This window comes from Artemia sp. Qi Xiang Cuo, chromosome 7, assembly GCF_049724085.1.
Source record: "Artemia sp. Qi Xiang Cuo chromosome 7, ASM4972408v1, whole genome shotgun sequence".
Classification (NCBI taxonomy): Eukaryota; Metazoa; Arthropoda; class Branchiopoda; order Anostraca; family Artemiidae; genus Artemia; species Artemia sp. Qi Xiang Cuo.
Window position 1 is genome coordinate 40,152,158 of NC_142800.1, and position 251,931 is coordinate 40,404,088.

Here is a 251,931-nt window from a genome sequence, read left to right on the forward strand (position 1 = left end):
CAGGATATTGATTGCATAATCGGTAGAACCCTACCTGGAGCTCGTGACGGGAGTCCATATATGGGCATTGAATGACGTAATCGACTAGGACAAATAGATTTCTGAGAAATTGATTACATAATCGGTAGAACTCTATCAGGAGGTCATGACGGGGGTCCATATATGGGCATAGAATAACGTAATCGACTAGGACAAATGGATTTCTGAGAAATTGATTACATAATCGGTAGAATCCTATCAGGAGGTCGTGACGGGGGTCCATATATGGGCATAGAATGACGTAATCGACTAGGACAAATCGATTTCTGAGAAATTGATTACATAATCGGTAGAACCCTATCAGGAGGTCGTGACGGGGGTCCATATATGGGCATAGAATGACGTAATCGACTAGAACAAATGGCTTTCTGAGAAATTGATTACATAATCGGTAGAACCCTATCAGGAGGTCGTGACGGGAGTCCATATATGGGTATAGAATGACGTAATCGACTAGGACAAATGGATTTCTGAGAAATTGATTACATAATCGGTAGAACCCTATCAGGAGGTCATGACGGGGGTCCATATATGGGCAAAGAATGACGTTATCTACTAGGACAGTTGGAATATTTCAGTAGTGGTTTGTCATGGTTTACCTTATTGCAGTTACATTCTCTTGATTTTTCAAAGTTCATTTTGAATTTCTTTCATTGAAATGCAAGAGTTGGAAGATTTCAGTAGTAGTTTGTCGTTGTTTACATGGTCACTCTTACATTCTCTTGATTTTTAAAAGTTCATTTTGAATTTCTTTCGTTGAAATGCAAGAATTGGAATATTTCAGTAGTGGTTTGTCATGCTTTACCTTGTCGCAGTTACATTCTCTTAATTTTTCAAAGTTCATTTTGAATTACTTTCGTTGAAATGCAAGAGTTGGAATATTTCAGTAGTGGTTTGTCGTGGTTTACCATGTCACAGTTATATTCTCTCGATTTTTCAAAGTTCATTTTGAATTTCTTTCATTGAAATGCAAAAGTTGAATTATTTCAGTAGTGCTTTGTCGTGGTTTACCATTTCACAGTTACATTCTCTTAATTTTTCAAAGTTCATTTTCGATTTATTTCGTTGAAATGCAAGAGTTGGAATATTTCACTAGTGTTTTGTCGTGATTTACCTTGTCACAGTTACATTCTCTTGATTTTTCAAATTTCATTTTCGATTTCTTTCGTTGAAATGCACGAGTTGGAATATTTCAGTAGTGTTATGTCGTGGTTTACCTTGTCACAGTTACATTCTCTTGATTTTTCAAAGTTAATTTTGAATTTCTTTCGTTGAAATGCAAAAGGTGGAATATATAATTAGTGTGTGTTTGTGGTTTAAATTGTAACTGTTACATAATATTTATTTTTCAAACTTAATTTTTTTTTTATTTATATGAAATCCAAGGGTTGGAATATTTCAGTAGTGTTTTGTTGTGGTTTACCTTGTCACAGTTACATTCTCTTAATTTCTCAAAGTTCACTTTGGATTTCTTTCATTCAAATGCAAGAGTTGGAATATTTCAGTAGTGTTTTGTTGTGGTTTACCTTGTCACAGTTACATTTTCTTGATTTTTCAAAGTTCATTGTGGATTTCTTTCACTGAAATGCAAGAGTTGGAATATTTAAATAGTGTTTTGTTGTGCTTTACCATGTCACAGTTATATTCTCTTGATTTTTCAAAGTTCATTTTGAATTTCTTTCATTGAAATGCAAGAGTTGAATTATTTCAGTAGTGGTTTGTCGTGGTTTACCATTTCACAGTTACATTCTTTTAATTTTTCAAAGTTCATTTTCGATTTATTTCGTTGAAATGCAAGAGTTGGAATATTTCACTAGTGTTTTGTCGTGGTTTACCTTGTCACAGTTACATTCTCTTGATTTTTCAAAGTTCATTTTGGATTTCTTTCGTTGAAATGCAAGAGTTGGAATATTTCAGTAGTGTTATGTCGTGGTTTACTCTGTCACAGTTACATTCTCTTGATTTTTCAAAGTTCATTTTCAATTTCTTTCATTGAAATGCAAAAGTTGGAATATTTCAGTAGTGTTTTGTTGTGGTTTACCTTGTCATAGTTACATTCTCTTAATTTTTCAAAGTTCCTTTTGAATTTCTTTCGTTGAAATGCAAGAGTTAGAATATTTCAGTAGTGTTTTGTCGCGGTTTACCTTGTCACAGTTACATTCTCTTGATTTTTCAAAGTTCATTGTGAATTTCTTTCATTGAAATGCAAGAGTTGGAATATTTCAGTAGTGTTTTGTTGTTGTTTACCTTGTCACAGTTACATTGTCGTTATTTTTCAAAGTTCATTGTGGATTTCTTTCGTTGAAATTCAAGAGTTGAAATATTTCATTAGTGTTTTGTCGTGGTTTACCATGTCACAGTTACATTCTCTTGATTTTCAAAGTTTATTGTGGATTTCTTTCATTGAAATGCAAGAGTTGGAATATTTCAGTAGTGTTTTGTTGTGGTTTACCTTGTCACAGTTACATTTTCTTTATTTTTCAAAGTTCTTTTTAAATTTATTTCAGGAAATTCGAGAGTTGGATTATCTTAGTAGTTTTTTTTAGTTGTTTAACTCTAGACTGATGAATTTTCTTGACTTTGTAAAGATTTTTTTGAATTACTTTAATCAATAACAATAATAGAACATCTTTAGTGGTGTGTTGTCGTTGTTTAGCGTATCAAAGTCACATGGTCTCGATTTTTCAATCTTCATTTTAGAATTTACGTATTTGAAATGAAAGAGTTTGAATATTTCAGTAGTTTTTTGTTGTGTTTTACATTGTAACAGTTACATTATCTTAATTTTTCAAAGTTAATTTTAAATTTCTTTCGTTGAAATGCAAGAGTTGGAATATTTCAGTAGTGTTTTTTCGTGGTTTACCTTGTCACAGTTACATTCTCTTAATTTTTCAAAGTTTATTGTGGATTTCTTTCATTGAAATGCAAGAGTTGGAATATTTCAGTAGTGTTTTGTTGTGGTTTACCTTGTCACAGTTACATTTTCTTGATTTTTCAAAGTTCATTGTGGATTTCTTTCATTGAAATGCAAGAGTTGGAATATTTCAATAGTGTTTTTTTGTGCTTTACCATGTCACAGTTACATTCTCTTGATTTTTCAAAGTTCATTTTGAATTTCTTTCATTGAAATGCAAGAGTTGAATTATTTCAGTAGTGGTTTGTCGTGGTTTACCATTTCACAGTTACATTCTCTTAATTATTCAAAGTTCATTTTCGATTTCTTTCGTTGAAATGCAAGAGTTGGAATATTTCACTAGTGTTTTGTCGTGGTTTACCTTGTCACACTTACATTCTCCTGATTTTTCAAAGTTCATTTTGGATTTCTTTCGTTGAAATGCAAGAGTTGCAATATTTTAGTAGTGTTTTGTCGTGGTTTACTTTTTCACAGTTACATTCTCTTGATTTTTCAAAGTTCATTTTGAATTTCTTTCATTGAAATGAAATAGTTGAAATATTTCAGTAGTGTTTTGTTGTGGTTTACCTTGTCACAGTTACATTCTCTTAATTTTTCAAAGTTCATTTTGAATTTCTTTCGTTGAAATTCAAGAGTTGGAATATTTCAGTAGTGTTTTGTCGTGGTTTACCATGTCACAGTTGCATTCTCTTGATTTTCAAAGTTCATTGTGCATTTATTTCATTGAAATGCAAGAGTTGGAATATTTCAGTAGTGTTTTGTTATGGTTTACCTTGTCACAGGTACATATTCTTGATTTTTCAAAGTTCATTGTGGATTTCTTTCATTGAAATGCAAGAGTTGGAATATTTCAGTAGTGTTTTGTTGTGCTTTACCACGTCACAGTTACATTCTCTTGATTTTCAAGGTGCATTGTGGATTTCTTTCATTGAAATGCAAGAGTTGGAATATTTCAGTAGTGTTATGTCGTGGTTTACCTTGTCACAGTTACATTCTCTTAATTTTTCAAAGTTCATTATGAATTTCTTTCGTGAAATGCAAGCGTTGGAATATTTCAGTAGTGTTTTGTCGTGGTTTACTTTGTCACAGTTACATTCTCTTGACTTTTCAAAGTTCATTTTGAATTTCTTTCGTGAGATGCAAGAGTTGGAATATTTCAGTGGTGTTTTGTCATGGTTTACTATGTCACAGTTACATTCTCTTGATTTTTAAAATTTCATTTTGAATTTCTTTCGTTCAAATGAAAGAGTTGGAATATTTCATTAGTATTTTGTCGTGCTTTAACTTGTCATATTTACATTATATTGATTTTTCAAAGTTCATTTTGAATTTCTTTCGTTGAAATGTAAGAGTTGGAATATTTCAATATTGTTTTGTCGTGGTTTACATTGTCAAAGTTACATTCTCTTGATTTTTCAAAGTTTCTTTTGGATTTCTTTAGTTGAAATGCAAGAGTTGGAATATTTCAGTAGTGTTTTGTTGTGGTTTACCTTGTCACAGTTACATTTTCTTGATTTTTCAAAGTTCATTGTGGATTTCTTTAATTGAAATGCAAGAGTTGGAATATTTCAATAGTGTTTTGTTGTGCTTTACCATGTCACAGTTATATTCTCTTGATTTTTCAAAGTTCATTTTGAATTTCTTTCATTGAAATGCAAGAGTTGAATTATTTCAGTAGTGGTTTGTCGTGGTTTACCATTTCACAGTTACATTCTCTTAATTATTCAAAGTTCATTTTCGATTTCTTTCTTTGAAATGCAAGAGTTGGAATATTTCACTAGTGTTTTGTCGTGGTTTACCTTGTCACAGTTACATTCTCTTGATTTTTTAAAGTTCATTTTGGATTTCTTTCGTTGAAATGCAAGAGTTGGAATATTTCAGTAGTGTTATGTCGTGGTTTACTCTGTCACAGTTACATTCTCTTGATTTTTCAAAGTTCATTTTGAATTTCTTTCATTGAAATGCAAGAGTTGGAATATTTCAGTAGTGTTTTGTTGTGGTTTACATTGTCACAGTTACATTCTCTTAATTTTTCAAAGTTCATTTTGAATTTCTTTCGTTGAAATGCAAGAGTTGGAATATTTCAGTAGTGTTTTGTCGTGGTTTACCCTGTCACAGTTACATTCTCTTGATTTTTCAAAGTTCATTGTGGATTTCTTTCATTGAAATGCAAGAGTTGGAATATTTCAATAGTATTTTGTTGTGCTTTACCATGTCACAGTTACATTCTCTTGATTTTCAAAGTTTATTGTGGATTTCTTTCATTGAAATGCAAGAGTTGGAATATTTCAGTAGTGTTTTGTCGTGGTTTACGTTGTCACAGTTACATTTTCTTGATTTTTCAAAGTTCATTTTGAATTTATTTCGTGAAATGCAAGAGTTTGAATATTTCAGTAGTCTTTTTTAATGTTTCACTTTTTTGCAGCTACTTTCTATTTATTTTTCAAAATTAATTTTGAATTTCTTTCGTGAAAAGTAAGAGTTTACTTATTCCACTAGTGTTATTCAGTTGTTTACTTTGTCACAATTAAATTTTCTTGATTTTTCTAAGTTCATTGTGGATTTCTTTCATTCAAATAAAAGAGTTGGAATATTTCAGGAGTGTTTTGTTGTGCTTTATATTGTCACAGTTACATAATCTTAATTTTTCAAAGTTCATTTTGAATTTCTTTCTTTGAAATGCAAGAGTTGGAATATTTCAGTAGTGTTTTGTAGTGGTTTACCTTGTCACAGTTACATTATATTAATTTCTAAAAGTTGACTTTGGATTTCTTTAATTGAAATGAAAGAGATGGAATATTTCAGTAGTGTTTTGTTGTTGTTTACCTTGTCAGAGTTACATTTTCTTGATTTTTCAAAGTTCATTGTGGATTTCTTTAATTGAAATGCAAGAGTTGGAATATTTCAATAGTGTTTTGTTGTGCTTTACCATGTCACAGTTATATTCTCTTGATTTTTCAAAGTTCATTTTGAATTTCTTTCATTGAAATGCAAGAGTTGAATTATTTCAGTAGTGGTTTGTCGTGGTTTACCATTTCACAGTTACATTCTCTTAATTATTCAAAGTTCATTTTCGATTTCTTTCGTTGAAATGCAAGAGTTGGAATATTTCACTAGTGTTTTGTCGTGGTTTACCTTGTCACAGTTACATTCTCTTGATTTTTCAAAGTTCATTTTGGATTTCTTTCGTTGAAATGCAAGAGTTGGAATATTTCAGTAGTGTTATGTCGTGGTTTACTTTTTCATAGTTACATTCTCTTGATTTTTCAAAGTTAATTTTGAATTTCTTTCATTGAAATGCAGGAGTTGGAATATTTCAGTAGTGTTTTGTTGTGGTTTAAATTGTCACAGTTACATTCTCTTAATTTTTTAAAGTTCATTTTGAATTTGTTTCGTTGAAATGCAAGAGTTGGAATATTTCAGTAGTGTTTTGTCGTGGTTTACCTTGTCACAGTTACATTCTCTTAATTTTTCAAAGTTCATTGTGTATTTCTTTCATTGAAATGCAAGAGTTGAAATTGAAATGCAAGAGAACGCATTGAAATGAAATGAAAAACGCTTTCATTGAAATGCAAGAGAACGAGCCACAAGACACGACACACACAAACAGAGTCATAGTGAGAGAGATATCCAAAAAGTTGGCTTGATCTAGGTTCACTTAGAGTGGCGCGCCACTCTAATTAAATTAAAAAATAAGCATTTTCAACTAGAAATAAGGAGCATCGTTAAAAACTAAACGAATGGAAATTATCCAGTATATGAAGTGAGCTAGCCCCTCCGAAATACCTTGTTCTTTATGTTAGACTTTGACTTTTCATCCTAATTAAATTAAAAAATAAGCATTTTCAACTAGAAATAAGGAGCATCGTTAAAAACTAGGACGAATGGAAATTATTCCGTATATGAAGTGAGCTACCCCCTCCGAAATACCTTGTTCTTTATGTTAGACTTTGACTTTTCATCCCAATTAAATTAAAAAATAAGTATTCTCAACTAGAAATAAGGAGCATCGTTAAAAACTAAGACGAATGGAAATTATCCCGTATATGAAGTGAGCTACCTCCTCCGAAATACCTTGTTCTTTATATTAGACTTTGACTTTTCATCCCAATTAAATTAAAAAATAAGCATTTTCAACTGGAAATAAGGAACATCGTTAAAAACTAAGACGAATGCAAATTATCCCGTATATGAAGTAAGCTACCCCCTCCGAAATACTTTGTTCTTTATGTTAGACTCTGACTTTTCATCCCAATTAAATTAAAAAATTAAATTAAAAAATAAGCATTTTCAACTAGAAATAAGGAGCATCTTTAAAAACTAAGACGAATGGAAATTTTCCCGTATTTGAAGTGAGCTACCCCCTCCGAAATACCTTGTTTTTTATGTTAGACTTTGACTTTTCATCCCAATTAAATTAAAAAATAAGCATTTTCAACTAGAAATAAGGAGCATCGTTAAAAACTAAAACAAATGGAAATTATCCCGTATATGAGGTGAGCTACCCCCTCCGAAATACCTTGTTCTTTATGTTAGTCTTTGACTTTTCATCCCAATTAAATTAAAATATAAGCATTTTCAACTAGAAATAAGGAGCATCGTTAAAAACTAAGACGAATGCAAATTATCCCGTATATGAAGTGAGCTACCCCCTCCGAAATACCTTGTTCTTTATGTTAGACTTTGACTTTTCATCCCAATTAAATTTAAAAAAAAAACATTTTCAACTAGAAATAAGGAGCATCGTTAAAAACTAAGACGAATGGAAATTATCCCGTATATGAAGTGAGCTACCCCCTCCAAAATACCTTTGAAGTTGTTTTCATGTAAAAATATCCTTCCCCTTTTCCATGGAAAATTCCCCCCTCAAGACAATTCTTAATTTCTGATCGCGCTTATCAGACATTTGTTGTTAAACCTTTATTTTCAGCTAATTCATCCGTGTTTTTAAAAGAAATTCATGCCAGAGTACAGCACTATAACTAGTCCAAGACATCCACTCTGTCATAGCCCCATCCCCAAAAAAATAATTTTCAGACATTTCTCGTTAAAACTTTTATTTCAAGTAATTCATTTTGGTTTTTCACAAGCAATTCATGCCAGAGTACAGCACTATAACTAGTCTAAGACATCCACTCTGTCATCGATCGATCCCCCCAAAAACAATTTTCAGACATTTCTCGTTAAAAATTTTATTTTAACTCATCCACGTTGGTTTTTCGCTAGCAACTCCCCCTCCACTATTACACTATAAGTAATCTAAGACATCCCACTCCCATCACCCCACCACTTATGTATTATATGGAGCACATCGAAAAAGTAAAGCTATCCGTTATTACAATTCTTTTCTTGTCATCTACACCCCTCTTAGTATCAACTTCTTCGTATTGTATAACGTTAAACTATTTTAAATTGACAACACTCTCCAAACATCACTTGTGTATTATACAGTGCACAATCAAACCATCTCTCTAAAAACTCTTTTCAGCAATTTCTTGTTAAAATTATTTATTTCAAAACATTCAGACGGGGTCTTCGTTAGCAGCTCGGCCCATCGTACAGCACTATAAGTACTATAAGAGAACCTTTTGCCATCACCCCACCGCTTATGTATTATATGGAACACATCAAAGAAGTAAAGCTATCCGTTATTACAATTCTTTTCTTGTCATCTACACTCCTCTTAGTATCAACTTCTTCGTATAGTATAACGTTAAACTATTTTAAATTGACAACACTGTCCAAACATCACTTGTGTATTATACAGTACACAATCAACCCATCTCTCCCAAAACACTTCAGCCATTTCTTGTTAAAATTTTTTATTTCAACTCATTCAGACGGGGTTTTCATTAGCAGCTCAGCCCATCGTACAGCACTATAAGTACTATAAGATAACCTTTTGCCATCACCACACCACTTGTGTGTTATACGGAAAATATTAAAGAAGTAAATCTATGTGTTATTACAATTCTTTTCTTGTCATCTACACCCCTCTTAGCATCAACTTCTTCGTATAGTATAACGTTAAACTATTTTAAATTGACAACACTGTCCATACATCACTTTTGTATTATACAGTACATATCGAAGTATTCACAAATGCTAAACCCTTTTTCTTTATCAGAAAAAAAAATGTCAATTGCCAAAAACAAAATTCTTTTGTCAAGGTGTATTGAATTACACATTTCCATCCATTGTTTTCTTAATCCCGATAAGACGCATGCCAATGTTGTCTGGAAATTGTCACTCTTAAAAAAAAAATGTCTACGTCAAACTGTGTGAGGGAATTCTGACTCTCTTTGAAAAGGTGTAGAGGACCCGTAGAATAGCATGGGAATTCCTAGGGGCGTGAGCAAAGTATAACCTAGGACTCTACTCATAGTCTTATCATCCCTACTAGCCTATCACTTCTTAAAGAAAATAAACCTAGATCTCCTCTCAATACTAAACTATTCGTTGAAAATAGTAGACCTAAAACTCTCTTAAAATACTGAAGCTGATTCTCCTCCATCCTTTCACCAGCTATGTATCACCAAACTTCAGATCCATAAGGCATAGCTGATTCAATCTTTACCTGAAATATCTGCTTATGCATCTTCAGGTTCTGTATGCTCGCCAGTTGGCTAGCAGTCACAGCAAAGGCGCAGGACTTTCCTTTAGCAAGACTTAGCTTCAGTTGCTTTCCAAACTTACCATTTGACGAATACTTACATACTAAATACGTAAACTCATCCCGACTTTCTAAATCTATTCCCTCCCATTTTACTCTTTCCCTACTTGTTATCTTACCCCCTTTTCTAAAAACCATAACTACCGACTTCTTTACATTAAGGCATAGTTTTTTCCTATCTGTACAATCTTTAATTCTATCCAACAAGAGCTATAAAACCTCTCTAGACTTCGCTACTAGTGCCAGGTCATCTGCGATCATTAGCATGCATAGTTCACAGACATCTAATGACACCATTGGGGCTCTTTGCTTCCTAAGGAAATCCGACAAATCATTAATAAACAACGAAAATAGCCGTGGAGACAGGGGGCAACCTTGTCAGCAGTTTATTTGTTGTTTTTATTTGTTTGTTGTTGTTGTTTTTTTTTGGGGGGGGGGGGAAATTATAAAAAAAAAGTTAACAACAGACGATTTATATGTAAAATATTACAGACATAATCAAAAATACTCTGTGCGTTTGATAATAAACAATGTTCTTACGAGTGTCATTGATGCACTGAGAAGAAAATTGACCCTCTTTTTCTGGCAAAAGAAATACCATATGTGATCCCATAAGAACTAGACAAAGTAAAACAAATTTCTTCAAGTAAAATTAAAGAGGGACATTAAAACTCAAAATGGCCAGAAATCGCCCCTGCATGAGGGGAAGGCTGTCTTCCAATCACCCCAGCTTTTTACTTTAAAGTTTGACTTGTGCTTAGCTGAAATAATGTTGGGCGATAACTTTATTGAACGATATATCGATATATTTACTTTTGATAATCGATATATCGATTTTGATATTTCTGATGAGTTTTTTTTGTTCAGATTAACTCTTGGCTTTCCAAAAGTTCAATAAAAGAATTGTAATCAAAGCTTATTTTGCACAATTTTTGTAAAACTTTGAGTAACATGAAATGAAACAATAAAAATAAACTTCGATTACTTAAGTGAATATCATAGAAATCTAGATTTGAAATTACTCGGGCTCAGGATAAAGAAATATAACCAACTTACTGCTTTTGGCTATTCAAAATCAGCAACATGTCAATATTTTCCCCTTAGAATTGGTTCTACCTTTCAGCGATTAAATAAAAAGAAAGGTTTTTTTTTAATGAAAGTAAGGATCAGCATTAAAACTCAAAACGAACAGAAATCATTGCATATATGAGAGGGATGCCCCTCATATATGTTTTTTTAGTATCTTAAAAAGCTTTTTATTCTAATTAAACTTTTTTCTTAATAACCCTTGTGTTTCAGGAGTTGTTCATAAAGAATATTGACAAAATTCAAACTTTAGCGTATAGACGGAGTTATTGAGGAGGGAGCATTTCCCTTCATGCAGGAATGCGATATGATTCCTAATGAATGCGGTACGATTTCTTTTCGCTTTAAGTTTCAATATTGCTCCCTAGTTTCAGTTGAAAAAATTTGTTTTTTTTATTAAATTTCTGATCGTTTTCCAATAATACCGGGAAATCTACCTCTCTCCTTTTGAAAAGTCCCCCCCCCCATGGAAATTCCTCCGTGGAAAATTCGTCCTGCTTAAGATTTCCCCCCTCCCCACGATACATCCATCCCTGCAAAAAATTCAATCCAGAATTTTTTTTTCTGGACAACTTCGTCAAGAAAATTCTCTTTAGCCTGCTTTCATTTGAAAGAATCTTGTTTTTCATTTAATTAAATAATCTATTTTCGAATCATGCCGGAAAAACCCTTCAGGGGAAAATATTTCCTGGAAGTTCCATCCTCCCAATGGGAAGTTTCTCTCGCAGAAAATTCTCCCATGAAGAATTTCTCCCACGGAAAATTCTCCCATGAAGAATTTCTCCCAAGGGAAATTCCCCCATGGAGAATTTCTCCTGCGGAATATCTCTCCCTTCCACGAAAATATCCCTCAGATAGTTTACTTTTCGGAAAATTTCCCTCGGATAATTTGCAAAGAAATATCCCTAGATGTAAAATTGAATCAGCAAAGAGAAAGTAAGATAAATTTTGTAGATAAGTTAGTAGTGTTATATTAATATATACAAGCGCACAGTCCCCCCGACATACAAACGCACAGTACTCCATTATAGTGTCAATGAATAGAAGCGCACAGTACTCCCTTACTACGTCAATTAAAGAGAGCAGACAGATAGGAAATTACTGTATCAATCTATAAAGTCATATCTTTGGTTGGTTTTTATTTTTTAATTATAATCAGCATACCATGAAAATTCGTGCTGATCCCACTACAATGATTTCTTATTAAAGTCATGACTGTTTTTATGCATTGATGGCTGTTTTCCTTGTATGAAGTCACGAAATTATATCTGTTAAGCAATATGTTAGGCATGGTTCTTTTATTTTGTAATTATAAACAACAAACCATGAAAATTCGTGCTGATCACACTACAATGATTCTATATTGAAGTCATGACTGTTTTCATGCATTGATGGTTGTTTTACTGGTATGAAGTTACGAAATTCTGTCTGTTAAGCAATATGTTATTTCTCAGTTCAAAATTGGCATTTGAAATAGCACTATAAATTCTAACAAAAGGAATATTGATGAAAGCTACATGCAAGAAGTAATTTATTCATTTATATTCTTAGTGAGTAACGAAATTAATTCTAATATAATTTATCGAGTGGTTCATACAATCCCTTTATAGTTTACGAATCGTTAAATACTTTTGAATCTGGATCTTCAGTGGTCGGTAAAGAGCAATATCAAAACCAAAAAAAGTATGTAAACAACGCATTTAAATGGCTTGCGAGCCTAGTACATGAGGCAAATCATACTTATTTTTATTCTGGGTCAAAGCCCTCCCCCCAATTCCAGCCCCTAACCCCCTACCCTTCTCCAACCCCCTGCCCCCCACCAACTACCCCCCGCCCTCTGACGCCCCCCCCCCCCCCAATTTTTTTTTACATCTCTTAGAATGTCATGAAACATACTTAAAACATAAGAAATTCACATTTAATATTTTCCAATTTCAAAATGGGAAGGATATAGATATGCGTGTCGCGACTTTTACTATTAGAAAAATAATGTTTGTAGTGACCTTTTTTCAACTTTTTTTTCAACTTTTTTTTACATCTAAATCACAGTTTTAGGTTATTAAATACTGAAAATATTTTTTTTCAGCTTAATAGAGGTATTTTTTTCAGCTTAATAGAAAAAAATATCTATTAGTCCATACAATATTTCTATGGTAGAGGATGGTGATGTGCACTGGACACCTTCAAAACAAAAACTTATCCCTGCCCTTCATCGAAGAGAGAATATCATTTTACATCACGTTCTTTTGCGGTGAACGGAAGCAAATGGTTTCAATATCACAAGGGTACATAGAGCCCTCCAATTTGACCAGAAACCCTATTTGAAAACGTTTATGTGTGTGTGTGTGTGTGTGTGTGTGTGTGTGTGTGTGTGTGTGTGTGTGTGTGTGTGTGTGTGTGTGTGTGTGTGTGTGTGTGTGTGTGTGTGTGTGTGTGTGTGTGTGTGTGTGTGTGTGTGTGTGTGTGTGTGTGTGTGTGTGTGTGTGTGTGTGTGTGTGTGTGTGTGTGTGTGTGTGTGTGTGTGTGTGTGTGTGTGTGTGTGTGTGTGTGTGTGTGTGTGTGTGTGTGTGTGTGTGTGTGTGTGTGTGTGTGTGTGTGTGTGTGTGTGTGTGTGTGTGTGTGTGTGTGTGTGTGTGTGTGTGTGTGTGTGTGTGTGTGTGTGTGTGTGTGTGTGTGTGTGTGTGTGTGTGTGTGTGTGTGTGTGTGTGTGTGTGTGTGTGTGTGTGTGTGTGTGTGTGTGTGTGTGTGTGTGTGTGTGTGTGTGTGTGAGTTTGTGAGAGAGTTTGTGAGTGTGTGTGTGTGTGTGTGATTGAGTGTGTGGGAGTGTGAGTGTTTGTTTTTGTTGTTTTGTTTTGGTGTTTTGTGTTGTTAGTGTTGTTGTGTGAGTTGTTGTTTTTCTGTTTGTTTTTGTGTGTGTTTATGTGTTTGTGTGTGTTTTTGTGTGTGTGTGTGTGTGTATTTATGTGTGTGTGTGTGTGTGTATGTGTGTGTGTGTGTGTGTGTGTGTGTGTGTGTGTGTGTGTGTGTGTGTGTGTGTGTGTGTGTGTGTGTGTGTGTGTGTGTGTGTGTGTGTGTGTGTGTGTGTGTGTGTGTGTGTGTGTGTGTGTGTGTGTGTGTGTGTGTGTGTGTGTGTGTGTGTGTGTGTGTGTGTGTGTGTGTGTGTGTGTGTGTGTGTGTGTGTGTGTGTGTGTGTGTGTGTGTGTGTGTGTGTGTGTGTGTGTGTGTGTGTGTGTGTGTGTGTGTGTGTGTGTGTGTGTGTGTGTGTGTGTGTGTGTGTGTGTGTGTGTGTGTGTGTGTGTGTGTGTGTGTGTGTGTGTGTGTGTGTGTGTGTGTGTGTGTGTGTGTGTGTGTGTGTGTGTGTGTGTGTGTGTGTGTGTGTGTGTGTGTGTGTGTGTGTGTGTGTGTGTGTGTGTGTGTGTGTGTGTGTGTGTGTGTGTGTGTGTGTGTGTGTGTGTGTGTGTGTGTGTGTGTGTGTGTGTGTGTGTGTGTGTGTGTGTGTGTGTGTGTGTGTGTGTGTGTGTGTGTGTGTGTGTGTGTGTGTGTGTGTGTGTGTGTGTGTGTGTGTGTGTATGTATGTGGTTAATATGATGCTCCAAGTGTAACCTGGTATATGAAAGAGAAATTATTTCATATTTCGTTTCTATTATTTTTTTTTTATATGGTGATGTGACACTTCTATTAAGCGGAAAAAAAAATATTTTCAGAGTTTAATAACCTAAAACTGTAAAAGTGCTACCCTTTTATTACTTTTTTTAATTCTTAATTGACGCTAAATCCTAACATTGAGACGATGTGGTTTTTTTTTTATTAAAACAGTTCACAAACATACACACTTAATAACTCACTTTTTTTAATAACACACACACTGGGATAGATATATACAGAGATAAGAGAGAGAAAGAGAAGATTCAATTTTTTCTTAAGTAATCATGGAGAGAGGCGAATGGTTCCATGACAACATCAACTTCTTGGAATGGAACTGTAGGTTGCCTGTTGGGTGTGGCAGTTGGATAGTTGACTGTTGGCTGGGGTATGATGGGTCCGGATGGTTGTTGCTTCTTGCTGTGGATGTTTGATGTGGCAGGTGGACAGTTGGCTATTGGGAGGTTTACGGTGGATTTTGATGGGATTAATGGTTTCGACCTACGACCATATTGTGTAATAGTTGGTCTATTTGAAATGACCACTGGAGTCACTTCGCCCCTTCTTATTTTCTTAACAGGTAGAGGGAGCTCTGTAAAATTCTAAAAAAAAATAGTTTGTTTTTCATGAAAAAATATTGAAAGAGAACCATCAATCCTCATAAATAATATGCACAAGAATATGTTTAAAAATTGAAATCAAAAGTGTCCATCTATTTTTGATATGATTAAGATGTAAAAAAAAAGTTGAAAAAAAAGTTGAAAAAAAGGTCACTACAAACATTATTTTTCTAATAGTAAAAGTCGCGACACGCATATCTATATCATTCCCATTTTGAAGTTGGAAAATATTAAATGTGAATTTCTTATGTTTTAAGTATATTTCACGACATTCTAAGAGATGTAAAAAAAATTGGAGGGGCGGGGGGGGAGGGCGTCAGAGGGAGGGCGTCAGAGGGAGGGGGTAGTTGGAGGGGGGCAGGGGGTTGGAGAGGGGGGGTAGGGGCTGGAATTTGGGTGGGGGGGGGGCTTTGGCCCAGAATAAAACTAAGTATGATTTGCCTCATGTACTAGGCTCGCAAGCCATTTAAATGTGGTGTTTACATACTTTTTTTTTGTTTTGATATTGCTCTTTACTGACCACTGAAGATCCAGATTCAAAAGTATTTAACAATTCGTAAACTATAAAGGGATTGTATAAGCCACTCGATAAATTATATTAGAATTAATTTCTTTACCCACTAAGTATAAAAATGAATAATTTACTTCTTGCATGTAACTTTCATCAATATTCGTTTTGTTAGAATGCATAGTACTATTTCAAATACAAATTTTGAACTGAGAAAATAACTCATCGTCAGAGTTTTTATACCCGTGTTCAAGGCTAAACATAAAACAACCACGCCTAACATATTGCTTAACAGACAGAATTTTGTAACTTCATACCAGGAAAACAACCATCGATGCATGAAAACAGTCATGACTTTAATATAGAATCATTTTAGTGTGATCAGCACGAATTTTCATGGTTTGTTGTTTATATTTACAACATAAAAGAACCATGCCTAACATATTGCTTAATAGACAGAATTTCGTGACTTCATACCAGGAAAACAGTCATAAATGCATAAAAACAGTCATGACTTTAATACAAAATCATTGTAGTGTGATCAGCACGAATTTTCATGGTATGCTGATTATAATTACAACATAAGAAAACATCCAAAGATATGACTTTATAGATTGATACAGTAATTTCCTATCTGTCTGCTCTCTTTAATTGACACAGTAAGGGAGTACTGTGCGCTTCTATCCATTGCCACTATAAAGGAGTACTGTGCGCTTGTATGGTGGGGGGACTGTGCGCTTGTATATATTAATATAACACTACATAAGTAAGGCCTATAAGTCTGAGTAAGGCCTATAAGCCAAGCAGGCATTTTATATAGCCAAGTCCTTTGTAGGTCCTCAGCAACATTTGGAAGTCTATCCTCACTAAACGTATCTTGAATTTGAGAACAAGCTTTTGCAACTTGTGGATATAGGTATGTATGCTGTGTATCAGCATGTTTGAATCAATGGATTAAATACATCGTTGTTGTTCTTCTTTGCCAGTTCCAAAACAATTTTTTATGCTGGATCTATTCTGCAGGACGTTCACCGGTAAATAGCAAGAAAGCTGAAAACAGTCAAAAAATTTCAAATATCATTTTCGATATTTGAACCGAAAATGTCGTCAACAAACGCCTCTATGGTTTTCTCCAGGTGAATAGTTTACTCAGTGAGACTCAATTTGGATTCTATAAAGGACACTCCACAACGCATGCCTTGCAGTATTTTGTGTAGTACGTAAGTGGTGCGTTGGATAAAGGCTATTTGCCTATGTCGATTTTCATTTATATTAGAAACGCATTCGATACCGTAGATTTCAATATCTTGCTTGACAGACTGAAGCGTATGGGAATTCATGGCACATCCCTTCAGTGGTTGGATGGTTATCTTCATGGAAGATCCCTGCGTGTAGTGCTAAATGATATGGCTTCGTCTTCTTATCCATTAAAATGTGGAGTACCCCAAGGTTCTGTTTTCCTTTATCTTGTGTACGTCGACGCGGTTCGCTTTTATCTCCAAGACGTCTGTGTTACTACGTTTGCTGATGATACAGCTTTGACAGTGTGTGCGAAATCAATTGAAGAGCCTGTGTTGAAAGCTAATGATGTGCTAAGAAGACTGGAGATTTTTATGAACATCACTTTACTGTGTGTCAACGTGAACAAAAACTTTGCTAACGACTTTCTGCAGAGTAGGCACACCTGTTGGTAAGCCGGTGCAGCAAGTTAATAGTGTACGTTACCTAGGATTTTTCATAGACTCAAACCTTTCATGGAAGCATCATAGGGATGTTATTTCTGCCAAAATTACAAGAGGAATTGGGATGGTTCGTAGACTTGAGCATTTTTTGCCAAAGCGGATTCTACTGATGATTTACCACTCCATTGTCTATCCATACATATCATATAGTTGTCTGATCTGGAGCAGCAACTTTTGCAGCAACTTCAAAAGAGTTTAAAGTCTTCAAAACAAAGCAGCGAGGATCATATGCAACTATGTGAAAGATGTGAACGATACAAGCGCTTGCTTCAGGGCTTTAAATTTGCTCAACGAGGGTCAACTGCGTGACTATCAAGCAGCAGTTTTTGTCTTCCAGTGCGTGCATAATCTAATCCCAAGTATTTTTCGTGATATTTACCGTGCTAACTGTGATATTTCATGCATATGATACCAGGAACAGTGACCATTTGGTGGTTGAGCTTAGAAGAAGTCCGAGATCAGGATTCCGATTGCAGTTTCTTGGAACTGTCGTCTGGAATTCTTTACCAGTGAGCATTAGAGCGGCTGAACAGCTTTTGGATTTTAAGAGAAAGGTAAAAGAATATTTATTAAAAAATTGTTAATAAATGTGTGAATTTAATTTAATCTATTATTATTAATATTATTTACTTATTTTTTAATGAGGAAGGGGTGGTTGGGAGGTTTGGGTGGTTGGGGTGGCGGGGAGTAACGGGTGGGTGGGAGTGGTAGGGAGGAATGGGCGGACGGGGTGTTAGGGTGAATGGAGATGGTAGGGAGGAATGGGTGGATGGGAGGTCCTGGGGTAGGGAGGTCGGGAGGTAGAAGTTATTTTGGAACTGATATTGGGAAGGAGTTGGGTTTGCTCCCTCCCCCCATTTTTTAGTTTATTTAGTTTTTGTTTGTTCGTGAGTTTTTTAAATGACTAGCCGTTTTACTATACGCCAGCAAAAATTTAGGTTTTTTCATTAGTGCAGTAGTTGTAAATTATGAAGTGTTATTAGTAGGGAGGCCCTATCGACTCCTGTACGAACATAATTTATGCATTCAAACGAGATGAATATATTTTACGCGGCAAATGGTTTCCTGGGAATTTCAAATGTGACAGCACAGGGATGTCGAAACAAAGGAACATGTAGAAATTACTTTTAGGGGATTATTTGGGGGAAAACAAATTAATCGGCATTTTAGGGATTTTTTGGGCCAAACAGTTTGAGACGTTTTATAAAATGATTTGGGCCATTATCAACTGTGTTTGGTATAATACACAACTACCATTTGAATAGTGTTGTAAGGTCCCCTACCCCAACCCCAAAGGCCCCCGGGCCCCCGAAGCCCCCCCCCCCTAAAAGGCCCCCAAAGGACCCCCGAGTCCCAAAAAGTAGTGTTTTGTCGTGGTTTACCTTGTCACTGTTACATTCTATTGATCTTTCAAAGTTCATTTTAGATCTTGGTCGTTCAAATGCAAGAAATTCATTGTTCCAGTAGGATCTTGTCATGGTATACCATTTCCCTGTAACACTATATTGACGTTTCAACGCTAAGTTTATATTTTTTTCTTTGAAATGCAAGATGTGGAATATTTCAGAAATGTTTTCTCATGGTTTATCATGTCCCTGTTGCATTCTCTGGCTGGTTCAAAGTTCATTTTGGATATTTTTCCTTAAAATTAAAGAGTTAGATTATTTCAGTAGTGTTTTGTTGTGGTTTACCATGTCAGTTTAACATTCTCTTGATGTTTCAAAGTTTATTTTGGATTTCTTTCGTTGAAATGCAAGAGTTGGAATGATTCAGTAGTGTTTTGTCGTGGTTTACCTTGTCCCTGTTACATTCTCTTGATGTTTCAATGTTCATTTTGGATCTTTTTCGTTGAAATGCATGACTTGGATTATTTCAGTAGTGTTTCGTCGTGGTTTACCTTGTCACTGTTACATTCTCTTGATGTTTCAAAGTTCATTTTAGATTTTTTTTTCGTTGAAATGCAAGAGTTGGAATATTTCAGTAGTGTTTTTTCTTGGTTTATCTTGTCACTGTTACATTTTCTTGATATTTCAAAGTTCATATGGATTGTTTTTTTCGTTGAAATGTAAGAGTTGGAATATATCAGAAGTGATTTTTCGTGGTTTACCATGTCACTGTTACATTCTTTTTATATTTCAAAGTTCATATGGATTTTTTTTCATTGAAACGCAAAAGTTGGATTATTTCAGTAGTGTTTCGTCGTGGTTTACCATGTCACTCTTACATTCTCTTGATGTTTCAAAGTTCATTTTGGATGTTTTTCGTTGAAATGCAAGAGTCGGATTATTTCAGTAGTGTTTCGTCGTGATTTTTCATGTCACAGTTACATTGTTTTATTGGCTCAAAGTTCATTTTGGACCTTACTTATGGAAAATCAAGATTTGGATTATTTCAGTAGTGTTTTGTAATGGGTTACCATGTCACTGTTATATTCTCTTGATGTTTCAAAGTTCATTTTTGCATCCTTTTCGTTGAAATGGATGACTTGCATTATTTCAATAGTGTTTCGTCGTGGTTTACCATGTCACTGTTACATTCTCTTGATGTTTCAAAGTTCATTTTGAATCTTTTTCATTGAAATGCAAGAGTTGGAATATTTCAGTAGTTTTGTTGTGGTTTACCTTGTCACTGTTACATTCTCTTGATGTTTTAAATTTGATTTTTGATTTTTTTTTGTTGAAATGTAAGAGTTGGATTATTTCAGTGGTATTTTGTCGTGGTTTATCATGTCACTGTTACATTCTCTTGATGTTTCAAAGTTCATTTTAGATTTATTTTTTTTGAAATGTAAGAGTTGGAATATTTCAGTAGTGTTTTTTTCGTGGTTTACCATGTCATTGTTGCATTCTCTTGATGTTTCAAAGTTCATTTGGATTTTTTTCGTTGAAATGCAAGAGTTGCAATATTTCAGTAGTGTTTTGTCGTGGTTTACCATATCACGGGTGCATTCTCTTGATGTTTCAAAGATCATTTTGGATTTTTTTTTGTCGAATTTTTTTTGTTGAAATGTAATAGTTGGAATATTTCACTAGTGTTTTGTCGTGGTTTACCTTTTCACTGTTACACTCTCTTGATGTTTCAAAGTTCATTTTGGATTTTTTTTTGTTGAAATGTAAGAGCTGGAATATTTCAGTAGTGTTTTGTCATGGTTTAACTTCTCACTGTTACATTTTCTTGATTTTTTGGCAAAACACACTGAACACCACGACAAAACACTACTGAAATATTGTAAATCTTGCATTTCAACGAAAAAATCCAAACGAACATGGTTTACCTTGTCAGTGTTACATTCTCTTGATGATTCAAAGTTCATTTTGGATATTTTTCGATGAAAGGTATGACTTGGAATATTTCACTAGTGTTTTATCGTGGTTTACCATGTCACTGTTACATACTCTTGTTGTTTAAAAGTTCATTTAAGTTTTTTTTCGTTGAAATACAAAAGTTGGAATATTTCAGTAGTGTTTTTGTCGTTGTTTATCTTGTCACTGTTACATTTTCTTGATGGTTCAAAGTATATTTTGAATCTTTTTGGTTGAAAGGTGTGACTTGAATTATTACAGCAGTGTTTTATCGTGGTTTACCTTGTCACTGTTACATACTCTTGCTGTTTCAAAGTTCATTTAAGATTTTTTTCGTTGAAATGCAAGAGTTGGAATATTTCAGTAGTGTTTTGTCGTGGTTTACCTTGTCACTGTTACATTCTCTTGTTATTTCAAAGTTCACAGTTGTTTCAAAATTTTTATGGCTCCTTGGGGTGATGATTATGAATATGATAGCAAATTTAATGAAAATGTTAAGGTTTAAGGTTTGTGGTGCTGTTTGGGGACTGTGATATAGATAGGTTATTATTTTTTTCGTTTTTTTTATTGTTTTGTTATGTTAGTGTATTTTTGCCACCCCCTTGGACAAGTTTTTACTTCTTGGGGTGGCTGCTAAACTTATGTTAAATTGTTTGTTTGTTTAGAATAAATCTCTCTCTCTCTCTCATATGGCTTTTTTTTTTAGTTGAAATGCAAGAGTTGAAATATTTCAGTAGTGTTTTGTCGTGGTTTAACATGTTACTTTTACATTCTATTGATGTTTCAAAGTTCATATGAATTTTTTTTCATTTAAATGCATGAGTTGGATTATTTCAGTAGGGTTTTGTCGTGGTTTACAATGTCACTGTTACATTCTCTTGATGTTTCAAAGTTCATTTTGGATCTTTTTCGTTGAAATGCAAGAGTTGGAATATTTCAGTAGTGTTTTGTCGTGGTTTACCTTGTCACTGTTACATTCTCTTGACGTTTCAAAGTTCATTTTGCATCCTTTTCGTTGAAATGCATGACTTGGATTATTTCAGTAGTCTTTTTAGTGGTTTACCATGTCACTTGTACATTCTCTTGATGTTTCAAAGTTCTTTTTGAATCTTTTTCATTGAAATGCAAGAGTTGGAATATTTCAATATTGTTTTCTCGTGGTTTACCTCGTTACTGTTACATTCTCTTGATGTTTCAAAGTTCATTTGGATTTTTTTCGTTGAAATGCAAGAGTTGGAATATTTCAGTAGTGTTTCGTCGTGGTTTACCATTTCACTGTTACATTCTCTTGATGTTTCAAAGTTCATTTTGGATTTTTTTTTTCAATTTTTTTTTTTGAAATGTAATAGTTGGAATATTTCACTAGTGTTTCGTCATGTTTTACCTTCTAACTGTTACATTTTCTTTATGTTTCACAGTTCATTTTGGAATTTTTATGTTGAAATGTAGGCCTAAGAGTTGCGTTATTTTAATATTGATGTTCTGTGGTTTAACTTGTCATTATTATATTCTTTTGATGTTTCAAAGTTCATTTTTGATTTTTTTCGTTAAAAATTAAGGCATGAATTACTTCAGTACTGATTTGTTGTAGTAAACCATCTTATTGTTGTATTATCATGACGCTTCAAAGGTTATTTTGTATTTTTTTTCGTTGAAATGCAAGAGTTGGAATATTTAAGTAGTGTTTTCTCATGATTTACCTTGTTACTGTTACATTCTCTTGATGTTTCAAAGTTCATTTTGGATCTTCTTCGTTGAAATGCAAGAGTTGGATTATTTCAGTAGGGTTTTCTCGTGGTTTACCAAATCACTGTTTCATTCTCTTGATGTTTCAAAGTTCATTATGGATCTTTTTTGTTGAAATGCAAGAGTTAGATTATTTCAGTAATGTTTTGTCGTGGTTTACCATGTCACTGTTACATTCTCTTGATGTTTCAAAGTTCATTATGGATCTTTTTAGTTGAAATGCAAGAGTTGGATTTTTTCAGTAGTGTTTTCTTGTGGTTTACCATGTCATTGTTACATTCTCTTGATGCTTCAAAGTTCATTTTGGATCCTTTTCGTTGAAACGCAAGAGTTGGAATATTTCAGTAGTTTTTTGTAGTGGTTTACCATGTCACTGTTACATTCTCTTGATGTTTCAAAGTTCATTTTTGATTATTTCCTTGAAATGCAAGAGGTGGAATATTTCAGTTGTGTTTTGTCGTGGTTTACCTTGTCACTGCTAATTTCTGAAGATGTTTCAAAGTTCATTTTGGACTTTTTTTCGTTGAAATGCAAGAGTTGGATTATTTCAGTAGTGTTTTGTTGTGGTTTACCATGTCACTGTTACATTCTCTTGATGTTTCAAAGTTCATTTAGATTTTTTTTTTCGTTGAAATGCAAGAGTTGGATTATTTCACTAGTGTTCTGTCGTGGTTTACCATGTCACTGTTACATTCTCTTGATGTTTCAAACTTCATTTTAGATCTTTTTCGTTGAAATGCAAGAGTTGGAATATTTCAGTAGTGTTTTGTCGTGGTTTACCATGTCAATGTTACATTCTCTTGACTTTTCAAAGTTCATTTTGGATCTTTTTGGTTGAAACGCAAGAGTTGGAATATTTCAATAGTGTTTTCTCGTGGTTTACAATGTCACTGTTACATTCTAAAGATATTTAAAAGTTCATTTTGAATTTTTTTCGTTGAAATGCAAGAGTTGGATTATTTCAGTAGTGTTTTCTCATGGTTTACCTTGTCACTGTTACATTCTCTTCTTGTTTCAAAGTTCATTTTGAATTTTTTTTCGTTGAAATGCAAGAGTTGGAATATTTCAGTAGTGTTTTGTCTTGGTTTACCTTGTCACTGTTACATTCTCATGTTGTTTCAAAGTTCATTTTGGATCTTTTTGTTAAAATGCAAGAGTTGAAATATTTCAGTAGTGTTTTCTCATGGTTTACCATGTCACTTTTACATTCTCTTGACGTTTCAAAATTCATTTTAGATCTTTTTCGTTGAAATGCAAGAGTTGGAATATTTCAGTAGTGTTTTGTCGTGGTTTACCATGTCACTGTTACATTCTCTTGATGTTTCAAATTTCATTTTGGATTTTTTTTATTGAAATGCAAGAGTTGGAATATTCCAGTAGTGTTTTCTCATGGTTTACCTTTTCACTGTTACATTCTCTTGATGTTTCAAAGTTCATTTTTGATCTTTTTCGTTGAAATGCAAGAGTTGCATTATTTCAGTAGTGTTTTCTCGTGGTTAACCGTATCACTGTTACATTTTCTTGTTGTTTAAAAGTTAATTTTGGATCTTTTTTGTTAAAATGCAAGAGTTGGAATATTTCAGTAGTGTTTTCTCATGGTTTACCATGTCACTGTTACATTCTCTTGAGGTTTCAAAGTTCATTTTGGATTTCTTTCGTTGAAATGCAAGAGTTGGAATGATTCAGTAGTGTTTTGTCGTGGTTTACCTTGTCCCTGTTACATTCTCTTGATGTTTCAAAGTTCATTTTTGATATTTTTCGTTGAAATGCATGACTTGGATTATTTCAGTAGTGTTTTGTCGTGGTTTACCTTGTCACTGTTACATTCTCTTGTTGTTTCAAAGTTCATTTTAGATTTTTTTTTCGTTGAAATACAAGAGTTGGAATATTTCAGTAGTGTTTTGTCGTGGTTTACCTTGTTACTGTTACATTCTCTTGTTGTTTCAAAGTTCATATGGATTGTTTTTTTCGTTGAAATGCAAGAGTTGGAATATTTCAGTAGTGTTTTGTCGTGGTTTACCATGTTACTGTTACATTCTCTTGATGTTTCAAAGTTCATATGGTTTTTTTTCATTGAAATGCAAGAGTTGGATTATTTCAGTAGTGTTTCGTCGTCGTTTACAATGTCACTGTTACATTCTCTTGATGTTTCAAAGCTCATTTTGGATCTTTTTCCTTGAAATGCAAGAGTTAGAATATTTCAGTAGTGTTTTGTCGTGGTTTACCTTGTCACTGTTACATTCCCTTGACGTTTCAAAGTTCATTTTGGATCCTTTTCATTGAAATGCAAGAGTTGAATATTTCAGTAGTGTTTTGTCGTGGTTTACCTTGTCACAGTTACATTCTCTTGATGTTTCAAAATTCATTTTGCATCCTTTTCGTTGAAATGGATGACTTGCATTATTTCAATAGTGTTTCGTCGTGGTTTACCATGTCACTGTTACATTCTCTTGATGTTTCAAAGTTCATTTTGAATCTTTTTCATTGAAATGCAAGAGTTGGAATATTTCAGTAGTGTTTTCTCGGGGTTTACCGTGTCACTGTTACATTCTCTTGATGTTTCAAAGTTCATTTTAGATTTTTTTTTTGTTGAAATGTAAGAGTTGGATTATTTCAGTAGTGTTTTGTCGTGGTTTAACATGTCACTGTTACATTCTCTTGATGTTTCAAAGTTCATTTTATATTTATTTTTTTTGAAATTTAAGAGTTGGAATATTTCAGTAGTGTTTTTTTCGTGGTTTACCATGTCATTGTTGCATTCTCTTGATGTTTCAAAGTTCATTTGGATTTTTTTCGTTGAAATGCAAGAGTTGAAATATTTCAGTAGTGTTTTGTCGTGGTTTACCATATCACGGGTGCATTCTCTTGATGTTTCAAAGATCATTTTGGATTTTTTTTTGTCGAATTTTTTTGGTTGAAATGTAAGAGTTGGAATATTTCAGTAGTGTTTTGTCATGGTTTACCTTGTCACTGTTACATCCTCTTGATGTTTCAAAGTTCATTTTGGATTTTTTTATGTTGAAATGTAAGAGTTGGAATATTTCAATAGTGATTTGTCGTGGTTTACCATGTCACTGTTACATTTTCTTGATTTTTTGGCAAAACACACTGAACACCACGACAAAACACTACTGAAATATTGTAAATCTTGCATTTCAACGAAAAAATCCAAACGAACTTGGTTTACCATGTCACTGTTACATTCTCTTGACGTTTCAAAGTTGATTTTGGATCTTTTTCGTTGAAATGCATGACTTGGATTATTTCAGTAGTGTTTTGTCGTGGTTTACCTTGTCACTGTTACATTCTCTTGTTGTTTCAAAGTTCATTTTAGTTTTTTTTTGTTGAAATGCAAGAGTTGGAATATTTCAGTAGTGTTTTGTCGTGGTTTATCTTGTCAGTGTTACATTCTCTTGATGTTTCAAAGTTCATTTTGGATCTTTTTCGTTGAAATGCATGACTTGGATTATTTCAATAGTGTTTTGTCGTGGTTTACCTTGTCACTGTTACATTCTCTTTTTGTTTCAAAGTTCATTTTAGATTTTTTTGTTGAAATGCAACAGTTGGAATATTTCAGTAGTGTTTTGTCGTGGTTTACCTTGTCACTGTTACATTCTCTTGTTATTTCAAAGTTCACAGTTGTTTCAAAATTTTTATGGCTCCTTGGGGTGATGATTATGAATATAATAGCAAATTTAATGAAAATGTTAAGGTTTAAGGTTTGTGGTGCTGTTTGGGGACTGTGATATAGATAGGTTATTATTTTTTTCGTTTTTTTTATTGTTTTGTTATGTTAGTGTATTTTTGCCACCCCCTTGGACAAGTTTTTACTTCTTGGGGTGGCTGCTAAACTTATGTTAAATTGTTTGTTTGTTTAGAATCAATCTCTCTCTCTCTCTCATATGGCTTTTTTTTTTCGTTGAAATGCAAGAGTTGAAATATTTCAGTAGTGTTTTGTCGTGGTTTACCATGTTACTGTTACATTCTATTGATGTTTCAAAGTTCATATGAATTTTTTTTCATTTAAATGCATGAGTTGGATTATTTCAGTAGGGTTTTGTCGTGGTTTACAATGTCACTGTTACATTCTCTTGATGTTTCAAAGTTCATTTTGGATCTTTTTCGTTGAAATGCAAGAGTTGGAATATTTCAGTAGTGTTTTGTCGTGGCTTACCTTGTCACTCTTACATTCTCTTGACGTTTCAAAGTTCATTTTGGATCCTTTTCGTTGAAATGCATGACTTGGATTATTTCAGTAGTCTTTTTTAGTGGTTTACCATGTCACTTGTACATTCTCTTGATGTTTCAAAGTTCATTTTGAATCTTTTTCATTGAAATGCAAGAGTTGGAATATTTCAATATTGTTTTCTCGTGGTTTACCTCGTTACTGTTACATTCTCTTGATGTTTCAAAGTTCATTTGGATTTTTTTCGTTGAAATGCAAGAGTTGGAATATTTCAGTAGTGTTTCGTCGTGGTTTACCATTTCACTGTTACATTCTCTTGATGTTTCAAAGTTCATTTTGGATTTTTTTTTTCAATTTTTTTTTTTGAAATGTAAGAGTTGGAATATTTCAGTAGTGTTTTCTCGTGGTTTACCTTGTCACTGTTGCATTCTCTTGATGTTTCAAAGTTCATTTTAGATTTTTTATGTTGAAATGTAAGAGTTGGAATATTTCAATAGTGATTTGTCGTGGTTTACCTTATCAATGTTACATTCTCTTGATGTTTCAAAGTTTATTTTAGATTTTATTCTTTGAAATATAAGAGTTGGAATATTTCAGTAGTGTTTTGTCGTGGTTTACCATTTCACTTTTACATTCTCTTGATGTTTCAAAGTTTATTTTGGATTTTTTTCGTTGAAATGCAAGAGTTGGAATATTTCAGTAGTGTTTTCTCATGATTTACCTTGTTACTGTTACATTCTCTTGATGTTTCAAAGTTCATTTTGGATCCTTTTCGTTGAAATGCATGAGTTGGATTATTTCAGTAGGGTTTTCTCGTGGTTTACCAAATCACTGTTTCATTCTCTTGATGTTTCAAAGTTCATTATGAATCTTTTTCGTTGAAATGCAAGAGTTGGATTATTTGAGTAGTGTTTTGTCGTGGTTTACGATGTCACTGTTACATTCTCTTGATGTTTCAAAGTTCATTATGGATCTTTTTCGTTGAAATGCAAAAGTTCGATTGTTTCAGTAGTGTTTTATTGTGGTTTACCATATCACTGTTACATTCTCTTGATGCTTCAAAGTTCATTTTGGAGCCTTTTCGTTGAAATGCAAGAGTTGGAATATTTCAGTAGTTTTTTGTCGTGCTTTACCATGTCACTGTTACATGCTCTTGATGTTTCAAAGTTCATTTTTGATCTATTTCCTTGAAATGCAAGAGGTGGAATATTTCAGTTGTGTTTTGTCGTGGTTTACCTTGTCACTGTTACTTTCTGAAGATGTTTCAAAGTTCATTTTGGACTTTTTTTCGTTGAAATGCAAGAGTTGGATTATTTCAGTAGTGTTTTGTTGTGGTTTACCATGTCACTGTTACATTCTCTTGATGTTTCAAAGTTCATTTAGATTTTTTTTTTCGTTTAAATGAAAGAGTTGGATTATTTCACTAGTGTTCTGTCGTGGTTTACCATGTCACTGTTACATTCTCTTGATGTTTCAAACTTCATTTTAGATCTCTCTCATGATAAAGCAAGAGTTAAATTATTTTATTAGTCATGTGTTAACATTTATCTTTTCTACATTATAGGCTCATGACGTTTCGAGGTTCAGTGGTGATACTTATCAGGGACTTACCAAAATTGAATCATTCATGTCGCGGTTTGTTATGACTTACCTTGTCATTGCTACATTCTAAAGATATTTAAAAGTTCATTTTGAATTTTTTTCGTTGAAATGCAAGAGTTGGATTATTTCAGTAGTGTTTTCTCATGGTTTACCTTGTCACTGTTACATTCTCTTCTTTTTTCAAAGTTAATTTTTAATTTTTTTTCGTTGAAATGCAAGAGTTGGAATATTTCAGTAGTGTTTTGTCATGGTTTACCTTGTCACTGTTACATTCTCATGTTGTTTCAAAGTTCATTTTGGATCTTTTTGTTAAAATGCAAGAGTTGAAATATTTCAGTAGTGTTTTCTCATGGTTTACCATGTCACTTTTACATTCTCTTGACGTTTCAAAGTTCATTTTAGATCTTTTTCGTTGAAATGCAAGAGTTGGAATATTTCAGTAGTGTTTTATCGCGGTTTACCACGTCACTGTTACTTTCTCTTGATGTTTCAAATTTCATTTTGGATTTTTTTTATTGAAATGCAAGAGTTGGAATATTTCACTAGTGTTTTGTCGTGGTTTACCTTGTCACTGTTACATTCTCTTGATGTTTCAAAGTTCATTTTGGATTTTTTTCGTTGAAATGCAAGAGTTGGAATATTCCAGTAGTGTTTTCTCGTGGTTTACCTTTTCACTGTTACATTCTCTTGATGTTTCAAAGTTCATTTTTGATCTTTTTCCTTGTAATACAAGATTTGGAATATTTCAGAAATGTTTTCTCATGGTTTATCATGTCCCTGTTGCATTCTCTTGATGGTTCAAAGTTCATTTTGGATCCTATTCCTTAAAATTCAAGAGTTGGATTATTTCAGTAGTTTTTTTTTATGGTTTACAATGTCACTGTTACATTCTCTTGAGGTTTCAAAGTTCATTTTGGATTTCTTTCGTTGAAATGCAAGAGTTGGAATGATTCAGTAGTGTTTTGTCGTGGTTTACCTTGTCCCTGTTACATTCTCTTGATGTTTCAATGTTCATTTTGGATCTTTTTCGTTGAAATGCATGACTTGGATTATTTCAGTAGTGTTTTGTCGTGGTTTACCTTGTCACTGTTACATTCTCTTGTTGTTTCAAAGTTCATTTTAGATTTTTTTTCGTTGAAATACAAGAGTTGGAATATTTCAGTAGTGTTTTTTCGTGGTTTACCTTGTCACTGTTACATTCTCTTGTTGTTTCAAAGTTCATATGGATTGTTTTTTTCGTTGAAATGCAAGAGTTGGAATATTTCAGTAGTGTTTTGTCGTGGTTTACCATGTTACTGTTACATTCTCTTGATGTTTCAAAGTTCATATGGTTTTTTTTCATTGAAATGCAAGAGTTGGATTATTTCAGTAGTGTTTCGTCGTCGTTTACAATGTCACTGTTACATTCTCTTGATGTTTCAAAGTTCATTTTGGATGTTTTTCGTTGAAATTCAAGAGTTGGAATATTTCAGTAGTCTTTTGATTTTATTTTTAATTACACAATTCCATTCTCTTGATGCCTCAAATTTCTTTTGGAATCTTAGTTATGGAAATGCAAGATTTGGATTATTTCAATAGTGTTTTGTCGCGGTTTACCAAGTCGCTGTAACATTCTCTTGATGTTTCAAAGTTCATTTTGGATCGTTTCCCTTGAAATGCATGACTTGCATTATTTCAATAGTGTTTCGTCGTGGTTTACCATGTCACTGTTACATTCTCTTGATGTTTCAAAGTTCATTTTGAATCTTTTTCATTGAAATGCAAGAGTTGGAATATTTCAGTAGTGTTTTCTCGTGGTTTACCTTGTCACTGATACATTCTCTTGATGTTTCAAAGTTCATTTTAGATTTTTTTTTTTGTTGAAATGTAAGAGTTGGATTATTTCATTTGTATTTTGTCGTGGTTTACCATGTCACTGTTACATTCTCTTGATGTTTCAAATTTCATTTTAGATTTATTTTTTTTGAAATGTAAGAGCTGGAATATTTCAGTAGTGTTTTTTTCGTGGTTTACCATGTCATTGTTGCATTCTCTTGATGTTTCAAAGTTCATTTGGATTTTTTTCGTTGAAATGCAAGAGTTGCAATATTTCAGTAGTGTTTTGTCGTGGTTTACCATATCACGGGTGCATTCTCTTGATGTTTCAAAGATCATTTTGGATTTTTTTTTGTCGAATTATTTTGGTTGAAATGTAAGAGTTGGAATATTTCAGTAGTATTTTGTCGTGGTGTACCTTTTCACTGTTACATTCTCTTGATGTTTCAAAATTCATTTTGGAATTTTTTTTATGTTGAAATGTAAGAGTTGGAATATTTCAATAGTGATTTGTCGTGGTTTAACATGTCACTGTTACATTCTCTTGATTTTTTGGCAAAACACACTGAACACCACGACAAAACACTACTGAAATATTGTAAATCTTGCATTTCAACGAAAAAATCCAAACGAACTTGGTTTACCATGTCACTGTTACATTCTCTTGACGTTTCAAAGTTGATTTTGGATCTTTTTCGTTGAAATGCATGACTTGGATTATTTCAGTAGTGTTTTGTCGTGGTTTACCTTGTCACTGTTACATTCTCTTGTTGTTTCAAAGTTCATTTTAGTTTTTTTTTGTTGAAATGCAAGAGTTGGAATATTTCCCTAGTGTTTTGTCGTGGTTTACCTTGTCACTGTTACATTCTCTTGATGTTTCAAAGTTCATTTTGGATCTTTTTCGTTTAAATGCATGACTTGGATTATTTCAGTAGTGTTTTGTCGTGGTTTACATTGTCACTGTTAGATTCCCTTTTTGTTTCAAAGTTCATTTTAGATTTTTTCGTTGAAATACAAGAGTTGGAATATTTCAGTGGTGTTTTGTCGTGGTTTACCTTGTCACTGTTACATTCTCTTGTTGTTTCAAAGTTCACAGTTCTTTCAAAATTTTTATGGCTCCTTGGGGTGATGATTATGAATATGATTGCAAATTTAATGAAAATGTTAAGGTTTAAGGTTTGTGGTGCTGTTTGGGGACTGTGATATAGATAGGTTATTATTTTTTTCGTTTTTTTTATTGTTTTGTTATGTTAGTGTATTTTTGCCACCCCCTTGGACAAGTTTTTACTTCTTGGGGTGGCTGCTAAACTTATGTTAAATTGTTTGTTTGTTTAGAATAAATCTCTCTCTCTCTCATATGGCTTTTTTTTTTCGTTGAAATGCAAGAGTTGAAATATTTCAGTAGTGTTTTGTCGTGGTTTACCATGTTACTGTTACATTCTATTGATGTTTCAAAGTTCATATGAATTTTTTTTCATTTAAATGCATGAGTTGGATTATTTCAGTAGGGTTTTGTCGGGGTTTACAATGTCACTGTTACATTCTCTTGATGTTTCAAAGTTCATTTTGGATCTTTTTCGTTGAAATGCAAGAGTTGGAATATTTCAGTATTGTTTTGTCGTGCTTTACTTTGTCACTCTTACATTCTCTTTATGTTTCAAAGTTCATTTTGCATCCTTTTCGTTGAAATGCATGACTTGGATTATTTCAGTAGTCTTTTTTAGTGGTTTACCATGTCACTTGTACATTCTCTTGATGTTTCAAAGTTCTTTTTGAATCTTTTTCATTGAAATGCAAGAGTTGGAATATTTCAATATTGTTTTCTCGTGGTTTACCTCGTTACTGTTACATTCTCTTGATGTTTCAAAGTTCATTTGGATTTTTTTTGTTGAAATGCAAGAGTTGGAATATTTCAGTAGTGTTTCGTCGTGGTTTACCATTTCACTGTTACATTCTCTTGATTTTTCAAAGTTCATTTTGGATTTTTTTTTTAAATTTTTTTTTTTGAAATGTAAGAGTTGGAATATTTAAGTAGTGTTTTCTCGTGGTTTACCTTGTCACTGTTGCATTCTCTTGATGTTTCAAAGTTCATTTTAGATTTTTTTTGTTGAAATGTAAGAGTTGGAATATTTCAATAGTGATTTGTCGTGGTTTACCATGTTACTGTTACATTCTCTTGATGTTTCAAAGTTCATTTTGGATTTTTTTCGTTGAAATACAAGAGTTGGAATATTTCAGTAGTGTTTAGTCGTGGTTTACCATGTCACTTTTACATTCTCTTGATGTTTCAAAGTTTATTTTGGATTTTTTTCGTTGAAATGCAAGAGTTGGAATATTTCAGTAGTGTTTTCTCATGATTTACCTTGTTACTGTTACATTCTCTTGATGTTTCAAAGTTCATTTTGGATCCTTTTTGTTGAAATGCATGAGTTGGATTATTTCAGTAGGGTTTTCTCGTGGTTTACCAAATCACTGTTTCATTCTCTTGATGTTTCAAAGTTCATTATGGATCTTTTTCGTTGAAATGCAAGAGTTGGATTATTTGAGTAGTGTTTTCTCGTGGTTTACGATGTCACTGTTACATTCTCTTGATGTTTCAAAGTTCATTATGGATCTTTTTCGTTGAAATGCAAAAGTTGGATTATTTCAGTAGTGTTTTTATTGTGGTTTACCATATCACTGTTACATTCTCTTGATGCTTCAAAGTTCATTTTGGAGCCTTTTCGTTGAAATGCAAGAGTTAGAATATTTCAGTAGTTTTTTGTAGTGGTTTACCTTGTCACTGTTACATTCTCTTGATGTTTCAAAGTTCATTTTTGATCTATTTCATTGAAATGCAAGAGGTGGAATATTTCAGTTGTGTTTTTTCGTGGTTTACCTTGTCACTGTTACTTTCTGAAGATGTTTCAAAGTTCATTTTGGATTTTTTTTCGTTGAAATGCAAGAGTTGGATTATTTCAGTAGTGTTTTGTTGTGGTTTACCATGTCACTGTTACATTCTCTTGATGTTTCAAAGTTCATTTAGATTTTTTTTTTCGTTGAAATGCAAGAGTTGGATTATTTCACTAGTGTTCTGTCGTGGTTTACCTTCTCACTGTTACACTCCCTCGATGTTTCAAAGTTCATTTTGAATCTTATTCGTTGAAATGCATGAGTTGGATTATTTCAACATTGTTTCCGCTTGGTCTAGGATGACACTCTTACATTCTCTTGACGGTTCAAAGTTCATTTTGGATCTTTCTGGTTGAAATGCAAGTGGTGGATTATTTCAGTAGTGTTTTCTTGTGGTTTACCATGTCACTGTTACATTCTAAAGATATTTAAAAGTTCATTTTGAATTTTTTTCGTTGAAATGCAAGAGTTGGATTATTTCAGTAGTGTTTTCTCATGGTTTACCTTGTCACTGTTACATTCTCTTCTTTTTTCAAAGTTCATTTTGAATTTTTTTTCGTTGAAATGCAAGAGTTGGAATATTTCAGTAGTGTTTTGTCATGGTTTACCTTGTCACTGTTACATTCTCATGTTGTTTCAAAGTTCATTTTGGATCTTTTTGTTAAAATGCAAGAGTTGAAATATTTCAGTAGTGTTTTCTCATGGTTTACCATGTCACTTTTACATTCTCTTGACGTTTCAAAATTCATTTTAGATCTTTTTCGTTGAAATGCAAGAGTTGGAATATTTCAGTAGTGTTTTGTCGTGGTTTACCATGTCACTGTTACATTCTCTTGATGTTTCAAAGTTCATTTTGGATTTTTTTTATTGAAATGCAAGAGTTGGAATATTTCACTAGTGTTTTGTCGTGGTTTACCTTGTCACTGTTACATTTTCTTGATGTTTCAAAGTTCATTTTGGATTTTTTTCGTTGAAATGCAAGAGTTGGAATATTTCAGTTGTTTTTTATCATGGTTTACCTTGACACTCTTACATTCTCTTAATGTTTCTAAGTTCATTTTGGATTTTTTTTTCGTTGAAATGCAAGAGTTGGAATATTTCAGTAGTGTTTTGTCGTGGTTTACCAAGTCACTGTTACAATCTAAAGATATTTCAAAGTTCATTTTGAATTTTTTTTCGTTGATATTTAAGAGTTGGAATATTTCAGTAGTGTTTTGTCGTGGTTTACCTTGTCTTTGTTACATTTTCTTGATGTTTCAAAGTTCATTTTGGATTTCATTCCCTGAAATATAAGAGTTGGAATATTTCAGAAGTGTTTTGTCATGGTTTACCTTGTCACTCTTACATTCTCTTAATGTTTCAATCTTCATTTAGGATTTTTGTTTTTTCGTTGCAATGTAAGAGTTGGAATATTTCAGTAGTGTTTTATCATGGTTTACCTTGTCACTGTTAACTTCTCTTTCTTGATGTTTAAAAGTTCATTTTAGATTTTTTTCGTTGAAACGTAAGAGTTGGAATATTTCAGTAGTGTTTTGTCGTGGTTTACATTGTCACTGTTACATTTTCATGATATTTCAAAGTTCATTTTGGATTTTTTATGTCAAATGTATGAGTTGGAATATTTCAGTAGTGTTTTGTTGTGGTTTACCTTGTCACTGTTACATTCTCATGATATTTAAAAGTTCATTTTGGATTTTTTTTTGTTCAAATGTAAGAGTTGGAATATTTCAATAGTATTTTATCGTGATTTACCTTGTCACTGTTACATTCTCTTGATATTTCAAAATTCATAGTGAGAGAGATACGCAAAAAGTTGGGTTAATTTAGGTCTAGATTAGGTTAGGTTGGCTTAGATTAGGTTAGCCTATGTACGCAAGCGTACATAGGCTGAACTAACCTAACCCAACCTAACCATAACCTAAATTAACCCGACTTTTTTCGTATCTCTCTCACTATGAACTTTGAAATATCGTGAGAATGTAACAGTGACAAGGTAAACCACGACTAAACACTACTGAAATATTCCTACTCATACATTTGAACGAAAAAATCCAAAATGAACTTTGAAATATCATGAGAATGTAACAGTGACAATGTAAACCACGACAAAACACTACTGAAATATTCCAACTCTTATATTTCAACGAAAAAAATCTTAAAAAAACTTTGAAACATCAAGAAAGAGAATGTAACAGTGACAAGGTAAACCATGATAAAACAATACGGAAATATTCCAACTCTTACATTACAACGAAAAAAAATCCTAAATGAACTTTGAAACATTAAGAGAATGAAAGAGTGACAGCGTAAACCATGACAAAACACTACTGAAATATTCCAACTCGTATATTTCAAGGAATTAAATCCAAAATGAACTTTGGAACATTAAGAGAATGTAACAGTGACAAGGTAAACCATGACAAAACACTACTGAAATATTCCAACTCTTACATTTCAACGAAAAAAAAAATCAAAATGAACTTTGAAATATCTTTAGAATGTAATAGTGACTTGGTAAACCACGACAAAACACTACTGAAATATTACAACTCTTACATTTCAAAGAACACAAATCCAAAATGAACTTTGAAACAGTAAGAGAATGTAGGAGTGTCAAGGTAAACCACGATAAAACACTACTGAAATATTCCAACTCTTGCATTTCAACGAAAAAAATCCAAAATGAACTTTGAAACATCAAGAAAATGTAACAGTGACAAGGGTAAACCATGACAAAACACTAGTTAAATATTCTAACTCTTGCATTTCAATGAAAAAAAATCCAAAATGAACTTTGAAACATCAAGAGAATGTAACAGTGAAATGGTACACCACGACAAAACACTACTGAAATATTTCAACTCTTGCATTTCAACGAAAAAGATCTAAAATGAACTTTGAAACATCAAGAGAATGTAACAGTGAAATGGTAAACCATGAGCAAACACTACTGAAATATTTCAACTCTTGCATTTCAACGAAAAAGATCCTAAATGAACTTTGAAACAACGTGAGAATGTAGCAGTGACAAGGTAAACCATGACAAAACACTACTGAAATATTCCAACTCTTGCATTTTAACGAAAAAAATCCAAAATTAACTTTGAAACATCAAGAGAATGTAACATTGACAAGGTAAACCACGACAAAACACTAGTGAAATATTCTAACTCTTGCATTACAATGAAAACAAAATATCCAAAATGAGCTTTGAAACATCAAGAGAATGTAAAAGTGACATGGTACGCCACGACAAAACACTACTGAAATATTCCAACTCTTGCATTTCAACGAAAAAGATCTAAAATGAACTTTGAAACGTTAAGAGAATGTAACAATGACTTGGTAAACCATGAGAAAACACTACGGAAATATTTCAACTGTTGTATTTCAACGAAAAAGATCCAAAATGAACTTTGAAACAAAAAGAGAATGTAACAGTGACAAGGTAAACCATGAGAAAACATTACTGAAATATTCCAACTCTTGCATTTCAAAAAAAATCCAAAATGAACTTTGAAACATCAAGAGAATGTAACAGTGACAAGGTAAACCATGAGAAAAAACTACTAAAATAATCCAACTCTTGCATTTCAACCAAAAAATTCAAAATGAACTTTGAAATATCTTTAGAATGTAACAGGGACATGGTAAACCACGAGAAAACACTACTGAAATATTACAACTCTTGCATTTCAGCGAAAAAGATCCAAAATGAACTTTCAAACGTCAAGAGAATGTAACAGTGACATGGTAAACCACGACAAAACACTACTGAAATATTCCAACTCTTGCATTTCAACGAAAAATATCTAAAATGAACTTTGAAACATCAAGAGAATGTAACAATAAAATGGTAAACCATGACAAAACACTAGTGAAATAGTCCAACTCTTGCATTTCAACGAAAAAAATATAAATGAACTTTGAAACATCAAGAGAATGTAACAGTGACATGGTAAACCACAACAAAACACTACTGAAATAATCCAACTCTTGCATTTCAACGAAAAAAAAAATTCAAAATAAACTTTGAAATATCTTTAGAATGTAACAGTGACAAGGTAAACCACGACACAACACTAATGAAATATTCCAACTGTTGCATTTCAATGAAAAAAAAAATCCAAAATGAACTTTGAAACATCAAGAGAATTTCTTTTTTGTCGAACTTTTTTTTGTTGAAATGTAATAATTTGAATATTTCACTAGTGTTTTTTCGTAGGTTACCTTCTCACTCTTACATTCTCTTGATGTTTCAAAGTTTATTTTGGAATTTTGACGTTGAAATGTAATAGTTGGAATATTTTAGTAGTGTTTTTTTGTGGTTTACCATGTCACTGTTATATTCTCTTGATTCTTTGGCAAAACACACTGAACACCACGACAAAACACTACTGAAATATTCTAAATCTTGCATTTCAACGAAAAAATCCAAATGAACTTGGTTTACCATGTCACTGTTACATTCTCTTGACGTTTCAAAGTTCATTTTGGATCTTTTTCATTGAAATGCATGACTTGGATGATTTCAGTAGTGTTTTGTCGTGGTTTACCTTGTCACTGTTACATTCTCTTGTTGTTTCAAAGTTAATTTTAGTTTTTTTTTCGTTGAAATGCAAGAGTTGGAATATTTCCGTAGTGTTTTGTCGTGGTTTACCTTGTCAGTGTTACATTCTCTTGATGTTTCAAAGTTCATTTTGGTTCTTTTTCGTTGAAATGCATGACTTGGATTATTTCAGTAGTTTTTTGTCGTGGTTTATCATGTCACTGTTACATTCTATTGATGTTTCAAAATTCATTTTGCATCCTTTTCGTTGAAATGGATGACTTGCATTATTTCAATAGTGTTTCGTCGTGGTTTACCATGTCACTGTTACATTCTCTTGATGTTTCAAAGTTCATTTTGAATCTTTTTCATTGAAATGCAAGAGTTGGAATATTTCAGTATTGTTTTCTCGTGGTTTACCTTGTCACTGTTACATTCTCTTGATGTTTCAAAGTTCATTTGGATTTTTTTCGTTGAAATGCAAGAGTTGGAATATTTCAGTAGTGTTTCGTCGTGGTTTACCATTTCACTGTTACATTCTCTTGATGTTTCAAAGTTCATTTTGGATTTTTTTTTTCAATTTTTTTTGTTGAAATGTAAGAGTTGGAATATTTCAGTAGAGTTTTGTCATGGTTTACCTTCTCACTGTTACATTCTCTTGATGTTTCAAAGTTCATTTTGGATTTTTTTTGTTGAAATGTAAGAGTTGGAATATTTCAATAGTGATTTGTCGTGGTTTACCATGTCACTGTTACATTTTCATGATGTTTCAAAGTTCATTTTGGATTTTTTTCGTTAAAATGCAAGAGTTGGAATATTTTAGTAGTGTTTTCTCGTGGTTTACCTTGTTACTGTTACATTCTCTTGATGTTTCAAAGTTTATTTTGGATTTTTTTCGTTGAAATGCAAGAGTTGGGATATTTCAGTAGTGTTTTCTCATGATTTACCTTGTTACTGTTACATTCTCTTGATGTTTCAAAGTTCATTTTGGATCCTTTTCGTTGAAATGCATGAGTTGGATTATTTCAGTAGGGTTTTCTCGTGGTTTACCAAATCACTGTTTCATTCTCTTGATGTTTCAAAGTTCATTATGGATCTTTTTCGTTGAAATGCAAGAGTTGGATTATTTCAGAAGTGTTTTGTCGCGCTTTACCATGTCACTGTTACATTCTCTTGATGTTTCAAAGTTCATTATGGATCTTTTTCGTTGAAATGCAAGAGTTGGATTTTTTCAGTAGTGTTTTATTGTGGTTTACCATATCATTGTTACATTCTCTTGATGCTTCAAAGTTCATTTTGGATCCTTTTCGTTGAAATGCAAGAGTTGGATTATTTCAGTAGTGTTTTGTCGTGGTTTACCATGTCACTGTTACATTCTCTTGATGTTTCAAAGTTCATTTTGAATCTTTTTCTTTGAAATGCAAAATTGGAATATTTCAATAGTGTTTCGTAATGGTTTACAATGTCACTGTTACATTCTCTTGATGTTTCAAAGTTCATATCGATTTTTTTCATTGAAATGCTTGCGTTGGAATATTTAAGTCGTGTTTTGTCGTGGTTTACCTTGTCACTGTTACATTCTCGTGATGTTTCAAAGTTCATTTCGGATTTTTTTCGTTGAAATGCAAGAGTTGGAATATTTCAGTAGTGTTTTGTTGTGGTTTACCTTGTCACTGTTACATTCTGAAGATGTTTCAAAGTTCATTTTGGACTTTTTTTCGTTGAAATGCAAGAGTTGGATTATTTCAGTAGTGTTTTGTTGTGGTTTACCATGTCACTGTTACATTCTCTTGATGTTTCAAAGTTCATTTAGATTTTTTTTTCGTTGAAATGCAAGAGTTGGATTATTTCACTAGTGTTCTGTCGTGGTTTACCATGTCACTGTTACATTCTCTTGATGTTTCAAACTTCATTTTAGATCTTTTTCGTTGAAATGCAAGAGTTGGAATATTTCAGTAGTGATTGTCGTGGTTTACCATGTCACTGTTACATGCTCTTGACGTTTCAAAGTTCATTTTGGATCTTTTTCGTTAAAATGCAAGAGTTGGAATATTTCAGTAGTGTTTTCTCGTGGTTTACAATGTCACTGTTACATTCTAAAGATATTTAAAAGTTCATTTTGAATTTTTTTCGTTGAAATGCAAGAGTTGGATTATTTCAGTAGTGTTTTCTCATGGTTTACCTTGTCACTGTTACATTCTCTTCTTTTTTCAAAGTTCATTTTGAATTTTTTTTCGTTGAAATGCAAGAGTTGGAATATTTCAGTAGTGTTTTGTCATGGTTTACCTTGTCACTGTTACATTCTCATGTTGTTTCAAATTTCATTTTTGATCTTTTTGTTAAAATGCAAGAGTTGAAATATTTCAGTAGTGTTTTCTCATGGTTTACCATGTCACTTTTACATTCTCTTGACGTTTCAAAAGTAATTTTAGATCTTTTTCGTTGAAATGCAAGAGTTGGAATATTTCAGTAGTGTTTTGTCGTGGTTTACCATGTCACTGTTACATTCTCTTGATGTTTCAAATTTCATTTTGGATTTTTTTTTTCATTGAAATGCAAGAGTTGGAATATTTCACTAGTGTTTTGTCGTGGTTTACCTTGTCACTGTTACATTTTCTTTATGTTTCAAAGTTCATTTTGGATTTTTTTCGTTGAAATGCAAGAGTTGGAATATTTGAGTAGTGTTTTATCTTGGTTTACCTTGACACTCTTACATTCTCTTAATGTTTCAAAGTTCATTTTGGATTTTTTTTTTTGTTGAAATGCAAGAGTTGGAATATTTCAGTAGTCTTTTGTCGTGGTTTACCAAGTCACTGTTACATTCTAAAGATATTTCAAAGTTCATTTTGAATTTTTTTTCGTTGATATTTAAGAGTTGGAATATTTCAGTAGTGTTTTGTCGTGGTTTACCTTGTCTTTGTTACATTCTCTTGATGTTTCAAAGTTCATTTTGGATTTCATTCCTTGAAATATACGAGTTGGAATATTTCAGTAGTGTTTTGTCATGGTCCACCTTGTCACTCTTACATTCTCTTAATGTTTCAAAGTTCATTTAGGATTTTTGTTTTTTCGTTGTAATGTAAGAGTTGGAATATTTCAGTAGTGTTTTATCATGGTTTACCTTGTCACTGTTAACTTCTCTTTCTTGATGTTTCAAAGTTCATTTTAGATTTTTTTCGTTGAAATGTAAGAGTTGGAATATTTCATTAGTGTTTTGTCGTGGTTTACCTTGTCACTGTTACATTCTCATGATATTTCAAAGTTCATTTTGGATTTTTTATGTCAAATGTATGAGTTGGAATATCTCAGTAGTGTTTTGTTGTGGTTTGCCTTGTCACTGTTACATTCTCATGATATTTCAAAGTTCATTTTGGATTTTTTTTTGTTCAAATGTAAGAGTTGGAATATTTCAATAGTATTGTATCGTGATTTACCTTGTCACTGTTACATTCTCTTGATATTTCAAAATTCATAGTGAGAGAGATACGCAAAAAGTTGGGTTAATTTAGGTCTAGATTAGGTTAGGTTGGCTTAGATTAGGTTAGCCTATGTACGCGCGCGTACATAGGCTAACCTAACCTAACCCAACCTAACCTAACCTAAATTAACCCAACTTTTTGCGTATCTCTTTCACTATGAACTTTAAAATATCAAGAGAATGTAACAGTGCCAAGGTAAATCACGATAAAATACTACTGAAATATTCCAATTCTTACATTTCAACAAAAAAAATGAACTTTGAAATATTATGAGAATGTAACAGTGACAAGGTAAACCACGACTAAACACTACTGAAATATTCCTACTCATACATTTGAACGAAAAAATCCAAAATGAACTTTGAAATATCATGAGAATATAACAGTGACAATGTAAACCACGACAAAACACTACTGAAATATTCCAACTCTTATATTTCAACGAAAAAAATCTTAAAAAAACTTTGAAACATCAAGAAAGAGAATGTAACAGTGACAAGGTAAACCATGATAAAACAATACGGAAATATTCCAACTCTTACATTACAACGAAAAAAAATCCTAAATGAACTTTGAAACATTAAGAGAATGAAAGAGTGACAGCGTAAACCATGACAAAACACTACTGAAATATTCCAACTCGTATATTTCAAGGAATTAAATCCAAAATTAACTTTGAAACATCAAGATAATGTAACAATGAAAATGTAAACTACGACTAAACACTACTGAAATATTCCAACTCTTACATTTCAACAAAAAAAAAAATCAAAATGAACTTTGAAATATCTTCAGAATGTAAAAGTGACTTGGTAAACCACGACAAAACACAACTGAAATTTTCCAACTCTTACACTTCAACGAACACAAATCCAAAATGAACTTTGAAACATTAAGAGAATGTAGGAGTGTCAAGGTAAACCACGATAAAACACTACTGAAATATTCCAACTCTTGCATTTCAACGAAAAAAATCCAAAATGAACTTTGAAACATCAAGAAAATGTAACAGTGACAAGGGTAAACCATGACAAAACACTAGTTAAATATTCTAACTCTTGCATTTCAATGAAAAAAAAATCCAAAATGAACTTTGAAACATCAAGAGAATGTAACAGTGACATGGTAAACCACGACAAAACACTACTGAAATATTTCAACTCTTGCATTTCAACGAAAAAGATCCAAAATGAACTTTGAAACATCAAGAGAATGTAACAGTGAAATGGTAAACCATGAGCAAACACTACTGAAATATTTCAACTCTTGCATTTCAACGAAAAAGATCCTAAATGAACTTTGAAACAACGTGAGAATGTAGCAGTGACAAGGTAAACCATGACAAAACACTACTGAAATATTCCAACTCTTGCATTTTAACGAAAAAAATCCAAAATTAACTTTGAAACATCAAGAGAATGTAACAGTGACAAGGTAAACCACGACAAAACACTAGTGAAATATTCTAACTCTTGCATTACAATGAAAACAAAATATCCAAAATGAGCTTTGAAACATCAAGAGAATGTAAAAGTGACATGGTACGCCACGACAAAACACTACTGAAATATTCCAACTCTTGCATTTCAACGAAAAAGATCTAAAATGAACTTTGAAACGTTAAGAGAATGTAACAATGACTTGGTAAACCATGAGAAAACACTACGGAAATATTTCAACTGTTGTATTTCAACGAAAAAGATCCAAAATGAACTTTGAAACAAAATGAGAATGTAACAGTGACAAGGTAAACCATGACAAAACACTACTGAAATATTCCAACTCTTGCCTTTCAACGAAAAAAAAATCCAAAATGAACTTTGAAACAAGAAGAGAATGTAACAGTGACAAGGTAAACCATGAGAAAACACTATTAAAATAATCAAACTCTTGCATTTCAACCAAAAAAATTCAAAATGAACTTTGAAATATCTTTAGAATGTAACAGGGACATGGTAAACCACGAGAAAACACTACTGAAATATTACAACTCTTGCATTTCAGCGAAAAAGATCCAAAATGAACTTTCAAACGTCATGAGAATGTAACAGTGACATGGTAAACCACGACAAAACACTACTGAAATATTCCAACTCTTGCATTTCAACGAAAAATATCTAAAATGAACTTTGAAACATCAAGAGAATGTAACAATAAAATGGTAAACCATGACAAAACACTAGTGAAATAGTCCAACTCTTGCATTTCAACGAAAAAAAATATAAATGAACTTTGAAACATCAAGAAAATGTAACAGTGACATGGTAAACCACAACAAAACACTACTGAAATAATCCAACTCTTGCATTTCAACGAAAAAAAATTCAAAATAAACTTTGAAATATCTTTAGAATGTAACAGTGACAAGGTAAACCACAACAAAACACTAATGAAATATTCCAACTGTTGCATTTCAATGAAAAAAAAAATCCAAAATGAACTTTGAAACATCAAGAGAATTTCTTTTTTGTCGAACTTTTTTTTTTTGAAATGTAAGAGTTGGAATATTTCAGTAGTGTTTTGTCATGGTTTACCTTCTCACTGTTACATTCTCTTGGTGTTTCAAAGTTCATTTTGGATTTTTTTTTGTTGAAATGTAAGAGTTGAAATATTTCAGTAGCGATTTGTCGTGGTTTACCAAGTCACTATTACATTCTTTTGATTCTTTGGCAAAACACACTGAACACCACGACAAAACACTACTGAAATATTCTAAATCTTGCATTTCAACGAAAAAATCCAAATGAACTTGGTTTACCATGTCACTGTTACATTCTCTTGACGTTTCAAAGTTCATTTTGGATCTTTTTCATTGAAATGCATGACTTGGATGATTTCAGTAGTGTTTTGTCGTGGTTTACCTTGTCACTGTTAAATTCTCTTGTTGTTTAAAAGTTCATTTTAGTTTTTTTTTCGTTGAAATGCAAGAGTTGGAATATTTCAGTAGTGTTCTGTCGTGGTTTACCTTGTCACTGTTTCATTTTCTTGACGTTTCAAAGTTCATTTTGAATATTTTTCGATGAAAGGTGTGAGTTGGATTATTACAGCAGATTTTTGTCATGGTTTACCTTGTCACTGTTACATTCTCTTGTTGTTTCAAAGTTCATTTTTGATCTTTATCGTTGAAATGCACGATTTGGATTATTTAAGTAGTGTTTTGTCATGGTTTACCTTGTCACTGTTACATTCTCTTGTTATTTCAAAGTTCACAGTTGTTTCAAAATTTTTATGGCTCCTTGGGGTGATGATTATGAATATAATAGCAAATTGAATGAAAATGTTAAGGTTTAAGGTTTGTGGTGCTGTTTGGGGAATGTGATATAGATAGGTTATTATTTTTTTCGTTTTTTTTTATTGTTTTGTTATGTCAGTGTATTTTTGACACCCCCTTGGACAAGTTTTTACTTCTTGGGGTGGCTGCTAAACTTATGTTAAATTGTTTGTTTGTTTAGAATAAATCTCTCTCTCTCTCTCATATGGATTTTTTTTTCGTTGAAATGCAAGAGTTGACATATTTCAGTAGTGTTTCGTCGTGGTTTACCATGTTAATGTTACATTCTCTTGATATTTCAAAGTTCATATGGATTTTTTTTTTTCATTTAAATGCAAGATTTGGATTATTTCAGTAGTGTTTTGACGTGGTTTACAATGTCACTGTTACATTCTAGCGATGTTACAAAGTTCATTTTGGATTCTTTTTGTTGAAATGCAAGACATGGAGTATTTTACTAGTGTTTTGTCGTCGTTTACCATTTCACTGTTACATTCTCTTGATGTTTCAAAGTTCATTTTGGATCCTTTTCGTTGAAATGCATGACTTGGATTATTTCAGTAGTGTTTTGTCGTGGTTTACCATGTCACTTATACATTCTCTTGATTTTTGAAAGTTCCTTTTGAATCTTTTTCATTGAAATGCAAGAGTTGGAATATTTCAATAGTGTTTTCTCGTGGTTTACCTTGTTACTGTTACATTCTCTTGATGTTTCAAAGTTCGTTTGGGTTTTTTTTCGTTGAAATGCAAGAGTTGGAATATTTCAGTAGTGTTTCGTCGTGGTTTACCATTTCACTGTTACATTCTCTTGATGTTTCAAAGTTCATTTTGGATTTTTTTATCAATTTTTTTTTTGAAATGCAAGAGTTGGAATATTTCACTAGGGTTTTGTCATAGTTTACTTTCTCACTTTTACCGTCTCTTGATGTTTCAAAGTTCATTTTGGATTTTTTTTTGTTGAAATGTAATAGTTGGAATATTTCAATAGTGTTTTGTCATGGTTTGCATTGTCACTGTTACATTCTCTTGATGTTTCAAACTTCATTTTGTATCTTTTTCCTTAAAATGCAAGAGTTGGAATATTTTAGTAGTGTTTTCTCGTGGTTTACCTTGTTACTGTTACATTCTCTTGATGTTTCAAAGTTTATTTTGGATTTTTTTCGTTGAAAAGCAAGAGTTGGGATATTTCAGTAGTGTTTTCTCATGATTTACCTTGTTACTGTTACATTCTCTTGATGTTTCAAAGTTCATTTTGGATCCTTTTCGTTGAAATGCATGAGTTGGATTATTTCAGTAGTGTTTTATCGTGGTTTACCAAATCACTGTTTCATTCTCTTGATGTTTCAAAGTTCATTATGGATCTTTTTCGTTGAAATGCAAGAGTTGGATTGTTTCAGTAGGGTTTTGTCGCGCTTTACCATGTCACTGTTACATTCTCTTGATGTTTCAAAGTTCATTATGGATCTTTTTCGTTGAAATGCAAGAGTTGGATTATTTCAGTAGTGTTTTATTATGGTTTACCATATCACTGTTACATTCTCTTGAAGCTTCAAAGTTCATTTTGGAGCCTTTTCGTTGAAATGCAAGAGTTGGATTATTTCAGTAGTGATTTGTCGTGGTTTACCATGTCACTGTTACATTCTCTTGATGTTTCAAAGTTCATTTTGAATCTTTTTCGAAGGAATGCAAGAGTTGGAATATTTCAGTAGTGGTTTGTCGTGGTTTACCATATCACTGTTACATTCTCTTGATGTTTCAAAGTTCATTTTTGGATTTTTTTTCATTGAAATGCAAGAGTTGGATTGTTTCAGTAGTGATTTGTCGTGGTTTACATTGTCACTGTTATATTCTCTTGATGTTTCAAAGTTCATTTTGGATCTTTTTTTCATTGAAGTGCAAGAGTTGGAATATTTCAGTAGTGTTTTCTCGTGGTTTACCTTGTCACTGTTACATTCTATTGATGTTTCAAAATTCATTTTTGACTTTTTTTCGTTGAATTGCAAGACTTGGATTATTTCAATAGCGTTTCGTCGTGGTTTACCATGTCACTCTTACATTTTCTTAATGTTTCAAAGTTCATTTAGATTTTTTTTCGTTGAAATGCAAGAGTTGGATTATTTCACTAGTGTTCTGTCGTGGTTTACCATGTCACTGTTACATTCTCTTGATGTTTCAAACTTCATTTTAGATCTTTTTCGTTGAAATGCAAGAGTTGGAATATTTCAGTAGTGTTTTGTCGTGGTTTACCATGTCACTGTTACATTCTCTTGACGTTTCAAAGTTCATTTTGGATCTTTTTCGTTGAAATGTAAGAGTTGGAATATTTCAATAGTTTTTTTTAGAGGTTTACCATGTCACTGTTACATTCTAAAGATATTTCAAAGTTCATTTTGAATTTTTTTCGTTGAAATGCAAGAGTTGGATTATTTCAGTAGTGTTTTCTCATGGTTTACCTTGTCACTGTTTCATTCTCTTGTTATTTCAAAGTTCATTTTGAGTTACGTGGTTTGCTTTTTTCAAAGTTCTTTTTTCAAGTTCATTTTGGAGCCTTTTCGTTGAAATGTAAGAGTTGGATTATTTCAGTAGTGTTTTGTCGTGGTTTACCATGTCAATGTTACATTCTCTTGATGTTTCAAAGTTCGTTTTGGATCTTTTTCATTGAAATACAGGAGTTGGAATATTTCGGTAGTGTTTTGTTGTGGTTTACCTTGTCACTGTTACATTCTGAAGATGTTTCAAAGTTCATTTTGGACTTTTTTTCGTTGAAATGCAAGAGTTGGATTATTTCATTAGTGTTTTGTTGTGGTTTACCATGTCACTGTTACATTCTCTTGATGTTTCAAAGTTCATTTAGATTTTTTTTCGTTGAAATGCAAGAGTTGGATTATTTCACTAGTGTTCTGTCGTGGTTTACCATGTCACTGTTACATTCTCTTGATGTTTCAAAGTTCATTTTGGATCTTTTTCGTTGAAATGCAAGAGTTGGATTATTTCAGTAGTGTTTTGTCGTGGTTTACCATCTCACTGTTACATTCTCTTGATGTTTCAAAGTTCATTTTGGATCTTTTTCGTTGAAACGCAAGAGATGGAATATTTCAGTAGTTTTTTCTAGAGGTTTACAATGTCACTGTTACATTCTAAAGATATTTCAAAGTTCATTTTGAATTTTTTTCGTTGAAATGCAAGAGTTGGATTATTTCAGTAGTGTTTTCTCATGGTTTACCGTGTCACTGTTACATTCTCTTGTTTTTTCAAAGTTCATTTTGGATTTTTTTTCGTTGAAATGCAAGAGTTGGAATATTTCAGTAGTGTTTTGTCATGGTTTACCTTGTCACTGTTACATTCTCATGTTGTTTCAAAGTTCATTTTGGATATTTTTGTTAAAATGCAAGAGTTGAAATATTTCAGTAGTGTTTTCTCATGGTTTACCATGTCACTTTTACATTCTCTTGACGTTTCAAAAGTAATTTTAGATCTTTTTCGTTGAAATGTAAGAGTTGGAACATTTCAGTAGTGTTTTGTCGTGGTTTACCACGTCACTGTTACATTCTCTTGATGTTTCAAAGTTCATTTTGGATTTTTTTTTTCATTGAAATGTAAGAGTTGGAATATTTCAGTAGTGTTTTGTCGTGGTTTACCTTGTCACTGTTACATTCTCTTTATGTTTCAAAGTTCATTTTGGATTTTTTTTCGTTGAAATGCAAGAGTTGGAATATTTCAGTAGTGTTTTATCGTGGTTTACCTTGACACTCTTACATTCTCTTAATGCTTCAAAGTTCATTTTGGATTTTTTTTTTGTTGAAATGCAAGAGTTGGAATATTTCAGTAGTCTTTTGTCGTGGTTTACCAAGTCACTGTTACATTCTAAAGATATTTCAAAGTTCATTTTGAATTTTTTTTCGTTGATATTTAAGAGTTGGAATATTTCAGTAGTGTTTTGTCGTGGTTTACCTTGTCTTTGTTAAATTCTCTTGATGTTTCAAAGTTCATTTTGGATTTCATTCCTTGAAATATACGATTTGGAATATTTCAGTAGTGTTTTGTCATGGTTTACCTTGTCACTCTTACATTCTCTTAATGTTTCAAAGTTCATTTAGGATTTTTGTTTTTTCGTTGTAATGTAAGAGTTGGAATATTTCAGTAGTGTTTTATCATGGTTTACCTTGTCACTGTTAACTTCTCTTTCTTGATGTTTCAAAGTTCATTTTAGATTTTTTTCGTTGAAATGTAAGAGTTGGAATATTTCAGTAGTGTTTTGTCGTGGTTTACATTGTCACTGTTACATTTTCATGATATTTCAAAGTTCATTTTGGACTTTTTCGTTCAAATGTATGAGTTGGAATATTTCAGAAGTGTTTTGTTGTGGTTTACCTTGTCACTGTTACATTCTCATGATATTTCAAAGTTCATTTTGGATTTATTTTTGTTGAAATGTAAGAGTTGGAATATTTCAGTAGTATTTTATCGTGATTTACCTTGTCACTGTTACATTCTCTTGGTATTTCAAAATTCATAGTGAGAGAGATACGCAAAAAGTTGGGTTACTTTAGGTCTAGATTAAGTTAGGTTGGCTTAGATTAGGTTAGCCTATGTACGCACGCGTACATAGGCTGAATTAACCTAACCTAACCTAAATTAACCCAACTTTTTGCGTATCTCTCTCACTATGAACTTTGAAATATCAAGAGAATGTAACAGTGACAAGGTAAATCACGATAAAATACTACTGAAATAGTCCAACTCTTACATTTCAACAAAAAAAATGAAATTTGAAATATCAGGAGAATCTAACAGTGACATGGCAAACCATGATTAAACACTACTGGGAAATTCCAACTCCAACATTTGAAGTAAAAAATCTAAAATGAACTTTTAAATATCATAAGAATGGAACAGTGACAATGTAAACCACGACAAAACACTACTGAAATATTCCAACTCTTACATTTCAACGAAAAAAATCTTGAAAAAACTTTGAAACATCAAGAAAGAGAATGTAACAGTGACAAGGTAAACCATAATAAAACACTACGGAAATATTCCAACTCTTACATTGCAACGAAAAAAAATCCTAAATGAACTTTGAAACATTAAGAGAATGTAAGAGTGACAACGTAAACCATGACAAAACACTACTGAAATATTCCAACTCGTATATTTCAAGGAATTAAATCCAAAATGAACTTTGAAACATTAAGAGAATGTAACAGTGACAAGGTAAACCACGACAAAACACTACTGAAATATTCCAACTCTTACATTTCAACGAAAAAAAAAATCAAAATGAACTTTTAAATATCTTTAGAATGTAATAGTGACTTGGTAAACCACGACAAAACACTACTGAAATATTCCAACTCTTGCATTTCAACGAACAAAAATCCAAAATGAACTTTGAAGCATTAAGAGAATGTAAGAGTGTCAAGGTAAACCATGACAAAACAGTACTGAAAGATTCCAATTCTTGTCTTTCAACGAAAAAAAATCCAAAATGAACTTTGAAACATCAAGAGAATGTAACAGTGACATGGTAAACCACAACAAAATACTACTGAAATATTCCAACTCTTACATTTCAATGAAAAAAAAAATCCAAAATGAACTTTGAAACATCAAGAGAATGTAACAGTGATATGGTACACCACGACAAAACACTACTGAAATATTTCAACTCTTGCATTTCAACGAAAAAGATCTAAAATGAACTTTGAAACAGCAAAAGAATGTAACAGTGAAATGGTAAACCATGAGCAAACACTACTGAAATATTTTAACTCTTGCATTTCAACGAAAAAGATCCAAAATGAACTTTGAAACAACGTGAGAATGTAACAGTGACAAGGTAAACCATGAGAAAACATTACTGAAATATTCCAACTCTTGCATTTCAAAGAAAATCCAAAATAAACTTTGAAACAACAAGAGAATGTAAAAGTGACATGGTAAACCACGACAAAACACTACTAAAATAATCCAAGTCTTGTATTTCAACGAACAAAAATCCAAAATGAACTTTGAAACATTAAGAGAATGTAACAGTGTGAAGGTAACCCACGATAAAACACTACTGAAATATTCCAACTCTTGCATTTTAACTAAAAAAATCCAAAATGAACTTTGAAACATCAAGAGAATGTAACAGTGACAAGGTAAACCACGACAAAACACTAGTGAAATATTCTAACTCTTGCATTACAATGAAAAAAAAATATCCAAAATGAACTTTGAAACATCAAGAGAATGTAAAAGTGAAATGGTACACCACGACAAGACACTACTGAAATATTCCAACTCTTGCATTTCAACGAAAAAGATCTAAAATGAACTTTGAAACGTTAAGAGAATGTAACAATGACTTGGTAAACCATGAGCAAACACTACGGAAATATTTCAACTGTTGCATTTCAACGAAAAAGATCCAAAATGAACTTTGAAACAACATGAGAATGTAACAGTGACAAGGTAAACCATGACAAAACACTACTGATATATTCCAACTCTTGCCTTTCAACGAAAAAAAAAATCCAAAATGAACTTTGAAACAAGACAAGAATGTAACAGTGACAAGGTAAACCATGAGAAAACACTATTAAAATAATCAAACTCTTGCATTTCAACCCAAAAAAATTCAAAATGAACTTTGAAATATCTTTAGAATGTAACAGGGACATGGTAAACCACGAGAAAACACTACTGAAATATTACAACTCTTGCATTTCAGCGAAAAAGATCCAAAATTAACTTTGAAACATCAAGAGAATATAACAGTGACATGGTAAACAACGACAAAACACTAATGAAATATTCCAACTCTTGCATTTCAACGAAAAAGATCTAAAATGAACTTCGAAACATCAAGAGAATGTAACAGTGAGATGGTAAACCATGACAAAACACTAGTGAAATAGTCCAACTCTTGCATTTCAACGAAAAAAAAATATAAATGAACTTTGAAACATCAAGAAAATGTAACAGTGACATGGTAAACCACGACAAAACACTACTGAAATATTCCAACTCTTGTATTTCAATGAAAAAAAAATTCAAAATGAACTTTGAAATATCTTTAGAATGTAACAGTGACTTGGTAATCCACGACAAAACACTACTGAAATATTCGAACTATTACATTTCAACGAAAAAAAATCCAAAATGAACTTTGAAACATCAAGAGAATGTAACAGTGACAAGGTAAACCACGAAAAAACACTACTGAAATACTCCAACTTTGCATTTGAATGAAAAAAAAATCCATATGAACTTTGAAACATCAAGAGAATGTAACAGTGACATGGTAAACCACGAAAAAAAACTACTGAAATATTCTAACTCTTGCAGTTCAACGAAAAAGATCTAAAATGAACTTTGAAACGTCAAGAGAATGTAACAGTGACATGGTAAACCATGAGAAAACACTACTGAAATAATCCAACTCTTGCATTTCAACGAAAAAAATCCAAAATGAACTTTGAAACAACATGAGAATGTAACAGTGACAAGGTAAACCATGATAAAACACTACTGAAATAATCCTACTCTTGCATTTCAGCGAAAAAGATCCAAAATGAACTTTGAAACGTCAAGAGAATGTAACAGTGACATGGTAAACCGCGAGAAAACACTACTGAAATATTCAAACTCTAGCATTTCAACAAAAAAGATCCAAAATGAACTTTGAAACATCAAGAGAATGTAATAGTGACATGATAAACCACGACAAAACACTACTGAAATATTCCAACTCTTGCGTTTAAACGAAAAAGATCCTAAATGAACTTTGAAACGTCAAGAGAATGTAACAGTGACATGGTAAACCATGAGAAAACACTACTGAAATATTCCAACTCTTGCATTTCAACGAAAAAAGATCAAAAATGAACTTTGAAACATCAAGAGAATGTAACAGATATATGGTAAACCACGAGAAAACACTACTGAAATATTCCAACTCTTGTATTTCAACGAAAAAGATTCAACATGAACTTTGAAACATCAAGAGAATAAAACAGTGACATGGTAAACCACGACAAAACACTACTGAAATAAACCAACTCTTGCATTTCAAAGAAAAATATCCATAATGAACTTTGAAACATCAAGAGAAAGTAACAGTGACATGGTAAACCACGAGAAAACACTACTGAAATATTCCAACTCATGCATTTCAACGAAAAAGATCCAAAATGAACTTTGAAACATCAGGAGAATGTAACAGTGACAAGGTAAACTATGATAAAACACCATTGAAATATTCCAACTCTTGCATTTCAAAGAAAAAGATCCAAAATGAACTTTGAAACATCAAGAGAATGTAACAGTGACATGGTAAACCACGACAAAATACTACTGAAATATTCCAATTCATGCATTTCAACGAAAAGGATCCAAAATGAACTTTGAAACATCAAGAGAATGTAACAGTAAAAAGGTAAATTATGAGAAAACACTACTGAAATATTCCAACTCTTGCATTTTAACGAAAAAAAATCCAAAATGAACTTTGAAACCTCAAGAGAATGTACAGAAATAGGGTAAACCACGAGAAAACAGTACTGAAATATTCCAACTCTTGCATTTCAACGAAAAAGATTCAACATGAACTTTGAAACATCAAGAGAATGTAACAGTGACATGGTAAACCACAACAAATCACTACTGAAATAATCCAACTCTTGCATTTCAACGAAAAGCATCCAAAATGAACTTTGAAACATCAAGAGAATGTATCAGTGACATGGTAAATCACAATAAAACACTACTGAAATAATCCAACTCTTGCATTTCAACGAAAAAGATCCATAATGAACTTTGAAACATTAAGAGAATATAACAGTGACATGGTAAACCACGACAAAACATTACTGAAATAATCTAACTCTTGTATTTCAATGAAAGAGATCCAAAATGAACTTTGAAACACCAAGAGAAAGTAACAGTGACATGGTAAACCATGAGAAAACACTACTGAAATATTCCAACTCATGCATTTCAACGAAAAAGATCCAAAATGAACTTTGAAACATCAGGAGAATGTAACAGTGACAAGGTAAACTAAGATAAAACACCATTGAAATATTCCAACTCTTGCATTTCAACGAAAAAGATCCAAAATGAACTTTGAAACATCAAGAGAATGTCACAGTGACATGGTAAACCACGACAAAATACTACTGAAATATTCCAATTCATGCATTTCAACGAAAAGGATCCAAAATGAACTTTGAAACATCAAGAGAATGTAACAGTAAAAAGGTAAATTATGAGAAAACACTACTGAAATATTCCAACTCTTGCATTTTAACGAAAAAAAATCCAAAATGAACTTTGAAACATCAAGAGAATGTAACAGTGACATGGTAAACCACGACAAAATACTACTGAAATATTCAAATTCATGCATTTCAACGAAAAGGATCCGAAATGAACTTTGAAACATCAAGAGAATGTAACAGTAAAAAGGTAAATTATGAGAAAACACTACTGAAATATTCCAACTCTTGCATTTCAACGAAAAAAATCCATAATGAACTTTGAAACATCAAGAGAATATAATAATGACAAGGTAAACCTCACAAAAACACTACTTAAATATTCAAACTATTAAATTTCAACAAAAAAAAAATCAAAAATTAAATTTTAAACATCCAGAGAATTTAAATGTGACAAGGCAAATTATGGTGAAACACTAGTTTAGTATTCCAACTATTGCGTTTCAGCAAAAAAAATTTCGACAAAAAAAAAATCCAAAATGAACCTTGAAACATTAAAAGAATGTAACAGTGATATGGTAAACCACGACAAAACACTACCGAAATATTCCAACTCTTGCATTTTGATGAAAAAGATCTAAAATGAAGTTTGAAACATCAAGAGAATGTAACAGTGATATGGTAAACCACGACAAAACACTACTGAAATATTCCAACTCTTGCATTTCAATGAAAAAGATCTAAAATGAAGTTTTAAACATCAAGAGAATGTAACAGTGACATGGTAAACCACGACAGAACACTAGTGAAATAATCCAACTCTTGCATTTCAACGAAAAAAAAAATCTAAATGAACTTTGAAACATTTCAAAAAAAAAATCTAAAATGAACTTTGAAACATCAAGAGATTGTAACACTGACTTGGTAAACCACAAGAAAACAAAACTGAAATATTCCATCTCTTGCATTTCAATGAAAAAGATTTAAAATGAACTTTGAAAAATCAAGAGAATGTAACAGTGACATGGTAAACCACGACAAAACACTACTGAAATAATCCAAGTCATGCATTTCAACGAAAATGATTCAAAATGAACTTTGAAACATCAAGAGAATGTAACAGTGACAAGGTAACCACGACAAAACACTACTGAAATATTCCAAATCTTGCATTTGAACGAAAATGATCCAAAATGAACTTTGAAACGTCAAGAGAATGTAACTGTGACAATGTGAATAGCGACAAAACACTACTGAAATATTCCAACTCTTGCACTTCAACAAAAAAGATCCAAAATGAACTTTGAAACATCAAGAGAGTTTAAGAGTGATATGGTAAACCACGACAAAACACTACTGAAATAATCCAAATCTTGCATTTCAAGGAAAAAAATCCAAATGAACTTTAAAATATCAAGAGAATGTAACAGTAACATGGTAAACCACGACAAAACACTACTGAGATATTCCAACTCTTGAATTTCAACGAAAAAACAATCCATATGAACTTTTAAACAACAAGAAAATGTAACAGTGACATGGTAAACCACGACAAAACACTACTGAAATATTCCAACTCTTGTATTTCAACGAAGAAAATCTAAAATGAGCTTTGAAACAACAAGAGAATGTAGCAGTGACAAGGTAAACCATGACAAAACACTACTGAAATAATCCAAGTCATGCACTTCAACGAAAAAGATCCAAAATGAACTTTGAAACCTCAAGAGAATGTAACAGTGACAAGGTAAACCACGACAAAACACTACTGAAATATTTCAATTCTTGCATTTCAACAAAAAAAATCCAAAATGAACTTTGAAACGTCAAGAGAATGTAACAGTGACATGGTAAACCACGACAAAACACTACTGAAATATTCCAACTCCTGCATTTCAACGACAAAAATCCATTTGAACTTTGAAACATCAAGAGAATGTAACAGTGACATTGTAACCCATGAGAAAACACTACTGAAATATTCCAACTCTTGCATTTCAACGAAAAAGATCCAAAATGAACTTTGAAACGTCAAGAGAATGTAACAATGACATGGTAAACCACGAGAAAACACTACTGAAATATTCCAACTCTTGCATTTCAACGAAAAAGATCTAAAATGAACTTTGAAACATCAAAGAATGTAATAGTGACATGATAAACCACGACAAAACACTACTGAAATATTCCAACTCTTGCGTTTAAACGAAAAAGATCCAAAATGAACTTTGAAACGTCAAGAGAATGTAACAGTGACATGGTAAACCATTAGAAAACACTACTGAAATATTCCAACTCTTGCATTTCAACGAAAAAAGATCCAAAATGAACTTTGAAACGTCAAGAGAATGTAACAGTGACATGGTAAACCATAAGAGAACACTACTGAAATATTCCAACTCTTGTATTTCAACGAAAAAGATTCAACATGAACTTTGAAACATCAAGAGAATAAAACAGTGACATGGTAAACCACAACAAATCACTACTGAAATAATCCAACTCTTGCATTTCAACGAAAAGCATCCAAAATGAACTTTGAAACATCAAGAGAATATAACAGTGACATGGTAAACCACGACAAAACACTACTGAAATAATCCAACTCTTGCATTTCAACGAAAAAGATCCAAAATGAACTTTGAAACGTCAAGAGAATGTAATAGTGACATGGTAAACCATGAGAAAACACTACTGAAATATTCCAACTCTTGCATTTCAACGAGAAAAGATCCAAAATGAACTTTGAAATATCAAGAGAATTTACAGAAATAGGGTCAACCACGAGAAAACAGTACTGAAATATTCCAACTCTTGCATTTCAACGAAAAAGATTCAACATGAACTTTGAAACATCAAGAGAATGTAACAGTGACATGGTAAACCACAACAAATCACTACTGAAATAATCCAACTCTTGCATTTCAACGAAAAGCATCCAAAATGAACTTTGATACATCAAGAGAATGTAACAGTGACATGGTAAAACACAATAAAACACTACTGAAATAAACCAACTCTTGCATTTCAACGAAAAAGATCCATAATGAAATTTGAAACATCAAGAGAATGTAACAGTAACATGGTAAACCACGGCAAATCACTACTGAAATATTCCAACTCTTGTATTTCAAAGAAAAATATCCATAATGAACTTTGAAACACCAAGAGAATGTAACAGTGACATGGTAAACCACGAGAAAACACTACTGAAATATTCCAACTCATGCATTTCAACGAAAAAGATCCAAAATGAACTTTGAAACATCAGGAGAATGTAACAGTGACAAGGTAAACTAAGATAAAACACCATTGAAATATTCCAACTCTTGCATTTCAACGAAAAAGATCCAAAATGAACTTTGAAACATCAAGAGAATGTAACAGTGACATGGTAAACCACGACAAAATACTACTGAAATATTCCAATTCATGCATTTCAACGAAAAGGATCCAAAATGAACTTTGAAACATCAAGAGAATGTAACAGTAAAAAGGTAAATCATGAGAAAACACTACTGAAATATTCCACCTCTTGCATTTCAAGGAAAAAAAATCCAAAATGAACTTTGAAACATCAAGAGAATGTAACAGTGACAAGTTAAACCACGACAAAACACTACTGAAGTATTCCAACTCTTGCATTTCAACGAAAAAAATCCATAATGAACTTTGAAACATCAAGAGAATGTAATAGTGACAAGGTAAACCACGCCAAATCACTACTGAAATATTCCAACTCTTACATTTCAACAAAAAAAAAATTCCAAAATGAACTTTGAAACATTAAGAGAATGTAACAGTGAGAAGGTAAACCACGACATAACACTACTGAAATATTCCAACTCTTACATTTCAACAAAAAAAAATTTCGACAAAAAAAAATCCGAAATGAACTTTGAAACATAAAAAGAATGTAACAGTAATGACATGGTAAACCGCGACAAAAACACTACTGAAATATTCCAACGCTTGCATTTTGATGAAAAAGATCTAAAATGAAGTTTGAAACATCAAGAGAATGTAACAGTGATATGGTAAACCACGACAAAACACTACTGAAATAATCCAACTCTTGCATTTCAATGAAAAAGATCTAAAATGAACTTTGAAACATCAAGAGAATGTAACAGTGACATGGTAAACCACGACAAAACACTAGTGAAATAATCCAACTCTTGCATTTCAACGAAAAAAAAAATCTAAATGAACTTTGAAACATTTCAAAAAAAAAAAATCTAAAATGAACTTTGAAACATCAAGAGATTGTAACACTGACATGGTAAACCACGAGAAAACAATACTGAAATATTCCATCTCTTGCATTTCAATGAAAAAGATTCAAAATGAACTTTGAAAAATCAAGAGAATGTAACAGTGACATGGTAAACCACGACAAAACACTACTGAAATAATCCAAGTCATGCATTTCAACGAAAAAGATTCAAAATGAACTTTGAAACATCAAGAAAATGAAACAGTGACAAGGTAACCACGACAAAACACTACTGAAATATTCCAAATCTTGCATTTCAACAAAAAGGATCCAAAATGAACTTTGAAACGTCAAGAGAATGTAACTGTGACAAGGTAAACAGCGACAAAACACTACTGAAATATTCCAACTCTTGCATTTCAACAAAAAGATGCAAAATGAACTTTGAAACATCAAGAGAATGTAACAGTGATATTGTAAACCACGACAAAACACTACTGAAATAATCCAACTCTTACATTTCGATGAAAAAAATCCATATGAACTTTGAAACATCAAGAGAATGCAACAGTGACAAGGCAATCCACGAGAAAACACTACTGAAATATTCCGACTCTTTCATTTCAACTAAAAAATAATCCATATGAACTTTGAAACAACAAGAGAATGTAACAGTGACAAGGTAAACCACAACAAAACATTACTGAAATATTCCAACTCTTGCATTTCAACAAGAAAATCTAAAATGAACTTTGAAACAAAAAGAGAATGTAACAGTGACAAGGTAAACCACGACAAAACACTATTGAAATAATCCAAGTCATGCACTTCAACGAAAAAGATCCAAAATGAACTTTGAAACCTCAAGAGAATGTAACAGTGACAAGGTAAACCACAACAAAACACTAGTGAAATATTCCAACTCTTGCACTTCAACAAAGAAAATCCAAAATGAACTTTGAAACGTCAAGAGAATGTAACAGTGACATGGTAAACCACGACAAAACACTACTGAAATAATCAAAGTCCTGCATTTCAACGACAAAAATCCATTTGAACTTTGAAACATCAAGAGAATGTAACAGTGACATGGTAAACCATGAGAAAACACTACTGAAATATTCCAACTCTTGCATTTCAAGGAAAAAGATCTAAAATCAACTTTGAAACATCAAGAGAATGCAACAGTGACATGGTAAACCATGAGAAAACACTACTGAAATAATCCAACTCTTGCATTTCAACGAAAAAGATCCAAAATGAACTTTGAAACGTCAAGAGAATGTAACAGTGAGATGGTAAACCACGACAAAACACTACTGAAATATTCCAACTCTTGCATTTCAACTAAAAAGATCCAAAATGAACTTTGAAACATCAAGAGAATGTAACAGTGACATGGTCATGGGCGTAGGGAAGGGGGGGGGGCAGGGGAGGGCAGCTGCCCCCCCCTAGAACTTCAAATTTACGCTAGATATTAACGAGAACTTTTTGTATGTTGGAATTTTTGTTGGGTGTTACCTGGTAGATGGTTAAAAAAGCTGGAAATAAACAGAAATATCCAAATATCGTTTGCGATATCAATATTTACGTCTCGATCTTCAATATTGATTTTCGGTCCGATATATAGATAGGAGACTGGCCCACAATCTGCTGATTTTTACTTGTTTAATTCTCTATGAGTTGATTCAAGCGATAAAGAAGTTGCTGAGCATGCCAAAGCAAAAGTAACTCATTCAATACCATCCTTGAAAAAGACAATTAGAAATACTCCGCCATTTTTCCACCTGGATGCCTCTCTATCCAAGTGGTCAAGAGGCCAAACCTGGGCCACCCCAGCATGGGTTCGGCCGTCTCTGGCTTATTTTTGCCACCGGACAAAAGAAAAAGAAAAGTGACCAGGGGAACATTAAAGCTTGTTTTTCGGCTATAAAGTTAAGAAAGAATATGGTCAGGATAAAAAACTACAAAATGAATTTCATTAAGGTTTAAAAAAAAAAACTAAGGAGTATTAATTTCAAATTATATATTGACTGATCAACACCAAAAGTAAGCCGCTCCGATAATCTTGGTGTTCTACCTGTCAGTGGCGGCAGTTTTATTTCAACTTCTGTCTTTGAGACACTATCCATCTCGTCAGTTAGCGCAAAGTCTCTTGCTCCAGTCTCCTTCCACTAGTGGACCTTAAGTTCTTCAGTTGGTACTTTTTGATAATGATAATATTGTGAACAGAATTCCCTTTATTGCTCTTCAGCTCAATCAGAATGTAATCACCAGCCTTGACTTTCTCAGTGTCAAATTAGAAGTTGATGGTAGGGGGCTCGTCTTCAATGTCTATGCTGGGGTCTGAAGAGTTGTTGTATACAGGATCGTCTACGTCACAATCGTCACTCTAACTGTATCTCTTGTTGCGAGAGACACGCCTTTTACTTTTTAGTCTTTTCACTTGTCTGACTTTCGTCCGTTCCAGGACTAGGGCTTTTTGGCAGATACAGCTTTTATCCTAGCAGTAATGCATTGTTTCATGGGGGTTTCAGTGAGTAATTCTGAATTTTTCATATTTTTTCCTGTTGATTTTTCGTGCTGAGCATTTAGGAAAGGGTTTTGCGTTGATGATATCTTTTAACAAATCATCTGTTGACCTTTGCTTCTCATTTAGAGACAGAACCTGTGCTGCGTCTGTTTCGGGGTTTATGTTAATGTTGCACAGGACTTGTGCTGAGCATAGAAACTTCTCTGGCAAGTGCTTCACTAGATGGGGTAGGCAATCTGTCTGAGACATATGACAAGAAGAACTGATAATCCATGAAAACATCTCTAATTGTGGGGTAGACACCACTTTCTCTGATGCCACTGATTATATTCTCAGGAGTGAAAGCCTTTGAATATGCTTTCCCCAGCAGCTCAGCAATGTTATAAATATAGTTTTACATTCGTGGGCAGTCATAAAACTTGCGGCTTCCTGGTTGTAGTAGTCCTTAAGGCGCCCCATGACTATCATTTCTAGAGGCTGTAGTTTGTGAGTAGTATGGGGAAGGACAGTTAAAAGGACAACACTATTATTTTTTAGATAGATCAAGCAATTCAATGGTGCATCGGCTGATCTAGCGTTCTAATTTCAGAGTTACAGGTGAATGTTTGGAGGGTTTGACTTGATCGATAAAATGCTGCAAGTAAAGCAAAGAATGAGAGGCAGCCATCCAGCCAAAAGTATTTTCTGAGCTGATCGTGATCGTTCCTGGTAAAGATCCCCTGAGTAAAATTTCCAGACACTGTTTCTGTGGGGAAATAAGTAGAGGAGAGACTGTGTTCCCAACGGCACTTTAACACCAGCACTAATCGTGGTCAACTGACCTCTTTCTGCTGACGTGACCTTCCTTACTTACTTCTGGCCTCGCTATGCAATGATTTTACCAGGCTTGTGGATGTTTTCAGACCTGATTCGTCGAAATTTCAAATGTCTTGTGGTCTGAGCATTTGTTTATGTAAGCCTCGCTCCAGGGGGTTAAAGAAAGCTCCTACACTGTGACGGTTGAAAACAGTTGTCTGTCATAGGCTTGTACTTTCTTGCGTTCTTACTGATAGAGTTTTAAGGCAATCCATAAAACCACGGTACCAATCTTTACCTGTAATTCCTCGACTGTCTCCACTGCATTTGCAGTTCCGTTATCCGGTACTTTTATACTCTTAATAATGGCTTAAGTGTATGCAAATTTACACGCTTCTAGGGGAATACAGTCGAAAGCATATAAGCTATCGTCTTCAAGTAAGTTCTTAGTCCTTTTTCTTGTTCATCTTTAAATATTTATCATGTGTTGTAACAGGGTGTAAGGAAACTTAGGTCCAGAATTTTTAGAGGGATATTTAGCTTCTCAACTTTTTTTATGTAGTCTTGCAAGCGTTCCTCTAGGGACAGCCATGGCACTTCTAAAGAATCCAACTGACTTCTTGTAGAATAAGAGAGAAAAAATTGCTGTTTTATTTTCTTCTGGATCACAGAAACCTTTCTTTCTTTTCTCTTCTGTTTTAAATTTAAGCATTTTATCTTGAATGAAATTTAACAGGAAAAAATGGAACTTCAGTTCACCTACTGCTCTGACATGATTAAACAACACCAGAATTAACACAGTTTTGGGTTTTAAGCTTGCCTTCAACCTTTAAATATGCTGTTTACACAGCTTTTACAAGCATAGCCCACTTTTGGACACCTTGATATTGCATGCCGAATTTACCCCAGGTATTGTGGCCGAACATGGGAGTTGGCTATCCTGCAGGATGAAAAAATACTAACAGCAAACTGGTGAAGATGGCACGTCTTGGAAGCTGACAAAAAGAGGCAAATAATAATAGAATACAATGTGAGTTTACAACGTGAGTTTTCTAGTATTCGTAATTAGGCGTAGGCTTTCAGACATAATTGAACAAAATTCCAGAGATAATCACCTTAAAACCTGATCCAATCTGATGTTTTTGGTAAAAGTATTAATTAAGGTCAGACATTTTAAAAACATACACTGCCATCTGTCAGAGCTTTTATAATCCACCAGAATATTGAAACTGTTTGCTTTGGCTAAACGTGGCCCGGTCTCCCCTATACCAATTTTGATATTTAATTTTGCCCAACTGTAAACTTTTGAATTGAATTCTTAGAAGAAGCTGTTATCTAACCATGTGATTTGTGTCAAATCGCTTTTGTGGTGTTTATTTTTTCTGGAAATTGGAAGTTGGATAGTGGATCTCTTATATTATACTGTTGCAGGAAAATTTGAACAATGAAAATGCTAAATGCCGAGTTTTAGCGAAATATAGAATGACTAGTTTCTAAAGACCTATATTCAAAGGACCTCGGGAAGTATTAGTAAGATCCCTCCCCCCTCCATCACAGAAGCGGCTAACCCCGTCTACACAAGATGCTGCCTACGGCCAGTGACATGGTAAACCACCACAAAACACTACTGAAATATTACAACTCTTGCATTTCAACGAAAAAGATCCAAAATGAACTTTGAAACATCAAGAGAATGTAACATTGACATGGTAAACCACGACAAAACACTACTGAAATAATCCAACTCTTGCATTTCAACAAAAAAATCCATAATGAACTTTGAAACGTCAAGATAATGTAACAGTGACATGCTAAACCACGACGAAACACTACTGAAATAATCCAACTCTTGCATTTCAATGAAAAAGATCCTAAATGAACTTTGAAACGTCAAGAGAATGTAACAGTGACATGGTAAACCATGAGAAAACACTACTGAAATATTCCAACTCTTGCATTTCAAAGAAAAAAGATCCAAAATGAACTTTGAAACATCAAGAGAATGTAACAGATATATGGTAAACCACGAGAAAACACTACTGAAATATTCCGACTCTTGCATTTCAACGAAAAAGATTCAACATGAACTTCGAAACATCAAGAGAATGTAACAGTGACAGGGTAAACCACGACAAATCACTACTGAAATAATCCAACTCTTGCATTTCAACGAAAAGGATCCAAAATGAACTTTGAAACATCAAGAGAATGTAACAGTGACATGGTAAACCACACTAAAACACTACTGAAATAATCCAACTCTTGCATTTCAACGAACAAGATCCATAATGAACTTTGAAACATCAAGAGAATGTAACAGTGACATGGGAAACCACGACAAAACACTACTGAAATAATCCAAGTCTTGCATTTCAATGAAAAAGATCCATAATGCACTTTGAAACATCAAGAGAATGTAACAGTGATATGGTAAACCACGAGAAAACACTACTGAAATATTCCAACTCATGCATTTCAACGAAAAAGATCCAAAATGAATTTTGAAACATCAAGAGAATGTAAAAGTGACATGGTAAACCACGACAAAACACTACTGAAATAATCCAAGTCTTGTATTTCAATGAAAAAGATTCAAAATGAAATTTGAATCATCAATAGACTGTAAATGTGCAAAGGTAAATCCCGAGAAAACACTACTGAAATAATACAACTCTTACATTTCAACGAAAAGCAGCCAAAATGAACTTTGAAACATCAAAAGAATGTAACAGTGACAAGGTAAATCATGAGAAAACACTACTTAAATATTCCAACTCTTGCATTTCAACGAAAAAAATCCAAAATTAACTTTGAAACATCAAGAGAATGTAACAGTAACAAGGTAAACCACGACAAAACACTACTGAAATATTCCAACTCTTGCATTTCAACGAAAATAATCCAAAATAAACTTTGAAACATCAAGAGAATGTAACAGTGACATGGTAAACCACGACAAATCACTCCTGAAATATTCCAACTCTTACATTTCAAAACACATGTGCGCAAAAAAAAGTATTTAAAAAATGGAGGGAGGGAGAGGGGAGGGGGAGGAGGGGATGGGGAGGAAAGTAGAGGAGGGGAGGGGAGGAAGGGGAGGGAACGGGAGGGGGAAGGGGGCTTTTGGGGCCCGGGGGGCCTTTGGGGACCCGGGGGGGCTTTGGTGGACCCGGGGGCCTTTAGGGGGGCCTGGGGTCCTCTGGGGATGGGGTAGGGGACCTTACAACACTGTTCAAATGGTAGTTGTGTATTATACCGAACACAGTCGAGAATGGCCCAAATTATCTTATAAAATGTCTCAAACTGTTTCGCCCAAAAAATCTCTAAATGCCGATTAATTTTTTTTCCCCAAATAATCCCCTAAAAGTAATTTCTACATGTTCCTTTGTTTCGACATCCCTGTGCTGTCACATTTGAAATTCCCAGGAAACCATTTCCCGCGTAAAATATATTCATCTCGTTTGAATTTCTGAAAAATATCTAAGGTGCTCCTAGTTACATTATTATGGCTTCGATAGAATATTAATATTTATCTCTCAGACCTAAAGAATTTTAAATTACATATCGCATATACACTGCAAACTAAATGCTTCACCTGTTCCCCTAAGTGCAGCCATATGCATCCCCCTCTGTATCTGTTGCACTTTGAAACATCTCAAATCTATGTTATCTAAGACATGAAATCAAGAATCAGATCGCATTATTAAGACTTCGAACGAATATTTATTCCTGAATTTATTACTAAGCTTAAACACCAGAGAAGCCATATTTAAAAATGAAATCCCTCATGATAGAATTCCCCGTCAGATTATGTAAATCAATTTTGTTGGACTCATGTCTACATCCAGCAATTGTAGTTGAACTTTTGTTGACATCCAAGAAAACAACAAATAAAGTGACCAGCACTCGTAACCATCCAATAACCAGATGTCTACATCATATAAGCATCAACAGTGAGAAAAACCATGAAAAAACATCGAAGTGAGAAAAACCATGAAAAAACATCCTCAGTGAGAAAAACCATGAAAAAACGTCAAAGTGAGAAAAACCATGAAAAGACATCCTCAGTGAGAAAAACCATAAAAACATGCATAAATTATGGGCGTACAGGAGTCGATAGGGCCTCCCTACTGTTATTAATAAAGTAAAGTAAATTAAAGTCCCAGCAAAGTCCAGATATTGATATTTTCGTTTCGATATTCGATATTTTCTCCGGTATATCGATATATCAATATCGATAATGAATATCGCCCAACACTAAGCTGAAAGCATTTTAGAGAGCAAAAGTGTAGCAAGTAAAGACTGATGTGTTTCATTTACGTATTGCCTAGGCCGGTCCTTCCATTCTCAATGCAAAACCAATTAATTTGTTATCACGTTGCTCTCGCATTAGAGCATTTGTTCTTGAAGCATTGGTGAAAAAAAAACCTTAGCGTAAAGAGTGAGAGAGGAGTTGAGGAGGACGATCTCTCCTCATAGACAGGAGAATTTCTATTCAGCTTGTTATAATGTTGCTATAGATAAGATAAGATTTATTGCAAAAAGCCTGTGGGCCATAGCAACGCATAATACAGTCTACAAACAAATCTCAGGAACGAAATACAACTTTAGATAATAAAAATCAAAAAAAAGAACAACAAAACGGCAAAAAAGAAACACACCAAGGTTCAACATTTTAACCAACAAACACTAATCATAATAAAATTCAAATCCTAAAAAACTGTAACAAGCTATCCCCTCAAACATGATTCTCTATGTTTAATCCCTAAACGATTAAACATACACAACTATTTAATAGCACAAGTGTGTCTATTAGCCATCCGCTCAATTAACCAGCATTGACTGCCAGACAATCTTATAAAATGTTCATTCCGCAACCCAGACAACCCTTCACACTCAGATACAAAATTAAATAAGTTCTCATTCACACATCCACACATGGGGCAAAAATAAAGACCAACCGCCAGCCTAAACTTTTCTAAAAAATTCCTTCTCTCACCTAAATCTAAACTATCCCCTCTTACCAACAACAAATTCTTCAAATCCTCTTTATTCAAACAAAATTTAAAATAAACCTCCTCCCCCAACAATCTTTAGCTTGGGAGTAAAACCTCAAAGACATAGATTGGTCCCTATGAGCTTGCCACTCTTGGATTTCTTGGTCATTTAGGGTTCGCTGGACTTCCTTCCATACTGAAACGCTTTCATTGGGCCTTTTCCTTCATTCCACATCTCCGAAAGGCCACAAAGGTTCAGGATTTTCTTGACCTGATTTGGCCACGAATCAAGTATACCGTCCTTCAAGCTCTCGAAGTAAGCTGACTTAAGAAGCCGAACTCTAGGTATCTAACACTCCTTAAAGTGAAAAGCCCCAAATCTCCTTTCAGTACCACTGAACTAAATTAATCCTTCAAGCCTTAAATTCTCTTAAAATATCTTAGCTGAACTACTTCTAGCTTAGCTGCTTTAGCGAAACCCCAAACCTAAGAGCCTCAATGTAGACTAGAAGCTACTTTTGTCTGGAAAACTGTTTTCTGGATCCTCATGTCAGCTAGCTGAACTAAATAAATTCTCAAAAGCATATCTATTAGCCTATTACCCTTTAAATTTCGATCTTCTACATTCCTAGACATCCCCCTCAATGCACTAAACTTAACACCCAAATAAACAAATTCTTTTTTAACCTCTAACACCTTTCCTCCAAAATTAAAATGAACCTCTGAATCAACATCTCCTTTACTCTGAAATACTAATGCTACTAACTTCTTAGCGTTCAATTCTAAATCCTTCTTTTCTAAATATTTTTTTTTATTGTATCTAATTGCTTCTGAAGATTATCTCTACTATCTGCCACTAGAGTTATGTCATCCGCGAATAACATGCATGATAGCCTAAACCAATCCAAAGATACATAAGGAGCTCCAGTACTTTTCATAAAATTAAATAAAAACAAGCTTTTTGAACTGAAAGTAAGGAGCGACATTAAAACTTAAAACGAACATAAATTATTCCGTATATGAAAGGGGCTGTCCCCTCCTCAACGCCTCGCTCTTTACGCTAAAGCTTGACTATGTCTCACAACTTTATTTTTTATAACGATAAAAAAATTTAGCGTAAAGAGCGAGGTGTTGAGGAGGGGACAGCCCCTTTCATATACAGAAAAATTTCTGTTCGTTTTAAGTTTTAATGTCGCTCCTTACTTTCAGTTAAAAAAAAAATTTATTTAATTTTTGATCGTTTTTTAATTAATGTAGCTTTGATTTTGGCTCAACGTACATGAATAATTAAAATGAAATTTGCATATTAATTTTGCTGTTTTTTTTTTGGCTAAATGGCTTTCTCGAAATTTTGATCTGACGTAACTTGCGAAATAACTTACGTAACGAACTTCTATATCCGTATATATTTATTACGTAAATTAGGGGTTCTCTCCCTAGTCAATAACTCCCTCTTTACGCTAAAGTTAGAATTTTTTTACAATTCTTTAAGAATGACCTCTGAATCACAAAGGCCGTTTAATTAGATAGCATTTTTTGAAAGTACTAAACAAACTTTAGCGTAAAGATCGAGGTATTGACTAGGGGTAGAACTCCCCATATACGTAATAATTTCTGTTCGTTTTAAGTACTAATGTTGCTTCTTACTTTCAGTTGAAAAAACTTGTTTTTTTATTTAATTTCTGATCTTTTAAAAAAATAATACTGAGAAATCCGGCGCCCCCTCATAGAAATTTTCCTTACCCCATGACAATATCCTCCATGGAAAGATCCTCCCCGTTGCCCCCGCCTCCAACCCCCCTCCCCACGAGAAAAAATCCCTCTTGAAAACGTCAGTATACTTCCAAATAAAAAATACTATATGTAAATAATAGGCAAATTTCATAACTTGCAGCCCATCCCCCGGGGACTGGGAGGGATTAAGAGTAGTAAGGCCATAGGGAATATGAATTGCACAAGGAATTGCACAAGAATATGCAGTACAGTTTCACGTGCACATTGCAAAAAGTGATCGAACCTTTTATACCTATAAAGTGGTCAAACAAGTTTTGAGAGTATAATCGAAATTCTATAAGACAATCAGACTGGTTTTTGCTATATATTTCAATTGCACAAGGAATTTCACAAGAATATGCAGTACAGTTTCAGATGCATATTTTAAAAAGCTGGCAAACCTATAAAGTGGTCAAACACGTTTTGAGAGTATAGTCGAGATTGTATAACACAACCAGACTTGTTTTTGAGGCAGCACCCCTTTGTTAGGGCCAATCAGAGAGAGAGAGAGAGTGGAGGTTATTCTATATACGATAACTTGATTGGTGATTGAGTTCAAATAAAAGGAGGAATTTTCATTGTAGTTCTAATTATTAAGAGGATTGAATTCGAGGAGAATATTTTATTTGAATTTATAATAGTAGAGACAATGAGAAGAGCATTTACATTATTGGGACTGAGGGTAGAGCCACCAGCAACAAAGACATACGAGTACCAAATGTTGCTGTGGAAATAACAGGAGAGTGTAGACTATGCCTTGAATGGGACGATATGTATGCGAGATACGTGATATCATTAAGCAAATTTAAGCTGGAGGAGCAATTATGTTTTGCTGCGAAACTGAATATTGTACTTATAAATGGACTTCAGGCAGCATTAGATGCGCTAGTGAAATATATTGATGAAAACAAAATGCATCAGTGAATATTATTGTTGTAATTATGCTCAATAAAATTGTTTCTAAATTAAAGGTATTTTTCTTTCTATAGTAGACTAGCGTATATTGTTTTGAGTAAAAAAATTCTGGTTAGTCTGAAGTTGGTTGTGAGAGTGTTAGGACACTAAAAAATGGATAGATTTGAGAAAGAGTGAATCATGGGGAATCTAGTGCTTATGGACAAACGTTTGATACTAGATGATGATTTTATAGAGCTGTCTATTCAAAGGAAGATATTTTCTCAGGGAATACTTGTCGATATAATGAAAACTGATTCTCCATCATTAGACTACTGCATGAAGCTTTTACGTTGTGGTCCAAATGCATTTACATAATTTATTTATATATTATTCATGACACGGCAAAATGATATTGTGGATATACTTTTAAAACCTAGTTTAGAAATTTAGGACTTTTTTTTTCATGAGAAAGATGGAGTTCAAGAATGATTTACTCCTCTCTCTCTCTCTCTCTCTCTCTCTCTCTATTTCAGTCAATTTTTTGTCGTTGCTAGCTCAGTTTCAATGTGGCAGTGAGAGTATCAACACATGAAAAGATTTTTCATACATGTGCACTATGCATGTATACACTGGGCAGCTGGTCATCATGTGAGAATTGCACAATGATTGATGAGTATGATGAAAAGTGCAGATTATGGTATGCAATAGGACTTGTACTGGGACATGTATGGATTCATATTAAATAAGTTGATTATTTGGTTTGTGTTCATGGTGCTAGGTCTTGTAGAACACTGCCGTCGGGCGTGATTTCCCAATAGGTTTCAAATTAACACAATGATATTAGCGTGATACTCTCAGTCAAAGCATCGGAAAATGTAGACTCTAAACGTATATTCCCTGTTCGTACTATGCTCATATCTTGGGTCCCCGACAGGTCCAAAACAGTTACACCATGATTTTTTGAAAACATTCAATCGGTTATTCCATTTTCAAATAGTTCGGAGTCATGATCTAGGGATTGCATGGTCAACTCATACAGAGTTCTATACGATTTTTTGTCAAATGATAGAGTGTACAGTGGAATACCATTCACTTTGCACACAATAGACCAAAAAAAAATTAAAATCATGGGGGATTCAGTCCTGGATCCAACGGCACTCCCACTCTTCACAAATGCCAAAGCCAATTTTGATGGAATTTGTCCATTGATAAATGATGAATCGGTATAGCTACGAGAGCCGGTGGCATTGTGACGTTGATTGGTGATCGTATGGGGGACAAGAAGTTTAATGTTGTTGCCATTGGCTCTTAGCTTTTCTACTGCCGATGCACCAGAGCACATAACCCGTTGTTTTCGAATTTGGAGAATGGTAGAAGAGATAATAACTCCAGCATCAGATGCTGCAGGAACTGTTTTTCTGAGAATGAAATCTGATTGGACCAGTTGCAACTTTATGCCAATCTTGACATTGGGGGGTAGTCATTGGGATATTTTGAATATCTCAGGATTTAATTTTCCAACCAGATGATACTCCTGGGTCACTGCAGTAGTCAATTCGCCGTCATTATCAACACCTGATCGATATTTATAGCCCAATAATTGTCCTCTCAACTCCTTGTATGCCTTTGGTGTCAACAGGTGTCAACAGGTGAGGTGAATGTAAATCCTATCGTGTTCCAATGAATAATTAAAATGGAATGTACCATTCCTACGATATGATATTTTTCTATTGATTGTACGACACAAATCTGTCATATTATCATATTCAATATATTTCAATTTGATATGTGGATATTCGCTAGATTTAAGTGCTTCAACCCATTCATAGTCGACAAAGAGTGACCAATCGAATGGTATAACTTTTATATCATGCACACGATCCTTTCTCAGGATGTCATAGGTATTTTTGAGAATACAATCGACAAGAGCCACTTCATACACACCGTCAAATTTGATGGTGGGGGAGAGTTTCGTCAAAAAATTTATTGTCTTATTCAAGTCGTTGTAGAGAGGATCGGAAACGTTGGACATAAATGTTACAGAGAAATCATTGGGCATTGTCAATATCTTCAACACTGATCCAAGAATCAAAATCAGAGTTGTATCCTAGCTACCGAACAAGTAACTGTTTCTTACCCCTGCGATTACAAGTCTTTAACATCTTTTCAATTTGATATATTTCACTATTATTTTTAACTTTTTGTAGTTCATAGTCATAAAAGCCGCCGAAAATCTCTTCATCTTTGGTATCTCGCAGACAATAAGTTATGGGTTTGGTGTCTAGGATTTTTTCCACTTTAAAAAGTTCTGATGATCACAAGTAATTCTCCTTTTCAAAAACATTAGTTATTCTAATAATTCGAATAGTACAAAAAACATTGAATTTTTTCTTCTTCAAAATCTTTTAAATGAAATATTGTGTAAGATAAGTATCATTTGTATCGCGATCAGCATGATGAACTTCCGTTGGGGCTGCGTTGGAAAATGTTCGATGGGTTCGTTGATTATAAATCAACATGATTTTATCTAAATTGTGTTTAAAAGCAGATGTATTTTTCAATGTACAATATCTTGAAATTAAAATTAGAATAGTTCTTATCAATCGTTCGGCCAATGCAGCCTATATAGGACTATGAATATGATGTAGCAGTGTCCTATATTTCACTAGTACTTTTGCATTATGGGGATAAACAAATTCTCTACCGCGATCTGTTTGAATTTTTTTATACGAATCCTGTTCGAGAATACTTTCTACAGCCGGAGCAACTTCAACGCCTCTCTTTGACTGCAATAGAATTGCATATGCATAACGACTATGAACACTAGTTGCAAGTAGAATGTACTTGTACGGTGTATTGTGACGTCGTTGAATCTCATCTAGAGTTAGGAGATCTGCTTGCATTATATGCAATGGGAAAAATGATTTAGTTTCGATAATGATTAGCACGAAGTTTATGATTTCTATGCAGAGTGCAACTTGATTCATTTTGTAGATAGTCTCGTACACTTTTAGTGTGAACACCAGTGACTTTGGAAAGAGTGGTGGGGGAACTTAAACTCCCCGCTTCACCAATATTTTCATAAACACCTTTCAGAACTTCAACCATTTTGAACGTAAACACGTAGTGTAACGTCCGCTGCCTTTTTGTATACTAGTTGTGGTTGGCGATGGGGGTGATGGTGACTTGATACGTTTTCGCTTTTGTCGAGCTATCAATGGTCTGCTACTCCTCGCCACCATTATCAAGTTTCCACTAGGTGTGCTAGCATTTTCCAAGATTGATTTAAAATCTTCTTCTTCTTCCTCTTCATATTTTAATGGTGTTGTTGATGACGAGGGTGCATGTTCATTGAATTTTTTTTAGAATTTTTCTATTGCTAATAAGATTTTTGGGAAGATTGGGGTATCACGGGAGCTGCGAAGGCGTTTATACATCGTCAAAAGTAATGTGCATATTGCAACTCTCACAGAGACTGAATCGAGTAGAATTTATCTTTAGACCTGAACTACAACCCACTTCCCGCTGATTTCAACTTGATTGTGAAATTGACCACTTTCCATGAGATAGGTTAGGAGTCGTTTTATTTTTTGACGATATTAGTTGGGCAATATATTTCCAATTTTCGACACAATTGAATCCAATTCCTCCATCTTTAATTGTGTTCCAGCAGCAGCAGCCGACTCCTGAGGAGATGATTCTTTTTTTGTGATCAATACCACTAGTGGGTTTCGAAAGATAGGACTTATTTTTGTCCACTTGGCAAAGTGCATCTTGAACTAAAAGCAGTTTTTTATCATCCTCAATATTCTCGTTTTCAATGAATTTCCTCAGATTGTTCTCAAAGTGTTCCACGAGTGAGAGAGCGAGTTCTATTGGAGTCAATTTATAGGGTTTTGCCACCTAAAGAAAACTGCTTACAAGTCCTGCAATTATTGGCAGTAAAAGTGTGAAAAAGCTACCGCCCGCTTGAAGAAGACGTTTCTTTTTAAAATTCTATTCCTTTCTTTTTAAAGGCCAATGTACGTACAATGGAACGATGTTGCTTTGCCTGTTGCTTAACTACTTCTGGCAGTTGGACATTACCCTCGGTCAAATTTAAACAAAGTTCAGATATTAGATTAATGAAACCATTGTCAATACCATGTTTAAGTATGGCTTTCCTAAGCGAGGGTTTTGAAGTGCTTAGAACTGAAAATAAATGTCTATTTTCATGTAGTTTCTTCAGTGTCATGATAGATACTAATAGCCTTTTTTAGTGTTCAAGGGGAGATATACTGTAATTTCATTGTCAAAAATAACTGTGACTACACGTAGATCCTCGGGTGTATTTTTATTAGTTGCCTGATTGTATGCTGAGAGCAGAAATTTAGGGGCGCCAGGGTATATTTGTTTATTGAGAGTTGTTAGTGAGCTAGAATCACGAACAACTCTGTAGATGATATAGTAGGTGCAGTTCAATGCAAGTGTTCGCATACATTTGCTCTGGTGAAAGAGATTGTGTAGAACCAGAGTAACGGAAATCTGTTCATGATGAGAGCGAACAGTGAACAGTTGTAGCAATCCTCGGACCATTGTTCAATAGATTCAGCCAAGTCGTCAACAATCAGCCAAGAGTTTGGTTCAATAATGCTGAAAACATCAAGTCCCTGTATGGATTGTATCTGCACCAACCCCACCGTGCCAATTGCTTTTATTTTTTCGCATGACTCCTGCCAAATACTGTAACAATAGTAGATTTTTTTCGGCTTTTCCACAAACATTTTATCGAAATTTTTAATTATTTTAGTTAAAATTTTTGCTTTGCCTGACGTTGATGTCCCTAAAAGAAACAATCTGAATGGTGTTTTAAATTGATATATGTTCCCTTCAACGGTTCACTTAGACAACTAACTGTAGACTATGGCTGTCTAATGACTAAATAATTTCCCTATTACTACTGGACCGTTCAAGAATAATGAGAGGAAGACGAATAAAGAATCATATTTTCTTTTATTATACGCATAAAAGTAATAGCACTTTATAAATACTACATTGAACATGAAAAAAAAAATTAAACACGAAAAAATACACTTTTTTTAATTTATTTATAATAAAAAATAAAACATTTACATAAGCACTAGAAAAAACACTTTAATAAATAGTGTTTTTTTTAATTTATTTATAAAAAATACAACATTTATTAAAATATACACACAGAAACTTAAAATAATAATATCACACATACTTTTATTTACAGCATTTTAAATTTGAAATGGGTCCCCCCCGGGGGGGGGGGGGGGGCACTGCGGCGGCCGGGAAGCGCCGCGGGGCCCACTGCGGCGGGCCAGGGACGGGCCGGAGGGGGGCATTAAATAGTGAAAATTGCTCTGCCTTGCACACACACACACACATTGAAAATTGTTTGTGATATAAAAAAAAAGAATTTAAAAACACCCATCACCCAAAAAAAAACCTACCACCCAATTTGTACTTTTTTTAATGAATTTAAGTTAGTTTTTGCAGACCGAGTGGTTTTACGTACTCTCTACATTCAACTCGGTCTGAAATTAAATAGTGACCGTGTGGTAGTACCTTCACACCATCCTCAAGTACATAGACTTTGTCCGATATGGCCAACCTGGCGTTTTTCTCAACTCTAACACTGTAGTTTTTAAATTGTAAATAGTGAATCGACAAGAGTTTCGCTAATGGGACTAAACTACGTTCCACACAGTTTATATAAACACACATATCAAAATTATTTTTTACAAAGTGTGTAGATGCCCCATTGCAAACTTGTTTGATATGCTTGTTGTACGTTTCCTCATAGTATACCTTTGGCTCAGCAAACACACCACTGGATATCATATAGCTACCTGTTTCAGATTTTAACATTTAAAATTGATTTGGGGCCTGGCGTTTCACTGGCTGTGGGTAGCGGGATTCATCCCAATTAGTTTAGTTCATTCGTCAGCTAATGTACTCGCCATTTTCCAAATCATTCGATAAATTTTCAATTTTAAATTTTAACGGGAGTGAATCAGTGTCCCCGTAATGATCTTGAACTCATCCTTCAATATGTCATTGTACCTTGCAGACATTATAATAAAATGACAACATGAGGTTTTCAAGATATTTCAGTTATTGCACTCCCAACTGCAGTGTTTGTATTTAAAACAAAATTTCTTTTCTTGCTATGTAGGAGACTATATCAGAGTCTATGATTGTGAACAATGTGAAGTTTGGATCCGCAATGATTCGAGCACAATCTTTGGGATTGGTTACAATGTCACATCGACTTCTGTTTCGTACGCTTTTGCACATTTTACCGAAAGCTGGGTTCAAAATGAGTTTATAGGCTTATTTTTCAACTTTCGTTTTCGCTTGTGAAGGCTTACTGACAAAGGTGCCAATAAACGTTTTCATGTAAGGCTTTTGATCAAATTGGAGGGCTCTATGAATCTTTTTGACTTTGAAACCATTGGACACCATCCATTTCAATAGCACGTGATGAACAACGATATTCTGTTTCGGGTTGAGGTCGGCAATTAGTTTTTTTTTTGAAGGTACCCTGCGCATACTCCCATCCTCTACTAAAATCAAATTGTAGGGACTCAGAGAGTCCCTACCCACCGGTCTATTTATGCATGGAAAAACAAATTTTTTTACCGATTCATGGATTTCCATGGGTATTTCACCGTCAAATTCAAAATACCATCCCTGTACCACATTCTCCTCAACACTAACAATGTCGGGAAAATTCGAAGCACATGGATTCTCAAGCCATTTATAATTGTCACATGGCAAACAGTAGTGAGACATTGCCGATGGGTAAAGAGAATTCATATCCAATAAAACTGCGTCCAAATTCTCATCGGTGTGCTGTCCGGTCGGATCAGTTTTCATGATAGGGTCCCCATGAAAAACATACCCACCTCTCATTTATCTCTCTACAAACAGATGCTGATCCACGTCGGCGATCACACCTATTCCTTCTTTGCTGATTTTAAGAATCAAGTCCATCACCAGATGAGGAGTAGAAAAATAATAAGCTACATCCAACCCTAATTCTCCATAGGTTTTACCCGTAGATTTGCACCCAATGTTCAAAAGAGTGAGTAAGTCATTGGCCATGTAGATTTTACAATAATTCCACCCATTTTTACATCCGCCCTTTGCCCAAACCCTCTTGGCAAATTCTTAGTCGCTAGTTGTGCACACACTCTCAGCATAGGAATTGTAAAATGTTACGATAGGTTGTAATCATACCTCTTTCGGCCTCGGGGCAGAGTTGTAGTAATCATATGGATATATACCAGTTTGCATTAATAAATCATACATTTCATCATCAGGGAAGTGATGTTTAAAGAGGGGGAAACTATCAAAATTGTCACTTTTCTGTACCTGAATCAATTGACTTAAGGATTTGGGGAAGAAGCTGAAAGAGTCTAAAAAATGGATTTTATTTAGGTATGTGTTACCCTTTTCAACTGTTTTCCTCGTGAATTCTAGCTGCAGTAGCTTCTCCGATTATTTAGGTCTGATATTATATGGAAAAGGACCATCCATCCATGCGTCATCTACAACTCCACCCTTGGCAATGCGGGCCAACGCCGGTAGAACAAACTTTAAGTCGTAATTGGAATTGTGTATAAAAACAGGTACGAAATATTACTGTCTAACGTATAAATTGCACGACTGATGTGCTACCCCCCTAAAGTTACTCCCTCCCCCCCGATGTAATTTCCTGCCACAAATGATCATGGTCGAACACCTTCCTCCTCCGCCCATTCCCAACACCATCATCAAATTCCCCCTTGCAAACCCAACATATTTTACGATTTTTAATGGGCAATCTGTCATCTGGTGATAGGAGCATAGGATAGTTTTTATAACGAAGGCACGAAAGTACACCGTTCGCTGTTTTGATTAGACTGATCGCTACCGAGCACAAACAGTTTTCGCTGTCACCCAAAAACTCCACGACATTCAACACGTGTTGGATATTTCCATAATCATGCGGTACATGTGCATAAACGACAACACTAACTTCGTGTACTTTTAACTTGTTGTCGATTTGACGAATCCTATACTTATCTCAGTCTGACCTTGTAGGCTATAATAATCCTATTCCTCTGCTGAAACTTGTTCTGGAATTTCTTAAATGTAAGATCGCTCTATCTCCGCTTACCGTCTCCACAGCCTGGTATTCATGACGTTTACAGTGTTTCATGTGATGCTTTAACTTTAAATCAGAGCGAAATCTTGAAAGGCATGTTGGACAGTAATAACACACACCATCTCGCTTTTTACCCTTCCTCAAAACCCTACTAATATCAGTAATTGGATTAAAATGTCCAATTGAATCAGGCTCTGTGGGTGGCGTGTATAGAAGCTACATCCAATATTCCACTGATTCAATTGAAGGAGCCTTCACTGGAAATAATACGCCCTTCTTATTGGTACGGTGGCCCTCCTAAAATTCGGTTTCATACTGTAACACCGTGACACCAATCTTTAAATGTGCATTAGCCCGCTCGAAAATATCTATTCCTTTTAGTGTCACGGGAAATTGACCGTTTAAACAATTAAAATCTACTATGGGGAACTTTGAACCCTCCCTACCATTAACTGCCAATTTATCCAACTATTTCTTAGATGCATCATTACGAAGAGGTTTATAGGCAGCAATTAAAAATACATATTTGAAGCACTGCTGCCTCGCATCAAAACAGATTTGTTGTACCGCCTTACATCCTTCGAAATATCAATGATATTTTAAAACCATAGCCTTCTCCCCAGCCCTACTACTTACAATAAAATCCGTTTTAAATCTACAAATATTAACATTTAAACTTTCAATAAATAAAACCACCGACCCACTACCCCCCTCGTGATAAATTTCCCATTTACTTTCAATACTTTTAACCCAATTTAGACAAAGCTACCCAAAATTTTATAAATGCGGGCGAATTGCTCACATCTCTGTGTGCAAGTATTTCGAATACAGCTCGCTCGCATTTTCATTAAAAAAAATTTAGTGCTATTGATGCTTTTAAACTGACCCCCGCCCCCACACCCCCATCTGTTGTTCAAGAGTGGCTCAAATCTTATTAGTATATAAATGTGTAATGGTCAGGGGATCTGTTTTTATATCCCGACTCTAGAGAGTTAAAGGGGTCACCAAATTTGGTACTGTAGACCTTAGTATGGTGCAAGGCAGAGTTGGAAAGAAAAAAATCTGGAAGTGCGGGTGCTTGTGATGTTGCTGTATCGTTTTTACTACTACTACTAGTTGTATCATTAACCAGAATGGTGGGGGGTGGCATAGAATTGTCAATAGAACCACCCCCAGTCTGTTCAATTGCAATGGATGAAGGTGGCATGAAATCCTCTAAGCCTGTTAGTTTGGCTTCCAGGGTGTTTGGGGATAGCTGATCAAGCCAGCCTGTATTGTCCTGTGACGTAATTTCTTTATGAGGACCCGATTCAGATGCACTACTACTACTAACACCGCCTAAATTCTTTCACATATGTCCATCTACCTATTCCGGATCTACCACTATGTCAATATCCCAAGTTAGATCGTCTAGGCTGGCTATGTCTCCAAAACAATCTTTTAAAAAAATCCGATTCAATTCCATATTGTCTAGAACTAGTGTAGACTCATCTTTAAACTCCATTGGCGGTGCTAGGATTGATTCTGGTCCACTAAAAATTGATGTTTCATGACCTGATGAAGATGGCACTGCTAATTCATTATTCTATAGAAAAAAAGGGTTTATTTTATATATGAAAAAACCATTATTTTATAAAGTTTATAAAACCTTTTCAACTTTTCACCCAATCCTCAAAACTCAATTTCCCTCCTCCTAGTATTATATAAACTAAATACTTGCCTCCACCCCCTCCCCCGAAAGTTCAGAAAGACGCAATACCCTATTTATCCTGAAGCATTTCTAGTCGTAAGTTTACCATGATATTAAATAAGTGCCATTTTTCACACCTCCCTCAAAACTCAATTTCCCCCCTCCTAACATTATTTAAGTAAATACTTGCCTCCACCCCCTCCCCCAGAAAGTTCAGAAAGAAGCAAAAGAGTGCTTTCCTTGACAATAAAAAAAAAATTACAATATATTCAGCTATCTCTGAGGGGAGCAGAGAAATTTAAAACAATGATTGGTGTGGGAGGTTAATATTTTAATATCTCTGACACACACACTCTTACAGTGTTGAAAAAAATTGTTAGAAGAAAAGGCTAAAAAAAAGTTAGAAAATAATAGGTATATATTTCTATAATCAGGTAGAAGGTAGAGGTAAAATGCTCACATTTCCAAATTCAGACTGCAGTTGAGTGCCGGATGGTCCTGACAGAGCATGATGGGGGATAGATGGGACGGTGACGTCTGTTTCTTGTATAGATGTGGTGACGGCTGCTAGTTCACTGGCGTCGAGGGTTGGAGCAGCGTGGCTCACCATCATGTGAACAGTCAGTCACTACCTTTTTAGCTTTCTACCTAACTGTCTAGGGGCTGGCATGGATCGAGCTTGAGCAGGAGGTACCGGTCTGGAAGGGATATGGGGGGCTTCCGACGGATCATCTATCTTCAGCTGTTGCGTTGGAATATCGCCATTAGCCTTAAATCTCTTTCGAGGGGGAGGCGTGCATTCTTCAAAATTGTCCTTAAAAAGAAGAAAATAAAAAAAATAGTATGGAAAAACGATTCCCCTTTTTACAGAAGAAAAAATTAGTACCCCCGCTGCATCAAATCCAACACAATGATTTAAAATATAGATCTAAAAATAGTCAGCCATAAATATGGTATAATTATAAGCTAACCAAACGCTAAACTTCAGTGTTGCGTGTCGGAATGACCACATTAGTTTTCTTGTCAAAGGGTATACGTGTGTGCACAAAGAATCCCCCCTCCCCCCCCTTACTTTTCATACGAAGAAATAGTTTGTTTTTCGCCTTACAACGAAGATGTTAGAATTGATACATTGCCCCCTTCCCCGCTTTATATTTTTATAAAAGCCTCTTAATCATCTATGAAATCCATTTGCTTTCATCAAATACAATTGAAAATAGGATATCTCGTTTAATTTGACCAAAAAACAAACTCTCTTTCAAAGTGTTTTGAATTACACAAACGCATGTGTCATTAATCTATGGCGATAAGACAAGCGTGTGAAGTCTATTTCTAAAACCGACCCTTTTTGTAACAGGATTATAAACACAGGTGGTTTTATTTAGACCGGAAAGGAAAGCACACTCTATTTTTGATAATGGGGATAGGACATTTTTTGAACAAAAGAATTGTTTCTAATGAATGAATTAAACTCGTAAACAGAGGGGAGGAGGGAGGATGGGGTTTACATAATGGAAAAAAGAGCGTATTTTACGCTTTCTATCGATATATAATCAGCATATTGTAGAGTTTATGTTGTTGGGGGGAGAGGTGGGGATATGCCCTGAATTTTCATTTACTGAAGGGATGATTATGTAAAATGATTTTATTTGGAAATAAATTAAGAAAATTTACTAAACTGAACTCACAGTGTAAATCTATGTAGCCATAGCTTCAAAGTCAATAATATCAAATGTGCCATCCATGGTGTGTTAAAACATTATGAAAATTTAATCGTAACGCATAAGCATTATATACAAAATCTCAAGGACGAATGAAAATCACTCCTTTTATTTGAATCCAATCACCAATCAAGTTATCGTATACAGGATAACCTCCACTCTCTCTCTGATTGGCCCTACAAATGGGTGTTGTCTCAAGAACCAGTCTGGTTGTGTTATATAATCGCAATTATACTCTCAAAACATGTTTGACCCCTTTATAGGTTTGCCAGCCTTTTAAAATGTCCACGCGAAACTGTACTGCATATTCTTGTGAAATTCCATGTGTAATTGAAATATATAGGAATAACCAGTCTGATTGTCTTATACAATCTCGACTATCAGTTCGAATGGGCCCTATCGCGATATTTTATGACCACTGGATCGATACGATCACCCCTGGGAAAAAAAACACAAATAAACTCGCATCCGTGATCTTTCTTCTGGCAAAATATGCAAAATTCCACAGATTTGCAGATAGCAACTTGAAACCTCAAGAGTAGGGTTCTCTGATACGCTGCATAAGATGGTTTGATTTTCATTAAGATTCTATCACTTTTAGGGGGTTTCCCTATTCTTTCGAAAATAAGGCAACATCTTTCATGCTTGTAACATTTGATACGTATGATTAAACTTGATGAAACGTATATATTTGGGATCAGCATGAGACCCTAATTCTTTTTATGTATCTGTTGGTCTCAGCATTACGGTTCGCAAAATCTCGGTCACTTTCGAGCCAGGTTACTGCTTATTTAGAATTTATTACCACGAACTGTTTGACTATCTAAATCATTAAAAAACAAGGAGAAAAGCTTAGGAGATAAAGAACATCCTTGTTTCACACCCACATGAGACGTAACCAACCTAGAAAAATTTCACATAACCTTCACAACAAACTTCACCCTCCGATAGATATCTGCTACTATCCCCGCAGAGCAAGACGGCAAACCTATTTTTAAAAGACTTACAATTAACAACCTCGTAGTCACCGAGTCAAAAGCACTTTTAAGGTCTAAAAATGCTACGAATGGCCGACCATTTTTCCTTCTAGCGTGTTTCCTTCTCAATACATCCAAAGTTTTCGTGAAATTTCCTATTACCTTTCTTGAAAAGAGGCACTGCTACAGAAATGTCGCATGAGCGAGGCCAACAAGCTTTCTCTACTACAAACGACGAAATTGCGGCGAACATGGGTATTAAAGTTGTCCTTCCTAACCTCAAGGCCTTTATTGATATACCATCTGTTCCTGGACACGAATTGCCATTCATCTTTTTCAACCGATCCCAAATTTCTTGTTGAGATACAGGCCTAATTCAATCGTAATCATTCTGTCTTAAAGGATATTTTACCGTCCCTACACCTATCTCTCTATTCTCTGAACTGTTCGACTCATTCGCCCTGACATATTCTGACTCCCTATTTTCAAAATAATCTGGCCACGTCTCAACTGCTGGGACACCTCCTCTTATTCCCGGGCCCTGGATTGAACATTTAACTACCGAGCAAAACTCTCTAGGCTATTCACACTATAAGCTCTTTTAATTTCCTCATTTATTTTCATCTGCCTCTCTCTCTTTTTAACTCTTTTAAACCCATTATAATCTGACTTTAATTTCCTATATTCAGCTAGCCTGCGCAAATTCGTTTCCTGATCCAATGGGTCTGTTGCTTTAAGCAGCCTGAAAACTCTAATTACCTCTTCCCTTTTCTGCCTACATTCATCATCGAAAAAACCCTCATCTTTTCTGGCCGGATGTTTCCTATCCTGAGATAAAGAATTGATGGTCTCATAAATTCTATCTGTACTTACCGAAACAATTTGATCCAATTCAGCTGGTTCTGAAAAATTCTAAATCGGATGGCAATCATTTTGAAATTCCTCACTTTCTAGTTTCATTTTATATACTTAAATTAAGAAAAAGTGATCCAAATTTCTGTTCGTATTTGAAATCATATTGAAGGTGTTTCAGGGAGTTTGCCGACAAAATCATACTTTGAGTATATTTCACGATATTTCTCATTCGAATAATTACTTTGATTTTCAACCTTACATCATATTTTGCCACGAAGGTACCCTAGGCAAAAAAGTCAAGGGTGGGCCTTGGTACCCCCTATAATTATAATTACAAGAAGAGCACTAGAGCATGTAGTTTCTTTTTGAAAGAGCCCTCCTCCGATATTATACTACCATCAGTTTCATTCACAATTTCTTGAATCTCTAGCAAGTCTTGGACATCGAAATATTATGATACAGTTTTGGTCAACATCAGATCAGTAGGGTGTCCCATCCTCCATCCCGCAAACTGAATTATGCTAGTACATTTTGATGGATACCTTTAAATTCATAAATTTTACATGTACGAATCAGCATCTCTTTTTGCGACATTAGTTGTTTGCATTTTTTTTTTTTTTTGAACGAGATAAACAAAAAAATTCCTAGTGCGAACTTGTCTGGTAAATTCAAAAAAAAATTTCGGTTTTTTTAGTGCCCATAGTTTTTATACAACGATTTTTCGTAGTTTTCGTCTGAAAAACTAAGATCATCCAATGAATTCCAAATATCACTTTAAAAATTCTGAGCTCGTTTTTGAATTAAGCACATAAAACTACATCAGAAAAATCCTCAAAATATTAGAAATTTGTCGTTATAATATTCTCAAAAAATGAACAAACTGAATTTAAAATAGAACATAGAATGAAACTGACCATTTTAACCGCAAAAAAGTACATTTTCGAATAACATTTTGCACGCATTATGCAGCATGTGCATTGCCGAAGCCTATAGCCGTGTTCTTGTTATGAAATAACCACTGTTCTTGATTTGTGCTTCGCCAAAAAGCCTTTTCTGGCCTTCACGGTTAGCAATTAGCACGCTTCAATAGTTCTCATTACAGTTTACAGACGCAGGTGAGAAGTATAGTAGAGTGCTAAAAGGGGAAACTGACAAACTTTCGCCTTCTTCATAGAAATGTAAATCACTGAAAAATTGCATTGGTGGTCCTTGAAGCCTCGTTTAATCCCTCTTCCCCCTAGAGAGTTTGAGTTTGGCCAATATTAGCTCCCTGACAAAAAAGTTCTGCGATGAGAACACACCGGAAAAACAAATCAAACAAGCGAACAAAAAAAATTACAGGAAATTTCTCCCACTGAACAAATAGGAAAAACCCAGATATCGCGGTAAAGATCTCTACTTTTTCTTGACGTTTCTATTTCTTTTCTTTAAGATCTCAACGTCTTTGGTACGGTACAAGAAAAAGGCTAGAAACTGCCAACGAAATAGAGAAAGTGAAAAATGAAAAATTTTGAGAGACAGAAAAAAAAGACGAAAGACTATGGGAAAACGGTAATTATAAAAATAAAACAAATTCTAATAGAAAGGAATGAAAACAGGCGAAAAAAAGAAGAAGAATTATGCATTATTATTTACATTTTTGTCAAAGAGCTCACGCACCGTAAAGGGGTAGCGTAGTTCATGGGTATCTGCGAGTGCGATCAATTGTTCCATATCGCCTGAAGTCTACTGTTGCAGTAGAGCTATACGACCACGCACACAACGGAGAATGGAACGGTAGGCTTCTAACCAGAGCTCCAGCCAAAAGGTTATGATTTCTACAATTTTCGCATTGGGCAAGAGAATAAATGTTTTCACTTTTAAACTGGGCCCTTTAAATGTATCGACATTTGCATTTGCAGGCAAGTCTTCAGGGATAAACAAAGTTGTATTATATCTACCATTATGCAGAAGTAAGATACAAAAGCGAATGAAATAACTGTTTCTTTATTAAAAGACAAAAAGATCTGTAACAACAATGTTTTAACAACACGGATATACACTTTATACAATAGAAAAATATTACTTATATTGATTTCAGGGACGTTGTCAACCTATAACACATGTAAATGCACATACACAAGTTCACAATCTTTTAAAGATGTATTGGTCATCAATGTTCGTCAATGGCAGAGATTGCCGACCGAAGACTTTTTCCCAATAAGAATTTGTCTTCTTCTCAGCCTAAATTTATGGGTTATTGAGATCCAAGGGCTGGTTTACCTGAAAGGAACGCAAATATCAACCAAGTATTGAAAATTGCTAATTAAGGCACGTGTCAATGTTATCGAGTCGAATTTATAAGAAGCGATTACATATAAAAGTTAGCTTTTAAGTGGGCCCTTAAATAGCCTTCTATGATATTCCAGTGCCCCACTAGTGGCGAATAAAAAAAAGATACACCAGTGCTACCATAGAAAAAAGCGATTTTCCTTGCTGTTATTGGTTGGGGAAAGGTTGTAATTTTATTTATCGGGTTTTACACAATAGCTATTCCAGTGGCGCACCTTTCATTTCAATCCGGCACCCTTTTTAAGGTGTTTCAGGCTGTTTTTCGAAATTCCTGTAAATTTGTTTTAAAATAATATTTTACTATTGCGATTAATTGAAGTAATAGTTACCATACCTGAGTCAACCAAAAATGACATTTATTTTTTCCCACTAGGCTGTATTTTTAAACACATTTTTAAAATTGTTGTTAATATGGGCAGTGGTTCGCTCTTTATTAGGTTGCAGAGGGGGTGTTAAAGAGAGATGGGCATGACATTTGAGAATATGTGAAACTGAAATTTGGTTGCAGGACATTATACAGAAATAAATAAACCATATTTCGACAATTTAGAAGTGAAGGAATAATTATTTTTCCAGGAGGAATTAGAGACAGTACAAAAGGATTAAAAAAGGATAAGGCCTGTGTGCTGATAGCGGGGCAAATGAGTTTTTAAATACGGTGATTGCACAGGTAGAGATAAATTACCTAAGATTTGAATATGATCTTTGAGAAGGGGAAATGCCTAGTCAGTTTAGGGAAACTTTAATTAAATCCTATTATAGGAAACCCCTTTATAATTACAGACATTAGGAAGCAAATTACTTAGCATAATGATACTTATTAGACTAGAATATGTTGTAGAAAAATATTCAAAAGAATAGCATGACTTCAGGAAGGGGGAAAAATACATCAACCAAATTTTCCTTCTTAGAATGATAATTGAGAAGTGTGTGGATCATCAGATCCATTATATCCTCAGTTTTATAGATTATGAAGAGGCTTTGACTCAGTTAATAGAAAAGCTTTAGTGAAGGTACTATCATTCAAGGCCGTGCCCAGGATTTTTTTTCGAAGGGGGTTTTACTCAAGGATTTTTTTCGGGAGGGGGGGGGTAAACAAAAAAAACGCATACAAAATTTGTTTATATCCATTTTTGTTACGTTTTTACGAGTCTAACAAACATTTCGGGAGGGGATTCGAATCACCCTAACCCCCCTCTGGGTAAGGCCCTACTATCATTGTACGGTATAACAGAGAAGTGACGTAAAAGTGATTAGTGCTATGTACGAAATTATGCACATGTCTGTTGCATAGATTACGTAGTTTTTGAAACGATAAAAATGTTTGCGAAATGATCAAATCTTGGAAGTCTTGAGAGTTCAGCGTGCAAGATGAAAATTAAAGTCAAGATGACTAAGTCGCTTACTTACTACTTCTTGCTACTTGCAGCAGGACCAGGAGCCAGGGATGGATCTAGGGGGGCAAGAGCCTCACCTGGCATCTGAAATTCAGATGTAATATGGTAATTGGTTTAACCATAAGCTCCCCATGCTCATGGCTAAACTTTTACCGACTAAGTCACTTAGACTAGGCATAAATGATGGGAAGTGTTATTAATAAATGGTGGGTGTCGTGAAGATCTAAAAAGGAGAATAGCCAAGACGCAGTGTGTGTTTTTCACAGTTGAAACAAGTTTGGAATAATAGGAAGATAAGTCTGCGAACTAAGATTAGAATGTTGGAAGCGACGATAATGACAGTGGTCTAGTATGGTTCTGAAGTGTGGACACTTCGAAAGGTTGAGGAAGATTTGCCAAATATTTTTCAGAGGAAATGTGTAAGGATAGTTATAGGTATGAGTTTGACTGGCGGCATATCGAACAATAAGTTGCTTTTACGAAAAGTGTGATTCGAAACCCACTTTCTAGGATAGGAACGAAATGAAAGAAATAATGCAACGAATAATGAAAGAAGGCTTAAGATGCTTACATAATGCCAAAGATTGTGTTTTTTGGCCATCCGCGTAGGGCCAAACGAAAAGAAGGTTTTCCCCAAAAGGCATTGTCAGAGGTCATAAGAAAGGATTTAAAATGGAATTTGAATAGCAGGGGAGGGGGTAAAAAGAGAAGCTTGAATAGATTCGCTGGAAGATAAGTGTGCCCAGCTCGGTTGGCCGGTTTGGTGCTGCAGTTAGATGGTAGAAGCGGTAATAACATTAGTTGTGTAATATCTCATAGAATTTTCTTCTTTTTTATATTTACAAAACAGTTACGTACTAGGCTGCATCTTGTGAATTACGGGTAGGCCAACAAACCAGGCTTGCCAGCAGATTTAGTTTTTTGGGGGATAGGGAATTAAAAAAAGGACCATTCCTTTCAACACAGTCCCTCTACAACCTAATGAGAAGCTACTTTCACTTCCAATAACTCTCTTCTTTGGTTCAAGTTACTCTATATGTGTGAAGACGAGGCAAGATGATGGACACTTAAGAAACGAATTTTGTTGCTTTGCTGTCCCTAAGTTTATACTTTCATTTTTCTTCTCAAAAAAAAAAAAAAATCATTTATGATGAGGATTTAGACTAATGATATGGCAATGCAGCTTTACTGTTATAAAAGGAATGAAAGAAAAATCACGCAACTGTTAAAACCTGTTGCAAATGCATGGTTTTCGCCGAATCTGATGGGAATTAGCACATAAATCGTAAAACATTCCCACTTTCAGTTTCAACATTCACTGTTGTAGTTCTTAAAAAAGACAAAATAATTGTTTATTTTGTAAGATGACTCTGATTAAGGTTGAAATAATTTAGCTTTGATCGTATTCCAAGATTGTGCAGAATACACATTGCAATTTCGCAAAGATGGCAGCAGCTTGACTTGACTTAAGTTCCACCCGTCCTTGGAGGTTGTTTTGGGGACTCTTCTTTCACCAATCTATATTCTATTGATGCATATACACTTTTATCTTCTGCAAGTTGGAGAAGATATGGTAGGCTAAGCGGCGAGAGGTTGTCTTTCCATCTCTTTGGGGGGGTACCCTCTAGGTCAGGAACCATGTACATGGCCTTCAAAGGCTGTTTTCGGGAGACCAGGCACCTTAGTGCCATTCAATTACATATACAACACTGAGGGACAAATAAAAATCTAGTGGAAACTGATCACGGATCCCACGCTTCAAATCTTCAAGGTTAAAGACGGATCTACTCAAGTCAAATGTTGAAACCGCGCTTTCAAGCTGAGAACTTTCACGAAGTGATACTATCTCCATCACCAACTACAATGCCTGAAGCTTTTAGTGCCAAGGACATTGAACTTAACACAATTTTTTCCCCTCCCCCCTCCTTTCTAAACTCATCTTAGGTATATTCATACATGAGAACTGCGATTTTCTAAGGTTTTTCTTTTGGCTGTTTTTAAAATATGCAGTTTTTAGGGCAGTATCACATTTTCGTCAGTGTTGCCACGTGGATGAGTTAAAATAAATAAGAAAAAATAATTAATTAAATCTAATATTATTTTCCGTTCACGAAAATTCAGATAATAAAAATTTCTTAACTCCCAAAAACAACTACTTCTTCAGAAGAAAGCTACACATTCTAAAGCTGTTTTGTGCCACGTGGTTTTAAATTATTTTTTGCTGATTTTTCACCGACTTTTTTTTGTGGCCTCACTACCACCAAAAACTGCATGGCTGCACATATTGCAATAGTTTCTACTTAAACAGTTCAAACGATCCGATTCATTTTCACAGTCCTTTGTATAACAGTTGATTCCACATTTAATAAAGAAATTCGAAGTCGAATAAATTTAAATTTTTTAATCAAGCAAGATCTTAACACAAAAAAGTGTCACATGCTAATGACCCTGAATGGCTCATTAGGAAAAGGGTAACACTATAAACCTAACTTTTCAGAAAGCGAATAAAACTTGTTTAGCTATTAAAATCGTGGATATACAAACAGAAAGTCCAATTTTACATGTTCCATAGTTGTTGCAGGTAATATTTTCTCAATATTCAAGGTCAAAATCATTATCAGTTTTAATAATATTTTGTTGTCATGGATTACTATTCTTTTCCTCTAAGTTCTTAAAGCAATAAAGTTAATGACCTTATCTAACTAAAAAAAAAAAAAATTAAACAGCCCGTTTAATTCTGCGAATAACATGCAATACCTTCACCATATAAGATATTGATGAGATTCAAGGTATAAAGTCGAATAACTTGTAAACGAGAAACACTTCACCTTAAAAAAAAAAGAAGCCAATATAGAATTCAAAATGAATTCCGACAAGGAACAATCTACTTAATTTACAACGACAAAGCACGGATAAATTAGGTTCCACAGATAGCCAACCAATACCAAACAAAATCACAATTTTCCTTTCTTGAACCATTAGGGGGTAAGTATTTTTTTTCTTTTTTTGTAAATTTCTGATCACTTTTATTACAGTAAAATGGAAAGTCCGTCATCATTTTCTATTATTATTAAGACTGCACGGAGGAATTAAGCTAGTTGTGCTTGATCTGTTTGCTTTAGTTACAAACAGACGAGTTATTCATAACACTTTTTACAAAATATTTCTCTTTTAGAAAAAATGAAACTATTGACAAGGGTGTCTCCAGGATCGTTGCTCGGGGCGGGGGGGGGACAAAAACTATAAAAAACACATAAAAAAATTTGCTTCTGTGCATTTTTGCTACGTTTTTATGAGTCAGACAAAAAATTGGGGGGAGGGGGTTCAAATCCAGTAACCCTTCCAACCCTGGATATGGCCTTATATATGGATAAGTCACTCTTCGTGCATTTGCTAATATGGCTCGGATCTCACTTTGAAAAACAAAGGTACGTAAAAAGAAGAATATTACATAACCTACCTAGAAATAGAGTCAATCTATAAGGCCTTATCTATCTGGTCTTCAGAGACCACTACTATTCTAAACAGAAAGTGCTTAAGCTAAGTAATTTCTACAGACCGATTTGGCATGCTCGTTTGTTTGAAAATATAAAAACGAAACAGTCTATCCAAGGACCCATTCACACTAAAATTTTATTAATACCAAGATTTAGCTAGCGCTAATTTGATCCAATCAGATTTTTCACAGAATTTTCTGCTTGGCTGAAAAATTCAATGATATATTCTGATTGGCTACAATTATGCCAGCCAAATCTCGGTAAAAATTTCATTTTCAATGGGGATTAAGGACATAAACCTAACGACTTAAATTATGATGAAAATATAATAGTTTAGAAACAAATTCGGGCTATATATTTGGACATTAGAGGGGGGGGGGTAAAGAAGAGCAGACAAACAATACGTAATCTAAACAAACCTATTTTAACCTAACCAAACTTATTTAACCTAATGAAAAAACGAAATATCATGAAAATAGAACACTTTGTCGGCAAAATTCCGAAAACTACAGCTTGGAAATATGCTCCCAGAACGCAGAAATATCCTCAAGAATCGCGTTAAAATAAACTCGGCCTTCTGTCTTTACTGCCGCCCGCCACATGTACTCTACTAAGTATGAATAATGTGCGTCGGTGCCGTTTGTTTCTCCGCTTTGCGGAACCCCACATTATCTCTACTTTTTGGGTAGAGGCGCCAGTTTCTGGGTTGACAAAATTATTTTTGTGGTTCCCTTACAAATGAGTGAAGCCTGCTTGTTCCAGCTCAGTTGTGCTGTAGCCCTTCCAACAATCTGAAATAATTCTTGAACGTCCGTGGTGAGACACAATATTCTATCACTAGTCAAAGCAAACTAACCGGTGTCCTCAAGAATCGCGTTAATAACGAACTAAAATGAACTAGGTTAAGAATCGCGTCAATAATGAACTTTTCTTTGTCTTTGAGACGATCAGCCGACGCCGAAGCTCCCAATTTAATAAATCACAAATGACCTTCAAAATTTTGATAATAAAGTGTTCTATTTTCGTCATAGTTTATTGTCACCAAAGTTCACTTCTCGAGTGTGTTTTATATAATAGATTAGGACCAAATCGAATTTGGAACAGGGGCACAAGTATATAAAAAACAGAAAGTGTTATACAAGTGAACAGAAAAACAACACTTACCAGAATTTTCTCGCTGATACCTAAGTCTTGCTTCTTCCCTCTCTTCAGCATCAAAATACCAGAGCGTTATAGCGTACCTAAAATCAAATTACATTCAAATAACATCTGGCAGCAAAACGTGAAAAGTAATTATTTTTTAACTAGCCAGTTAGCATGTCGGACGACAGGCAAAAAAGACGTAGTCGTTTATGAAGATCAGAGTTTCCCAAACACATAATTATAAGTCCCCTTACCCCCACCCCCTCCCCTCAAGAAAATTTCCCTAATAGTTTCGTTGCAAACCATTTTTACTTGATTCTTTCACTGAAGCAACTTCGCTTTGGCTCAAAGTTGACAGTGCTACAAAATCACGTAAGTAGGAAGCTACTTGTCATGCACGCTCTGGTTGTTTAGATGAAAAATTTCGGCACTTGTGAATTATAACTAAACCTGCGCGAGATACTGCACCAAAAAACAAGACAAACGGGTATTTGCTAGATAAATTCATGGCAAAGTATTGTTTCTCATTCAGTTTATATCACTTAAATGATTGTTTTTGGGTGGTTAGGGGGGAAGAGGTACCTAGGTTAGGTTAAGTTACGTATTTAATATATGCTATGCTTACCCCCACCCCCTCCTAATGTACAAATATATAGCCCAAATTTGTTTCTAAACTATTATAAATTCATCCTATTTTATTTCATTAACATTAACCAAACTTGACTTCTTTCGTGTATAGCGCTGGTTTAGTTATAATGCATAATAACCAAGGATTTTTATTCTGCACATTTTTTTAAAAGGCCTTCAGCGAGTTCAAAATCACAAGAAAATCCTTTTGCTTTCTGGAAGATTTCATCAATAGCTTCCTCAGTTCGCATGTCTGCGAACTGAGGAAGTACATAATCATTTTATTTCCTCTAGCTGCAATAAGACCAGTAGTTCTAGAAAAAACTCGGTTTATGGCGTGCATCTGCTCAGAACAGTGGCAGATCCAGGGGAGGGGCGAGGGGAGCACACGCCCCCCTAACGTAGTATAAAGTAGTGTAGTTTACTTAATTAACGCTTGCTCTTAGCGCAAGTTAATCGGATCAACCTATTTTGCGCCCCCTCTCCCCCTAAGACATATCCTGGATTCGTCCCTGGCTCAGAAAGAGATTCTATGGCACATAAATTATTTTCTGCTAGATGGCGTGTAAATACAAATTTAAACTTGCATAGTGTTGTTGCAAGTCCATGGGCCTTCCCTGTCGGTTTTCCGTCACTAGATGTTTTAGTAATTGATAAAATAGCTGAAATACAGTCATATCTATTCAGGCCCCTCTATCTATTCAGCACGGCCCTCTTGTAGCAGATGATTCCTCTAGATGAAGAACAGTTATGTCAGTGGCTTTCTGGGAATTAACATAAAGTTGATAGCACATACTGCTTTTTGTGATAAAACAGCACAGTCTTTGAAGATTGAAGACAAAATATTTCCCTCATCCCAGATTCTGGATGGAATCACCCAACGACAAAGCCAAGTCTAAGGACATATGAATAATTGTATGAGGTGCAATACGGGCTTCTATCTGACAATAGCTGTTTATGACAGTGACTCGATTGTGTAACATAATCTGACCAGTCGAGCCCTGCTTTCCGTACTTGATAGTCACTGAGCCTCGACGGACTTTTTGTATCAAGTTTTTCGGTGAAAGCAGCTAAGATCTCTTCGTTCCTCTTCCTCATTATAGAAGTGTCTACTAATTTAAACTGCAAGCTGTGTCTCTTTCTATATGTCTCTGGTTTTGTCAGCCATACCAGCAGAAAATTTCGTTTCCACATCCTCTTTACCGATATTGTGGCTTATCTCACTTCCAATAATAATTAAAATGAAGCCATTTTGTCATTCTGGACTTGCGTAATATCCGTACATTCTTTCTAGCTTAAATGGTAGAGTTCTTTCTAACTAATATTTTTGAAAAAACATTCTGTGACATTTTGAGAACAATGAGAACATTTTTGTAAACACAAAATTTTTCATAGGTAACATAGAACAAATATAAATATTGGCTACTGATTCATGGCCCTCTTAAACTCAGGGGACTACAGCCCTAGCCACCCCTCTCCCTAAATGACACAACTGCTCGCGCGATTATCTTAAGTGTTACGGACGCCAAACAATTAGATAAATTAATATACAGTAACTTCAAAAATGATTTGTTTAAATATAATTAGTCTCGCTCACGAAAAAGCTAATGGAATCCGCCATCTCTTCCCAATAAATTGCGCGACAATTCAAGAAAGAAAATCAGATCCCTTGACTAGCAGTAACATGCTTAGCTGATACCTCAATTAGAATAAGGCATATGGGCTGTGGCAGCATCACGGAATATTTGACATTTCTAGTAAAAAACAATGAGTCATATACACGCGTGTATACAGATGGAAAGGGCAAGAGATCCCCCCCTCTTCCGTGTAAGATTTATTCGAAGGAAACTTTAGCGGACAATTCCACGACAGGTCAATCCAAAACGATTAAAATTTAGGTAGTTTGTCTTGAATTGATTTTTTTGTAAGAAGCATTCGACTCCCTCCTCAGTCGTCGGATTTTTTTTCTGATCACCTCCAAATTCTGAACTTTGTGGACTAATGGACTCAAACATAGAAGTGGACATCAGAGAGATAAATTTGAATTGCACACATGTCCTCCTTCATTATACAGTTAGAACCTGCTGGTAAAAAAAAGAGCAATAGACAAAGACTGAAAAAAATAAAAAGGGAAAATTAAGTACACCTATACAAGTCATTCATATTAGATTAACAGCAATGGACCAGATGCACCGGATTCTTCATTTTTAAGATTTAATTTCCTCATGTCACGACAATATGATCGTAGTGGATGGCAAGGAAAGAGATAATGAGGAAAAGATCGAAAAAAGGAAATTATTGACTTACCTCGTCCTGTGAGCAGGCTGTACTTCATGGGGATTTCTTCTATCGGACCAAAAGAATAACATCCTATCAAATATTGGTTCAATATCCGCTACTTGATTTGCCCAACCAGCAGGAAATATTCGAAGAAGACCTCCGTCTTCCTAATGGAAAATTAAGAGTTAAACAGCGTTGCTGAATGGCTTTTTTCATTAGAAACATTTCCATTAGAAATATTAGTTTCGCTTGGCATTAAATTGCCTGTTAGTTTGTTTTAAGGCGCAACTGATGTCGAAGCTATCTTCATATCTCTACCATGTAAATTTTGTAATTTGTTTCGTATTTTGTAATTTGCTTTGATAAGTACTTTAGCGATTTTGTCGGCCTTTGTCTTGGTTTGTAGAAGAGGATGACATGAATATTTTGTTTGGAAAATATAAACTAAAGCCGACAGTTGTTTTCTCTGCCATTTCACATAAACTCAAAAATCGCTTTCGTGTTTGCTTTCTAAACTGCTACATTCGATATTGTCGTAATAGTATGAAAACATAGAGCAAAAAATGCCGTACAGAATATTTTTTTTCAAGTATTTTTTAAAATAAAAAAATAATACCTGCTAGCGAAATCGGAAAAGAAGTAACAAAAAGTGCAATAGCTGTCAAATTCTAGCACACCAAAATGCACAAAATAGGACAGGAGCTCTTCTACTTTGCACCGGATAAAAGTCATGTAGCCGCTATTATGTTTGAGGCCATTCCATATCTTCAAAATTATTTTACGAGCCTTACCGTCGGCTGACCGTTCCAAAAACAAAAGGGCCATTAGCTAATTTTCCCAATACCACAGGGAACTTCCAAAGCAGTCAAATTACTGAAATTATATTTCCTTAAAATTTTGGCAAGACTTGACAGGGGATCTTAAATGTGTCAACAGTTCGAAAAGGTAACGAGTGGCTAGTTTAAGATAAAGAAAAATATAATCTTTTACTAATTGTTAAGCAAAGCGCTTTCTATTCAAGGAACCTAAAGCATAAATAATACGCCCCCTGTGTTGGCAAGGTTTTCAATCAAAGTGGGTAGCATCGCAGGGAACTCTTGAAACTGTCAAATTACTCAAGTGGGTACTTGGGCATTATATGGGTCTTTCTAAAAAGTCAAGTTTGCCTAATGCTAATGAAATAAAATAGGATGAATATATAATAGTTTATAAACAAATTTGGGCTATATATTTGCACATTAGGGGGTGGGGTGGTTAAGCATAGCATATATTAAATACGTAACCTAACCTATCCTAGGTACCTTCCCCCCCTAAACCCCCCAAAAAAAACAGTTTAAATATCGTATACATAATGAAAACCACGCTATCATTGTATTACTCTATAGCGGTTAACCCGTCAAAAACGGGTTTTTCGTGATTGTTTTCCTTGTAAAGGTCCATATAGTGCCCAAGTACCCTCAAGTGATATCTCCTCTGACATAATTTTTAACGTTTTCGTGTAGCATACCTGCTACGAATTTGTCTTCTGTTCTGCTACTGCCCTTCCTGGACTTTAATAGAAAACTTTTAATCGAAACGTTTTCGTTTAATCGAAAAAACAAAATGCACATTCTAATTATGTAAGTTTCATTAAATCTAAATATTTCTATCCGGCAGAAAACGGGAGAAGTTAAATGGTTTTCCTAATATTTCCAGGGAAGCAGGAAGTTTTTTGTCGTTTATTCGGATCTCTTATTCAAGCTCTGCAAGTAATGGCAAGACCGCCCAATCAATTCGAAATGGTTTGACCACACAAACTAAAAAATATTACAATGGACTATATATTCATATATACTTATACTGTGCTATTGATCAAACTACTAGCATATCAAGATATGGGGGAAAAGGTAATAGGCGTGGTCGGTATTTGCCTGCTGTTCAAGCACATCGTGATAAATTCAAGGCAGGGTATTTCTCCTAAAAAATTTTCCTCCCTAGATTGATTTTAATTTTTGTATTTTCATTGCAAATACCCTTTTGGATATTTTCAGTGGGAAAAATTCAGTTTGGGGGGTACTGGCAAACAAAATGGAGGAGGGCTAAAGACCCGAGAGCGTGGGAGAATCTTATTTTACAATAGCCTTATCCCCAAACGCTGTCTCTGCATTCAAGGGAAACAATTGCGCTTAAATAACATAAAATCGCGGACGTCTAAAATCTAATATATAGATATTGCAGAAAAGAGTGAAAAATATGAATATTACAAACAAGAAAATTAACTCTCATGGACAGGGAAAGTCCAATTACTTCAATCTTTATAAATAGCTTTACACAGGATTGGTTATTTGAAAAGTTTTAGACTAACTAGGGAATTAAAGACACTTGCAGTTTTCAATCTATACCCCCCTCTAAAACATGCACGTAGCCGTAGGAGGTTAGTCAGAACGGCCCCTGAAATTCCAGTATTTTTACTCTTTCTTGGTATTATTAAGTTATTTTCATAAAATACATCCCATTGTTGCTTTTCTTGATGAGCTGATTTTGCTTTTATTGTCTCCCATCCCTCCCTAAAATGTGGGTTATCCTCAAATAAATTATTACGTTTACTTCCCGTTATTCTTTAGTTTCAAAGTAAACTAATAAACGAACATTTCATATAGACTTACTTCGATATTTGCGGTAACACCGGCATTAGTAACAGATATATAGCTAAAAATTGCCTTCAATAATAACAATAGCCTCTTTTTTTTAATAAGCAGAAACAGCTTAAATGTCTAATCCTGATACTATTTATTCGCCCATAACAGAATAATATAAGTCATCTTAGATTCTAAGCAACCAGTTGATACCTATACACCAACATTTAAACAATGAACTTAACCTAACACTTGGATACTGCTCTACAAAATAGCTAAAAAAATACAAATAATAACACTGATACAGCTTAAAAGAACAAATAAATTTGCCATCAATAATGACACTACCCGATGTTTTTTTTTTTTTTTCAATTAGCAGAAACAGTTTAAACGTCTAGTTCTGATAATATCTATTCGACCATTAGAGAATGATATAAGTCATCTAAGCAACCAGTTGATACCTTTACACGGATATTTAAATAATGAACTAAACGTTGAACTAAGTTAAAATAGGAAAAAAAATCTAAAAAATCACCTTAGAGTCCCAATTTTTATTCAAATAATAAATGCTAGTAATACATCTCCCGTCTTTGTTAGGATTATCGATATGCTTTACATAGTGACTTCCACTACCAGGGTAACATGCAACCATCGCCTAAAAACAAAAATTTATTTTTAGTTTAGTAGTCACTATGAAGTACAGAAGAGGAACCAACGCAGAAAAGCCCCAGGGTACTTGTGTACATAATGGTACACACTCGAGAAGTGAAGTTAGGTTAACCCTAATGGAATATACATAAATATGACGAAAATATAATATTTTAGAAATTAATTTGTGCTACATATTTGCACATTAGGGGGGTGGGATAAAGTATAGCGGGTCTGAATACAAAATGTGTTAGCTACAATTATTCTGCATATTATGAAGTAAGAATTGTTTTCTAACTTTCCGCTGTCCAAATAATTCACCCTCCCCCCCCTAATATGCAAATACATAGCCCAAATTATACAAGTCCAATGTATTCTGTCACCCGTCACTTTTTTTTCCACTGAGGGTAAGCTAAATGTCTTAATACAGCCAGATAAAACTAGTTTGTTCTCGAGTATGTACCATTCTGTACAAAAGTACCGACCCCAGTTTCTATTGCCCGTGACTTGCAATACTTCCTTTGATTCGCCTACCCTGTAACTACCCACTCAGCCGCAATAAATTCCTGGGTAGCTGCTACCTCCTAGGAATTATTTAAAAGAAAATGATTTATGGCTATAGAAACTACACAAAGATTAAGACGATCGTCTTAACAAGAACAAAGCCTAACCAAAAGTCTTTTCCTCATAAATTAGATTTTGAAATAGCAAAAAGATACACATCTGTTATTTAAAATACAATAACAAATTACAAATCAATTTCCAACACAAACTTTCGCAACCAGATTGCAGTTAATATGGCCTTTCCCGACTGCCTACGTGAGAAATTAAAGTTTGCTGATTCAGCCATGACAGCATTTCTTTGCTTTTAGTCACGTTCGCCAGCATTTTTCTTCTTTTTGTAAAACGGTCAAGAAAAATTCATCATTACGAGAAACAAAGCGGATTTTTAGGCATTTCTGTACTTGTCTAGAATCTGAGTACACATGCGAGAAGTGAAGTTTCGTTAATGCTAATGAAATAAAACAAAATAGGATGAAAATATAATAGCTTAGAAACAAATTTGGGCTATATATTTGCACATTAGGGGTGGGGGTAAAGCATAGCATATATCAAATACGTAACCTAGCTACCTTTTAGTATCCTTAAACCCCAAAAAACTAAAGTTTAAATCTGTCACTGAGTGAACAATATCTCACTATGCAGCGGAAACATGTTTATCAATAGCGGCTTCGGGATTTCGATGCGGTCTTTCTTTCAGGTGTACCCAGATTCTAGACAAGTACCGACATTTCATTCCGGCATATCCATAATATAATTATTCGAAATACTCTCTTTGATAGCCTCAAACTTCAAGTGGAGGGGAGGGAACTACCCCCGAATGATCCTTGAAGACTGGGGAGCACTGTCTCCATGCAAAAGTTTGAAAGGATTTCACAAGATCCTTGAAAACCAACTATTAGTAAAGTAGGATAAGGTTCTAAGTAATAAGGGTTTTAATTTAAATCAAACAAATATATAAATCAACCACCAGAAGCAAACTTGTAAGCTATACACCCTTCAAAAAAAGAACCCTGATATATACAACGCTATCAACAACGTAAAACAATAAATAAAAAAAAAAAAAAAAAAAAAAAAGCACGGCACAACCTCCTCTAACTTGGTGCAGCTCCTAAAATAAAAAACCAAACTATAACTAATTATCGCCGTTCTCTCACTACCACCCTCACACAACCACAATAAAAAAAATAACCAAAATACAACTGAGAGACCACTCAAGAGAAAATCGCTAAGAAATATTATACTCACCAAAACACAGAGATTTATAGTCAATATAACGCGCCCCAGCCCTCTCCAAATCTAAAAGCTTCGCTCCGAATCAAATGATTAAATCTCGCAGTTACTTCTAAATGATTAAATAAAAAAAGTTTATTTTTCAACTGAAGGTAAGGAGCAACATTAAAACTTAAAACGAACATAAATTATTACGTATATGAAGGGGGTTTCACCCTCCTCAATGCCCCACTCTTTACGTTAAAGTTTGACTTTTTGTTCAAATTATTTAAGAATGACTCTTGAAACACAAGGGCCGTGATATAAAAATGCCTGATTAAGGAACTGAACCCCTATAATTCTGATTCAAGGTCTAACGCGCTAGTAACTGAACTACGGCGGCTGATGATCGAATTCAATCTATTTGTTCTGGTAGGACCAAGTTGTGTAACTTACAGCCTGTGCTTCCCCTTTTCAATTTCAAATTTCCCTATTTTTATATCAATTTTCCCTTAAATTCCCTATGTTTAGGTCAGATTTCTCCCAATTTTTCTCCCTAGAAAGAAGGGATAGTTTGCTTTACATTTCCACACAATCTACATGATTGAATGATTTGATGCTGCACAGCGCAGCATCAAATTACTACTACTACTACTACTACTACTAACAACTCACCGCAGCACCAAGCCGCCTGAGGCCAACACAGGTACGCACACTCCTCATCCATCCCAATCTATTCTAAGCCCCTCTTTTTACACCCGCCCGAGAAGTTCCGACTTCCTTTAAATCTTTCTTCATGACGTCGTCTCACCCCAGACAAGTACGACCTGCTTTCCGTTTAAACCTAGAGGGTTGGCCAAAAAGAACAATCTTCGGCAATATGTCATCCTTCATCCGCACAACGTGCCCTAACTGCCTCAACCTTTCCTTCATTATAGCCCTAGAGAGCGGTATTGAACCACATTTTTCGTATAGCCTATTGTTTAAGATACGGTCATTTAGCCGGGTACCTAGAACAATCCTTAAGCAATTTCTCTGGAAAACATCAAGCAAATCTTCATCCGCTTTTCGGAGCGTCCATGCTTCAGAGCCATATTTGACCACTGTCATCACTGTAGCTTCTAATATTCTAATCTTGGTTTGTAGACTTATCTTCCTATTCTTCTGCACCAGCAGTAAAATACCATATATTTAAAATACAAGATTCTTTCCTTCTAAAGATGATTCGGGCAGAAATTAAACGTCCCCTAATTGAGTTCAAATACCGCTTCCAAGAGTCTAAATTCTTAATCAGCAAAAAGAGAACTTGCATTTCTAGCTTCAGTCAAACAACGACGCTAGTCGTTCGAATTTCGCTAAGATAATTAGTAGCAAAAAATTGCTACGTACGATGTTTCTAAGGAAGTTTCAATGGCAAAAAAAAACCGTGTGAATGCTTGAATCATCAAAAATATTTAAAAAAAGATTATTGGACGAAAGATTTACATCCTTGGCTCTCTTGGTCCAAGGGCGAGCAATCCTTACAGCGCAGGACGAAAGAACTGCGTTTGGGAATGGGGTAAATATGTTTTTTAATTGTAATCTTAAGTCGGATCTGAAACTATTAGTACCAATCTTTATATTTTGGTCACCGTTATTGTCAATGAAGTGACCCGTTGCTGTGCGACTAAGCATGTAAGTTCAATAAATCTATTGTCTTTTTTATCTGTGTTTATTTCATTTATATGTCTGCGTCTAGTCCGATAATAGGTAATTAGTTCGTAAGACTCCAAGGTAAAAGCTTCCAAAGGAATCTGATCTCCACACAGCTCAAGAAGGAAGAAGCCACATTTGTATGTCTACATACTCAATTTTCTCTCATTAATTGAGAGCGGCGCTAGCCTAGTTGACACAATCTCCAGCGCTATAAGTGGCGCTATTGCAGAAATTCCGGTTGCCACAAGCAAATAGTAAACCTTTTCTATCGCTAAAAATGGTGCGTGTCGGAAATTAGAGAAAAACTGCGAACTAATTAAGCTATTAAAACTTTGCAATTCAAATTTAATAATTAGAAAGATACAGACATATAAGAAAATTGATTAGGCCTAGTGCCGCTAAGCTACTACAAGAAAACCCTTTAGATATCTCATAGGAGATAATAGCCTCCCCCAATACATATATACTATATTTTTATTTTCTTTAAGTTTTAACTGGTGGAAGTTGAGAAAACTGGGTCGAGTTGACTAAATAAAAAATGGTATATTGAAACAGAAATGGCTTTGTCAAAAGAGGAAGGTAAATGGACTTCGCTTTTAACGGCGCTCGAACTAGCAAAACTTCGAGCAGCTTTGCTTGAACTTTGGCTGTTAGAAATAAATTTGTATCCCCTAAAAGAGTTGGGTACAATAGAAAAATGGAGAAAAGGCTCAATGAAGAATTGTAAAATGAGAAAAAAAATAGTATTCAGGTTTTAACAAGTAGAATCAAGTATATAATTAGTAATTTTTTTAGTGATTAGTAATAAATGCAATGAAGTATTGCCGTATATTACTAAATAATAAAGTATTTGTACCGTGAATTGAAGGAATAAATTAAAAGATAAAATGTAAAGAAAAACAAATTCTTGCTGGATCGATAAAATGTTGGTAGAAACAGAAGAATTTTAGGCATAATAGTAGCAAATGGGGTCTGTTGGGGTTCCACCCCTGTTTCTTTTCCTTTCAGATAAATGACCTATTTTCGTTTCTTTAATTACATTTGTGACCCTTTTGGAAAAATACAAGTAAGGTATTTTCTACAAACTGTGTAGTATTTTCCGTAATCCAGGCAGGGTAGGAATAGAGCTACAAGGCACCGTCATTATTACATTGACAGGGAGGGTTATTAACTCCAAGGAGAGAGTAGATATTTTCTAGCCGTAACCCAAGGTGGGTACATTTGGCTTTAGAAAGTGTACATTTGACAACTCGGTCGCGTTATCACACCCTGGGACAGGGTATACTGTAAATAGGGTATACCAAACCCGATATTTGCAGAACCGTTGGGGTAAGAGCGGGAATCTCACTAACATTAGGGCTGACAAGGGGTTCTCCCATTCGAGTAAGTGGCATAGCAATCTTTTTGCGCCATTCGAGTAAGTGGCATAGCAATCTTTTTGCGTCATTCGAGTAAGTGGCATAGCAATCTTTTTGCGTCATTCGAGTAAGTGGCATAGCAATCTTTTTGTGTCATTTTTTGCCTTTAAAAGTAGTGACCCCGCACATACACCCTAATAAGAAGTGCCAGTGGTAGCTAGCACTACGAACATTGGCGGCAGCGGCATAAGCACACATCCTAGGAAGCTTAGCAAAAATCGCCGAAGGAAGCAAAAAAAAAAGGGGGTTGTTACCCAGCTGTGACTGGAACTCTGCATAAGGCGAGAAATTCGGCGAAAGAAACCGTTAATCACAGAAAATTGAGGCATAGGGATAGGTCTTAAAAGGGTCTCCTTTACCTACACAGATGACCTTCACGTGAATAATGGTGTTAGAAAAAATTCAAATTCTGAATTAGCTCCGCAAAATGAGTGAACAAAAAAATTTGAATTTTAAACCATGGCTGCTTTAGAGCTATGTAGATGTAAAACAAGCCAGTGTTCATGCTTGTTTACAAAGAATAATTAAAAATACATGAATGTATTTTTTTGGGGTCGAGCGTCATTTGTATTGCTGGGGTCGACTCTCCTCGCACACGTTAGGTCCCCTAGTGGATAAATATCCGCGTTATTTGCGCTTATTAATTTTATCGGTTATTTGTAATGATGGCAAATATCAGACTTAACTTTATGCCTTTTTTATAAACAGATAGCATTCAACACAATTAAGAAAGATTGTCAAAAGTCAGTATATTGTTCTTAAAAAAACTATTTATGTGAAAATGTCAATTTTTCGTTTCATGTTGCTCCATTTACTTAAGAGCTAGAAAGAATGAGCATATTTAGGTTTTATTTCTGTAGCTAGACTTAAGACATACCTTATTACTTCAGTTAAATTAAATCTACTTTCAATGTTTTGTTACAACAAGCATCCTTGATTGCTATACTTTACGCACCTTAGACTAAATTAGTCTATGTTACTAAGGATTTGATTAAGTTTTAGATGTCTTATTTTTGTTAGTGTTATTTCTATGCCCTTTCAAAGGATAATAGAAAGGTTGGAACAGAAAATAACCGAAGGTAGGAAGCTCGTGATCGACTGAGAACGACAAATGGTGTTGGGCCATGTCTTGTGGGAAGCCTGGGGAGGAACTCAAGGCCCATGATTGTTTTTTGTAATTTTTTTTTTAACGATCGTAGGAAGGGATATTTTTCAGTCCTTCAAGTGTAAGAAATTTGTATTTTTATGCCAATCAGGGCCAGTCAACACAATACTTAACGTTTGAATAGAAATTTCTATGAGCTAGCTAAGTTTAAGTTTTTGGGATCTGAATGCTTTGAAAGGGAAACAGAGAGCTTTCTGTCCTATTGCTCCGAGGCAAAAAAAAAGAGAGACAAGCGTTTTGATTACATTATAGTATATCAATGACGTATGCTTTCCTACAGCTCTGTGTTAAACATTACTTTCAAAGAGAAACAAAGGCATTAATGTCTTTAGCTCCTTGACGAAAAAATTTAATTTCACTAGTTTATATCTATGACGTATACAATAACAGAGATCACTGTTCTATCGTTCTGTGACAAAAATGTTCTTTAATTTCATTAGTTTATCTATGACATATATTGTGATCTAATTTTTGTGACATATTTTCTTAAGTCAGTCACGTTATATCTTACCTATACTGACTCAGGCCTCCACGGATTTTCTATGAAAAATCGACCCAGGTCCGAACAAAGATTGATGTCATAAAAAAAAAAAAAAATTTTTTACTTATCGTTGAATTTTTACCAATAAGAAGACTGCAAGGTGATGACGGTGATATCTTTACTAATGGTCTTATACATGGATTAAGTCGAGGCGAAATCTCCTCTCTACAATGGGCATAAAAGTTTTCTAAGATTTAGAATCCCTGCTGAAATTGCCTTCCACGTGAAGATTGGAAAAAAAAAAATTTAACTATGAAGAAAATTAATCAAAAGAAAATCAGATATGCCTAACTTGACTTAAAAATTCGATAATCTGACACTATTCATAGCTAGAGCTTGATCTGAATCGTGTTTTGCTCTATTTTTAGGTTTTTAGTGTTTAATCTTCCTTTTTACTTGCCGTTTTGTTCGTTTTTCTTGCTTAAAATATCAGTCAAATTCTTATTTAATTATTCTAATAATCAATTCGTACTCAATTTTTACTTTAATTATTTATTAAAATATAATTTCTCAATAAGTTATTATTTAAAATTTAATTATTTCAATAAACTATTTAGAACCTGATAATTTATTCAAGTTAGACTAAGGTTTATGTTTAACTTGAAAAGACTGTGCTTCATTTAGTGAAAAACGTTTATTTTTGTAAAAAAAATTTTCCCCTTTCCCCCTTTTTTAGTTTATACGAAATCTATTTGAGCAACATGTATATTAAATTATCCAATTCTGATATAGTGACTACCAAAAAGATTTCCTCTTGAAACCTAAATTTCTTCACCCCCATTATACCCGTACAAATTTCAGCCAGTTTTCAGTATATTTTGATAGAGCGAATTTGTTTTTATTAACTGAAGTAAACACGACTAGTTCGGAGTGTCGGCTATTTTGAAAAGAAGTTTAGTTTTTAAACTATGCAATTCAGTAGGCTATACCCTTATATCTGACAGCTTTATAAAATCAAAAAAAAAAAACTACCAGTACAGAAGCGTCTAATTATATGAAATATTTTATCTTAGTGCAGATTATAATTATTTTAGGCCTACACATTGCTCATTCATGTGTTTCTTACTCGAGTAATATATGTACTAATAGCCAACTATCGGTAACTAAAACCAAACAACCTATTGGTACGTTTATATGTAGAATTTCACGGTGGATGTGAAATTATATCTCAATAATAATATGTAAAATTTTAAAACCATTTAATCAGTTAAGATATATGGATTGAAACCCTGTGAATGTCCAATGGCGACTAAGTAAAACCCACAAGGAATTCCCTTTTAATGTGAAGGTGTTTCTCGCTTAACGGATTCTAATAAGACTTTAATATACTATTTATTTATTTAGTTCTGAAGGATTTGCTCAAACAATAGCCTTCTAAAAAGATATTGATGTCAGTTCTTCAGTATGCTTATATTCTTTGCCAAGCATTAACTGGAATCTATGGAGGCAAGCTTGGAAATCCTGCATCTAATGACCTTATTCGAAAGGCGAATATGAGGCACCAATGTTGACTTGCAATTACGGAAAAATTCAGAGACTAAGAACCTATGCATTTCAGTCGATAAGCCCGCAACCCCATGAGACCGTCTAAGCCTAGAAATGGGGAGGACATTAGAAGACGAGTGGGTAGGGAGGTCTCCACTCGTCCTTGTTATGTCTTGCTCCCTCATTGTAGTATCGTTTGCATAAAACTATGCGGCTATGACGCTGCACATGCGTTTCTTAAACAGCACGGACGTGCGTGAGCAATGCAGGCATGAAAAAAATATCGTAACAGTAGACCTCAAACTTAATAATGTAGGTTAAATTATGTTTATTTAATATCGGTATGTTCGTTATCAGAAGAAATTTAAAAACTTCTCAAATTTAGATTTTTAGATTTTCGTTGAGAATGCCAATATTAGTGTATTTATTTAATTCTGTCTCATAACTTAGAAATTATAACCCAATTAATGCGTGAACTATTGTATGTGTATTTACTTCAAAGAACGTGTGATTCTGCCGCGCTGTTTTTATTACAGGAAAGTAAATAGACACTTTGGTCATTGAGTATTACAATAAGCTACCTAGTACAGATACGACCCAGTAACATCTATTTTCATCATATCTCAACCAACGAAGAGTACTCACCATGACTCCAGGCAACTTCATCCCAGCTTCGTCTACGAAAACAACAGTTACCTTTGACCGTCGTTTCTTCGACCATGAACCGTATTACATATCAGGTAACACCATATTTGAACCTCAGTATCAAGTGCTTTAACGAACTATATAATCACATAAATGCTGAGAACCCCATCGATCAGAACAAGATAAACAATATTTAACGATATTCGAAGTTAAATGATACTTAAAGACATTTCAAGATATTTGAAGCTGAAATTAAAGACAACTTGAAGTTTAATTCTGAGAACCCCATCGATCAGTACAAGATAAACGATATTCAACGATATTTGAAGTTAAAAGATACTTAAAGACATTCGAAGATATTCGAAACTGAAGTTAGAGATAATTTGAAGTTTAATTCTGAGAACTCCGTCGATCAGCACACGATAGACGATATTGAAAGTTAAATGACACTTAAAGACATTTGAAGATACTTGAAGCAGAAATTAAATACAATTTGAACTTTAACTCTGAGAACACCATCGAGCAGTACAAGATAAACGATATTTAACAATATTTGAAGTTAAATGATAGTTGAAGAGGTTCGAAGTTGAATTTAAAGACAATATATTAAGAGAGTCACTATAGTATGACGACAACCCGTTTCAAAAGGCACAAATGAACAATTTTATGCGAGAAATACATTCTCTATGTGCCTCTAAAATCCTAAAAAAATGATATGCTGAGAAGAAAAACACCAACATGTGCAGTGGGAAGAATCAGTCCTCAGTTGACTATTAGAACAATATTCAACAACCATTTCCCACTTGACTATTGGGGAAAACTTACCGTGTGAAGACAACTAGACTCAAACTGTTCCATGAAGAAACCATAACGTAAGTGCTTCGAAATTTTTGCCAGGACAAAAGGAGTGAAGGACAGTAATTACAACAGAGTAATTATAACAACAGAGGGGTTTAGTACACTAAGGACACGAAAGGTGATGAATAGATGTGAAGCTACATGTGTTACTTCCTAATAACTTGGACAATTCAAAAATCCCAATAGTGAAAGTGTTTTAATGTCATCAGTGAATATGATGAACCAAATATTGTATGTCATAAATCATTCATGTATGTACCACAAGTAGAATTAGGTGTAATATTATCAAGTTATTAACTTAACGTTGTGTAGATAGTATGTAGTACGTCATATAGACAGCAAAATAAAAAAAAAACTAATGTAAAAGTAGAATAGTCCCAACCTTATTGGAAATGTAAAAGTAATCAGTGTTAGATTTAGAAAAAAAAAGAAAAATAATTGAAAAATGTTAAGCACTCCTAATGAGCAGTTACTAATGACGGGACGTCATTATTTCATAGGAAGGGTGATGTGCACCAATATTAGAATACCATGTATTTAAAATATAAGATTATTTCCTTCTAAAGATGATTCGGGCAGAAATTAAACGTCCACTAATTTAGCTCAAATACAGCTTCCTAAAATTTAAATTTACAATCAGCGAAAAGAGAAATTGCATTTCTAGCTCCAGTCAAACAACGACGCTGGTCGTTCTAATTTCGCTTAAGATAATTAGTATTAAAAAATTGCTACGTACGATATTTCTAAGGAAGTTTAAATGGCAAAAAACCGTGTGAATGCTTGAATCATCAAAAATATTTAAAAAAAGATTATTGGACGAAATATTTACAACCTTGGCTCTCTTGTTCCAAGGGCGAGCACTCCTTACAGTGCAGGACGAAAAAATTGCGGTTGGGAATGGGGACAATGTGTTTTTTAATTTGAATCTTAAGTCAGATCTGAAACGATTAGTACCAATCGTTATATTTTGGTCACCGTTATTGTCAATGAAGTGACCCGTTGCTGTGCGACTATGCATGTAAGTTCAATAAATCTCTTGTCTTTTTTATCTGTGTTTATTTCATTTATATGTCTGCGTCTAGTCCAATAATAGGTAATTATTTCGCAAGTCTCCAAGATAAATGCTCCCAAAGGAATCTGATCTCCAGATAGCCTGAGAAGAAGAGGCCACGTTTTTTCATCCCTGCAAACACCAAAAGTTGTCATCGCCACGGCTTAGAAAAATGTTTCTAACCCCTGCTAGCCTATATGAATTCGTATCTCTTTGAAGTCAGATCTGATTGTGCCATGGAAACAAAGCTCTGAGACGTCAAAACTTATAGTTCAATAATCCGTAATTCCGCTTAAAACCCTTTACATAACACTTCCAGACTTTTTTTAACTGTGAAAAAACACCCTGAGCCTTGGCTATTCTATTTTTAACATCTTTACTAATAATACTACCAAGGTAAGTGAAGCTGCCCACCTGATCAATCTTTTCATTACCCAACGTCACCTTTTCATCTTCTCTTATTCCTAGCCTTAGTGACTTAGTCTTCCTAACATTAATTTTCAACCTATTCTAGCACCCTGAACTCGCAAAACCTCTAAGAGTCCATTCAGTTTGCTCAAACTCTCATCTAGGATGCTTAAATCATCAGCATAATCCAAGTTCAGGAGACTTTTTCCTCCCCATTTGATTCCGTGGTCTCCCATTGCCTTTCCTGTGTTCCTTAAAACAAAGTCCATCAAAATAATCCATATAAAGGGGGATAGGACACAACCCTGCTTAACTCCTGATTTAATATAAAACCAGCTGCTAGCCTCATTTCCTACCTTAACCGTAGCAGTGTTATTCTCGTACATAGTACTAATCATTTAATGCATTTGTCTGGTATATCATAGAAGGATAAAACCTTTGTTAACGTTTCTTTATCGACAGAATTGAATGCTTGCTCATAATCTATAAAACTGAGGACCAAAGGTCTTTGAAAACTCAGGTACTTCTCAATTATTGGCCCAAGAGTAAAAATTTAGTCGATACATACTCTACCTTTTCTCAAACCGCACTGTTCTTCTCTTAAAACGTTGTCTACGGCATCTCTCAGTCTATAAAGTATCACATTAATAAATAATTTACTACCTACAGAAACCAGACTAATGCCTCGATAATTACGACACACACTCTTATCATCTTTCTTATACAATGGCTTAATTAAGGTTTTCTTAAAATCGTTAGGTACTTCGCCTTTTTCAAAAATCATATTCATAATCTTCAGTAGCTTATTTCTAACCTCAGAGCCACCATATTTAAGAAACTCATTTACCACCCTATCAGCACCTGGAGCCTTATTCTTCTTTAATCCTTTTAGTACTGTTGCTAATTCCTCCTCACAAAACAAATCTTCCTTCACATCCAAGGTATCACAAACTTTTTCATTTTCCTCTATATTTTTTCCTGCAACTCTATCTCGGTTAAGCAAGTTCTCAAAATGTTCGGCCCATCTCGCTTTAGTTTTTTTCCTTATCGCTAATTGCGACCCCATTCCTATCTTTAACTGGAACAAGTCCGGATTGACTACTCCCTCTCAATTTTTTAACGTACCAGTACAATATTTTACTATTATGCCGTCTAGCTGCATCTTCCAGATCCTCGGCAATTTTATCCATGGCCTCCACTTCACAGATATATATATATATATATATATATATATATATATATATATATATATATAATATCTTTTTCACTACCTAGAACACATAAGAAAGTTTACATCTTCCAGATCCTCGGCAATTTTATCCATGGCCTCCACTTCACAGATATATATATAAAATCTTTTTCGCTACCTAGAACACATAAGAAAGTTTAATTAAGTGCAATCTCCAGCATTTCATCGCACTTGGTGTTTGCCTTCGTTTTGAAGCCAGTGACAGCTTTCACTATGCTGACATTTGATAAAGTTTTATCTTTGTTTTTCAACCATTAATTGACTCGAACAAGTGAGACTAGTGTGACATTCCCGAGACTATTTCGGATGTTTGTTTTGATTAATTTCAGGGTACTGAACAAACGCTCAGTTGGTACATTGCTAAAAGGTAAAGAGAAGATCAGTGATATGCGCTTCCGCAATTCCGGATACTTGATTTTGCCATTACGAGTCTCCAGACTAAATATCTTTATCCAGTACTGCTCAACTAACAGGTCTTCAACTTGGGCATCTCCCAAATGAAGCTCAGTGACATCAGTCATTGCCTGTGACCTCCATTCTATGTCCATTTTCTGGAGGCAACACTTTTCTCTTAGAACAGGAAATCTCACAAACAGTGGCCTTAGAGATTTGGTTTCAAACTTCTTGTATTCCTTGGTTCAACCAAAGCGTCTTGGAAGGGTTTTGGATGTGCTTGATTAGGACTATATAGCATTTTCAACAAGACCGGTAAAATAGATCAATATTATCACTTGGCCCTTGAGCATCTATGAGCCCTTGCATTGAATTGCTTGCAGCTATTCCCACATATGTCTGGTTTAAAGGCAGGTACCCACTTGAAAGGTAAGGATCCAGTTTAGTAAACACAGCAACGCTGTGAATACAGGCCAATTTGATGAAGTTAGATGCAAAATCATTCCCAAGTTTTCTGACACTTGCCTTTAGGGAGTGAAGAAATGGAAGTTAAGATTAAAAAACTTTGTTAAATTCCTTGGAGAGGCCAAGAGAGTACTCCATGAATTCAAGGTATGGCTTTGTCAACTTGATTTCTAATGTTGACAAGATAAGGTCATTGGTTGCAGTTGGGTCGTCAAACGGGGTCTCTATGAAATACTGAGTAATAGCCAACAGATGCTCAATAAGCATGTTTATGCATACCTGAAGGAACATCCAGCGGGTTTGTCCTGGTGCAAGAAATGAGGGTGCTTTGGATTAAAAGAACTCCTGAAATTCAGCATACTTATCTGATATGGAAGCACTTCTGGAAAAGTGGGCATAGATATTTCGCACCAAGTCTTCTAGTGTCTTGGGAAGTTACAAGCATGCATAATATGAACATAAGTGAATAAGATGGCATGAGCATTTCACATTCAATACATGGGACACCATGGCTTTCATTAGCGTTGAAGCAGATCTATTGGCTCCAAACCTGACGTTAGTAGTATTTGTACAAAATCCAAAAATATTTTGCTAGAGAATCGAGTTTTTTTCAATGACTTGTTTGATGCAGTTAGTAAGATCCTCAGCCAATCCATCGCTAAATTCATTTTAGAGATGGTAAAATTCAGAGGGTGAAGTTCATTTCCGACTCAAATGCATGTTAAATTTTGATTCAGGATGCAATTCTGACTATAGAGGTAAGTTTATTTCTTAGCTACCTGAATAATCAGTGAATATAAACCTTGTCCACAATTAAATAATAAAAACAAGTTTTTTTAACTGAAAGTAAGGAGCGACATTAAAACTTAAAACGAACAGAAATTATTCCGTATATGAAAGGGGCTGTCCCCTCCTCAACGCCTCGCTCTTTACGCTAAATTTTTTTTATTGTTTAAAAAAATAGAGTTGTGAGAAAGTCAAACTTTAGCTAAAAGAACAAGGCATGGAGGAGAGGAGAGTCACATTAGTAGGCAAAATCATTTTTGTTCGTTTTAAGTTTTAACGCCGCTTCCAACTCAAAGTTGAAAAAACTTTTTTTTTTATTTAATTTTTGAACGCTTATAAATAAATGCAGGTTTTGATCTTGGCTCACAGCACATGAACAATTAAAACTAAATTTTCATATTAATTTACTTTTATTTGGTTAAATGGCTTTCTCGAAAATTGTTTCATTTTATTTACGAACGTTTTTAGTAGTAAAAGATATACGTAACTTACGAATTAACTTACGTAACGAACTTCTATATTCATATATTTTTAATACATATATTAGGGGGTTCGCCCCCTAGTCAATACCTTGCTCTTTAAGCGAAAGTTCAAATTTTGTTCCAATTCTTTAAAAATAACCGCTTAATCACAAAGGCCGTTAATTAGAATAAATAGCTCTTATGAAAGTACTAAAAAATCTCTGGCTTAAAGAGAGAGATATTGACTAGAAGGTGAACCCAATCATATATGTAATATTTTTTGTTCGTTTAAAGTTTTGATGTTGCTGCTGTTGCAGTTGAAAAACTTGTTTTTTTATATTTAATTTCTGATCTTTTTTTAAACAATGCTGGGAAGTCCGGCGTCCCCTTCATACCAATGTCCCTTCCCCCATGAAAACTGTCTTCATGGAAAGATCCTCCTACATAACCCCCGACCCCAGGCATGTACACAGGAATTTTTTTTCGGGGGGGGGGGCCAATTTGTTTCGGGGGGGGGCAAATCCTTCAAACCCATTATTCTGTGAGAAAAATCTGAAAATTATGGGAAAATGAAAAAAATCGTGAGATTTCGGGAGGGGGGGGGCCGGTCCCTGAGGCCCCCCCTGCGTACGTCCCTGCCCCCCCCCACTACCAGAAAAAATCTCCCCTGAAAACGTCTGTACTGTATACTTCCCAATAACCAATACTATATGTTAACATTGGGTAAAGTTCATAACTTTCAGCCCTCCTCCCGGGAACTTCGGGGGATTAAGTCATCCTAGACATACTTATAATATTTTCGAACATGCTGAACAAAATGGCTATCTCAAAATTTTGATCAGGTGACTTTGGGAAAACAATGAGCGTGGCAGGGGGCCTAGTTGCCCTCCATTTTTTTTGGTCACTTAAAAAGGGCACTAGAACTTTTAATTTCCATTCCAATGAGCCCTCCCACGATAATCTAGGACCACTGGGTCGATACAATCACCCCTGGGGAAAAAAAAACAAAAAAAAAACATAAACACGCACCCGTGATCTTTCTTCTGGCAAAACAAGCAAAATTCCACATTTTTGTAGATAGGAGCTTGAAACCTCTACAGTAGGGTTTTCTGATACGCAGGGTATTATGGTGTGATTTTCATTCAGGTTATACAGTTTTTACAGGTTCTTTCCCCCTTTTTTTGAAAATTACTAAAAATTTTTCAGGCGCGTAACTTTTGATAAGTTAAACTGAACTTGATGAAACTTATATATTTCACATCCACATTAAAATTCAATTCTTTTGATTCATCTATTTGTATGTAAATACCGTTATCTAGAGTTTCGGTTACCATTGAGCCGGGTCCCAATAACCAATACTAGGCCTATATGTTGACATTGGGTAAAGTTCATAACTTTCAGCCCTCCCCCTGGGGGCTTCAAGGGGTTAAGTCATCCTAAAGACATAGTTATAATATTTTCGACCATGCTAAACAAAATGGCTATCTCAAAATTTTGATCAGGTGACTTTGGGAAAACAATCCGCGTGGGAGGGGACCTAGTTGCCCGCCATTTTTTTTTGTCACTTAAAAAGGGCACTAGAACTTTTAATTTCCGTTCGAATGAGCCCTCTCACGATATTCTAGGACCACTGGGTCAACACCATCACCCCTGAAAAAAAAAAAAAAAAAAAAAAAAAAACAAAAAAAAAACACGCATCCGTGATCTTTCTTTTGGCAAAAAATGCAAAATTCCACATTTTTGTTGATAGGAGCTTGAAACCTCTGCAGTAGGGTTCTCTGATACGTTGAATATGATGGTGTGATTTTCATTAAGGTTCTATAACTTTTAGGGGGTCTTTCACCCTTTTTTCGAAAATCAGCAACATTTTCTCAGGCGCGTAACTTTTAGTAGGTAGGCATAAACTTGATGAAACTTATATATTTGAAACCAACATTAAAATCTGGTTCTTTTGATGTATCTATTGGTATCAAAATTCCGTTTTTTAGAGTTTCGGTTACCATTGAGCCGGGTCGCTCCTTACTTACAGTTCGTTACCACGAACTGTTTGATTGCTGCATAGCCTAAACAATACTCTCTTATGTCGGTAGTTTACACCAATCAAAACCATTGCATAAAAATAAAATAAATACTAGGCTACCTAAATAATATTCCAGGGTTCAGCTTTTTGAAATTTCGACAATTACAGCACTGTAAGCCAGTGTTGCTGCATAAGTTTTTTTTAAAACCGAGCATATGCAATCTTTGAGAATTTTTCAGCCTTTTGTTTGAAAACACAAAATTTTCCCTTAAAATCCTTAATTTACCCCAGATTTCCCTAAAAATCCTTACTTTGACCCAGATTGCCCTTTGTCCCTAGATTCAAAATAAGTTTCCCTAAAAGAAATTATTTCTCCCTAGAATAGGGTAATCTCCCTAGAAGTGGAAGCCCTGCTTACAGCCCTTTTCCCAAAGACTATGGAGAGTTATGTCATCACCAAAAGTATAGTTATTGGACCTTATTCAGCAAATACATTTGTAATTGGGTATTATAAAACATTGAGCTAATAAAAGCTTCTGTTACAAATAGTGAGAGCCTTAAACTATATTTGGCGAAATTCAACTTTTGCGAACAGGAGGAGGGGAGGGAGTACGTCAAGAAATAGTCATTTGGAATTTTGAGATTCAATTATGCGTTCTTCATTAATTTCTCCCTCTTAAGGCCATTTGATATTTTAAAAATCATTTTGCGAGCCTCAACGGCGGCTGACCGTGTTAAAGAGTTCATAGTGAATTCTCCCAACGGACTAAAGAGACTTACTAAGGGAGCTGGGTGGGGGAGTATACGGGAAGAGTTCTTGTAAATCTCCAGTTAAGGCCTTTGGAGCATAGCTATCACAATGGTACCGTTTTATACTTCCAAGCTTTTCCACTTAAAAGTCGCACCAAAAGTGCCGTTTTTAGTGTTATATGGCCCTTAAGGATCGCAGGACTGATAAAAAAAACACGTACATATGAGCAATAGCTTTCAAATGAGCCATTAAACGTCTCTCTAAGAAGTTCTGGATGCCTAGAAGCCCCAGCTTTTCCACTTGAGACATCGAACCAGTAGTGCCATTTGGCACATGCAGGTGGTGGAATTTATAAGGAAAACGTAGATATGAGAAATAGCTTTTATGTGAGCTATTAAACATCTGTCTACGATGTTTTGGTAGCCCACTAGCCCCACCCCTTTAGAAATGGCAGAGAAAGTGCCATTTTTGTGCCATATGACACTTTCAGATGGCGGAACTTATATAAAGCACATAGATATACGAAACAAGTTTTGAATGAGCCATTAAGCATCTCTCTATGATGTTCTGGTAGCCTGCTAGGCCCGCTGAAAAAAAAAAAAAAACGGGAGACAGATCAGTGCTACCGATGCAAAAAAGCAATTTTCCTTGTTGTTCAAGGAGGGGGACTGTAATTTCCGTGCGTGAGGTGTTCGACCATGCTGATTCCAATGGTACACTTTTCATTTTGATCTGACGCCACTTTTGAGGGATTTCAGTTTTTTTTTTTTAAATCACCATAAATTGCTTTTCGCAATAAACTTTTACTTTGGTAAAATTCTACTTTAGCTACTTCTGGCTATCTTGGAATAGAGTTTGGTTAGGAAAATGAAATTTTCAGGGACTAATTTAGAGGCTAAAGTATGTCCCAGGAAGGAATTTTGAAATAGCTACCTCCACTCCTTCTCCCTCTAGAGGGTCCTGACCTTTGATGACCTTTAAAAATCTATGTTTTATAAAAGTGAAACGTTGTAAAATAGATCTTCTGCTTAAAATGATGTCCAACAAAATTGTTTTCAGCTTCACAACTTTGCTTTACTTTTAAGACGAACCGAAATAATAGTTACCATTCCTGAGTCAGTGCCAGATGGAAATTTTGTTTTTCACTTGGCAGTTTTTTTCAAAACGCGTTTTTTAACTTTTGGTTACTATTGGCTGTGGTTCACTCTTTGCTAGGTTGCAGCTGTCGCTGAAACCATGATTAGTTATAGCCTATGGCTGAAAAATTACACTAGTTTCTTTCAGTTATGGTAGCAACTAACAAGGACCGAGCTTCGCTCGATGAAAAGACATGTGACAGTGAGAATCTATACATAGTAGCCTGCCGCATGCCCCATACCTTTAAAAAAAAAAAGGTTTGGCGATATGTATTTCATAATGACGAAAGATAAACCGAGGTGTAAAGAACAAAACAAATTGAAAATGATAGCGACGATGATTGGGCTATGGATTTTGACATGGATAAGGTTATCAATACCTACCATACTTTTGAAAATCAAATATATGGACTGGATATCAAAAACCTGGACTAGGTAAATCGTTGGAAGAAAAAGAAATTTTTGTCCTACTACCTGAACAATTGAAAGAAACAAAGGTTCGGCGACATGTCTTTCATAATTACAAAAGACAAGCCGAGTCAAAAGTTAAAGGTACAATAAAGAAATGTAATTTTACAAAGGCACCACTTCTAAGTTAAGGTCGATTTGGACGTCATGACAACAAGAAAAGGCTCAAATTGTCTGCGTTTAGAATACAAGCGACAGTGAGATTCTATATATAGAATCCTGCCGAGTGCCGGAGCCCGGTACAATACTTGCTCATTTAATAAGATAGACAAGAGAAAAAATATAGATGCATCAGGAGTTATTGACTCATAAGCAATTATGAAGTTATACAGGATCTTATTGTACTATTCTAAGAAAATAAAACTATATAAAATACTACCGTTTGCAGGCTTAATTAAATGATAAATATTGTTATGTTCATTCTCTTGATAAAGACTATTCTACCCTAGTATAAGATACCTTGGTATAAAGGAAATGGTGCATTCCACTTTTTTGAAAATAACCCAAAGGCAAATTTAAATATTACTTAAGTCATTTCCGCTTCTCAGCACCTATATTTAGAATAAAAACCTGTTATCTTAATAAAACACGATAATTAACACCCGGAGACTAGTATTCCATAGTGGCGTACGTGATGTTTAGACACACACGAGGACAGTCGGAGAGCATAACCTGACAAAAGGCAAAAGAGAGAATCGATATTCTTGAAATTGGATGGTCTCTATGTGTGGTGTTACACAGGACTTGGAAGGGATTTTCCACTTCAATTAAGGCGGAATTTCCTGGAGAACTAGCTTCTTCACTATTTAAAATAGGGGAAAATTTGATTAGACACAAACTCCACGTAATCAGGGGAAACGGATGTTCTACAGTAGGAAATCCATGATTTTTCACAATTTTTGAATTTGCCTGTTTTAATGGTTGAACTATCCCCAAAACACACACTGCATGTGCCAGTAGAGCGTGCATTCATTTAGAGGAAGCCAGGATTTCCCTCAGAAATGTTAGTCGATTTTTTTTTTATTATTTTGACGACTTAGGGAATCACTAAAACATGCACGTACCGTCCAAGGTTTCAAAAGGGGTTTCAATATTTTGGTGAGGTGGCATAAAATTGAGAAAAGAAAACTGGTACTTGTATGATATATCGACCACACTCAAGAAGTTAAGATAGGTTAATCATAATGAAATGTACCAAATCTGATGAAAATATAATACTTTAGGGTACTTTCCCATTATATGGGCATTTCTAAAAAGTTTAGATATCGTATACGCAATGAAAATCGCGCTATGGATTGCATTACTCCGAATCCGTTTCTTGAATTTACCCGTCAAAAACGGGTTTTTCGTGACTGGTTTCCTTGTAAATGCCCATATAAAGGGAAAGTACCTACTTTAGTAACAAAATTATGGAAACTCAAACAGAGAATTACAAAAAGCAGGCCACCCAGAAGGCGTTATATTAAATACTGGTACTGTTCTAATATCTATAAAACACGGGAGGTAATGTACAGCGAAGATGCTAAAGAAACTAGTCAAACAGGTTTTTTCAACGGAAATTTCCTATGCTGATGATTGCAATCACTGCGTTTACAATATTTAAACTTTGGGGTTAGGGTTTTTTTTTGGGGGGGGGGGGAGATTTAAGGGGGAAAAGGTACCTAGGTTAGGTTACAAATTTAATATGTGCTATGCTTTACCCCCCCCCCCTAATGTGCAAATATATAGCCCAATTTTGTTCATAAACTATTATATTTTCATCCTATTTTGTTTTATATCATTAGCAGTAACCAAACTTCACTTCGCGCGTGTTTTACAGATATTAGAACAGTACCTAAATAACAAACCTAATCAAAATACCAACTCTATATATTAAATGTTTAATTAAAATGTACCTATATAGTTAGTGTATCTCACTCTGCCTAAGCTAATTGTCTCCTAATGCAGACAGACAAGCCGATCTCACGCAGACAGATGAGATCAAACTTCTTGAGTGGGGTCATACAAGTAACAAAAAACTTTTCTTATATTTTGTGTTTGGGGGATGCATCCTCTTTCTACACTTATGGCCTCAATTTCTGGACAGATGTGTACTAGAGTTCTGACTTTTCCTGGGATTCCGTTTTCGGGGATCCTGGGGTACTCCCCAAAAATGAACCTGGAAAATGAACGGAATCCGCTGGGATTCCTATAGGTATTGAAAAAAGAACAGAAAAAAAAAATCTTCCTTCAAATTTTATAAAAAAAAAATCAATCCCAATGGAAACCCTCAATTTTCACTGATGAAAAAAGTAGACTTTAATGCTATAATGTAAATACTAAACTATGTGATTTATTCTTCAAAACAGGAACAAGAAACCTAAAACCAATCAAATTCAAAATTTATCAAAAATGGCGGTTTCGGATGAACCGTTAATAAAACTTTAACTGATTTAACAACGACAATTTCAAAAAAGATTTCTTGCTTTTCGCAAAAGGGATTCCAAGCTCCCAAAAAGCAAAAAAATGGCCACTCAACTCTCAGAAAAGTCACTAAATAGCATTTCAGGCCATATAGCAAGCATACTGTCCCTACTTTTTGTTACCACCTCTGCCATTCCTGTCAGTGAACTGTAGCCTACTACTAAGGCAAGCATCAAGATAATAGTGAGAACCCAATCGAAATGATGTCTATTAGAGGAAAATGACAGAAAATTGCTAATAAAATAAGACTTAGTCATAAAAAGGAAATCCTAAAATGTTCCTTTCGATAACGATTGTTAGTGAACCCACCAAACTCAATTAGTAGTGTATTTGTAGGCTAAACATTTATAATTTGTATCTTGCACTTAAGACAGGTACGAATTGAGGCTTCCGGGCCCTAAACTTCTCCAAAACAAATATCAAGTTCTTAAAGGTTTCACAACACTTTTTATATTTCGATGTAATTAAAGACATTTTTCATTTTATATCTTTTCGAGACTGTCTTCTTTCACCCGCCCCCGAAACGCAACAACCTGAAATACAGAATGCGTAAGCTCTTGGTTTGCGAGAGGTAGTCCACCCCGTCGACTGGTTTACCTGTCGACGACTCTCTTGACCCACAACATGTTGAACACTTCACGCCACACAACAAAACTCAGCCACGCCCACACTTCCTCACACAACGCGTAGGGCACTTCAGCAGCGTGTGGACCGCACTATCAAACATTTGTGAATATTTGAGGATATCGAACAGTTCGTGGTGATGAACTGTAAGTAAGGAGCGACCCGGCTCAATAGTAACCGAAACTCTAAAAAAACAGTATTTCAATAATATCAAAAGAATCAAATTTTTACACCATCAGATTCAGCGTTTCGGAAAACCCTATTAGGGGTTTCAAGCTCCTATCTGCCAAAATGTGGAATTTTGTATTTTTTGCCAGAAGAAAGATCACGGATGCGTGTTTATTTGTTTGTTTGTTGTTCTTTTTTTTTGTTCTTTTTTCCCAGGGCTGATCGTATTAATCCAATGGTCCTAGAATATCGCGAGAGGGCTCATTCAAACGAAAATTAAAAGCTCTAGTACCCTTTTTAAGTGACGAAAAAACGGAGGGCAATTAGGCCCCCTCCCACGCCCATTTTTTCCCCAAAGACCCCCGATCAAGCTTTGAAATCGTCATTTTGTTCAGCGTGGTCGAAGATCTAATAGCTATACCTTTGAAGATGACTTAATCCCCCACAGTCCCCAGGGGAAGGGCTGCAAGTTATGAACTTTGCCCGTTGTTTACACACAGTATTGGCTATTGGTATACAGATAAGGCTATACAGTATTGGCTATAGCCTAAAGTATACAGACGTTTACATGAGGGATTTTTTCTGGGGGGGGGGGGGTTGGGGGGTTCGAGAGAAGGGGTTACGTGGGAGGATTTTTCCACGGAGAATGTTTTCATAAATAGAAGGGACATTTCTATGAAGGGGCGGCGGATTTCCCAGCATTATTTAAAAAACGATCAAAAATAAAAAAAAAGAAACAAGTTTTTTCAACTGAAAGTAAGGAGCACCATTAAAACTTAAAACTAACAGAAATTATTACGTATATGAGGAGGTTTGCCCCCTAGTCAATACCTCACTCTTTACGCTGAATTTTTTTTAGTACTTTCAAAAAAGCTATCTATTCTAATTAAACGGCCTTTGTGATTCAGGAGTCATTCTTAAAGAATTGTAACAAAATTCGAACTTTAGCGTAAAGAGCTAGGTATTCACTAGGGGGCGAACTCCCTCATATACGTATTAATTTCTGTTCGCTTTATCTTTTAAAGCTGCTCCTTACTTTCAGTTGAAAAAACTTGTTGTTTTTTTTTTAATTTAATGTTCACAAGGGTCGATGTTTTCGTTCAAAGAAGAAAAAAAAGGAAAGATTTATTAGGAAATTAAAGAAATAAAAAAAATCAACTGAAAGAAACGAGCGACATTAAAACTTAAAACTAACAAAAATTATTCCGTATATGAAAGAGGTAGCCCCCTCCTCAACACCTCGCTCTTTACGCTTAAATTTGAATCTTTGTCAAAACTTTACTTTTTACAATAATAAAAAGTTTTAGACGACTTTGCGGGAGGGGTTTTGAGGGGAATGGCTAGCTGCCCCCAATCTTTTTCATCACTTCAAAAGAGCACTTTAACTTTTAATTTCCGTTCGTATCAGCCCTATGACAATCTTCTAGGATCATTGGTTCGATACGATCACCTCTTAAAAAAAAAAAAAAATAAATAAACACGCACCCGTGATCCACAAAATACAAAATTCCAAGTTTTTGTAGATTGAAACTACTAGTCTGAAACTACCATAATAGGGTTCTCTGATACGCTGAATCTTGCGGTATGATTTTTGTTAAAAGATCCCGACTAGGATGGGGGTGTTTCCTCTCTTTTTCGAAAATAAAGGGAATGTTCTCAGGCTCGTATCTGTTGATAGGGTAACACTATACTTAATAAGTCTTACATATTTGGAATCAGCATATTAAGCCAATTTTTTTTTTATGTATTCATCAAACAGTTCGTGGTAACGAACTGTACGTAAGGAGCGACCCGGCTCAATGGTAACCGGAACTCTAGAAAACGGATTTTTAATACCAATAGATGCATCAAAAGAATCAAATTTCAATGCTGAATTCAAATATATAACTTTCCTCAAGTTTAGTCCTACCCATCAAAAGTTACGCGCTTGAGAAAATTTAGCTGATTTTCGAAAAAAGGGGGAAAGAAGAACCCCTAACAAGTTCTAGAACCTTAATGAAAATCCCACCATCATATTCAGCGTATCAGAGAACCCTACTGTAGGGTTTCAAGCTCCTATCTAAAAAAATGTGTAATTTTGCATTTTTTGCCAGAAGAAATATCACGGATGCGTGTTTATTTGTTTTTTTTTTGTTTTTTTTCCAGGGGTGATCGTATCGACTCAGTGGTCCTAGAATATCGTGGGAGGACTCATTGGATCGGAAATTAAAAGTTCTAGTGCTCTTTTAAGTGACAAAAAAAAATGGAGGGCAACTAGGCCCCCTCCCACGCTCGTTTTTTTCCCAGAGTCACCTGATCAAAATTTTGAGATAGCCATTTTGTTCAGCATGGTTGAAAATATGATAAATATTTCCTTTAGGATGACTTAATCCCCTGAAGTCCCCGGGGGGAGGGCTGAAGGTTATGAACTTTACCCAATGTTAACATATAGTATTGGTTATTAGGAAGTATACAGACGTTTTCAGGGGGGATTTTTTCTGGTAGTAGGGGGGGTGGGTGGAAGTAGATTGTACATATTGAATTCTACGACCGCCATAGGACCATGTTATTCTACGACCACCATAGGACCATAATATTCTACGACCACCATAGGACCATGTTATTCTACGACCGCCATAGGACCATGTTATTCTACGACCGCCATAGGACCATGTTATTCTGACACCTCCATAGCAATTTCTATGTTATTTGCGTACGCCTCTGCACCTTTTCAAAGAGATTCAGAACTCCCTCACATGGCCTTATACTTCTGGTCACGGCAACCTAAATGGAATTTGAGGGTCGATAAAGTGAAATTATGTCACTATTCTAGTTTTTCTAAACCAGTATTGCCTATAACTTAATATATTCAAATGTTTTTTGATAACTTGATTGGTGATTGTATTTGAATAAAAGGAATTCAAATATTTTGCCTATGAAATAGACTGTCGTGTTATAGCACTTCACAGTTTGAATAACTCTTTCAAGGAGTAAAATAGATAAGGAATTCGCAAATTGGACACTATGAACAATATTAATTAATATTTTGAATAATAGGAGTGTGAATGATTCTAATTAGTGATTGGATTGTATGAAGGTGGATAGAAAAAAAGGATTAAACTGATGAACGATGCCACATTCTGTATGATTTGCAAAAAAAAGGGGTATTTATTGATTGGATAAATTTTTTACGCGAAATCTCTGAATAAAATATTTATGGAATATGTACTTGACGATGGATAAAAGGGTTAAGGTGATTAGCAATTATGAGTGCGGAGTCCCTCAATGGTTCCTGGCAGTAGGCTACGCATATCAAATTGCTGTACTGTAGGCCGACTTGCTAGCGAAAATGGATTCTATGGGTCGTATAGGAATTGTTCATTTTGAATATCTTTCAATTTTGGAAGGAAACCCAAAAATACTCATAATCAAAAATAAACGGGGTCGGCCTCAAGGGGAAGGCTCAGAGGCCCTTCGTTCCCCCATTTCTGAGGGCAGGGGAGGGGGGAGTCAATTTTGGAGGGAAAAGCAAAAATACTCAGAATCGAAAATAAACGGGATCTGTCTCAAGGGCAAGGCTCAGAGGCCCCTCCTTCCCCCATTTCTGAGGGCAAGGGGGGAGGTCAATTTTGGAGGGTAATTTTTCAAAGTTCATTTTGGATTTCTTTCGTTGAAATGCAAGAGTTGGAATATTTCAGTAGTGTTTTGTTGTGGTTTAGCTTGTCACAGTTACATTTTCTTGATTTTTCAAAGTTCATTTTGAATTTCTTTCCTGGAAATGCAAGAGTTGGAATATTTCGGTAGTGTTTTGTCATGGTTTACCTTATCACAGTTACATTCTCTTGATCTTTCAAAGTTCACTTTGGTTTTATTTCATTGAAATGCAAGAGTTGGAATATTTCAGTAGTGTTCTATCGTGGTTTACCTTGTCACAGATACATTATCTTGATTTTTCAAAGTTAATTTTGAATTTCTTTCATTGAAATGGAAGAGTTGGAATATTTCAGTAGTGTTTCGTTGTGTTTTACCTTGTCACAGTTACATTCTCTTGATCTTTCAAAGTTCAGTTTGGTTTTAATTAATTGAAATGCAAGAGTTTTAATATTTCAGTAGTGTTCTCTCGTGATTTACCTTGTCACAGAATGGTTTACCATGTCACAGTTACATTCTCTTGATTTTTCAAAGTTCATTTTGAATTTCTTTCGTTGAAATGCAAGAGTTGGAATATTTCAGTAGTGTTTTGTTGCGGTTTACCATATCAAAGTTACATTCTCTTAATTTTTCAAAGTTCATTTCGAATTTCTTTCATTGAAATGTAAGAGTTGGAATATTTCAGTAGTGTTTTGTCGTGGTTTACCTTGTCACAGTTACATTTTCTTAATTTTTCAAAGTTCATTTTGAATTTCTTTCATTGAAATGCAAGAGTTGGAATATTTCAGTAGTGTTTTGTCATGGTTTACCTTGTCACGGTTACATTTTCTTGATTTTTCCAAGTTCATTTTGAATTTCTTTGATTGAAATGTAAGAGGTGGAATATTTCAGTAGTGATTTGTCATGGTTTACCTTGTCACAGTTACATTTTCTTGATTTTTCAAGTTCATTTTGAATTTCTTTCGTTGAAATGCAAGAGTTGGAATATTTCAGTAGTTTTTTGTCGTGGTTTACCTTGTCACAGTTACATTTTCTTGATTTTTCAAGTTCATTTTGAATTTCTTTCGTTGAAATTCAAGAGTTGGAATATTCCACTAGTAATTTTTAGTAGTTTACCTTGTTACAGTTGCATTCTCTTTATTTTTCAAAGTTCATTATGGATTTCTTTCGATGAAATACAAGAGCTGGAATATTTCAGTAGTGTTTTGTTATGGTTTACCATGTCACAGTTACATTCTCTTAATTTTTCAAAGTTCATTTCGGATTTCTTTCTTTGAAATGCAAGAGTTGGAATATTGCAGCAGTGTTTTGTTATGGCTTACCTCCTCACAGTTACATTTTCTTTATTTTTCACAGTTCACATGGAATTTCAATACTTGAAATGCTAGAGTTGTAATATTTCAATAGTGTTTTGTTGTGGTTTACCTAATCACTGTTACATTCTCTAAATTTTTCAAAGATCTTTTTGAATCTCTTTCATTGAAAAGAAAGAGTTGGAATATTCTAGTAGTGTTTTGTCGTAGTTTACCATGCCACAGTTACACTCTCTTAATTTTTCAAAGTTCATTTTGTATTTCTTTCGATGAAATGCATGAGTTGGAATATTTCAGTAGTATTTTGTCATGGTTTACCTTGTCACAGTTACATTCTCTTAATTTTTCAAAGTTCATTTTGAATTTCTTTCTTTGAAATGCAAGAGTTGGAATATTTCAGTAGTGTTTTTTTATGGTTTACCTTGTCACAGTTACATTTTCTTGTTCATCTTTCAAAGTTCACTTTGGTTTTATTTCATTGAAATGCAAGAGTTGGAATATTTCAGTAGTGTTTTGTCGTGGTTTACCTTGTCACAAAATGGTTTACCATGTCACAGTTACATTCCTTGATTTTTCAAATTTCATTTTGGATTTCTTTCGTTGAAATACAAGAGTTGGAATATTTCAGTAATGTTTTGTTGAGGTTTACCTTGTTACAGTTACATTCGCTTTAATTTTCAAAGTTCATTTTGAATTTCTATATTTGAAATGTAAGAGTCCGAATATTTCAGTAGTGTTTTGTCGTGTTTTACCTTATAACAGTTCCATTATATTAATTTTTCAAACTTCATTTTGAATTTCTTTCCTGGAAATACAAGAGTTGGAATATTTCAATAGTGTTTTGTCATGGTTTACCTTGTCACAGTTACATTTTCTTGATTTTTCAAAGTTTATTTTGAATTTATTTCATTGAAATGCAAGAGTTAGAATATTTCAGTAGTGTTTTTTTTTGGTTTACCTTATCACAGTTAAATTCTCCTGATTTTTCCAAGTTAATTTTGAATTTCTTTCGTTGAAGTGCGAGAGTTGGAATATTTCAGTAGTGTTTTGTCATGATTTACCTTGTCACAGTTATATTGTCTTTATATTTAAAAGTTGAATTTGTTTTTCTTTAATTGAAATGAAAGAGTTGGAATATTTCAGTAATGTTATATAATGGTTTAACTTGTCACAAATACATTCTCTTGATTTTTTCAAAGTGCATTTCGAATTTCTTTTATTGTAATGCAAGAGTTGGAATATTTAAGTAGGGTTTTATTGCGGTTTACCTTGTCACAGTTATATTCTCTTAATTTTTCAAAGTTCATTTTAAACTTTTTTTGATAAAAAGCAACGAGTTGGAATATTTCAATAGTGTTTTGTTATGTTTTATTTAGTCATAGTTACATTCTCTCAATATTTATAGTTCATTTTGGATTTTTTTCTTTGAAATGCGAGGGTTGGAACGTTTTAGTAGTGTTTTGTTGCGGCTTAACTTATCACAGTTACATTTTCTTTATTTTTACAAGTTCAATTTGTATTTATTTCTTTGAAATGCAAGAGTTGGAATATTTTAGTAGTGTTTTGTCGTGGTATACTTTGTCACAGTTAAATTCTCTTGGTTTTTCAAAGTTAATTTTGAATTTATTTCATTGAAATGCAAGAGTTGGAATATTTCATTAGTGATTTGTCGTAGTTTACCATGTCACAGTTACATTTTCTTGATTTTTCAAAGTTCATTTTGGATTTCTTTCGATGAAATGCAAGAGATGGAATATTTCAGTAGTATTTTGTCATGGTTTACCTTGTCACAGTTACATTCTCTGAATTTTTCAAAGTTCATTTCGGATTTCTTTCTTTGAAATGCAAGAGTTGGAATATTGCAGTAGTGTTTTGTTATGGCTTACCTTGTCACAGTTACATTTTCTTGATTTTTCAAAGTTCATTTTGAATTTCTTTCGTTGAAATGCAAGAGTTGGAATATTTCAGTAGTGTTTTGTTGTGGTTTACCTTGTCACAGTTACATTCTCTTTATTTTTTAATTTCATTTTGGATTTCTTTCGATGAAATGCAAGAGTTGGAATATTTCAGTAGTGTTTTGTCATGGTTTACCATGTCACAGTTACATTCTCTTGATTTTTCAAAGTTCATTTTGAATTTTTTTCTTTGAAATGCAAGAGTTGGAATATTTCAGTAGTGTTTTTTTATGGTTTACCTTGTCACAGTTACATTTTCTTTCTTTTTCAAAGTTCATTTTGAATTTCTGTCGTTGAAATGCAAGAGTTGGAATATTTCAGTAGTGTTTTGTCGTGGTTTACCTTGTTACAGTTCCATTCTCTCAAGTTTTCATACTTCATTTTGAATTTCTTTCCTGGAAATACAAGAGTTGGAATATTTCAATAGTGTTTTGTCGTGGTTTACCTTGTCACAGTTACATTGTCTTGATTTTTCAAAGTTCATTTTGAATTTCTTTCATTGATATGCAAGAGTTGGAATATTTCAGTAGTTTTGTTATGGTTTACCTTGTCAGAGTTACATTTTCTTGATTTTTTCAATGTTCATTTCGAATTTCATTCATTGAAATGCAAGAGTTGGAATATTTCAGTTGTGTTCTATCGTGGTTTACCTTGTCACAGTTACATTCTCTTGATATTTGAAAGTTAAATTCGGTTTTCTTCCATAGTAATGCAAGTGTTGGAAAATTTCAGTAATATTCTATAGGGGTATTACTTGTCAAAGATACATTCTCTTGATTTTTTCAAAGTTCATTTCGAATTTCTTTCATTGAAATGCAAGAGTTGAAATATTTCAGTAGTGTTTTGTTGCTGTTTAACTTGTAACACTTACATTCTCTTAATTTTCAAAGTTAATTTTTGATTTCTTTCGATAAAATGCACGAGTTGGAATATTTCAATAGTGTTTTGTCGTGGTTTACTTAGTCACAGTTACATTCTCTTAATTTTTCAAAGTTCATTTTGGATTTCTTTCGTTGAAATGCAAGAGTTGGAATATTTCAGTAGTGTTTTATTGCAGTTTACCTTATCACAGTTACATTTTCTTGATTTTTCCAAGTTCATTTTGAATTTCTTTCGTTGAAATGCAAGAGTTGGAATATTTCAGTAGTTTTTTGTCATGGTTTACCTTGTCACAGTTACATTTTCTTGGTTTTTCAAAGTTCATTTTGAATTTCTTTCGTTGAAATGCAAGAGTTGGAATATTCCAGTAGTGTTTTGTCGTAGTTTACCATGCCACAGTTACATTCTCTTGATTTTTCAAAGTTCATTCTGGATTTCTTTCGATGAAATGCAAGAGTTGGAATATTTCAGTAGTGTTTTTTCATGGTTTACCTTGTCAAAGTTACATTCTCTTAATTTTTCAAAGTTCATTTTGAATTTCTTTCTTTGAAATGCAAGAGTTGGAATATTGCAGTAGTGTTTTTTTATGGTTTACCTTGTCACAGTTACATTTTCTTGATTTTTCAAAGTTCATTTTGAATTTCTTTAGTTGAAATGCAAGAGTTGGAATATTTCAGTAGTGTTTTGTTGTGGTTTACCTTGTCACAGTTACATTCTCTTGATTTTTCAAGTTCATTTTGAATTTCTTTCATTGAAATAAAAGAGTTGGAATATTTCAGTAGTGTTTTGTCGTAGTTTACCATGTCACAGTTACATTCTCTTAATTTTTCAAAGTTCATTTTGAATTTCTTTCTTTGAAATGCAAGAGTTGGAATATTGCAGTAGTGTTTTGTTATGGTTTACCTTGTCACAGTTACATTTTCTTGATTTTTCAAAGTTCATTTTGAATTTCTTTCGTTGAAATGCAAGAGTTGAAATATTTCAGTAGTGTTTTGTCATGATTTACCATGTCACCGTTACATTCTCTTGATTTTTCAAAGTTCATATGAATTTCTTTCATTGAAATGCAAGAGTTGGATTATTTCAGTAGTGTTTCGTTGCGATTTACGTTGTCACAGTTACATTCTCTTAATTTTTTAAAGTTTATTTTGAATTTCTATCCTTGAAATGCAAGAGTTGGAATATTTCAGTAGTGTTTTTTCGTAGTTTACATTGTCACAGTTAAATTCTCTTAATTTTTCAAAGTTCATTTTGAATTTCTTTCCTGGAAATGCAAGAGTTGGAATATTTCAATAGTGTTTTGTCATGATTTACCTTGTCCAAGTTACATTTTCTTTATTTTTCAAAGTTCATTTGGAATTTCTTTCATCGAAATGCAAGAGTTGGAATATTTTAGTAGTGTTTTGTTATGGTTTACCTTGTCAGAGTTACATTTTCTTGATTTTTCAAAGTTCATTTTGAATTTCTTTCATTGAAATGCAAGAGTTGGGATATTTCAGTAGTGTTTTGTCGTGGTTTAGCTTGTCACAGTTACATTCTCTTGATCTTTCAAAGTTCACTTTGATTTTATTTCATTGAAATGCAAGAGTTGGAATATTTCAGTAGTGTCCTGTCATGGTTTACCTTGCCACAGTTACATTATCTTAATTTTTCAAAGTTCATTTCAAATTTATTTTTTTGAAATGCAAGAGTTGGAATATTTCAGTAGTTTTTTTTGTTGTGGTTTACCTTATCACAATTACATTCTCTTGACTTTTCAAGGTTTATTTTGAATTTCTTGCCTTGAAATTCAAGAGTTGGAATATTTCAGTAGTGTTTTGTCATGGTTTACTCTGTTAACGTTACATTCTCTTAATATTTCATAGTTCATTTTGAATTTGTTTTGTTGAAATGTAAGAGTTGGAACATTTCAGTAGTGTTTTGTTGCAATTTACCTTATCATCGATACATTGGCTGTATTTTTCCAAGTTCATTTTGAATTTCCTTCTTTGAAACGTAAGATGTGGAATATTTCAGTAGTGTTTTGTCATGGTTTACCTTGTCACAGTTACATTTTCTTGATTTTTCAAAGTTCATTTTGAATTTCTTTCTTTGAAATGCAAGAGTTGGAATATTTCACTAGTGTTTTGTCGTAGTTTACCATGTCACAGTTACACTTTCTTGATTTTTCAAAGTTCATTTTGGATTTCTTTCGATGAAATGCAAGAGTTGGAATATTTCAGTAGTGTTTTGTCATGGTTTACCTTGTCACAGTTACATTCTCTTAATTTTTCAAAGTTCATTTTGGATTTCTTTCTTTGAAATGCAAGAGGGTGAATATTGCAGTAGTGTTTTGTTATGGTTTACTTTGTCACAGTTACATTTTCTTGATTTTTCAAATTTCATTTTGAATTTCTTTCGTTGAAATGCAAGAGTTGGAATATTTCAGTAGTGTTTTGTTGTGGTTTACCTTGTCACAGTTACATTCTCTTGATATTTCCAGTTCATTTTGAATTTCTTTCATTGAAATGCAAGAGTTGGAATATTTCAGTAGTGATTTGTCGTAGTTTACCATGTCACAGTTACATTCTCTTGATTTTTCAAAGTTCATTTTGTATTTCTTTCGATGAAATGCAAGAGTTAGAATATTTCAGTAGTGTTTTTTCATGGTTTACCTTGTCAAAGTTACACTCTCTGAATTTTTCAAAGTTCATTTTGAATATCTTTCTTTGAAATGCAAGAGTTGGAATATTGCAGTAGTGTTTTGTTCTGGTTTACCTTGTCACAGTTACATTCTCTTGATTTTTCAAAGTTCATTTTGAATTTCTATCATTGAAATGCAAGAGTTGGAATATTTCAGTAGTGTTTTGTCGTGGTTTACCTTGTCACAGTTACATTCTCTTAATTTTTCATAGTTCATTTTGAATTTCTTTCCTGGAAATACAAGAGTTGGAATATTTCAATAGTGTTTTGTCGTGGTTTAACTTGTCACAGTTACATTTTCTTGATTTTTCAAAGTTCATTTTGAATTTCTTTCATTGAAATGCAAGAGTTGGAATATTTCAGTAGTGTTTTGTTATGGTTTACCTTGTCAGAGTTACATTTTCTTGATTTTTCAAAGTTCATTTCGAATTTCTTTCATTGAAATGCAAGAGTTGGAATATTTCAGTAGTGTTCTGTCTTGGTTTACCTTGTCACAGTTACATTCTCTTGATCTTTCAAAGCTCACTTTGGTTTTATTTCATTGAAATGCAAGAGTTGGAATATTTCAGTAGTGTTCTATCGTGGTTTACCTTGTCACAGATACATTCTCTTGAATTTTTCAAAGTTCATTTCGAATTTCTTTCATTGAAATGCAAGAGTTGGAATATTTCAGTAGTGTTTTATTGCGGTTTACCTTGTCACAGTTACATTCTCTTAATTTTCAAAGTTCATTTTGAATTTCTTTCGATGAAATGCAAGAGTTGGAATATTTCAATAGTGTTTTGTCGTGGTTTACTTAGTCACAGTTACATTCTCTTAATTTTTCAAAGTTCATTTTGGATTTCTTTCGTTGAAATGCAAGAGTTGGAACATTTCAGTAGTGTTTTATTGCAGTTTACCTTATCACAGTTACATTCTCTTTATTTTTCCAAGTTCATTTTGAATTTCTTTTTATGAAATGCAATAGTTGGAATATTTCAGTAGTGTTTTGTCATGGTTTACATTGTCACAGTTACATTTTCTTGATTTTTCAAAGTTAATTTTGAATTTCTTTCATTGAAATGCAAGAGTGGGAATATTTCAGTAGTGTTTTGTCGTAGTTTACAATGTCAGAGTTAAATTATCGTGATTTTTCAAAGTTCATTTTGTATTTCTTTCGATGAAATGCAAGAGTTGGAATATTTTAGTAGTGTTTGTTTGTGGTTTACCTATTCATAATTACATTTTATTGATTTTTCAAAGTTAATTTTTAATTTAATTCGTTGAAATTCAAGAGTTGGAATATTTCAGTAGTGTTTTGTTGTGGTTTACCTTGTCAAAGTTACATTCTCTTGATTTTTCAAAGTTCATTTTAAATTTCTTTCATTGAAATGCAAGAGTTGGAATATTTCAGTAGTGTTTTGTTGTGGTTTACCTTGTCAAAGTTACATTCTCTTGATTTTTCAAAGTTCATTTTGGATTTCTTTCGATGAAATGCAAGAGTTGGAATATTTCAGTAGTGTTTTGTCATGGTTTACCTTGTCACAGTTACGTTCTCTTAATTTTTCAAAGTTCATTTTGAATTTCTTTCTTTTAAATGCGAGAGTTGGAATATTGCAGTAGTGTTTTGTTATGGTTCACCTTGTCACAGTTACATTTTATTGATTTTCCGAAATTCATTTTGAATTTCTGTCGTTGAAATGCGAGAGTTGCAATATTTCGGTAGTGTTTTGTTATGGTTTACCATTTCACCGTTACATTCTTTTGATTTTTCAAAGTTCATATGAATTTCTTTCATTGAAATGCAAGAGTTGGATTATTTCAGTAGTGTTTTGTTGCGATTTACGTTGTCACAGTTACATTCTCTTAATTTTTCAAAGTTCATTTTGAATTTCTATCATTGAAATGCAAGAGTTGGAATATTTCAGTAGTGTTTTGTCGTGGTTTACCTTGTCACAGTTACATTATCTTGATATTTCAAAGTTCACTTTGGTTTTATTTCATTGAAATACAAGCGTTGAAATATTTGAGTAGAGTTATATCATGGTTTACCTTGTCACAGAAACATTATCTTGATTTTTTCAAAGTTCATTTCAAATTTCTTTTTTTGATATGCAAGAGTTGGAATATTTCAGTAGTTTTTTCTGTTATGGTTTACCTTGTCACAGTTACATTCTCTTAATTTTTCAAAGTTCATTTTGAATTTCTTTCGATAGAATGCAAGAGTTGGAATATTTCAATAGTGTTTTGTCGTGGTTTACCTAGTCACAGTTACATTCTCTTAATTTTTCAAATTCATTTTGGATTTCTTTCGTTGAAATGCAAGAGTTGGAATATTTCAGTAGTGTTTTGTTGCAGTTTACCTTATCACAGTTACATTTTCTTTATTTTTCAAAGTTCATTTTTGAATTTCTTTTGTTGAAATGCAAGAGTTGGAATATTTCAGTAGTCTTTTGTCATGGTTTACCTTGTCACAGTTACATTCTCTTAATTTTTCAAAGTTCATTTTGAATTTCTTTCTTTGAAATGCAAGAGTTGGAATGTTCCAGTAGTGTTTTGTCGTAGTTTACCATGCCACAGTTACTCTCTTGATTTTTCAAAGTTCATTTTGTATTTCTTTCGATGAAATGCAAGAGTTGCAATATTTCAGTAGCGTTTTGTCATGGTTTACCTTGTCACAGTTACATTCTCTTAATTTTTCAAAGTTCATTTTGTATTTCTTTCGTTGAAAAATGAAAGAGTTGGAATATTTCAGTAGTGTTTTATTGAAGTTTACCTATCTCAGTTACATTTCCTTGATTTTTCAAAGTTTATTCTGAATTTCTTTCGTTGAAATGCAAGAGTTGGAATATTTCAGTAGTGTTTTGTCACGATTTACCTTTTCAGAGTTACATTCTCTTGATTCTTCTAGGTTTATTTTGAATTTCTTTCATTGAAATGCTGGATGTGGAATATTCCAGTAGTGTTTTGTCCTTGTTTACCATGTCACTGTTACATTGTCTTGATTTTTCTATGTTCATTTTGGATTTCTATCAATGAAATGCAAGATTTGCAATATTTTCAGTAGTGTTTTGTCATGGTTTAACTTGTCACAGTTACATTCTCTTAATTTTTCAAAGTTAACTTTGAATTTCTTTCTTTGAAATGCAAGAGTTGGAATATTTCAGTAGTGTTTTGTTGTGAGTTACCTTGTCACAGTTTTCATTTTCTTGATTTTTCAAAGTTCATTTTTAATTTCTTTCGATGAAATGCAAGAGTTGGAATATTTTAGTAGTGTTTTTTTGTGGTTTACCTTGTCATAATTACATTCCCTTGATTAGTTCATTTTGAATTTCTGTCTTTGAAATGCAAGAGTTGGAATTTTTCAGTAGTGTTTCATCATAGTTTACCGTGTCAGAGTTAAATTCTCTTGATTTTTCAAAGTTCATATGAATTTCTTTCATTGAAATGCAAGAGTTGGATTATTTCAGTAGTGTTTTGTTGCGGTTTACCTTTACACAGTTACATTCTCTTAATTTTTCAAAGTTCATTTTGAATTTCTATCATTGAAATGCAAGAGTTGGAATATTTCAGTAGTGTTTTGTCGTGGTTTACCTTATCACAGTTACATTCTCTCAATTTTTTCAAAGTTCATTTTGAATTTCTTTCCTGGAAATGCAACAGTTGGAATCTTTCAATAGTGTTTTATCGTGGTTTACCTTGTCACAGTTACATTTTCTTGATTTTTCAAAGTTCATTTTGAATTTATTTCATTGAAATGCAAGAATTGGAATATTTCGGTAGTGTTTTGTTGTGGTTTACCTTAACACAGTTACATTCTCTCAATTTTTTCAAAGTTCATTTTGAATTTCTTTCCTGGAAATGCAACAGTTGGAATATTTCAATAGTGTTTTATCGTGGTTTACCTTTTCACAGTTAAATTTTCTTGATTTTTCAAAGTTTATTTTGAATTCCTGTCGTTGATGCGCAAGAGTTGTAATATTTCGGTAGTGTTTTCTTATAGTTTACCTTGACACAGTTAAATTCTCTTGAATTTTCAAAGTTCATTTTGAATTTCTATCATTGAAATGCAAGAGTTGGAATATTTCAGCAGTGTTTTGTCGTGGTTTACCTTTTCAGTTACATTCTCTTATTTTTTCAAACTTTATTTCGAATTTCTTTCGATTGAAATGCAACAGTTGGAATATTTCAATAGTGTTTTGTCATGGTTTACCTTGTCACAGTTACATTTTCTTGATTTTTTTCAAAGTTCATTTTGAATTTCTTTCATTGAAATGCAAGAGTTGGAATATTTCAGTAGTGTTTTGTTGTGGTGTACCTTTTCACAGTTACATTCTCTTGATTGTTCAAAGTTCATTTCGAATTTCTTTCATTGAAATGCAAGAGTTGGAATATTTCAGTAGTGTTCTACCGTGGTTTACCTTGTCACAGTTACATTCTCTTGATTTTTGAAAGTTCACTTTGGTTTTATTTCGGTGAAATGCAAGAGTTGGAATATTTCAGTAGTGTTTTGTTGTGGTTTACCTTGACACAGTTATATTGTTTTAATTTTTCAAAGTTTATTTTGGATTTTTTTTGATGAAATGCATGAGTTGGAATATTTCAATAGTGTTTTGTCGTGGTTTACCTAGTCAGAGTTACATTCTCTTGATTTTTCAAAGTTCACTTTGGTTTTATTTCAGTGAAATGCAAGAGACCTAAAATAATGTCGTGAAATCAACATGCAAAGTCTACATTGCTTTATTTCATTTTATTCACGTGAATTGAGACGAGGGTATGTGCGCGCCCGTACACTTGTGTCATGCAAAATTAAAAAATGTAATAAAGCTATGTCGACTTTGCATGTTGACAAGGTAAACCATGATAGAACACTACTGAAATATTCCAACTCTTGCATTTCAATGAAATAAAACCAAAGTGAACTTTGAAAGATCAAGAGAATGTAACTGTGACAAGGTAAACCACGACAGAACACTACTGAAATATTCCAACTCTTGCATTTCAATGAAAGATATTCAAAATGAACTTTAAAAAATCAAGAAAATGTAACTGACAAGGTAAACCATAACAAAACACTACTGAAATGTTCCAACTCTTGCATTTCGATGAAAGAAATTCAAAATGAACTTTGAAAAATCAAGAAAATGTAACTGTGACAAGGTAAACCATGACGAAATATTATTGAAATATTCCAACTCTTGCATTTCCATGAAAGAAATTCAAAATGAACTTTGAAAAATTAAGAGAATTTAACTGTGACAAGGTAAACCACGAAAAAAAACTACTTAAATATTCCAACTCTTGCATTTCAAAGATAGAAATTCAAAATAAACTTTAAAAAATTAAGAGAATGTAACTGTGACAACGTAAATCGCAACAAAACACTACTGAAATAATCCAACTCTTGCATTTCAATGAAAGAAATTCATATGAACTTTGAAAAATCAAGAGAGTGTAACGGTGACATGGTAAACCATGACAAAACACTAGTGAAATATTTCAAATCTTGAATTTCAACGACAGAAATTCAAAACGAACTTTGAAAAATCAAGAGAATGTAAGTATGAAAAGGTAAACCATAACAAAACACTACTGAAATATTCCAGCTCTTGCATGTCAACGACAGAAATTCAAAATGAACTTTGAAAAATCAAGAGAATGTAACTGTGACAAGGTAAACCATAACAAAACACTACTGCAATATTCCAACTCTTGCATTTCAAAGAAAGAAATTTAAAATGAACTTTGAAAAATTAAGAGAATGTAACTGTGACAAGGTAAACCATGACAAAACACTACTGAAATATCCCAAATCTTGCGTTTCAACGAAAGAAATCCAAAATGAACTTTGAAAAATCAAGAGAATGTAACTGTGACATGGAAAAACTACGACAAAACACTACTGAAATATTCCAACTCTTGCATTTCAATGAAAGAAGATAAAAATGAAATTGAAAAATCAAGAGAATGTAACTTTGAAAATGTAAACCATGACAAAACACTACTGAAATATTCCAACTCTTGCATTTCAAAGAAATAAATTCAAAATGAACTTGCAAAAATCAAGAAAATGTAACGGTGACAAGGTAAACTGAAACAAAACACTACTGAAATATTCCAACTTTTGCATTTCAACAAAAAAAATCCAAAATGAACTTTGAAAAATTAAGAGAATGTAACTGTGACTAGGTAAACCACGACAAAACACTATTGAAATATTCCAACTCTTGCATTTTATCGAAAGAAATCCAAAATGAACTTTGAAAAATTAAGAGAATGTAACTGTGATAAGGTAAACCGCAACAAAACACTACTTAAATATTCCAACTCTTGCATTTCAATGAAAGAAATTCGAAATGCACTTTGAAAAAATCAAGAGAATGTATTTGTGACAAGGTAAACCCCGATATAAAACTACTGAAATATTCCAGCTATTGAATTTCAATGAAAAAAAACCAAATTGAACTTTGAAATATAAAGACAATGTAACTCTGACAAGGTAAACCATGACTGAACACTACTGAAATATTCCAACTCTCGCATTTCAATGAAAGAAATTCGAAATGAACTTTAAAAAATCAAGAAAATGTAACTCTGACAAGGTAAACCATAACAAATCTACAAAAATATTCCAACTCTTGCATATCGATGAAAAAAATTCAAAATGAACTTTGAAAAATCAATACAAAATAAAAGATACAATTTAAACCACGAAAAAAAACTATTGAAATATTCCAACTCTTGTATTTCCATGAAAGAAATTCAAAATGAACTTTGAAAAAATTAAGAGCATGTAACTGTGACAAGGTAAACCACGACAAAACACTACTGAAATATTCCAACTCTTACATTTCAGTGAAGGAAATTCAAAATGAACTTTGAAAAAACAAGAGAATGTAACTGTGACAAGGTAAACCACAACAAAACACTACTGAAATATTCCAACTCTTGCATTTCAACGAAAGAAATTCAAAATGAACTTTGAAAAATCAAGAAAATGTAACTGTGACATGGTAGACCATTCTGTGACAAGGTAAACCAAGACAGAACACTACTGAAATATTCCAGCTCTTGCATTTCAATGAAATAAAACCAAAGTGAACTTTGAAAGATCAAGAGAATGTAACTGTGACAAGGTAAAGCACAACAAAATACTACTGAAATATTCCAACTCTTGCATTTCAATGAAAGAAATTCGGAAGGAACTTTAAAAATCAAGAGACTGTATCTGTGACAAGGTAAACCACGAAGGAACACTACTGAAATATTTAAACTCTTGCATTTCAATGAAATAAAACCAAAGTGAACTTTGAAAGATCAAGAGAATGTAACTGTGATAAGGTAAACCATGACAAAACACTACCGAAATATTACAACTCTTGCATTTCAACGAAAGAAATTCAAAATGAACTTTGAAAAATCAAGAAAATGTAACTGTGACAAGCTAAACCACAACAAAACACTACTGAAATATTCCAACTCTTGCATTTCAACGAAAGAAATCCAAAATGAACTTTGAAAAATTACCCTCCAAAATTGACCTCCCCCCTTGCCCTCAGAGCTGGGGGAAGGGGGGGCCTCTGAGCCTCGCCCTTGACAAAGATCCCGTTTATTTTCGATTCTGAGTATTTTTGCTTTTCCATCCAAAATTGACTCCCCCTCCCCTGCCCTCCGAAACGGGGGACCGTAGGGCCTCTCAGCCTTCCCCTTGAGGCCGATCCCGTTTATATTAGATTCGGATTTTTTTTGGTTTGCCCTCCAATTTTGACCCCCCCTCCCCTGCCCTCAGAAATGGGGGAACGAAGGGCCTCTGAGCCTTCCCCTTGAGGCAGATCCCGTTTATTTTTGATTCTGATTATTTTTGGCTTTCCCTCCAAAAATTGACCCCCCCCTTCCCCGGCCCTCAGAAATGGGGGACCGAAGGGCCTCTGAGCCTTGCCCTTGAGGCAGATCCCGTTTATTTTCGATTCTGAGTATTTTTGGTTTTCCCTCCAAAATTGACCCCCCCTCCCCTGCCCCCAGAAATGGGGGAACGAAGGGCCTCTGAGCCTTCCCCTTGAGACAGATCCCATTAAGTTTGGAGTCTGTTCATTTTGGGCTGCCTCTCTACCATTGACCCCTCCCCTGCCCTCAGAAATTGGAAACGGAGGGGCCTCTGAGCCTTGCCCTTGAGGCCGATCACGTTTATGTTTGCTTCGGATCCTATGTAATTTTCACTCCAACATTGAGCCCTTCCTCCCCTACCCTCAGAAATGGGGGAACGAAGGGCCTCTGAGCCTTCCCCTTGAGGCAGATCTCATTTATTTTCGATTCTGAGTATTTTTGGGTTTCCCTCCAAAATTGAAAGATATTCAAAATGATCAATTCCTATACGACCCATAGAATCCATTTTTGCTAGCAAGTCAGCCTACAGTACAACACTTTGATATGCGTAGCCTACTGCCAGGAGCCAGTGGGGGAATCCGCGCTCGTAATTGCTAATCACCTTAACCCTTTTATCCATCGTCAAGTACATGCTCCAAAAATATTTTATTCAGAGATTTCACGTTAAAAATTTATCCAATCACTAATTACCCCTTTTTTGCAAATCACACAGAATGTGGCATCGTTCCTCAGTTTAATCCTTTTTTTCTCTCCACCTTCATACAATCCAATCACTAATTAGAATCATTCACACCCCTATTATTCAAAACATTAATTAATATCGTTCAGATTGTCCAATTTGCGAATTCCTTATCTATTTTACTCCTTGAAATAGTTATTCAAACTGTGAAGTGCTATAACACGACAGTCTATTTCATAGGCAAAATATTTGAATTCCTTTTATTCAAATACAATCACCAATCAAGTTATCAAAAAATATTTGAATATATTAAGTTATAGGCAATACTGGTTTAGAAAAACTAGAATAGTGACATAATTTCACTTTATCGACCCTCAAATTCCATTTAGGTTGCCATGACCAGAAGTATAAGGCCATGTGAGGGAGTTCTGAATCTCTTTGAAAAGGTGCAGAGGCGTAGGCAAATAACATAAAGATTGCTATGGAGGTGTCAGAATAACATGGTCCTATGGAGGTCGTAGAATAACATGGTCCTATGGCGGTCGCAGAATAACATGGTCCTATGGCGGTCTTAGAATAACATGGTCCTATGGCGGTCGTAGAATTCAATATGTACAATCTACTGGTGGATCGGGGGTTATGTGGGAAGATCTTTCCATGAAGGAAGTTTTCATGGGGGAAGGGACATTGTTATGAATGGGGTGCCGGATTTCCCAGCATTATTTAAAAAAAAAGATCAGAAATTAAATATAAAAAAAACAAGTTTTCCAACTGAAAATAAGGAGTAACATCAAAACTTAAAACGAACAGAAAATATTACGTGTATGATTGGTTTCACCCCCTAGTCAATACCTCGCTCTATAAGCCAAAGATGTTTTAGTACTTTCATAAGACCTACTTATTCTAAATAACGGCCTTTGTGATTAAGGGGTCGTTTTTAAAGAATTGGAACAAAATTCGAACTTTAGCTTAAAGAGAGAGGTACTGACTAGGGGAAGAGCCCCCTAATATACCTATTAAAAATATATGAATATAGAAGTTCGTTACGTAAGTTAATTCGTAAGTTATGTATATTTATTAGTAATAAAAACGTTCGTAAATAAAATTAAATAAGTTTCGAGAAAGCCATTTAACCAAATAAAAGTACAGTTAATATGCAAATTTTGTTTTAATTATTCATGCACGGTGAGCCGAAATCAAAACCTGCATTAATTCAAAACGTGCAAAAATTAAATAAAAAAACAAGGTTATTTAACTGAAAGTAAGGAACGACGTTAAAACTTAAAACGAACAGAAATTTTTCCAAATATGAAAGGGGCTGTCCCCTCCTCAACGCCTCACTCTTTACGCTAAAGTTTGACTTTCTCACAACTCTTTATTTTTTTTAAACAATAAAAAACTTTAGCGTAATGAGCGAGGCGTTGAGGAGGGGACAGCCCCTTTCATATACGAAATACTTTCTGTCCGTTTTAAGTTTTAACGTCGTTCCTTACTTTCAGTTAAAAAACTATTTAAAACTTTATTTATTTAAACTTTCGTTTTATTTAATTAATATAAAAATTCCGTTATATCAATTGTAGTTCGTTACTACGAACTGTTTGATAATATGAAACGCTGTACAAATCTTATGGTTATCTGGGAGGGGGCAGGCTCTAAAACTCTGCCAATGTATAGGCCTACGTAATTATTCCATGTGCATCTTTTATGGTTTACAAGGCAGTATCATTGCATGTTTATTCGAACGGAAAAAATTCAGGAAATTGAAAACAGAACACAATCCAAGCTTCAACTTAAGCAATAATAAAAATGAGAACCCAACCTTATCAGTGTGGTCAGATGGGCCTGTTTTCCGCCCCGTGGCCTTGTTTTAGCCGTCAGGGGCGGGCTGAATTTTGGAGTGGGTGTGGGGTGAGAACGTGGGCATTTTTTTAAATGGGCTTATTTTGACTAAAAGTTCGGAATCGTAAAAATTTCAAAATCAGTGTGGCTCAACCATGGCTATACATCAAAGCGACAAGAGCCCTCCTTTAACGCATGGAATGCTTTCTATTCTACAACGGTTCACATCTAGGGGATTTATTTCCGCATGGCTGAGATGGCCCTGCGTTTTAGGTCTTAGGGTAGAATGCAAGCAGAATAGTGATAAATTAAGGGAATATACTTGTGAAGTTTCTTATTCTAATTGCTATAAGGAATTTCATTGCTGTTCCGATTAAGGCATGACTTGAATTTTTCCAGATCTACCCTTTTTTTAAATGTATTTTACAGATATCCTGGCCCAACCTTTTTGTGGCCTAAGCTAGGCTAAGTCTAGAACTGCGGCTGTTGTGAAACAGAAGGAAACATGTTAAGAAAACAATTGATACTTGATAATATACAGAAACAATTGTAGCTGATATCTTGCTTGTAGCACTGCTATACATTACCACCAGGTCCTCCCCCTTAATGTGCAAATACATAGCTGAAATCCGTCCAGTGTATCAGTAAATTTCATCAACTGTGACAAAACAAGAACAAGAAAAACAAGTGATGGGTGGCAGAATGCATTGGGAATATATAATTTGGGGAGGGAGTGTTCAAATAATGTGGAAATAATATTTGCACATTAGGGGAGGGAGTTAGGGGTAAAGTATAGCTGGGAAGCATGTGATATGTGTTAGCTACAATTATTCTGCATATTATGAATGGTTTTCTTAACTTGTTTCCTTCTCTACATGTCCTTCTCTAGACTATTGTAATTAACACTTTTTAACTGCAAGATTACTATACTTTACCCCCCCCCCCCCCATAATGAGCAAATATATAGTCTGAATTATAGATGGTAAAATTCCAGACATTCTACTTTTTGCTACCTTGGGAAGGGGCTAGGTTACGAAAATGAAACTTTCTGGGATGGGTTTACAGACTAAAGTATGTCCTGGGAAGATATTATGAAGCAGCCGACCCATCTCTACTCCTTTTCCATATAGAGGCAACTGACCTTTGATGACCTTTAAAAATATTTGTTTTATAAAAGTGAAACCTTGCGGAATAGATCTTCTGCTTAAAAAAAAGTAAAAGAAAAATGTTTTCAGCCTTACAACTTTGCTCAATTCAAATTTGTGAAGTTTCAGAGATCTAGAAATACATTTCCTAAATTTAGGGAAAAACCTTTGATATGGCTTAAAATTCTACTCTAATAACCGGAATTGCATTTTCAAACTAAAACCAGACAAAAAAATCCTCAAAATTAAGGTATAATGTTGTTTTGCCAAAATTTCAAGACTTAGAAATCGGAAGGGGGTTAACATAGGAGAATGGCAATACCTTCCCAGAGCATGTTTTTGGCCCTGTATTCATCACTGAAAGTTTTGTGTTCCTATCCCAACTCTGAATAAACGCTGACTAATTTCGTCTTCTTAAAGAACTGCAGGGTTTGATACTAAGTCTCCTGCGTAGGATACTCTGCTCATCTGCAGTATCTATGACGGTTAACATGGACTTCGAACCCATTTATTTGCCGCCAGATCAAGTTGATTACGGACATGAGTTCCTGATTGAACTGGCAAAATCGAAACTTTCAGACACACAAAAGAGCGAGGTCAAAATATGGTGTTTCTGAAATCTGCGGCTAAAGCGGGGCTTAAACAATACCTCTTGCTCTGGATTCGCTCCTCAAACTGAAATTTTTGTCCCCTGTGATTTGCTTGTCTCAGTTTCAACCCCAATTTAGAGACCTGCCATTGAGAATTGTTGCTACCACTGATCTCAGTGCCTTGGAGAATCAGTGGAGGAAACTGTTGGACGTTAATTGGTCATTTGTAAGTGGAAGAACAATCCCCAAAGACTCCTCTCAGTTCTGAATAGCTGTCCTATACTATCCTGATGCTGTTGGGGCATCTCCTTTTCGTGAGTTAGCCAGGTGGGTATTGACCCTGTTGAGTTTGCCAATTAGCAATGCGATAGTGGAACGGTTATTTTCCATGATGAATGTCGCTAAGAGCAAGCTCCGAAACCGTATGCTCTTGCCCATGTTGAACTCAATACTTGTGTTCAGGCTGTGGTTGTCAGCATATGGCTCTTGTGGCTCGACGCTTGAGCCTACAAAGCGAATGTGTCTTTTCAATAGTGATATTTATAAGGTTTGTGAAGTCAAAGAAACTGACCAAATAACTGATCTAGTCGATCTAGATAATATCCTAGCCTCCTTTGAGTCTTAAATCCCTTAGTTGCTTATCGATCTAAGTGCCTTTCTTTTTGGTTTTTTTACCTGAACGATAAAGAAAATATGCTGATTTGTCGAAGGCGTTCTCTCAGTTTGCCCTGCCCTGCCCTTTTCTTCTTCTATTTATTTTTTCTTAATGATCGGTCTTTACCTCCCCGTATTATTTCATCTTGGGATTATGAAGGCTTTTGTATTAACCCCTTTCTCACGTTTCTTTTTCAGGCCTTATTTTAATTATAAAATTAGCTTTAAATAATGTATTGCAACTTTACCAAAAATTTTTATGCGATAATAAGCCAAAAATATTGCATGTCTTCGGCTTGTGGTTGCTACTAGCACAGACCAGCGTATCTAAAGGAATAAGCTTTTCTTAAGTTTTAAAAGTTAATAAAAAGAGTTCACAGCTGTTTAAACCATTATGACGTATAAACCTGCTGATGAATTTTGGAGGATCAGGCAAAATGGTTGTTCTTCCGTGAAAACGGAGGACCATGAACCAAGGGTAAGCAAGCAAGGTAAAAGTGGATTTAGATTAGGGGCAAAACTTTTTTTGACCTTAGCACGAAAGAACTATTTTAGCGCTATTTTCTCATGTGATAATTTTGTCATGGACGAAATGATGAGGATTTTGAAAAAGGATAAGGAATTAACAAAAAGTGTGGACCGCATTTTTCCACTTACGGTTTCGAAAGATTTGTGTGAAGTTTGATTTAACCCGGGCCACTTTTTTGCCGTTTTCGTTTCGAAAGATTGGTGCTAAGTTTGAAAAAAAACAGATAAAAAAAAATGACCTAAAGCTAATCCAACTATGCTGATCAGGCCATGCGCGTTTCGCGCAAAAATTTTTTTTTGACTTTAGCACCGAAAATTGTCGTGAAACACACAAATTTGGGCAATTTTAGCACTTTAGGAACTGACCATGATGGCAGTCTTGGTTTTCAAAGGCTCGGGCGTATTTTGGCGTGTTTTTCAAAGGCTCAGGCTTGTTTTTTGTTTCACTTTGTGGCAACACTGAATCTTATATGCGGGAATAGCGTGGAAAAAATCCCTTCCCTGTGGCTAGTGCCAAGGAAAATGATCATGAAAAGGCAATCAGGCAACATCAAAAGCAATCAGAAAAAGGCGACACTGTAGTGTTCATGCTCCTCCATTGTTGTATTCCCGACTACTTCACAGAGAAGGGGTTGTCGTAAAAACATGCGAGGGGGCTCATTCGATTGTAAATTGAAACTTCTAGCGCACTTTTTAAGGTTCGACAACGACTGAGAGGCAACCAGCCCATCTTCCGTACCCCGCTTTGCTAATCGCCCCCCCCCCTCAGATCCCCCCATGATATCGGATAAAATTGTTGAGATATACCATTTCATTTAGAATAGTTGAGAGGTGAAAATAATATGCCTCCAAGGATGAAATAACCCTAAAGACCATGGGACAAGGGCCTTAGATTTTGCTTAAAGTATTGCCAGTACTTTACAGATATGTCTTCTAGTCAAAAAGGGGCGACATGTTTTATTTTTGGTGTCCGATTGGCTCGGAACTTCCATGGATCCTTCCCTTTGCCAAGAGAAACACACATTTTCTTAGGGGGAGAGTATTAGAGGGATCGAAAATGCATATTCTTACATATTTTTACATAGTGTTGTTGTACAAGTTGGATTGATTTTGATTTTCACTTTATTTAGGATCCTTTCCTTTTTCTAAATTGTTACAGTTTCAGGGTATTTTTCAGGGTAGGTCACTTCGGCTTTAGATCTTCGATTTACAAAGACCAAAAAAATGTATCCTTTCTTGAATTTAGATTCCTTCATTTTTAAATTATACGGTATAGACTTATCCCCCTTTTCAATGCTGTGATACACGCAAAATATTCGTTTCGTTGCTTTTCTTCTTTTTCTTTCTACTGGCCATAGACTCGAAGTTTTCAAGATTTATTTCTTTGGCATTGTCATGGCAGGCAGGTTTAGCTTTAGATATTTTATTTGAACACTATAGTTGGTTCAAGGAGAGCTAAAAAATAACCTAAGTCAAGCTGAAGTAGTAGTCATAGCAGTATTAATATAGTGCCACTTGGTTAATTCAACATTCCCCTCAACATGATCTGATAGTTTCAACTTAATACTCTAAGCCGTTCATCAAATATTGCTGATACACTCTCTTTGCAACCTGCATGCATATGGTGTGTTTTGATTTCGTTCAAAACCCCTCTCAACATTCGCTTAAAGTACCATATTATATCCTTAGCCTTCAACATTCCCCTCAACAGTCTCTAAAGAATAAAAGTAAAAGTAGTAATGACAACTCCAGTAGGCTACAGCTTAGACTCTTCGTCGTTCCTTAGATATTGCTGATACGCCCTTTTGACAAGCTGCATGTAAATATTGCGTTTTTATTTAGATCAACATTCGCTTAATAATAGTGGGAATAGTAATACTTAATACTCCAGTAACAGCTAATACTCATAGCCACCAAAGAATGTTAGGAGAGGGCTCATCTGAAAGGAAATTCCAATATAGGGTGCCTTTGCAACTAACAAAAGATATTAGGTCAAGCAAAGTGGCGTTTTAGGTCATTTTGCGCCACAAAACGTCAATTTTTACGCGAAAACAATCATAATACTGGAGAATGGAAATTCTAAGATAAACCAATCGACCTTCATGGTCTAAAACCCGAAACAGGAATTTTTGAGTCCCCTATTAAAAAACAAAAACAAAAAACAAACACATCTCCAAAGAATGACATGAATGTTGCAGTGTATTCTGTGTTTATTTAGAGAACACTAGCTGATAATGACATAAATGCTGCAGTGGTTCAGCAGATGATGCCCTTTTGAAGTAGGTTAACAAAAGATATTGTGTCAAAGAGCAAAGTAACGTTTCCCGCCATTTTGTTCTACGAAACATCAATGTTTGCCAAAAAAGGGTCAAAATACCAGGAAATGCAAATTGTAGAACAGCCAATTAATCTTTCATGTTTTAAACCCTAAACAAGAAGTTTTCAATTGCCCCATACAAGATTTTTTGCCTTTCCCCTAGATTTCTGTTTCTAGATTTCTGTCTAGAGCTCGGTTTCTGTTTCTCGTTAGACAATTTTTTTCCAAAGACACAATAGGTCTTTTAACTTATTTCAATTACAGTTAAGTATATTTAATTGGGGTTGAATTTCACATTGCAAGACTGAATTAGAGTTCCAGTGTCATGGGCGTGGTGCAATGCCCAATGGAGGACCTACCAAGATTTTTTTATGAAGAGGGCAGAAACAAGGAGCAGAATAGGGCAGAAACAATCTCTAGTCAGGATTTTCACGGCCTTGTAAGTTATTTTGCTAGGTAAACGCATCTTTTGTGAATAGGTATAACGTTCAAATTAGGGCTTGCGATTATAGTCCCGATCTACTTCTCTAGGACTGTAGGTCTTGGCAAGGTGATCCCTGGATTTGAGCTGAATTCTAAGCTAAATCTGGATTTTGTCTTAAGATTAGAACTAATTTTCAAAGCTTTCAAATGTTAATAGGGAGGTGGAGGTATGACATTGAGAGCACCTCTCCAGACCCATATTTGAGCTGTGGATGCATTTTTGAAGATTGTTTTCAACTATCATAAAATTCATTGACAGCACATCAAAATTCAGTAACTTGGAGGAGGACAGAGGTGGAAATGGGGAAGTTAGAAACATCTTCCTGGTCACTAGTTTGGTTCATAGATGGATTCCAGAAAGTTGCCTTAACAAAAACAACTTTTCAAAACAACAATTAAACCCTAACCCAGATTTTTATTAGAAAAAAACTGTTTTCCATGAAAACATATTATTAATTCGCACGTTTTAATATTGTTTAATATGCTTAGATATAGCTGTATGAGCAGCCTACCACATAAGGAGATTTGTTAAGAAAACAATTCTTACTTCATAATATGCACGATAATCCTAGTTAATATATTTTGCAGTGGGAGAACCTTTATACCCCCCCCCCCAATGTGCAAATATATACCCAGAACTGCATTCTGAATCTAAATATAACCTTCATTTGCACCACGAATGAACTTTACCCCCACCCCCATGATATGAAAATATACACCCTGATTCAGGGGCGGATCCAGGATTTTATTTTAGGGGGGGGGGGAATAGGTTGATAAAAAAAAATTTAGGGGGGGGGGGCAAAGTATGTTGAACCGATAAACTTGTGTTAAGAGCAAGTTTAATTAACGCAAACTTGAGTTAATTAAGCAAATTACACTACTTTAGACTACGCTAGGGGAGGCCCTCGCCCAAACCCCCTCTGGATCCGCCACTGCAGTGATTTGGATATATTTAGGGGTGGAGGTAAAGTTCCTTTGCAATGTAAATGAAGGTTATATTGAGATTCAGAATACAATTCTCGGTATATAATTGCACATTCGGGGGGTGGGGGTATATACTCTGCTAATATATAGGCTCTACGAAAATTCGTGAATTTCTTAGGAAAACTGGAACAACAAGGAAAGAAGTGAAGATAAAGGCTCTCCCGCTGCAAAATATGTTAACTAGGATTATTGTGCAGAATATGAAGTAAGAATCGTTTTCTTAACATGTCTCCTCATATGGTGGACTGCTCATACATCTACACCTATGCTTGGTCTTGTAGCGGAAGCACCCCCCCCCCTCTGCCCCATCAGCCGCAATATGCGGTCTTGCCGAAGTTTAAAGTTATAGCCTAGACAACTAGACAAGCCTTTAAGACAGTTAATATTGATAACTTCTGTGAAACTTACCTTATTAAACGAACTGTAACAGTATTAGGGCGCAACTGGGACTACTGAGAATGAAACATGTTAAGAAAACTATTCTTACTTCATAACATGCAGAAAAATTGTAGTAAGCATATTTTGAGGGCACTCCCACTATAATTCACCCCAACCCCACCCCTAATATGCAAATATATAGCCCATTCATTTTGCCATGCGTCACTCTTGTTTCACCCGTGTACCTGTAGCCTAAATTGTATCAACGCTAAGGAAACCAAGAATTAGAATAGCACATGGGAAATACGAAATTTAGGTTAATATTTCCACATGAAAGGGATTGGGGGTCGCCCTCAGAATGTGTTAACCACAATTTTTCTGTTTAGATAATTAAGTAAGAATTGTTTTCTTAATTTGTTTGCTTCTCAATAGCCCCAATCGCGCATCACCGCCAAACCAAAAACTCTGTGCAGAGCTATTGCTAGTCCGACAAAATAGCAAGCATTAATTATTTATTCCAACATGTGTGAAGTGTTCAGACCAGACCCTGGGAGATCCCCAAAGATTTTAAATAACAATTGTTTTTATTTCAGCTCAGCCGAATCTGAGGTATTTTCGGAAATGAATAAATTAGGCAAGGTAGGGTTCAATAAAAACGGGGGCAGAGAATCTGTCCCCGTCTGATAAGCATTAAATAAATTTCTAGGTGGCACTATAATTTAGCTAAGATGAAAGTGAAAATGTCAGTGAAAATTGTTGCCTTTTTATGCTCTTTCATAATTCAATAATCGCTTCTGGGGATAATTGCATCTTGAGCCCTTAAAGGGGCCCGAAGGTATTTTATACGAATTATGAAAGAGCATAAAAAAAGCATCAAATGATGTTTCACTTTCATCCTAGCTAAATTATATGGTCCACTGCAAATTTAGCATAAACTTCACCCCCCCCCCTCCCCCTGATGGGGAAATATATACCATGAATTGTCGACGGCAAAGTTTTGAATCGCAAAATTCAGTGCTATTTTTGTCAACGGCAATTGAAAAACTTGAAACGGTAGGGAAACGGTTTATATTTGAGTTGCATAATAAAGGAGGTTTGAATTGTTGTAAATAAGTATTTTTGTAATATACTGCTCTTGAACAACTTATTTATAAACTAGTGATATGCTTTTAACCACTTTTCAATAACTTAACTAGCGTTGATAACCTATTTGTGTGGTTATACAAATGAAATACCTTTAAGGGGTCAAGATGCAACTAGTACCAGAAGCGATTGTTGAATTACGAAAGAGCATTAAAAAAGGGCACCAAATGACATTTTCACTTTCATCTTTGCTAAATTATAGTGCCACCTAGATATTTACCAATAAGAGAGGTTCCTACCTTAGTTCTTCCTTGGATGATATGATTGCCGAGAGATCCATTATTTTTTATCCTTTTAGCGTGCATAATCACAGAATCAACCATTGCCATAAGGTATCCAATGGCTTCAGCACCTCTTTCTGAACCATCAACCCAGGTAATCTGGTCACCTCTAATAGTTCTAGTTGATTGTCTCCATCTATTTGAGACCACTTCACCCTCACGAAAAACACCAGAATCATACAAGTCTTCTGTTGTTGCTAAAATAGCTTCAGCATGGTCTTTGCCTAAGAAATTATCAATAACACAGATACCAAAACGATCTAAGTCTCGAATAACATATTGGCACACTTTTAACATCCACTCAGCCGTATTTAGCCTCATTTCGAGATAGTGCTCGAACCCCGTAAGGTTTTTTGTTGGATTAAGGCTTTGTTGTGTTGAACTAGGGCCTAAATTTATAAAACTGTCTGGGTCGTATGATTTCCGTGTTGGTTCATGGATGGGCATACTCTGATCTGAACAGCCACCACTAAAAAAACTATCAATAGCAGACAGTAGGCCTGTGTCAGGCAGATTTGCAAATGATTCTATTTGAGTTTGATCCACATTGTTTTGTTCCCTTTCAGTGCCTGATTCATCCCACGCAAACTGCTGATACATTGCAGGCCCCGCCTCTGCAAGTAAAGCTCCGCCTTTGGGAAAAGGAATTTTCGTCACGCAACTCGACTGGTCCTCTTGCGATAGCACGATATCGGATGGGGACAGAGAAAGACCAGGAACACTATTTATATCATAGCACTGCAGCTTATGGATTCGCCAGTGCAGCTCTTGATGTTCTTTTGAACAATACAGAACGTTTCTGCATCTTGCACACCGAAACAATTGATGACTGTTTCCACAAAGGACACAACCTATATTAGACTGCATTCTATCACATACACACTCTTGCTAAAATGAAAACTGGTCTCTTGTCGAATTCGAAAAATCGTTCAGAGCCTGCGTTCCTTCGAAAGATATATCTGGTCTCGGGAAAGTTTTTCATCCAAACTAAAGGAAAAAATATATAAAAGTAATGGTACTTGTTTAGCATCCAGTAAACACGCGATAAGTGAAGTTTCGTTAATGCTAATGAAACAAAACAAAGTATGATAAAAATATAATAGTTCAGACACAGATTTGAGCAATATATTTGCACATTAGGGGGGGGGGGGGGTAAGGCATTGCCTATATTAAATGCGTAACCTAACCTAGGTAACTTGTGTTGCCCCTTCAACCCCTAAAAACTAAAGTTTAAATCTTTTTCACGGAGTGAGCAATATCTCGCCAGGGAGCGAAAACCTGTTTTTCATATAGCACCTTTGAGATTTCAGTGGGGTCTTTCTCGCGTGTTTACTGCATTCTAAACAAGTACCAAAGTAATTTTTCATTGTAGATAAAAATGTAGTTTGCGTCCCGGTACTTATGTATTATCCCGACCCCACTCAAGAAGAAAAGTTAAATTAATCATAATGAAAAATACCAAAATATGATGAAAATATAATACTTTAGAAACAAAATTATGGAAACTACGAAAGAAAATAAGGGAAAGCAGGCCGCCCAGAACGCATTATGTTAAATACCTAACCCAATCACCTCTATATATTAAATATTGGTACTTTCCCATTATGTGGACACCTCGGCTAGACAGTCGAATGAATACAGTGATGGAGACTCGTAAAGCGGGTAATTGTTATCTAAATTGATCGAAGAGCGTGGTTTCTCATTGAATTTACAATAATTAAACTGTTGTTTTTTCGGGGTTTATGGGAGAGAAAAAGGTACCTAGGTTAGGTTAGGTAACGTATTTAATATATGCAATGCTTTACCCCCACCCCCCTAATGTGCAAAATATATAGCCTAAATTTGTTTATAAACTATTATATATTCATCCTATTTTGTTTTATTTCATTATCATTAACCAAACTTGACTTTTTAGAGGTGTCCACATAATGGGAAAGTACCTAAATTTTTAATAAAAATATACCGACATCGTAGTTTTTCTCAATGAGACTAAACGAATTATAACCTACTGCAGACAGACAAAGCGGTTTTTTCTCAGATCCTAGAGATCAAAATTCTTGAGTGGGGTCAGGATTATAAGTAAGTAACTGCCTCCTTTCCCTATTTTTTGACTAATTTCCATGAGAGGCTACCACCACCTGGTGCAAATCTCAGAACGCCGGTTGTTCCAGTACCCGTGGAACGCATACACCTCGACACACCTCTTTAACCCACGTACAGCGCCACTTCTACTCTCGTGCATACCTTGATGATATAAATATATTTATACGGCACACCCTGTATAGCCCTTAGTAAAGCTTTTCTATGTACAGGGCCAAGAACCTTTTCATAGTCTATAAGGCTGGGAACAAAGGGCTCTGACAGTGCCATCATTTCTTAATTATTTAAGCAAAATTTGCAATTAAGAAACGTTCAAGATTAATATCTAAAATCTTAAATGCATACTTGCGGTTTCACAATTTCCCTTAAGAGTTATTCCCACAAGAAAGATTGCATGAATCACACCAAACAGCTATGTAATTTTTTTGAAGACTGCACCCTCAAATACACCATACCCGAGAACCTAAGGGCCTGTTTCTGATTACACCCTGATATTCAGCTAAGAACCAAAAAGTCCCCAATGCACGTTTTTGTCACTTCCGTGCTCGCTGAGCACGCTACACGCTACCCTCGCCTCTTCGCCAAGCAAAAAAACAACAGTAACAAACAAAAACATACGCCACTTTCCGAGCTTTTGTCGCCTCCCTTGGGTTGCTGCGCGTGCTTCGCTCGCTTGCGTTATGTTTCATCGGGTTTGAAAATAATTTTGTGTTTGTTTACAAAAAAGAAAACTGATATGCCCAATTTTGCTCTTGATTTTGCGTGCAATATATTTTGCGAAACTCCAAATGATTGACTAAATAGTTTACGCATTTATCGCTTTTACAGACCTTTTAAACGGTACAGTTTATCTAGAGCTTGATTAGAAGCATTTTAGTGTTCAAAAATTATAGCAGGTTGACAATTGCGTGTTTTTTATTTACCAATTGCCATTCAAAGTACTTGAGCTGTAAATTGTATTGTTTAAGTAAATGCGGAAAAAAAAAAATCCCCTCCTCGAGACACTGTGAAAAAACGGAAGTTTTTACCACATTCCTCTTGAATCAGAGCATTGGTTTTTGAAGTATTGGCGGGGGAAAGTCAAACTTTTCGTGAAGCGCGAAGAGTGGTGGGGAAGATGGGGCACCGACCTCCCTTGTATACAGGACAACTTCTGTTAGATTTAATTTTTTTTTCCGTCGCTCTTTACCTTCATTTGAAAAGATAATACTCCTTAATTTCATTTCCATTTATTTTTAGTATTTTATTGGGTTTATTTTAGAGAGTTTGCCCCAAGAATCATGGTTTTGTATATTTAATTTTTTCATATTTGAATAACTATCAAGTTTTGCCACCCTGAAAACCCAGCCAAAAATGGAAGGAATGGACCTTGTTACCCCTCACTCATGTCCAACTCATGAAAACGACGCAGAAAATTGCAATTTTCTTTCGAGAGAGCTCTTCTCCAATTTTCTATATTCATCGGTTCGATTCCAACAGCCCTAATGACCACAATTTTATGGGGCTATGGGAAGGAGGAGGAGACCAAAGAGGAAGTCAATCATGTAGGACTACATTTGAGCTCAATGTTTAATTTAAAATGTTACAATATGCTCAAGCTTCTTCTAAAATTGGCCAATTAGCTCATAGGCAGGGGCACCGTTGGGGGGGGGGGAGGGGGATCCAAGCCAAAGAAAAAAAAATTATACATCCCATGCCCCTTGACTATCTGAATATCGACCCCTCTTGCCCCCCAATAAAAATGCTGGAGATTCGCCCCTGCTCATAGGCTTAAAATATGGCGTCTGCATAATTTGTTCATTTGCACAATATGAGAAGGTCCTTGGAATATTTGAATTTTCAATTTCTTTGCAATTCAAATTCCAAAAAGGTACAACATTTTCACTTTGCTAATGATTATTCCCGAGTAAATTTTTCATTTGAAATGAGTCATTAGCATAAGTTATGGTCTCCGACATTCTTAGGAAAAGCCTGAACATAACCTTGATCAAAATATCCCGACGATGTGGGGTTAAAGTGCGTGTAACAAACTTACTTTTATTCAAAAATCTGATTACGTTTCCTTCCAGCTTTATATAAGTAGCTCTTCATAACTTCGGGCTCTTCCCCCCTAGAGCTACATCTGCACTATCTTTGGAGACAAGCTGTCTTCATGATTAAAGATTTTTGATTTAAATAGCCATCTCGAAATTTTTACGCGGTAGCTTTTTTGGCCGCGGTGAGCATGGGAGGGGCCTAGTTTCCTATTTTTACGCGGTATCTTTTTTGGCCGCGGTGAGCATGGGAGGGGCCTAGTTTCCCTCTGACCAAATCTGGCAGCTGTAAAATTCACTAGAACCCAGTATTTCCGTCTGAACGAGACCCTTCCGGAATTCTACGGCTACTCGTTCGATAAGATCAGTCCTGATAAAAAAAAATTAAACTACGCAAATTTTCTTATGCTAATAACTTTCAGGTCCGTTTTAAACTTAGTGAATTGTGAGCATGGTGAGCATGGCCGCGGTGAGCATGGGAGGGGCCTAGTTTCCCTCTGACCAAATCTGGCAGCTGTAAAATTCACTAGAACCCAGTATTTTCCTCTGAACGAGACCCTTCCGAAATTCTACGGCTACTCGTTCGATAAGATCAGTCCTGATAAAAACAATGAAACTACGCAAATTTTCTTATGATAATAACTTTCAGGTCCGTTTTAAACTTAGTGAATTGTGTATATTTAGAACTACAATAAAAATCAAATTCTTTTAATACATCTATGTTTCCTAAATTTCGTTTTTTAGGGTTTCAGTTTACTACTGTACTGGCAAGGATTGGTCTTTGGTTAATTACCTCAAACTGTTTGATGTACACATACCTAACTTTATATTCCTCTCCTAAGCCCTCGGAAGTTAGGTTGGGTAGAAATTTTGTTCCTAGTATTCCAGTTGGAAATCCTGCTGTGTGGCCTCATCGCGACGGAGAGGTGGAAACGGCACCATTATTGAGTTGTAGGCGAACACGTAGAGGGTCCCAAAAAGTTGGGGACTTGCTGGATGTTCTTGGGGTCCCCAAAAAGTTGGGGACCCCAAGAACATCCATGATTATGCCAAATATAAGTGTTCCACAAAATGAAACGGCGTCGCCGGTAGGCGCCGTGCTACTGTTAGGGAAGGTTACATGGGCGAAAAATCGACGAGCCTTCCCAGATAGTAAAGAGATGACGGCTCGTGTGGCTGGGCCATTGTCTACGCCGTTAAGACTACCGATGTATCTCAAAGTACGATATTAAAGCACAGCCGCTTGAAAACTGGAAACGCCGATCTGGAGGCCAGAAGAAAGATTGGTGGTCAGTGATAAAAAACGACATTGAGCCGCTTTGAGGCTTCCGCCTCTTCGGTCGGCTCTGGAACAGTAATTGGCTGTACCGTGTCGAAGCCGTTGCACATGACCGTATCTCATGGAAGAATTATGTTGGTGAAATTATGGATGCCGGGCGAGACGGAGCAGCGTCTAGTTCCCGTCAAAAGCAAAGTAAGTAACCTAAATTTGAATTCCTTCAGTTTTAACGTAAAGAAATTTTGACTGACGAGCTTATGTGTTCTGATCCGGAATCGTTAGGACTTGGGAAACTACTCCTCCAGGGTTGTGAAACGTGAACTTCACTAATTTATTTATTCAACCTGGAAGGATTTGGTTGTTTAGATAGGGAGATGAATGAGTAAGGTTTTGGAAGCTTCTAATTCTTATTTGGGTTGGGAAGGCGTTAGTAATGGCATTTTAGTTGCACATTCTAACACTAAACAGTGGGAGATATCAATCATGGTTGTATGTGACGGAGACAGTCAATGCTGGGCTGAATTTTATGTACAATTAAAGTAATAAGTAAGCAAGATTGGAATCTTGCTTAAATTATTACTTTAATTGTACATAAAATAAAATTTTATTTCTATTATGAGAGATTTATGCCCAGTTAGGTATAAAGAGAGATTGATAGTGTCGTATCTTATGCCAATCGGGCATAAGCAAGGAAAATAACCATGGTAATAGACTGCTAGGGTAGGGTCTTAGAGATACAGCCAATATGATATTTTTCAGTATTTTGTAATAAAATGGCGATTAAGCTAACAAGAATATTTGCTTGGTGGTAAGACAACTAGCCTTACTGATCATTTTGTTAAAAACATTGTTTCAAGAATCTAGTATTACGACAGCAAATCATCAGTTTTTTACGGAGTTTAATAGACTACAATTTCTTTCCAATAAAATATTTCCACACAAAATGGAAACTATGGGGTTACCCAAGACGCTTACCAGCCTATGCCTAAACAGCGGGATAAACCTGAAAAAAAAAATACATCCCAACTGCCAGATACATAATCTACAAGAACGCTTTCAAACAGAATCCCCTCCTTCCAAATATCTAAAGATTGTAATGGTTTTTAACATGATTTTCCTGCTTTTTTGGCGGAACTGTTTTAATAATTCCAGTTTCAACTTGCCAGAAAAAAAATACGCGCTTGCCAATTCCTATGCTAGGATATAGCCTGACACGGGCATTAAAAGCATAACCAGGAGTCCTCTTGACGGGGGGGGATTCCTTGACGAAAGGAATTTCTTCGTTTCCAGGAAATGTGTCCGTGTTTCGCGTACAGTTCTATTTATTAAATCTAATGGAGGATTGTCCTCCTGTTCCTAATAGCCAACATAATCACCGCACTCATATCTTAAAAAATGATAATAAGTCTTTTGACCTAGGTTTCTGCAATTCCTTAAAACCAGAAATAAGCGATCACACATTCTTGTCTCTAATATCCCAGGAAGATACAGCATTTTTAAGGGGATAAGGGTATACCTGTCACATCCTTTATTTTCCAGGAAAATTGAAGAAGGTTCGCAAAGAACTATTTTAATAATGGCATAACGTAATTCTAGGTCGTAACATCAGCTTGGCCTGTCCTTCGAGTTTTTTCAATTGGTGTTTCAGGGAATCCTGGCATCAATGATTTCATATCGGAGGCTGGGAGGTTCCAAAAAAGTTATATAAAGGGGCATTACTATGATCATTATATAATAAACAAGTGCCATGATTTGGTGCAAGATTACTTTTCCGAACAATCACTACAATAAAAAAAATTCATACTTCATCATGTACAGAAAACATATACTTACTCATAGGCCTACTAGACCCCTGCCCCTCCTCCTCAGACAATTCCTAGATATAACCGTAGGCTAAAGGAGACCAGCGAGAAGGAGCCGCAGAAATATTCCCATTTAAAGCTTGGCAAAAACAAAGCTCCTGGTACCCAGTTGCGCTAATTCACAAAATAAAAGGGGGGCAAGGTAATTACATACATAACTCTATTAGTGAAATTCGTAGCTGTGTATACTGCATATTATAAAGTAAGAATTTTTTTGTACAGAACAATATCCTAAGAATATATTTGGGGCGCCAGAGGGGGGGTTCGAGTGAAACTGTTTGGTTATTATATTTGGACAGAGCATGAAAAGGCATCAAGTAGTGTGTCCATCTTGTTATGTCCCTAGGTCAGCAATGGAATATTGAATACACTTACCGGCAAAATATATTTATAAAGTCTGGGGGAGAATACCTCCTTAACCCCTCCCCCAATTAGGCATGATTGCTGTTACCACTTGACCTCTCAAGGAAATTTCATGGCGGCAATTAAACTATTTTCCAAGACCAAGACAGGTCCCTAATCTAAAATTTTTACAGCACTTATGCCTAAGCTAGGCTATATCCAAAAGTTTGCTGACTTTTTTTCAAAGTGGCATTATTAAGTATTATGAGCCAACTGCTGTTAAGAAACAAATACAAAAAAAGGTACTTTCCCATTATGCGGGCTTCTCGGGCTAACTGCTGTAGAGTAGGCAATGATAAAGCCCGTTTTTGACTTGTTAACCGCTATAGAGTAGGCAATGATAGCGTGGTTTTCATTGCGTATACGATATTAAACTGTAGTTTTTTGGGGTTTAGGGGGGGAGGTACCTAGGTTAGGTTAGGTTACGTATTTAATATATGCTATGCTTTACCCCCCACCCCCTAATGTGCAAATGTATAGACTAAATTTGTTTATAAAATATAATATATTCATCCTATTTTATTTTATTTTATTATAATTAACCAAACTTGACTTTTTAGAGAGGCCCACATAATGGGGAAGTACCAAAAAAATTATGGCAACTAACAAAATCATCAAACTTTTGGATAAAGTCTAGGGTAATTTCCGGGCATTAGAATTTGAACTGGGATGCATTGATGCTTGAAGCAGCTCCAAAAATCCAGTGAATAAAGTTTCTAAAACATAATGAAGTAAGGATCTTAGGCTATTAAAGCGTTTAGTACGGAAGAAGAATTCTGTTGCAAGATTGCACAAAATTTTATTTTATGGGGTAGCGGGCAAACCTGTGACGACGCAACACTACAGTAAAGCATATACTAGTATGTAACCTAGTGCCGATTTCATTGGCCTAGCCATTCCATAAGAACAGACTAGGCTAGACTATTCTCAATGACTAGTCAAGGCCATCTATTTTAGCACCAAATCAACCACAAGTTTAGTACAAGTAAAATACTAGCGAAAGGATATCCTAGAAGAGCCTTTATCGCACAAATACGTAAGTAAATGACTCGCCTTATTTCCAGGACACTTTTAAAAAGATTGTTGCGTAACCATGTAGCACATTATAATTGGAAACTAAACTGGAAAAAAAAACTGACAAATCTGTCACATTTAGAAAATGAGTTTAGATGGCGTTCACATCAACATTTTATTCGACATGTTTAGTTCCAGCCTCCTATGCAATTCTTCCTTTACGTGTAAAAGAAGATCAGAATACCCCTTTTCTTGAACTAAAGACTAAAAAGTAGTGACAAAATTCTTACTTCAGGGTGTTATAAATATCACAGCGGCTGCCAACCTTTTTCAAGACCCTGGTCGTGGTTCAAGAAAATGGGCTTATTTAGGAGCATTCGCTTTACACAATAAAATAGGTTATTTCCAGGGGAGAGAGGGCTCGAATTGTTTATCATTTCTGATTATTATTTGACTAATTAATTGAAAAAACAAAGTTTTAATACGGAAGCAAAGAACGAAGCTGAAACTTAAAACAAACAAAAATTGTCGCTTTGGAGATTACGCAACATGCACCTAAAAAACTAGCTGGAATAAATTGACTCGTGATAATTTCCAGTATCTGTAGAATTCTGAAAACTAGTGCTGTACTGAAAACACAAATTCAATCCATAAAAAAAGAGGTTCTGTTTGGAGCAGAAAATTCCATAAGCAACATGCAGAAAATGAATACTAATTTATAAGGCACTTAATAGTCTTTACGTGCCATGATATCAAAAACATTTAGTATGCGATTATTATTCTCGAAAAAAGTCAAGCAAGATCACTTTTCAGTAAAACATTAGTTTTTAGAACTACAAATATTGGAAAATAACACGAGTTAGTTTATTTAGCTAGTTTTGTAGATACATTTGGCGTAGCCTGCGAAGTGAATTTTTTTTTATTTCAAGCTTCAACTTTGCTCTTTTTTCCACCAGAAAAACCTTTTTTTGTTAATGTATTTTTTCCGTTTTTTTTTAAACACAATAAATCCTACAATAAAAGTTGTGGTACTTGTATGATATACCCACTACCTAAAATTCTTCTAATCTGACGCTTAATCCTAATGAAATATACCAAAGTAAGATAAAAATGTAAAACTTTCGAAATAAATTTGGGCTATATATTTGCACATTAGGGGGGGGGGGGTAAAGCATAGCGAATCTGGATGCCTAATGTGTTAGGTACAATTATTCTGTATATTATGTAGTAAGGATTACTTTCTAACTTCACACTGCCCAAATATCTCCCCCCCCCTAATGTGCAAATATATAGCCCAAATTATATATTTTCCAACTATTCTATCACTTCTCTTTGTCTTGTCTCACGCTAAGCTGAAAGAAACTAAACGAACAAAACCGGTTCTATAATGCCTCAATGAATGAACAACTTGAGCGGTAGTAGGTTTACCATACAATTGTCAAAGATTTTTCTTTAGATTGGGCGGTAAAATTAAAGGAGTCCACATTTTTTTTTAAATAGGACATTAAACATATAGGTTTTATTGTTTGCATCTCTTGAACTTTCCCACAAGATACGTGCAGCTTTGTCACGTAAATAAAGTATCCGAGGTGGTGCTGTTCATCAAGGCCGTACCCAGAAGGGAGGTTAGGGGGTTTGACCCCCCCCTCCCCGAAAAGTTTTTTTGACTCGTAAAAACGTAACAAAAATGGATTTAAACAAATTTTGTATGCGTTTTTGAGGTTGTTTTGTCACCCCCCCCCCTCCCCCAAAACAAAATCTTTGAGTAAAACCCCCTTCAAAAAAATTATGGGTACGGCCTTGATGTACATCGATATTTTATTTTCATAAAAACGTAAACAAATGGATTACGTTTTCTTTCATTAGGAACTTTTTTCAAAATATGTTTTAGTTTTCACTTACTTGGTGGGGAAAGGAGTGGAGAGAAGAAGGCGGATTGTAGGCCTCCAATCTATGATTTTCGACCATGGAGAATACAATGGTACTGCCGTCGTGTTTCCAACCCCTTCCACTCCTAAATTGCATTAAGAAGTGTCATATTTGTGCCATTTGACCCTTTATGATGTAGTTATTAAGACGAATTTATAAGAGGCAATAGTTTTTAATTGAGCCATTAAACATCTCTCTACAATCTTGCGGTAGCCTGCTAGTCATGGCAGAAAAAAGACTGTGCAGATTATATACTACTACTCCTACTACTAAAAGCACAGCTATGCACGCTCCTCCTCTGCCCCTATCAATTCAAAGCTTCAGTTTCACCCTATAACACAAAGTTCTAATCTCCTTGAATCCGTCCCTGGGACCTTTTCTCAACCCATTCGAGTACGACCTGCTTTTCGTTTGGCCCCAGATGGATGGCTGAAAAAGACAATCTGTTACCATCCATCCATAAAACGTATCCTAGCCATTTCAATCTGTCTTTCATTGTAGCCCTAAAAATAGAACTACATTTTTCAGATGCTTTTTACCAAGAACTGTTTGATACTTCATTTAGATACAGTTAGAACAGCCGTTTAGTTATCCCTTTCCAAACTCCGGCTACTCAAGCTCAGGGCTTTCAACCTTCAGGTGCTTTTAATTTCAAATTGATGGTAACATGTTACAGCAAAAAGCCTCATTTCCTGATTTTTAAGATGGGAAGAGGCTCAAAACCTCCAGTTGAGGGTTTCAGGCCATGACAAATCGATTGATAATCTTAGAATTTGCTTTCGCAGTATTCTAACACTCTTTGCCCAAAAAATAATGTTCTGTGAACTAATCACTGCAGCATTCATGTCATTATTATCTGACAATTTATGATTAAACATAGGATCAGGGGTGGATCCATGATTTTTTTAGGGGGGGGGGGCGCAAAATAGGTTGATCCGAGAAAATTTTTCTAGGGGGGGGGGGCGTAAAATAGGTTGATCCGATAAGCTTGCGTTAGGAGAAAGGTTTAATTAACGGAAACTTGAGTTAATCAAGTAGATTATACTACTTTAGACTACTCTAGGGGGGAGCCCGCCCCCCTCTGGATCCGCCACTGCATGGGATGCACTGCAGCATTGATATCTTATTGTAGAGCTTGATCACCCTATAACAGCAGATCCCTTTTTCAAGAGGGTGGACTTGAAACCTCCTTTTATGGGTTTTAGATCATGAAAAATCCCTTGGTCGTCTTAGAATATGCAATTCTTGGTAATTTGGCCTTCTTTGGCCAAATTCTTTTTTTTTGGCACACAATGACAGAACTCTGACTTTAGTGAGGCACTGATCTCTTTTGTTACTTGAAAAGGGTACTAGATATTGTGATTTCTATTATTTTATGACTAATAGTTCGATAAGATCCCCTATGATCTCCCCTCGAAAAAAAACGGAAAAAAAGGGAAACATCAGTGCTATCCATGCAAAAAAGTGATTTTTCATGTTGTTTAATGGAGGGAGGGGAGAGGGCTGTAATTCACACCCGTATACACTTTTCAACTATGCCGCTTCTAATATTGCACTTATCATTTTGATCCGATGTCTTTTTCAAGGGTTTGCAGGCTCTTTTCGAAATTTTCATTAATTTGTTTTCGCAATAAGTTTTTACTATTATGAATAATCGAAATAATATTTATTATTCCAAAGTCAGCTTCAAATTATGTTTTTTTTCTCGCTAGACAATTAAATTCAAAACTTGTATCGAAACTTTCAGCTACTATGGGCCATGGTTCGCTCTTTACTAGGTTTGATTTATCGCTACAACCATGCTAATACAATGTTTTATCTTTTTGACTAGTAGTGTCCATGATAATAAGCGTAAAATAAGATATTGGTGCATTCGGTGTCGTGATCTGGTTGATTTATATAGAAATGTCCATTATTGGAGGGGTCGACTTATTCCTTTTTCATGGATATATGCTTGAGCTCAGGGGGTAAAATATCCTCCAGATATTTTACCCGAGGACAAGTCATGGAAATTTTTAAATTTGAGCATAAAAATACATTTTTTGAGGCTTTAGTTACCCCTACGTCCACAAAAAGATCCAAAGAACCACCCCCAATATCTGGTGCGTAACTGTTGCCCTACAAGATAGCCGAATGCACGTTCTAACGTATTTTCATTTTGTATTGACCGAATGCATTTTTAGGAACAAATGATCACCGTACGACAGTATGGCCTCTGAAGATGGGAGGTTAAGAATTCGCTTTTTAATAAGTCTAAACTGATTGGCAATCTCAAAATTGTTTTGCGAAAGCATTTTTGTCCGATTTGATCCCAAATTGTGATTTTGCAGACAACATTATGGACAAACAGAGATAACAAACAAAAAAATCAATTAATACTAATCCCTGACCAATTTTATGTCCAGTTTGTAATGCAAAAAAAAAAAAAAAAAAAAATAATAATATGCTTTCAGCTTTTGGCCAAGTCCAGAGTCTCAGTTAAGCAAATGAATGCAAATTTCTGGAAGATTTGGTGATATTTAGTGTCGTACACTTTGACCAGAGGAAATCCTGGTGTTGATTTCGATTTCAAGACTCAGATTTTGGGTGTTGGGATTCTTCCTGGGTGCTTCGCCTCAATTCTATGGATTAAATATTTTTCTACGTCTTATGTGCCTTCCCGAACGGCATCTGTGTTTATCGTCTGATTTTTCTTCACTGGGAAAAAACGAAGGAAAAGACAAAGTTCCCTTCATTTTATAAAGTTTCAAAAGAATATAATCGTTAATCTTTTATATCTAGTTACTCATATTTTTCTTATACAGCTATCTTGAAAATTTTCAGCATGAAATAAGAAGCAAACACAAAACTAAATTGATTTTTTCGTAAATAAATGTTTTTGTTTATCATGAGGTGGGTCGTTAAAATTTCTAAAGCTTCGTACCAGGCCATGGCAATAAAAAGTGAGACAAAATATTTGTGGCAACCTTGGTATTTAAGTCCCCTATTAGGAATACCATATTTGTTCCTGTAATGTATGTAACATTCATACGAGTTACTTCTGTATCTGTCAGACCGTTCTACTGTGACATGCTTCACTACAACCAGGGTTGCCACCCAGTGGAAACAAAATCACTAGGTTTTAGTATTTTTTGGTTGATTTAGTGATTTTTTTAAAATAATCTAGTGATTTATGTGCTGATTTAGGGAATTTTTTTTTGACAATATAAAAAAAACACTAAAAATAGTGATCAATCACTAGGAGTGGCAAACCGGACTACAACTGATGTTTTGCTTAAAGTTCCTGACTTTCTGTTAAATAGAAGCATTGTACAAGCATGTAGGTCTATGTTAGTCGCTACATGTTTTTTTAAGAGTTTCTGATGTACTTTTATCAACAAGAGTCGACTTTCTGCATACCATCCCTATTACCTACGATTGATTAAACATGCATTCCCGCAATACTATAGTGTGTCTGCTACCATTTTCTGCTTGGGACTAAAAGCCTGGAATTTAAAGAGTCACTTGATTTCTGGATTCTGAAGATAGCTAGTGAACTTGTAACAAATTTACCAATGTATATTTATCGTAAAGCCCCTTCGAAAAAAAAGCTTTTGCTGAATATTCCGAATAACCGTGCATGTCTTGCATCAACTAGTGAACCTTTTGCAATTCTCAAAACACTATATCATGTTAGAACTTGTCTCGCAAGTTAAAAAAAATAACATTTTCATGATAAATATATCTTTCAGTGGTAAATTCAGACAAGTGCCATGGATTCTTGACACGCTTTTTCACATTTGTACATATTCCCAAGAAACTAGAAGACCCCTTGTCTCTTGCCAATCATGCACACATCTTGTTTACATATTGATTTTTACACAATTTAAAGCGCTGCGTAAATTGCTTACCTATTAATAGTCGTGATGATGATACAGATGCGTTATCACGCTATACTGTAAATGGAAGATCGCATATAGCTCACGTAGGCCACCCAACTAGAAACGGAAATGCCTTCCGATTTATTTTGATCTCAGTCTAATTTTATCTGAAGCCTACGTGCTGAACTAGCCGCATAATTTTGTTTCCAATTGAATCAACCGCAACTTTTGCCCTCAAGGACTATCTGACCTTCCTTCTTTTTGCCTGATTGTTTTAAGCAACAGGCATTGCACAATTACTAATTAATAATTTTCATGCAGGTAACCAGTTTTGGACTTCCACTATTTTTGGATAATATTCTCTCTGTGGGTTTCAATCAAAAACAAATAAGGGTTCATAAGTATCAATATAGCGGAGCTATCGAATTGGACAGAGGGATCGCCACATGTACTTTGGCAAAATAGCACAATCCACCCTAAATTTGGATGAGCTATAACGAAGAAGTGAAACTTCTTAAAGCCACATTTCGCGGGCTGTAGATAGTATTGCTTAGTAAGAAGCAGAGGTTCAACCTAAAAAACTTTGCGATTTATAGATATATAATTTGGCTCATCTAAACTGTGCTTTAGCTTTGAGTTTTTTTTTAATGTGATTAGTTGTTTTTTTTTTTTTTTTTTTTTAATCAGCTCAGCTTTGAGTTTTTTTTTATCAGCTCAGCCTTAAGTTTTTTTTGTTTTTGCTTTTTTCAATGTGATTAGTGATCTTTTAGAGAGTCATTGAGGAGAAATGACTCCTTTTCTTTATTTATTGTCGTGAAGTATTCATCCCATTAGAACCAGAGTTTGTTTTTTTCTCAGGGGGGGGGATGTAGACTTTGCCGCCCCCTGCCACACAATTAATACTGTAAATATTAAAATTTTTGTCCAAAATTTTTAAAATTGACGCTTGTTTTGCTTCCCGCGGGCTCTTACCCACCTCCTAGATCCGGCCCTGCATCCCATTGCGTTGCACTTACTATTTCATCGTTTCCTTTGACTGCTTCGTACTCTGTTCAAGATTACTTTGCTCTTTCATCTTAATTTTAAGCTATTTCGTTTGTGCCACCGCTTTTCCTTGCATCTAATTGGGTTATGGATAATAACATTCCAATACTGTGTGCTACTTAGTCGTGGAGCTCGACAAAAATCTTTTATGAGAAAGACCCCAATATCCATCTCTTCTTTTTTATTCCCAGAAGCAATACTCGAACCCCGTAGTCAGTATTATCGATTTTCAGGTATGCACTATATTTGACATGACTTCTGATGACGACTGCTGGGGTTGTAGACTTATTAGTGGAGGAGGTGTAGTTCTATGTGGTGGATATACTGCATATCAAGCTCAGTTCCAAAAAACAAAGTTTTCGAAGTATGGTGTACTACTCATTTCTGCAGGTACCTATTTTTTACAATTAGGTTTTTGTTGATATGAAACAAGATAAAAAAATATACCAGCACTTTTAACACCTAACATTCCATCCGATTTGCGTTTCTTAGCTCGACTGCCCTATGTTACTACCAAGCAAATACATATTTTGGAACTTTTGTTTGGTTTAAGCCGTCATATTTCATGTCATCGGAGTCACTAGTTCTTTTAAGCAATAATTAAAAACAACAAAGTTTTCTTACGGAAGTAAAGAGCGAAATTGAAACTTAAAACGAGAAAAATGATTTATTCACCGATTTGATTACTCAAGATATATCTATAAAACTAGCTCACATAAACTGACTCCTGACATTTTCAAATATCTATAGAACTCTAAAAACTAGTGCTTTACTGAAAACACAAAACCGAACCCAAAAACAGGACGAGGAGAAAATTCTAGGACTAGCCTGCACAAAACAAAGATTAATTGATAAGTTTCCCTGTAGTCTTTCAGTGACCATGATATCGATAACTTTTAGCATACAATTCTGTAAAAAAAAAACTCAAGTAAACTCAGCAGTAGGGAAGGGGGTACCAGCGCGGAACATACATAATTTATGCATGTTTTTATGGTTTTTCTCACTGAGGATGTTTTTTCATGGTTTTTCTCACTTTGATGTTTTTTCATGGTTTTTCTCACTTTGATGTTTTTTCATGGTTTTTCTCACTGTTGATGGATGTTTCTTGGATGTCAACAAAAATTGCTGGATGTTTCTTTGGATGTCAACATAAGTTCACATCAACAATTGCTGGATTATCGATCCGCTAACGATCACGTGTCTCTTTCTAAGCCAATCAGGGAGTCGGAAATATTAACGGGACAGGATTACAGTGAATATAAGGAAAGGATTTTTGCTATAGTTGTTATTAGTGAGTGTGAGAATTAACGGGACTATGGTATTGATTCACTAAGTCTGGAGTTAGCAATGTGATAACATGAATGAACAAATTGAGTTACAAATATCCTTTTTTTGTGACTGTTCTATATGTAAAGGTATTCTCATGATTTTGAGTATTCTCATGAACCTACTGCATGTTTAGACAGCATAGAGGCAGGGATAAATGAGAAGAATCTGGAGGAAATGAGGAGAAAAATCAAACATGATATGGAGAGAAATTTATACCTATTGCAAGTAAGCTCGCATAAAACAAGGTTTGATACGACAGAAAAGGAAAATCGAAAGAAGAGACAGAGAAAAGAGGGCTTTCTCTATAGAGATATCTCAAAATATAGTATAAAAGACAGTGATGAAAACCCAAAGAAAAATGTGCATAGTGAACATCGAAAACCGGGATGGAAGAGCTCTCATATCTCTTTTAACGATAAATCCAATTATTGATATGCTTAATGAGTTTTATATCGTATTCATACAATAAATTTATTAGTACCATATTAATTTTCTCATACTAGATATGTATAGAATAAGGATACCAGCAGAGACTTCTGTACATGAATAGTTCAGTTTGATTATATCAGTCCTTAGAGTACTATAGTCCACAGCCAAGTTTTTTATCATTGATAAAAAAAATCATTCTTCTAAATATTTTTATTCAATTGTCAAATCAATATTTACAATACTCTTTAAATATATGACCTCCTCCTCCTCCACTACCCCGTCCTCAACGGTAATAACTTCAATTTCAGGCGACGGTATTGTAAGTATTTGAATGCTGTCATCATCATTATTGATTATTTCGATAATACTCAGAGAGGGCATATCAACATATAGGCGATCATCATCTTTGAAACACAGTCTCACTGAAGGTCCCCTCATCACCAAATCATCTGACGTATACGATAGTCCATCATCTGTATAATGGACTTCTACCACGTCGTCATCATCATCTGTACTATCAATCTCAGGTTTACATAAAAGAAGCTCCTCACTTTCCGTGAGCTCCCACTCGATCCATATATCCTAAAAAGGTCAAGAGCACTATGATTAAAAAAGCTCAGTGGAATGGTATGGTCTTTTTGAATTTATTGAAGGGTATTCTATAAATGTAATAAACAGGATTACTTAATATTTTTCATTATATCCATAATTTTTATGTCTAAAATTCATCAATTAGCCGGATATGTTTTTTTTTATATTTTGTTTACATACGGGCGAGATTTAATGTCCCTGATAAAGTCCTGTATGAGATTTAATGTCTTTGGTAAAACCTGGAAAAAACCATTCCAAGAACTAAGTTTTTCAAAGAAAATTAAGGAGTGAGATTGAACCTTGGAAAGAGCAGAAATAAAGATATGTTAAACTTAAAACTAACACAAATTACTATGGATATATAAATGACAGCTAAAGCCATCAGAAGTTTTAATTCGTTATCATGTAAAATTTAAAGAAACAGTAAATACCACAAATAAAATTGGGGTCACCACCCTCTAAAACGCTGTAAAAGGGTACATAACATATTTTTTGATCCAAAGCTGGACTTTTTATAACCAAAGTTTCACATTTGAGCCAGAAAAATGTACTTTCCATTATATTCTTACAAAAAACTAGTGTTTACGGTCAAAAACCTTTATTAGTTCAGATTTTACGGAAATAGTTTATTTTTCGAACCAAAACTGGACTTTTTTCTAACCAAATTTCCACATTTGAGCCAGAGAAATTTATTTTCCGTAAACTTACTTCTAATGTTATATTTGTTAGAGTGGTAGAAACCTTTTTTCCACAATGGACATTTTTCAGGTGAAAGTAAAGGGCTGCTACATTAAATCAAAGATGTACAGAAATAAATTCAAATACTTGTTCAAGCGTAAATTTTCTGTAAACTTACTTCTAATGATATATTTGTTAGAGTGGCAGAAACATTTTTCCCACAAAGAACATTTTTCAAGGAAAATTTAAGAGCTGCTATATAAACTGAAGGATGTACTGAAATAAAGGCAAATAATCGTTCAAGGGTAAATTTTCTGTAAATTTACATCTATTGTTATATTTGTTAGTGGCAGAAACCTTTTTTACACAAAGAATTTTTTCAGATGTAAGTAAAGAGCTGCTACATTAAATAAAAGATGTACAGAAATAAAGTCAAATAATTGTTTTAGCGTAAATTTTCTGTAAACTTACTTCTATTGTTGTATTGTTTAGAGTGGCAGAAACCTTTTTCCCACAAAGGATATTTTTCAGGTGAAAGTAAAGAGCTGCTACATTAAATCAAAGATTTGCAGAAATAAAGTCGAATAATTGTTTAAGCGTAAATTTTCTGTAAACATACTTCTATTGTTATATTTGTTAGAGTGACATAAGCCTTTTTTCCACAAAGGATATGTTTCAGGTGAAAGGGAAAAATGGTAAGTAAGTATCAAACTCTTTCTTGAATTCGCCTCATGGATACACAATACAGATATTTCTTTACAGAAATTATGAAAAAAATTGTAAGTGAGTAGCTAACTCCATCTTGAATTCACCTCTTGGATGCACAATACAGAAACTTCATCCGAGAAAAAAAAATTGTAAGTAAGTAACAAACTCTTTCTTGAATTCAGTAAAAATAAAGAGCTGCTACATCGAATCAAAGATATGCAGAACTAAATTCGAATAATTCTTCAAGCCTAAACTTTCAGTAAACTTATATCTTATGATAAATTTGTTTTTTTGACAGAAACGTTTTTCCACAATCGATATTTTTCAACTAAAGACTAAAAAGCTGCTACACTTAATCTTAGATAAGCAGAACTAAAGTCGAGTAATTCTTTTAGCGTAAACTTTCAGTAGACTTATTTCTAATGATAAATTTGAAAGTGTAACAAAAACCTTTTTCCACATTGTATATTTTTCGAAAAACTAAAGAGCTGCACATTTAATCAACGATTTGCAGAAATAAAGTTGAATAATTGTTCAAGTGTAAATATTCTGTAAATGTATGTCTAATATTATATTTGTAAGAGTGGCAGAAACTTTTTTTTCCACAAAGGACATTTTTCAACTAAAAGTAAAGAGCTGCTACATTAAATCAAAGATATACAGAAATAAAGTCGAAAAATTGTTTAAGCGTAAAGTCTCTGTAAACATACTTTTATTATTATATTTGTGAGAGTGGCAGAAACCTTTTTTCCACAAAGGACATTTTTCAGGTGAAAGTAAAGAGCTGCTACATTAAATCAAAGATGTACAGAAATAAAGTCGAATAATTGTTCAAGCGTAAATATCCTGTAAACTTACTTCTATTGTTATATTTGTTAGTAGCAGAAACCTTTTTTACACGAAGAATTTTTTCAAGTATAAGTAAATAGCTGCTACATTAGATCAAAGATGTGCAGAAATAAAGTCAAATAATTGTTCAAACGTAAACTTCCAGTAAACTTACTTCTATTGTTAAATTGGTTAGAGTGGCAGAAAGCTTTTTTCCACAAAGGATATTTTTCAAGTAAAAGTGAAAAATGGTAAGTTAGTATCAAACTCTTTCTTGAATTCGCCTCATGGATACACAATAGAACTATTTCATTAACGAAATTATGAAAAAATTGTAAGTAAGTAGTTAACTCCTTCTTGAATTCACCTCTTGGATGCACAATACAGAAATTTCATCCGAGAAATTATGAAAAAATTGTTAGTAAGTAACAAACTCTTTCTTGAATTCAGTAAAAATAAAGAACTGCTACATTAAATCAAAGATATACAGAAATACACTCGAATAATTGTTCAAGCGTAAATTTTCTGTAAACTATGAGATTATATTTTATACAATGTGGAGACTAACCTCCTGAAAAGCAGCCAGTATAGGTACAGTATGCCGAGAGAGAAAGAGATCCCTGAAAAGCAGCCTGGGAACTGTAAAAAGCTTTTTACTCCTATGCTCCCTCTCTCAAAAAGTTGCAACGCACCGTTTACTTCATGTAATTAGGAATTCCTATTTTTTTATTTTTCTCATGAGATGATATTGAGAACCCTGACATACTTCAGAAGAGGTATCCCCTCCGCTCTACAGTGAGAGATTATTTTCTTTCTTTTTTCATTTCTTTTTGTAAATGATATTTATACGGTATAATTATTATTTAGTAATAATTATAGGCCTTCATTTGTTGCCATGAATTTAACTTCTTTTTTACACGTATTTCTTTTGATCATTTAAACTTTAATGATACGCTGCCCTCCCCCCTTGAGACCGCAAAGATGTCTTATACATACTTGATTACCATACTCCTCCCCCTAAACATTTTATACAAATAATGCGAAACTTGTGTTCTTCTTTTTGTTTCGTTTTTTTTTTTTTTTTTTTTTTTTCTTAACGAATTCCTTAACATTTCCTGAAAGTTTCAAATTAATATACCCAATCATACAGGGGTTTGGATTTCATTATGGAGTTCTGAAAGTAAAAGTAAAATCTATAACGAAAAATAAAAATAAATTTAAACTTACATTAATTACATCAGCACCTTACAGGATATTTACTATTGCCCTTGAAGGACCGGTGTCTTTACTTGAGATATTCATTTCAATATACACTAAAGTAAAAAAATCAAACACCCTATAATATATGAGAACAACGGTACCCCTCTCTCAATAATTAAATTAACCAATGTTATTTAGAAGTACAGAACATATTCAAACTATATGACTTCTTTCATTTACATATAACCTTCAAAGTACCCCTCAAAGAAACAGTTATAGCAAATCCGAGGGCTTTTTCTTGAAATGAATGCCTCGTTCTATTATTTTTTGCGGTTTCAAGCTCATATCAGCAAAAATGTGGAATTTTACATTTTTGACCAGAAAAAAAAATCACGGATGCTTGTTTATTTTATTTTTGTTGATGTTTTTTCCATAGGTTATCGTATCGATCCAGTGGGCCTAAAACTTCCAGAGAGGGCTGATTCTAACGGAAATGGAAAGTTCTAGTACCCTTTTTAAGTAACCCAAAAATCGTGGCCCCCCCATTCCGCGCCACTTTTTCCCAAAATCGTCCAATCAAATTATGACATAGCTTTTTTTTACTTCGGCATAGTTGAAAGGCCCAGTAACTATGTCCCTAGAGATAAAATGACCCACCTACAGCCCCTGGGGAAATGTCCTTACGATATCAAATTTACCTATTGTTATATTTATTAATGGGAAGTATGTATACTGGGTTTTATTCATTTTTAAGGTTAATTTTTTGCGGTTCAAGCTCATATCAGCAAAAATATGGAATTTTGCATTTTTGACGGAATGGGAAGATTTTGCTACAGGGATTAATTTTACATGAGGAGGGGGGTTTCCAAGGGTGAAATTTTCAGGGGGAATTTTACCGATTTTTTTTCCGGAGACGTAAGCAACTTAATGCAACTTATATATTTTGAAATCAGCATACAAATCTAATTCTTTTGATGTATCTATTGGTATCAAATTCCATTTTAGAGTTTCGGTTACTATTGAGCTGGGTTGCTCCTTACTTACAGTTCGTTATCACGAACTGTTTGAGGCAGACTTTTTGACAGCTAGCCTCAAAGGTATTTTTGTGACCGTCTACATTATTACATAGAAATACCAAAACCATAGGTTAGGTTAGGGTAGGTTAGGGCCTAACCTAACCTATGGTTTCAACCTATCAATATGGTTTAACTTAACCTATCAAGTATGTATAAAACATCTTTGCGTTCTCAAGGGGGGAGGGCAGCGTATCATTAAAGTTTAAATGAACAAAAGAAGTACGTGTAAAAAAGAAGTTAAATTCGTGGCAACAAATACAGGCTTATAAGTATTGTTAAATAATAATTATACCATATGAATATCATTTAAAAAGAGAAAAGAAAAAAAGAAAGAAAATAATCTCTCACTATAGAGCGGGCGGGGGGATACCTCGTCTGAAGTATGTCAGGGGTCTCAATATCATCTCAAGAGAAAAGTAAAGAAAATATGAATTCCACATTACATGAAGTAAACGGTGCGTTGCAACTTTTTAAGAGAGGGAGCATAGGAGTAAAAAGCTTTTTACAGTTCCCAGGCTGCTTTTCAGGGATCTCTATCTCTCTCGACATACTGTACCTATACTGGCCGCTTTTCAGGAGGTTAGTCTCCACATTGTATAAAATATAATCTCATAGTTTACATAAAATTTACGCTTGAACAATTATTCGAGTGTATTTCTGTATATCTTTGATTTAATGTAGCAGTTCTTTACTTTTACTGAATTCAAGAAATAGTTTGTTACTTACTTACAATTTTTTTTTCTCGAATGAAATTTCTGTATTGTGCATCCAAGAGGTGAATTCAAGAAGGAGTTTGCTACTTACTTACAATTTTTTCATAATTTCTTTAAATAAATATTTGTATTGTGTATCCATGAGGCGAATTCAAGAAAGAGTTTGATACTTACTTACCATTTTTCACTTTTACTTGAAAAATATCCTTTTTGGAAAAAAGGTTTTTTCTACTCTAAAAATTTTAAAAATAGGGGTAAGTTTACTAGAAATTTACGTTTTAAAAAGTGTTTGATATTACTTCTGCACATCATTTACTTAACGTAGCAGCTATTTACTCACACCTGAAAAAATTCTTTGTGGAAAAAAGGTTTCTGTTACTAACAATTATAACAATAGATGTAATTTTACAGAAAATTTACGCTTGAACAATTATTCGACTTTATTTCTGTACATCTTTGATTTAATGTAGTAGCTCTTTACTTTCACCTGAAAAATGTCCTTTGTGGAAAAGATTTGTGCCACTCTCTCAAATATAACAATAGAAGTAAGTTTAGTTAAAATTGAAGCTTAAAAAAATCTTCGAATTTATTTCCTAACATCTTTGATTTAATTAAGTAGTTCTTTACTTTCACTCGAAAAATGTTAATTTTGGAAAAAAAGTTTTTCTCCCTCTAACAGATATAATGTTAGACATACGTTTACAGAAAATTTACGCTTAAACAATTATTCGACTTTATTTCTGCTAATCTTTGATTTAATGTAGCAGTTCTTTACTTTTAGTCGAAAAATATACATTGTGGAAAAAAAGATTTCTGCCACTCTTACAAATATATCATAAGACACAAGTTTACAGAAAATTTACACTTGAACAATTATTCGACTTTATTTCTGCACATCTTTGATTTAATCTAGCAGCTCTTTACTTTTTTGTTGAAAAATATTCTTTGTGGATAAAGCATTTTTCCACTCAGACACTTATATAATTAGATATAAGTTTACAGAAAATTTACGCTTGAACAATTATTCAAATTTATTTCTGCATATCTTTGATTCGATGTAGCAGTTCTTTACTTTTACTGAATTAAAGAAAGAGTTTGTTACTTACTTACAATTTTTTCATAATTTCTCGGATGAAGTTTCTGTATTGTGCATCCAAGAGGTGAATTCAAGATGGAGTTAACTACTCACTTACAATTTTTTTCATAATTTATGAAAATAAATAGTTGCATTGTGTATCCATGAGACGAATTCCAGAAAGAGTTTGATACTTACTTACCATTTTTCCCTTTTACTTGAAACATATCCTTTGTGGAAAAAATCTTTCTGCCACTCTAAAAAATCTAACAATAGAAGTAAGTTTACAAAAAGATTAAGCTTGAACAATTGTTCGACTTTATTTCTGTACATCTTTGATTTAATGTAGCAGCTCTTTACTCTCATCTGAAAAAATTCTTTGTGTAAAAAAGGTTTCTGCCACTAAAAATTATAACAATAGAAGTACTTTTATAGGATATTTACGCTTGAACAATTATTTGACTATATTTCAGTAAATCCTGGAGTTTATTTGGCAGCTCTTTACTTTTCCTTGAAAAGTGTTCTTTGTGGATAAAAGGTTTGTGCCACTCTCTACTATACAACAATCGAAGTATGTTTACAGAAAGTTGACACTTAAACAATTATTTAATTTCATTTCTTTTAATCTTTTATTTAATGTAGCAGCTCTTTACTTTCACCTGAAAAATATTCTTTGTGGAAAAAAGGTTTCTGCCACTCTAACCAATATAACATTAGAAATAAGTTTACAGAAAATTTACACTAGAACAATTATTCGACTTTATTTCTGTACATCTTTGATTTAATGTAGCAGCTCTTTACTTTCACCTGAAAAAAATTCTTTGTGGAAAAAAGGTTTCTGCTACTCTAACCAATATATCATTAGAAGTAATTTTACAGAAAATTTACGCTTAAACAATTATTCGAATTTATTTCTGTACATCTTTGATTTAATGTAGCAGCTCTTTACTTTCACCTGAAAAATGTTCTTTGTGGAAAAAATTTCTGCCACTCTATCAAATATAACAATAGAAGTATGTTTACAGAAAATTGACGCTTAAACAATTATTCGACTTTATTTCTGCAAATCTTTGATTTAATGTAGCAGCTCTTTACTTTCACCTGAAAAATATCCATTGTGGGAAAAAAGGTTTCTACCACTCTAACAAATATAACATTAGAAGTAAGTTTATAGAAAATACATTTTCCTGGCTCAAATGTGAAATTTTGGTTAGAAAAGTCCAGCTTTGGATCGAAAAATAATCTATTTCCGTAAAATCTGACCTAATAAAGGTTTTGACCGTAAACTATAGTTTTATGTAATAAAATAATGGAAAATACATTTCTCTGGCTCAAATGTTAAACTTCGGTTAGAAAAAGTCCAGTTTTGGATTGAAAAATATGCTATTTCGTTAAAATCTTAACTAATAATGGTTTTTGGCCGTAGAATCTTGTTTTTTGTAAGAAAATTATAGAAAATACATTTCTCTTGCTCAAATGTTAAACTTTGGTTAGAAACAGTCCAGCTTTGGATCGAAAAATAAGCTATTTCCGTAGCATAAGCCATGCACCCTTTTACAGCGTTTTAGAGGGTGGTGACCCCAATTTTATTTGTGGTATTTACTGTTTCTTCTAATTTGACATGATAACGAATTAAAACTTCTGATGGCTTTAGCTGTCATTTATATATCCACAGTAATTTGTGTTAGTTTTAAGTTTGACATATCTTTATCTCTGCTCTTTCCAAGGTTCAACCTCATCCCCTTACTTTTCTTTGAAAAACTTAGTTCTTGGAATGTTTTTTTTCCAGGTTTTACCAAAGACATTAAATCTCATATAGGTTTTTATCAACGACATTAAATCTCGTCCCGTATGTAAAAAAAAACAAAAAAAACCATATCCGGCTAATTGATGAATTTTAGACATGAAAATTATGGATATAATGAAAAATATTAAGTAATCCTGTTTATTACATTTATAGAACACCCTTCAATATATTCAAAAAGACCATACCATTCCACTGAGCTTTTTTAATCATAGTGTTCTCGACCTTTTTAGGATATATGGACAGAGTGGGAGCTCACGGAAAGTGAGGAGCTTCTTTTGTGTAAACCTGAGATTGATAGTACAGATGATGATGACGACGTGGTAGAAGTTCGTTATACAGATGATGGACTATCGTATACGTCAGATGATTTGGTGATGAGGGGACCTTCAGGGAGACTGTGTGTCGAAGATGATGATCGCCTATATGTTGATATGCCCCCTCTGAGTAATATCGAAATAATCAATAATGATGATGACAGCATTCAAATAGTTACAATGCCGTCGCCTGGAATTGAAGATATTACCGTTGAGGACGGGGTATTGGAGGAGGAGGAGGTCATATATTTAAAGAGTATTATAAATATTGATTTGACAATTGAATAAAAATATTTAGAAGAATGATTTTTTTTTATCATTGATACAAAACTTTTCTGTGGACTATAGTACTCTAAGGAGTGATCTAATCAAACTGAACTATTCATGTACAGAAACTCTCTGCTGGTATCCTTATTCTATACATATCTAGTATGAGAAAATTAATATAGTACAAATAAATTTATTGTATGATTACGATATAAAACTCATTAAGCATATCAATAATTAGATTTATCGTTAAATAATAAATGAGAGCTCTTCCAGCCCGATTTTCGATGTTTTAAATCGATTCCATAGAATAACCACTTATGTTGTCTTTTAGATGTCGAATTTTTCCCTTCATGTTAATCGTACTCTTTTTAATATTCACTATTGTAACTTGCAGTATAGAAATTTGTATTCGGATTTTCATCGTTGGCCTTTGTACTATGTTTTGAGATATCTCTGTAGAGAAAGCCCTCTTTTTTCTGTCTCTTCTTTCGATCTGTCTTTTCTGTCATATCAAACGTTGTTTTATGCGAGCTATATTTGCAATTGGTATAAATTTCTCTCCATATCATGCTTGATTTTTCTCCTAATTTACTCCAGATTATTCTCATCTATCCCTGCCTCTATGTCTTAAAATGTAGTACGTTCATGAGAATACTCAAAATCATGAGAATGACCTTTACAAATAGAACAGTCACAAAAAAAGAATATTTGTAACTCAATTTGTTCATTCATGTTATCACATTGCTAACTCCAGACTTAGTGAATCAATACCATAGTCCCGTTAATTCTCACACACACTAATAAAAACTATAGCAAAAATCCTTTTCTTATAATCACTGCAATCCTGTCTTGTTAATATTTCAGACTCCCTGATTGGCTTAGAAACATACATTTGATCTTTTCTCGTTAGTGGATCAATAATTCAGAACTTGTTAATGTGAACATATGTTGTCATCAAAGAAACATCCAGCAATTTTTTTTGACATCCAAGAAACATCTATCAACAGTGAGAAAAACCATGAAAAAACACCAAAGTGATAAAAACCATGAAAAAATATCCACAGTGAGAAAAACCATGAAAAAAAATACTCAGTGAGAAAAACCATAAGAACATGCATAAATTATGTACGTTCTGCGCCGGTACCCCCTTCCCTACTCACAGCTTTCAGTAAAGTTCTAGTCCTAGAAAATCGGCTGATATTGGAAAATACCACGAGCCAGTTTCTTTTCCTAGTTTTGTTGGTAAATATTACATACCCTTGGAAGCAATAATTTTGGGTCGTTAAATTTCAACTTCACTCTTTACTTACGAGACAAAAAAAAATTTTTTTAATGAATTTTTGCTCGTTTTTTTATGCACACAAATAAATTTTACAGAACAATGAAACTAAAGAAGTCAACATGATTTCTTAAGGGCATTGAATTAAGTTTTACCTTTCATATCCCCTAAATGTTCACATTTATGAGCAACTTTGTCACTTAAATAAAGAGTCTGAGGGGGGGGGGCTACCATTTAGACTAACTGTCACAAGCACTAAACGTCATAACATCTAACCGTCAGGATATCCACACAAATTTATAAGTATATATAATAGTAACAAGTATATAATAGTTTAGAAACAAATTTCGGCTATATACTTGCACATCAGGGGGATGGGGGTAAAGCATAGCATATATTAAATACGTTACCAGTAGTAACCTATATTGCTATATGAACCCTACGCCTGAGTAGAAATATACACCGTATATTATACCAGTCTGTAACCAGGTCTGTGATGGTACGGTCCAGAATTTAAAAGATGCCTAGGAATTATCTTCAATGAGAATCGTATATTATCTTCATTCCCTTTGGAAATTATCTTTAAATGAGGGAAGTTCGTTATTTCTTTTTCGATGAGCCAATCTTTTTATCCTTGAACAAGCTCAGGATTTTAGTTTGGCGTGGGTTATTTTTTTCCGATGGGGTTTTACAAAAAAAACAACTAAAAAACGCACCAATAATTTTTTTTTTGGATTTTGTTACGCTTTTGTGAGTCGGACAAAATTTCGATGTGGGGTTCAAATCCTGTATGCCCTCGCCTGGATACGGCCTTGATCTTGGGGGAAGGGGAGCAAATATTTGCTTCATTTCCCCAATAGTATTCTCCATAGCCCTGGACATTTTTGTCACGTTTTTACGAGTCGAACGAATCTGTCCCACCCCCACCTCCCGAATTATTTGTTGTTTCAGCTTTTGATTTTATGTGTTTTTTCTTTGTTTGAAAAATTACTTCAATCAGGAGGGAGGGGAGGGGGACCGATGAAGCCTTTAGCTCTTTCAATTGGCCTTCCCTTCACTCTGGCGGAAGTTCGGGCCTTCAGTCCTCGCAAATGAGTCACGTCGTTTATCACAAATGGATAACGTCATTTGGTGGAAATTTTACGAATTTCCACCAATAGTGGAAATTCGTGATTAATTATTTACACCGTGATTAATAATCAATAGTGATTAATTATTTGTTATTATTACACCCCCCCCCTTCAAAATGATGGAAACAATAAAACAAGCCCCTTTATATATAGCCTTTTCTACTGAGAGACCAGTCTGTAAATTCTGGACCGTTCCACCTATTGGACCGGACCGTGACTAAATATACCAGTCTGTAAACCCTACGCCTGAGGCATGAATATACAGTGCAGTTTGACGAGCACATTGCAAAAAGTAACCAATCCCTTTATATTATGGACCTATAAAGCGATCAAACATGTTATATTTGGAACTGGGGGGGATATTGTGTAATGCAACCAGATTGGTTTCTGAGGCGACACCCATTTTTTGGGGCCAATCGGAAAGAACGGAGACTATTCCATATACGATAACTTGATTACAAAATGGATTCCAATATAAGGAGTGATTTTCATTTTAGTTCATATTAGTAAGAGAATTGAATTCAGAGAATAGTTTATTTGAGACGATATTAGTAAAGAAAATGAGTGGAACATTTGCACTATTGGAGCTTGATGGTGGAGCAGGTAGCAGCAGCAATGATACAAGAGTACCAAACGTGGCTGTGGAAATAACACGAGGATGTAGACTAAGCCTTGAATGGGACTATATGTACGCAAGATACGTGATATCATTGAGCAAATTTATATTGGAGTAGCAATTATGCTTTCCTGCAAAACTGAGTATTATTCATACAAATCGATTTCAGGCAGCTTTAGATGCACTAGTGAAATATATTAATGAACCCAAATTTAAACAGTGATTATTGTTATTGTAATTATGATAGATAAAACTGTTTCTAAATCGAAGATATTTTTCTCTCTACAGTAGGCTAGCAAATATTTTTTAGAGTAGAAAAAAAAGAATCCTGGTTAGTCTGAAGTTGGTTGTGAGAGTGTTAGGACTCTAAAAAATGGATAGATTTGAGAAAGAGCGAATCATGGTGTTCTTGTGTTTATGGAAAAACGTTTGATTCTAGATGATGATTTTCTGGAGTTATCTATTCAAAGGAAGACATTTTCTCAGGGAATGCTTGTCGATATACATAAAACTGATTCTCCGTCATTAGACTATTGCATAATGCTTTTAAGTCGTGGTCCAAGTGTATTTACCCAATTTATTGATTTATTGACCACGACACAGAAAAATGATTTTGTGAATATGTTTTTAAACACTAGTTTAGAAATTTAAGACTTTATTATCATGGGAAAAATCGAATTTAAGGAGGATTTACTCCTCTCTCTCTATCCTACTCAATTCGTTGGTAGTAGCTCAGTTTTATTTTGGTGGTGAGAGTTTCAACGCATGAAAAATGTTCCATACATGTCCACTATGCATGTATACACTGGGCAGCTGGTCATCATGTGAGAATTTTACAATGATTGATGAGTATGATGAAAAGTGTAGATTATGCAACCCGTGTAAATTGCATAGAGGATATGCTGTACAAATTAAAGGTTGTAATTCATGTCTTGAAGGGGTTTGTTACTCTTAACCTAGACGCTAATTCTTCTTGAATTGTCACTTCTATAAACTTTACCAGTAAGAGAATTTATATTCGCTTATGATATGGAAGAGTCGTAACTGTAATTTTAGTTTAGTGGTAAAATTTCGATATCGCCGTGATCTAAAATTATTTAGGGAAGAGGTGAAGGTTACTCAAATCCACTGTGTGAATAACAAAAGAATTTGGTTTCTACGTCATCGCTGTGAAGACAATGGCTACTATGATTATAAGCCCACTGATTTTTATTTGGCTGTGACGGAATGTGATTTGCCACTTGTTGACAATGTTTGTGACATTGCTTCAAATAAGCAAATTGAAACATGCGAATTTTACAAAATGAATGAGAATAGTATCATTGACTATACAAAGAGATATGATAAGAGTGAAGTTGCACTCTGCTATAGAAAATGTGACCCTGACATTGCAGCACATCAGGATCAGTATACCGTGAATTCAGATAATCTACCTGCATTAGTTGTTCTCGACAAGTACCTATACGTGGTTGAAGATAAAATCTAAAGAGTAAAAAAGTCGTTTTTATCATGTATATACATTATTTTTATTAATAAACAATTTCACATACATTTTTAGAATATTTTATTCGTAGGGCACTAAAATCAATATTAAACACGCTTGTAAGCATATTTTCTACTAGAAAGTCATTCAATTGAGGAAAGTCACCGTAAATGTTGAGAAACTGCTTTTAGGTATAGCCACGACATCTCACGACATCTGAAAAAGAGTAGGGCATGAAAGCCGCATGTCTTAGTCGTTAAATCCTGTACTCTTCGTTGATTTTGAATTATAGTTTACCCACTGCTCTCAATAAAGTTGCTGATGTGTGGAGTGTAGAATTTATATGATAGGTCAAAAGGATCAAAAAATTCAATATTTTTCGCTGTTTGAAAGATGCACAGCCAATGGCCTGTCTTCAAAGTCGATGGACTGATATTAACAATGATTAGGGTATTGTTAACACTTGAAATTTTTTCAATGAAGTCCGATGGTATTCAATAGGAATTGTATTGGGACATGTATGGATCCATACTAAATACGCTGATTATTTGGTTTGTGTTCATGGTGCTAGGTCTAGTAGAACACTGCCGTCGGGTGGGATTTCCCAATAGGTTTCAAATTGACTCAATGATATTAGCGTGATACTCTCAGTCAAAGCATCGGCAAATGTGCGCTCTAAGTGTACATTCCCTTTTCGTACTATGCTCATATCCTGGGTCCCGACAGGTCCAAAACAATTACACCATGATTTTTTGAAAACATTGAATCGGTTATTCTATTTTCAAATAGTTGCGAGTCATGATCTAGGAATTCCATGGTCAAATCATACAGAGTTCTGTAGGATTTTTTATCAAATGATAGAGTGTACAGTGAAATTCCATTCAAATTGCAAACAAGGCTAGATAGACCAAAAAAATTGAAAACATGGGGGGATGATGTCCAAGATGAGACGGCACTCGCACTCTTCACAAAAGCGGCGGCAAGTTTTGATGTGAATTCCACATTCATAAATGATGAATCGTTACTACCGTAAGCGCTGGTGGCAATGTGATGTTGATTAATGATCATATGGGGGAGAAGTTTAATGTTGTTGCCATTGGCTCTTATCTTTTCCACTGCCAATGCAACAGAGCTCATAACCTGTTGTTTTCGAACATGAAGAATTGCCGATGTGATAATGACATTTGCATCGGGTGCTGCAGGAAGTGTTTTTCTCAAAATGAAACTCGATGGAGCTAATTGCAACTTTATGTTAATCTTGACATTGGGTGGTAACCATTGGGATATATTGAATATTTCATGATTTAATTTTCCAACTAAATGATACTCCTGGGTCACTGCTGTAGTCAAATCACTGTCAGTATCAACACCTGCTCGATATTCATAGCCCAATGACTGTCTTCTCGACTCCTTATAAGCCTTTGGAGTCATCATCATAAGTTGTGTATAGCTAGCATAGTTAGATACATTATTGCTAGTGCTCACCAATGTTTTATTAATGAAAACATTAATTTGTTTGAACAGGTTGTGTAGGATGCAGTTTTCGTAGGATGGACCATTGGCAGCAGTTGGAGTTGTATTATCTGACTTTTTCCTCACCGCAACTCTGCCGGGTAAATTTTTCTTAGGCTATTTGATAAACTAAGTAAGCTATAAAAATAATGAGAAAATCAAAAGGTTCCGCCGGGGAATTTTACGATCGCATCATCTGAGCTGTTATAGCTTATCTCGTGCCGTTGAGGGCTTCAGACTGTTATGGCTCTCCTCCAAATCTATTGTTGTACTACTTTTGGCGTTAAAGATTGTGGCATCGAGGACTGCGCCACAGCAATAGGGAGTAAAGTAAATGGGTGACCACGCTACTCTCAATCTTAGAGAGAAAATAAAATGTGTAACTATATAAATGTAACCTCTTTTCCTTAGGTTATCTCGAAATCAATTACCTCTAATGTTTTGTAGAAATCAGATTCCTGGGAGCGTTACCGATGGAGACCTGAGAACTAGTTACCTGCTGTGCGATTCGATACAGACATATACATAATACGAACACAAGTAGAAAAGCAATAGTTTTATTTAAGACTTATATTTAGACGTACAACAGTGCTTCACTTCAACTGACGACAATAGTGGCAATAATAATAATAATGACCAAATCTCTATAAGATAACAATAATGACCAAATCTCTACAATGACCGCGTCATAATGATAATTCTGACAAAATGAACGTCCAATAATAGTTCTGACAACTCAATGCTAATAATAATAATTCTGATCTACGAATGCCTCGAAAAAACACTTTTCTTCACTATATCAAATTACTCCTGCTTCTGTGCCCAGAGAGCTATTATACGAGTGGTCCAAGTCCAGTTGAGCGGACCGCTATCTTTTAATTAGGTTTAACAACTGACTGAATTATTTCAGCTGCTGATCCATTAATTTTTTTTAAATGTTGTCGATGATTTAAAGATTGATACTGCTCTTGTAACTTAAACCCACCGAGAAACTTTTTATATTGCACTTTTTTATTACGAAACATCTTAGCGAAATTCAAAACCAAATAGTGTCGTTGTTTGGCTGAGGCTAAAACGCAGTTTCTCTTTTTGCTGATTAAGAATTTAGACTCTTGGAAACGGGATTTGAACTTAATTAGATGAAATTTAATTTATGTCGGAATTATCTTTAGAAAGAAAGAATTTTATTTTTTTGTATTTTAAATATATCACATATTACTCACGGTACATATTACCCTTACCATTATTTAATGACGTCCCATCATTAGGACTTGCTTGCTCTTGGGTTTTTGAAATATTCGCGATTTTTTTACTATTGGTCCTACGTAATTCTAATTGACATTGTTTTATTTTATACTTTTATATAAGCTTAATCAGGAGTGCTAAAAATTTTCTCTATTACTTTTCTTATTTTGTTATACATCCCTATCTAAAGTTTATCAACCGGACTGAGATTATCGATAGTTTTATGCTAGGTACTGTACTAAAGATTTTTTTTCTACATCTAATACTGAGGACTTTTACATTTATTACAAGGTTGAGGCTATTCTACTTTTACTATGAGTTTTATTTTGAAAATTCACCTTTTACAAGCAAGTTTTTATCCTTTGCTAACTATAGGATAATTGTGCTTCCTATCTACGCTAAATTAAATGAATATTACGACAACGCTACACATAACTCTATCTGAACATCTAACACTACATATAAGAACGATTTAAAACACACAACATTATGTTTACCACGTTCACTGGTAAACACTAGAACACTTTCACTGGGAACGTTTTCTATGTAATATTAATGCTAGGATATTCGAATTTTTAAGTTATCGAAGTTATTAAAATGTAACATATGCAAATTCACACCTATTTCATCGCCATTCATGTCTTTTAACGTACTCACTCCTTCCGTTATAAAAAATGGTCGTTCACTCTTTTCGTCTTATGCAAAAGAAATTAAAACACTTACAATAGCTTTTTCATAGAATAGTTCAAGTATGGTTTTGTTCATCTTGGACGAAATACTTCCTTAAATAGTAAATCGGGAAATGATTCTCCAAGGTGCAGCTATATGGAATTTTGATTTTATTCTCACCTGCTGTTTTTTGGATAGTTCATAAGGTGCCTTTTCGTTAAGGGCATGAACACTGAGACTGTTGAGACTTGGGACTTGATCTATTATCAACACAGTCCGGATTGGGTTGATTTTCTTGTAATAATATCGTTCTTGGGATATTTTAAAGTATAAAGAGAACGCAATTCTTGTATAAAATTGTTCGTTTTTAGACTTAGAGCTTTCAGTTCTCTTTTAAAATTGTTCGTGCCTGGCTTGTGTCTATTAACTTTTGCGGTGATTCCTTGGTTAATCACAGGGGAATTGGTGTTTGGATTTGGAATGGGTTGACATCAAACTTTAGTAACTCCTTCAACATATTGTCTTTAACTTGTGGGAGGGGTATATTGTCACTGAGGGGCTAGTCACGGGTTAATTTTGGTTTCTGTAATTAAATGGTTGGTTTCCAGGTCCATTTTTCAGAAATTGTCTCGTAACATTTATGGGATAACAGAGATAAGAACTTTTCGCATTTGATAGAGGTGATAGGATGGATTCCAAGAAATGGTCGAAAAGGATTCGACGCGTGAATCTGCGACACATAAATAATTTTTAAGATCATCAAATATCATAACTATACAATCGTATGGTACATGGGTCCATAATGATTATCGAGGGTGATATTAATGAACTTATATCCTGTACTGGTCGATTGGGATCTCAGGATTTATGCGATTAAATAGTTCGATAATGCACTGGATACTGAGGTTCAAATAAAGTATTACCTAATACATAATATAGTTTGTGATCGACAAAACAACGATCAAAAGGTAACTACAATTTTCGTAAACGGAGCTGGGATGAAAATTACCTGGAGTCTATGGTGAGGTTTTCTTGCTGTTTGTGGTTTAACGAAAATAGATTCTACTAGGTTTTAACTGCACTGGATAATGTATTGTAAAGACCATTTTTCAATATTTCAATACACTCCCCGTAATAAAAATACCAAGGCCGAATCACACGTTTTTTCAAATCAAGTAATCTAAATGCATAATAAACCATACGCTTAGGTGAAATTTAGGGTGGATGTTACCCTACAAGACAATATTAAATCGATACACTAATATTACTACAAAAATATTGATTTCAATAAAACTAAATTATTATCATTTTTTTTTCAGATACATACAATTCCCATTGGGAAATCTAAAACAGAGATTTCTTCTATTTTGTTTTGATAATGGAAACGACGATACAAAACTTATTTAATTCTTCAACACTTATTTAATTCTCCCTTAGATTTAAAACAATCCTTTAAACATAAGTTACTCTACATTGTTAAATTTGAGGTCTCAGTTTACAACATATTTCATGCCTTCATTGTTCACGCACGTCCGTGCTGTTTAAGAAACGGATGTTGCAGCGTCGTAGCCACACGGTTTTACGTAAACGACACTTACAATGAGGGAACAAGATATAGCAAGGACGAGTGGTGACCTCTATACCCACTCGTTTTCTAATGTCTTCCCTTTTTCTTGGCTTAGAAGTTCTCATTGGGTTCCGGGTTTAACTTCTGCATTTCAACCGTTTCCCCGTGTTCTTCCTTTGGGTTTTGCCTTCTTAGTCTCAGGATTTTTCCATAATTAAAAGTCAATAAGATTCTCATGGGCAGGGAAATCGCAAATACGAAACATACGGTCAGTATTATGTTCCACCAAAAATTGGTTGAGAAATAATCTGTATCTATTATCCACGTGCGTTAATCTTTGGTCTTCATTTTGAAATAGGGGGATTTGGGTGTCTAACACTTCTCTTATTTATGTAAGCCTTCATGCCCCTTTATTATTTTCTGTTTTAGACCATAACAAGGTCTTTATTCCCTCAATTTTTACATCGGAAAGAACTTACGACAGGTTAATTGCCTTAAACTTTATTATTTTAGGACTTAGTACACTTGTGATTGTGGTAATTAATGTCGCTCAAATAGTCGACTCTTTAGTTACGAGTCGACAGCCATGTTTAATGTTTACCGTACCCACACCTCGCAGCATTAATGCTGTCCTGTAACTTGGATTTATTCTTTCTGTATTATTATAGCAGGACAAAGTTCCAACAGTTTCTCTTGGAACAGAAAATAACCAAAGATCATTTCTAAGGTGTATGAATATTTCTTGTTTATTACTTCCTAACACAGCTTCGCTCGAAGCTGCTATTTCTTTCTTTTTTGTGTACTTTAAAAATATATCCAAAAAAAAAGATCCAGATTTAACATTACAAATAGGTAAGGTAAGCTGGCATACTATGGTTTTGAATAATACGCACTCTTTTAAGTCTTGTGGATTGGCTAGGGCGTATTTTTGTCTTTCTTGATCAACCCAGCAAATACTCTGCTTCAGGTGTGATAGTCATAAATGAATTTGTCTTCTTTATTTTAGCAGGGAAGGTCGAAATTTTGTACAAGTCGTAAACGGATTGTTGGTTTATCAATGGAATTGTTACTACTGCAAATAACTGTTCATTTACTTCCGTGATGTGGACTTTTAATTTGGTATAGTTAAGAAATAAATTTGATACTTCTGGCTGTATGGGTAAATGTAAACCGAACGTAAGGTGCATTTTCGTTTCGTCTAACCTACTTTTTAGATCAGAAGGATCTACTGGGTTGTAAAACAAAGTTTCCCCCGCGAGGGCAAATAGTGTGAACTCGAACTTACTAACATCTGTTGCCAGATTTAGAAATGACATGGTAATTGTATCAAGTGATACCATGGTAAGGCTCGCGTCTGTCACCACGCGGTCCACTTTGTTCCTTAAATAAGTCATTACGTTTACGGTTTTTGAGATTTTCTTAGATATCATTTCAACTTTATCTCTCTGGTAATTTGCTATATTGGTTTGTATCTTCTGAACGTGTAATGTTACGTTCATGGCTTTTTTCAACTTTTTTACATTTTCCCTCAGGGTGTTTAGGTCTTCCTCCGTTGTCAAACCAAAACGGCTGGAGGCGAGTTCTCCGATGATGGGAATTAGGCCTGTAGACCTACGGTATTTATTTCTTCGAAAGAATACTTCAAAAGTCTTCCTGGTATTTTTTTTAATTTTTGTATTTCTGTATTAAATAATTCAAATAAGGCTTGTAGTCTTTGTCTATATAATATTGAGAAGGCTTGATGAGTTGAAACTTTTTGGGCGGGTTTCTCATTTAGATTGGGTAGTGGTTGTTCGTTTATCATTGCGTAATTTCCATCATAAGGTTTTGTTTTTCTTGTAGTCAGTAATTTATGGTTTTGTGTGGATTTCATTGCAATAAAGTCTCTCGATAAGTATTCAATATTATCCGCTGATATTTTCTTTCTGTCTTCCTTGGTGCTCGTCCCAAGGGCTGTGTCAATTTCTGCTATTTTCTTATCAAAGTCATCTATTACGAATTTTGATTTTAGTTTGGGGACAACTGAAATTGGAAACTCTTATTATCTTTACTATGCATTATTTTACTGGCCTGTAATCCTTTATTCGATCTAAGGAGTTGAAATATTGATTTTTTGAGTTCACTCGTGTTTTTTTCTAGTCTTGTTTCTTGCTGGAACAAGGTTTCGAAAGGTTTGGGGTCCAACTTCATAAAAATCTTCCTTGCGTCATGGCTAGCTAGCAATAAATTTTCATGCTTGAATATTACTCCATGTTTTACAATATCTTGGGCTACTGCGTGAACAACGAGGATTATGATGATATTCTGAAGCCTCATCTTATTGTTTGTTTCTAGAATTAATTTATCATTAATTTTACCCATCTTCGCAAAGTTCGTTTGTTTACTACTTTGTTAATATTATATTTCCTTTTCAAAGGCACTTTTACTTGTAACTTAGGTTTTTTTTTTATTATGTAACCAATTTGTGGTATTGGCCAAATAAAACTGATTTGTAAGCGTAAAACCGAAAGAATATTTTAGGATTAGAATGGTTATGGTCGTAAAGCTAGGACTCCCGAGCCTTGTTCTGATTGGGATATGCGTTTCTAAATGGTTGAGATATATCTTCAAAGTTTAGCTAATAATTGCCATACAACCACATTTTAAATAATATTTCTCGAGTAAGAAACACACAAATAAGTAACCGAGCAGGCCATTATCACAATATTATCCTATATTTTTTTTAGTAGGCCTAATGTAGTTACAATCCGCACTAAGACAAAATGATTTATATCTGTGAGGTTGACTTATTACACAAATAAATACTAATGTGTGGTTTTGAGTCTAGAATTTTCTCCTAACTTTCATGATATTATATTGACAGGTTTCTCGTTTTCTTTGGTATATTTTCATACGTTTCAGGAATTACGTACTACCAAGGGATTTGTATTATTCAGATTCAGTGTAGAGTCAATATTTTTTTTAATATTGAATTTCAGTTAAAGGATGATGTATGAATTAATATTTGAAACTTTTGTGATTTTTTTTTAGATTGTAGTAAATTTTGTGGGTTCAGCATTTATCAAGAAGTAAAAGGTCTGTTTGAGTGGGTCCCTTGGAATAGAAATACTTGATATTGAAGTTCTCTTGTATGCGTGTTATCAATAATTGTAAGCAGTCGAGAGGTTTTGTGCTTCTTCTTCTATATTTTGTTTTGACTTCCCCTATAGCTAAACGGTACTTTGGGATATTCACGAGTTCTAATCCATACTTACAAGTGTGTAGTGCGTTCCCTTTAAGGTTGTAGGTTAAATACGATTCTGTCGCATATATCTGATTTCTTGTTCGTCCACTACTTACATAGCTGCCAAATATATAATGTTTTCCTTCACGTTCGTTATGGTAATGAACTCAGTATCAATTATCGCCTTTCGGATAGGCTTTGATTCCATTTTCATGATCTGAAAATGTTCACAATTAGAACACTTCATGACCATGTTCATAATTATGAACATGATCAGCTCACAATTAGACGCTTCTGTACTGGTAATTTTTTGTTTTTGATGACATCAACCTTTATTAGAACGAGGGTTGATTTTTCATAGAAAATCTGAGGACGAGCACGCCCCCAACAAACCAAACGCTGCCTGAGGGCGAGCTCCCCCCAGACTTCCCACAAAACGTGGTCGAACACCACTTCTCGTCGTCAGTCGATCACGAGCTTCCTACTTTGGGCCTTTCTCATTGATCAACAATGTTTTGATATCACTTGTATTATTTTATATTCATTAATATTGACTTGGTTAAATTTTTTTTACTCGAATACTTTTAAGTTTATTATAGTGGATTACAAATTGATTTTTATAAGGGATTCGAAATCCACCCCCTTCGAAGAATAATAAAAAGAAATTTCCCGTCAATGACCGCGGACACAACCTCCCTACGACAAGAACGTTTGACTTTAAATTAATTAGGGGTATTTCCATCTGTCAGGTTTTTTAACCGTTCGGCCTGACTGTGTCGTTACTTTCTCCTCGACTTCTTGTGGTTTTTTCTTTTTAGGTTTTGCTAGCGAAATGAGATCAAATTTTTTGTATTGTTTTTTCAAAAATTCTTGCCCTTTTAATTTTGTTTCTTTCGCGTGCGCAGCAGCTGAAGTCGGTTTTGATTTCTCTATTTCTTTAACTACTATATGGTCTGATTCACCATCAGACTCCTCGGAACTGGTTTCCGACTAATCCGCATTATAACTTTTAGGGGTGGTGCTTTGCGTTTTTGAAGTATCACCTGCCCTCCCTTCGTAAATTTGTACTCCTCTGGAAGTAGAAGGTTTATTGTCTAAGTCCTCGCTTTGAGCTTTCAACTCGGGAGATTTGAAAGACTCTTGAGAGCTTTGAGAGGAATCAAAAGTTTTTGACGGGCTCCTCCACCGTTTGAATGCCATGTCTTCTGGGGGGTGGGGCATTCTTTGCACCAGTGTTTCCCTCCATGTAGTCCATTGTTTAGGCTTGACCTTGGACACAGTTATATCATGATATTGTCCTTGCTGGTCATCCTTGGGAGTTTTATTCCTAGGCAAGGTACTTTGACTCTTTTTTATTGGGAAATTTATTAAATCCTTAGCTTCTAGCAGATTTGTTTTAATTGAATCTTTGGGAGTTCTCTTTACAGTAATACCCGAAGTTTCTAAAGCTCTGTTCAATTCTTCCTGTAGTGACAGAGATCGTTCTGTTGGCTGTGCTGGGGAAACCTTGTCATGTGGGAAACTTTTGGGAGTATAAGAGGTAAGCAGTTTATAGCGGACAAAATAAGTATTCGATGATATTGTCTAAACAAACTACCAGGTACTATCCCGTGATGAGCTTTCCGGGTATTTTGGCGTTTTTTGTCTCTCTTGTATTAGTGATTTTCTCTTAGGAATTAACTAGATTTCTCCAAGCTAAGAAATCTTCAAAGTTTTCCTCATCACTCTCATTCTCGAAATAGTCTTGCTTGAAATTAAAGGGTTTTAGCTCTGCCAATCTTGATTTAGGGGGCTCATTTTCTGCATCTGACGAATCGGTAGATGCGGGACGCGGTACCCATCTTTCTGGAAATTTGGCTGTTTTTATTCGTCTAACATGTGCCCTGTAAGTTCTTCCATTATCAGGGTTCACTACTTTAAAAGTATAATCGTTATCGTACTTTTTGACTATTCTGTACGGTCCAGAATATTTGTTGGAAAGTTTTTTGCCTTCCGTCTTTGCCTCGTTCTTTAGGTAGACGCAATCTCCTATCTTAAAATCTATATTCCCTTTGATTTTGGGTAGGTTTCTTAGCTCTTGACTTATTTTACATTTTTCCAACTCTTGTTTTACTATTTTATAAGTTTTTCTCATCCTATTTATGAATTAATGTTTGTAATCTTCTAAGTTATTTTAATAAGGCTAGGACTCAATAATCTCATCATACGGGATCCTAAATTCACAAACTAAGAATGCACAAACAGAGTTTTCGTCGGTTGTTTCTGAGTAAACAGTATTGATTATGTTAGTGAATTAAGGTAAGAATTGATCCCAATCGTTCCTGTTGTCTTTGTATAAATGCTTAATACATTCGAAAATATTTTATGCCTATTTTCTATTTTACCATTAGCTTGTGGGTGATATGGGGAAGTCACCAATTTCTCTATGTTAAGAAAACTCATTATGTCTTTAGTTACTTTTTAAACAAAATTGCTTCCGTTGTCACTTAAAACCTTATTTGGGATAACAAATTTTAAAAATAATTTCGCTAACGCCTTACTCGTAGCGTAAGCGCCTTGATTTTTTAATGCTTTTGCAAAAGTAAATCCGGAAAAGTGATCTATAACTGAAAGAATACAAGTGTGGTCTCTGTTGGAAACAGGCAAGCCTCCACTGGTTCCATATAAATCAAATAAGACAATATCGAAGGAGAATCTTGCTACCAGGACTCTTCCCATTGGAATATTAGAATATGCTTGGGGGTTTTTTTTTAAGTTACACGCTTGTCATGTACTCACAAAGTCTTTAAGTTTTGTTACTACCGAAGGCACGTAAGAATATTGTTTTAATTCATGGAAAGTTTTTGCTACTCCTAAATGTCCACCTATATCTGAATGAAAATATTCGAATGCAGGTGTTATTAAGTTTTGGGGTAATACAGGTATTACTGAGGTTTGGTTTCTATTTGCCTCATCAGTCACAATTCTGCATAGTATTTCTTCTTCAATATCATAGTAAAAATTATCTACCTCTTTTCTAAGAGTTTTGAATTTATCTGGTAACGCAACATCATTCACAAAATACTTAATAAGTGCTACACACATTTCGTCCTTTTTTTGATTTCCTTTTATATTTTCTAAAGACAAGGGACAATAGATATCCTTATTTTCTTTTACTGTGTCTTTGACTTTGTTTTTCTTACGTTTATGTTAGCGTTAACTTCATTTTCCTCGGCTTCCGACGGTATATTTTCTGGATATCTACTCAAAAAGTCACAAGCTGCATTTTGTTTACCTTTTAAATGTTAAAATTCGTAATCCAGGTTTTTGTTTTTTCTTATCCATCTATCTAGATTTCCCGCGTGGTTTTTGAATGTGCGCAGGTACTGCAAGCTTTTATGGTCTGATCGTAGCATAAATTTTCTACCAATTAAATAGTGTATACATTTGTCCAAGTGGTAGATTATAGATAATAATTCTAAGTTTGTGGCGGAATAACTACTTTCGCCTTTTGATAAGGTTCTACTCGAATAGCATATAACTTCTTAAATTTTTTTTTGTTTAGGCGTTTCCTCTAGAGGATTAGGGTTTTTTACCGGGATTATTTGCGAAAGAATAGCGCCAATGCCCTTTGAACTTGCATCGGTTGTGACCACGAATTGTCCGTTTTCAAAATCAGGCAGCGATAATATTGGTTCCAAACTGAGTGCCTTTTTGAGATGACCTAGGGAAGTTTGAACTTACCGGGACTATATAACATCTTTGGAGTTTTATTTAGCTATCCATGGGATGGTCCTCGCAACTTTGGTGGGATTACACACGAATTTTCCAGAGTAGCCAGGAAGACGAAAAATTCCTCTTAACTCTTCATAGTTCTGGGGGGTTCGAGGTTTCTGAAGTATTTAATTCTATCTGGGTCTGGGGATATCTCTCCTTGCGTCACCACTACTCCTAAAAATTTAATTTTAGGTTGAAATAAATTTACTTTTTCAGGCCGGAATTTTAAATTGCCCTGTCTGAATTTCTCGAACACGTTAGCTAATGTTGCTAAGTGTTGTTCAGCGTTTTCTCCCACGCATATGACATCATCAACAAAATGAATGATATTCTTTAATCCTCTTAACAAGTGTAATAAGGGTCTACAAAGCGCGCTTGAACTTGTCTTAAGTCCAAAAAGTACTCTTACGTATTCATATGAATGACATTCAGTCGTAGAAAACGCAGTTTTATAGACATCTTTTTCGGCTATTTTCACTTGGTGGTAGCCTTGGTTAAGATCTAAAGAAGTAAAATTTGTGTTTTTGCTTGAAATTGAGTCGAAACTTTCATCTATTCTTGGTAGAGGAAATTTATCCCTAACCACTTGTTTGTTAAGGGCTCTATAATCTACTACAAGTCTAAGATCACCATTATTTTTTTGTACCAAGACTACTGGTGCTGAATACGGACTTATACTGTGACGTATAATTTCATTTTTTTCTAATTCATGAATTTAATTTTTTAACCACTCTTTGTGCTTATACGGCACACGATATGGCTGCTTTTCTACAGGATTAACAGTGGTTAAAATTGAATGTTCATAAAATGGTATCAGTCCAATGTTATCTTAAGATACGGAAAATACATCTTTAAAATTACATAATATTTCGCATACTTTTTTCTTAAGTTCTATGTCCGTAATATGATCCATATTAAATTTGTTTAAGAATTGCGATTTACTTAGAGGGTATTTGTTAATTGAGGTTTTAATGCCATTAACTAGGTTTCTTTTGGTATTTTCCTACTCATTGAAATTATTTTCCAATATAATTTCAATTTGAATTTCACACGTCCTCTATTTTATTGTAATTGTATCATTTTCGTAGTTTTTATCAACCAAAATGAAACCTTCTTCTTTATTACCAGCTATAATATGTTCCTCGCATAGCAGATTTTCAGGAAATTCATTCGATGGGATCGCAAGCCATATTTCAGATTTACTATCTACTGGTTCAATCATCTGTGATATTTGAATTCTTTACATTGTTTTGGAAGGGATCTTTGTTTTCCGTATCGCGAACCCGTACAATTTCTCTTCACTATTATTGTCTGTTAGATTCATACTGCCGCTGTGCTGCGTCATTGCGGCATCTTGCGGCGTCACATTGGGTTTTACTATGTGTTCCCATAATTCCGCTATTTTCTTGATTTCGTTTGACCTATACTGTCGCATATCTCCTATTTTTATTTTCGCAGATTCAATACACTTATTATTTAAATTTACTTCATTTCTGCAATGTCTCTCAAAATAATTGAACAAATTTCTGATTATGCCCTGTCCTCCTTGCGAGACATGAGGTTCAAAAGATTACGATTTTATACCGCCAGAAATTTTATTTACTGTTACGTTGTCTTCGTAACCTCTGTTACAGTTTCTTAAGGTAGAAATTCCTTCCCCTACCTTAGTCAAATAGACAAGCCTTTCGTTTGCTACGTCCAATAGTATTCTATCATACCTTCAAAAATTTGCGCCTATAATGGCTCCATATGGAAAGTTATTGCATATTATAAAATTTGTCGGAAAAATTCTATTATCTGTTTTTACGTCTAGGCGAATTGAACCTTTTGCAACCAATTTATGCCCTGTCACGCTAGTTAAATTGGGATTATTAGGATTCCTCTGTCGTCTTGTATTAGAAGGCGACATATTAAATGTGAATGAGTTTATGATATTTACCGTGGCACCCGAGTCAATTAAAGCCTTAAAGTAAACATTTGCCACACAAAAATCATTAAATATAGGTAACTTATTATTACTATCACTACAAGACGGTACTACTATTGGTTTGGACGTATAAAAAATTCTAGGCGCCCTCTGAGTCAAATTTGTTCTTTTAAGGGGCCTGACGCGTTTCCCCGTGGATTTATTTCCTACGTCGGTGTCTGCAATAGAGATTCAGACATGTGAGATTCCGTAGGCATATCTAATTGATTTATATTTGTCTGACTCCTCCATGTCTTATTACGGTAGTTTCGATTTCTTGCGTCAGTACCGGCTGCTGGCGCTGACTGTCAATGCCGTTGGCTTGAAAAATTTTAATTTCCCGTCGGCCAATTAACTAATTGCCGTCTGCTTGAAAAAGTTGCATTTCCCGTCGGCCGATAATTATTTTGTCTATTGGGGGGTGGGTTATACAAATTTGGTTGGTACGCTTTGTGAGGTACTGATTGGCGCACTCTCCCCTGGCTCTAGCCTAGTGCACCACTGGCGCTAAAATTTGTTCTGCCGAACCAATGGTTACCATAATTTTGCGTACTACCAATAGCAATCCTAGGTGTGTGATTGGGGACATGACGGCACTCTCGCGATATGCCCAGCACGATTACAAATATAGCATCTAATTATTTTTGGGTTATTTTCATAACTAATTTGCTTGACGGGCAGAAAACGTACTGTTTTTGCCTAGCAAGCTCTTGCGTTCTATTTCTTTGTGGCAGTGGGGTTTTATCCCCTCAAAAGAAGTTGAGAGATGTCTGATCACCCTTGAAGATCAGGCTTGCGTTTGATTCCCCTAGGCTATTTATTTTTGCTCGACTGTGATTTGCCGCAATCGTATTAACTTTAGTTGATTGCCCTACCTCCTGAGATACAGCATCCAGCGTCTGAATATTTTCGGATATAACCATTCTATATAATTCTGGGGGTAGCCCTTGCAAAAGGTATTTAGCATAACTTTTTCATACAGTTCTCCTGAACCTTTTCCGTATTTTGCTTCTACTGAAATCCGTATATTATCAAGATATTCTCTTACATTCTGTGAATGGTCAAAACACACCATTCCGTGTTTTAATTTATTTGTGGAACTAGTCTCGATAAAGCTATCTTTAAATGCCGTTAACAATTTTTCCACCGTATTTATTGGCAAGCTGGCATCATCACCTATAGTATTTTCAATTTGCTTTAGGAAGGTTAAGGCCTGACCCTTTAATCTTAATAGGAGCATGCTGACTAATGTTTCTAGCTTTGTTTTTGTTAATTCTACAAATTGTGCCAATTGGAGATTAAATTCATTGAAATCTGTTTGTCCATGATATTGTGAATTAGATTTTGCTATTTCTATATATTTTGCGACCGATTTTTGTACGATTAATAGTTCACTTAATGCTTTTAACATTTTTGCGTTTGAATAACTAAAAATAAATTTATTTTTTCCCTTAACCTATTTTGGAGGAGGATATTATCTCCAATGAGATATTTTAGAGGGTTTTCCTGTAATAGCTTAGCGGTTATAGGCCTAGTCATTTTTTTCTATAAGTCTGTATCTCTCCAATGATATAAATTTAAATTACGTAGTTTGTAGCATAACATGTTCACATGTTTTTCTGCAAGTTTACGACCGCGCCAGTTCTGCCGGGTAAATTTTTCTTAGGCTATTTGATAAACTAAGTAAGCTATAAAAATAATGAGAAAATCAAAAGGTTCCGCCGGGGAATTTTACGATCGCATCATCTGAGCTGTTATAGCTTATCTCGTGCCGTTGAGGGCTACAACGACTACTATGGTTCTCCTCCAAATTTATTATTACGCTACTTGTGGCGTTAAAGATTGTGGCATCGAGGAATGCGCCACAGCAACAGGGAGTAAAGTAAATGGGTGACCACGCTACTCTCAATCTTAGAGAGAAAATAAAATGTGTAACTAGATAAATGTAACCTCTTTTCCTTAGGTTATCTCGAAATCAATTACCTATAATGTTTTGTAGAAATCAGATTCCTGGGAGCGTTACCGATGGAGACCTGCGAACTAGTTACCTGCTGTGCGATTAGACACAGACATATAAATAACACAAACACAAATAGAAAAGCAATAGTTTTATTGAGACTTACAATTAGGTGTACAACAGTGCTTCACTTCAACTGACGACAATTTTGGCTGAGATAACAATAATTACCAAATTTCTACAATGACCGCGTCATAATTATAATTCTGACAAAATGAATGTCCAATAATAGTTCTGACAACTCAATACTAATAATAATAATTCTGATCTACCAATGCCCCGAAAAAACACTTTTCTTCACTATATCAAATTACTCCTGCTTCTGCGCCCAGAGAGCTATTATACGAGTGGTCCAAGTCCTGTTGAGCGGGCCGCTACCTTTTTATTATGTTTAACAACTCACTGAATTATGCCAACCGTTCATCCATTAATTTGTTTTAAATATTTTCGATGATTTAAACATTGATACTGCTCTTATAACTTAAACTCCCTGAGAAACTTTGTATCTAGCACTTTTTTATTACGAAATATCTTAGCGAAATTCAAAACCGAATAGCGTCGTTGTTTGGCTGAGGCTGCAGTTTCTCTTTTTGCTGATTAAGAATTTAGACTCTTGGAAACGGGATTTGAACTTAATTAGGGGAAGTTTAATTTATGTCGGAATTATCTTTAGAAAGAAATAATTTTATTTTTATGTATTTTAAATATATCACATATTACTCACGGTACACAACATTTAAATCAATAAATGTTGATGACAAATCAATGAAATAGTCTTCATTGGAAAATATTTGAAAGTGTATATTTTCCGAGAGGGGTTGTTGGGTGTGAAATTGTTCATAGTAGCCATACTTTACACTGACATCAACATTTTCAGCATTGAACAGATTCAATGAGGAACTGATTGATGGTTGTGATTCCATGTGGGGGAGATAAGTCATCTTAAGATAAGAAATCCTTCTTTGATCTAACAATATTTTTCTTTCTTCTTATTGGTCTTCTTCGTTTTATTCTTCAAAGTCCTTGTTGATGTCCTTTGCTTCCCACCTGGGTAGAGACTGATGAGTGAATGACGCGCACGCATCCTTTTCAACCCCTTCACATTTTACTGAGACTTTAATTGTTCACCAACGGCTCTTGCTGAAGATCTAATATTTTCCTTAACACTCGCTTTGAAATTTTTCCCGACCCCCATTCCTGTAGTGTTGAGCCAGAAAAATTTGATGCAGCAGGTACAAGGTATTTTCTGGCAAGGGGTAGTGCAGAACGAAATAGCCTAGCAAACCAACTACCAAGACCATAGCCAGACATGGTAGGACGCCCCTTCTAACAGTCCAATCCATGACCAATTTGACGTGGACTCAGAGCACCAACATAGTAATTGATATAAGGACAGACAAATGGAAATCTTCTATTGTTCATTTTAGGTGGTGCTGTCGACGACGATGGGTTGAAAATGATATTTGATCACAGCTAAACCTTTTTTTTATTGCTAGAGCATCCTATTTCACTTCTTGGTGTTAACTGACCGTGTTCTAAACATGAAGTATTTACAGGAAAATACAGAAGATGCTATATATTATAGTGATGAACAAGTTCATGAGATGTTTTTCGTTCAAGAACACGTAGGAGGGGGACATTTGAATTACCAACTCTCGATGTTTCCACAAAGGATATATACAGAAATATGCAAGAGTCCGAGGTGAAACCAGGCGGATAATCAGCAAAAATAACTTGATCCATCCCGTTAACAGTGCCAGCGTTTTTCCCATTGATCATATTCTCTTTAAAGCCAAAAACATCTCTCATATTATCATTGAGATGAATCATTTCAGTGTCAACAGGTGAGGTAATGTAAATTCTATCGTGTTCCATTGAATAATTAAAATGGAATGTACCATTATTACGACACAAATCTGTCATACTATCATATTCTATATATTTCAATTTAACATGTGGATATTCACTAGATTTAAGTGCTTCAACCCATTCATACTCGACAAAGAGTGACCAATCGAATGGTATAACTTTTATACCATACACACGACCCTTTCTCAGGATGTCATAGGTATTTTTGAGAATACAGTCGACAAGAGCCACTTCATAATTTCTGTCATCGAATTTAATGGCGGGGGAGAGTTGCGTCCAAAAATCACTTGTTTTATTCAAGTCATTGTAGAGAGGATCGGCAACATTGGACATGAATGTTACAGAAAAATCATTGGGAATTGTCAATGTCTTCAACACCGATCCAAGAATCGAAATCAGAGTTGTATCCTAGCCACCTAACAAGTAACTGTTTCTTACCCCTGCAAGTACGTGTCTTTAATATCTTTTCAATTTGATAGATTTCACTATTATTTTTAACTTTTTGTAGTTCATAGTCATAAAAGCCGCTGAGAATCTCTTTATCTTAGGTATAGCGCAGACGATATATTATGGATTTGGTGTCTAGGGTTTTTGCCATTTTAAAAAGTTCAGTGGATCACAAGTAATTGTCCTTTTCAAAAACATTAGTTTTTCTATTAATTCGAACAGTAGCATCCGAATTGAATTTTTTCTTCTTCTTCACCATAGTGTCTTTGGAATATTATCTAAGAAAAGCGTGAAATGTATCATGATTAAAATGAGAAACCTCTATTGGGATTGAATTGCCCAATGATTGATGGGGTCTTTGAATGTAAATTAACAAGATTTTACCTAAATAATGAATAGAAGTAGGTTTATTTTTTGATGTGTAATATCTTGAAATTAAAATTCGAATAGTTCTTATCAATAGTTTGGCCAGTACAGACTTTATAGGGCTATGACTATGATAGAGCAGTGTATTATATTTCATTAGTACTTTTGCAACATGGGAATTAATAAATTCACTACCGCGATCTCTTTGAATTTTTTTTATACGAATCCTGTTCGAGAATACTTTCAATAGACTGAGCAACTTCAACACCTCTCTTTAACCGTAATGGAATTGCATATGCATAACGACTTTAAATACTGATTGCAAGTAGAATGTACTTGTACGGTGTATTTTGACGTCTTTGAATCTCATCTAGACTTAAGAGATCTGCTTGCATTATATGCAGGGGGAAAAGGCTTTAATTTTTCGATAGTGATTAACACGAAGCCTATGATTTCTATGCAGAGTGTAACTTGTTTCATTTTCATGTTCTTCTTCGTCATGTTCATATTTTAATGGTGTTGACGAGGGTGCATGTTCATTTAATTTTTTTAGAATTTGCCCATTGCTACTAAGGCTTTTGGAAAGTTTAATGTATTTAGAAAGTTGTATAGATGAGAATCGAATGATAATAGTCTTTTACGATTTGTAACCATATCATATATTAAATCAAGTAGATTATAGCTCTTGCCCTTAATTATAATCCCTTTCCCATTGCTATCAACTTGAATATGATCTTGACCGCTTTCCATGAGATATGTTATGAGTCGTTTAATTTTTTAAAGATATTTGTTCGGCATTAGATTTCCAATGCTCAACACTATTGAATCCAATTCCCCCTCCTTCTTTAATTGTGTTCCAGTAGTGATAGCAGAAGAATCCTGAGGAGACGGTTCTTTTTTGTGATCTATACCACTGGCCTTCGCACGATAGGGCTTCTATTTGTCCACTGGGCAAAGTGCATCTTGAAGTAAAAGCAGTTTTTTATCATCCTTAATATTCTCGTTATCAATGAATTTACTCAGATTGTTCTCAAAGTGTTCCACGGGTGAGAGAGAGAGCAAGTTCTGTTGGAGTCAATTTATAGGGTTTAGCCATCTAGAAAAAACTGTTTACAAGTCCTGCAATTATCGGCAGTAAAAGTGTGAAAAAACTACCGCCCGCCTGAAGAAGACGTTTCCTTTTAAAATTCTTTCCTTTCTTTTTACAGGCCAATGTACGTACAATGGAACGATGTTGCTTTGCCTGTTGCTTAACAACTTCTGGCAGTTGAACATTGCCCTCGGTTAAATTTAAACAAAGTTCAGATATTAGATTAATGAAATCATTGTCAATACCATGTTTGAGCATTGGCTTTCCTAAGTGGGGTTTTGAAGTGCTTAGAATGAAAAATAAATGTCTATTTTCATGTAGTTTCTTCAGTGTCATGATGGCAACTAATAGCCTTTTTTACTGTTCACGGGGAGATATACTGTAATTTCATTGTCAAAAATATATGTGACTACACGCAGATCCTCGGGTGTGTTTTGATTCGGATCCAATAGGATGTAGCCGTAGGGTTTATTATTTGCCTGATTGTATGCTGAGAGCAGAAATTTGGGAGCACCGGGGTATATTTGTTTATTGCGAGTTATTAGCGAGCTAGAATCACGAACAACTCTGTAGATGATATAGTATGTGCAGTTCAATAGAAGTGTTCGCATACATTTGCTCTGATGAAAGAGGTTGTGTAGAAGTAGAGTAACGGAAATCTGTTCATGATGAGAGCGAACAGTGAACAGTTGTAGTATTTCCTGGGGCAATTGTTTAATGTATTCAGCTAAATCATCAATAATCAGCCAAGAGTTTGGTCCGATAATGCTGAAAATATCAAGTCCCTGCATGAGTTGTATCTGCACCAATCCCGATATAGCAATTACTTTTATTTTATCGTATGACTCCTGCCAAATACTGTAACAATAGTAGTTTTTCGGCTTTTCCACAAACATTTTATCGCAATTTTTAATTATTTGAGTTCAGATTGTCGTTTTGGCTGACATTGCTGGACCACACAGAAACGATCTGAATGGTGTTTTAAATTGATACATGTCCCCTTCAACAGTTCACCTACAACTAACTGTAGACTATAGATGTCTAATGACTAAATAATTTCCCTATTAGTACTAGTCCGTTCAAGAATAATGGGAAGAACAAAATCAATAAAGAATTATATTTTCTTTTATTATTATACATAAAAGTAGTAACAGTTTATAAATAATACATTAAACATGAAAAAAAACACATTAAAAAAGAAAAATACAATTTTTTTAATTTATTTATAACAAAAATACAACATTTATTTTACATTAGGAATAGAAAAAACACTATAATAAATACACTTTTTTTTTAATTTATTTATAAAAAATACAACATTTATTAAAATATACACACACTTGAAATAATAACACATTTTAATTTGAAATGGGGTCCCCCCAGGGGGTGGCCGCTGCGGCGGCCGAAGGCCGAGGTTGGCCACTGCGGTGTCCGAAAAGCGCCGTGGGGCGGCCGGGAAGTGCCGCGGGGCCCGCTGCGGCGGGACGGGGCCGGAGGGGGGGGGGCATTAAATCATTTTAAATCGTGGAATTTATGAAGAAGAAATTGCTCTGCCTTGCACACATTGAAAATTGTTTGATAGAAAGAAAAAAGAATTTAAAATACCCATCACCCACCCACCCACCTTGTACCATTAAAGAATTTATGTTAACTTATTCAGACCGAGTTGTTTTCTGTGCTCTATAAAATCAAATCGGTCTGAAATTAGATAGTGACCATGTGGTAGTACCATCACACTATCCTCAAGTACATAGACTTTGTCCGATATGGCCGACCAGGCGTTTTTCTCAACTCTAACTGTGTAGTTTTTAAATTGTAAAGAGCGAATCACCCTTACTTTAACTCTTGGGACTAAATTAAGTTCTACACAGTTTCTATACACACTCATGTCGAAATTATTTTTCTCAAAGCGGGTAGGTACTCCTTGGCCTACTTCTTTGAAATCCCTGTCGTCTGTTTCCATATAGTATACCTTCGGCCCAGAAAACACACCACTGGATATCAGATCACTTCCCGATTCAGATTTTAACAGTAAAAATCGATTTGGGGCCTGGCGTTTCACTAGCTCTGGGTAGAGGGATTCATCCCAGTTGGTGTAGTTCATTCGTGAGCTAAGGTACTCGACATTTTCCAAATCATTCAATAAATTTTCATTTTTAACTTTTAACAGGAGTGAATCAGTGTCACCGTAATACACTTGAACTTGTCCCTCAATCAGCCATTGTACCTTGCATACATTATCATAAATGACAACATGAGTTTTTTAGATATTTCTGTTATTGCACTCCCGCCTGCAATATTTTTATTTCAAACAATGTTTCTTTTCTTACGATGTAGGAGCACCATATCAGAGTCTATGATTGTGAACGATGTGAAGTTTGGATCCGCAATGTTTTCATCACAATCTTTGGGATTGGTTACAATGTAAGATTGACCATTATTTCGTATGCTTTCATATATTTTAGCGAAGGCCGAGCTTAAAACAAGCTTGTAGATTTGTTTCTATACCTTCGGTTTTACTTTTGAAAGTTTAATGATAAAGGTGTCAACTAATGATTTTATATAAGACTTTTTATCAAATTCGATGGCTCTTTGAATCTTTGTGACTTTAAAACCAATGGACACAAGCCATTTCAGTAGCACGTGATGAACAACGATATTCTGTTTCGGGTTGAGGTCGGCAAATAGTTTTTGTTTTGAAAGTACCCAGTGCATACTCCCATCTTCTACTAAAGATAAATTGTAGGGGCTCAGAGAGTCCCTACCCACCAGTCTATTTATGCAAGGAGTAGCAAAATCTTCTACCAAGTCATGGATTTTCATGGGTATTTCACCGTCAATTTAAAAAAAACCATCCCTGTGCCCCATTCTGCTCAACGCTAGCAATGTTTGGGAAATTTGAAGCACATGGATTGTTAAGCCATTTATAATTACCACACGGCAAACAGTAGTGAGACATTGCCGATGGGTAAAGGGAATTCATATCCAAAAAAACTGCGTCTGACTTTTCATAGGTGTGCTGTCCGGTCGGATCAGTTTTCATGATATGGTCCCTGTGAAAAACATACCCACCCCTCATTGATCTCTCTACAAACAGATGCTGATTCACATCGGCGATCAGACCTGATTCTTCTTTGCTGATTTTAAATATCAAGTCCATCACCAGATGGGAATGGAAAAATAATACCCTAAATCCAACCCAAATTCCCCATAGATTTTATCCGTATTTTTGCACACAATGTCCAGAAGAGTGAGTACGTCACTAGCCAAGTAAACTTTACAGTAATCCCACCCATTTTTACACCCACCCTTTGCCCAAGCACTCTTAGCAAATTCATAGTCGCTTGTGGTGCACTCACTGTCAGTAAGAGAATTGTAAAAAGCTTCAATGGGTGGTAATGACACCTCATCTAGCCTCGAGGCAGAGTTGTAATAATCATATGCATATATGCCCTTACACGTTAATAAATCATACATTTCATCATCGGGGAAGCGCTGTTTAAGGAGAGGGAAGCTATCAAAATTGTCGCTTTTCTGTACCTGAATCAATTGACTTAAGGATAAGGGGAAGAAGCTGAAACAGTCTAAAAAACGGATTTTATTCAGGCACGTGTTACCCTTGTCAACTGTTTTCCACATGAATTATAGCAGCAGTAGCTTCTCCGATGATTTGGGTATGATATTATATGAAAAAGAACCATCTATGCATGCGTCATCTACAACTCAACCCTTGGTAATGTGGGCCAACGCCGGTAAAACAAACTTTAAGTCATAATTGGTTCTGTGTATTAAAACCGGTACAAAATATTGCTGTCTAACGTTTAAATTGCACGACTGATGTGCAACCCCTCTAAAGTTACTCCCTCTCGATGTAATTTCCTGCCACAAATGATCATGGTCGATCACCTTCCTCCTCCCCCCCCATTCCCAACACCATCTTCTAATTCTCCCTTGCAAACCCTACATATTTTGCGATTTTTAATGGCCAAGATGTCATCTGGTGATAGAAACATAGGATAGTTTGTGTAACGAAGGCGCGAAATTGCACCGTTCGCTGTTTTCATTAGACTGACAAATGCCGAAAGCATACAGTCTTCGCCGCCCAACGACTCAACTACATCCAGCACTTGCATGGTATTACCGGAATCTTGTTGCGCATGAGCGTATCAGACCTATATGGCTTAATGCGTTTTAGTTGGTTCTGAATTTGATGAATCATACACATCAATTAGTTTCACTTCGTTCGTCCAAGTAATCTTCCTGCTCTGCAGGAGCGTCTTTTGGAAATCCTTAAAATTTAAGATCACTCTATCACCGCTTACCATTCCCAAAGCCTGCTACCCATTACGTTTACAGTGTCTCATGTGATGCTTTAACTTTAAATCAGTCCAAAATCTGGAAAAGCATGTCCGACAATAGTGACGTACCCCATTATTTTTACCCTCACTTAAAACCCTACTCATATCTGTAATTGGATTGAAATGTCCAATTGAATCAGGTTCTGTGGGTGGCGTGTATAGAAGCCAAAACCAATGCTCCACTGATTCAATTGAGGGAGCCTTTACTGGAAATAATACAGCTTTTTTATCAGAACGCCGGCCCTCCTCAAAATCTGGTTTCATGCTGCAATACTGTAACCCTAATTTTTAAATTTGCATAAGCCCGCTGGCAAATGTCAATTGCATTTAATATTAATGGAAATTGACCATTTGAACAATTAAGATATACTACTGGGAAATTTGAACCCTCAATCTCATTAACTGCTAATTTGTCCAACCATTTCTAAGAAGCATCATTTTGCAGGGCTCTGTAGGTGGCAATCAAAAATTCATATTTGAAACACTGTAGCCTTGCATAGAAACAGATTCGTTGTACCCCCTGACATCCCTCGAAATCGGAATGATATTTTAATTCAACTGCCCTCCCTCCCCCATTCCCACTTCTTAAAATAAATCCTTTTTAAATTTACAAATATTAACGTTTAAACTCTTAATAAATAAAACCACCGACCCACTACCCACCTTATTATAATCATCCACTTTATTTTTAACAGTATTAACCCGACCTAAGAGGAACTCCTCATAATTTGATAAATACGGGCGAATTGCCAACATCTCTGTGTGCAAGTATTTTGAATACAGCTCGCTCGAATTTTCATTAAAAAAATATTTTTACTACTATTGATGCTTTTAAACTCTCCCTTCCAGCCCAAACCCCCCATCTGTTGTTCAAGAAGGTCTCGAATCTTGTTAACATATAAACTGGTAATGTCCAAAGGATGTATTATTATATCTCCTATCGCCAAAGAGTTACATGGGTCACCAAATTTGTCACTATAGACTTTTATATAGTGCATGGCAGAGTTGGAAAGAAAAAAATCTGAAAGTGGGGATATTTGTGGGGGTGTTGTTTTATTACTACTACTAGTATCATTAACCAGCATGATGGGGGCTGGCATAGAATCGTCAATAGCACCACCCCCAGTCTGTTCAATTGCATTAGTTGAACGTGGCGTGAAATCGCTCAGGTCACTTAATATGCCTTCCAGGGTGTTTGGGGATAGCTGATCAAGCCAGCCTGTATTGTCTTGTGACGGATTTTCTTTATGAGGACCCAGTTTAGATGCACTAGTACTACTACCATCACCTAAATGCTCTCTCATAAATCTACCTGTCCATCCCGGGTCCTCCACCATGTCCATGTTACAAGTTAGATCATTTAGGCTGGCCATGTCCCCAAAACAATCATTTAAAAAACCCCTATGCCACTCCATATTATCATCAGCTAGAGTATCCTCATCCCTAAACTCCACTGACGGTGCGATGATTGGTTCAGTTCCACTAAAAATATATGCTTTATGAATTGATGATGGTGGCGGTGCTAATTCATTAATGTATAGAAAAAAGGGTTTATTTTCCATGTGAAATATCCATTATTTATAGAGTTAAAAGACTTGGTCAATTTTTCACTCCCCTCATAACTTAATTTCCATCCTCACATTATATAGACTAAATACTTGCCCCCACCCCTCACCCATATAAAGCAGTCAAATAGAGCTTAATCAATTCTATATTTCATTATTTTTATGTTATAAATTACACTGAAAATAATTGACCAGAAAAAAAAGCCCAATAAATATTTACTAGTTGCTATGGCATACACAACGCAACGTTTGGGGTAATAGCAATAAAGTAAAATAAAAAAAAATATTTGTCAAGGAACTACGATTAGCTCAGTAAGAAAAAGTAACCTATTTCTAATGAAGCATTTCAAGTCTAATCACATGTTTACCGGGTACTAAATAAGTACCATTTTTCACCCCGTCAAAACTTAATTTCCCTCCTCAGATTACATTGACTAAATACTTGCCCTCTCCCCTCACCCATATAAAGCAGCCAAATTGACCTTAATCAATTCTATATTTCACCATTTTTATGTTATTAATTACACTGAAAATGATTGAATAGAAAAAAAAGCCCGATAAATATTCACTAGTTGGCATAGCACACGCAACGCAACGTTTGGGTAATAGCAATGAAGTAAAATAAAAAAATGTCTGTCAAGGAGCTGCGATTCGTTCAGTAAGAAGCAATAACCTATTTCACATGAAGCATTTCAAGTCTAGTCACATGTTAACCGGGTACTAAATAAGTACCATTTTTTTATCGCCATCAAAACTTTATTTCCCTCCTCCCATTATACTGACTAAATACTTGCCCTCACCCCTCACTCATATAAAGTAACCAAATAGAGCTTAATCTATTCTATATTCCACGATTTGTACGTTATTAATTACACTGAAAATAATTAAACAGAAAAAATAGCCCGATACATATTTACTAGTTGGCCTAGCACACAAAATGTAACGTTTGGGGTGGTATTAATAAAATACAATTAAAAATATATCTGTCAAGGAGCTGCCATTAATACAGTAAGCAGCAATAACCTATTTCTAATGAAGCATTTCAAGTCTAGTCACATGTTTACCAGGTACTACATAAGTACCATTTTTCACCCCCCTCAAAAGTTAATTATCCCCCTACACCCGTTTCTTCAAGACCCCTACCCCTTTTTCCAATGCTAAATTGTGAGTGCTTTATAAAGTTGAAAGCTATCTGATAAATGGTGCTTATCTTTAAAATTACAGGTTGCTCGGTATAAATTGTTCGGTGTGCGAAGTGAATCACACTATCCCTCCTCAAATTCATGCTTCTGATTATGTCTGTGTCATGGCTAACTGGTCCGGCATCCAACCTCGAGCGCTTTTGACTTGGTGTTTGAATATCAGCTTCCTGGAATATAAATCAATTTTAGTTTTTTCTACTCACATGTTTACCAGCTACTAAATAAGTACCATTCCCCACCTCCCCTTAAAACTTAATTTCCCTCACCGTATTATATTGACTAAATACTTGCCCTCACCCCTCACCCATTTAAAGTAGCCTAGTAGAGCTTAATCAATTCTATATTTCACCATTTTTATGTTATTATTTACACTGAAAATAATTGAACAGAAAAAAGCCCGATAAATATTCACTAGTTGGTATAGCACACACAATGCGACGTTTGGGGTAATAGTAATAAAGTAAAATAAAAAAAATATCTGTCAAGGAGCTACCATTAACACAGTAAGAAGCAATAACCTATTTCACATGAAGAATTTCAAGTCTAGTCACATGTTTACTGGGTCCTAAACAAGAACTATATTTTTATCTCCCTCAAAACTTGATTTTCCTCCTCACATTCTACTAACTAAATACTTGCCCTCACCCCTTACCCATATAAAGTAGCCGAATAGAGTTTAATCAATTCTGCATTTCACCATTTTTATATTATTAATCACACTGAAAATAATTGAACAGAAAAAAAGACCAATAAATATTTAATAGTTGGTATAGCACGCACAACGCAACCTTTGGCTAGTAGCAATAAAATAAAATAAAAAAATATCTGTCGAGAAGCTCCGATTAGTACAGTAAGAAGCAATAACCTATTTTTCATGAAGCATTTCAAGTCTAGTCACATGTTTACCGGGTACTAAATAAGTACCATTTTTCACCCCCTAAAAACCTAATTCCCCTCCAAGTATTATATTGGCTATAACCAGACTCTTTTTCCTACAAATCTAAGCCTTCGTGGATAATTCATTAGTAACGAAAGTGGCAGAACCCTCCATTGGGCGCTGCCCCTTCAATTCCACAATACCCAATCCCAAAAGATGATAATTACAGATCTTTTTCAATTATATATGACACTGAAGATAATTGCTATCTGTTGAGTTAAAATAGAAATATGCACTCACGCACGCTATTTTAGCCAGATATCTTTATACCTGAACATCTGCTATGAAACTAGCGAAAAATATGCGATCCCCTGTCAATTCGAAAACAATTACAGGTAATTAAAAGACAGCTATAACGAAAAACCTTTGCTTACTGCTTAAAGTAAAAGCCAGATTCAAATATCACTAAATATTAATCACTAAGTCCGAAAGGCATATTGGCAGATACCTATAGGAAAAAAGGGTCATGTTTTTATAATAATTCAAGAATAATTTACATTTACATACCGTCCTAATTCTTTTATTGTCCCCCATTAGAAAAACGAATGAATTTAATTGTAATAGGATCAATACAACTTTTATTATTCAACTGATACAGAAAGGCCAATTTGCTCTATATTTATAGCAGGAAAAACACGAATAAAAGCCCTCCAGCTGTAAGCCAGTATTTCTAGAATGAGACCATCCTTTGAACGTGTAATATAAGGAACTTTAATTTTGAATATTGAACCAGGAAAAAAAAACATGTTATGATGATAGATGAACGAACTTTCTAAAGCATATATCGTCTAAACCAGTCTGATTGCATTACACAATCTCGTCCATAGTTCCAAATATAACATGTTTGATCACTTTATAGGTCTATAATATAAAGGGATTGGTCGCTTTTTGCAATATGCTCGTCAAACTGCACTGTATATTCATGCCTCAGGCGTAGGGTTCATATAACAATATAGGTTACTACTGTTACCTTCCCTAACCTAGGTACCTTTTCTCCCTTAAACCCCAAACAACTAAAGTTTTAAAATTTTAGATGTTATGACTGTTAGTGGTTCTGATGGATTTTTTTTTGTCGATGTTATGACAGATTTTGTCGATGTCCTGACGTTAGTGCTCCTGACGGTTAGATATTATGACGCCTTCCCTCTGAAGGGCATGTAATTATCACTATCTTCAAGAGTTTGCAAATAAAAAATCGAATTATTTTCATATAACTGGAAATGAATATGTGCCGTTTTACTCATTTGATGTTTTTTTTGTCCAAAGCGTGTTGTTTTATTTTTGACTTAATAAGAGGGGGGGTGTACAAGAGGGCAGCTTGTGAACCCCCGGCTAAAAATTCTCAACTGTGAAGACTATTACAATAGTACTCTCGTTATGCTTCTCAGCCTTCCCGCTCCAAAAATGATACTAAAAAGTGGCATTTGGTAATATGGCACTTTATGACGGAGTTTTTTTTTATAATTTGCATTCCCCGGTAATTTGCCCCTTTCGGGCGAAAAAACATATTTTGTGAAACAACGTAATAGAAGGCACCACTTCGCTGCTGTTTATAAAGATGGGGCTCAAAACTTTCTTTTTGGACTTTTAGACTTGCTATCCTAGACTTCCTATTCTCTGGCATTTTGGCACTCTTTGGGTACAAATTGTTTTGTGGCGCAAAATGGCAGAATACGCCACTTTGCAGTAGTTTGTGTGTTCACATGCGTGTCTAGCTAGGATCCCATGTCTAGACCCGTGTCTGGCCATTAATCAATGCCAGTAAAATTCAGTGCTTAGTTAAAACTACGTAGTTTCAAATAGATTACAGTCGTCATTTCTAACCAATCAAGAGAGCTTATGCTGGCAAAAATTTCGAAATTGTAATTCCTGTTTTCACCGTCACTAAGATAATGGATGAGGTATGGAACGAAGGGAGGAAAGGAAATAATAAATGAAAAATAAAATCAAATAGGTGAGAAAACGAGAATTTGGTCAGTCAGTGGCAAAATATGAAGACGAAGAACAAGCAAATATTTCGACAAGGACCTCCGCCAAGTCGCCCTCAGTGCTAAAAAAAAAACAATCAAATAAAATCTAACGAGAGGGTATGCTGTAAAACATTCCCCCTCCCTCGAAAAACACACTCCCATCCGAACCAAGATCCTTGAAGCACCCTTTATCATGGAGCTTTGGCGGTAGGATTCTTGTATTAGTTTTCCCCACATCTGTGTATTGTTGCTGTCACTATTAGATAAGTTAAATAAGATTACGGTTTTCCCGTATGAGACCCTCAAGTCAGTAACAGATTTGGATTTAGCGAGGAGACCATAAATCAATATTGCGATGAGTGGATAAATGCGAAAAGAAAGGGTACTGGTGTATTAACCAGTACACACTCGAAGAGTTGGATCTGCAGATCAGACAATAACCGGTTTATACCTGTCAGTATTCGAAGAAAATTAGCTTAGGCTCAGTTGAAATCTACGTTGTAGGTATATTTTTATTAAATATTTAATATAGAGAGGGTATTTTGTTTGGGTTAGGTATTTAATATAATGCGTTCTGTGCGGGCCCCCTATCATAATTCTTTGTTTTAGTTTTCATAATTTTGTAACTAAAGTAGGTACTTGTCTATTATATAAAACACACTCGAGAAGTGAAGTTCGGAGACAATAAAATTTAATAAAAATAGAATACTTTTATTTGCAAAATTGTGAAGGCCATTTGTGAATTACTAAATTGGGAGCTTCGGCGTTGGCTGACCGTCTCAAAGACAAAGAAAAGTTTATTATTAACGCGATTCTTGTCCTAGTTCATTATTAACGCTATTCTTGACGACACCGGTTAGTTTGCTTTGACAAGTGATAGAATATAGTGTCTCACCATGGATGTTCAAGAATCATTTCAGATTGTTGGAAGGGCTACAACTACAATACAACTGAGCTGGAACAACCAGGTTTCACTCATTTGAAAGTGAACCACAAAAACATTTTTTTCGACCCAGAAATCGGCGCCTCTACCCAAAAAGTAGAGAGAATGTGGGGTTCCGTAAAATGTAGGAACAAATGGCACCGAGGTGCATCCCGCCGTCATTTATATTCATACTTAGTGGAGTACATGTGGCGGGCGGCAGTAAAGGCAGAAGGCCGAGTTCATTTTAACGCGATTCTTGAGGATATTTCTGCGTTCTGGGAGCATATTTCCAAGTTGTAGTTTTCGCAATTTCGCTAACAAAGTGTTCTATTTTCATCATATTTTTTTTTTAATTAGGTTAAATAGGGTTGGTTAGGTTAAAATAGATTTGTTTAGGTTACGTATTTAATATGTGCTATGCTTTACCCCCATCCCCGCCCCTAATGTACAAATATTTGGCCCAAATTTGTTTCTAAACTATTATATATTCATCATAATTTTGTTTTATTTCATTAGCATTCAAAAACTTCACTTCTCGAGTGTGTTTTATATAATAGACAAGTTCCAAATTCTGTTTCTAGAGTTTCGGTTACTATTGTTGCTCCATTTTTATAGTCTGTTACCACACACTGTTTGATATGTTAGCACATAAATTTAAAAACTTAAAGAATAGGACGTTAGCTGCGCTTATTAGGTATTTCAATTACAAATAAGAGAATTTGGAAAATTTTTTAAGTTTCGATTAGATATTAGAAGTAAAAATGAAAACCATCAGACAATTCCCAGATTAGATACCCCCCCCCTTACTCCCAACTGACTTCAATCATGAAACTACAATTGATTTAATCTATCTAGTTATATTGCAAATCCTAATAAAAACACCAATTCCGATTTTCTTTTTAATGATTTTTTTTAATTTAGAAAGTTATACTTAATCTAGGGAAGGCGTCATAACATCTAACCGTCAAGAGCACTACCGTCAGGACATCGACAAAATCCAACATAACATCGACAAAAAATCCGTCAGAACCACTAACCGTCACAACATCGACAGTCACAATCGCTACCCGTCAGAACGTCGACACGTCATAACATCTAAAATTTTTTTCGTAACGAAAATCCGTCAGAACCACTAACCGTCAGAACGTCGACAGTCATAACATCTAAAAAAAATTTTGTAACATCTAACATTTTAAACTTTATTTTTTGGGTTTGGGGGGGGGAGGTACCTAGGTTAGGTTACGGATTTAATATATGCTATGCTTTACCCCCACCACCTGATGTGCAAATATACAGCCGAAATTTGTTTCTAAACTATTATATAGTTATGACTATTATATAAACTTATAAAAATTTTTACATAACGGAAATCCGTCAGAACCACTAACCGTCAGAACGTCGACAGTCATAACATCGATACGTCATAACATGTAAATTTTTTTAGATGTTATGACGTGTCGATGTTATGACTGCCGACGTTTTGACGGGTAACGATTGTGACTGTCGATGAACTGACGTGTCGAAGTTATGACTGTCGACGTTCTGACGGTTAGTGGTTCTGACGGATTTTTCTTGTCGACGAAATGACGTTTAGTGCTTGTGACGGTTGGTCGAAATGGTAGCACCCCCTTAATCTATACCTACCTTCTTATTTTTCAATGACTCATTTTCTGTTCTATTTACAGATGTAGACTGTGTATTCATATCCACCATTCATTCTACTTTCAAAGGTTTTAACAGAAGAAAATCTAATTTAGAACTGATTGATTATTGAGAAAAAAAAACCATAGATATAAAGACACAAAATTCGACCTGAGAATATTTTATGAAATTGGAAGCATAGAACATTTTTGCAATTTTGCGATTAATTAGGTTCGTCTATTAGGTTCGTAGAAACCAGATTATACACTTCCCGAAGTAAAAAAGAAAATTGATGTTTTAAGAACGAATTTCAATCGCGAATATAAGGCAATTGAGCAAAAAAAAGAAGTCTGGAGCGTCAGCAGATGACATTTCACAGCCTTCCCTGTGGTACTACAATGACCTTGCATTCATTAGGGATCAGATTGAAATTGCTGAAACAAATACAACAGTAGTAAGAATTTTACATTATTGTACTAGCAGTAGAAACTCGATTATTTGGTGGGCGGCGTTTACCCCCCCCCCCTCACCTGGAAAACACCCCCCGCGCAAAATCCCCCCTCGGAAAAGAACACCCCCATGCGGCTGGTTGGTCTCTAATCCCTTTGCACTTTAAAAAAGGTACTAGAACTCTCAATTTCCGATCTAACGAGCACACTCCGAAGTTACTGCGATCATGAGGTGGAGGAAGGGATGAGGAAGGGGCAGTCCCCCTCCTATACAGAATATATTCTGCTCATTTTGGGGTTTAATGTTACTCTTTACTTTCATAATACCAGCGTAGACCAGAATTATTCCCAGAAATCATAAGGGAGTAGATACTGATTTGCTGGGTTTTTGATTGAAAAATTTTCCACGGAGGAGGGGATTACCGGCATGATTTTAAGAACCATCAAAAATTAAAGTTAGCTTGCAAATTAAAGTGTGGTAAGAAAAATTTTTTACCCGAGTTCATCCGCAAGAAATTTTTTGGGTGGAATTTTCAGCTAGACTGGAGTTGTCTGGGGGAAATTTTCCCGGTGAGGGAAGGGGAGGACATTTTACGTGACCGGATTTCCACGTACTATTTAAAAACAATCCGAAATTAAATTTAAAAAAAAATTAACTGAAAGTAAGGAGCAACATCAACACTTAGAACGAACAGAAATTATTACGTATATAAAAAGGGATGGCTCCTCTTCAAGACCTTTCTCTTTACGTTAAAATTTTGACTTTTTGTCCCAATTCTTTAAGAACGATTCCTGGAACACAATGGCCGTTTAATTCAAATGATAAGCTTTTTTTCTATACAAAACTTCGCCACAACCCGTAAATAACTCGTAGAATTTGATAACGCTTTCTTCCGTAAAAACTTGAACAATAAGAACTTGTTGGTTCCCAAAGCCAATTATTCTTTCAAAAGCAAGCTAAACCTTCTAAAACTTTTTGGTATCATATGTTTTTAGCTTAATTTTGATGATTTTTCGCCTATATTTTTCTTTTCTTTTTTATTAATTTGGCGCCCGCTACTGCCAAAAATTGCAGAAGTTCATATGGAAGTCATCAAACAGTTCGTGGTAACGAACTGTAAGTAAGGAGCGACCCGGCTGAATGGTAACCGAAACTCTAGAAAACGGGTTTTTGATACCAATAGATACATCAAAAGAATCAGATTTCAATGCTGATTTCAAATATATAACTGTCATCAAGTTTAGTGGTACACATCAAAAGTAACACGATTGAGAAAATTTGGATGATTTTCAAAAATCGGGGAAAAGACCCCCTAAAAGTTATAGAGCCTTAATGAAAATCACACCATCATAGTCATAGTATCAGAGAACCCAACTGTTGAGGTTTGAAGCTCCTATCTACAAAAATGTGGAATTTTACATTTTTTGCCAGAAGAAAGATCACGGATGCGTGTTTATTTATTTATTTATTTTTTTTTTTTTTCCCAGGGGTGATCGTATCGACCCAGTGGTGATCGTATCGACCCAGTGGTCCTAGAATATCGTGGGAGGGCTCATTGGAACGGAAATTAAAAGTTCTAGTGCCCTTTTTAAGTGACCAAAAAAAATGGAGGGCAACTAGGCCCCCTCCCACGCTTATTTTTTTCCCAAGGTCACCCGATCAAAATTTTGAGATAGCCATTTTGTTCAGCATGGTCGAAAATATGATAAATATGTCTTTTAGGATGACTTAATCCCCCGAAGTCCCCAGGGGGAGGGCTAAAAGTTATGAACTTTACCCAATGTTAACATATAGTATTGGTAATTGGGAAGTATACAGAAGTTTTCAGGAGGTTTTTTTTCTGGTAGTGGGAGGGAAGGGGTAGGGGGTTATGTTGGAGGATCTGTCCATGAAGTAAGTTTTCATGGGGGAAGGGAAATTGCCATGAAGGGGGCGCCGGACTTGCCAGCATTATGTATTGGTTATTGGGAAGTATACAGACATTTTCAGGAAGGATTTTTTTTCTGGAGGGGGGGGGGGGCTAGAAGATGGGGTTACTCTGGAGAATATTTACGTGGCGGATTTTTCTTTGGGGGAAGGGAAATTTCTATGACGGGGGCGCCGGATTTCCAAGCATTATTTAAAAAACGATCAGAAATTAAATGAAAAAAAACAAGTTTTTTCAACTGAAAGTAAGAAGCAACATTGGAACTTAAGACGAACAGAAATTATAACAAATGTGAGGGGGTTCTCCCCCAAGTCAATACCTCGCTCTTTACGCTACAGTTTTTTTTAGTGCTTTCAAAAGAGCTATCTATTCTAATTAAACGGCCTTTGTGATTCAGGGGTTTGTGAATCAAACTTTTTTTTAACTTTTAACGTAAAGAGCGTGGTATTGACTAAGGGGAGAACCCCCTCATATACGTAATAACATATATGTAATAAAAAAAAACAATAAAAAAACAAGCGATACGGCAGTAGTAAGTATCTATTGAATTCTATAGAAGCTATAGCCACTACTCTTTTCTTCCTTATTGGTTTAATATCATGAAAAAGGTTAAACGCGATTCCGTAGATATAGTTTGGATTCTATGGAAGCTCTACACCTTTTCAAAGAGAGTGAGTACTACGCTTTACTTCTTCGATGTGTTCTGTATAATACACAAGTGGCGTTTGAACAGTGTTGTCAATTTAAAATAAAGTCTAACATTATAGTATGCTAAAAATTTGATACTAAGAGAGATGTAGATGGCAAGAAAAGAATCTTAATAATGGATAGCTTTACTTCTTTGATGTCTTCTGTATAATACACAAGTGGCGTTTTAACAGTGTTGTAAATTTAAAATATAGTCTAACGTTATAGTATACTAAAAAGTTGATACTAAGAGAGATGTACATGGCAAAAAAATAATTTTAATAAAGAAATTAAGAACAAACCATAGAAATCCTTGCAAATCAAGTAGTGAGGTATACATGAGTACGAACCATTAAGGATCATGAGCACCAATGACCCTAACCACCAGGGACTTCAACCCTCCATAGGTCCCCTATCCCCAACCTCGACGGGCGCCCCCTCCCTCCAACTTTTTGCAACTTTTTGCAACTTTTCGAATTTCTTTCGTGAAATGCAAGAGTTCGAATATTTCAATAGTGTTTTATCGTGGTTTACCTTGTCACAGTTACATTCTCTTGATTTTTCAAAGTTCATTTTGGATTTTTTTCGTTGACAAGCAAGAGTTGGAATATTTCAGTAGTGTTTTGTCGTGGTTTACCTTGTCACAGTGACATTCTCTTGATTTTTCAAAGTTCATCTTGAATTTCTTTCGTTGAAATGCAAGTTGGAATATTTCAGTAGTGTTTCAAAGTTCATTTTGAAAGTAGTGTTTCAAAGTTTATTTCAAAGTTCATTTTGAATTTCTTTCCTACGTACGCGCGCGTACGTAGGAAAGAAATTCAAAATGAACTTTGAAAAATCAAGAGAATGTAACTGTGACATGGTAAACCACGACAAAACACTACTGAAATATTCCAACTCTTGCATTTTACGAAATAAATCCATAATGAACTTTGAAAAATCAAGAGAATGTAACTGTTACAAGGTAAAGCACAACAAAACACTACTGAAATATTCCAACTCTTTCATTTCAACGAAAGAAATCCAAAATGAACTTTGAAAAATCAAGAGAATGTAACTGTGACAAGGTAAAGCACAACAAAACACATTTCAATGAAAGAAATCCACAATGAACTTTGAAAAATCAAGAGAATGTAACTGTGAGACGGTAAACCACGACAAAACACTACTGAAATATTCCAACTCTTGCATTTAAACGAGAGAAATTGAAAATGAACTTTGAAAAATCAAGAGAATGTAACTGTGACAAGGTAAACCACGATAAAAAACTACTGAAATACTCCAACTCTTGCATTTCAACGAAAGAAATCCAAAATGAACTTGGAAAAATCAAGAGAATGTAAGTGTGACAAGGTAAACCACGACAAAATACTACTAATATATTCCAACTCTTGCATTTCAATGAAAGAAATTCAAAATGAACTTCGAAAAATCAAAAGAATGTATCTGTGACAAGGTAAAGTACAACAAAATACTACTGAAATATTCCAACTCTTGTATTTCAACGAAAGAAATTCAAAATGAACTTTGAAAAATTAAGAGAATGTAACTGTGACAAGGTAAACCACGACAAGACACTAATGAAATATTCCAACTCTTGCATTTCAAGGAAAGAAATCCAAAATGAACTTTGAAAAACCAAGAAAATGTAACAGTGAAAAGGTAAAGCACAACAAGACACTACTGAAATATTCCAACTCGTGCATTTCAACGAAAGAAATTCAAAATGAACTTTGAAAAATCTGAGAATGTGAAAATCCAAAATGAACTTTGAAAAATCAAGAAAATGTAACTGTGACAAGGTATACCATGACAAAACCCTACTGAAATATTCCAACTCTTGCATTTCAAGGAAAGAAATCCAAAATGAACTTTGAAAAATCAAGAAAATGTAACTTTGACAAAGTATGCCACGAAAAAACACTACGGAAATATTCCAACTCTTCCATTTCATGAAAGAAATACAAAATGAAATTTAAAAAATCAAGAGAATGTTACAGTGACAAGGTAAACTACGACAAAACACTACTGAAGTATTTCACGAAAGAAATTCAAAATGAACTTTGAAAAATCAAGAGAATGTAAAAATCCAAAATGAACTTTGAAAAATCAAGAGGATGTAAATGTGACAAGTTAAACTAAGACAAAACACTACTGAAATATTCCAACTCTTGCATTTCAATGAAAAAAATTCAAAATGAACTTTGAAAAATTAATATAATGTAAATGTGACAAGGTAAACCATGACAAAACACTACTGAAATAATCCAACTCTTGCATTTCAATGAAAGAAATCAAAAATGAACTTTGAAAAATCAAGAGAATGTAACTGTGACAAGGTAAACCATAACAAAACACTACTGAAATATTCCAACTCTTGCATTTCAATGAAAGAAATTCAAAATGAACTTTGAAAAATCAAGAGAATGTAACTGTGACAAGGTAAACCACGACAAAACACTACTCAAATATTCCAACTCTTGCATTTCAACGAAAGAAATCCAAAATGAACTTTGAAAATCAAGAGAATGTAACAGTGACAAGGTAAAGCACAGCAAGACACTACTGAAATATTCCAACTCTTGCATTTCAACGAAAGAAATTCAAAATGAACTTTTAAAAATCTGAGAATGTAAAAATCCAAAATGAACTTTGAAAAATCAAGAGAATGTAACTGTGACAAGGTAAACTACGACAAAACACTACTGAAATATTCCAACTTTTGCATTTCAAGGAATGAAATCCAAAATGAACTTTGAAAAATCAAGAGAATGTAACTGTGACAAGGTAAACCATAACAAAACACTACTGAAATATTCACACTCTTGCACTTCAACGAAAGAAATCCAAAAATGAACTTTGACAAATCAAGAGAATGTAACTGTGACAAGGTAAACCATGGCAAAACATTACTGAAATATTTCAACTCTTGTATTTCAAGGAAAGAAATCCAAAATGAACTTTCAAAAATCAAGAGAATGTAACTGTGACAAGGTAAACCACGACGAAACACTACTGAAATATTCCAACTCTTGCATTTAAAGGAAAGAAATCCAAAATGAACTTTGAAAAATCAAGAGAATGTAACTGTGACAAGGTAAACCACGATAAAACACTATTGAAATATTCCAACTCTTGAATTTCACGAAAGAAATTCAAAATGAACTTTGAAAAATCAAGAGAATGTAACTGTGACATGGTAAACCAAGACAAAACACTACTGAAGTATTCCAACTCTTGCATTTCACGAAAGAAATTCAAAATAAACTTTGAAAAATCAAGAGAATGTAAAAATCCAAAATGAATTTTGAAAAATCAAGAGTATGTAAATGTGACAAGTTAAACTAAGACAAAACACTACTTAAATAATCCAACTCGTGCATTTCAATGAAAGAAATCAAAAACGAACTTTGAGAATTCATGACAATGTAACTTCGACAAAGCAAACCATAAAAATAGGCCACTGAAATTATCCAACTCTTTCATTTCGATGAGAAAAGTCCAAAATGAACTGTGAAAATAAATAGAATGTAACTTCGACAAGGTAAACCACTACAAAACACTACTGAAATAATCCAACTCTTGCATTTCAAGGAAAGAAATCCAAAAATGAACTTTGAAAAATTAAGTGAATGTAACTATGACAAGGTAAACCACGAAAAAACACTACTGAAATATTCCAACTCTTGCATTTCAAGGAAGGAAATCTAAAATGAGCTTTGAAAAATCAAGAGAATGTAACTGTGACAAGGTAAACCACGAGAAAACACTATTGAAATATTCTAACTCTTGAATTTCACGAAAGAAATACAAAATGAACCTTGAAAAATCAAGAGATTATAACTGTGACAAGATAAACCACGACAAAACACTACTGAAATATTCCAAATCTCGCATTTCACGAAAGAAATTCAAAATAATCTTTGAAAAATCAAGAGAACGTAAAAATCCAAAATGAACTTTGAAAAATCAAGAGAATGTAACTGTGACAAGTTAAACCAAGACAAAACACTACTGAAATATTCCAACTCTTGCATTTCAATGAAAGAAATTCAAAATGAACTTTGAAAAATCAAGAGAATGTAACTGTGACAAGGTAAACCACGAAATAACACTACTGAAATATTCCAACTCTTGCATTTCAACGAAAGGAATTCAAACTTGACTTTGAAAAATCAAAAGAGTGTAACTGTGACAAGGTAAATCCCGACAAAACACTACCGAAATGTTACAACTCTTGTATTTCAATGAGAGAAATCCAAAATGAACATTAAAAAATTAAGAGAATGTAACTATGACAAGGTAAACCACGAAAAAACACTACTTAAATATTCCAACTCTTGCATTTCAAGGAAAAAATCCAAAATGAGCTTTGAAAAATCAAGAGAATGTAACTGTGACAAGGTAAACCACGACAAAACACTATTGAAATATTCCAACTCTTGTATTTCATGAAATAAATTCGATATGAACTTTGAAAAATCAAGAGAATGTAACTGTGACATGGTAAACCACGACAAAACACTTGAAATATTCCAATTCTTGTATATCACGAAAGAAATACAAAATGAACTTTGAAAAATCACGAGAATGTAAAAATCCAAAATGAACTTTGAAAAATCAAGAGAATGTAACTGTGACAAGGTAAACCATGACAAAACAATACTGAAACTCTTGCATTTCAAGGAAAGAAATCCAAAATGAACTTTGAAAAATCAAGAGAATGTAACTGTGACAAGGTTAACCATAACAAAACACTACTGAAATATTCCAACTCTTGCATTTCAACGAAAGAAATCCAAAAATGAACTTTTGAAAAATAAATAGAATGTAGCTGTGACTATGTAAACCACGAAAAAACACTACTGAAATATTCCAACTCTTGCATTTCAAGGAAGGAAATCCAAAATGAACTTTGAAAAATCAAGAGAATGTAACTGTGACAAGGTAAACCACGACAAAACACTACTAAAATATTCCAACTGTTGCATTTCACGAAAGAACTCAAAAATTAACTTTGAAAAATCCAGGGAATGTAATAGTGATATGGTAAACCACGACGAAAAACTACTGAAATATTCTAACTTGCATTTTATGAAATGAATTCAAAATAAACTTTGAAAAATTAAGAGATTGTAATTTTGTCAATGTAAACCAAAACAAGACACTACTGAAATATTCCAACTCTTGCTTTTCAACGAAAGAAATCCAAAATGAACTTTGAAAAATCAAGAGAATGTAACTGTGACAAGGTAAAACAATACAAAACACTACTGAAATATTCCATCTCTTGCATTTCAATGAAAGAAATCCAAAATGAACTTTGAAAAATCAAGAGAATGTAACTGTGACAAGGTAAACCATGACAAAACACTACTGAAATATTCCAACTCTTGCATTTCAACGAAAGAAATCCAAAAATGAAATTTGAAAAATCAAAAGAATGTAACTTTGACAAGGTAAACCAAGATAAAACACTATTGAAATATTAAAACTCTTGCATTTCATGAAAAAAAATCAAAATGAACTTTGAAAAATCAAGGGAATGTAACTTTGACAGGGAAAAACACGATAAAACACTATTGAAATATTCCAACTTTTGCTTTTCAACGAAAGAAATTCAAAATGAACTTTGAAAAATCAAGAGAATATAACTGTGACATGGTAAACCATGACAAAACACCATTGAAATATTCCAACTCTTGAATTTCACGAAAGAAATTCAAAATGAACTTTGAAAAATTAAGAGAATGTAAAAATCCAAAATGAACTTTGAAAAATCAAGAAAATTTAACTGTGACAAGGTAAACCATGACAAAACACTACTGAAATATTCCAACTCTTGCATTTCAAGGAAAAAAATCCAAAATGAACTTTGAAAAAACAAGAGAATGTAACTGTGACAAGGTAAACCATAACAAAACACTACTGAAATATTCCAACTTTTGAATTTCAACGAAAGAAATCCAAAAATGAACTTTTGAAAAATCAAGAGAATGTAACTGTGACAAGGTAAACCACGACAAAATACTACTGAAATATTCCAACTCTTGCATTTCAAGGAAAGAAATCCAAAAATGAACTTTGAAAAATTAATTGAATGTAACTATGACAAGGTAAACCACGACAAAACCCTACTGAAATATTCCAACTCTTGCATTTCAAGGAAAGAAATCCAAAATGATCTTTTAAAAATCAAGAGAATGTAACTGTGACAAGGTAAACCACGATAAAACACTATTGAAATATTTCCAACTCTTGAATTTCACGAAAAAAATTCAAAATAAACTTTGAAAAATTAAGAGAATGTAAAAATCCAAAATGAACTTTGAAAAATCAAGAAAATTTAACTGTGACAAGGTAAACCATGACAAAACACTACTGAAATATTCCAACTCTTGCATTTCAAGGAAGGAAATCCAAAATGAACTTTGAAAAATCCAGAGCATGTAACAGTGATATGGTAAACCACGACAAAACACTACTGAAATATTCCAACTCTTGCATTTCACGAAAGAAATTCAAAATAAACTTTGAAAAATCAAGAGAATGTAACTGTGACAAGGTAAACCACAACAAAACACTACTGAAATATTCCAACTCTTGCATGTCAACGAAAGAAATCCAAAATGAACTATTAAAAGTCAAGAAAATTTAATTGTTACATTGTAAAACAAAACAAGACACTACTGAAATAATCCAACTCTTTCATTTCAATGAAAGAAATTCAAAATTAACTTTAAAAAATCAAGAGAATGTAACTGTGACAAGGTAAACCATAACAAAACACTACTGAAATATTCCAACTCATGCATTTCAACGAAAGAAATCAAAAAATTAACTTTGAAAAATCAAGAGAATGTAACTGTGACAAGGTAAACCGCGACGAAACACTATTGAAATATTCAATCTCTTTAGTTTTACGAAAGAAATTCAAAATGAACTTAGAAAAATCAAGAGAATGTGTCCGTGACAAGGTAAACCACGATAAAACCCTATTGAAATATTCCAACTTTTGTATTTCACGAAGAAATTCAAATTGAACTTTGAAAAATAAAAAGAATGTAAGTGTGACATGGTAAACCACGACAAAACACCACTAAAATATTCCAACTCTTGCATTTCACGAAAGAAATTCAAAATAAACTTTGAAAAATCAAGAGAATGTAAAAATCCAAAATGAACTTTGAAAAATCAAGAAAATTTAACTGTGACAAGGTAAACCGTGGTAAACCACGACAAAACACCACTAAAATATTCCAACTCTTGCATTTCAAGAAAGAAATTCAAAATGAACTTTGAAAAATCAAGAGAATGTAAATGTGACAAGGTAAACCACGACAAAACACTACTGAAATATTCCAACTCTTGCATTTCACGAAAGAAATTCAAAATGAACTTTGAAAAATCAAGAGAATGTAAAAATCCAAAATGAATTTTAAAAATCAAGAGGATGTAACTGTGACAAGGTAAACCAAGACAAAACACTACTGAAATATTCCAACTCTTGCATTTCAATGAAAGAAATTCAAAATGAACTTTGAAAAATTAAGAGAATGTAACTGTGACAAGGTAAAGCACAACAAAACACTACTGAAATATTCCAACTCTTGCATTTCAAGGAAAGAAATTCAAAAATGAACTTTTAAAAATCAATATAATTTTACCATGATAAGTTGAATAACTACGCAACCCTAAATAAACGTTCCAAATCTTGCATTTTAATTAAAGAAGTCCAAAATAATCGTTGAAAAATCAATATTCCGTAACTTTGACATGGTCCACCACGAGCAAACACATTTGAAATATTTTAACTCTTGAATTTCACGAAAGAAATTCGAAATGAACTTTGAAAAATCAAGAGAATGTAACTGTGACAAGGTAAACCACGACAAAACACTACTGAAATATTCCAATTCTTGCATTTCACGAAAGAAATTCAAAATGAACTTTGAAAAATCAAGAGAATGTAAAAATCCAAAATGAACTTTGAAAAATCAAGAGAATGTAACTGTGACAAGGTAAACCATGACTAAACAATACTGAAACTCTTGCATTTCAAGGAAAGAAATCCAAAATGAACTTTGAAAAATCAAGAGAATGTAACTGTGACAAGGTAAACCATAACAAAACACTACTGAAATATTCCAACTCTTGCATTTCAACGAAAGAAATCCAAAAATGAACTTTTGAAAAATCAATAGAATGTAGCTGTGACAAGGTAAACCACGACAAAACACTACTGAAACATTCCAACTCTTTCATTTGAAGGAAAGAAATCCAAAATGAACTTTGAAAAATCCAGAGCATGTAACAGTGATATGGTAAACCACGACAAAACACTACTGAAATATTCCAACTCTTGCATTTCACGAAAGAAATTCAAAATAAACTTTGAAAAATCAAGAGAATGTAACTGTGACAAGGTAAAGCACAACAAAACACTACTGAAATATTCCAACTCTTGCTTGTCAACGAAAGAAATCCAAAATGAACTTTGAAAAATCAAGAGAATGTAACTGTGACAAGGTACAACATGACAAAACACTACTGAAAAATTACACCTCTTGCATTTCAACTAAAGAAATTCAAAATGAACTTTCAAAAATCAAGAGAATGTAACTGTGACAAGGTAATCCATAACAAAAAACAACTGAAATATTCCAACTCTGGCATTTCAAAGAAAGAAATCCAAAAATTAAATTTGAAAAATAAAGAGAATGTAACTGTGACAAGGTAAACCACGACAAAATCCAAAATGAACTAAAAATCCAAAATGAACTTTGAAAAATCAAGAAAATTTAACTGTGACAAGGTAAACCATGACAAAACACTACTGAAATATTCCAACTCTTGCATTTCAAGGAAAAAAATCCAAAATGAACTTTGAAAAAACAAGAGCATGTAACTGTGACAAGATAAACCATAACAAAACACAACTGAAATATTCCAACTCTTGAATTTCAGCGAAAGAAATCCAAAAATGAACTTTTGAAAGATCAAGAGAATGTAACTGTGACAAGGTAAACCACGACAAAACACTACTGAAATATTCCAACTCTTGCATTTCAACTAAAGAAATCCAAAATTAACTTCGAAAAAATAAAGAGAATGTAACTGTGACAAGGTAAACCACGATAAAACACTACTGAAATATTCCAACTCTTGCATTTCAACGAAAGAAAACCAAAATGAACTTTGAAAAAAATCAAGAGAATGTAACTGTGACAAGGTAAAGCACAACAAGACACTACTGAAATATTCCAACTCATGCATATCAACGAAAAAAATTAAAAATGAACTTTGACAAATTAAGAGAATGTAACTGTGAAAAGGTAAACAACGACAAAACACTACTTAAATATTCCAACTCTTGAATTTCAATTAAAGAAATCCAAAATGAACTTTGAAAAATCAAGAGAATTTAGAAATTACAAATTAAATTGAAAAAATCAAGAGAATTTTACTGTGATAGAGTAAAGTACAACGAAAAACCACAGAAATATTCCAAATCTTGAATTTCGAGGAATTAAATCAACAATGAAATTTGAAAAATAGAGAAAATGTCTCACAGACGCTAAGAACCACAACAAAACAGTACTGAAATATTCAAAATGTTGTATTTCAAGGAAAGAAATTCAAAATGAACTTTGAAAAATCAAGAGACTCTAACAATGACAAGGTAAACCACGACAAAACACTACTGAATTTATGTATGTTTCATTTCATTCGAAGACATGTAAAAAAAAAGTTGAAAAAAATATATCATGTTAAAAAAAATCAAAAAAAAATGGGGAGGGGGGGGGGAGGCCAAAAAGTTGGAGGGAGGGGGTGCCCGTCGAGTTTGGGGATAGGGGACCTATGGAGGGTTGAAGTCCCTGGTGGTTAGGGTCATTGGTGCTTATGATCCTTGATGGTTCGTACCCATGTATACCTCACTACTTGATTTGCAAGGATTTCTATGGTTTGTTCTTAATTTCTTTATTAAAATTATTTTCTTGCCACCTACATCTCTCTTAGTATCAACTTTTTAGTATACTATAACGTTAGACCATATTTTAAACTGACAACACTGTTCAAACGCCACTTGTGTATTATACAGAACACATCAAAGAAGTAAAGCTATCCATTATTAGAATTCTTTTCTTGCCATCTACATCTCTCTTAGTATCAACTTTTTAGTATACAATAATGTTAAACTCTATTTTAAATTGACAACACTGTTCAAACGCCACTTGTATATTATACAGAACGCATCGAAGAAGTAAAGCGTGGTACTCACTCTCTTTGAAAAGGTGTAGAGCTTCCATAGAATCCAAACTATCATATCTACGGAATCGCCGTTAAACCTTTTTCATGATATTAAACCAATAAGGAAGAAAAGAGTAGTGGCTATAGCTTCTATAGAATTCAATAGATACTTACTACTTACGGCTCAATAGTAATCGAAACTTTTAAAAACTTTTAAAAATTTTGATGTCAATAAATGTATCAAAAGAATATGTTTATAATGCTAATTCTAAATATACAAATTTTATTAAGTTTAGTATTACTCATCAAAGGCTAAGAGCCTGAGAAAATTTACCCGATTTTTTAAAGAGGGGGGAAACATCCCCTACAAGTGAAAGAATTTTAATGAAAATCACACCGTCAGATTCAGCGTATCAGAAAACCCTATTACAAGTAGTATCCTAGGTGCTGATTTGACGAGTACATTGACGAGTACAAGAATATACACTACAGTTTCAATTGCACAAGGAATTATACAAAACCTACCAGACAAGTTTCTGGGCCAACCAGACATGTTTCTGGACCAAGCAGACAAGTTTCTGGGTCAACTATAACATTCTGGGCCTTTACGTTCCATGGCACCTTTCCAGAGCATGTACCTGTGGATTTGGGGCCTTTACATTCCTTCCTGTGCTATAGAAAACCGGTGCGTCTTGTTTAAAATAACTTAATTTACGTAGATAATGAACTATATTAATTAATGTTTTTTATAATAGGAACATTAGCAATCCTATTTAGTTTCCTTATTTGATGAAGATGGAGAAAAAAAAAGGATTGTCAAATTTTTCCACTATTCTAGTTTTTCTAAGGAGGTCTTTACTATAACTCAATTTACGCAAACAACTAACAAACTTAATGAATGTTTTTAATCATAGGAGTTTCAATGATACTAATTATTGATTGGATTGTATTAAGATGGAGAAAAAAGAGGATTATGAAATTATGTCACTATTCTAGTTTTTCTAAACCAGTATTGCCTATAACTTAATTTACGTAGACAATGAACGATATTAATTAATGTTTTGAATAATAGGAGTATGAATGATTCTAATTAGGGATGGGATTGTATCAGTGGAGAAAAAAAGGATTAAACTGATTAGCAGTTAAGGTAACCTCGAAAGAGTTGTTAACTCAGGTAATTTGTTATAAATTTGAAACAACATCGGTCTATGAAAAATGCCTAACGACGAATCGGAAATGTTTGATTAACATTTGCAAAAAAAAAAGGGGCAATGGGATTTGCGAATTGGAGGAGATGGAATGATAGTGTAATGTATAATACACAATTGATGTATTGGAGAGTATTGTCAATTTAAAATAGTTTAGAAATTAAAAAAAAAATTAACAAGAAATGGCTGAAAAGTGTTTTGAGGGAGATGGAGTGCATGGAGGGTTGAGTTGCACGAGGGTTCAGTTAAAGGGGGTACAGTTACACGGGGGTTTAGTTAAATTGGGTCGAGCCTGAAATCATGAATTAGAATATTTAATTGGCTGTTTGGGGATTTTCGGACCTAGATTTTTTAGGTTTTCGTGTGTGTTTGAATCCTGGGATGCGTGTATAGGAATTCCCTTTTTATTTGCTTGCGTGTATAGGAATTCCCTTGTTATTTGCTTGCATGTATAGGAATTACCATGTTATTTGCTTGCAAGAATAGGAATTAAATGTTTATTTGCTTTAGTGTAAAGGAAATCAAAAGTTATTTGATTGCGAGTATAGGAATTCCCAAGTGATTTGCTTGCATGTATAGGAATTCCTATGTTATTTGTTTGCGTATATAGGAATTCCCATGTTATTTGCTTGCTTGTATAGGAATTCCCATGTGATTTGCTTGCGTGTATAGGAATTCCATAGGTATTTGCTTGCTTGTATAGGAATTCCCTTGTTATTTGCTTGCATGTATAGGAATTCCCATGTTATTTGCTTGCATGTATAGGAATTCCCATGTTATTTGCTTGCATGTATAGGAATTCCCATGTTATTTGATTGCGTGTATAGGAATCCCCATGTTATTTGCTTGCATGTATAGGAAATCCCATGTTATTTGCTTGCATGTATATGAATTCCCACGTTATTTTGCTTGCGTGTATAGGAATTCCCACGTTATTTGCTTGCGTGCATAGGAATTCCCATGTTATTTGCTTACGTGTATAGGAATTCCCACGTTATTTGCTTGCGTGTATAGAAATTCCCATGTTATTTGCTTGCGTGTATAGGAATTCCCATGTTATTTTAAGGGCTTATGTCCCCTCCCATGCTATTTTAAGGGCTTATGTCCCCTTCCTATGCTATTCCAGGAGCTTATGTTCCTTCCTATGCTATTATAAGGGCTTTTCCGGGTGGTTTTCTTTACTTGGTACCCATTAAAAACAAAATTTTTGTGTTAAATAAGTAGTTCTTATATCTTTTAAAAGAGCTTTACGGGGTTTGAGAGACTCGATTGACTGATTCCGTGTGGTTTTTCTTTACTTGGTGCCCATTAAAAACACAATTTTTGTGTTAAATAAGTAGTTCTTGTATCTTTTAAAAGAGCTTTACGGGGTTTGAGACACTCTGTTGCCTGATTCCGTTTTGTTTTTCTTTACTTTTTTCCCATTAAAAACTAAATTTTTGTGTTAAGTAAGTAGTTTTTCTATCTTTTCAAATAGATTTGAGGGGTTTTAGAGACATGGCTGTCTGATTCCTTGATGTTTTTTTTTAATTAGTACCCTTTAAAAACAAAATTTTGTGACTAATAAATATTTTTTGTGCAATTTAAAAGATATTTGCGCAGTTTGACAGAATCAGTTAATTGATTACGTATTGTTTTTATTTAATTGGTGCTCATTATAAACGAAGTTTTTGTGTTAAATAAGTAGTTCTTGTATCTGTTAAAAGAGCTTTAAGGGGTTTGAAAGACTCGGTTGCCTGATTCCATGTGGTTTTTCTTTACTTGTGGCCCATTAAAAAAAAATTTTAGTAACACATTCTACACTGTGAGCAGTGTAAAAACAAATCCTCTTGATATTATTTGAAGTAATCATTACATAATTTTTTTTTTTTTGTACGTATCTTAAAATGACAAAATATGCTTACGGCTCTAACAATTGTACTCTATTATTGGTCAGAGACATGATGTGGCTTTCCCACTGGTATTCTATGTCCAGTTATCGACACTACCTAGTCTATTGCATGTATTAAATCAGTATTTTTTACGCAGTGGAACGATAAACACAAGTCATATCTTTAAAAAAAAGGGAAGATGGAGCATTTTAATAAAGTGTGTTCACATAACAAGGTTATTGTAGCATTGAATGCCGACAAGGAGAAGTATTTGAACTATGAAACAAGTACAAGTGGTAGCACTATTGGAAATGTATGCATGCATTGTCATGACAGTAAGGAATTAGATTTTTTTGGAATACCGAAAAAATTCAACTCTTATGATGGTGGTTATGCGAGATTGAGATCTCCAGAGATGATTTTACTCAAAGAGAATGCCAACATAAAAATAATCGTTGATGATAGAGGACAACTCCTTGCCACTGTTGCAGGTAACACATTACCTGCTGATATGTCCAATCGTCAGCTTTTGGGTATTAGCATTCAACGGAAGGTCAATAAAAGAAAGGCCTACTCTTCTACTAATATCGTAAACCATATCTTGTATACATGCAGAAACTGTAACCTGTGTAAAAATAATGTGATAATAGATAGTGAAATTGACAGAAAAATAAAAAGAGTATTGTCAGAAAATATCACTATGGAATACAAAGATGAATCAATGAAAAACAAAGCACCAACAAATGATACTGTCATTGATCAAACAGTCAATGAACCAAATAATATCAAAGACGAAAAGAATATTGACCATGTTGATAAGACAACAGTAAAAACTGTTTATGACTCAAAATGTAATAATGATTATTCTACTGATTACGAACTAAGACAAGACAATAGCTACAATATCAAGAGAGAACATGGTGAACTACTTTATGGAACAGATTCAAAATTTCCAAAGTTAATCATTGATATTAATAATGTATCATAATATATTTTTGTATTAATATTCTACATAGCATTATTTCATTAAAAATATTACATTGTTATGTGTTCATTATTTTTAGAGTAAGCTAAGCTAGCATATCAAACGCTTAGAATCTCTATTAAAACATTGGAGATGTAAGAAAAGGAATTTGAATACATCTCTTTTCAGACACATGGAATAACATTGACAAAATCTAGGTATCAGAATGAATAAATTCATTATCAACATCCTTTATCGGATATGTCGGATAAAATTGATAAAATATAAGTGTCAGAGTGAATAATTTTTTTTTATAAACATCCTTTGTCAGATACATCAAATAAAATTGACAAAATCTAAATTTCAGAATAAATAAATGCTTTAACAACATCCTTTATCGGATATGTCTGATAAAATTGAAATAATCTATGTATCAGAGTGACTAAATTCTATATCAACATCCTTTTCTCAGATACATAGGATAAAATTGACAAATTCTAAATGTTAGAGTGAATAAATTTTTTTTTATCAACATCCTTTGGCAGATGCATCGGATAAGATTGACAAAATCTAAATTTCAGAATGAATAAATTCATTATCAACATCCTTTTGTCGGATATGTCGGATAAAATTGACAAAATCTAAGTATCAGAGTGAATATTTTTTTTAACAACATCCTTTGTCAGATACATCAAATAAAATTGACAAAATCTAAATTTCAGAATGAATAAATGCTTTAACAACATCCTTTATCGGATATGTCGGATAAAATTGACAAAATCTAAGTGTCAGAGTGACTAAATTCTTTATCAACATCCTTTTCTCGGATACATAGGATAAAATTGACAAAATCTGAATTTCAGAATGAATAAATTAATTATCAAAATCCTTTGTCGGATATGTCGAATAAAATTGACAAAATCTAAATTTCTGAATGAATAAATGGTATAACAATATACTTAATCGGATATGTTTGATAAAAGTGACCAAATCTAAGTATCAGAGTGACTAAATTCTATATCAACATCCCTTTCTCAGACACATAGGATAAAATTTGCAAATTCTAAGTGTCAGTGGAAATACATTTTTTTTATCAACATCCTTTGTCAGATACATCAAATAAAATTGACAAAATCTAAATTTCAGAGTGAATAAATTCATTATCAACATCCTTTATCGGATTTGTCGGATGAAATTGACAAAATATAAGTGTCAGAGTGAATTTTTTTTTATCAACATCCTTTGTCAGGTATATCAAATAAAATTGACAAAATCTAAATTTCAGAATGAATAAATGCTTTTAACAACATCCTTTATCGGATATGATGGATAAAATTGACATAATCTAAGTATCAGAGTGACTAAATTCTATATCAACATCCTTTTCTCAGATACATAGGATAAAATTGACAAATTTTAGGTGTTAGAACGAATAAATTTTTTTTATCAACATCCTTTGGCAGATACATCGGGTAAAATAGACAAAATCTAAATTTCAGAATGAATAAATTCATTATCCTTTGTCGCATATGTTGGATAACATTAACAAAATATAAATATCAGAATAAATAAATGCTTTAACAACATCCTTTATCGGTTATGTTGGATAAAATTGACAAAATCTAAGTGTGAGAGGGAATAAATTTTTTTTATCAACATCCTTTGACAGATCCATTGGACAAAATTGAAAAAATCTAAATATCAGAATGAATAAATTCATAACCAACATCCTTTGTCGGATATGTCGGATAAAATTGACAAAATCTAAATTTCAGAATGAATAAATGCTATAACAATATCCTTTGCCAGATACATCGAATAAAATTGATAAAATATAAGTGCTGTCGGATAAAATTGACAAAATCTAACTATCAGAGTGACTAAATTCTATATCAACATCCTTTTCTCGGATACATAGGATAAAATTGACAGAATCTAAGTGTCAGAGTGAATAAATCTTTTTTTACCAACATCCATTTCTCGGATACACAGGATAAAATTGACAAAATCTGAATTTCAGAATGAATAAATTCATTATCAACATCCTTTGTCGAATATGTCGGATAAAATTGACAAAATCTAAGCATCAGAGTGAATAATTTTTTTTATCAACATCCTTTGCCAGATACATATAATAAGAATGACAGAATCCAAGTGACAAAGTGAATAAATTTTTTTTTATCAGCATCCTTTGTGATATACATCGAATAAAATTTGACGAAATTTAACTTTAAGAATGAATAAATGCTTTAACAACATCCTTCATCGGATTCGTTGGTTAAAATTGACAGTGAGATTAAATTCTACATCAACATCCTTTTCTCGGATACATAGATTAAAATTAACAAAATATAAGTGTTAGAGTGAATATTTTTATTTTATCAACATCCTTTTGCCAGTTACATCGGATAAAATTGACAAAATTTAAGTGTCAGAATGAATAAATTCATTATCAACATCCTTTATCGGATATGTCGGATAAAATTGATAAAATCTAAGTATCAGAATGATTAAATTCCATATCAATATCATTTTCTTGGATACATGGGATAAAATCTACAAAATCTAAATATCAGAGTAAATAAATGCTTTATCAACATTCTTTAAATGCATTATCAACATCATTTGCCAGCTATATTTGATAAAATTGACAAGAAAGACAAGGAGTGTACACCGCGACGGCGCATACATAGTGAGAGAGACATGCAAAGTCGACATAGCTTTATTTCATTTTTTAAGGTTAATTTAGACGAGGTTACGTGCGCGCACGTAACCTCGGTAATGTTACCTCGGGTCTCTAGGTAATGTGTTACCTGCAGCAGTAGCAAGGAATTGTCCTCTATCATCAACGATTATTTTTATGTTGGCATTCTCTTTGAGTACAATAATCTCTGGAGATCTCAATCTCGCATAACCACCAACATAAGAGTTGAAGTTTTTCGGTATTCCAAAGAAATTTAATTCCTTACTGTCATGACAATGCATGCATACATTTCCAATAGTGCTACCACTTGTACTTGTTTCATAGTTCAAATACTTCTCCTTGTCGGCATTAAATGCTACAATAACCTTGTAATGTGAACACACTTTATTAAAATGCTCCATCTTCACTTTTTTTTAAGATATGACTTATGTGTTTATCGTTCCACTGCGTAAAAAATACTGATTTAATACATGCAATAGACTAGGTTGTGTCGATAACTGGACATAGAATACCAGTGGGAAAGCCACATCATGTCTCTGACCAATCAAAGAGTACAATTGTTAGAGCCGTAAGCATATTTTGTCATTTAAAGATATGTACAAAAAAAAATAAAAAATTTTATGTAATGATTTCTTCAAATAATATCAAGAGGATTTGTTTTTACACTGCCCACAGTGTAGATTGTGTTACTAAAATTTATTTGTTAATGGGCAACAAGTAAAGAAAAACCACTTGGAATCAGACAACCGAGTCTTTCAAACCCCTTAAAGCTCTTTTGACAGATACAAGAACTACTTATTTAACACAAAAACTTCGTTTTTAATGAGTACTAATTAGAGAAAAACCATACGTAATCAGGCAACAGAGTCTCTCAAACCCCTTAAAGCTCATTTAAAATATACAAAAACTACTTATTTAACACAAAAACTTCGTTTTTAATGAGCACTTAGTAAAGAAAAACCACACGGAATCAGTCAACTGAGTCTCTCAAACCCCTTAAATCACTATTAAAATAAACAAAAAATACTTATTTAACACAAAAATTTCGTTTTTAATGTGCACCAAGTAAATAAAAATCACACGGAATCAGGCACCCGAGTCTCTCAAACCCCTTAAAGCTCTTTTAAAAGATACAAGAACTACTTATTTAACACAACAATTTCGTTTTTAATGAGCACTAAGTAAAGAAAAACCAAACGGAATCAGGCAACAGAGTGTCTCAAACCTCGTAAAGCTCTTTTAAAAGATACAAGAACTACTTATTTAACCAAAAAATTGTGTTTTTAATGAGCACCAAGTAAAGAAAAACTACACGGAATCAGGCAATCGAGTCTCTCAAAGCCCCGTAAAGCTCTTTTAAAAGATATAAGAGCTACTTATTTAACACAAAAATTTTGTTTTTAATGGGTACCAAGTAAAGAAAAACCACACGGAAAAGCCCTTATAATAGCATAGGAAGGAACATAAGCTCCTGGAATAGCATAGGAAGGGGACAAGCCCTTAAAATAGCATGGGAGGGGACATAAGCCCTTAAAATAGCATGGGAATTCCTATACACGCAAGCAAATAACATGGGAATTCCTATACACGCAAGCAAATAACGTGGGAATTCCTATACACGCAATCAAATAACATGGGAATTCCTATACACGCAAGCAAATAACGTTGGAATTCCTATACACGCAAGCAAAATAAAGTGGGAATTCCTATACATGCAAGGGAATAACATGGGAGTTCCTATACATGCAAGCAAATAACATGGGGATTCCTATACACGCAAGCAAATAACATGGGAATTCCTATACATGCAAGCAAATAACATAGGAATTCCTATACACGCAAGCAAATAACATGGGAATTCCTATACAGGCAAGCAAATAACAAGGGAATTCCTATACACGCAAGCAAATAGCATGGGAATTCCTATACATGAACGCAACTAACAAGGGAATTCCTATACAAGCAAGCAAATAACATGGTAATTCCTATACACGCAAGCAAATAACATGGGAATTCCTATACACGCAAGCAAATAACAGGGGAATTCCTATACATGCAAGCAAATAACATGGGAATTCCTATACATGCAAGCAAATAACAAGGGACTTCCTATACACGCAAGCAAATAAAATGTGAATTACTATACAAGAAAGCAAATAACATCGGAATTCCTATACACGCAAGCAAATAACAAGGGAATTCCTATACACGCATCCCAGGAGTCAAACACACACGAAAACCTAAAAGACCTAGGTCCGAAAATCCCCAAACAGCCAATTAAATATTCTAATTCATGATTTCAGGCTCGACCCAATTTAACTAAACCCCCGTGTAACTGTACCCCCTTTAACTGAACCCTCGTGCAACTCAACCCTCCCTGCAACCCATCTCCCTAAAAACACTTTTCAGCCATTTCTTGTTAAATTGTTTTTAATTTCTAAACTATTTTAAATTGACAATACCCTCCAAAACATCACTTGTGTATTATACTGTACATAACCACCCCATCTCCTCCAATTCTCAAATCCCATTACTCCTTTTTTTGCAAATGTTAATCAAACATTTCCGATTCGTCGTTAGGCATTTTTCAAAGACTGATGTTGTTTCAAATTTATAACAAATTACCTGAGTTAACAACTCCTTCGGGGTTACCTTAACTGCTAATCAGTTTAATCCTTTTTTTCTCCACTGATACAATCCAATCACTAATTAAAATCATTCACACTCCTATTATTAAAAAAATTAATTAATATCGTTCATTGTCTACGTAAATTAAGTTATAGACAATACTGGTTTAGAAAAACTAGAATAGTGACTTAATTTCATAATCCTTTTTTTTCTCCATCTTCATAAAATCAAATCACTAATTAGAATCATTTACACTCCTATTATTCTAAACATTAATTAATATCGTTCATTGTCTACGTAAATTAAGTTATTTTAAACAAGACACACCGGTTTTCTATGGCAAAGGAAGGAACGTAAAAGCCCCAAATCCATAGGTACATGTTCTGGAAAGGAGCCATGGAACGTAAAGGCCCATAAAGTTATAGTTGACCCAGAAACTTGTCTGCTTGGCCCGGAAACATGTCTGGTTGGCCCGGAAACTTGTCTGGTAGGTTTTGTATAATTCCATATTCAATTGACAACAATAGCAATAATCAGTCTGGTAATCTGCCATGGAAAGGTGCCATGGAACGTAAAGGCCCAGAAACTTATAGTTGACCCAGAAACTTGTCTGCTTGGCCCAGAAACATGTCTGGTTGGCCCGGAAACTTGTCTGGTAGGTTTTGTATAATTCCTTGTGCAATTGAAACTGTAGTGTATATTCTTGTACTCGTCAATGTACTCGTCAAATCAGCACCTAGGATACTACTATTACATAGGTTTCAAGCTCATATCTGCAAAAATCTGCAACTTTGTATTTTTTGCCAGAAGAAAAATATACGAATATAGAAGTTAGTTATGTAAGTTAATTTGTAAAGGCATCCATTTAGCAAAAGAAAAGTAAAATTTTTATGCAAATTTTGTTTACTTATTCAATGACGGTTAGCCAAAATAAAAGCTGCATTAACTAAAAAACGATCAGAAATTAAATAAAAAAAAACAAGTTTTTTAAACTGAAAGTAAGGAGCGAAATTAAAACTTAAAACGAACAGAAATTATTCCATATATGAAAGGGGCTGTCCCCTCCTCAACGCCTCGCTCTTTACGCTAAAGTTTGACTCTGTCTCACAACTTTATTTTTTAAAACAATAAAAACCTTTAGCGTAAAGAGCGAGGCGTTGAGGAGGGGACAGCCCCTTTCATATACGGAATAATTTCTGTTCGTTTTAAGTTTTAATGTCGTTCCTTACTTTCAGTTTAAAAAACTTGTTTTTTTTTATTTAATTTCAACAAAAATGGATTTGTGGTTTTAAGTTTTAAGATACTTATGGTGTGCAAATTCTCTTTTTTCCTTTCCTTGGCACTTCTCAATGGAGCTAAAAAAAAAATCAAACGAAATTCTCAAATTTGAAAACCTTATTTTCTGGGGGGGGGTATTTTCCGGGGGGTAAACACCTAGAACTGATTATTCATTTCATTTAGAAATAAGGATGGTCGGGTAAATAAGAACTGATCACTTTGAACAAGTGCTTGACACACCAAGGATGGGCGGGTTAAGTTAGATGTTTTCTTTCTCCCTTAAATTGGCACATATCCAAGACGTTCTCCTCAACCACAACACCAGTTTTTTTCTATGCTACGAGTGACAGGTTCTCGTATATTTGTATCTTTCTTCTCTATATTGTGCCCTACTAACTTGAGTAAAAAATCAAAACTATCTTGGTCCATTCTGATAAAGTTCCTGTAGTCCTCTTGTTCTGTATCGCGCAGAACAGTCAGTAAATGATCATGAGTGAAGCGATTTCTCATCTTGGATCAACGACGTTTCATATTTTCTTTTTTTTTTCCACTTGAGCGCAACCAAAGTACAAGGAAGAAAAGCCAAATCAGTATTATACTGCATTTCATACACGATAGACACTTCACTACCTGGCTCAGTGTTGCTACCCTGGCCTGGAAGAATTTACTAAATCTGAGGGTAAAATTTACAAAATCGCATCTGTTTTTACTAAATGCTAAAAAAAAAATTTTGCCATCAAGCATCGATTTTTACTATAGGAGGATAATCAATAGGATTTCCACAATCTTTTTTCTTCTTTTTTTTCTCTTTTTTTTTTGTCTTTTGGACCCTAATTTTTTTCCTGAATTCATGGAAAATAACAAAAGTTTTGTTTACTATAAATCATGACTTTTTACTAGATTTCGGGAGATTTACTAGATCCTTTAAATTTACTAGATTTTTTTTACTAGATCTAGTAAAATCCTACTTGCGGTGGCAACCCTGACCTGACTCTGAACTGAACTAAAATTTGGAAGTCAGTTAAAATTAAACTTGAAATTAGCTTTGGTCAAGATTGAAGGGTTGATTGAAGAGTCGAGTGAAGCACACGTCAATCGATTGACGGAAGCTTTTGATCAAAATGATTGACCGTCTAGGGTGTCCTTAACAGTTTATTCAACTGGAATCAATGGCATACAAAATGCAACTGATTGAAAAATGAGAATAGCATTTCAATAGGATGACTCATTACCGCAATTTTCAACGTTATACTTGTGCAATTACGCAATTGATTAGTAACAGGTGATCTGTTTCTAACTAGGTAAATCAGAAAATATCCAGAACAACCCGTAAGCTTAAAGGCATAACAGATAAAGTTAATGTTTCGGCACTTATTGCATTCATGCACAGTAAAACAGAGGCTTTACTTGTAAAAATCTCGTGTTCAGAACTTTTAGTTCTTTTTAATTTCTTAAAATTTTCGTAGAAGAGCTGTCAGTCAATCTGTGCAACCAAGGCCGTCTCCAGGATTTTTTTTTTTTTGGGAGGGGGGGGTCAAAATAATTTTTCGGGGGGGGGGGGTACAAAAAACCGGTACTTTTGTAGAAAGCGGCAAGTCTATTGCGAAAACAGATACGGATTACCCGGTACTTATATGAGACGCTGTATAAAGATAGGCATTACAAAATGTTTATCACTCCGGGAACTATATTTAAACTTTAGTTTTTTGGGGTTTAGGGGGACTAAAAGATACCTAGGTTGGGTTAGGTTACGTATTTAATATATGCTATGCTTTACCCCCCCCCCCCCCCCCCCTAATGTGTAAATGTATAGCCTAATTTTGCTCATTAACTATTATATTTTCATCCTATTTTGTTTTATTTCATTAGCATTAACGAAACTTCAATTTTCACGCACTTTCCGCTTTCTACAAAAGTACCAAAAACCTTTAAAAAGGCATCAAAATTTGTTTATTCATTATTGTTACGTTTTTACGAGTCGGACAAACATTTAGGGGGTGGGGTTCACCCCCCCCCCCCCCTCACCCCCGTGGATACGGCCTTGTGTGCAACGCTTACCAAACAATTCAGGGTAACGAAGCGGAAGCAAGGAGCGATTACCCATGAAAAGTTATATTGTTATCCATCAAAAGTTACGAGCCTGAAAAAATTTGCGTGATTTTCAAAAGAGAGGGCAGTACCCCCAAAAATCAAGGAATCTTAATGAAAATTGCAACATCAAATTTAGCGTATCAGAGAATCCTATTGTAGAGGTTTCAAGTTCCCCTCTGCAAAAATGTGGAATTTTGTGTTGTGTTTTTTTTTTTTTTTGCCAGAAGAAAGATCACGGATGCGTTTTATTTTTTACAGGGATGATCGTATCGAACCAGTGGTCCTAGAAGATCGGGAGAGGGCTCAGCCGAACGAAAATAAAAAGTTCTAGCGCCTATTTTAAGTGACAAAAAGAATGGAGGGCAACTGGCTCCCCTCCCAGGCCCCTTTTCCCCAGTCATCCGGTCAAAATTTCGAGATAGCCATTTTGTTCAGCATAGTTGAAAAATCCAATAACTATGCCTCTGGGAATTACATGACCCCCACAAGTTTTGGGGAAAGAGCTGTAATTTATGAAATTTGCCCGTTATTTACATATTGTTATTGGTATGAATACAGACAATTGTTTGGGAGGGGGTCTGCAGGAGGTGTTATTTTCCACGTGGATCATTTTTCGTGAGGAGGTAAGTTTCCAGGGGAAACTTGTCAGAATTCATGTAAGAAATTCTCTTGGGTTGTCTTACTTTCTCTTTGGTGACTCAATTTTACATGTGGAAATGCGCAGGGGAAAATCTCTGGGGGAAATTTTCGGTGTATTTTAATTGTCTGGGCTGAAATTTCTAGGGGGAGGGGTAATTTATGCGGGAGAAGCTTTCGATTGGGGTATTTCCGGAAAAAATCCACGGAGGGAGAGGGGGAGAATTTCCGGGAGAATTTGAAAACGATCAGGAATTAAATAAAAACAAGTCTTTTTTTTATCAAAGTAGACTAAAGATATTTTTCCTGGCAAAATTGTCCGCAGGAAATTTTCCGGGGGAATTTAAAGCGTTGATGGAATTATCTGGGGTAAAATCTCCGGGGGAAGGGGAATTTTATGCGGGAGGAAATTTTAATGCAGGATTTTTCTTGTGGGGAGATTTTAATCGGGGGGGGGGGGGGATTTCCCGACATTATTTGAAAAACGGTAAGAAATTTGATTAAAAAAAAGTTTTCTCAGCTGGAAGTAAGGAGCAAAATTGTATGGGTTTCCATAATTTTAAAATTTACTTACCATCAAAGGCGGATTAAAATTTTAAAATAAAGCGAATTTCAAATTATAACAAAAATAAAACCATCAACAATATTTTGTATGTAGCCTAGGGTTGTATCTTAACGGTTTTTATTATTATAAAATAATACGTTGGCCCATTTTAAAAATTGGCTGAGATGCAATTGGAATTATACTAGAATATGACATGTTCCTTTCTATTTATGACATATTCATTTCTCTCCTATAAGGTAAGGCCCCCAGTAATAGAATAGAGGCGATTAAAATGGCATGTGTAAGCAGAAGATAGAATATGTTGAAGGAAGCAATAGGATGTCTACCAGGGTGGTTGGGATGCAATTTTTCCCGTCCATGAAAAGTCAAGTTCTGTTTTGGTTTGAAGGACCTTAGAAATAGCAGTAAAATACTACATTACCTTCAGAAAATTTCTTTTTATTAATTTCCAGATTTGCTTCAAATTTATCTGCATCCCAGTCCTCTAGTTTATGGCTAAGTCATGAATGTCAGTTGATGTTGAAAGTTTATGAGCTATTTGAAGAAATGTTTAAATCAAGACTTGTGGAAAGGTAAGCTGGATGAAAAATTGATACTTATCATGGCGATTGGACTAACCTCTGCAGACATAAATAGCACATCTGCACCAATTAACTATTCAATAAAACAATTCCTTATAGATGTTCTATCTTCTGCTTACATGTGCATATGCTTGCTGATTCAGAATTTAATTAGACGCAAATGGCTAAACCCATAGTCAGAGTTATTATGTATATGGAAAGCCGCTCTTTCATTCTATCTGAAACCTATGAAAATATAAAGAACTTGAAGAGAAAAGTAAGAGAACCATGTCTATTTATCTTACATGTGCATATACCTGCTTATTCAAGGCTCAATACTACTCGAATGGCTAAATCTGTAGTCAAAGTTAGTATATCTGTAAAAAGCCACGCTTTCCTTCTATCTGAAACCTAACCAGCATTAAAAACAATAAAAGCTTGAAGAAATTAGTAAGAAAAACTCATTTTATGTACCGCAGAGAAAAAAAGAAATCTGAATTTTACAATCGAATCTGACACTGGTTACGACTGGTTCGAATTTGACACTTATGGTCCACTTTCTAATTTTTACTGCTCCAGTGCCATTTTTTCGCTAATAAAGATCCAAAATAGCTATACTTATGCGTTCCATTTCTAGAATGACCGTGGTACTTGTAGATCACGTTCGCCACCCCGAAGTAGAAGATATGCTCGGAAGAACGCTAGGCAAACATGCACTATAAATATATTGAGATAGCACCCCTATGTAACCAACTATCTGGCAATTAGTATATTCTCCAAAATCAAACCTCTTCATTTCTGTTTACATAAAATCGTTTTAATGCACTTGGTCATATTTAAGTTTTTTTTCTCAGATTTAGCCGCTGACATTTGCGACGAAAAGAATTATTATATTTGTATAGCTAGAACTTCAAATGGCAAGTAAAACAGAATTTTCCTTTCTTGGCTATCTCTTCGTGGACACTTCCCATCTTAAACCCCCCCCCCCAACAGTCACTTGTATAAAAATATCAATACTAAAATACATGGAACCATCCTTTAATCTAGCACCTTCCTTTCAATCTTCTTCCCATGATTCTATGCAGGGTTGTCACGATGGTCAGCTCCTAAAGTGCTGCAATTGCTCAAGTTTTTGTGCTACACAGCGATTTTCGATGCTAAAGTAAAAATTTTTTTGGCGTGTGTCGCTGCTCGTGCCGCGAAATGCACATCGTTCGTTTAAATGTGCTTAGATTAGTTTTTATATCATTTTTAAAATCTTTTTTAGTTTAAATGAATAAAAATTAATCCTGCACTGATCAGAGCGCTGAATGGGAAAATGCTGGCGCACACATATCCCGTATCTAAATACATTTAGATTATTGTCATGCATAAAAAAGGTTGTGACATATATTTTGATGTGAGACAAATCCTGTAATTGCATTTTATATGTCTATTCTTTCAATTTGGTCATACAAGAGAAAAAGTGCTACATTCAAGGTAACATGTGCTACAGTGCTACACATGATGAAATAGTGCTAAAATAGCAATTTCGTGCTACATGTGGCAACCCTGCTTCTATAATATCATCATTCCTTGTTTTTTTCTCTATCTGTTCTTTTTCCTGACTGTTACAGCAATGACCAAATACAGCCTACATTTGCTGAAAGTAATATATGTCGTCAGCTGCAACCGCCGATGCTACTGGTGATATCAGTGACGTATAATTATAGAGTAGGGACCGCTTTAGATTCATTGGAGATTATTCGAAAAGAATGATTGGTTTATTTTTTCAGGCATTGCTGGAATCGGTGTTGCCAGGCTTCTCAACGTCTACCCCTTCAATTTAACACATAAAAGCGTTCAGAAGCACAAGGACAAAGAAGAGAGTTAATAAAAGACAGTTAACTTGGAAATTAGCTCGTTTTGTTTAACTGATAGTTTAAAAGTTATTGAAGGTCCAATGTGTTTTTATAGAAATTTACTAAAGGGAATTTTCTAGTTAACAGACAACATTAATCGACCTCAAAACCAATTTATCAACAAATAGAAAGATGAAAAGTTAGCTAATATTTGAATCTCATTGTCACGGCCTGGACATAATTCTTTTGATCGGGAGAGGTGGGTTCAAATTACGAAAAACGTGTCTGTTAATAAAAATGAATGTTTATCTTTATTAGCGTTTAGGGGACAAGGGTCTTGACCACCCAATGAGCATTTTAATTAACCCACGTTCTGTGCCCTGTTGAGATACGCGGCTTATTTTGTCCTATAAAATAAAAAACAAACAGCCACAACATTTGAAATTACGAATACAAAAATCAAAACGACAGTAAATTGACTTATGTAGGGCATCAAACTCAAAATGAGCGGGTATTACCGTGAATGAAGAAATGATAGCTAAAACGAACATAAATTACAAAGAACTATATAGTCAAACTTGAAACCAACAAAAATTGCCAGAAATAAGAGTGGTGGCGTAGCGTCCCAGAAGTATCCCAAAATGCTAATGTCAGGTTGCGCCTTACTTGAGTTTTAGGCTCTTCTTCGGTTTTAAATTCGCACTTCGATTTTTGTGGGAAAACTGCTTTTTTACTTAATTACTTCGTTTTGTATTGAGAGAATGTTTGTGTATGTTAAAAGTAGCTGGGTTTGCTACGAGGCGGAGCAGCGTCTAGATCCAGTAAATTAAGCAATGTTTGCTAATAAGCTTTATTAGCAACCACCAAAAAGTACCATCAGGAATATTTGGATCACCTATTATGTGCTTTTGGTATCATCTCCAATTTGTTTTCTGATCTCTGAGTCACATTTCTGAGTCTGTTTCCTGCCTCCTGATCCAACTACACCTTCTCCCCCTCAAACAAGAAAACTCTTCTCATCCCCTTGACATTTTCATGCCATTTTCTGCCGCAAAAGCAAAATGTTAACACAATAAGAAAAATGGTCCCATCTTTGAATAGGAAACCTAATGCATGCTAAACAGGCACGCTACCCATGTATGGGTAACCATTACGCTATATACCCATGAAAAAAAGATCTTATATAAATAATAATCCCAGCGCAAGAATGCCAAAGTTCGACTTTCTACTGCATTCACAAGGGCCTTGAGATAATTAGGAATAATAATATTTGCCAAATCATTTAAAAGATAGGTAATTGAAAACAAATCATTGAACTCTACCCCTCCACCTCTCCCACAAAATATATGCTTCTGGCATCACAACTGTAATTTTTTAGTGTTTTCTGATATCACTCAACCAACAATTAAAGACAAATGTTATAACCCTCTCCCGACAAGAAACGACCTCCCCCACTTCTTGACTTTTTCCTGAAAAAAAGGTTATACGTGCTAAAATCGCTTTAAAAGAAGCACGATATATCACCCTCCCCCCGCACCACACACCTCACTTGATCTTCTCCGAGTTGCCTTTCTGTATAAAATTTATGTATAGCAATTTTGTTCAATAAAGTCAGGTTCAAGTTCCTACCTGAGAGGTTAACGCAGGTGCGTCAATTTGAGGGGGGCAGGTAATTTCTCCATTGTTGTATTGTTAAACATTATCATAATATATTGTAAAATACCCTTTTTGGTCTTCTTATTGAAGAAAATTGCCCGCCCCCCCTATATTTTGAAAAAAAAATTTCCCTCTCTTGCATTTTAAGGAAGAGAGGCCCCTGGGTTCTCGTGTGCCACGTATCAGGCTAAATATAAACTCTATACTATAGATAGTTATCATATATTGGAAAGGAAGAGATTCTAAGGGAAAAAACGTCCCTGACGCCTAGTGCCGTCTAAAAATATTAAAGTTTGATTTTAGAATTCTATTTTGTAATATTAGCTTCAGATTGGTAATCATCAACCTCAAAATCCTTAAATACCAACTGCCCCCAAAGCCCTCCAATCATACAGATTAAAAATTTTTGAACGACTCTTATTTCGAAACCATATCATGTCCACCTTCTGTCCATGATAGATGATCTATGAAGATATACAAATTTATCTATGAAGCCCCTGTTTTAAATGGCCTATTTGCACAATTTGGGTCCTTGTCCCTTGGGCTGGACGTATCATACAATATCCCAACTTGCCTCTGGGAAGAAAGGCCAACTTCGGAAATTTCGTCCAACTTTGGTGAAAATTCAACAGTATTTTTAAATGTACCCTCAACTTGTTTGATCAATTAAGACAATTCCCTGACTGGTCCCTGAACTATCACATGTCGGAAGAGGCGTAAAATTACTAAATATATGAAGTTGAGGGAGGGCGAATAAGGCTCTCCCCGTTTTAAGCGTATACTCCTGTTTTTTCCAATAATACAAATTTCTTACACTAGTACCTTTAATGGTAGTCACAAACGGTACGATATTTAAATAATTAGAATCAGTACATCAAATTTGTTCGATGCGTTCCGTTATTTTTTTTGGGAAGGTTCGGCCTTTCGTTACCATTGCTTATTAAGAACGGTTTGATTCATTTCATATTAATTTTGAGTGAGTTATGGATATGCAATTCAAGAATAAGATCGATTGACCTGTTCTAAGATTAAAAGAAAAACTGCAATGCTCACAAAAATTGAAAAATGTCTTTTAGGGTTAGAGAGTAGCATAGACTTTCTTCGAGGCAATTTGCTTATAACAATTCGCGCAGCTGCAACTTTTAGTGTCGTTTTGTAACCACTGTAGGAGCTGTGAAAGCTTATAGACTACGATAGCTTCAAACTACAGTTAATTTGCTAAATTTAAAAATAAGTCTTGCAAAGAAATGTAAAGAGTGATATCGAAACTCGTAAGTTCAGAAATAAACTTATAATAATTAAAGAAGGTAGAAATTACTATGAATTAATAAACAAAACTACAGACGAACAGATATTACAATGAATAGCCAAGCTTAAAACAAATAGAAACTACTAATAATAAGAGTGGGGCTACCGCCCCTTCAAATCCCCAAGGGCTAGAGTGTTATTCGTGCTTTACCAAACAGGATATGAGTTTAAACAGTTTTTATATTTGTCGACACACACACAAGAAACACAAAAAAAAACTATTAAAATGAATAGGCCTACCTTTGTGACTTTTTTTATTTTCCCCATTCTAAAAAGACCCTTTTTTGTAACTAGTTCCTCATTATTCCATTTAATTGAAAAATATAGAAAATTGATGCTGAAATGCAATTTTTAAAGCGTGAAGTAATATGCTTAGTTTGCTGAAGCTAATTTTCTATAGATAAATTCCCGGAGCTTTAAGCCGTGTTTAATTTCTCAGCTTTACAACGAAAAAGAAAAAATGTCTGGTTTCCATTAAAGCACGCAATTGATACTATAGCCTTTAGTGAGTTTGAGTGAGCGTAGCTCCACTCTTATTAATACTAATTTTTGTTCTTTGTAAGTTTGACTTGATTATTCATTTTTATTTTTGCTCGTTTAGATTTCATATATTGATTCATAGTCATTTATATTTGTTTTTAGTGTGAGCTTGCTGCATGACTTCATTTCTTCTTGTTTTTGCTTTTGATATTGTTCTTTACTTTTCTTGGGAAATAGATTTTTAAATTGATTTCTGTCCGTTTTTTAATTAACATGATTTTATTATGTGTTAGTTGGAGGAAACTTCTTAAAGTTTGTTTAAGCTTTTCTGACTAAGAGCTAAAATGTTGGATTGCAATTTAAAATTTAGGCAAAATTTGAATATGCCTATTAGGCAAAGGTGAAATATACCGATTTTTGGCACTCGAGTTTTCAACTCCTAATCGTAAGAGCTCCCTAACAAGTTTGTTCTCAACCTTTGCATACGAAGTGGCAAAAAAAAAAAAAAAAAAAAAAAAAAAAAAAAAAAACATGGGAGACACCACTGATTACTCTAACTGAGAATAGGGTCTTTTTATTTTTCACTCATCTTGCATAGTGGAATAATTTAATTTCTTTTCTTTTGATATTCATAGCCTATTTTTTGGTGTATAATATGCAGGTGCATTTACTGAATTGGATAATAAAATCCGGCAAAAGTCATAAGCTATGTTACTTTAGATATTGGTTTCGTTAAAGTGAATAAACAAGAAATGAATAGTAGTCTACGAAAAGGTATCTTAAATAGGGAGTAGAATTTATCCAGGAAAAGCAAAACAGGTACAAAAGCAAAATCAATTCAATATCCAACTTTTCCAAGAGCTGTATCAGTTTTTGGATTGGCGGTAATCCGTTGAATACCAACTATACACTCATTGATTTTCGTTTGAAGATCACGAAGATCCGATATGAATAAAAGACGAAGGACTTTTGACGCTTGGTTCAATGCAGGGTCACCTGTATCAAATCCCAGATCAGCCTCAGCGAAGGGGTAAGGAGTTCCCTAGAACAGCAAAAAAATCAGTGAGGATCAACATAAATCAAACAAGGTAATAGTTAATGCTGTACATGTTAGGACTGAAAGCACCAACTGAATGAGGACGATATAACAGTCTTTATCATACCGTTTTAAAGTCAGGTCAACGTGTTTAACTGATCCTATTGGCTCTTTCTTTACAACAAAATCTCATTAGTTATTAATTGCGAGGACATAATTATTCCTGAATTAGAAACAGGATTCCTAATCTCTTGAGTCGTCGTAGCCGAGTGGTAGGCGCGCTGGAATTGGAATCCTGTGTCCAAAGGGCGTGTGTTCGATTCATGGTGTAGCCTTGAAACGGAGATCAGCACCACCGGTTTGGACTTTAAGGGTCTAGTGCCGTATCCTTTACTTTTTTTTAATAGGATTCCCAATTGCTACAGAAAATTAGTTAGAATTTGTAATACTGCAATACAACAACACACTAAAATTGATGTTTTCACCAAAGAGAATGAAAAACATCTTAGAAACAGAGTCGGTTGGCAAACTTGCTATTTTCTGGAATACCATATAAATACAAACGTCCACATGAGTTTTATATAAATTTCACCAGTAAACTAAATATCATCCAAGCAAAAACCCTATGAAACAGGCGAGTGAAAATAAAGATTTCACGCTCTTTACAGAAATTATTGTCCGGTAATTTCGAAAAAAGGAGAAATCGAAAAAAATTACAGTAAATAGCTTTATATAGTTAATAGTTTGGTTTAAATTTGACAGATTGTACCTACAGTTATGTGAGGTTTTCTTACAATTAAAAAGGTACTAAAATATTTTTCACCTCACCTTTGCTTGTCTCCCGGTGCAGTGATTATATGTAGGTCTCTACATATGCATCCAGGAGGTTGAACGCTAGAGGACTCCTAGTAACAACGCAATAATTAATTTTCAGAAAGTGACAGACACAGCCATTGCTTTTGGGCATGTCTTTATTTTCTGAATTCCTGTAATTCTCCAGAAATAAATTAGCTAATTATTATTCCTTTTTTTTTAAATAATGGGCTTTCACTTACATTTTTTATGTGTCTCCTCGTGCACCTCTTCCTTGCAAGGTATTTATCGCCTTCTTCTTCTATTTAACAGCAGGCGGGCTTTTCAGTAATGCTGTTTATCCCTTTTCCTTTTGAGTCACATGGGGATCTTCACATATACGGTAGTGAGGTAATAATTTTTATTCTATATTGCACGAGATCAATCAGTTTTTCTTTCTAGAATATGATTTAGAACATAATAGTAGCGTGGTCTTTTACTCCGATCAGTGCGCTTGGCTATTTGTATCTGCTCTGTAATGAGCGTTAGATTTTGTGGTTTGTGAAGAATTTTCGAAGTTTAAAAATAAGGGTATGTTGTGCAGACGTCAGCATATTACATTCAAATAGGCAATGGTCAATTGTTTCATTATTCACATTTCAATGCCTATTAAGAGGTCACAGAGGAGATGAACCACTTGAATTAGAAAACATATACGAGAATGCAAGAAAATTTAGTCCATTTGTTCCAGAACGAATTCTATGATAAATTTTGAAAAATACTTATTGTAAATGGGGGAAAGGATGGGATTAATCTTATCAAAATTAATATCTGATAGTCTCCATCAGTAAATATCTCTAATCGGGATTGGTCTCCCACTTGGCTGGTCAATATTTATAGCATTTTTAGCTATTTCATCAACCTGATGATTACCACTTATACCAGATTGGCTAGGAATGTACTGAAAATAAGTTCTTATGCCACTTGAAGCAAGATTATCTATAATACTGAGACAATGATAAGTGTCAATGTCCAACTTATACTGAGGAGCTGATGCCAGCAACTCAATGCTTGATAAAGAGTCGGAATATACAATAATATTATTTGAATTTGCAATCAAAGGTTGGTTTTCCTTAAGGTGTTCTAATGCCATGATTATGGCATTTAACTCAGCAGACATTATAGGTAAATTATTAAATAATCTTTCGCCCATTGCAATTTTCAGGTGAGGCAGGAAAGCACCACCTGCTACCTTCTCGTTCATTTTTGACCCATCAACAAATATTTGGAAGTGGTTTTTATAGATAATTGTATTAAGTTCAGCAAATTTTTTTCTGGACAAAAGCAATGGGGGTTAAATCTTTATACCACTTTGAGAAATCAGTATTTATTTTCGGAATCGACCAAGTCCATTGAGGGGATTGGAGGAAAGTAGGTGCAATATACTTTGCCGGTATGGGGAACTTCTTCTGAATGTTAGTATACTCATCTGCAATGGTTCTATACATTGTCGCATTTCTTAGCCAATTGTGTAGAGCATGTGATCTATTTGATTCAATTTTTGTGAGATATTTTATTAAGAGAAAAATATGTCTCTCCCTTATTATTGTTAATTCACTCTCCATAAGTAGAGACTTGCTGCTTGTGGATTTCCTAAGACCAAATATGAGACGTATCACATCATTTTGTGTTGTTTCAATTTTTTTTTCATCTGGGTCTTTGCACATGCACCATAGACGATGAGCCCATAGTCAATATGGGGTCTTATATGTGATTTATAAAACTGGAGTAAGGTTTTTTCCTTACATCCCCAGGGTGTGGAAAGAAGTCTTTTTAGTATATTTTTTTTTCTATAGCATTTTTTTATTTTGTTTGAAATGTGGCGGTGGGAATTAAGTTTTTGGTCAAGCATGAGACCTAGGTAATTAATATAAATATCTTCTGGAATAGTTGTTCCATTTGGAGTTAGTTTTGCGTTAACATTGTTTCGCGTTCGGTGGAATTAGAATATTTTTGAATTGGTAGGTGCAATGGGTAAATCTGAATGTTGAGAGAAATTTTCAAATTGGAAAAGTGACTTTTGCAGATTTGACTGTGCTATCTCAAAGGTGTTGCCAGATGAACATAGCACCAGATCGTCTGCATATTGTAGATTCGTGTGGGGGAGGTTCATGTCCCAGAGATATAGGACAAAGAGGAGACAACTGAGGACTGCTCCCTGAGGTAGGCCTTTGGTTATTGTCTTTTGGGGTGAAGAGGCTGAACCAAAACAAACAATGAAACTTCGCAATTCTATGAACGATTTTATAAAAGATACTAGCTTGGGGGGTAGTCCAAGGTTTGCAAGTTTGTTTAAAAGGATTTGATGGTTCACATTGTTATATGCCCCTTCAAAATCTAGGAAAGCTGCAACTAGGACATTGTTTTTTGAGAATGATTCAGTTATTGCATTTGTTAGCAAAATGAAAGCATCTGTTGAGGAGTGGTGTTTCCTGAATCCAGTTTGAGTGTAAGGGATCAGGTTATTTTTTTTCAACAAACCAGAAGAGTCGGTATTAGATCTTTTTCTCCATTATTTTCCTCATCACAAGAGTAATCATTATGGGCCTATAGGACTCAAGGCTATCTTTGGGTATATTTTTCTTTAGGATTGGTAGGAGGGAAGAACATTTCCATATATTGGGGAACATAGAAGATGCCCAAGCGTGACTATAACAATTTAGCAGTTCCTGTTTGTATGAAGGGGTGAGATTCTTTACCCATGTAGGGTGTATATTGTCATAGCTGCCGCTAGTTTTGGTCCTAATATGATGTATTGCATTATTCATTTCCTGGATTGAAAATGGACTAGTTATATACTCGGATCCTAGGCGTGGTTGGTAACTTGGGTTCATGGGAATTGGAGACATTTTGCTTCGATTATCTGATGTTAGCTTATTAACAAAAAGATTTGCAAATAGTTTAGCCTTTTCATAATCATTGTCAGAATGAGTATTATTACGCATAAGCTCATATAAGAGTGGGTTTGGGGAAATCTTTTTCCGAAAGATTTGGCTTACGACTTTATGTATAATTGGCTCATGTGTTTCTCTGGAGAGATTATTTGCAAAATTATTCCAGTATTTATATTTAGCATCTATTATAGTCCTTTTTAGATTAGATTCTGCTTGTAATTTTTTAAATATGTAGTAGGTGATGGTTTTGTTATGAATGCTCTCCTAGCTGCCTTTTTTGTTCTCCAATTATTTTAGCACTCATTTGTCCACCATGCTTTAGGAATGTGTTTAGGGAAGGTTTTCTTGGGTGTTGTCCTGGGGATAGCATGATTAGCTATATTTATTAGTAAACATGCCAAGACTTCAGGATGTGTGTCAACTGTTGTGTTTGAAATGCATGAATTTTGGGTGAAACCTGTAATTTCATCATTTAGATTATTTTGGAACATAGACCAATTTGCTTTAGTGTTGATATATTTGGACGTATGTGATAGAGTTTCAGCAGGTTCATTTAGGGAGCAAACTATAGCAAAGTGGTCAGTGCATAGACTATCAATTTTATTTATATAAATGCTATTCAAAATTTTTAATGACACAATTTGAAGGTCAATTGTGGAGAATCTGCCATTTATGGGGTTGAAACATGTATTCAGGTTTGGAGGGGTAGCAACAGCTAATTCATTATTATTTGAAGTCATATGCTCAATCAATTTAACAGCTTTATTTGCTGGTTTATTCCCCCACAAAAGGCTGTGGGCATTGAAATCTCCACAAATAATGATATTTTTTAACATATTAGAATTATTTATATATTTAAAGAAATCTATGGCATCTGTAGTTTCGCCATTAGGGCTATAAAAGCTTAATATGTAGGTTTTTGTATTATTCAGCCAAACACTGATACCAATTGCGTCAACATCATTAGCAAAATCTGGAAAATTGATACCACAGAATTTTATATTATTTTTAACTATTAAAGCTACACCACCTCCTTTTCTCTTTGATGATCTATCCTTTCTCAGGATAGTGTATCCCAGAGACTTAATTTGTTGATTTTGGGTTAAATAAGTTTCCTGGAGGTAAGCAATATTAATGGAATTATTATTCATAAAAGATAGTAGTTCATATAACTTATTTTCTGTGAGTGATCTTATGTTCCACTGGAGTATTGATATGTGTTGTGTTGTTAATTTATTTTTCATATGACTGTGTATCAATGTTCAGCTTTGTTAAAAGTAAAGCAAGATCTTTTTTTTTCTTGAATGAGCGTATCATCAGGAATGTAGATTTTTGCCAATTCTGCAATGATTTTTCTTTTCTTTAATTGATGTATATTCATGGCCTGCACTGCATTACAGTTTAGAATGAATAAGCATATATTTGGGGATTGCATGTTTGGTTGTGCATCCTGTTCGTCAGTTAAGGGATTAATTCCTGGTAGTGTTTCTGGTTTGTTTCTTCTTGGGAGGGGGGGGGGCCAGGCTGACCTCATCTCACCGGACAAGGAGACTCGTTGACTAGGTGGTTCCGTCTGAGAGGAATATGAGATTGGGGGCTTAGAGGATGGTGTTTGATCCGGGGTATTAGATGCATGGGGGATGTTTTACGTGGGATTTTAGGTTGGTTTCATAAAGGGCCTAATTTGGTATTGTTGGGCAGCATTTGCTTCCATTGCTGCAAAGGGGTATGGAATGGCATTCTCTATTGCTATTTGGAGTGTTAGTGCTCTTTTCTTATATGCAGGGCATAGTGATTTATTTGTAGATTCATGTGGGCCTTTGCAATTGATACATGTAGGCTGAGTGTTGTTGCAAGTTGTCAACTCTTTAGGATGGAATGCTTTACAATTACTACACTCTAGAAGAATTTCATTGCATTTGTTTGTTGTGTGTCCCAGTTTGAGACACTTCTGAACCTGGATAGGCTTTGGTTTGTATTCCTTGTGTGGTTTCATTTGCCCAAATAGGAATAACTCTTCTGGGATGTTAATTTTTTCCTTCAGTGTAAATAAGAATGATCTACTTTTTTTTAGGCCATTTAAGTTAGGTTTACAAAGTTGGGTAACTTCTTCAACTGGGACTGTGTTTCCACCCCTATCTGAGAGCCATTCTCTTAACTCCTGAGTAGGTCTTTCTGGGGGAATATTATAAATTACTATTTTTGTTTGGGATTGTTTTGGGTTTCAATTTAGATGCATTAATTTGGGTATTCAGAAGGGATTTTAAGTTGATTATTGTCTCTGCTGATTTCTGATCTTGGACAGCTATTAGCAGAGATCCATCACGGTGAATATTAAGAGAGAACATTGATTTTAGCAATTTGAAAATTGCAACTCTTATTGCAGTAATCATTTTTATTTCAAAAGGGGTAATAGGAGAAATTTTAAGGTAAATTCCTAAGTTTTGGGAGGGAGGATCTTGGGCGGGGAGAGGGAAATACTTTTGATAGGGGAGATTGTTTTTCTTTTTTTTGAGCTTCTAGAAAGGACTTCTTGAAAGCCCTCATCATCATTTATAGTGACATTAGCCCCTACTCTGATCAGTGTCCTATTCTCAGAATTGGAGCTATGATGTGAAATTTGTGATAGATTGCTTGACCAGCTAAAATGGGTATTAATTTCACTGGTATTTGGGGTGGGATCTGGGGGGACATTTTTTTTTGGAGGACTTCTAAACATTGCCTATTGGAATAAGCTTTAAACTAAAAAAAAAAAAAAAAACAAGAAAAAAAAGGATAATACAGTGATAACAAACCTTCTGCACTCTACTGTGGGGAAATTTTCACCATCCACAAAAGAAACACCACAGTATGGCCCTGAGGAGGATTTGAGCACG

General features: G+C 34.5%; 2 protein-coding genes across 3 annotated transcripts; one reads left to right on the plus strand and one right to left on the minus strand.

Annotated features, from left to right (window-relative positions):
• Nucleotides 1-83,860: 83,860 nt before the first annotated feature.
• Nucleotides 83,861-156,616, minus strand: LOC148950268 (prolyl hydroxylase EGLN3-like). 2 transcript variants are annotated; one of them, XM_089092273.1, is made up of 6 exons: nucleotides 156,524-156,616; nucleotides 147,753-148,781; nucleotides 96,316-96,435; nucleotides 93,193-93,332; nucleotides 90,280-90,356; nucleotides 83,861-84,152 (listed from the first exon to the last, which is right to left on the minus strand). In XM_089092273.1, the coding sequence occupies exons 2-6, from the start codon at nucleotides 148,659-148,661 to the stop codon at nucleotides 84,127-84,129; spliced, it is 1,272 nt and encodes a 423-aa protein (XP_088948399.1). In that variant the 5' UTR covers nucleotides 148,662-148,781; nucleotides 156,524-156,616; the 3' UTR covers nucleotides 83,861-84,126. The 2 variants fall into 2 exon arrangements, with proteins under 2 accessions (XP_088948399.1, XP_088948400.1); XM_089092274.1 differs by lacking the exon at nucleotides 96,316-96,435.
• Nucleotides 156,397-242,496, plus strand: LOC148950269 (uncharacterized). Its single transcript, XM_089092275.1, has 3 exons — nucleotides 156,397-156,506; nucleotides 163,551-163,707; nucleotides 240,764-242,496. The coding sequence occupies exons 2-3, from the start codon at nucleotides 163,569-163,571 to the stop codon at nucleotides 240,859-240,861; spliced, it is 237 nt and encodes a 78-aa protein (XP_088948401.1). The 5' UTR covers nucleotides 156,397-156,506; nucleotides 163,551-163,568; the 3' UTR covers nucleotides 240,862-242,496.
• The last annotated feature ends 9,435 nt before the right edge of the window (nucleotides 242,497-251,931 follow it).

Excerpts from the sequence above, each read along its gene's own strand:
- LOC148950269 (XM_089092275.1), top strand. The coding sequence starts at position 163,569 with ATGACTTCTGATGACGACTGCTGGGGTTGTAGACTTATTAGTGGAGGA. Across the intron at positions 163,708-240,763 it reads TGTACTACTCATTTCTGCAG|GCATTGCTGGAATCGGTGTT; the intron begins GTACCTATTTTT and ends TTATTTTTTCAG.
- LOC148950268 (XM_089092273.1), bottom strand. The coding sequence starts at position 148,661 with ATGCAGTCTAATATAGGTTGTGTCCTTTGTGGAAACAGTCATCAATTG. Across the intron at positions 96,436-147,752 it reads TCATCCAAGGAAGAACTAAG|GCGATGGTTGCATGTTACCC; the intron begins GTAGGAACCTCT and ends TTTTGTTTTTAG. Across the intron at positions 84,153-90,279 it reads GTATCAGCGAGAAAATTCTG|GTAAACCAGCCCTTGGATCT; the intron begins GTAAGTGTTGTT and ends CGTTCCTTTCAG.